Source organism: Erpetoichthys calabaricus, chromosome 11 (genome assembly GCF_900747795.2).
Source record: "Erpetoichthys calabaricus chromosome 11, fErpCal1.3, whole genome shotgun sequence".
Lineage (NCBI taxonomy): Eukaryota > Metazoa > Chordata > Cladistia > Polypteriformes > Polypteridae > Erpetoichthys > Erpetoichthys calabaricus.
The window spans coordinates 141,318,331-141,579,248 of record NC_041404.2 but is presented as its reverse complement, the minus strand read 5'-3'; the positions used below and the strand labels follow the sequence as shown (position 1 = coordinate 141,579,248).

At 41.9% G+C, this 260,918-nt stretch overlaps 5 protein-coding genes across 7 annotated transcripts in view; 3 read left to right on the top strand and 2 right to left on the bottom strand.

Moving 5' to 3' along the window:
- Positions 1-1,155, top strand: part of dcun1d3 (defective in cullin neddylation 1 domain containing 3) — a 64,334-nt gene extending 63,179 nt beyond the window's left edge. Inside the window, exon 3 of the mRNA XM_028814156.2 lies at positions 295-1,155. Within this exon, the coding sequence (XP_028669989.1) occupies positions 295-787 (493 nt within the window). The 3' untranslated portion in view covers positions 788-1,155. The remainder of the gene's footprint in view (positions 1-294) is intronic.
- An 18,520-nt stretch (positions 1,156-19,675) lies between these two features.
- Positions 19,676-122,248, top strand: katnip (katanin interacting protein). Its single transcript, XM_051933799.1, has 28 exons — positions 19,676-19,849; positions 20,214-20,257; positions 46,318-46,409; positions 46,726-46,895; positions 47,801-47,913; positions 59,812-59,913; positions 66,287-66,418; positions 66,571-66,829; positions 68,455-68,592; positions 71,725-71,873; positions 72,688-72,800; positions 72,929-73,022; positions 80,375-80,590; positions 80,756-80,893; positions 90,019-90,898; positions 93,930-94,679; positions 100,644-100,855; positions 100,946-101,018; positions 105,513-105,690; positions 107,973-108,138; positions 109,644-109,807; positions 110,786-110,853; positions 112,258-112,368; positions 115,260-115,399; positions 116,146-116,247; positions 116,321-116,481; positions 116,994-117,079; positions 121,213-122,248. The coding sequence occupies exons 1-28, from the start codon at positions 19,843-19,845 to the stop codon at positions 121,266-121,268; spliced, it is 4,914 nt and encodes a 1,637-aa protein (XP_051789759.1). The 5' UTR covers positions 19,676-19,842; the 3' UTR covers positions 121,269-122,248.
- Positions 122,249-124,612: 2,364 nt separating this feature from the next.
- LOC114661048 (cytochrome c oxidase subunit 6B1) lies at positions 124,613-140,834 on the bottom strand. Its single transcript, XM_028814154.2, has 4 exons — positions 140,676-140,834; positions 130,783-130,894; positions 126,306-126,406; positions 124,613-124,835 (listed from the first exon to the last, which is right to left on the bottom strand). The coding sequence occupies exons 2-4, from the start codon at positions 130,886-130,888 to the stop codon at positions 124,782-124,784; spliced, it is 261 nt and encodes an 86-aa protein (XP_028669987.1). The 5' UTR covers positions 130,889-130,894; positions 140,676-140,834; the 3' UTR covers positions 124,613-124,781.
- Positions 140,835-156,232: 15,398 nt separating this feature from the next.
- Positions 156,233-196,639, bottom strand: fam234a (family with sequence similarity 234 member A). Its single transcript, XM_028814152.2, is given in 14 exon segments — positions 156,233-160,149; positions 160,152-160,193; positions 162,256-162,357; positions 163,190-163,336; positions 166,163-166,244; positions 166,407-166,556; positions 169,986-170,124; positions 170,265-170,387; positions 170,389-170,398; positions 173,510-173,628; positions 173,907-174,092; positions 180,786-180,896; positions 186,435-186,708; positions 196,565-196,639. Coding segments are annotated over 13 exon segments (1,620 nt in total). The 5' UTR covers positions 186,682-186,708; positions 196,565-196,639; the 3' UTR covers positions 156,233-159,987.
- Positions 196,640-202,140: 5,501 nt separating this feature from the next.
- luc7l (LUC7-like (S. cerevisiae)) lies at positions 202,141-246,798 on the top strand. 3 transcript variants are annotated; one of them, XM_028814147.2, is made up of 10 exons: positions 202,141-202,385; positions 215,350-215,444; positions 224,454-224,552; positions 224,643-224,753; positions 227,255-227,398; positions 228,864-229,040; positions 229,503-229,591; positions 234,250-234,279; positions 234,604-234,774; positions 245,188-246,798. In XM_028814147.2, exons 1-10 carry the CDS (start codon positions 202,325-202,327, stop codon positions 245,327-245,329), a joined length of 1,119 nt encoding a protein of 372 aa, XP_028669980.1. In that variant the 5' UTR covers positions 202,141-202,324; the 3' UTR covers positions 245,330-246,798. The 3 variants fall into 3 exon arrangements, with proteins under 3 accessions (XP_028669980.1, XP_028669981.1, XP_051789768.1); XM_051933808.1 differs by having other exon boundaries at positions 202,142-202,385; positions 213,801-215,444; XM_028814148.2 differs by lacking the exon at positions 234,250-234,279.
- Positions 246,799-260,918: the final 14,120 nt, after the last annotated feature.

Here is a 260,918-nt window from a genome sequence, read left to right as displayed (position 1 = left end):
TGCCCTAAGATGGACTGGTGTGGTCTCCCTGTTGATTGAAGCTCTGCCGCCCCATACTCCAAGTCTTAGAATTGGATTAAGTGGGCTCGTACAGCCAACAGGCTGACTAAATAGTAAAATGTCACTGTCTGTTCATGAGGTGCCATTACACAAGACTCGTAAACTGCAGTAGTCGATGCTGACAGTTTAAAGATTCACGTTTTCAAATATTCCTTAGGCAGGTTTATGGCTTCTGAATTGTATTTTGTTTTTTTCTTAATACGAATTCTCTCCCTCTTTCTCTGTCCCCGGCAGAAAGGAATTTGTAGAAGGCTGCAAAGCCATCAAAGCGGACAGCCTGGAAATGATCCACGCACGGTTCCCGAGCCTCCTGGCCGAGGCGAAACTGGAGGACCGGTTCAAGGACCTGTACCGCTTCACCTTCCAGTTCGGCCTGGACTCAGAGGAGGGCCAGCGGTCGCTGCACCGGGACATCGCCATTGCACTCTGGAGACTGGTCTTCACCCAGAACACCCCGAGCATCCTGGAGCAGTGGTTAGACTTTCTGACAGAGAACCCTTCCGGGGTAAAGGGCATCTCTCGGGACACGTGGAACATGTTTCTCAATTTTACTCAGGTGATTGGGCCCGACCTTAGCAACTACAGCGAGGACGAGGCCTGGCCCAGCCTCTTTGACACCTTCGTGGAGTGGGAGACGGAGCGGCGGAGAAAGAGGCAGCAAGAAGACAACGATAAACACAGCGACTTTCCAAGCACAGAAAACGTGGAGGAGAGCCAGGAGACCTGAGCGCCGGCGGCACGGCTTGGCACAGCGGGTGTACTTTGGACTGTGGGCTTGGAGCAAACAGACTCGGGTCTCCCTCCGTCTCTCGCTTCACACTTTGAAGATTAATATTATTATTATTATTATTATTATTATTGTTATTATTATTTTTAAACAAAAATGGGGGGGGGTGGGTTGTAGTCTTTCCAACACCCTTGTTTGCCTTGTCTTTCAAATGGAAAAAAAAAAGGGCTCCACAATACTGTATCATGTTTTAAAGGCACTTTTTCCCTTTCTTTTGTATTTGATAGATTGAACTCCTTTTAAGAAAAACGAAAACAAAGATTGAAGTTGCTAGATTTTTATTCTCCGCATCCCCCCCCCTCCACCCACCCAAAAAAAGGTCCCTCTCTTCTTATCTAGCGAATGAACCAATCATGTTTACTACACCCCGCTCTGATTTGTCCTTTTTTGTTTTTTTTTGTTTTTGTTTTTTTTTTATTCCCACCCCCTGACGTAATTTCTGTACGTTTCTTAAATGTTTTTACAAATTGCAATAGTGCCAGGGCTCACACCTTCTAACCAGACAGTCCCTGTACGAGTAACAGCCTCAGTCGTTTACAGCCGCAATGAAATGTTTTTTCTCTTTTTTTCTATTTTTAATTCTAAAAATGCAGTGGTTTATATTAAAATAAACAGTGTTAATCAGTTGTCGCTTTCTCTTTCTTTTTCCTTTCTTTCCCTTGAATGCACGGTCAAGAGGAATTCTGTGTCTACTGGCAAGAGACTGAAAAAGCGGGTGGTGGCCCTCAGAATGGACATCTGACGTGGAGCAGTCTGACTCAATAAGGTGATGGCGCCCATAACCCCCAGACATCTCCCACCCCTACAGAGGCAACCAAATACACCAACATATACAGAGCCCACCGTAATGTTTGGGACAAAGACACATCTTTTTCATGATTTCCCTTTCCGCTCCACACTTTAAAATCACAAATGAAACAATCCAGATATCGTGATTAAAGCACACATTGCTGACTTTCATTTAAGGCAGGGGTGTTGAACTCCGGGCCTGGGGGCGGGGGGGGGTGGGCACAGTGGCTGCAGGTTTTCATTCTAACCCTCTTCCTAATCAGTTGACCACTTTTCACTGCTAATTCACTGCTTTTCCCTTCATGTTAATACAGTGGACCCTTGACTTACGAACTCAATTTGTTCGCGAGGGTTGGTTGTAACTCAAGTTGGTTGTAAGTCAAGACTATTTTTCCCATAAAAAAAATGGGGAAAAAAATCTTAGGCCCACTTTTTTTTTTTTCATTCTGATGTTGTATGTAAAACACGAAACATCAGACAGACGAGCTTCTGTTCTGTTTGTGAGGTTCAAAACACCCGTGTTTTTCATTCTTGGTCACTGCAGTCCATGCATTGTCTCCACAGAGGGGCTGTAGAAGAAAGGGCAGAGCAGGCACTCTTCGTTAGGAGGTGGCGCTCCTCTAGTGCGAGCAGTGACAAGCTTCACATCTTCTACAACTCCATGATGGCCAGTGTGGTGTGCTTGGCTGGTAACATCACTTCAAGGGAGGACCACTCATTAACAAGCTAATTAAAAGGGCCGCCTCGGTTAGGGGGATGCACTCTGGACCACCCGGGAGGGAGCAAAGGGGAGAATTAAAGCAAAACTGAGTGCCATTATGAACAATGCTACACATCCTCTCCATGACACACTAACATGGAGGACTTTCAGCCAACGGGTTATTAACAGCAGTGTGTCACAAAGCACTAAGGGAGCTCCTTTATACCAATAGCGATACGCCTGTATAGCGCCTCATGGGCCTGGGACTGACAAGTCAGACGTTTTTCTTTCATTTTAACTTTCTTCATTTGTAGTCCTTCTGGTGTGTGTTCAGACTATAGTGTGTATTTATGTGTATGTATGTATATGTGTATGTGTGTGTGTTATGTGTGTATATATATATATTGTAGCAGTTAAGCGTGTTGTCCACCTCTCGAACCCTCAGGTACCACTCTAGACACCAGGTAAAAGTATAACAACCTTTTATTTTGTTGTCACACAGTGCACCAAGCACCCTCCACTCCACACTCATATAACAATACTTCTCTCTCTCTAAACAAACCAATCCTCCTCGCCCAGACACTTTGCCACCCTACCTCCCAGCTCAGCTCAGTGTCTGGGCTTACCCAGAGTCCTTTTATATCCCCTGACCCGGAAGTGGCTCCAAGCCAAACCCACAAGTCCGTTTTCCTTCCGGGTCAGGGCAAAGTCCTTTTCTTCATCCCGGGAGCACATCGCTTCTTCCAGTCACGTGACTGGGATGCACTCCCGGGTTATAGGGCACACAAGAGCCCACTAGCCCCCCTACAGCGACTCCTGGCGGCCCCCAAGGTATCCAGCAGGGCTGTGTAACGACACTACAAAGTCCATGAGGCCCTGCTGGAACTCGGGGCACGAATATGCTGTCCGGAGGGCTCCTCCTAGCGGCCTGGGGGTGGCGACCGGAGTCCGTAGCCGGTCGTCTGTCACAATATATATATATATATATATATATATATATATATATATAATATATATATATATATATATATATATAATGTCAAATTTCTATCTACTCCCACATGAACATTTCACTGGTTGTCAGCTCTCAAACACAGAACCTGCCCTGTGACTAAAGACAAATTCAAATGAACAGAGCAAATCATGGACTATTCGGAGTGAGTCACTGGGTATGTCAGACTACATGACTAATGTTCACAGGAGCGGGCAGCCATAAGAAATAATGCAAATACCCATAATGCGTTCTGAACCTCCCACAGCAACACTTACTTAACCTTTTCATAATAAAAAAGGGTTGTATAATGTGCATAATTTACCAAAACACCAATAATTTTTCTAATGTACTAACCAAAAAGTTATAAAAAGTGCCTAGCCTACCAGAAATTGCAATTTCATACTGTACTCACCATTTAATTTGACATCTTTGGGCTGCAGGAAGGGAGGAGAATGAAATGGAAGGTGATTATTGTTTGGAAGGAGCCTCCTTATACAAATCTTTTGTTTGTAAAATTGTCGAGATGGTGGATTTCGACATGCTGTACATATTAGCAAGATCGGTCACACGAACACCACTCTCATATTTCCGCACAATTTCCTTCTTTGTTTCGATTGTGATCGCTTTCCTTACCTTCGTTACCTTCTCTTCCTTCCTTAGCAATTATCAAGAAAAATTACATAAATCGCTGCACTGACCGAAATTATGTCCACAAACACATGTATCTGGGCTCCGAATGACGCTTACGAAGGCTCTCGGCTGTTTGTTTACAATTGCGCAAGCGGATACACGTGACCGCATTCAGGTCGTAACGCAAGATGTTGGTCGTAAATCGAGTTGTTCGCATGTCAGGCCGGTCGTATATCAAGGGTCAACTGTAGTTCTGTTTTTAAAGATTCAGTGCTGTGAATTAAATTAAAATGACAGCCAAATAGAAATGAGATGTGAAACGAGCCAACAGATGACCAGCTAGCTACACTGGGGCTTCAAACTCCAACCAGTTTCTTAATGAGAAGCCGATTCTTGCTGTTAATTAAGCCTGTTATTGAATTCCATGGCTTGTTGCTGCTCTCATTCTGCCACATTCTGTTTTTTTCCATCAAGATATTTTGCTGACCTGAGAGATCAACCTTACCGAGACCCTCACCTTTCTTTATTTTCAGATATTGTGTGATGGGTGTGTATCAGCCCACCATCATAGGATCTATAGTTCAGGGGTCCCCAACTCTGGTCCTGGAGGGCCACAGTGGCTGCAGGTTTTCATTCTAATCCTTTTCTTAATTGGTGACCAGTTTTTGTTGCTAATTAATTCCTTTTCCTTTCATTTTAATGGACTTGTTTTTTAAGATTTGTCCAACTGAATTTCTTCATCGTACCTCTGAATTGCTTCTTTTCTTTCCTTAAAGAGAAATGAAATGTGAAGTAAGGGGGCCAACAGAAGACCAACTAAGTCAGGGCCTCAAACTCCAGTCAGTTGTTTAATAAGGCACTGAGTCTTCTTGTTAATTAAACCCATTCTTTAATTCCATGGCATGTTGCTGCTCTCATTGTGCAACACCAGACATGTCCGAAATTGTGGATTTGCTTTTTTCTTAGACCACCGTTTGTGGACCTGAGCTGCTCAATATTCCTAAGACCTTCACCTTTCTTTATTTTCAGATATTGTATGATGGTCACAGTTTGCTGGTCCTGTTTTGGCTCATTTTTTATCTCATTATTGTTTGGCTGCTAATTAAGGTAAAGAAACAATTGAGGGGTCTGAGTCTTCAAGTGCAAGTCAATTAAAATGAGTTCAAAAGAAGGTAATTAGTAGCAAAAACTGGTCACTAATGAAGAAGAGGGTTAAAATGAAAACCTGCAGCCACTGCGGCCCTCCAGGACTAGAGTTCAATACCCGTGATTTAAGGAGATTGGCAGACATTTTGGTCAGACCAGTAGAAATGACAACCCTTTTTACACCTGCCCCCCAACTCCACTTGGTATGGGCTGACTGCTCGCTTTTTTTTCTTCCTGTACTTTAACAATTTGATGTATTAGGGTCTTTTTAAAAGAATAAAAGTCCTTGCATTGTCTTTGCTAAGTTCCAAGGCAATCAAAATTAGAATTTATTCAACATTTAATGGCAGGAACAGCAAATTTTTAAATACAGTTGCATCCCACTTGCTGCAAGTTCAAACTTTACATCTTTTGCCTTTTTAACTACGAAAGCAGCGGGTTTCACATAAGATTATTGTATATGTGGAAAGATATTCAATTCTCTGTGATAAATTAAGCAGAATTGTAATTGGATGCATTAATCCTTCACCTTTATACAGTGAATAAACTTTATATAGTGCATTTTTATACTTAATACACTCTCACAACACTTTTCAGTAACTGTACAATGTGTGTCATGACAAGTTGAATTAAAGGAAAACTCCACCCAAAAATGACCTTTATTTATATTTATATATACAGTACTAGCAAAATACCCGCACTTCGCAGCGGAGAAGTAGTGTGTTAAAGAGGTTATGAAAAAGTAAAGGAAACATTTTAAAAATAACGTAACATGATTGTCAATGTAATTGTGTTGTCATTGTTATGAGTGTTGCTGTCATATATATATACATATACACATATACACACACATATACACACATATACAGATATATTATATATACATATACACATATAATACGTCACGTCTGCTATCCGCTTTATGGGTGATGATTGTATTACTCTTTTTATGTTTATTTTATTTTAGAATCAACTCCTATCTGCGCACACCAGGGCGGCCGTGGGCAGATGCGTATGGTGTATTCAGTCCATGTTATCGTGCATTGCGCTGTCACTGGTATTTTGATAAAAGAATTTGAACAATATATAAGAAGCGTATAAATTATTAAACAGTAAAACATTAACATTTAAGAAGTAAAGTTACATTGAGTACTACTGCAGTGCCTTCGGGTATACCTCATTTTTTCTTTGCCCATTACATGCTTAAATGTATAAATTTTTTGGTGTACCTACCCGAGAACACGCGACATATAACCGACCGTGGGAGAAGCATGGATTTTAAAGAAGCGTTGAGTTCATCTGCTGGTCTCCCTCGTGGAATAACTGGTAATGTTTCACTAAAATCTACAGCGAGTAAAACGACATTACCTCCTTTTTTTTTTTGTACGATCTCTGAGATGTTGCTTTTTTCGGTTCAGGGCTTCATAAGCTCTTTTATGTTCCATGGTGTACTTAATAAGTACTAATTATCCCAAACCATCATCTTTGAATGTTGCAAGACTTTCGCCTTGTATGTAGATCGGGGTAATTACATTCATTGCATTCCTAGTCTGAATCACAATCTGATTGTATGGGTGGTTACCTGGCACTGTAGGGTTGACACCCGTCCTTTAAAATACGGAATCGTGCCGCGTTTGACAATGAAATTGCGCGTCCCGTTTTGAATCAATACTGGACGGGATTTATCCCGTATTTTTTTAATCATTTTTTTTTTAAAGCAGCGTCTCATGCAAATCATCCCACACGCATTTTATGAAGATGCCTCCTTTCCTACTTTTGATTGGGTAATACTTGATGTCATCGTTAGTTTGATTGGTGTTTTTAACTGTCCAGTGAGGAGGGCGTGTCTTTTAAGTACAGTCTGCAAAGTGTTGGCACTGAGATGTGGCGTCAGCGCCATACTTGAAGCCCCTAACGTTGCGGTCAGCAAGTCGGCTAACATCCGCCATGTGCCGTCTTTCAGTTGCGAGAAGCAGATCATAGAATGGTTGAAACTGTTGCCCCTAACTTTGCACCACGGCGTGTGGTTCGTTTATACCTCGTGTCTTCTCATTAAACTTTTATCTCGCGAATATGTTATTGCAATCCGCAGCGGGAGCGTTTCTATAAACTTTATTTAAACTTACGTTTTACACCGTGGTTTGTTTCCCTTATGAACATGCTTGTATGCTTAACTCGCTCCGTTCTCAATTGTTTAATTAATTTTTTGCTCTTCGCTGTTTGCGGCTGTTCCTCCATTTCCCCCTACTTCGTTCTTTTATCTCGCGAATATGTTATTGCAATCCTTAACGGGAGCGTTTCAATAAAGTGATTGAAAATAGTTTTGCATTTACCTTTTTAGTAAAAGGCGAGCTTTTAAGCCTGAGAAATCACCCCGTAAATGCACACGTTTAATTGCACATGTGTTAATATGTATGGTTACACAGTATTAAAAGACAGTGAACAACGTCAGTTACCTTTGTTCCCGCGTTTGATAAAAGGTGAGCTTTTAAGCCTGAGAAATCACCCCGTAAATGCACACGTTTAATTGCACATGTGTTAATATGTATGCTTACACAGTATTAAAAGACAGTCAAAAATTAACGTCATTTACCTTCGTTCCCGCGTGTGACTCGTGCTGTAAATCTCTTCCTTGTTTTTAGTTCACGTGATTACGTAGGAGGCGTGATGACGCGATACGTGACTCCGCCTCCTCCATTACAGTGTATGGACAAAAAATATGTTCCAGTTATGACCATTACGCTTTGAATTTCGAAATGAAACCTGCCTAACTTTTGTAAGTAAGCTGTAAGGAATGAGCCTGCCAAATTTCAGCCTTCCACCTACACGGGAAGTTGGAGAATTAGTGATGAGTCAGTCAGTCAGTCAGTGAGTGAGTCAGTCAGTGAGGGCTTTGCCTTTTATTATTATAGATATATATATATATATAATTATATACACATATACACAGTGCATCCAGAAAGTATTCCCAGCGCTTCATCACTTTTTCCAGATTTTGTTATGTTACAGCCTTATTCCAAAAGGGATTAAATTCATTTTTTTCCTCAGAATTCTACACACAACACCCCATAATGACAACGTGAAAAAAAGTTTACTTGAGATTTTTGCAAATTTATTAAAAATAAAAAAACTGAGAAATCCCATGTCCATAAGTATTCACAGCCTTCGCTCAATACTTTGTCGATGCACGTTTGGCAGCAATTCCAGCCTCAAGTCTTTTTGAATATGATGCCACAAGCTTGGCACACCTATCCTTGGCCAGTTTCGCCCATTCCTCTTTGCAGCACCTCTCAAGCTCCATCAGGTTGGATGGGAAGCGTCGGTGCACAGCCATTTTAAGATCTCTCCAGAGATGTTCAATCAGATTCAAGTCTGGGCTCTGGCTGGGCCAATCAAGGACATTCACAGAGTTGTCCTGAAGCCACTCCTTTGATATCTTGGCTGTGTGCTTAGGGTTGTTGTCCTGCTGAAAGATGAACCGTCGCCCCAGTCTGAGGTCAAGAGCGCTCTGGAGCAGGTTTTCATCCAGGATGTCTCTGTGCATTGCTGCAGTCATCTTTCCCTTTATCCTGACTAGTCTCCCAGTCCCTGCCGCTGAAGAACATCCCCACAGCATGATGCTGCCACCACCATGCTTCACTGTAGGGATGGTATTGGCCTGGTGATGAGCGGTGCCTGGTTTCCTCCAAACGTGACGCCTGGCATTCACACCAAAGAGTTCAATCTTTGTCTCATCAGACCAGAGAATTTTCTTTCTCATGGTCTGAGAGTCCTTCAGGTGCCTTTTGGCAAACTCCAGGCGAGCTGCCATGTGCCTTTTACTAAGGAGTGGCTTCCATCTAGCCACTCTACCATACAGGCCTGATTGGTGGATTGCTGCAGAGATGGTTGTCCTTCTGGAAGGTTCTCCTCTCTCCACAGAGGACCTCTGGAGCTCTGACAGAGTGACCATTGGGTTCTTGGTCACCTCCCTGACTAAGGCCCTTCTCCCCCGATCGCTCAGTTTAGATGGCCGGCCAGCTCTACGAAGAGTCCTGGTGGTTTCGAACTTCTTCCACTTACAGATGATGGAGGCCACTGTGCTCATTGGGACCTTCAAAGCAGCAGAAAGTTTTCTGTAACCTTCCCCAGATTTGTGCCTCGAGACAATCCTGTCTCAGAGGTCTACAGACAATTCCTTTGACTTCATGCTTGGTTTGTGCTCTGACATGAACTGTCAACTGTGGGACCTTCTATAGACAGGTGTGTGCCTTTCCAAATCATGTCCAGTCAACTGAATTTACCACAGGTGGACTCCAATGAAGCTGCAGAAACATCTCAAGGATGATCAGGGGAAACAGGATGCACCTGAGCTCAATTCTGAGCTTCATGGCAAAGGCTGTGAATACTTATGGACATGTGCTTTCTCAATTTTTTTATTTTTAATAAATTTGCAAAAACCTCAAGTAAACTTTTTTCATGTTGTCATTATGGGGTGTTGTGTGCAGAATTCTGAGGAAAAAAAATTAATTTAATCCATTTTGGAATAAGGCTGTAACATAACAAAATGTGGAAAAAGTGATGTGCTGGGAATACTTTCTGGATGCACTCGTATATTAATAGCTTTCGTATCCAAGGGCCTCTTGATATACAATATTTTTGGTTTTGCTATCAGCGGTGAGAATGTAGCTGTGATCTCTTTATCAAAAATGTAGAATGTTGGCAAGGTATGTGTGGCCAAGAGGAAGGTGGGTACACTCTGTCAAATGTTGCCACTGTACGTGATCATGTTCAGTGGGAGAACGTCAACCACATGGGGAGATGAGCACATGGCCATGATATCTCTGCCAGTGAGTAGGGTCCCTCTAAAACACACATAGCTCTGATCTCTCTTTAAGAACGTCAAACGTTACTCTTTAACAATCTCTAGATGATAATGTCTGCTGAACAAACGGGTATCGCTAGCTAAGCGGAGGTAAGGTACACTACAACAAGTGGCGAGAGGTAGAGCGATTCAAACAGAGGCTGGCACGTGAGTGAGGAGGGCCCCGCCCGGCTCCCTCTTCCTAACGTCCTAAAAAAGGCCTGCAGTGACTCTCTTGGAGTCACACAAATAAATCGGAGCCGCAACTGAACTATGATACTTAGCATGATGAGAGAAGAACACAAAATAAACAGGAATGTTTAAGTAAATTATAGAAAAAAACCCGATCTAAATCCGTTACGTAGGTCTCTCGTGAAAAGCAGATAGACAGACAGACAGACATTGGATTTATTTATTTATATATATATATATATATATATATATATATATATATATACACACATATACTGTATAATATATATACTGTATAATATATATATATTCACGGCGTTCGTAGTCTGAATCACAATCTGATTGTATGGGTGGTTACCTACCAGGTAACGCCTGTGGTTGGCCAGCAAGTCGGCTAACATCCACCACGGTGCCCTCTTTCAGTTGTGAGAAGCAGATCATAGAATGGTTGAAATAGTTTACTGTCAAATAATGCAAAGATATATAAATAAAGAGAGAGATATTACTCACCCCATGTAGTTTGTGGTGGTGGCCAAGAAAAAAATGTAACCATGTTTTTACGTCAACAGTTTCTGATTAAACACAATGGTGATGAACGCTGGTCAGCGACAAACTATTTCAAAAACCTTCCTGAATGAATGCCACATTGGCTTTGTGTCTCTTTGGGGCCCTCAAGAGTGGTGGCTGTCAGGCTAGGGATCTGTACTGGCAATATGAAGGTTGCTGGTTCGAATCCCGTAAATGCCAATAGGGACTCTGCTCTGTTGGGCCGTTGAGCAAAGCCCTTAACCTGCAATTGCTGAGCGGTTTGAGTAATGAGAAAAGCGCTATATAAAGGCAAAGAATTATCATTATTATTATTAATTCCTCTCTTCGTATTTTCATAACGTGCAAAATGCATGTATTTTATGCTAAACTATTATTAAATAAAACAAATTCTGGAAAATGAAAGTAGTGCACAAAGAGGAAGCCCCTTCACGCAGCACTGCACTTTTGAATTGAAGACCCCACCTCTATTGAAGACCCCACCTCTCCCCCTCATTCGCCTGTCGAGAGTGCAGTTTCCATTTAAAAAGTGTGACAAACAGCATAACTTAAATTAAACAAATATAAAAAATGTGTATAGTATTTCTTTAAGACAGATAGAACTTTATTTGTCTCCAGGGTGTAATTTGGTCTTTTACAGAAGTTCTTTCAATAAATAAATAAATACTGCTCTGCCAGTTTGATCAGACACCTGCACCCCAGTAGCCAGCTGGAGGTCACTTTGGGGGGCTCTGGCTATGCTCCTCCTGTCCCTCTTCAAACAAAGGAGCAGATGTCCTTCTACGGCCCTTCTGTCCAGCTCTACTCGTGTAACGGCCCACCTCCTGCCGTTGAGACCCTCTTGTGACAACACGTATGGTTGTGCCATCCTGGAGGAGCTGGACTATGTGTGCAACCTAAAATGGGCTGCAGGTACCACCTCATGCTACCAGTAGTGCCAAAGACACTATCAAAACACAAAAGTGGAGGGGAATCAGCCAGAAAGGATAAGGAGGGAGACGACGTCTGTGGCCACCATTCCCTTTTTTCAGGGGTGTCTTTCTGTTGTCAGTTTTATTTGCACTAAAGCAGGTGACGGTGACTCACACTCGCTTGTGCTTCCTAACTGGACAGATTGGTATCCTCACAGGTGGCGCAGTGGTGGTGCTGCTGCTTTGCAGTAAGGAGACTGTGGAAGATTGTGGGTTCACTTCCCGGTTCCTCCCTGTGTGGATAGCGCTTTGAGTACTGAGAAAAGCGCTATATAAATGTAATGAATTATTATTATTATTAATTATTATTATTATTATTATCCCTGCAGCGTCACTCACTTGGGGTTATAGGCTGAGATGATTAAGTGTCTGCGGTGGGTTGGCACCCTGCCCAGGATTGGTTTCTGCCTTGTGCCCTGTGTTGGCTGGGATTGGCTCCAGCAGACCCCCGTGACCCTGTGTTCGGATTCGGTGGGTTGGATAATGGATGGATGGATGATTAAGTGTGCCCTTCATTTTTTATTTGTTTTTGAGCAGTGGATAAGCACACACACACTGTGGTCTGAAAATACACCAGAATGACTAAAAAGCAAAAAAGAAAGAAACACCCACTTAGTCAAAACAGGGAGTCAGTGGTGAAGACTGACAGCCATCACTTCATAGACCACCTTCCTTAGTTGATACCACAGACAGAAATGACTTAAAAGGGGACGTCTGTGGAGAGGCCTGATCCTTCATCTTGCACGTTTCCCTGGTGAACACCACCACAAGATGCTCTGTATTGGGGGCTGGGTGGCCTCGGAACCCCTGCAGATTTTGTTTGTTTTATTTTTTTTTTTTTTTTTTTTCTGTCCTCCTGGGGGGTATTTTTCGTACGTGGATTACTCGTTTAGCCAGATGTAATTGTTGACGATTTGGCCTGATCCTCAATCTGTCGGTTTTTCGAAACTCTTGCTGGATGTGTTGTCATAGCAACACATCCAAATCCTCAAAGCTGCTCGGAGCAGTTTGTTCTACATAAACAAGGATTAGTTTACACACGTAATCAATGTCCGTGCGTGGAAGTCATCCAGTCATGGCTTCTCCGTTCATGAATGAGCAACCAATTGATATCCATCCATCCATTTTCCAACCCGCTGAATCTGAACACAGGGTCACGGGGGTCTGCTGGAGCCAATCCCAGCCAACACAGGGAACAAGGCATGAACCAATCCCAGGCAGGGTGCCAACCCACCGCAGGACGCACACAAACACACCAAGCACACACTAGGGCCAATTTAGAATCGCCAATCCACCTAACCTGCATGTCTTTGGACTGTGGGAGGAAACCCACGCAGACACGGGGAGAACATGCAAACTCCACACAGGGAGGACCTGGGAAACGAACCCAGGTCTCCTAACTGCGAGGCAGCAGCGCTACCCACCGTGCCACCCAGCATTTGATATCGGTACGCAAATTATAAGAAGAGAATTTCATATAGAGAGGGTTTTGGGCGATCGGCAAGATCCTTTATTGCTCACGGTGGAAATTCCTTTCAAAAGATACCGCTTTAGCCAAGGGGGAATACCTCAAAGATTTATTAGCACCTTATATTCGAAGTCAAACTCAGCGAAGTCAGGCTCTCACCACCACACAGACAGTAGGCATTGCTTTGAGGGTTTTTTGCAAGCGGCACTTTTTTTATATACTACAGGCGATGCGGAAAAATCAAACTAAAAGTGCAGTTTGCCAGGCAATTCGTAAAGTCTGTTTGGATCTGAAATATTCCCTTCGGGTTTTCATTGTGTTTCCTGGACACCTGCGTGTGCAGACAATAAAAGAGACGTTTCATGCCATTGCAGGTATGTAATACACAGGCAAAAACACCCACAGTTCCATAAAGAATCTCACAATCAGCCTAACATTCTCATTACCCAGGATTTCCAAATGTGATTGGGGCACTGGATTGTACGCAGATCCGAATAATCAGACACAGTGTCTTCATCAAATATTTGACCTTCGTCAGTATCTCCTTGGTCAGACACAGGTTCTAGGGATATGACATTCCTTTAAAAATTAATGTTTTTTATATTATATATGATTCTTTATGTCAACGATTCTTTAAATAGTTATATACCAATATTTACCAGTTTGAAGTATATTCTTGTACTTCACTTTAACCTGTTCCCATGTTCTCCTTGTGCTCACATTTGATCTGGAATTATGACATATTAAATAATAATTAATCTGACACATAGGAAATGAAACGCTGCATTCAGTAAGTACAATGCACACTACTTAGTGTTTAATTCGTCGGCCACTTTTTGCCAGCCGTCTTTTCTGGTTTGGGCTGCTTTTGCAGTGTTAGATAGATAGATAGATAGATAGATAGATTAGATGTGAAAGGCACTATATGATAGATACTTTATTAATCCCAAGGGGAAATTCACATACTCCAGCAGCACCTTACTGATACAAAAAAAAACAATATTAAATTAAAGAGTGATAACAATGCAGGTATACAGATAGTCAATAACTTTGAATAATGTTAATGTTTACCCCTTGAGCATATTAAATCTTGAAATTCTTCATATCCTTCGAGTAAAAGGTCTCGTTTTACACTGTATTGCTAAAAGGATCGGGACGTCTCTCCAAATCTTTGAATTCAGGTGTTCCACTCACTTCCATGGCCTCAGGTGTATAACATCGAGCCCCTCGGCATGCAGACGGCTTGTACAGACATTTGTGACAGAATGGGTCGCTCTCAGGTGCTCAGGGAACTCCAGCGTGGTACCGTGATAGGATGCCACGTGTGCAGTAAGTCCATTTGTGAAATTTCCTCGTTACTAAATATTCCACGGTCAACTGTCAGTGGTATTATAACAAAGTGGAAGCAACTGGGAACAACAGCAACTCAGCCAAGAAGTGGTAGGCCACGTCAAATCACAGAGCGGGGACAGAGCATGCCGAGGTGGGCAGAAGTCGCCAACTTTCTGCAGAGTCAATAGCTACAGACCCCCCAAAAGCTCAAGAACAGTGCAGCGTAGAGAGAGAGCTTCATGGAAACCGAGCAGCTGCAGCCAAGCCTGACATCACCAAGTGCAATGCAAAGCGTCGGATGCAGTGGTGTAAAGCCCACCGCCCCCCACTGGACTCGAGAGCAGTGCAGACGTGTCCTCTGGAGTGACGAATCACGCAATCCGATGGACGAGTCTGGCCAGCAGAACGGGACTCGCCTGACTGCATTGTGCCAAGTGGGACGTTTGGTGGAAGGGGGGATTATGGTGTGGTGTAGGGCTTGGCTACTTAGTTCCAGTGAAAGGAACTCTTAATGCTTCAGCATACAAGGCCATTTTGGACAATTTCATGCACCTAACTTTATGGGAACAGTTTGGGGATGGCAACATGAATGCACACACAGCAGTGCATAAAGCAAGGTCTATAAAGAAATGGAGGAGCGAGGAACTTGACTGGCCTACACAGAGCCCTGACCTCAACCCGACAGAACACCTTTGGGAGACGGCGAGCGAGCCAGGCCTTCTCGTCCAACAAATGCTCTCCTGGTCACAAATTCCCCTAAACACACTGCTACACCTCGTGGAAAGCCTTCGCAGAAGAGTTGAGGCTGTTAGAGCTGCAAAGGGTGGGCCACCTCCATACTAAGAGTGGGATGTCATTAAAGTTCATGTGTGTATAAAGGCAGGCATCCCAATACTTTTGGCAATATCGTGGCTTCTTGTGCAGGGGGTTGATTCTTTGGGACCGACAGTAGCTCCCCATAACTCTGATCTGGGTATGCTAGTAAGAAAATGGATGGTTGGAAATATCACCCTTAGCACTTTTTATTTTCTCAGGAGGAGGTTGGGGGGCCTGCACTGATAACACACTGTCGCAACCCAAACGACAAACCACCTAAGGAACTCTGGAAAATCGTACACAAGCACATCATTCTATTCCATAAAACTCCAGAAAGAGATAATCAGTTCTATATAAAATTAGAAGGTGTAATAAAAAACAAGTAATTTAATAAATTAAAAATTAAAACTACAATTAATATCAGAACTGAAATATCACTGTTATGACACTCCAGACAGAGTGTGTTGCTCACATCAGAAACAAAGTCTTCGAGTCTGCCCGACAGATGGCCCATTCCTTATCTGGAACACCAACGGCTCGTCCTCCTGCGTATCCCTCATCTTACCCCTCGACAGGGACGGCTGGATGTTATTAAAAGTACTTGAAGCCCTGAATCAGCCAGTCAGCTGTTGCCTCTCTTCACGCCTCATTTTTATTTGACTGTCAAATCAGAGGGCTGAGCCTTAAGAAACAATCGGATTAAAATGAAGGAGAAAGAAGTCACTGATTAAGAAAGGGCGCACCAATGGCTTCTTCTATGCATGTCATTGTTAACTTGTAGTTAATTAAAAAACGATAAGCAGTTGAAAAATAAGACTTAAAAAAAAAATAAACGCACAGTTACAACTTGGCTGTCTTAACGAGTGAGTTAAGTAAAATGTTTCTTTAAAAATATATACATATTTTTTTAAAGAGAACGAAAAAACGCAGCCACTGCCAAGAGAGTCCAGCTGCAGGCGAAACAGGCTAAAGTCTCAGACTGATTCAGCGACCTGAGGGCCCTGTCCGCGGCATCTGTCTGACTCCGCCCACTTTCAACGAGCCACGCCCCACGTTTCGCCGGTGTACTGACGCCTATTGCATGCCCGTCACATCAATTTCAATTCCTTTTATTTCATTCATTTTATTTATAAAGTACTTTGCATTTGTAGTAAACATCAAAGTGCTACATAAAAAATTTAAAGATACAACAAGATAAAAACAAAGATAAAACAAAAATTAGAGGCAATTTTAGTTCCTCTCAGACCTGTGGAGTCAGTAGTTTGTGTATTCAGCATTTATTAAACTTCGAAACTACTGAGTTCTCTCAGTTCTGCACCCGAAGCAAAACCACAGAATAGATGCGTTATTTCCAATTGGTTTTATATATGTTTTTTTTTTGTCATAAGTCAACGTAACTTTTTTTGTGTGAAAAAAATCAATGAATCAATTTTCTAGGTAAAACAACACATCGCATTAAAATGACTACTAAAACCAGTTAGTAAATTATTTAATTGAAGAGGTAAAAATTAAAAATAATTACAAGAGGTAAAAATAAACGTCGCCGTGTTTTTCACAAGAATATAAGACGGTTCCGGGCCTCATGGTGTCTGAAGTGCTCGGATCTGTCGGAAGCCTAAAACTGTCCTGACCGACCCTCCGGGGCAAAACTTCAGCGTCTCTGCGTTACATTTAGGCACCTGCCTCTTACTCTACAGGTGCTGGTCATAAAATTAGAATATCATGACAAAGTTGATTTATTTCAGTAATTCCATTCAAAAAGTGAAACTTGTATATTCGATTCATTCATTACACACAGACTGATGTATTTCAAATGTTTATTTCTTTTAATGTTGATGATTATAACTGACAACTAATGAAAGTCCCAAATTCAGTATCTCAGAAAATTTGAATATTGTGAAAAGGTTCAATATTGAAGACACCTGGTGCCACACTCTAATCAGCTAATGAACTCAAAAGCCTTTAAATGGTCTCTCAGTCGAGTTCTGTAGGCTACACAATCATGGGGAAGACTGCTGACTTGACAGTTGTCCAAAAGACGACCATTGACACCTTGCACAAGGAGGGTAAGACACAAAAGGTCATTGCTAAAGAGGCTGGCTGTTCACAGAGCTCTGTGTCCAAGCACATTAATAGACAGGCGAAGGGAAGGACAAGATGTGGTAGAAAAAAGTGTACAAGCAATAGGGATAACCGCACCCTGGAGAGGATTGGGAAACAAAACACATTCAAAAATGTGGGGGAGATTCACAAAGAGTGGACTGCAGCTGGAGTCAGTGCTTCAAGAACCACCACACACAGACGTATGCAAGACATGGGCTTCAGCTGTCGCATTCCTTGTGTCAAGCCACTCTGGAACAAGAGACAGCGTCAGAAGCGTCTCGCCTTTGGACTGCTGCTGAGTGGTCCAAAGTTATGTTCTCTGATGAAAGTAAATTTTGCATTTCCTTTGGAAATCAAGGTCCCAGAGTCTGGAGGAAGAGAGGAGAGGCACAGAATCCACGTTGCGTGAGGTCCAGTGTAAAGTTTCCACAGTCAGTGATGGTTTGGGGTGCCATGTCATCTGCTGGTGTTGGTCCATTGTGTTTTCTGAGGTCCAAGGTCAACACAGCCGTCTACCAGGAAGTTTTAGAGCACTTCATGCTTCCTGCTACTGACGAACTTTATGGAGATGCAGATTTCATTTTCCAACAGGACCTGGCACCTGCACACAGTGCCAAAGCTACCAGTACCTGGTTTAAGGACCATGGTATCCCTGTTCTTGATTGGCCAGCAAACTCGCCTGACCTTAACCCCATAGAAAATCTATGGGGTATTGTGAAGAGGAAGATGCAATACACCAGACCCAACAATTCAGAAGAGCTGAAGGCCACTATCAGAGCAACATGGGCTCTCATAACACCTGAGCAGTGCCACAGACTGATCGACTCCATGCCACGCCGCATTGCTGCAGTAATCCAGGCCAAAGGAGCCCCAACTAAATATTGAGTGCTGTACATGCTCAGACTTTTCATGCTCATACCTTTCAGTTGGCCAATGTGGACACTTTTTGTGACTGAAGACAGAAGAAATTAAAATTAGTAAAAACCTTTTATTGATACATACCAGGCAAGGGTAAAATGACAGAGAAATACAGTCTTAGGACACCGCACTTCATCTGCCTCGAGCGCAGATATCCTTGCTCTTTTATAGCTTTCTAGTCTCCTGATCGTTGACCACGTAAGCAATAAAAATAGCGTCCTGACTCATTTTGTATTATTCCAATTGGTAAAGTCTTTACCCTAAAGGTATATTTTCTTGTCACACACATCATTGAAAGGAAAATTACAGAAAGTATATATGCTTTTTGTCACGTACGCAAAACACAAACACGTTTGATCATTCTGTCCTATTTTCTGTACTTACACACATACATTTTGTTCAATTACATCATTTTATGTTTTAACACCAACATTTCTAAAAATCCTTTTTTTGCATTGGTCTTAATTGATATTCTAATTTTCCGAGACACTGAATTTGGGACTTTCATTAGTTGTCAGTTATAATCATCAACATTAAAAGAAATAAACATTTGAAATACATCAGTCTGTGTGTAATGAATGAATCTAATATACAAGTTTCACTTTTTGAATGGAATTACTGAAATAAATCAACTTTGTCATGATATTCTAATTTTATGACCAGCACCTGTATGTCACTGTCGGGCAACCGGTGCGCCGCGGAATTTTCTAGGGGCGCCACGAAAACTTTTGTAAAATATATAAAATTGCTAGTGTTTTTGAACTTTTGGAAGCTCTTATCTCTGTGAGCAAGGTTTTTCAACACTTACGGAAATGAAGTCTAAGAAACGCGAGAGACTTCAAATGATCGACAAGGAAATGCGCGTCTGTCTTTCGAAAATTGATCCTCGCATTAATCTCATATGTGCTGTAAAACAATCTCAACGTTCACATTAAAATAAGATTTATCCTTTGATTCCTTTATTAATAAAATGTCTTTCAAACTTGTAAAATTAACTGTTTTTATTAGCGATCGTCCATAGATTGTGTCGTCACGACTTTATTTATGGGCAGTCCCTCAGGTGCGCCGCGAAAGAAAATTTTTGGACTTAGTGCGCCGCAACTCGAAAAAGGTTGCCTTTCGCTGCTCTGTTATGTAAATTGATGGGTAATACTTTTCTGGTACATATTGGCATTAATACATGACATGTGAAGGACTAGTGCCCCTCCACTGCGGACTGAAAGCATCAATCCGAACAAATGACTGTCGTATTCTATCGCACCTGCCTGTCTCTTTTCAGCTTTTATTCTGACACGCACAAGACAGGAAGTAACTCTTCGGCGCCCTGTAAACCGCGCGCAGCTCACCGGAAAATGCTCGGCGGAAGTGGGCGGGACATTGTGTGTTGCTGATTGTTGCTAGGTTCTCGACGCACTGCCTACTTGTGCCGCTGAGTTACGTTGAGTGACAGCAGTTTTATGCAGCCAGTGGAGCTTCTTGTAACGGGTACTCGGTGACAACGGGGTTTCCTATGAAATAAGTCAGTCACGACGAGGTTCCGCAATGACATGGACTGTAAGTAATCAATTTTAACGACTTTTATGTGCTGAACCGGCTGTTTATCTCGAACCTGTCGGGCTTCTCAGATGTGGCCTCTGCCTCTAGAAGCCCTCTTCACGGCTCTAGTTTCTATGTGAAGCTCCCCGGCCTCGGCTGCGCACACAGCCTCGGGCTCAGTTAATTACAGTAATAGCCTTTCACAAACTGTCAATTCGCGGAGCTGACTGAACACTGTCGTGCGAGGCGTGATTAATTCGTTAAACTGAACGCGTAGTACGCGTGTGGAAAGAAAGGCACTTGGAAATAACTTGAAAGCGGGGCTAACGAAACACCGGGTAGCAGACTCCCATTTCTCAAATTGTCTTTCATTTTCTTGCAGGCATCACCCCAAGAGGAAGGCGCAGCCCCCAGGAGAAAGACGAGGTGACCTTTATTAATATAAGGGGTCTTGACTTGGGTTTAGAGAAGTGGGCTACAAACCTCTCGATAGTTTTGCTTGCTGTTATTTTGGATATTCTGTTGAAGATCGTTCATTGATGGCTCAAAAATATTTTTGTGCTCTTCCAGGGTTTGTCGGAGACATTATGCTAGTTTTAAAACCGTCATTGAGCTACTCACTTGCTTAATATACCTGGGTTGTGTACGCAGCGTGTTGTGTTCACGTAGCAGCGTCACTTGTCATTGTGCTGGCAGTTGAAAGACATCTTGGCACGTATTAAACCATCTTCACCAGCAGGCGCAAAATAACATCAGTTTGACGTTTGAATGTCCTTACTGTCTACCACACTACGAGATCCTTTATTCCAAGCAATTGTGCGAAACTTATCCTTACGTTTCTAACTGTGCACCCGTGTTCTTGTTGAACTCGTTTTTAAAGTAACAGTTTGAATGGAATGTACGAATTCTTTTTTGATACTTTTAAATACTTTGTGAATTTCCCCTTGGGATTAATAAAGAATCTGTCTAAACACGTCTGTCCTGTCACCCCTTAATCTCCATTTGCTTAAACTGAAAAGGTTCAGCTATACAGTGCAGTCCAGAAATTGGCCTAGTCACTCGTCTCTGGACTTTTCTCGAGTGCTGATGTTTCTTTTTTTTCTTTCTGTCTGGAGACCAAAACTGCATGCAGTACTCCAAGTGAGGCCTCACCATATTTTCCTTTGGCTTGTACGCTGCACATTGTGCTATATTATATAAATTATATAATATTATATAGTGTGTGTGTGTGTGTGTATATATAAATTATGTAGTTTCTAAGGTATTTACAAAATTTCCCCTCAACTTTGTTCTGCTCATCCAGGGTTCCGATTTCCTTCATAGGTCTGAACACATTTGTGTCTCTCCTCCTCCTAACCTTTGCCTATATAGACCAAAAAAAAAAATTCAACTCCTCGGGTTGCTCTATTGTGTTTTGTTCAGCACCGCAGAGAATATTGTGGGTGGGCAATGCCACAAACATCTTCCCCTGACTTGTACTTAATACATGACACTACTACTACTACGATGACACTTAATACATTGTGGTTGCTGTATAACCCAACATCCTATCCGTCTTCAGGCGTCTGTTCTGTATCTAATGAAATGATAGCCTGATATAACTGCAACATCCTACTTATGTTTTGCAATTTCAAGTCTTAGAGGCTCCATTGTTTAATCTAAATTTAAGATTTTTGCTTCCTATGTGCGAAATCTCTTAAGTTTACAGCACTGTATTTCCTTTAAATTTCATCTGCCGCATGCCTGCTTAGAGTGAGTGTGACTTCTGTCCGGGTCCTTCAGTAATGCTGGCCCTGCTGACTCTGTTGTACCTGATATTCCACTTACTTTAGTGTCATTTTTACTTGTTCTCCTCTAAGTTGCCTCGTTTCTAAGCTTTGTGAATTTGCAGTGTGAAAAATTTCATTTACACTTAATAAACCTGGCACTCATAGGCGGTGCATGATGTAATAATGAGCAATTGAATGACAAATCATTTTCTATTTCTCTGAAATTTCACCGATCGATCGATAGATAGATGACACTTTATTTGTCCTAAAGGGGAAATGTAGCTTTTAACAGAAGCTCAATTAATGTAACCAACAGCACCATCTACCCCTTCAAGAATTACAAAGCTCAGACTTGGCTAAATATTATAGAGCAGTCACAGTGCGGCCCCATCATGGCATATTGATGTAGGTATGGAAAAACCCTGGTAGCATTTCTTGACAGACTTCTGATGTGTTGGCTCAAAGTCCTCCATGCTGGTGTGTCAGAGAGTGAATGTGTAGCGTTGTTCATACTGGCCATCCATTTAGTCTTCATAGTGTCATTTTCAAAGTTACCCAGCTTGATAGTTACATATTTTTCCAGATTATTTATGAAAATTAAAAAAGGGGCAACCCCAGCACTGATACCTTAAGGCCACTGTCACCACTTCCAACAACACCTATTGACTTACAGTATATCCCTTAGCATTTATTTTCAAATCTGAATAAAGTTCAGTAAAATAGCAACTGCAGGATTATGTATGTTTGATTGTCATCTGTTTGACTTTTATTATTTTCTTGGCCAAATTTAAAACAAATAAAACAAATTTAATAACTAGTGTGCTTCTTTACAAATGTGAATACAAGTGTAAATAAGGTTCTCAGCTGTTTGAATTTTATTTTCTTGGTGGAATTAATTGCTAACTAAAATATGTATCTCTACATACAGTGCGTCCGGAAAGTATTCACAGCGCATCACTTTTTCCACATTTTGTTATGTTACAGCCTTATTCCAAAATGGATTAAATTCATTTTTTTCCTCAGAATTCTACACACAACACCCCATAATGACAACGTGAAAAAAAGTTTACTTGAGGTTTTTGCAAATTTATTAAAAATAAAACAATTGAGAAAGCACATGTACCTAAGTATTCACAGCCTTTGCCGTGAAGCTCGAAATTGAGCTCAGGTGCATCCTGTCCCCTGATCATCCTTGAGATGTTTCTGCAGCTTCATTGGAGTCCACCTGTGGTAAATTCAGTTGACTGGACCTGATTTGGAAAGGCACACACCTGTCTATAGAAGGTCCCACAGTTGACAGTTCATGTCAGAGCACAAACCAAGCATGAAGTCAAAGGAATTGTCTGTAGACCTCCGAGACAGGATTGTCTCGAGGCACAAATCTGGGGAAGGTTACAGAAAAATTTCTGCTGCTTTGAAGGTCCCAATGAGCACAGTGGCCTCCATCATCCGTAAGTGGAAGAAGTTTGAAACCACCAGGACTCTTCGTAGAGCTGGCCGGCCATCTAAACTGAGCGATCGGGGGAGAAGGGCCTTAGGGAGGTGACCAAGAACCCGATGGTCACTCTGTCAGAGCTCCAGAGGTCCTCTGTGGAGAGAGGAGAACCTTCCAGAAGGACAACCATCTCTGCAGCAATCCACCAATCAGGCCTGTATGGTAGAGTGGCCAGACGGAAGCCACTCCTTAGTAAAAGGCACATGGCAGCCCACCTGGAGTTTTCCAAAAGGCACCTGAAGGACTCTCAGACCATGAGAAAGAAAATTCTCTGGTCTGATGAGACAAAGATTGAACTCTTTGGTGTGAATGCCAGGCGTCACGTTTGGAGGAAACCAGGCACCGCTCATCACCAGACCAATACCATCCCTACAGTGAAGTATGGTGGTGGCAGCATCATGCTGTGGGGAACTGGGAGACTAGTCAGGATAAAAGGAAAGATGACTGCAGCAATGTACAGAGACATCCTGGATGAAAACCTGCTCCAGAGCGCTCTTGACCTCAGACTGGGGCGACAGTTCATCTTTCAGCAGGACAACGACCCTAAGCACACAGCCAAGATATCAAAGGAGTGGCTTCAGGACAACTCTGTGAATGTCCTTGAGTGGCCCAGCCAGAGCCCAGACTTGAATCCGATTGAACATCTCTGGAGAGATCTTAAAATGGCTGTGCACCGACGCTTCCCATCCAACCTGATGGAGCTTGAGAGGTGCTGCAAAGAGCAATGGGCGAAACTGGCCAAGGATAGGTGTGCCAAGCTTGTGGCATCATATTCAACAAGACTTGAGGCTGGAATTGCTGCCAAAGGTGCATCGACAAAGTATTGAGCAAAGGCTGTGAATACTTATGGACATGGGATTTCTCAGTTTTTTTATTTTTAATAAATTTGCAAAAATCTCAAGTAAACTTTTTTTCACGTTGTCATTATGGGGTGTTGTGTGCAGAATTCTGAGGACAAAAATGAATTTAATCCATTTTGGAATAAGACCATTACATAACAAAAGGTTGAAAAAGTGATGCGCTGTGAATACTTTCTGGATGCACTGTATATGCACACGAGTGTAAATAAGGCTCTGAAGATCATTGCTGTGCCCTGTGGTGGGCTGGCGCCCTGCCCGGGGTTTGTTTCCTGCTTTGCGCCCTGTATTGGCTTCAGCAGACCCCCGTGACCCTGTAGTTAGGATATAGCAGGTTCGATGATAGATGGATGGAGATCATTACTGTAGATTATAAAAACTTTCATAATAAACAGCTGGCAGCCAATAATCTGCTCTCATGAATGGCCAGTCATCCTTTTTTTATGCATCTTTTTATTTTTATTGTTTAACTCGACCTATTTGTTGGCCTGCTTCATCTAAAGACATATGTGACTTTTGCTGCCCTACTTATTTTTGTGCTCATTAATCACACGCCTGCACACCACGCAAGTCACTCTCGCTCCTTATCAGACACTGGGATGTGCATGGAGGGCCTAAGATAGCGAGTGGCCTGACTGCCAGCATAGGAGGAGGCAGCGGGCAAATAAAGGCTTCCTCATGGCCCAACTTGTCAGCTTCGGAAAGGAGGAATGCTACACTGTCTCTTGAGTAGATTTGCAACGTTTGTATAATTGTATATTGTTGTGCAACTACTTTTCTTTATTGATAATCAGTTTTGGTTGGCAGTGGAGGCCTGCTTTGCATCATTTTCAGTTGCCTCATTTCTAAGCTTTTCTTTGTGAATTTGCAGAGTGAAAAGTTTCATTTACACTTAATAAACCTGGCACTCATAGACTGTGCATGATGAAATAATGAGCAATGGAATGACAAATCACATTTTCTATTTCTCTGAAATTTCACAGATTGATCACTTGATCGATAGATAGATGACACTTTATTTGTCCTAAAGGGGAAATGTAGCTTTTGACAGGAGCTCAATTAATGTAACCAACTACCCCTTCAAGAATTACAAAGCTCAGACTTGTCTAAATTTTATAGTGCAGTCACAGCAAGGCATCATCATGGCATGTTGATGTAGGTATGAAGAAACCCTGGTAGCATTTCTTGACCCACTTCTGATGAGTAATTTGTTGGCTCAAAGTCCTTCATGCTGGTGTGTCAAAGAGAGAGAGAAAGAATGTGTAGCGTTGTTCATACTAGCCATCCATTTGGTCTTCATTCTCTCTTCCACTGCCACCTCAGACGGGTCCAGAGAGCGTCCCATAACCAAGCCGGCCTTCTTAATCAGCTTGTTGATTCCGTGTGCTTCTCTTGGGGTCCTGTTTACAGACCAAGCACACCACATGGCTATCGCAGAGTTCTAGAACATGTAAAGTAGTGATGGGGGAAAATGAAGCCTCGTGAAGCTTTGAGGCTTTCTTTCTATTTGTACCGGAAAAAAATTTGATGCTTTGAAGCCTCAGCCCCAAAATGAACAGCGACATCTGGTGGTTAAGGTAGGTCAAGGCAAATTCCCAGGAGCGCACGTGAAGCAGCATTCACTGTTTCAGTCTCATGTCACCAGTAAAAGGTCAGAAAAGTCTGTGATCATTTTATTCTGCTAAGGTCCTTGTCCTTTTTATACCATTTAACTTTTGAACATCGTTTTCTGCTGTTAGACGCCATCTGTCACCAAAGCTCTGGCCAAATCTGGCCTCACAGCCCAACATTGTAGAACGAGAATGCTGCATTTTTATATACGCTACGTGTTCATGTAGCGCCAAAGCCGTCAAACCAATAAAGTAAATTGTGAAGCACCGATGACGTTCAAAGTTTCAAACGTCACAGGTCATGTGACATCGCTGTTTTGACACAAGCTCCGACACCTTGATTCGACTCGCTACGCTTCAGATTGACTGACACAAGTTTCGACAATTTGGTATCATTTTTCCATCTCTAATGTAAACACATCTGATTTTGTCTGTGGCTGATGGGTATTTATGGCTGAAAGCTTCTGGAAGAAGTAAAGAGAGAAAGTTGATATAAAAACATTGTGATGGAACCGGGCACCTGCGAGCCCCAAACCCCAACACAATCACACAAAGGCAGTCCCGGGTTCAAATAAAGGATGGTTTACTGACCAGAAAACCTCCAAAAGTTACCAGGCCCAAAGTTATCTCTCTCTTCCACAATACCTCTCCTCTCACCACCCCACTGCCCTCCTCCAGTTGAGTCTTGCTCTCCGTCCTCGCTGCTCCGACTTGCCTGGATAAGGGAGTGCAGTCCCTTTTATTGAGGACCCGGGAGTACTTCAGATGCCAGGGCCCACTACCCAGTGGAAGTAATTCCGGGTCATCTGGAAGTCTGAATGATTTCCGCCCAGTGGCACTCACATCTGTCATCATGAAGTGCTTTGAGAAACTGGTGCGGAGTCGTATCATCGCCTGCCTGCCAGCAGACCTGGACCCATTTCAATTTGCTTACAAAGCAAAGAGATCCACGGAGGACGCTGTGGCCACAGCCCTTCATGCTGCCCTGACCCACCTGGAGCAGCATGGGAGTTACGCCACACTGCTCTTTGTGGACTTCAGCTCGGCGTTTAACACCATCCTCCCACAATGACTGGTGTCCATACTGGCAGATCTGGGACTTCCATCACTCACCTGCAGTTGGATACTGGACTTCCTGTCTGGCCGCTCCCAGAGGGTCAGGCTGAGTCCCCACAACTCCGCTGCTCTCAGCCTCAACACCGGGACGCCGCAGGGTTGTGTGCTCGGCCCACTCCTCTACAGATATGCCTGTGTCCTCACTCACCATAGCAACAAGATCAGAAAGTTCACGGATGACACGATGGTGGTCGAACTCATCTTGGGCAAGGAGGGTGAGCTGGCATACAGGGACAAGGTGGAGCAGCTGTCAGAGTGGTGCAGAGTCAATAACCTGCTCCTCAGCACCACAAAAACAAAGGAGCTTGTTATTGACTTTAGAAAAAACAAAACTGACATCCAGCCACTCATCATTGGCACGGGGGTCTGTGTGGAGAGGGTCCCGGTGTTCAGGTTTCTGGGCATTGAGTTGGAGGATGACCTGACCTGGAGCACCAACACCAAGGAGCTGCTGAATAAGGCACAGCAGAGACTGAGAATCCTCAGAAAGAACCATCTCCCCAAAAATCTGCTCCTTGCCTTTTATCATCACTGTTCCATCGAGAGTGTGCTCACGTACGGACTGTGTGTGTGGTACGGCAGATAGGAAAACGCTCCACAGTGTTGTCAGGACAGCGGAGGGAACAATTGGTTGTATCCTCCCCACTGTGGAACAAATCTACACCTCCTGATGCTGCAAAAAAACAATAGACATTTCACAGGATTCATCACATCCCGGTCATTGCCTCTTCCAGCTTTTGGCATTGGGCAAGAGATACGGAGCAATGAAAACCAGGAGAAACCGCCTTAAAAACAGCTTTTATACCAAAAGCAATCACAGCCCTGAACTCGGAATAAAACTCCATATCATTCTCCCAATGTGCAATAAGGACCTTAAGTCAACCAGTGCAATTCGTATATTTTGTAAAGTACTTTTATTACTATTCGGTTTGTTATTTTCTCTCTTCTTGTCTTTTTAACTCTTATGCCTCACACTGAGTCAACTGCACCTTCAGTTTTGTTGTTCCTTTGTAAAAGGGACAATGAAAATAAAGATATGTCTATTATATAGTGCCTTTCACATATCAATCTATCATATAGTGCCTTTCATTTCTATCTATCTATCTATCTATCTATCTATCTATCTATCTATCTATCTATCTATCTATCTATCTAATCAGTTGCCACGTGCACATATTTTAAAGGTTTAATCCAAGTTTGGCAGGTCTGGGGTGACCACCGGCCTTCACTCATTTATTTTCAAAGGATTCACTCTGCATCATACCTGGCTGGCTTCTCGTGCGAACGAGAGGAACACGTGGAGTCCATGACACGCATGACCCGACACCAGCCTTTTATACACTGGTATTTGATATGAGGGCTGGCTTGCTGCCTGCGGTCGCTGAATATTTCTTTGACCTACTTTTGCAGACAATTTATTGAGGTGTGAGGTGTCATGGTGTCTCTTTAATTCCTTGAAGCAGGTGTCAGTTTCACTGTACTCGCTCGTTACACCCATGCCTACATGGCATCTATAGAAAGTGCCAGGATTTGAACTCTGACGAATGATGCAATGTGACCCCCAATTTTAAAAATCTAAAACCGTACATAAATAATAGAAAATGACAGATGCTAGAGGAATTGACACTCATGCCTTCCCTTTCACATTTCTGTACTGCCGTCTTATCTGTCCAGTTATATACACAATGGCTCAGGTTTCTTCATGCTGGATGATAATTACTTGTGAGCTGCAATGTTTAGGGCTTAACACATTTTTAGTTGGGTTAAGGTAGTAATAATAATAATAATAATAATACTGATGTTCACTTGGGTCACTTGTATCAATTATTCTTTACACTCTGGAATTAGAACATTAGGACAATCTAGACAAGAACAGGCCATTCAGCCCAACAAAGCTTGCCAGTCCTATCCACTTATTTCTCTCTATTATAAAAGAAAATCTTGAGACGAGACTATTGCCAAGAGATTTTTAAAAGTCCTGCCCTCCTCTCAACCATTTTTCAACCACGCACATGGTCATCTCCCCTCTCATTGGTGTGAATGCTTTCGTCAGAGACTGTTCCTGTGCTCTCAGCTCTTATAAATTTTTACATTTTCCTCACTTTAAGTTCCCAATTAAAGAAGACGTATTATGTTCAAATCCTATTGAAGAATTTCATCCTGAAGAGTTATCAACAGAAGAAATGAGGAGTACACGGGCACTCCTGGCACCGAGAAACGATGAAGTTAAACAGATTAATGCAAAAATTGTCCCATCGGTAACACGGCAAATTGGTTAAATGTGTATCAATAGACTCTGCTGAAACAGTTGGTGGTGATGGTGTGGAAGATGAAAACATCAACTTACAATATCACGAAGAATATCTATAACCGTTAACACCGTCCGGTCTTCCATCGGCTGAATTACTATTGATAGAAGGATGTATCATAATGCTATTGTGTAATTTATTGTCTGAGTGATGGGCTATTGTGACGATGCGGGTTCAGCTTCGTGCTCCCATCTACTGTTAGGGAGCCCTTGAACCCAACACTGTCGGTAATGTTACCGATGAGCTAGACAGTGAGACAATAACAATGGAGCAAGGGGATGGTTCAAAAGTGCTTTTATTACAATAAATCAAAACAATGAGTGTTCAAATAAAGTGCAGCAGTGCATTCAAAAGTCATTAAATCCATTCCTCTTTAATAAAATCCCTGTGTGCGTCCAGGTATCCATGTGTGTGTGTCTTCTGGTGAAGTGTGCATGCGCGGGGCACGGTGCGATGCTCAGTATTACTGTCGGAGAAAGTTAGAGGCGTTTTACGGAAATACAAACCAGTATTACTGCAAGAGGAAATTAAAGGTACACAATACAGTGACACATATTACAGCCACATACAAGCCAGTATTACTGTCAGAGGAGATTAAAAGCATATTACCGACACACACGCCTGTATTACCGCCAGAGAAAACTAAAGGTATATTACGGACGTACAAGACGGTATTACTGTCACAGAAAATTAAAGACACGCAATACACGGCGGAAGCCCACGAAGAACGGTCAGCTCAGCAAATAAACATCAACAAAAGAGAGGCTGAAAGAGAGAAAAATACGACCAACAAAAAGAATGAGGTCAAAGACCCTTGCCATTTAATATAGACTGTTCCTACTAATGTTTTTAAGCACTACTGTTCTAGCGCCCGTTATTGTAACGGGCTAAATGACTAGTAAATAAATAATCCGTTAAAACAAATGTGTGGAGGTTAAAATACAAAAACACAATCCTTTAAAACCGAGGTTAAAACGTTGTGCTGGAAGCAGTCCTTTTCAAACCAAATGACAAGCCCGGTGCTTCTTTTTAACTGGCGTCTCACCTGCTTCTCCCATGCGGGCCCTGCAACAGGCGAGACGCTCTCTCTCGCTTTCCTTCACCGGCTTTCTCTCACTTGCTCCCATCCTGCTTCCTTCTGTGACCTCTGTTTCCTTCTTTTTTTTTTTCTCCTCGTTCTTTCTTCCTCCTAACCGTCTCGGGCTTCTCTATATATAATGGATGTGGCATCTGTGGCAATCAACAGTTCCCGGGATCAATTACGCTGCGGACCGTCCCTCACCTGTGCACTTAGGTGAGAAACGCCTGCAGCACGAATCCCCCCGGAAACTGTTTCAGCCACACTACCACACCCCTCGCAACGCCACGAGCGCGGTGATTATTTACTTAAAACAAACTGGCCTTTGCAGGGAGAGCTGTGGACCCACAACACCACATTCCACCCCCGTAAGACTCCAGTTGCATGGGAAGGCTCCACGCCACTGCCAACCCAGTGCAACTGGAGCCCAGGTCCACAGCTCGGCCACTCTACACTGCACTAAAACCAATAACGGCACGAAAACAAATAATCCCACAATAAAATCAACCCAAGCCCCCTTCATTTAAACAGGACATTAAAAGAATAAGAACTTTAAAAGAAAAATAAAAACCCTCAAGAGATAAATTTCCATAAAAAGCTTAGTCCTTTAAAAAATGTCCTCTGCCGACTTGGGTACGTGGGTTCCTCAAAAGTCTGGCACCAATCCCGCTTGCTGCTCTGTCTCCTCTTCTGTCCCCACTGCTAGCTCATCCCACCGCTGCCACCAAATGTGACGATGCGGGTTCAAGGGCTCTCTAATAGAAGATGGGAGCATGGAGCTAAACCCGCATCGTCACAGCTATGCAATAGGACAAAATTAGTTGTATTCAAAGTTGGTTGAACAATTCTGACGTAAAATTTTAACAGGTGATGAAAAAGGTAATGTAGTCCATCTTCAGGGGATAACATGAGACACCAAAGGAGATCTTGATATGCCATTCGTATTAAAAAGTTTACAGTTTCCTGTTAGAAGAGCTTTTGCTATGACAGTTAACAAATCAAAGGGACAAACATTCAAAAAAGTCGGTTTATTTATTAGAGAGAAAGAAACGATATTCACTCACTATGTAACTCCAAACACGGAATCAAAATTCAATGCAATATTGATGAAAAGTTAATTCCAAATACAGTGGAACCTCGGTACACGTACAAATCGGTTTACGACCAAAAAGTTCGGCAGACTTTTTTGCCTTGGTTCATGCCCACACACTCGGTATACGAACAAGCCAGGTTCCCTTTCGGTTTGTACGTGTTCAGTCTCTCCCTGTACATTTCCTGTGCAGCGAGAGAGAGAGAGAGCGTGACACACACAAGAGAGAGACACACACACACACAGGCAGGTAGCATGAGCGGGAGAGACTCATAAGGTAGAGAAAGCAGTTAAAGAATGCACTGGGCTTGATTTTGTTTTCACTTCTGTTTACAGCGATCGGTTTGTAGCGTGTATTGTTGCAATGTTACTTTTCGTGGTGGTTTATTAAATTACAGATTTTTTCAAATGTTCATTTTTTCCCCTGTGCTTAAAACTCATTAAAAAAAAGTGTTTTTATCCAGCGGTTGGTAGCGCTATAGTGTGAACTATTGCAGTGTTAGTTTTCTCTGTTGTTCATGGTTTTCTCAGTGTTGTTCAATGTTTTTACATTTAGTTTACTATTACGCTGTGCATTCTGTGGTTAAATTAACTATATTTGTACTTAAAAAAATATATATATATATTTACATACAGTTCGTATGGTCAAGAACGGATTAATTGTATTTACATACAATCCTATGGGGGAAATTAGTTCGGTTCACGACCAAATCGGTTTATGACCGGAGTTTTGGAACGAATTATGGTCGTGAACCAAGGTTCCACTGTATTGTTTTTACTGAAGTGTTACAGTAAAAGTGTAAGTTTAAAAAGTATTTGCATGTTCATTTCAAAGCCAAACAGAACGAAAATGTATAATGCAACGAATACCTCTAACGCAACATGAAACATAATTTTCTTTCAATTTATTACCTTTTACTGTTTTTTACTGTGGTTAATTACTCGCTGTAATGTAAAATAGTTAGGTCTATTATGCATATTTAACAATTCCCATGAAAATAACAATGTTTAAATTGTACATCCGCTTCCCCATACGCAAGCAGAAAGAAGCACGAAGTGGCTAGTGCATAGCACCTGCCCAGGGGTTGGCGAGCGAAGCGAGCAGGGGGCAGAGCCCCCTAGTGTGATTCAATATCATGCAGTATTCCTAGGCTTAGCACCTACAGGAAGTGAAATGTTTTGAGGTATCCCTATTTTCTTATTGTTAAGGACTGAACTCGTATTAAACACAAGTCAAAGTGTGATTTCTTAACTCCATTTGTAGATTTTAAAGTGATTACAGAAAGGTCCTTTCTTGGTGTGGATGCATATGGCTTTTTACTTTTCCTTTTGCATACCAAATGTAGTAAAGAGTCAAAGGCTTCATCCCGAGTCCGCCCTGTGTGGAGTCTGCATGTTCTCCCCGTGTCTGTGTGGGTTTCCTCCAGGTTGTCCAGTTCCTCCCACAGCCCAAAGACATGCAGGTTAGGTGAATTGGTGACACTAAATTGGGCCCTTGTGTGTGTGTGTGTGTGTGTGTGTGTGTGTGTGTGTGTGTGTGTGTGCGTGTGTGTGTGTGTGTGTGTGCTCGCCCTGCGATGGACTGGCACCCTGTCCAGGGTTTGTTTCTGCCTTGTGCCCCGTGCTGGCTTGGATAGGCTCCAGCAGATCCCCCACAATCCTGTTCAGGACTAAGAGGGTTAGAAAATGACTGACTGACGGACATTAAATGTATTTTTAACGAATTGTGTTTGATATAAGAATAGCAGCATCGTTTGATAAGCAATACAAATTAGGCTAACATTTCAGCATTTTTAATTTACAAAAATGATACTTACATGTGAATCCAGACCAAAAGAAGCAGAAAAATAACTCGATTGACATGTTAACTGCAGATTAAACAAAAAGCCGATCACTGCTCATGGCTTTTCTTTGATGCAGATGAGAGCGGAGGGGGGCCGTGTTCACTCCTAGAAAACGATAAGAGAAACTGGCTGATCAAGGTATTGAAACTTTACCACTGTCACTGTCCCCACATGCTATACAGGCGGCCAAAACAAAATGATCACAGGAGTGCAGATCACCATTGACGTATCCTTTACACAGAGGGTATAGAAAAGAATCCCCCCCTTGATATAGTCCCATTTGTTTTGCTTTACAGCCTTAAATGAAAACACACAAACCAATATTTTTTCCAGCTTTACTTACTCAATGCAATGTCTAACATTCAAGTGACGATATCACAGCTATAGTTCAGAAGAATTTAAAAAAAATCAAAAACAAGAAATCCATCCATCCATCCATTATGCAACCCACTATATCCTAACTACAGGGTCATGAGGGTCTGCTGGAGCCAATCCCAGCCAACACAGGGTGCAAGGCAGGAAACAAACCCTGGGCAGGGTTTAATAAAGGATAAACCCCCCCCCCCCAAAACTCAAACAGGTGTCAGTGCCCACCATTTCCATTGCGGCTACTGGCTTCCTTCCACCTGTGATCAATTGTAATGAGTGGGATTAGTGAAGCTGTTCCTGGAGCATTCATTCCCTTCCTTGGTATTGCAACTGAATGCAAACAACTGACTGTGGGGGGCAAGCGACTTTCACAAGATCTCGGGGACAGAGTTGTGGAAAGACATAAGGCAGGAGATGGAGACAAACAAATCTCAAAAGGCTTCATCAATCCCAAGGAGCACAATAAAGTCCATCATAAAGAAGTAGCAAGTGTTTGGTACCACTAGGACCCTCCCTGGATCCGGCCGTCCCTCCAAACTGGATGGAAGAGCAGGGAGGAAACTGGTAAGAGAGGCTACCAAGAGGCCAATGGCCACTTTGAAGGAGTTGCAGGATTTTATGGCAGAGAGTGGTCATTGTGTGCATGTGACAACAATTTGACAAGCGCTCCACAATGGTGGCTTGTTCAGGAGGGTCACACTTCTCAAGAAAGGCTACATTAAGGCTCGTTTGTGCTTTGCCAGAATGCACCTTGAAGATTCTGATGCCAAGTGGAAAAAGGTCGTATGGTCAGATGAGGCCAAAATCGAACTATTTGGCCTCAATACCAAACGGTACACCAATGCAGCTCACCATCCACAACACACCACACCTACAGTAAAGCATAGAGGGGGCAGCATCCTGTTGTGGGGGGGCCTGGGACTCTCGTTAGGGTAGAAGGAAAAATGGATGGGGCAAAATCCCGTCAAATTCTTGAGGAAAACCTGCTACCCTCCTCCAGAAAGTTGAAGATGGGCAGAATGTTCACCTTTTAACACGCCAACAACCCGAAGAACACAGCAAAATTGACCACACAGTTGGCTGGAGGAGAAAAAAAGTGAATGTCCTCGTGTGGCCGAGTCAGAGTCAAATCACATCTCGTCTCCTTCCAAGCCTTCCAAGATTTTTTCTTATAATAGAGAGATATTATATTCTTATTTATTATTATAAACCATAAGCAGTGTTTTAAAGTCATTTCTAAATGGCACGGGTAACCAATGTAGTGACATCAAAACTGGGGTGATGTGCTCAGATTTTCTTTTCCTAGTTAAGATTCTGGCTGCTCCATTCTGCACTTGTTGTAACAGATTTATGTCTTTTTTGGGTGGTCCTGAGAGGAGTGCGTCACAGTAATCTAGTCGACTAAAAACAAAAGCCCAAACTCGTTTTTCAGCATCTTGTAAAGTTATAAGGGGTCTGACTTTTGCTGTATTTCTTAAATGGAAAAAATGCTGTCCTGGTAATCTGATTAATATGTGATTTAAAATTTAGGCCAAAGTCAACAATTACCCCTAAATTCTTTACCTCTGGCTTGACTTTTAAGCCTAATGGATCAAGTTTATTTCTAATACCCTCATTATATCCATTTTTGCCAATCACTAAGAATTATAGAGAGAGATTTTTGTACCATCCCTTATAATTCCCTTTATTTTTGCTGTAGACAGATCTGCAAACACTCCTGCCTTGGTGATACGTTTCTAGGTTCATGTGGGGAACAAAAAAAAGTCTGACAAAGACGAGTCATTTTGGCAGCTTGTGGTGATTGAATTTCTTGTCCAGTCTTCCCTGCCATTTCTCTAGAAATCGCACCTCGATTCACTCTGATGAGCTGATCCAATTCTTTTCTTTTCAAGATGGATTGTAGGTGACCACTATGACGCTGATTGGCAATGTCTATGTCATTTTTCAGTTTTATTTGACACAGCTAGTGCCTTTTGTAGGCGTCTCAATTTGCATTTTGAAGTTTTGGATTTTCTCCTTCACAAAAGATGTTCAATCAGCCGCCTGCCCTTACCTACCATTTACTCACATTGAGCAACGACTTTACGAATGGGGGCAGATTGTGTCGTTTTTTCACTGAGGCAATTGAGATGATAGTTGGGACTGTGAGTTGATTGTCAACTATTTCTTGATAATTCCAATATGCTTCTAGCTTATGATGGGACCATCATGTTCTTTGTGATGCTAAAAGCTCTCCATTAAGTCTCTTTAAAGGAATACTCCACCCTAAAAAGTACACATTTTTATGTGCTACCCACCCCAAGTGGCTTGTACTGGTGGCTGAGAAAACTTTTTAATGGTGTGATGAATGGAGGCCGGTGCCATTACCCAACCGGGATGCCTCTGTAATGGAAGGACAGGGTGGCGATGCCTTATGAAGGGAGCTATTTCCACCAAACCGCTATTTGGCAGCCCTCCGTGGGGGTGTAACGGCTCCTCAGAGACCCACAGGGCAATATGGGACGTGGTATTGGTTGGCTGTACCCTAGTTGGGTTCCAGGAATACCCCCAGGGGGAGCTGCAGAGCCCTATGTTGGGCTTCGGCCACACCTAGGAGTAATTCCAGACCTCCTCAACGAGCCACCTGGAGCTCCCCCGGGTGTGCCTTAAAATGAGCCAGCTGAATCGGCAGGAGGGAGGTGGATGAAGCTCAGCGATGAGATGTGGAGAAGGAAGGGGGGAGCGGCAAGGCTCTGGAAGAAAGGGTCAGTGTTATTATAGTATTTATGACTGTGGGTATCAGTCCTTGGAGACTGCTCTGGATTCCTTTCCCTAAATAAAGGGGCTTTTGTTGCACAAACCGGTGTCTCTGCCTGTTTGTGTCAGGTTACCACAATGAACAATCAAACGTTATCAAAACATCTGTGGGAAAAAAATGTCACATTATTCGTGTGTCACATAACCATATATGAAGTTGTCCAGTTGCAGTCTCACAGTGTGCAAAGCAGATGTATTTTTTGCTAGATAATTTGGTTCAACAAATATTTCCAGCAACATCAGAGTCGTACACAAACTGGGACATACACTCAAGTGAGATCACGTTTATGACTCGAACATCTGCCTCTCCAAAACATTCACTGGTCAAGAGTCCTGTCTTCACATTAAAACCTCTGTCTGTCCACACCTGCTTTTATGGGTTTGTGTCTGGGCTTTGGCCGGGCCATTCGGAGATTTATCCTGACATCACTACAGTGTGCTTTGGATGATTGTTGTGCTGATAGGTGACTCCAGTCTGAGGTCACATGCACTCTGCAGCAGATTCTCTTTAAGGGCCACTCTGTATTTGGCTGCCTTCATCCTTGGCTCAATTCTGACCAGTGTCCCTCTCCCTACCGCTGAGAAACATCCCAGTACCATGCCATGCTTCATGGTAGGGAAGACCTGCTACTTGGAGTCGTACCCAAAGTTGTTATTTTCAGTCTCGGGAGTCTTTTAAACGCTGTCAAATGCCTTTATTCAACAGTGGCTTCTGTCTCGCTACTCGTACCATGAACGACTGATTGGTGTAGTGCTTATGAGACGGTTGTCCATGTGACCGCTTTTTCCATTCACAGCAGAGGATTTTGAATTTCTATTAGAGTAACTAGTGGGTTCTTAGTCAACATCCTAACCAGGGCCTTTCTTGACCAGTTTGGCATGAAGGCCTAGGAGTCCTGTGCCCTCATGCATTATGCCGTGCGTAGAATTCACACTATAACATGGCGTACGGACAAAAGCAGAAATAATAGTACACACAAAAAAATCCAGATGCATAAATCTGAGTTCGCCAACTTCCACGTTCTTCCGCTCCATAAATCCCGGTCAGCGTGAAAAGTAATGCACATGCACGCGCCTGCTGAAACTCCCAAATTCCTCCCAGAATTACACCTCTTTGAATATGCAAATCAATATAAATAGCCCTTAAGCTCAGCGTTCTGTGAAAAGACAATGGCAAAAGCACGGAGGGAAAATAGAAGAATTTCAGCGAATACCAAGTGGAGGCAAGAAAAAACATGTTTGTTGGTTTAAACAGTGATATAATCAACAAAAGGAAGTTGATCGAGTGACGTAGAGTGTCAGAGAAACTCGAAAGCTCAAGTTCACAAAGTCACCCAGTGCCCAAAATAAAAAAGAAGTTGTCAGATATCAAAGTCGCTGTGAAAAAGCAAGTCGTAGCCCACCATCTGAGTGTCATTCATCCATCCATCCATTTTCCAACCCGCTGAATCCGAACACAGGGTCACGGGGGTCTGCTGGAGCCAATCCCAGCCAACACAGGGCACAAGGCAGGAACCAATCCCGGGCAGGGTGCCAACCCACCGCAGGACACACACCAAGCACACACTAGGACCAATGTAGAATCGTCAATCCACCTAACCTGCATGTCTTTGGACTGTGGGAGGAAACCCACACAGACACGGGGAGAACATACAAACTCCACGCAGGGAGGACCCGGGAATCAAACCCAGGTCTCCCAACTGCGAGGCAGCAGCGCTACCCACTGTGCCACCGTGCCGCCCTCTGAGTGTAATATGAAAGCTTATTAGGGAACAGAGAAAAAAAAAAAAAAGGGACACAGTGGGGGGGGAAAAAAGCACGAAATGTCAACTTTAATCTCGAAATTTCCACTTTAATCACGTAGTTTATTTTATCATTAAAGTAGAATATCATAAACTTCACCTTAAAATCATTTCATTTACTAGTTTCTCAAATAACTAAAGTAGCACGTTAAATGCTTTGTTTTGTATTTGATGTTCTATGTGTGTGAATCACTACGTGCGTCTTAAACGGGCTTTCTCGTCCTCTGACAAGACACAGAATCCATTACATTTGTGATATTACAGTTCTCTGAATAATTAAAATGCTGAGATGTATATGTGATATATTTTTCATGATGATAGGAATGAAAGCATGTTATTAAACGGTGGTGCAGTGATAGTGACGAGCTGGCACCCTGTCCAGAGATTGTTCCAACCGCAAGATGTTTGCTGCGCCATGCGTGACTTTCGATGAAATCATTTATTGCAGCAGTATTGTCTCTCTCAAACGTATTAACCCCCAATTCCTGTCCTTCCTTTTCTTTCTCCAAATACCCAATCGCCACACAATAGACGTTAAGCCATCTGTAAGCTTAGAACGCCGATTCTTCAAAACTTTTAAGGAACATTGAAATACCTTCTATCCTTCCAGTGTCGCGCCAGCCCCAGCAAGAGTACAGCGCGAGGCAGGAACAATCCGTGAACGGGGCGCCAAATCGTCGCTAGCACTGCAGCACCGTGTCCTCACATGTTTAACATCATTTAAATAATTTATATTGTTAACAATTAAAGTTTTATCTGTATAATATAATAAACATTTTGCTGCATTTCATCTTAAAAATGATATCGTCATCATATATAAATACGAGCTTTATAAAGTGGCTCAGGTTGTGCAATATTATAACTGTGTCGCAAGTTTACAGTGAGGTGATTGTACTTATAAGTACAAAGAGTTCTACAAGGAGCACTTGATGGACTGATTGAGTGCGTTTAGAGTTCTTGGGATTAAACTGTTTCTGAACCGTGAGGTCTGTACAGGAAAAGCTCTGAAGCGTATAAGAGCAGTTCAAATAGACGACATGGCTGAGGCAGCGTGTGCTTGATGCTGTATACCAATAATCTCTTTCCAATCATCTGCTGTAGAGCTGTGATTCCCCACTCAGATACAGTGATATAAATACTCCAAGTGGTGCAGTGAGAGTAATATGAAAAAAGATGATCCGCTGTGGCAACCTCTAACAGGAGCTGCTGAAAGAAGAAGGTGCAGCGAGAGTAACAACACTAAAGCAGCTATGGTATTTCGGAATAGTTTGGCCATTCCGTGGACCATTATATTGTTACAGGTTAATTACAATCAGATGCCTTAAACTAACAAACAATATGAGGTTAATTTCAGTGTATTTATAAAGCAGCATCAGGGATGTGGATCTAAAAAAGAAAGGGAAACCACACTGGAACAGTAGCACTGCTTTGACGCTGGGTGCCGCCAGTTTGCAAAACCAAACAGACAAACTTGCGTACGCCAGGGTTTGAGGCTACCGTGAAAATGTGCGTGGCTTTACACCAAGTTTAGGTTTTATACATCACGATTTGAGCATGGAAACGGGAGTTCGCAACATTTTTGCATCGTGGTGATCCACTGGGAGTCCCGTGGGCTTCATTTCATGGCTTATAAGAATATAAGAAGTTTAATAAAGTGAGTGGAGACCATTCAGTCCTTGTCGCCCGTTTTTTTTTGTTTTTTTTTAGCTAATAGCTAAGCTGTCCCAGTACCTCGTCCAGATTCTTTGTAGAAGTTGTCAAGGCCTCCGCTTCAAAAATGTATTTCTTGTCCTGACATACAATATAAAATATGGGACCTTGAATACACAGGTGCACGTGCGCCTTTGCAAACAGCGTCCCGACGATTTGGTTTTGCTGCAGGTGGACTCTAGTCAAGTTCTGGACGCCTCTCAAGGAGGATTAAAGCAATGTATGGAATGTTTGTTTGATTTTAATAAATTCAATAAAATGTTAGAAAAACAAAACAAAGGGGATGCACCGGAGCACAATCTGGAGTGCCGCAACAAAGCGCCTGAATACTCTCATGAACAAGAGATTGCAGTTTAGGATTTTTGATAAATTCGCAAACCTTTCAGACAGCCTGTTTTTTCACTTTGTATTTATGGGATATCAGAATGCAGATTAATGGGCAAAAAATTGAAATTTAAATGAAATGTACGATACAGTAAAGTGTGCAGAAAGTGAAGAGCTCTCAATCCACATTGAATCCACGGTAGCACCTTTCACATCGGTCTTTCGCTCTGTCTAATCATCTGTGATTTCTTTGGACGTTTAATTGGCTGACTAGGGTGCACTCTTTTAAAGATTAAGTAAATCATTTGTAGAATTCAACACACGTGCCATTTAACAATGTCACTTTCAATATGTAATTCTTCCATAACACTAAGTAGATGCCCATTGTATGTAAGCCAAGAAAGTCATAATAATTAAGTATGAATGTTACAATAGAACTGAACAGCTAGTGGTTGGGATTTGACTGAAATCTCTTGAATGTGAGGTTATCGTTTATTGTGTTTCCTTTTCAATATTAAACAGAGTCCAAACAAGATTAACATAGCAATACGTTTCACTCCTTTTTTTTTATTTATCTCGTTTTTAAAAGGATTCATTTCTACATACCAAATGCACAGAAATGCTTCAGTATCGTCGCATAATGCTTATTGTAACTGAACCGTCCTAATGATGCAGCTTGGCCGCTGACCTCTCATAGACGGCAAGTCTTTTTGCCACAATTTGCGCAAGAGCACTTCCCTCCTGCGGTCTTACAAAATGCATTTTTAATGGATTTATCATCAGGGTGTGCTGGCCAGATAGAAGAGTTCCCAGAGCTTGCCAAGTTAAAGCTCTCAGAATGTGGCCAGATTGATAGCATTGGAATGTCCTTCAATGACTTGGAGTTACAGTGGGTATAGAAAAGAATCCCCCCCTTCGAAAATATTCCCATTTTTTTGCTTTACAGCCTTAAATGAAAACACACACACAAATATTTCTTCCGAGCTTTCCTTACTCAACGCAACCTGTAACATCCAAGTGAAAGATATTACAGCTACAGTTCAGAAAAATGATAAAAAAAGCAATAACGATAAAAAAGAAATAACAAGACACACTGAGATTAATAAAGGATCACCCCCCCCCCCATGTCAATGTCATTTTGTTGACCCACCTTTTGCTTTAATGACAGCCTTGAGTCTGTTAGGATTCTTCTCCATCAGCTTTGCACACCTAGATTGAGTAATATTTGCCCCCCACTCTTCTTTACAGTTTAACTGTTGAAGTTCGGTCAAATTGGATGGTGAGCATTGGTGGTCTGCTATCTTCAGATACTATTATATAGTTATCTATCTGTCTATCTGTCTGTCTGTCTGTCTGTCTTATACTGCCTTACCTACCTGACATAGGTGCAGACCTATAAATACCTGGGAGTGCAGCTGAATAATAAACTGGACTGAACTGCCAATATTGATGCTCTGTGTAAAAAAAGGACAGAGCCGACTATACTTCCTTAGAAGGCTGGCGTCCTTCAACATCTGCAATAAGATGCTGCAGATGTTCTATCAGACGGTTGTGGCGAGCGCCCTCTTCTACGCGGTGGTGTGCTGGGGAGGCAGTATAAAGAAGAGGGATGCCTCATGCCTGGACAAACTGGTGAGGAAGGCAGGCTCTATTGTTGGCATGGAGCTGGACAGTTTAACATCTGTGGCAGAGCGAAGGGCGCTCAGCAGGCTCCTATCAATTATGGAGAATCCACTGCATCCACTAAATAGTATCATCTCCAGACAGAAGAGCAGCTTCAGCGACAGACTGCTGTCACTGTCCTGCTCCACTGACAGACTGAGGAGATCGTTCCTCCTCCACACTATGTGACTCTTCAATTCCACCCCGGGGGGGAGGGGGATAAACATTAACATTATTCAAAGTTATTGTCTGTTATACCTGCATTGTTGTCACTCTTTAATTTAACATTGTTTTTTATCAGTATGCTGCTGCTGGAGTATGTGAATTTCTATCTATTATATAGTGCCTTTCACATCTATCTATTTAGATATTTTTAATTTATTTTAAATGTAACACAAATGAATGTCAAGTATTACATGCAAAAAGTAAAAATGTTAGGTTTGAATACATAGGGAGAGGTCTGAAAATCAAAAGTACACCTTGTGAGAAGGCTTTAGGAGTCGTAGTGGACTCAACACTATCAACTTCCAGACAGTGTTCAGTGTTCAGAAGGCTAACAGAATGTCAAGTTATAAAGCGCCTTGACGTGTGGAGTACAAGTCTGAGGAGGTTCTGCTCAAGCTTTTTAACACACTGGTGAGGCCTTATCTGGAGTACTGGGTGCAGTTTTGGCCTTCAGGCTACAAAAAGGACATAGCAGCACTAGAAAAAGACCAGAGAACTGTCACTTTAAAATAAACTCTCCAACAGGAACATTGGGGACACGGTTGGAAACGTATTAAGGGCAGATCTGACACAAGTGTTAGAAAGTATTTCTTCATGCAGTGAACCATAGACGCATGAAATAAATGACCAGGTAGTGTGGTGGAGAGTAGGGGCCTCATTTATAAGGCTTTAAACTTTTGAGTGTGAAATTATGTGCACACCAAAAATATCAGATTTATAAAATCTGTCGTATGCACATTTCTATGTGATTAACTGTTTATCAGTCATAGTCACCTTGTAAATACGTGTATGTGAGTCTCTCACTGGTCCCTTAATCAACCTAGTTGCTCTCCTCTGGTCTTTCTGTAGCTCTGCTCTGTCTTTTTTTATTTATAACTAGACAAAGAGCCTGTTTCGACAACGTAAGATGAAACGGGCACGAGTGGAATAGTAATAAGTATAAGCACCACAAACCTGATATAGGTGTATTGAATGAATGCGTAATTAGGTCTCGAGCTGTAGTCGAAATCACCTTTCAGGCCTCTAGAGCTTTAATCGAAGTCGCCTTTCTCTTTGAATTTTTGTGGCCGTAAATCCGCCGCCTGCCGTGATGTCGGTCTTGTAAGGTTTTTCGGGCAGCTGTGCAGAAGGCGACTGCGCATTCGGCTTCAGACAGACGTGAGCGAGTGAGTGAGTGAGTAGGCTGGCGAATTATATATAAGACTAGTCATTTAGCCCGTTACAATAACAGGCGCTAGAACAGTAGTGCTTTTTTGTATTTTTCTTTCTTTCAGCCTTTCTTTTGTTGATGTTTACTTGCTGAGCTGACCGTTCTTTGTGGGCTGCCGCCGTGTATTGTGTGTCTTTAATTTTCTGTGACAGTAATACTGTCTTGTACGGCTCTATTCAATAAGGGCGCGCATAAAAAGGCGAGCTTCAAAAGGGCAACCTCAAGTGAGCGCGGCGAATAAAGGCGTTCGTAGATAATTTAGTTCAAATGGCTCTGGAATATGTGAAGAGCAACAAAGGTGCAGATCTTTATTTACGCGCGGCTTTATTTGCTGCGCCCAATTGAGGTCGCCCTTTTGATGCTCGCCTTTTTGTGCGCGCCCTTTTTGAAGGATGCCTGTGCGCGCCCTTATTAAAGGATACCGTCTTGTACATCCGCTGGCTTGTACGTACGTAATATACCTTTAATTTTCTCTGGCGGTAATACAGGCATGCGCGTCAGTAATATGCCTTTTAATCTCCTCTGACAGTAATACTGGCTTGTATGTGGCTGTAATATGCGTCACTGTATTGTGTACCTTTAATTTCCTCTCAGCAGTAATACTGGTTTGTATTTCCGTAAAACGCCTGTAACTTTCTCTGACAGTAATATCGCGCATCGCACCGTGCCCCGCGCATGCGCACTTCATCACGAGACACCCACACACGGACACCTGGACGCACATAGGGATTTTATATATATAGATATGGAGACACCGGTAAGGCCTTACTATTGCAGCTTAAGCATAACCTCCCGTGACTTTGTACTCCGCATATTGTGATGTATAACCCAATCCAACTGGCCGCCTTAAAGGCTTCTGTACCCTGTCTTGATGTTGATAGTGATGAGTCCACTGTTACTCCCAGGTGTTTCTCATTAAGAGGTACTTTCATATTTCAAACGTCCCATTGTGTATCCAAGTCTTAACATTTTTACTTCCTTCATGTAAGCAGTTACATTTACATACAATGAATTTCATCTTCCACAAGTCAGGCCAATGCCTGTATGTTACCCAAATCCATTTCTGTCAGTTTAGCTGATTCTCCATTACCTGCCCTACTTGTCATTCTTGTCCAGGTCTTTATGTGTATTAAAAAGGGCAACGGCCGCAGCACTAACCCCCGGTGGACTCCACTTTTTGGCATCATCTGATTCTGCAAATGTTCCCCTTGCCATTACCCTTTGCTCCCTGTGGTTGTGCCAATATGTTTTCTTGTATTACCAAAGAGGCCAAGTGCAAGTAAGAATTCCACTTACCTCCTCAGAAACAGCAATAAAACAGAAGCCCCAGCATTTTAAAGACCGTATTTGACATTTTAAACCCGAGGATTTAACAGCACCGGCTGCAGGTTATCTGTGTCAGTACACAAAAGGGTCTCCCCCCCCCCCACCATACACTCTTTGTCTGGAATGAGTCCACCTAGGCTGGGTGTGTGGGAGCATCGCAGGAGATTTGCAGTCCGGTCACAGCCTGGCACTAGCCTGGAGGACCTGTGTGAGGTAAACTACGTCCCATTGGAAGAAATCAAAATGTTAAAAGAAGTGAGCCGCAACGGGAGGACCTGCAAAGTCCGATTCTAAAACACCACCTTATTCTGCGTTTGGGTAATCCAATGTGATGGCTCTCTTGGTCTAGAGATGACCACTAGAGGCTGAACTGCGCCATGTTGCTTAGCAGAACAGCTTGAGAGCCAATTTCATTTAAAGGGTAACCATTCAAGCATGGCTCATTTTATTCCAAAGCTCCACAATCAAACACAATCAAATAGCATTTACCTATTAAACACGTGTTTCTCATTTATTTATGTTAGTATTTTTGCTCTTCAGGCCTGGTTGTCATGTCTCAGGCAGGGCTCCACCCCTGTCTGGCATTCAAATTCATGATTAATGCCTGTTTTTTCATTCATTTTTCATTAATAATAATAATTCATTACATTTATATAGCGCTTTTCTCAGTACTCAAAGCGCTATCCACACAGGGAGGAACCGGAAAGCGAACCCACAATCTTCCATAGTCTTCTTACTGGAAAGCAGCAGCCACTACCACTGCACCACCTGTGAGGTGTTGATTTTGTGTTTTATTTTTGATTGGATCTACAGTGGGAAAAATAAATATTGACCATGTCAACATTTTCCTCAGGAAATATATTTCTAATAGAGCAATTGATGTGACATTTTCACCAGATGTTGGTAACAACCCAAGTAATCCACACATACAAAGAAATCAAAACATATAAGTCCATAACTTAAGTTATGTGTGATAACTGTCTGTCTGCTTTTCACGAGAGAACTACTTCACGGATTTAGATTTTTTTCTATAACATTCCAGTTAATTTTGCGACTTCTCTCATCGTGCTATGTATCATAGTTCGCTTGTGGTACTGATTTATTTGCGCATGGGGGGGGAGCCAGGCGGGGCCTTCCTTACTCACATGCCAGCCTCCGTTCGAATCGGTCTACCTCCGGCCACGTTTTGCAGCGGACCTCGCCTCCACTTAGCTAACGATACCTGTTTGTGTATTGATTTTTAAAGTTTGTCCTGTTTCACTACTACACGGGTAGAGCCGCGGGGGACAGCTTGTTAATAATTTATTGTATAAATCAGATGGTGCATTTCTATGAATAAAAGGTAAAGTACCACTTCCAGTTAACGGAAATAGCTCAAACATTGATAGAAATCTACGTTTTGTACCTAATACTTGTATGCAAAATTTGGTTGACCGAAGTGAAATCGTGTTTACAGATACACAGACGGAATTCCAAAAATGGTATTTTCGGACTCCGGGAAGTTTAAAACGTCAAGATCCATTAAAATTGCAAAATGCAATTTTTGGAGGATTCCAATACTTTCCCTATACTTCGTACTGATGAGAAGGTCAGGGAGGTCTAAAACGTCGAGATTCATCAAAATCTCGACCTTAAAGTTTTGGACGATTACAATATTTTCCCAATACTTCATATATGAGAAAGTAAAAATGATTTTTGGGTGGTATATTCTATTCCTTCAATGAAATTCAGGAGTGGATCTCTGTAGCATCGGGCACAAAGCAAACGCTAACACTGGGCTGGGCTCAGAAATTTGCCATCTGAGTGAATATTCCAAGATAAACTGGTAGAAATGAAGCTGTGTGCACAGCAGGTTTACTGACATATTGATGTACGTTTCTTCTTTATCTGGAAGGGCTGTTCCGGAAACCGAACTGGAAAGGAGGTGGCTGCTCAGATCGAAGAAAAATATGACGATTATTTAATAGAACTCCAGCACCGGAACAGGTAGAGTACATTGTGTCTTAGGACTGGGGGCTTGGGTTCAGCCAGTGGCGTATTGATTTGTTCACGGTATCAAACCAGATCACCAGCCTAGGGAGAACTATCTCTATTCCAGAAAGTTCTACAATCCCTGCAAAAAAAAAAGTTGTTTATAAAAGATTTCAATTATTTTGTACAATTATGCCAAAGCTAGTTTGACTATAAGATGAATTTATGCAATTGTAAATGCGTTTAATAAAACAGAAGCAGCGTGACACCCTTGGGTTCTTCCTGTAGAAGCCTACAAAGTAACATGATGTTTATTTCTGATTTTTTTTAGGATTTTGAAAAAGTTGAAAACCAAGAACCCGAAACAAATTGAGCTTGAGCGCCTGGAGCAGGGTTTTTCCGTGTATGTCAACGGTGCTAATTCCGATGTTAAGAGGCAGCTGCCAAAACTCAACACCCTGCTCACCGACAGGACCCCACTTCGGAGTGTGCTGACTGCAGGTAGACTTGAAACAGACTTCTGTAATTTTTTTTCTCTGACCCCTGTGACCCTGTAGTTAGGATATAGCAGATTGGATAAAGGATGGAATGGCTGGATGTTCTAAAATATTATCAATGGCCTGAGAGGTGGCATTTCACAACCAAGAGGGGAAAGCTCATTAGAAAGCTGGCTGAACAAGGCAAGCTCTTGTGGTAAGAACACGATGGACAGGCTATGTTGTTGACTGTTGAAAATGTAAGCCTTTGGTTTGTTGATGATCTGCTTCAGTAATTTATCTCTCCTAACATTTTGTCTTACAAAGACTTACACACTAGCATAATGCTGAGATGGTGATCAGATTGAGCTACGTGTATCTGTAATCTTCTGCTTCACCACCACGTTCAGACAATGCCTGAGAGGTTTAAGGGATCCATCCCATTTTATCTCTACCCTGTAGGGCAGAGTGGTGGCTCTGGGGCTAGGGATCTGCACTGGCAATCGGAAGGTTGTCGGTCGAATCCCGTAAATGCCTAAAGGGACTCTGTTGGGCCCTTGAGCAAGGCCCTTATCTTGCAATTCCTCTGTCTTGGGTATGGCGTTACTCTGCATCTATCCTTGCATGTAGGCCCTCCAACCTGCAGGGAACAACTTGGGGGTTGGTGGCAGAAGTGGCACTCCAGCCACCATAAAAAACCTAACACTGTTTCACTCCATCTGTACTGGTGTGGTGCTGAGGTGTCACCCGTTGCATGGCTGCACTCGGGTCCTAATCTGGATCCTAATTTGTCATGTGGTGGGTGCAGCAATGCGCTGGATCAGCGTGTGCTCCTAACCTCTCTCGCTCTCTGTAGAGTTAAATCCCAGTGAAAATGTCTTTATGGTTTCTGGTTAATGGAATTGTATGTTTCCTCCATTCCCTAAAAAGATCCTTCAAAGAAATTCACTTTCTACTCATGGGAGACGCAGAGTTTGGAGGATTCTGAGAACCGGAGGACACAAACGGCTCCAGGGAAGGTCCAGCGCAGAGGATGGGTCCAGGTATGAACATGGAGGTTGTAATAAGCCCTGCTTATGGCTTCATGGCTATAGATATGGAAGCCTATTTTTTATTTTCTCTACATGTGTATTTGTAGCAAACAAAATTTATTCATTTTTTAACAGTTTACAGCATAGAGCATCGTCACATATTCCAAGAGAGGTTGCACTCCAAATACCTACACACAAAAATATATGTACATGTGTGTGTGTATATGTACAGTGTATATATACATATATATTTTATATATATTTATCCTCTTTAATATAATACCTGTGTGCGTCCAGGTGTCCGTGTGTGTGTGTGTGTGTGTCTTCTGGTGAAGTGCGCATGTGCGGGGCACAGTGCGATGCGCGATATTACTGTCAGAGAAAGTTACAGGCGTTTTACGTAAAAATACAAACCAATATTACTGCGAGAGGAAATTAAAGGTACACAATACAGTGACGCATATTACAGCCACATACAAGCCAGTATTACTGTCAGAGGAGATTAAAGGCATATTACCGACGCGCACGCCTGTATTACCACCAGAGAAAATTAAAGGTATATTACGGACATACAAGCCAGCGGACGTATAAAGACAGTATTACTGTCACAGAAGATTAAAGACACACAATACACGGCGGCAGCCCACGAAGAACGGTCAGCTCAGCAAGTAAACATCAACAAAAGAAAGGCTGAAAGAAAGAAAAATACGACCAACAAACAGAATGAGGTCAAAGTCCCTTGCCATTTAATATAGACTGTTCCTACTAATGTTTATGCACTACTGTCCTAGCGCCCGTTATTGTAACAGGCTAAATGACTAGTATATATATAATATGTGTGTGGGATATATAAACTGCTCCAAAGAAATTAAAGGAACACTTTGAAAACACGTTAGATCTCAATGGGATAAAAATCCAGCTGGATATGTCGATTGATATGGACTGATATGGTGATGTGTTAGAAATGAAAGGATGGAAATGAAAATGATCAACCAGCAGAGGGCTGAACTGAAAGACACCTGAAAATCAAAGGGAAAAAATGATGTGGCAGGCAGATGAGTCCATTTTGCCGAAATTTTATTGCAGCAACTCAGAATCGTACTCGGTAGTTTGTATGGCCCCCACGTGCTTGTATGCATGCCTGACAACGTCAGGGGGGCATGCTTCTAATGAGACGACGGGCCCTCAGGCCACCCTCATGAAGTCTGTTTCTGATTGTTTGGTCAGAGACATTCACAACAGTGGTCTGCCTGCTGGAGGTCATTTTGTAGGCTCTGGCATTCCTCATCCTGTTCCTCGTTGTCCAAAGGAGCAGATACCGGTGGGTCCTGCTGATGGGTTAAGGACCTTCTACGAGGGGCCCTGTCCAGCTCTCCTAAAGGAACTGCCTGTCTCCTGGAATCTCCTCCATGCCCTTGAGACTGTGCTGAGAGACACAGTAAACCTTCTGGCAATGACACGTATTGATGTGCCATCCTGGAGAAGTTGGACTAGCTGTGCCAGCACTGTAGGGTCTAGGTTTGGCCTTATGCTACCATTAGTGACACTGACCATAGCCAAATGCAAAATGAGTGAAAAAACAGATTAGGAGGGAAAAATGTCAGTGGCCTCCATCTGTTAAACCCTTCATTCCTGTTTTGGGGGTCGTCTCATTGTTGCCCCTCTAGCGCACCAAAGCAGCTGAAACTGATTAAGAAAAACCCTCTGCTACTTACCCCAGAAGTTTCATTGACTTGATGCTATACTCTGACTAAAAAGTGGTCCTTTAATTTTTTTGAGCATATGAGTATATATACACACTACAAATGAGGAAGAGAGGTGAAGAAGAGAGTGCAGGCAGGGTGGACTGGGTGGAGACAAGTGGCAGGAATGATTTGTGATAGAAGAGTAACTGTAAGAGAGAAAGGGAAGGTCTATAAAACGGTAGCGACACCAGCTATGGTGTACAGTTTGGAGACGGTGGCACTGACAAGAAGATAGGAGGCAGAGCCGGAAGTGGCAGAGTTGAAGATTCTGCAATTTTTGCTCAGAGCAGTAAGGGTAGATGGGATTAAGAATGAGTATGACAGAAGGACAGCACAGGTTTGGTGACCAAGTGATAGAGGTGAGATTGAGATGGTTTCGGCAGAGGAGAGGGGTACACCAGGAAAAGAATGTTGAGGATGGAACTGCCAGGCAAGAGAAAAAGAGGAAGGCCAAAGAAGAGGTTTACGGACGTGGAGAGGGAGGACATGAAGGCAGTAGGTGTTACAGAAAATGTTGTAAAAGACAGATAGATGATCCGTGGGAGCCGCCGAAAGAAGAGGAAGACGAGGACGCTAAAAATCTTAGCAGTGCTGTAAAGAACACTTATCGGTAATATATCTCAAAATGGAGTTGTATATTTTCATACATGCTTGTTTATTATGGCACTGGATGTGTTGAATATTGTTCAGGATTGTAAATAAGAACTTCACTGTATTTGGTACACTTACCATTACCACCGATTACGACGACGACTACTACTACTACTTCACCAAGTGTGGTGGGTGCAGCAACACGCTATTTGCGCATGCCCCCAATCTCTGAGTAAAGGGTCTAAATACATTTTAGTTTTTTTGTTTTATTTTTCATATACTAGGGGGCTCTGCCCTCTGCTCGCTTCACTCACCAACCCCCGGGCGGTCGCTACGTGCTAGCCACTTCACGGCCCTGCCACTCACGTATGGGGAAGCTTTAAACAGATTGTTATTTTCATGGTTGATTGTTACATAGGCATAATAGAACTAACTATATTATATTACAGCGAGTAATTAACCACAGTAAAAAATAGTTAAATGTAATAAATTGAAAGAAAATTATGTTTCATGTTGCGTTAGAGGTATTTGTTGTGTTATATGTTTTCGTTCTGTTTGGTTTTGAAATTAACACACAAATACTTTTTAAACTTACACTTTTACTGTAAAACTTCAGTAAAAACAATATTTGGAATTAACTTTTGTTCAATATCGCATTGAATTTTTATTCTGTGTTTAGACTTTAATCGTGACAGTGCAATGTATAACTGGCCGTGTTGTTTGCCCCTGTGATTTGTTAATTGTCATAGCAAAAGCTATTCTAATGGGAAACTGTAAGCGTTTTAATATGAATGGCATATCAAGATCTTGTGGAATGGAATTTAAAATCTATTGCTAGCTTCTGTATGAAAATCGGCATGTTCTCTGTGTGGCTAGGTATTATTATAACAGATAAATAAGCGTGCTTACATAGAGTAGGGCTGCCAGCGTGGAATGCAGTCTTTGGCTACTTCCCGGCTTGTCTCAGCAGTGTCTGGTTATCGTCCAATTAAGATGCCAAACGTATGACAAGTTTTCTGATAAGCTTAATTAAAAATATAAGAAAAGATTAGAATTTCTGCTTTCCATTGTAATCAACAAATTGTGTAAGAATGTTCTGTGACCTTTGGATGAAACTGAGCTTATGTTTTTTCTAAACTTATTCTTTGAAGATCTCTGTTATAAAAATGCAACTTACCCCCCTATGAGGGGGCTTTTGCACTTCAGAGAGTCATTGAGAAAAAAAGCTGACAAGCTCTGTAAAGGCAAGGACCCTCTGCTCATCAAGAATGGTAAAGAATAAAAGAACTCTGCTTATTTGAATTGGTGTCTGCCTGCTGTTGTCTCGACCTTTCGTCCACAATCTCCTTTGGTGTCTCGTGTTATCCCCTTTTACATGTCAGAATTGTTCAACCAATTTCCAGTACAGCTAATCTTGTCTCATTGCTTAGCCCATCAATCAGACATAAATTACACAATAACATTACGATACATCCTTCTATCAACAGTAATTCGGCCGGTGGAAGACCAGACGGTGTTAACGGTTGTAGGCATTCTTTGTGATACTGTAAGTTGATGTTTTCACCTTCTGCACCATCACCATCAACTGTTTCAGCAGAGTCTATTAATACGCATTTAACCAATTTGCCGTGTAACCGATTTGACAATTTTCACGTTAATTCGTTTGACTTCATCATTTCTCTGTGCTAGGATTGCCCGTGTACTCATTTCTTTTGTTGTTAACCCTTCGGGATGAAATTCTGCAATAAGATTTGGACATAATACGTCTTCTTTTATTGGGAACTTAAAGTGTGGAAAACGTAAAAATTTATAAGAGCTGAGAGTGCAGGAACTGTGTCTGACAATAGCATTCACATGAATGAGAGGTTAGAGGACCGCGGGTGTGGATCGTGCACCGGAAATGGTTGAGAGGAGGGTGGGACTTGAAAAAAATCTTGTCTCGTCTTAAGATTTTCTTTTGCAAAATTGTCTAAAATCCTGTTTTTGCTTTCTTATTCTTGGCTATTGAACATTGCTCGATGACGGAAAAAAATGAATTTGATTAATTATATCATAAGGCTGAAACAAAACAAAACATGAAAAAGTGAAGGGGTCTGAAGACATCCTGAAACACTGTATGCAGTCTGCCCAGACTTTAAGAGACCACCAAACACACCAGTGAATGACACTTGTTTCATATTAGAAAAATCTGTATTTAAAATGTCCCTTTTTCTAGAGAAACTTTGACAATTACTGAAACAGTCTACACAAGGCATCTCCTCTTTATGAACTTTCTTGCTAGCGCTTATCTGTATGCGTACAATGCTTGGTGCGACGTCCATAAATTTAGTTTAATCAGTCAGTTTAGTTTAGTTTTCGGAAACTTAATCACAGAAGAATGTCGCTGATGAGTCTCCAGAGTAATTCTGAATGAGATACAGTAAGTTGTATAATGGTGATTATTGTTAACACGACATTGTTAAACCTCCACAGTGTGAAGGAAATGGCTTCCCATGTTGTATCCCCATTCCATACGGCCCCAGTAACCCTGAGAAATGTGTCCACTCTTAATTTTGATTAAGATTTTGCACAGAGTATATTCTCAATAATTTTTTTTTCTCCCCACAAAGGGGAATACAAAGCAAAACGCATTAATTTATGAACTCTTTTCATAGCTTATATTTGTCATTTGTCGTTTCTGGAAGAATCCACTCAGTTGCTCTCCTCTGGACTTTAGTGCTGCTTTGTGTTTTTTTTTTTTTTTTTATTCATAATATTGAGACTAAAACTGAACACAGTACTCCAGGTAAGGCCACACTAATGTGCTTTATAACTTAAACATGACATCCCTTGACTTGTACTCCACCCATCAGGGCGCTGTGTAACATAACATCCTATTGGACTCCATCATTGCTGTGGTAGATTGTCAGGATGTAGATAGTAATTCCTAAATCCTTCTCATAAGAGCAGGTCCTCGGAAATTAACGTGATGCGTGCGCGAGTTGCAGTACCAGCAAAAAGTGAGAGGGCACAGTGACATAAAAGTCGGAATGTGACATCAGAGTCTCTGTTTACTATCTACATGTGACAGAAAGCCACTTATGGGATCAATGTGCATGCTTCGCGCGCTTCGATGTTTGATGAATGGTTCAATTTGGTGAAGCACAATGGCGACATACAAATACATTTGCGGTGCTTTTATATTCAAGCATCTCATATTCCCCATCGTAATGACACGATACATTTTAAGTCTCACATACCATCTTTTGTGCCGCCTTTTTTTCTGGGGCTTTCTTCTGACCTAACAGCAGCAATCGCCACACACAACACATCAGATAGATAGATAGATAGATAGATAGATAGATAGATAGATAGATAGATAGATAGATACATTTAATCCCCTTGGGATTAATAAAGTATTATGTGTATGTATGTATGTATGTGTGTGTGTGTGTGTGTATATATATATATATATATATATATATATATAATATATAATGTATGATATTCCAGCTCTCTGCACATTTAGAATCGTTTGATTTATACTTGATATCACTTTCATGCATTAAAGTATATATGTTATATTTGACAGATAAATCGTTAATTTTGTTTAAATAATAAACATCTTAATACATAATTTGTCAGCCTCCTCACTCACTCACTCACGTTCATCCGAAGCTGAATGCACATTCGCCTTCTGTGCACATCCAAAGCCGAATGCGCAGTCGCCTTCTGTGCAGCTGCCCGAAAAACCTTACAAGACCAATATCGCAACAAGTGGCAGATTTATGGCCGCGAAAATTCAAAGAGAAAGGCGACTTCGACCGACCTCCAACCCCAACATCGCGGCAGGCGGCGTATTTACGGCCACAAAAAATCAAAGACGAAGGCAACTTCGATTAAAGCTCTAGAGACCTGAAAGGCGATTTCAACTACAGCTCGAGGCCTAACTATGCATTCTGATTCAATTACGCATTCATTCAATACACCTATATCAGGTTTGTAGTGCTTATACTTATTACTATTCCACTCGTGACCGTTTCATCTTACGTTGTCGAAACGGGCTCTTTGCTAATAATTGCTAATAATTACACACATGGGGGTGACACGGTGGCAGAGCCGTTGCACTGCTGTCTCGCAGGGAGTCACGTCGCTGGTGTTCCCTGCCTGAAGTTTACATGTTTTCCTGCTGGGTTTCCACAGTGTGCGCCGGTTTCCTTCCAAAGATATGCAGATTTGGTGACACTAAAATGACTCTAGTGTGTACGTGAGTGTCATCGGAATTTAATGGGTGTTTCAGGCAATTCACAACACAGTGAAGCCGAACCTAATGCCCCATCTAGGGATTGTTTCTGCCTCATGCCCAGTGCTTGCTAGAATGGACACATCCCTGGATTGATGGATTTAATCATTAAACATCCTTTTCAGATATATTGCGGTAAGGTGTCATTGGAATTTGATGGATGTTCCAGGCAATTCACAATACAGCGAAACCGAACCTGTACTCCCCGTGATAATATCTTGCACTGCCACCTGGTGGATTCCTCCAGATTTATGTAAAGTACACGCGCAAGCACAAGTATAAACAGTAAAACACTTGCGTAGCATGAGCGTCCGCTGGAGCATGCATTGCGTCACGTGAAGTATAAACCTGGCCTAAAGATCTCTAACCTACATACACAAATGGAAAACGGGTGTTAAAATGAGGAGTTGTGTTTTTTAACAAAGGTTGTTCATGTTAGTAGCAGGAGCATCCGCTGCAGCATGCGTCGCGTGAAGTATAAACCCGGCCTAAGGTGTACTGTAGCTCAGGGTCCCAGAGACCCTGACCTCTGTGAATTACAAGGTTCTAATGCATGCTAAAACTTGGTATACAAAGGCCAGGTGCAGGGGTGCGGCAACGTGCTGTACCAGTGCCTGCTCCCCAACCATAATGCCACTGGTCTTGCAGCAAAAGCAGAGACCATAAGACTGGTAGCAGCAGCAGCAGCAGCTTTCTTTCAGACCCTGGTGAGCCTCCTTGCAGTCCCGACCTGCTAAATACATCAGGATTTGTTAAATGGTAGAGTTCTAGTCATACCCAAATGGTATGGGTACGCATGGCAATGCTGACCAGTTAAAAGTAACAGGGGGGGAGTGAAGCCTCTTCCAATGTTATGCCTGGGATACATGGGCCCGCTCAGGCTCTTATGGCAAGCATACTTACTGGAGTCTGCATAAATCTGTAGTTAATGGAGTAAATGTCACATCGTCATTTGTACGCAGGACAAACTTTACTGTACATTAACTAAGTGTGCATAACCCGCTCCAGTTGTAGTCCCACTCTGTGCCAGTGCTGTTCTGCTGATTAGGCCCTCTGACAGTCACCAATTTGAGTAAATTACTGTGTACAGTAAGCTCCTTAATAACGGCACACAGAACTGAAACAGGATAACGAGTGGATTACTGCCAGGAGGTGGGGCAGTGGTGGAATTGGCTGCCCCCCAGGTATATTATTGTTTGAAAGGGTGGATATCTGCTATCTACACTAATCACATGGCAAAAAAAGACAGAGGATTTGAGGACTATAATCATGTCTTCAGCCAAAAAAAAAAATTATGTTCCATAGATGTTAAAAATAGCTGAGAGGCTTGGTTTACATGCATTACTGCTAATCTAAAAAAGCACATTTCATAAAGCCACCTTTAATCCAGATGAAAAGCATATGTACAATAAATTGGTCGACTCCACTGGAAACATTGAATTTGCAGTTTCATTTTCATTTAAGAGAAAAGAGGAATGTAAAATAAACCATTGGACCAAAGAGACATGCCCCGAAGCGGTCATTCAGTTGACCTGAAACCTAGCATGTAGAACAGGTGACATGAGTGAGGCCACATCCACACTACTACACTTTAATTTAAAAAAAAAAAACCTTTAACCCTCCATCAGGCACAATGCAATTTGTCACACGTACGGGCACAAGTTGTCAATCAGTCACATGTCAGAAATACTATTGGAAAAATAGGAGTTCAAAATGCTATATAAGAAACATCACCTGGATGCACTGGGACGCATCATCAATGATGTATCCTGAGGTCATCAGGCGTTTCGGGTCTCGCAACATCATACACCCTCGCACAGGCAACCCAGCCAGGGTTGGTCAATCCACAACTTGCGTCCCAGTAGCGATCCACGGATCAGCCTTCTTTACCCAAAGCCACCTTGAGGCTTTCTCTGCGGCTTCACTTGTGGATTTAATGGCCCTCTTTTTGGCTGCTCCTGTTATGCCCAGCCGTGTGAGGACTCTTCAGATTGAGCGTCCTGCAAATCCTCTGCAGCCAACGTCTGTGGGCTCATAGAGTACCCTCCAGCCTCTGTCCCTGCACTCCTCCACCAGCTCCTGGTACTTGGCGCGTTTCCTCTCGTTAGCTTCCTCGATGCACTCTTCCCAGGGCATTGTCAGTTCCAGCATGATCAGCTATTTTGAGGCTTCAGAGGTAATGCTCATGTCTGGCCAGAGTGATGTTGTCACGATTTGCTGCGGGAACTTCAGCTGCTTTCCCCAGTCAGAGGCTGTGCAGAAGAGGCCTGTGCTTACATATAGCAACAGTTTGGTGTAATGCTTTAAAAGTACAACCTGTACATACTACACATGATTTCATTTGCAGTAATTTTATCCGTTTATTCCACTTTTAACAAAAGACAAAATATCTGAGTACATTGTGCAAAATATTATGTACACCAGATAGCCCGCAATTCACCAGTGAATCGGAAATCCAGGAATGGCAATCAGTTTCTGTTCCGTCCGATATCTGGATGGATGACATATCTTAGAGGGTGGGTGCGTCTGGGGAAATGTCATTTAATTACATAAGCATATCTGTAGTAGAGCGGTGTTGTTTTGTGAGACGTGAATCTGTTGCCTTTGCTGACACCGACTGCTGGCAGAGTGGAGCACAGCAGGTTCAGTTTACAGGTTGTGGTGTTCGTGAGCCAGCCACTGAGTCTGGGAAGCCGCTGGGTTAGAGTCTGAGACCGTTATGTGATCTATATTACTGGCACAGTGGACGTACCGACTCTGGGAAGCCGCTGCGTTTGATTACAGGTGGCGGGCTCGTTGCAGTGCGCGTGACTTCCAGTTTACAACCTTCTCGTTTCTGTGTTTTCTGTGGCTTGTTGCAGTGCACGTGCACCTCGATGCGCCCAGTGCCCTGCGTCCATATCCGGTTTACAACCTACAGTTAGTAATATGGATGACATAGAGGATGTTTTTTGATGTAACTGAACTCGTCATCTTCAGAAGCCTGCATATGTATGGAAAGAAGGAAATGCAGGAAACAAAGAATTAGACATATATACAGTATATATGGAGTGAAATTGCTCTATCGGGCGCAATGTGCCTAATAGGAACGTTGACAAAATATAAAGTAACACTGTATATGACAATGCATTATTGCGACATATAGTAATAGATAGTAGACAAATAAAGCAAAAGTAAAAAATAAAAAAATCCTATTATGTCACTAATGACGTATTTGGGCGCAGTGTGCCTGCAGGATCTCTGACACCATATCTGCCTTCCACGATGTCAAATCTGCGATTACACACCACGTTGTTCACAGGCACATGATATGTGAGGTTGGTCCAGCTCCGCCAATCAGAACATGAGATATCCGAAATGACATCATTTGTGTGCCCATCAGATTAGTTGCGCCTCATGGAGTGTTAAAAGAAAAAGTTCTCCATTCACACTAAAATGACTTAAAATGCTTGTGACATAGCCATTTGCCTACACTGGGCATATGAAAGTATTACAAAAGGAACTCTGCCACCACTAAAATGACTAAAAATTAATATGAGGTAGCCGTTTGCCTATACTGAGCATGAGGTGAAACACGAAGAAGAAGAATTGTCCTCCATGCTAGACGTTCATTTGAAGCTTCTGTTTACACAAAGAGAACCCTAATGGCAGATATGAATCAAGTTCTGGAGCAATGACAGGCCATCCTGTCAGCAATTTGCACCAAACATTCTCATTTATTTGCTAATACAGTAATCACTCCTCCATCGCGGGGGTTGCGTTCCAGACCCCCCCGCAAAAGGTGAAAATCCGCGAAGTAGAAACCATATGTTTATATGGTTATTTTTATATTGTCATGCTTGGGTCATAAATTTGCACAGAAACACGGGAGGTTGTAGAGAGGCAGGAACGTTATTCAAACACTGCAAACAAACATTTGTCTCTTTTTCAAAAGTTTAAACTGTGCTCCATGACAAGACAGAGATGACAGTTCCGTCTCACAATTAAAAGAATGCAAACATATCTTCCTCTTTAAAGGAGTGCGCGTCAGGAGCAGAGCATGTCAGAGAGATAGATAGATAGATAGATAGATAGATAGATAGATAGATAGATAGATAGATAGATAGATAGATAGATAGATAGATAGAGAAAAGCAAACAAATCAATAGGGCTGTTTGGCTTTTAAGTATGCGAAGCACCGCGGCACAAAGCTGTTGAAGGCGGCAGCTCACACCTCCTCCGTCAGGAGCAGAAAGAGAGAAAAACTAACAAGCAAAAATCAATACGTGCCCTTCGTGCTTTTAAGTATGTGAAGCACCGTGCAGCATGTCGCTTCACAAAGCAGCTGCACAGAAGGGAGCAAAGTGAAGATAATCTTTCAGCATTTTTTCACGAGCGTCCGTATCATCTAGGTGTGCGAACAGCCCCCCTGCTCAATCCCCCTACGTCAGGATCAGAGAAAGTCAGCGCAAGAGAGAGAGAAAGTAAGTTGGGGGTAGCTTCTCAGCCATCTGCCAATAGCGTCCCTTGAAATCAACTGGGCAAACCAACTGAGGAAGCATGTACCAGAAATTAAAAGACCCATTGTCCGCAGAAATCCACGAACCAGCAAAAAATCCGCGATATATATTTAATATGCTTACATATAAAATCCGCGATAGAGTGAAGCCGCGAAAGGCGAAGCGCGATATAGCGAGGGATTACTGTACATTTAAGATGCACACCATTGTGGCATTTGATGAGCTGTTGCAGAACAAACTTCCTAAAGTTGTGTTTATCTAACTGGTTTCAACTATTTGTTCTTTTCTTTTATTGCCATCTAGTGGTGTTTATTAGCATAACACACATTCACATCTAATCATTTGCATCCCTAGCCAAGTTTGTCATTCATAAATGTTCGTTAGTGATAATGTGTACAATCTTTCAATAACTCATTTTTATAATAGTAGCCATGTTGCTCTATCAAAGGCAGGTAATATCAAATATTTTAAAACGTATTCTATCTCTTGTCCTTTGTGCTAGAGCCCATGTTGTTCAGTTTGCTACTGATATCCTACAGTTTAGGCCCACAAGGGGAACATGCACACCCACCACAGACTGTTCCCAAGCTGGCATTCAAACCCATGACCCTGGAGGTGCAAATCAATGGCACCAAACAAATAATGTGCCACTTGACATTAAAAGTATACATTTAGCAGTGTATTTATCCTTTGACAAAACAGAAGATAGTTGAGCATTCTGTGTCGCTTGCCCCCCTTCTTATCTTCATTTTTTACTTGAAATGATTTTGCTTTTTGTTTTTTTCATTGCCAGAATTCTTTTCACATTAAGACGGAGGAGGGCACTCGGATCCGAATTGGGCCTCCAGGAGACTATTCCGAGGATTTCGAGACCAGTGACAGTATTATCATGGAGGTGAGTCTGTGTTTGATTACATGCCTTCTTTTAACGAACCCACTTTAATCCAGAACAGCAAGTCCATTGAGCCTTAAGCTAAGTTGACATCACTACATTCGTCTCAGTTTTCGCCTTTTATCCGCATTACCCCGGCTTTCTTTAATCCCTGAAAATGGAGACTTCTGAAAACCCTGTCCAGAGCCATATATTTCTGAAAACGTCGACTCCCAGATGCAGTGTGGATGGCCAAAAATGGAGAGTTTTGAAAACACAGACTCTAGTCTCGCTCTGATTGGTTTTTACTTGCTACGTGCCCCTTCACTGATTGGAAGGTAATGGATAGAGCTTTTATTAGCACTGTAAATTGTCACCATACTTGCACCAACTTGACTCCCAGTCTATTCTCAGCCACTTTGCTCACCTTATACTCATGCGTCACTCTCAATAACAGTTCCAGTTCATTGTCAGACCCTCAACACAATCTCTTTTTTTTTTTTTTGTATTAACAATTGCTTTTCTTCATCTGCAAACGCAAGCTATTAAATGAATGTCTGGGGTGGAGGACATCACTTCTTCCTGTGCAGAAACATCTTGTCTTCTCAGATCCAAACACATGGCTCCAAGCTCCCTGGTCTGAGGTACATAACACAGCCAGACAGTGACCTGCCTAAGCAAAGAGCTCATCAGGACAAAAAAAAAATTTGGACGTGGGCGTCAGTATGCTTCGTGCCCTGGGAACCAAGTTAGCTGAACTACGAGGTCAAGTCAAGTCAGGTAGCATGCACTGGTACTGTGCGTTGCCACACCCACTACACGACGAAACAACTCGGGATCCTAGTTGGCAACCCCCCAGGCAGACACGCGGTCCAGTCCCACCCTTCGGAAATGACCCTCTATCTGCTGAAGCCAGGTGTTACGTGGGTGACCTCTTGGCCTGGTCCAGCCACTCGCGTCCCCAACAATGAGGATTTTACAAGCTAGATCACCCTCGGGGAAACACACCACATGGCCGAAGTGCCGTAACTGACGCTCCCCCACAATGCAGGTAATGTGCCTCATTCGGGACTCCATTAGCAACCGTTCATTCGACACAAAGTCAAACCAGCGGCACCCAAGGATTTTCCGGAGAGACACAGTACCAAAGGAGTCCAGTCTTGGTCTCAGGTCATTGGATAACGTCCATGTCTCGCAACCACATAGCAAGACGGGAAGCCCCAGGACTCTAAAGACCTGGACCTTCGCCCTTTTGCATAGATATCAGGAGCGCCACACACCTCTTTCCAGCGACCTCATGACCCCCCCTTGCTCTCCCGATCCATCTACTGACTTCATTGGAAGAGGAAGAACTATGAGGTGAGACACAAAAATAACCAGATAGGTAGAAAATAGAAAATAGGTCACTGCTTTTTGCAGAAGATGTTGTCCTGTTTGCTTCAGCTCTCTCTGGATCGATTCGTAGCTGAGTGTGAAGCGGCTGGGATGGGAATCAGCACCTCCAAATCCGAGACCATGGTCCTCAGCCGGAAAAGGGTGGAGTGCCCTCTCAGGGTTGGGAGCGAGATCCTGCCCCAAGTGGAGGAGTTCAAGTATCTCGGGCTCTTGTTCACGAGTGAGGGAAGAATAGAGCGTGAGATCAACAGGCGGATCGGTGCGTGATGCGGGCTCTGCATCGGTCTGTCGTGGTGAAAAAGGAGCTGAGCCGTAAGGCAAAGCTCTCAATTTACCAGTCGATCTATGTTCCTACCCTCACCTATGGTCATGAGCTATGGGTAGTGACCGAAAGAACGAGATCGCGAATACAAGCGGCTGAAATGAGTTTCCTCCGCAGGGTGTCTGGGCTTTCCCTTAAAGATAGGGTGAGAAGCTCAGTCATCCGGGAGGGGCTCAGAGTAGAGCCGCTGCTCCTCCGCATCAAGAGGAGTCAGATGAGGTGGCTCAGGCATCTGATCAGGATGCCTCCTGGACGCCTCCCTGGTGAGGTGTTCCGGGCACGTCCAACCGGGAGGAGGCCCCGGGGAAGACCCAGGACACGCTGGAGGGACTATGTCTCTCGACTGGCATGGGAACGCCTTGGGATTCTCCCGGAAGAGCTAGAAGAAGTGGCCGGGGAGAGGGAAGTCTGGGCATCTCTGCTCAAGCTGCTGCCCCCGCGACCCGACCTCGGATAAGCGGGAGACAATGGATGGATGGATGGATTCAGAAGCGAGTTTTCCATTCTGCACGAGAAACTGCACAAGGCGGGTCTTGTTCAGAAAGCGGACGCCACTTGAGACGGCCTTCCCCTCGCCCCAAACACTAACCTTAAAATCAATGAAATAGGTCCCTGATGTTAAGTCACTATTTTAGGGCTGAAATGATAACATAAATGTGAAACCTACTTATATACCTAATCTTAATTATTGTGAAACAACCAAGCAGCGTCCACTGTCTGAACAAGAGCCGCCAAGGCTACACTACTAAGTGCTCAACAAATCGCTGCTCATGCCTTTTTTTCTTCCGACTTTGGCCAATCACCCCAAACCATTTCGCAAACTGGCTGGCCAAATCCCGAAATCAAGGAAAAGATCGGACATTGGCCAGTAAATTTACAACGACATTGGCCATTTCCCGATTTGGCCAGACACTTTCAGCTTTGGCCGATTTCGGGTTTTGGCCGTAACATATATATCATACCCCAACCAACCCCGACATAACATACAATCCCAAAATTGTCCGGCAGAAAGTAATACTAAAAAGAAAAAGTGCAGCACAAAGTTAATATTTAATACAATCCCTCCCATGACCCAACACTGAATACGAACTCAATAAGACACACAGAAAGTACGAAACATATGTAAAAGTCCAATAGATTTAACAGAAAATGGATAATGTTTGCAAACCTGATTCAGCTGGGTTGTCCTACAGAAAGTACACAGATGAAAATGATGGCTTGCTCCTCTCGCCAAACAACAAGAAACAGTCTTACAGTGTTTATCCTCGGTACGTGGCTTGATCCATAACCCCGGAGTTTTGCGGTGCAAAGCTGTTGTTGTCGGGCGTTGAAAGTGGCAGGTAGACAAAGGGGTGAATGATTTGAAGCGGTGCTTTCTCCTGTCTCTGTAGCGGAATGGCGGTCTAGTAGAACGGGATGGGTTTTTTTCTTTGTTTCTTTCCTTCTGTTTAAATAGCAAATGATCAGATGCAGGTGATGGAATTGACAGGACCAATTATCATGAGGGGCCACGGTTCCACAGTGTTATCTTCAAGCCCCCATTGTTTCCAAGGGAGCATATTTACATACACACAGACCAAGTAAACAGGACAATGCTACGAAAGACAGGACTCAGCACAAAATACATTTACGATGACATTAATCATGTAGCACCGCTACAACCGGAAGTATAGTCATCCATGACTCCTGACCCAGAAGTGACTTCTTCGGGGACCGAATATGACGTCATTCATGGTACCGGAACCAGAAGCGACGTCATCGATAGTGCCAGCACCTAGTGGGATTTCCCGGATTTAGTCTGCAGAGGACGGAGAGAGAAAGTTAGTGCAGCTCGCCACCACCTGGTCTGGCGTGGTACTACTATTATTTAGGCCCTCTAGCTGCCTCCCAATCACACGTGTGTGACAAGAGATACTTTTGGCAATGATGTGAAAACACTGGTGTGGACGGAGACTGTTTTTGTTTAAAATGAAAACGCAGTAATGTTAGTGCCACTTTAGTCTAATCTTTTGGCACTGAGTTCAAGGTAGGCACCAGCACAGGAGGGGACACTGCTGTATCACAGGTGCCAAACGTGTGCCAAAAGAAATGTCTCTGCCCAAAAGTTTGTTTTAAAAGATTTAGTGAAAATTCAAAGCAAACAGTCCCCACAAGAATAAAGAAAAAAGGTTGTTATACACGTAGAATAAAAAACAAAAAAAAATGGGGGAAAAAATGTCTCTTCTCTAAACTTCGCCTTTTCTTGTTAAACTTCAATTGTTTTTTATACTATAAGATACTTAACTTCATCTTCAGTACATTCTATATGTACGCTGCTGCACATACAATTGAACACGTTAAGGCACGGTTTGAAACCGTGTGCCCTCCATGCCTTACTTTATGAAAAGGCAGGCCACTAACTGAGACTAATCTATGGTCAGAGGGACAAGAGACAGTTAGAATATATCAATTCAGTTCAGCTTGTGAGGTTTATAAGAATCTCTCTTAGACTATTCACTTTCTTATAGGCAATCTTAACTAAGCAAATGCTCTTATCTACTTGACATAACCTAGGGAAAAGTCCCTCAGGTCAGAAATATTGTACGGGCATGGCCCTTTATGTCCAGGCTCCTGAAAATAAGCAGCAATGCCATTTCAGAGTCCCCAGTCAGCCCAAAAGCAAGTCTTTAGGTTACAGGAGGAAACCCACTCAAACGCAGACGAAACATCAAACAGTACTCAAATGGCACCTGACTCACAACGTGGAAGGTGATGATGCCACCTAGTGTTCAACTGTATTTCTCTGTTTCATATGCTTCCATTTTCCCAAACCCATCCTGTCTTTTATCATTTATCTGTTATTCAAAAATAGCCTCTCAGTCAGTCTTAACTTTATATAACATCTTTAACAATGATCAGTTTTATACGGAAGTACTACAAAAAAGCAACAACGGGATTGCATTGTAGTATATACAGTGGATTCAGAAAGTTCTCAAACCTGTCCACTTTCTATACACTTTGTTTTATAGATTAAATTTTAAATTAAGAAATGTGCCATTTTTGCCAATGAATCTACCCTTGATAACCCATAATGACAATATGAAAACATCCATCCATCCATTTTCCAACCCACTGAATCCGAACACAGGGTCACGGGGGTCTGCTGGAGCCAATCCCAGCCAACACAGGGCACAAGGCAGGAACCAATCCCGGGCAGGGTGCCAAACCACTGCAGGTATGAAAACATGTTTTCAAAAAAAAATAAATTTTATTAAAAATCAAAAACTGAAATCCCTAATCCATATCAGTATTCATATCCTTTATTCAGTACTTTTGTAGAAGCCCCTTTGGCAGCAGTTCCAAAGGTTTCTTTTCTTGCTAAGTCTCTACAAGCTTTGCACCACTGGATTTGGGCAGTTGATCCCTTTATTACTGGCAGATCCTGTCAATCTCCGTTAGATTGGTTAGTAAGCATCCTTGAACTGCCATCTTCATGTCTCTCCACGCCGGGCTTTGGCTGGGCCACTCAAGGACACTCAGAGACTTGTCTTGAAGCCTCCCCAGTGTTGTCTTTGCTGTATGCTGCAGGTTATTGTCGTGCTAAAAGGTGAACTGTCACCACAATCTGAGGTTGTGTGTACTCTAGTGCAGCATTTCTTCAAGGACCTCTCTGTATTTGGCTGCATTCATCCTTCCCTCAATTCTGAGCAGTCTCTCTGTCCCTGTCACTGAGCAGCACCCCCATAGCATGATGGTGCCACCACCAGGCTTCACCATAATATTGGAGTTAGGCAGATGATGAGCGGCACCTGCTCTTCACCAGAGATAGGGCTTGGAATTCTGCTGAAAGAATTAAGTTTTTGTCACATCAGACTAGGGTTACTTTTTTCCCCATGCTTTCAGAGTCCAAGTGGGCTGTCGTATTCCTTTTAGTCAAGAGTGACTTCTGTCCAGCTACTCGACCATAAACGCCTGAGTGATGGAGTGCTGCTGAGATGATCATTCTTCTTACAGGTTCTTCCATCTCGGCAGAGGACATTTGAACCTCTGTTAGAGTGACCATTGGGATCTTGATCACCTCCCTGACCAAGTTCTTTCTTGCCCAGTTACTCAGTTTGGCTGGATGACCAGTTCTAAGAAGAGTCCAAACTTTTTCCCTTTTATAATTATTGTGCTGCTGAGAACACTCAAAGCTTTAGAATCTTTGCCCTCCCCACAATTTGATCAGCAGAGGTCTGCAGAGAGTTCCTTATACTTAATGGTTTGGTTTTTGTCCTGACATGCAGTGTGAATTGTGGGATCTTCTATACACAGGTACACATGCGCCTTTCCAAATGATGTCCATTCGATTCAGTTTGCCACACACGTCCTCCAATCAAGTTCTAGACACATCACAAGGAGAAATAAAGAAACAGGAGGCACCTGAGTGCAATCTGGAGTGCCATAACAATGGGGCAGAATACTTCTAGGGATGAGAGATTTCAGGTTTTGATTAATAAATTTGCAAACCTTCCTGAAAGTATGTTTTCACTTTGTCATTATTTGTTATTAAAAGTGAATACTTTCTGGATCCACTGTAAGAAAATTCTAGGAGGTTGACCAGCTATCCTTCTCCTTATGCCAATCACGTTTTCACTTAATGCATCGGTCTTATCTGGTGCAAGAGGGTCTTAATAAATCTTCATGTCTCTGTGTTTACAGAAATCAAGTCTGGATGTCACCAGTAGAGAGAATCAGGAGGCCCCAAGGGCTTCTACAGCCAAGGCTGAAAAAAGGTCAAAGAGTGACACAGAGCGCAATGAGAAAGTGCTGCTGAATATTAATGACGTGAAGGTGAGCCTCTTTCTCAGTTCGGCTTTACACCTGGTGCAGACATGTCACCCAAAGGGTACTTCTTGACCATGGGCTTTGATTACATCTGGCCACATTTCGTCACGTGCTGCCCCCAGTAATACTCCTCACTTGTTACCTTTGGTCACTGCCAGGTGCTCAGAAGGAGTCTGGAGGTCAGTGTCAACTTGTGTCGGAGTGGCAGAGATTCTGCAGGTGAAGATTCGGACAGTGCAGACGAAGACTCCGTGGAGGAGGAGCTTGAAGGGGATGAAGAAGTAGACAAAAAAGTGGAGGAGCTACGGAGGAGGAGCCCACCAGCCAATCGGGCCAGCCCTTGGAAAGCACGCAACCAGCAGTTTGCTCTGGAGCCGGGGGACATCATCGTTCTGGACTTTGCAGCCTCCCATAAAAGTAAGACTTATGGTCACTTGGTGCCTTCCGTGACCATTAGGACATTTTGACTGCTTTTATGAAACCACCCATGCAATTTCTGTTGTGTAGGCTGACGTACGTCATCATTTTTGGTTTCTTTCCATAATTTCTTTAGATAGATAGATAGATAGATAGATAGATAGATAGATACTTTATTAATCCCATAAGGCTGTGGGTCACATCTGTACACAATTAAATATGATTGGTGAACAACTAGCAGACCACGGAGCAATAAATATACAGAAGGAGATTGGGTGTTGCCTTGTACCTGACCTAAACTTTTAGTAATCTTAGCAGGGAGGCAAATGAAACACAAAGCAGATAGTAACAAAGACATCTGGTGCAAAATAGGTGAAATCACATCTCTGGGGGAGTCTTCCTTCTTCCCAGAAAATATACCTTTGGTGGTCCAGGGCACTCACTGAAGTACAGTAATCCCTCCTCCATCGCGGGGGTTGCGTTCCAGAGCCACCTGCGAAATAAGAAAATTCGCGAAGTAGAAACCATATGTTTATATGGTTATTTTTATATTGTCATGCTTGGGTCACAGATTTGTGCAGAAACACAGGAGGTTGTAGAGAGACAGGAACGTTATTCAAACACTGCAAACAAACATTTGTCTCTTTTTCAAAAGTTTAAACTGTGCTCCATGACAAGACAGAGATGACAGTTCTGTCTCACAATTAAAAGAATGCAAACATATCTTCCTTTTCAAAGGAGTGTGCGTCAGGAGCAGAGACTGTCATAAAGAGAGAGGAAAGCAAACAAATCAATAGGGCTGTTTGGATTTTAAGTATGCGAAGCACCGCGGCACAAAGCTGTTGAAGGCGGCAGCTCACACCCCCTCCGTCAGGAGCAGGGAGAGGGAGAGAGGGAGAGATAGAGAGAGACAGAGAAAAACAAACATGCAAAAATCAATACGTGCCCTTCGAGCTTTTAAGTATGTGAAGCACTGTGCAGCGTGTCGCTTCACTAAGCAGCTGCACAGAAGGTATCAACGTGAAGATAATCTTTCAGCATTTTTAGACGAGCATCCGTATCGTCTAGGTGTGCGAACAGCCCCCCTGCTCACACCCCCTATGTCAGGATCAGAGAAAGCGCGTACCAGAAATTAAAAGACCCATTGTCCTCAGAAATCCGCGAACCAGCAAAAAATCCACGATATATATTTAAATATGCTTACATATAAAATCCGCGATAGAGTGAAGCCACGAAAGGCGAAGCGCGATATAGCGAGGGATCACTGTACAAGTCTATGGATCCCAGGTCCTCTTTTAAGGAGATCCAGCTCTGCCAGTCACCCTGATCAATAAAAGAAATTCAGCCTTGTGTCTACATCTCAAGAAACATGGTGTAAAGGGTCTTTTCCAGAACTTTCTCTGATGTCAAGAGTTTTGTGTGCAGTTATTTCCCATCACTCTTTACTGTCAAGTTGTAAGAGTTGCGCCCCCACAGTTACCAACATCACTAAGAACCATCTGATTGCAGCCCCCAGGTGGCTGTGTTATTGTTAACCCTCGTCTATTGTTTCAGCATCCACAACTCGGGCACACACTGTTTCAGGGTTTTCATTTTCTCAGTAATGCTTTTTATTTTTCCTTTAGGTGCGAAACAGGAGAGAGTTCTTTCTGCAAAACGAAAAGATAATTCAGAGGCCTACATTCCCACTAAACCCCTGATGGCCAAGATCAAGCCACTGGATAGGCCTCCCTCTTCATCTTCCTCTTCTGGGGATACTTCCCGTGAGTGTATTTTCATAATAATGGGTGATGGTAATATAATCACATGATTTAAAAAAAAAAAATGATGTCTGTCCTTTGTCAGAGCGACCCTTTTTAAAAGCACCCTTCCACGGAGTTATTTTCTCTGTCTCTTACTTTATCGCGTCCCACAATTCACTTACTAGCTGGCTCCTGCTTCTCAATGTCAAAGGGATGAGCCATTGTACCCCCTTTCTGGTGCCTGTTGAACATTTGTGGTATATCGGGTCCGCGGCTCTGAGAGGATATCCGTTTTAATAAATCATTCATTGGCCGGCTCATTCTCCGTGGGTGCACTGGCGCAGCTGCGAGGAGTTGGTGGAGTAATTGGGGCGAGACACATCCGCGTGTAAGGGTGCGGTCCTTCTCGATTGTTTCATCAGCTTCCTGTGGTGCTCGATTGAGATGCTGCGCCCATGGAGCCTTATAAGGGCTCGTTTATAGTTCACGCTCAGAACACGTACGCGCACGCGTCATGGCTGCCACGCGTTCCCAGCGTTCATTTGATGCATCCTCTGAGCAGGTCCTCAGAAATTAACACGACGCATGCGCGAGTTGCAGTACCAGCAAAAAAGTCGGGGGGCGCAGTGTGCTAAAAGTTGGAATGTGACGTCAGAGTCTCTGTTTACTATCTACATGTGACAGAAGGCCACTTTGCAGATCCTACGAGATTGGTGTGCGCGCTTCAATGTTTGATGTATGGTTCAATGTGGTGAAGCAAAATGCCGACATACAGATGCATTTGTAGTGCTTTTATATTCAAGCGTCGCATATTCCCAATCGTAATGACACAATACATTTTAAAAGTCTCACATATCGTCTTCTGTGCCATCTTTTTTTCTAGGGTTTTCCTCAGCGGATCGCCAGCAATAGATCGCCACACTGCACACATTAAATGTATGATATTCCAGCACATTTCTCTGCACATTTAGAATCCTTACATTTATACTTAATATCACTTTCATGATGAAATGCATTAAAGTATATATGTTACATTTTACAGATAAATCGGTAATTTCGTTTAAATAATGAATACTGTTAATAATTACACACGTGGGGGTGACACAGTGGCGGAGCATTAGCACTGCTGTCTTGCAGGGAGTCACGTCGCTGATATTCCCTGCCTGGAGTTTACAAGTTTTATGGCTGGGTTTCCTTTCAAAGATATGCAGATTTGGTTACACTAAAATGACGCTAGTGTATCTGAGTGCTTATATTCACCTTGCAATGAGCTGATGCCTCGTCCGGGGATTGTTTCTGCCTCGTGCCCAGTGCTAGCTGAAATGGACAAATCCCTGGACTGATGGATTTAATCATTAAACATCCTTTTCAGAGATATTACGGTAAGGTGTCATCGGAATTTAATGGCTGTTCCAGACAATTCACAACACAGCAAAGCCGAACCTGTTCTCACTGTGATGATATCTCGCACTGCCACCTGGTGGATTCCTCCAGATTTACAGTACGTAAAGCAAGTATACAGTACAACGCTTGCGTAACATGAGCGTCCGCTGCAGCATGCATCGTGTTGTGTAAAGTATAACCCTGGCCTAAGAGTGAACCGGTGCAAGAGAAAGGGGGGAGAGCTAAGGATGGAGGTTAACGTGAGGAGAAGTGAGGTGTGAGGCAGGAGTGTGAGAGAGAGCCTGTGTGACGAAAGGAAACAGATGGACGGGTATGGAGCCCCCAGGGAGGAGTATGTGTGGCCAGCGCTCAGAAGGGGGGAATGTGCTCTCGCTGGGAGGAGCCAACAGACTGGCAGCGGTGGGAGGACTGGGTGCTCATGCCAGGAGAGGAGCAGACAGACTGGCAGCGGTACAAGCGGAGCAGGACTCGGTGTCTCCCCGTGGAATGCAGAGGCCAGGACAAAAAGGTTGTCTGCGTCTGCTGGTAGATTTCTCCTCGGTCTGCAAGATCCGGGAAGGGATAAGACAAGAGGAGTCTGTTTTAGAGGGGCACCAAGGCTAGTGGTTTTAATGAATTTCCTGCCTCTGTTTTAACCTGTGATTTTAATGGGTATTTATTGGGACTGTTTTAATCTCCACTTTCACGTCTTTTATGGATTATTTATTTGGAACGTTGCACTGCACTTTGGGACACTGTTTTGTTTTGTTTCGTTTCTTTTTGTTTTAATTAATGAAAACAACTTTTCTCCTTCCCGTTGCTTAGTGTTTGTCCTCATCTGCCACGCTCATCTCGGTTGCACTATGGGCGGGGTCGGGTTCAAGTGGCTCCCAAGAACGAAGAGGGAGCGTGGAGCCGAACCACACACCATTACAACATTACTTCAAATTATGACATGAACAGGCCATTCAGCTCAATAATTTTGTCCATCCTGTTCACTTAGATTGTCCAAAATAACATCTAGTAGAGTTTTTAAGGTCCCTAAAGCCCTCTTCTCCACCACACTACTTGGTCATTTATTCCACATGTCTGTGGTTCTTTGCGTGAAGAAATATTTTTATTTCTGTGTCCCTGTGTTCTTGTTTAAAGTAAAAGAAATTAAAATTATGAAAGGAAATGACATATTGGATCAAACACTTCCATCATGTCACCTCTTCATCACCATTTGCTTAAACTGAAAAAGGTTTAACCAAAATTGGAGATTAAAGCTGTGCACAGTACTCCAGATGAGTCCTCACTAGTGAATTACATAACTTAAGCACAAACTCCCTGTTCTTGAACTTCACACATCAAGACACTATATATGATAAACTAATGTCCTATTTGCCTTCTCCACAGATAGGTAGATTACTGCTTTTTTTTTTTTTTACAGTAACGTAACATCTGATAAACTTTCGTGATTGACACGTCCACTGCGACTCCTAGATCTTTTTCCATCAGGGTTACTTTCAAGTTTCAAACCTCCCATTGTGTATTCACAGACAAAGCTGGAAAATTGTGCCTGTAAACGTCCTTTCCTAGAAGTTCACGCTGCCTATTTCTGGACCCCTGATATCTCCAAAGCTAGGCAGCCTGAACTGCCCCCAAGCACTCTGCCCCCTAGCCAGTCTACAACGGATCACTCATATCCTTCATTTCTCAATTGTTAAATCAAATCATGCGTCTTAAATGCGTCAAAGCTGGTGGATGAGCATTATGGCTGTCTTCCAGGTGCTGCAGGTCGCAGGGAAAGACCCCTATCTGCTACCAAGAGAATGACTTTTGAGCAGGATGCGGAAGACTCTGCTTTGGCTGTCATTGAGGCCGTGCAGAAAGAGAATGAGCTGTTGCTGCGAGAGAAGACCAGCCAGCGAAAACTGGTAATGTCGACTTTTCGGTCTGTTATATTATGTTTTGTTATTAAGTTTAATGTCACTGTTCTCTGTGCCCACTGTTATGGACTCATTCATACTGGCAGACCGAGTATGGTACACAGGGGCTCAGCATCAGCATTTAGAATTGCCGAGCCAAGCACAGGACTAGAGAGCCAAAGACAACTGGAGAATTGAATAGTCAGCCTAAAGACAGACTAGTATATTTCTGTCTTCTGTCAGCACACCATCCTCTTTCCTTGTTGGGAGAATAAGAAGTGTATGTAGGCATTGTGCTATTCCTGTATTTTTGAAGGTGGGGTTTGAGTCCTTTCCTGTCCTTGTTTGGATGAAGAGACGGAGCCTGCACATGGAGCAACCAGAATATAAGGATGGACCTACGGCCAACACACTTTGAAGCTGCCGGGCAGAAGATTATGTCTTCCGTCTGGTGAAAATCCTTTCAGCGTGGTGACGAAAGATGACAGACTGCGTAGGTCAAGACACCCACATTGCTTGATAGAGTCTGTCATAAGCTTCCCGTCTGTAATACCACGTGAACCCGTCAGTAAAGAGCTAAATTATCCTTTAAACTCCTCGTGTAATCTTGTAACCGTCATATTGCATGCTGGGGGGGGGGGGGGGGATAATACCTTTTTTATTTATAATTATTTAAATTCAGGTTAATTAAAACGCCGCAATTGAAAAGAACACATTTCCAGAGAGCTAATGCCTGTTAAGGAAACACGGTCTTAATGTTAAGCCGTGGTGTGGTGGTTAGAAGGTAACGGCCCTCAAGACTTTCCATTTCTATTTTGTTCAGCTTGCTTCCGCGTCTGCCCCAATGATCAACTTTGCAAAGACCTGCCCCCCTGATGCCTTGGGAGGAAGTGAAGTCACCAAAGCCATGGAGAGGATAAGCCTTCTGGAACCAAGGTAAACGTACAGCACTCAGTCTAGAAGCTGTCATGACGTCAAGTGTGTCACACAGACTACCACAAGCCTTCTGTGTGAATACCTTAGGGTACCTTTTCATAGTTTCTTTTTTTTTGTGTGTTTTACAGTCAACAGAAGAAACTTTTGAAAGTCCTGGAAAAAATAGAAGTTAACTCCATGCTGGATGGCATGCAGCAAAAGACAAGTGATGTGGACGTGGAGGTGAGCCATTTTCATATTAGCGTTTGTTTATCCTGGACAAGATCTCAGTTCTGAACAGATGGCCGGCACACCTCATGACGTGTTAGCACTTTTCTGGGTCCTAATTACGTGACTGTAAATTGCAATATGGTGGACAGCCTGCAACTTTTGTTTTTTACAATGATATCCTAGCCTTTATGCCCTAGTTTAGCCACACATTTACATCTGAAACTTTCTGTTCCACCTCTTCAAAAGACCATCTCTTGGGTTTATAGATCAAGGGACTTTGCAGGCTTTTGGAGTAAACTAAAGTTGCTGTTGTTGTGTTTAATCCTCCAGAAGTATTGGGACAAATGAATATGAAGCTAAATAAATTTAGTTGGTGGTAGATTGCATACCCCTTACGTACGATAACTACCCCAAGTCTGCGACTCACTGACATCACCAGAGTCCTGATCTCTTCATTCGAATGCTCTGCCAAGTTTTCTGTTGGCGCGTGGTTTGAGGTTTTTCTGACTTCAGTTACCTCTTTAATTCTCAAGTTGGGTTTAAATTTGGTCAACTTGTAAAATTTTCCATTTTTGCTTTTTGCATAGACCTATCATCTATGGGGGAAGAGTGAAAGCTTTAGATCCATCAGAAATTTCGATATTCAGTATTTCGATGTTTTAAGGTCCCCTGATACCGAAAACATTGCTATCTCGATGATGGGTGCGTTTCTGTCTCTGTGTGTATTACAGTTTCTTGAGGACGGTCTAGAGCTAATACGGCTGGATGGAACAATACCAAACTCGAAACTTAACCCTGTCGTGAGGCAACTCTAGAGGAACCCTCAAATACCGTAATTCTGCAATTAATGATGAATTCTTCTCGTCAATTGCCATCGTAATGACCTGTTTTATGATCAGAAAGATCAGCATTAGAGCGATTAAATAATTACTGAAGTGTTGTAGAATGTGAGGTGAGACACAAAAAATAACCGGACTGGGCTTGGGGCTTTCCTGGAAAACCATCTGGAGGTTGGCTGGGCGTGAATCATAGAACTACATCCCCTCCTACACGCCCCCTCGAACCGCCGACCAGCTAGGTATATCCTGCGAGTAGCCCAGTCAATATTTGCACAAGAATCGCTACACAAGTTGCAGCGACAATGTCGGGTGAAAAAAGTGAACAGTGAGGCAAGGCAAGACAAGACAACGCTCCCGCGCCCAGTGCTTTTTCCGTAAAGCAGTTTTTGACTGACAAAAACATTCATGTCCTCGATCGTCTTCCCTGTTCGCCCGATTTAGCTCCCTGTGATTTTTACTTGTTCCCGAAAATCAAAAGTGACTTGAAGGGAACACTCTTTTCTTTCAATGGATAAAGTGAATACAGAAATGGCAAGCCTGTTGAAGAGCCTCAAGCAAGAAGTCTTTCCAGCACTGTTTCAATCAATGGAAGATACGTCTGGAGCGGTGTGGAGATCGGAAGGGGGAGTATAGAAAAGGTGACAATGTTGAGAATGCTGGAATTCATCAATACATTTTTTTTATCTACCATCCATCCATCCTCTTCCGCTTATCCAAGGTCGGGTCGCGGGGGCAGCAGCTTGAGCAGAGATGCCCAGACTTCCCTCTCCCCGGCCACTTCTTCTAGCTCTTCTGGGAGAATCCCAAGGCGTTCCCAGGCCAGCCGGGAGACATAGTCCCTCCAGCGTGTCCTGGGTCTTCCCCGGGGCCTCCTCCTGTTTGGACGTGCCTGGAACACCTCACCAGGGAGGCGTCCAGGAGCCATCCTGATCAGATGCCCGAGCCACCTCATCTGACTCCTCTCGATGCGGAGGAGCAGCGGCTCTACTCTGAGCCCCTCTCGGATGACTGAGCTTCTCACCCTATCTTTAAGGGAGAGCCCAGACACCCTGCGGAGGAAACTCATTTCAGCCACTTGTATTCGCGATCTCGTTCTTTCGGTCACTACCCATAACTCATGACCATAGGTGAGGGTAGGAACATAGATCGACTGGTAAATTGAGAGCTTTGCCTTACGGCTCAGCTCATTTTTCACCACGACAGACCGATGCAACGCCCGCATCACTGTGGACGCCGCACCGATCCGCCTGTTGATCTCACGCTCTATTCTTCCCTCACTCGTGAACAAGACCCTGAGATACTTATACTCCTCCACTTGAGGCAGGATCCCAACCCTGAGAGGGCATTCCACCCTTTTCCGGCTGAGGACCATGGTCTCGGATTTGGAGGTGCTGATTCCCATCCCAGCCGCTTCACACTCAGCTACGAACCGATCCAGAGAGAGCTGAAGCAAACAGGACAACATCATCTACAAAAAGCAGTGACCTATTTTCTACCTATCTGGTTATTTTTGTGTCTCACCTCATAGTTCTTCCTCTTCCAGTGAAGTCAGTAGATGGATCGGGAGAGCAAGGGGGGTCATGAGGTCGCTGGAAAGAGGTGTGTGGCGCTCCTGATATCTATGCAAAAGGACGAAGGTCCAAGTCTTTAGAGTCCTGGGGCTTCCTGTCTTGCTATGTGGTTGCGAGACATGGATGCTATCCAGTGACCTGAGACAAAGACTGGACTCCTTTGGTACTGTGTCTCTCCGGAAAATCCTTGGGTGCCGCTGGTTTGACTTTGTGTCGAATGAACGGTTGCTAATGGAGTCCCGAATGAGGCACAATACCTGCATTGTGGGGGAGCGTCAGTTACGGCACTTTGGCCATGTGGTGTGTTTCCCCGAGGGTGATCCAGCTCGTAAAATCCTCATTGTTGGGGACGCGAGTGGCTGGACCAGGCCAAGAGGTCACCCACGTAACACCTGGCTTCAGCAGATAGAGGGTCATTTCCGAAGGGTGGGACTGGACCGCGTGTCTGCCTGGGGGGTTGCCAACTAGGATCCCGAGTTGTTTCGTCGTGTAGTGGGTGCGGCAACGCACAGTACCAGTGCATGCTACCTGACTTGACTTGACCTCGTAGTTCAGCTAACTTGGTTCCCAGGGCACGAAGCATACTGACGCCCACGTCCAAATTTTTTTTTTGTCCTGATGAGCTCTTTGCTTAGGCAGGTCACTGTCTGGCTGTGTTATGTACCTCAGACCAGGGAGCTTGGAGCCATGTGTTTGGATCTGAGAAGACAAGATGTTTCTGCACACTTCAGAATTTATCATCCTTTACATTACATTGTCATTTTTCCCCCCAATATTGCTTATTTTACATGTAACATTACCCAGAAATAAAAAAAACTGACATTTTACAAGCTTTAATCTACCATATATATTTTAGGAATATATAAAGACATGAAGGTGAGGTGAATTGGCATCACTAAATTGCAATAGGCTAGCGCCCTCTCCTGGGGCTGTTCTTGCCTTGCACCGGATGCTTGCTACAATAGGCTCCAGCTTCTATACACCCCTGCTCTGGCTAAGTGGGTTTAGAAAATGAATGAATGAATGATGGAATACTAAGAATAACCCAAATTACCTTATTGTCCTAGTATTTATGCTATTCATTGTAATGATATTTCATAGTCATTGTGGGGAGCAGAGCCTTTCCTGGCAGCATCAGGTGCAATGCAGGAATCTGCAGAAACAGTATTTAATTTAGTTCATGGTCATTGGGGGGGATTGGCAGAGACTGTGCTGGTAGCACCGGGAGCAAATCCTACTTGAGGTGCCAGTCAGTGACGGGGCCCTCGTGCCTACATGCATTTAGACCAGTTTAGAATTACCAGTTAAGTTCTTTATTTTTCAATTCAAAGTTATTTCTTTACAAATGTGGTATATATGTCTTTGCCATGCAAAATTGTGTTCTAAAGTTAAAAAATATCTTGCCCACAGTGGAAGCTATGGGGCATAAGACACCACCAAAAAATAAAAGCTTGTAGAATATGTCAAAGGCAGTTGTCAAGTATTAATCCATGTGTTGCAATTACACACTCATTGTGCAATAGTTTTGTACGTGTAACTTTTGAACCAAAAAAAACCCATCAATTTTATGAGATTCAGCCATTTTAAAAGATGACTAGCTGTGTGTGACACCTCAGTGTTTGTCTTTTCCTCCTCAATTACGTTTTACTCCCAAGGACGTGGTTTCCTCTTGAAAGACAAAATCACAGTAAGCATTTTTTGCCAAGCGGTTGGTTTTGTTCCACAGGCGAATAGAAAATGTCATCCTTACCTTGAGGCAAACAGTACCAGGAAAATGCAATAAAAAGATTATTTTCAGATCCTGTTTGTTGTCACAAATATGGAAGACGAGTTTTGTTTTATTGAAACTCAAAGTAAGTTTTAAGGCTTTTATTTTCCGGTGGTGCCCCATAGCCTTCATTATAAAGCACCATTGAAGGCAATATTTTTTTTTTTATTTTATTTATACAAAACACTTAATTTTAGAAACAGTTTTGTGTGGAAAATGCATATATACCACAATTGTAAAGAAATAACTTTGATTTGAAAAATAGTAAACTTATCCTTTAATCCAGCCAGCTCAAGGAAATCTGAAGCTTTTTTCTCTGAAAGTACAAATACTGTAATCTCAAATGACTGTTTTTGTCCTCTAGATGGCAGTAAAGCGTTTTCTTGTGTATATGTTCGTTTATTTAAAATGAGGAAAAAATATTTTTTTTATATTGGAATGGGATGACCTTAACCTTGAACCTTTCATTTATATCCTTTATGAAAACTGAAGCGGCTTTTATTAAGAATGTAATTTACAGTGATGAGACACAGTAGTTTGTGTTAATAAAATGTTTGGGTGTACAGTTTTACCTTTACTCATCATTACACATTAACTCTATGACTTAATTAGCCCTAAATGATTATTTAGAGGAAACTCCGATGAGGGGCGGCACGGTGGCGCAGTGGTAGCGCTGCTACCTCGCAGTTAGGACACCCGGGTTCGCTTCCCGGGTCCTCCCTGTGTGGAGTTTGCATGTTCTCCCCGTGTCTGCGTGGGTCTCCTCCGGGCGCTCCGGTTTCCTCCCACAGTCCAAAGACATGCAGGTTAGGTGGATTGGCGATTCTAAATTGACCCTAGTGTGTGCTTGGTGTGTGGGTGTGTTTGTGTGTGTCCTGCGGTGGGTTGGCACCCTGCCCAGGATTGATTCCTGCCTTGTGCCCTGTGTTGGCTGGGATTGGCTCCAGCAGACCCCCCTGACCCTGTGTTCGGATTCAGCGGGTTGGAAAATGGATGGATGGATGGAACTCAGATGAGCCCTGTTGCTATCATTCAGCGTGCTGGCACAAGGTATACACGCAGAGGACGGCTTTCCTGCATGTTTTACTTTTCCTGTTCACCATTAAAGTGGTTAACGCCTTCAATCATTCATTTTCCAAATGGAGTCTTAAGACTTTACTGTGACAATGTGAGTTCTGCTCCAGGCTCCCGTCTCCAGTTTGGGAGCTTTTGAACCCAACACCGTCGGGAATGTAACCAGATGAGCTGGACAGTGAAGACATCAACAACGTAGCAAAGGGATGGTGCAAAATGTTCAAAGTGCTTTTATTTAAAACAAAACCAAAAACAAAGTGTTCAAAAAACAAGTGCAGTATCCTCACAGATGGGGCGCAGTGGTAGTGCTGCTGCTTTGCAGTAAAGAGATTGTGGGTTCGCTTCCCGGGTCCTCCCTGTGTGGAGAGCGCTTTGAGTAGTGAGAAAAGTGCTATATGAATGTGAAGAATTATTAGTGCATAAAGTTCATTAAATAAATAATCCATTAAAAACAAGTGAAAAATGTGGAGGTTAAAATCACATAAATAGATCCTTTTAAAACGAGGTTAAATCAATGGCTGGAAGCAGTCCTTTTTAAAAACAAAGCCCGGTGCCTTCCTTCTATTGGCAACTCCCCTGCTTCTCCCATCCAGGCTGTGCACCCGGGGAGTCACCCTACCTGCAGTTGACCTTCTCTGCCTTCTGCTGGTCTGTTCGCCTTTGCGATCCCTGGCCGCTGTGGGCTCCACCAGACCGTGACTTGGGTTCCCCAGTGACCAGGACACTCACGCTGAGGCTTTCACTTCCCAAGTCCTAAACTCCCGCAGCCATACCCGGTGAGCCATCCTCCTTCTGGTCACTCCTGCTCAGCGAGAGCGACCACTACCCGCTAGGGCTCACTGCCCAGCCGCCTTCTTTCTTACAGCTAGCCCGCTCTTGCTCACTCACTCCCTCCCTCACGCATGGGCTCCTTTGCTTCCAGCTGCCGTCTTTTCCCTTAACCTCCTTTCACATTTTCTTTTCCTTTCCCCCTATCCGCACTCGCGCTCCTACTATATATAACGGGGACGTGGTACAGGTGTGGCAATTAGCAGATCCCGGCATCAATTACGGATGCAGACGATTCCTCACCTGTGCACATAAGCGAGAACCGTCCGCATCACAAAGCGCCTGGGAACCACTCCGGCCACACTACTACACCCCCTTCTTTAAGCTGTGAGTGCAGCGATTATCTTATTTAAAATCTGGCCTTTTTGATCTGAGCTCTGGACCCGCTATGCCACATTTACCAGTTAGGCCCACCTCTGCCATTCATTCAAGCAGGTCTTCACTAGATGCTGGATTCCTTCACTAACATTAGGACTGTAAGATGGAATTTAAGAGGTGATATGACTGGCCTCACCTGTGTACTCGACTGTCTCCATATTATTAAAAAGACAAAGCCGCGCTACAGAATGTCCAGAGGAGAGCAACTAGGTTGAGTAAAGGACTGAGGAGAGATGAAAGGACTTGAAACTTTTCAGTTTAAACAAATGGAAATTAAGAGGTGATGTGACTGAAGTGTTGTTAAATTGTGAAGGAAATTAGTTTTAAAGTTAATTCCTTAACAAGAACATAGGATTACTGTCGTCAACTTATTAAGAGCAGATTTCACACACGTGTTAGAAGGCTTTCCTTCACTCAAAGAAACACAGACTGTGTGGAACAAGTGGTGCGGTAAGCACATCCTGGTCACAGATCATTGTATTGGTAGCCGACGGTGGTCTTACCCTACAACCTGCAGCACCTGCAAGACCTAACTCTGGTTAATCCATTTCACATTTGTAGACGATGGAATCTATCCCAGCAGTGTTTGGTGCAAGGCAGGAACCATCTCTGAGGAGGGTGCCAGTCCATCCCAGGGCCAGTCACACCAATTACCACCTAACCTGACAAGCTCCTCATTGACTGTGACAAGGTTCGGATTTGAGCTCAAGCACTGGAGCTGCTAGACAGCAGAGCTAAGCCTTGCACTACTATGGTGCTCTCCCTCGCCCACTCACTTCAACATTTACAACACTCCCAAAAACCAATCCAGCTTCTTGACCATAATTTGTGACACAGTTAAACAAAAAGACTATTGCCCGAGCAAGAACAGAATGTAAAACGGAACTCTGCCTTCTGTTCTTTCAGAGAGCTCAGGATGAAGCAGCCACCGAGGTGACAGGCGCCCTGTACGTGACCATGGAAATCCTGTCCAATTGGGGGAGCCCCACCACCGTTGGGCTTACAGAAGTCCAGTTCTTCGGCTTGAACCAACAGAAGCTCTTTGTTTCTCCTCATGACATCGATGTCAGAAACACTGATCACCCAGGGGAACTCGGAGTGCTGGTGAATGGGAAGACTAAGGTGAGTTTGATAGGTGGGAGAAGGAAATGTTGCATACTGTGTGTGGTTTTGTAGCTGTGTTTTGGACTGTTTTCCATCTCTTGGTGAAATAAGTCACCCCACTGCTGAAATCTCTGAATACCGTTTTCTTTATTTACTAAAGATATTTTCTCTCTTTTGTGACAGACTACCAAGGAACGCCACATGTGGACGTGTCCCTTCAACCCTCCTGTCCAACTCTACTTCATCATCCGTAATCCTGAGCGTTCCCAAAACTTTGGCATCTCGAAAATAAAAATTTGGAACTACAACAAGAACCTGTCTGTAAGTTTTCCCGTTTGGCCAGCTGTCATAAGTCAGCTCCTTCAAATGGATGTATGACAAGGTTTGGTCAATAACGTTAAAACAAAAAAAAAAAATAAAAAATTTTTGTGTATCTACGAGGGACGTTCAAAAAGTTTCCACACTTTTTGTATTTTTGTTGGAAACGGTGAAGGCGAGAGGAGTAGTGATTGGGCATTAAAACGTTGGTACGACGCTGGCAAAATTGCAATGCAAAGGAAGGCGACTATGGAGAAAAGTGATGTCATTTGTTTTTGAAATTCTTAATAAAAAGAGTTAAAAAAAAAAAAAAAAAAGTGCAGAAACTTTTTGAATGTCCCTCATATTTCTGATTTTATTTTATAAACTCCTGGACGTTATTTTTTTAACAAACAAAAAAATTAACCCTAACCCTAATTCTTGTGTATTTAGGTAGGCAGAGTTATTGAGAAAAATACTTTTAATATAAAAAGTGATTGTATTAGAGTGGTAAGAATGGAACTTGTCAAGTTTGTTATTGGATTGGTCTACTCTCACACTTTGAGTTTAACACGTATAGAAAGCCGGACACACACAGACCCCGTTCACTACCACGCCTGTCACTCCTCAGCGCTCCACGTAGGGACTCGTTATCTTCGGCATGAACAACACACGATGTCCCCAGATATAACCTGCTTCTCTGGTTGCCCATTCACTTTAACGCTCTCATTTCTTGTACTGTCATAATCCTTAATGATCTGGAACCTGAGATTTTGAGAGACATTTTGCCCACGTAGATGCACCAGCCAGAACACCTACAGTAGTCTTTAAGTGAGTTCAAGCAGCAGTGGTGGCAGATAGATTACCAGGCAGGTTACCCCAAGTGTTCCTAGTTGCTATCTAAAATAATAATAATAATATAACATACCATTCTCAAACTGACTTAATTCAATTAATGGGAATGCTGGTAAAATGGGGAGTAGGGCAGAGACCAATCATAGACAGATGATAATTCTACTACAACTAGGGTGGCGCACTGGTAGCGCCTGTGCCTCACGGTAGGGACACCAGGGTTCATGTCTCGGGACCTCTCTGTGTGGAGTTTTCATGTCCTCCTTGCGTCTGCAAGGGTTTCTTCCAATGGTCCAAAGACATGGCTTAGGATTTGTGAGGCTAAATTGGCCCTAGTTTGTGTGTGTGTGTGTGTGTGGTCTGTGAGGGTGTCATCCTGTGAAGGACTTGCACCCTATCTGGGGTATTGTTCCTGTGGATAAGCTCCTGGCCCCTGCAACCATACTTAGAATTAAATGGACTTAAACAATGGTATGACATGGTATCACTACTATTAATAAAAATAACAACAAGCACCATTGCAAAGCCTACTTAATTTAATTAAGGGTTATGTGGGGACTAATATTCCTGGGCATAAGACATGAACCAATCTATCTCAAATATTATTATTATTATTATTATTATACCCTCCTCTCAGCCTTATGCATATGCCTGAGGTCAACCAAAACTCTCAGGCTTTGAATTCAGCTTGTTCCAAAAATATCCTAGACACATGAAGGCTGATACACCATTTGGCTAAATGCCACTTCTCATCCACAATGGAAAAACCTTGTATGTCACATCTTTCAAGTTTTCGGCAAATTGAGAAAATGTTGTCTCCTCTATGATTAATGATCTCTAGATTTCATTTTTTCATGAGTTTCATGTGCACAATATTGTTTTTTTTTTTTCACAAATCAACAACTCCTGAAGAATTTAAATCACGTGATTGTATTCCAACGTTTTCATTGGTAGGCGGTCTTTCCTCATTGGTCAGTGGAGTTGCTTGGTTTTTGTCTTGCAGTATGTAAAATGCGGTGTACATACGAGCTTCTTTCATTGGGCTATGACCGGAATGAAGACATATTTGGCCATCACCACTACCTTATAACATCTGGAAAGACCTAGTCACTCCTAAACAAAAAAAAAACTCAATTTTGAAGCAAAGTGGCAGTTACCAGGTGTTTCCATTGCACGTGAGACTTACCAACCAACAAAACTCTACTTCTACCACACTGTTCTTCTATTGGGGCGTCCACCTTAGCCTTCTAACCCTAGAGGAGAAGAATAGCAGCCATCTCCATTACTCCATGTTCCTTTTATTTATTTTATTACTTCAGGCACTCTACAAGGACAAAGTATATACATTTAAAAGCAACTTGGTATTTAATAAAATAAAATAGTAATATAGGAAGAAGATATCATAGAAAAGTCCAGATGTATATGTAGACAAAGCTAGTGACTGTCATCATCAATTCCTTCCATGAGAACCCTGAATACCATGAGGACTGACTGAGGTCATTTATGTTAGGCAGAATGCCTAGAGGGGGCTGGGTGGTCTCCTGGCCTGGAACCCTTGCAGATTTTATTTTTTCTCCAGTTTTTTTTTTTTATTGTTTTTTACTGTCCTCCCTGGCCATCGGACGTTACTTTTATTCTATGTTAATTAGTGTTCTCTTATTTTAATTCTTAATTTGTCTTTTTTTTCTTTTTCTTCATCATGTAAAGCATTTTGAGCTACATTATTTGTATGAAAATATGCCATATAAATAAATGTTGTTGTAGAAAGCTTGGTGAAGATTAGCAGTAGTGTCAAAAGAGGATGTTGTCTTTAGCGGCTTTTAGATTCCGTAATCAAGCCGATAAATGAGTTGTGTTTTCTGATGTTCAGATGAAATGGGATCTTTCTCCAACATTGCTCTCTGGTCCCAGACAAGCCATTATTTATTGTTGTGAAAAATATATACATGGGATTCCAGACACACATGCTACATGATTGGCTAGCTATCCTGGTGATGGACGGCTCTACCCAAAAGCTTTGATCCTTGTACTTTATGTGTGCAGTTCAGTTTGTTGCCTTCTCCAGTTTACTGTCAAGTCATATAAACTTGTGTACTCAACGTAATGAGAAAGATGGAATGTACAGATGTAGTGAAAGAAAGAAAGAAAGAAAAAGAAAATACACAAATACCACAAGGACGAAAGAACTGCACAAATGTATGAGGGTTGTGATTTGTTGGTCACAAGAAAGGATGCAGGTGTAGTTGGGTAAACTCTTTTAGGGCTGATTATTTATTTATTTATTTATTTTCATTTCTCCCAGGGCTCAATATTTCCCCAAAAAGCTCACTTTTCCGAAAAGCACACAAAACAATAGTTTCTCAAATAAATCAACATAAAACGTCTGTTGCTGCATGCAGTGCCCTGTTCCAGCGTGTTTGCTTTCTATGGCTGCCACGGCAACACTGGCAGCAACGGCCAACCAGCTGGGGACCAATCAGCTGATGCCGGTACCCTACTTTTTGTTTTAGATCTCGATCTCCAGACCACTTGCACCAAAATCGGAGTCCGACAAGTCAGAGTCCAATTTAAAATAATAAAGTTTATGCAAAACGTCGTCCTCCGAGTATTTTGCTTTGCACATTCACTTTGCTGTCTCGCCAGACGTTGATGCCACCCCAGACGTCATTTACGCTACTCCTGCACACGCAGGGATTCCACGTCAACATAACGAGTCTAACGTTCCTCCTAGCAAGGAGGGTCTACTAGCTTTGTCAACACTTACAGCTGATTATCATCCTCTACCCATGGATGTTGACTAAAGTCGACATCAGCCCTAAAATAGTTAAATTAATTGCAGTCTGTTTGAACCAAAACTTGTAATGAAGGTGGAATTTAACTTGTTTTTTTTTTTAATACAGTGTCAGTAGTTCCAAAATTATGACTTTTATTTCTCTTATCACAGCACTATATGCCAATCTCACTGTCTGATTGGCTGGTTTTTGTTTTCTTCTCTTGCCCTGTGTTTGGAGGTTTGTACTCAATGGGCAATTTGAAATTTTGTCTTGAGGCTTTGTGTTCCCAACTCTCATAATCCACCTTTTTCTTATTTCCTTTTCTCTTTTATTCTGGCTTCCCCTCCTTCTTTTTGAGGTAAGGTAGTGATACTCCCTCATCATGTTGCCAGGCAGTAGTAGTATGTTTTAATTTGATTAGCACAAGCAAGTAAGACTTTCACCGTAATCTGTACGTGTCACAGTATCAGCCCAATGAAGCTCTGAGCCTGTGGCTGGCATTTGTCCTTTTTTACTTTCTCGAATATGAAGTATAAGGAAACTATTGGAATCGTCCAAAAATTTCATTTTGAGACTTTGATGAATCTCAATGTTTTAGGCACTCCCTGAATCCATAAATGCCATTTTTGGAATTATATCTGTGTGTATGTCTCTGTGTGCGTGTGTGTGTATTTCTCTTGTGTGTGTGTGTATGTCTGTGTGTTTGTGTGTGTATGTAAACGCAATAACGAGTACAGTTTCACTTAGGTCAACCAAATTTTGCATAAAAATCATTTTTACTTTCTCGTATACAAAGTATAGGGAAAGTATTGTAATCGTCCAAAAATTTGATGTTGAGATTATGATGAATCTCAACATTTTAGACATTCCTGAGTCCGAAAATATCATTTTTTGAATTATGTCTGTGTGTCTGTAAACACGATTTCACTTAGGGAAACCAAATTTTGCATACAAGTATTAGGTACAAAACGTAGATTTCTATCAACTTTTTGGCCTATTTCCCCTAACTGGAAGTGGTGCTTTTGTATTCATGCAGCTGCAGAGTCCAATTTATTTAACTTTTATAATAATTGTTCGACATATTATTAATTTGATTTGATTTGTTGTTGATGCTTCTTTAATGTACATAATATAAAAATATTGTCTTTTGATTTACTCCTCAAATATCCATCTCCATATCTGAGTATACGAGAAAGTCAAGGGGAGACCAACTCCCAATTTTTCTTTCTTGGAGAGTTTAAGGTCCGTCCCATGAGTTACATGAGGTTGCATTCCATTAGAGATCAGGTATCAGGATGCACTCTTAAACACTCTGACACACGTGTTTGCCATCTGACCCGCCCAGCAACCCCGTCACAGATGAAGCTGCAGTGTGAGGTGTCTACTGGGAGGTGAATGTCAGGCTCTTAGTCTTAGCGTAAGATTTCTCCGACCAAGCAAGCCATTTATAGAACAGTGTGAGATTAACGCACAGGATTAGAGCCAGCTGTCCTCCCCAGCTTTTTCCTGCCATTGATTACTCACTGCAGCGTGGTTTAGTGTGCCATCGACAACGTTGGGCATAAGCTGGAGATCTGCAGTTGTGAGTCCTCACTTCTTTAAAGGAGGTATGTGGTAGCCATTGTGGGATTGGTGGATATTAATGTGTAGAGATTGGAGTGTTGCAGGTGTGGGTGGGGCTGAAGACGGCCATGCCGCGGTCTCATTTTAGGTAGGGCAGGTAGAGAAGGCAGATCTTCTCTTTGTATTTTGAAGCCACGGCCATCTATCCGCACCTTTTCTGAACCAGTTTTCCAACTTCAGGGTCATGAGAGGCAGTGCCTACCCCAGCAGCACTGAGTATAAGGCAGGAAGCAGGCTTCTCCAGATGTGGGCTCCAGTGCTGGGATGTCTTGCAGCTCGCCCTGAACTACAGAGTCGCACAAGGCTTCAAAATCATATTTAAATGCTATTTTGACCCCTTTCATGATTAGCACCTCTTAAAATGTATTTGCTACTTGATTTAGTGCTTAGGTAATTCACGTGTTATTTGTTACTGATAGCAGCAACCTGATCTCCTACTCCTTGGGTCATTTTATAAGTTTATATGGTCAGTACAGTCGTGGCCAAAAGTTTTGAGAAGGACCCAAGTGTTGGTTTTCATAAAGTTTGCTATTTCAGTGTTTTTAGATCTTTGTGTCAGATGTTTCTATGGGATACTGAAGTAGAATTACAAGCATTTCAGAAGTTTCAAAGGCTTTTATTGACAATGACATGAAGTTTATGCACAGAGTCCATATTTGCAGTGTCAGCCCTTCTTTGTTTTTCAAGATCTCTGCAATTCACTGTGGCAGGCTGTCCATCAACTTCTGGGCCGAATCCTGAATGATGGCAGCCCATTCTTGCAGACTCAATGCTTGGAGTTTGTCAGAGTTGGTGGGTTTTTGTTTGTCCACCCACCTCTTGAGGACTGACCACAAGTTCTCAATGGCATGTTTCCTGGCCATGGACCCAAAATGTCAATATTTTGTTCCCCAAGCCACTTAGTTCTCACTTTTGCCTTATGGCCCAGCGCTTCATCATGTTGGACACCAGACTGTTCTTGAATGGTTGAGAGAAGTTTCTCTCGGAGGATGTTTTGCTCCCATTCTTTATTCATGGCTCGGGATCGGGGGACACCAACAGTGCAGAGCTTGTTCAGGAATGGCAGCAGGCAGTGTGAGTGAGGTGAAGACTTTTGGAGGATGGCCTGGTGGATGTCAAGAAGGGCAGCAAAGAAGCCAAGAAAAACATCAGGGACAGACTGATATTCTGGGATTGGACTGCTGGAGGAAAGTCACTTTCTCTGATGAATCTCCTTTCCGATTGTTTGGGGTATCCGGGGAAAAAAAAAAAAAAGGTGAGCAGCGCTACCATCAGTTTAGTGTCACGCCAACAGTAAAGCATCCCGAGACCAGTCATGTCAGCCAAGGCAGTGGGCTCACTCACAATTTGGCCTAAGAACACAGCTATGAATAAATATTGGGACCAAAACATCCTCCGAGAGCAACTTCTCCCAACCATCCAAGAGAAGTTTGGTGACCAACATGATGGAGCACCGGGCCATAAGGCCAAAGTGAGAACTAAGTGGCTTGGGGAACAAAACATCGACATTTTGAGTCCATGGCCAAGAAACTCCCCATTGAGAACTTGTGGCCAATCCTCAAGAGGCGGGTGGACGAACAAAACAACCCACCAATTCTGACAAACTCCAAGCATTGAGTCTGTAAGAATGGGCTGCCATCAGTCAGGATTTGGCCCAGAAGTTGATGGACAGACAGCCTGCCAGGGGGAATTGCAGAGATCTTGATAAAGAAAGAAGGGCCACCACTGCAAATATGGACTCTGTGCATAAACTTCATCCATCCATCCATCCATTTTCCAACCCGCTGAATCCGAACACAGGGTCACGGGGGGTCTGCTGGAGCCAATCCCAGCCAACACAGGGCACAAGGCAGGAACCAATCCCAGGCAGGGTGCCAACCCACCGCAGATAAACTTCATGTCATTGTCAATAAAAGCCTTTGAAACTTCTGAACTGCTTGTAATTCTTCTTCAGTATCTCATAGAAACATCTGACACAAAGATCTAAAAACACTGTAGTAGTAAATTTTGTGAAAACCAACACTTGGGTCCTTCTAAAATCTTTTGGCTACGATTGTACTGTCACAGGTACAGCGTGTACTGTCAGAAAGTTGAGCAGCAGGAAAAGAAGGAATATTTAGGACAGCAAAATGAATGGATGTCAGAATACCAGAAAGGGGTCAAAACAAGAAACCCATCTTGCCTTACATTCTGGTTTTCTGTGCTTGAAGTCAACAGTGATTCAAGACAAGAATAGCAAAAATTCGAGATTTGCGACAAAAGGTTTTGAGTGTCAGTGCCAATAACTGTGCACCAGGCTTCTTTCAGATTGACTACCTCATTGATTAAGGTGGGGAGAGTAGGGGGGGGTGCCAGGTTTGTTATGTTTTTGGCCTGCTCTCACACCCTAAGGGCCTCTTTTATACTTCACGCTCAGAACGCACACGCATCATGGCTGCCACGTGTTCCCAGCATTCATTTGACGCGTCCTCTGAGCAGGTCCTCAGAAATTAACGCGACGCGTCCGCAAGTTGCAGTACCAGCAAAGAGTCGGGGGGTGCAGTGTGATAAAAGTTGGAATGTGACGTCAGAGTCTCTGTTTACTATCTACGTGTGACAGAAAGCCGCTATACGGATCCTAGAGGATCCATGTGCGCGCTTCGATGTTTGATGAATGGTTCGATGTGGTGAAGCAAAATGCTGACATACCTGTACAGATGCGTTGGTGATGCTTTTATATTCAAGCGTTGCATATTCCCCATCGTAATGACACGATACATTTTAAAAGTCTCGCATACCGTCTTTTGTGCCGTCCTTTTTTCTGGGGCTTCCTCCTGACCTGACAGCAGCGGCAAACAGCAATAGATCAACACACCAAACACATCACATGTATGATATTCCAACTCTCTGCACATTTAGAATCCTTAGATTTATACTTGAAATCACTTTCATGATGACATGCATTAAAGTATGTATGTTACATTTTACAGATAAATCGTTAATTTTGTTTAAATACTGTTAATAATTACACACATGGGGGTGACACGGTGGCGGAGCGGTAGCGCTGCTGTCTCACAGGGAGTCACGTCGCTGGTGTTCCCTGCCTGGAGTTTTCATGTTTTCCTGCTGGGTTTCCACACTGGGCTCCAGTTTCCTTCCAAAGATATGCAGATATGGTGACACAAAAATGACGCCAGTTTATGTGAGTGCTTGTATTCACCTTGCGATGAGCTGATGCCCCTTCTAGGGATTGTTTCTGCCTCGTGTCCAATGCTTGCTGGAATGGACACATCTCTGGATTGATGGATTTAATCATTAAACATCCTGTTCAGAGATAATGCGGTAAGGTGTCATCGGAATTTAATGGATGTTTCAGGCAATTCACAACACAGCGAAGCTGAACCTGTTCTCACCGTGATGATATCTCACACTGCCAACTGGTGGATTATTCCAGATTTACGTAAAGTACGCGCGCAGGTATAAACAGTACAACGCTTGCATTGCAGGAGCGTCTGCTGGAGCATGCGTCGTGTCACATGAAGTATAAACTTGGCCTAAGTTTTAATACACACACACACACCTTATTCACTTAAGCACTGATTATGAGTGATGCCTGCACGACCAATCAAACCTCCGTACTCCACACAGGGACTTGAGTGATCCACACGAGTGTCTCTGCAGCTATCCAGCACAGCATGGCATTGAAATGTTTTTAAACAAGGCACCATTTAATTGGAGTGTTTGGACGTGGCTGCCGACGATGTTAATAGGAGACGGTAATATAAGAAGCCTGTGAAAATGCTACAGGGTGGAGCAGGCTGATCTTTTCAGATTATGCACAGTGCAGTCTGAGGTTATTCTATTCCATTGTAGTATAACAATTGAAAATAATCCATTAAAACAATGTGTTCACTCCCTTAGGACCTGGATATCGGAGTCAGTGATGTGAAAATATACCTTGACAGCACCTTGGTGTATCAGGGTCAGCTAGAGAAAGGCTGTGGCAACCAAGTGTTTGACTATAGCACCACCATAAAGCTGAGGGCCCCGGACACTTCCACTCCAAATCCATCCTTTGACCCCATCAGTCACCGAGTGTGTCCCGACAGTGGCATCAGAGAGGGCCCAAATCTACAAGACTCCGTCCAGGAATGTGTGAAGTTTAGCTGTGATACGGCTGAAGGAGCCACAGAGGAAGAGATGTTGAGTCCACTCCAAGACCATGCCCAGTCTCCCGAAGACCTGCCTCTCCCTGCTGTGCCTCCTGCTAAGTCGGACCATCCCGTGCAGAAGGACTCCGGGGAAGCCACAGACTCTGAAGAGGACCTCACCATGCAGCAGCAGCTGGAGAAGCTGACCGGCAGGAAGATCGAGGAGCCGCCATCCAGGACACCCTCGTGGTTACAGCCTCTGAACAGGGCAAGCCAGGAAGGGCCCGACACCAACAGACAAAAGCCTCCCTGGCTGTCCGACGACCAACAAGGAAGCCTAAAGCCGACGTCCAGTTTTCACCTGCCAGAACTGGCCAGCACCTCGGCAAGAAACAGGAAAAGTGTTCCTTCCAAAGTAAAGAAGTCTTCAAGTGGAGATACCAGCCTTTCGACTGTCGAGTGTGAGTCTGATTCGTTGGACTTGGGCTTGTTTGGCGGGGACCTTGACAAGGGCCGCTACACGCCATCTTTGTTGGAGGATCTCGGGCCAAAGCCCGATTTTCCCCTCAGTGGCAGGAGGAGTGCAATGAGAAATGTACCACTGCTGGAAGCTGTGGGAAGCAATGGCGTGGCAGGCCTACCTAAAATCGGTGAGTGCGACTTCATTTCATGGCTCTCAGAGGATATTGGAAGTAGGAGTGGGTGGCATGGGCACAAATCTCTATAGTGGGCATAATTAAAAATTGGGTAAATACCAGTATAATGTATTTGTATAAACTTTTCTGACTTGTATAACTTTTTAACAAACAAAAATGTGTTCCTGATTAATTGAGCATGCCGACTTACCTGTCAAAAAGCTTGTTAACGCTGTGCTGCTCGAATGGATTTAATGGAGTTAAGGGAGTAAAGGAAAACGATACTGGGCTCTGGAGATGACAAAATACGAAACAGATTGAGATGCCTATCAAAAAATTATGGCGGATTTTTAATGGAGTTGACTATCAGAAGAAGTTCTTCAAAAACGACGCCAAAGTTTGGTACCCACAAATCCATGATATTTAAAAACAGTAAAGAAAAATCGACGCCAAAGTGTCAAAGCACAAAGTTCTTTAACTGAAGGACGAATGTGAAAAGTAAGCACTCGCCTGCTGTAATTGGCATGTTTACTCATTATTTTGCACATTTAATATTTAGTATTTTTGAAATATTTTCACACATTTAATATTATACATGTTGAGCTTACTGCTAAGGGTTTGTGGAGTCAAGGAATTCCAATCAAACTTCCGCTTTTTCGAAATTCTGTATGGATGAACGTTTGCGAATTGTTTTGGACCGTTTTGCAGGTTACGATCGCCGCCGTTTCTCATCACTTATCGGTAGGATTCGTCACCTGATTGTTAGTGGCATTTCCTCAAAGGGCGTGTCCACAACACCGTGATGCAACTAGTTTAAAGGTCAATCACTTGGTGCGTTTCCCCATCCGAGATTTCGGATAACAAACCCCCTTTTTCCCCCCAAAGATACTTTTGCTAATTACCTCTGTATTTTGACTTCATTTTTTGACTCTGGCATTAAACGCCTGACTTTGTTTTGACAAAAAAAATTTTTTGCTCTCATGGTTCTGACCCTGCTACTTGTTTCTGATTTAAGTCTTTTCTCCCAGCCCAGCCCATCTCTTCCTTCCTGCCTATCTCTGTAGCATCATAACACCAATGAATAGAAGTGGCAGCTTATCGAGTGTCAGTCAGATAAGTGACATCATGCTGTGTGGACTTCAAAGATACTCCATATCCATCCATCCATCCATTTTCCAACCCGCTGAATCCGAACACAGGGTCACGGGGGTCTGCTGGAGCCAATCCCAGCCAACACAGGGCACAAGGCAGGAACCAATCCCGGGCAGGGTGCCAACCCACCGCAAGATACTCCATATGTCAAGTGAAAAGACAACTTCCCCTCTGGGACTAATCCTCTTTTAATAAAATTCCTGTGTGCGTCCAGGTGTCCGTGTGTGTGTGTCTTCTGGTGAAGTGCGCATGTGCGGGGCACGGTGCGATGCGCGATATTACTGTCAGAGAAAATTACAGGCGTTTTACGGAAATACAAACCAGTATTACGGCAAGAGGAAATTAAAGGTACACAATACAGTGACGCATATTACAGCCACACACAAGCCTGTATTACTGTCAGAAAAAATTAAAGGCATATTACCGACGCGCACGCCTGTATTACCACCAGAGAAAATTAAAGGTATATTACGGACGTACAAGACAGTATTACTGTCATAGAAGATTAAAGACACACAATACACGGTGGCAGCCCACGAAGAACGGTCAGCTCAGCAAGTAAACATCAACAAAAGAAAGGCTGAAAGAAAGAAAAATACGACCAACAAAAAGAATGAGGTCAGAGTCCCTTGCCATTTAATATAGACTGTTCCTACTAATGTTTATGCACTACTGTTCTAGCGCCCGTTATTGTAATGGGCTTAATGACTAGTAAATTATAATAAAGTAAAAAGAACCACATGTCACATCTTGACAACGGTAATCCAAAATTGCGGAGAACGTGACAAAACAGGATGTTCAGTAATTTTGACTTCTTCCAAAATTAAGCAAGGAAATAACCAAGCCAATATGGTCCTTAATGATGCAAACAAAGAAAATAAGTTGTGAATAATGAAGTGTAATCATTACAGATAGCAGGTATTGAAATGAATAGTGGGAAGCGTCTTCCTGACTCATTCACTTACACCACTGCCACCAAGCAAACCCAGCACAAGATGCGGCTTCTTCTCTCTCCCTTCCTGTTTGAATCAACTCGCCAATCAGGATGAACCACACAGCACAGCACTTTGGGTAATATTCTTTAAAGAGGGTACGCTCACTTATTACACACGCTTCACATGCAAGTTGATACACTAAAGTTTTTTCCTTTAAGACGCTAGTAAACCGGCATACACTCACATTTCCTTTTCCTGCCTGCATGGAAGGATTTGCACATTTTGTTTTTTTATTTTTTTCGACTCCTTCTCAGCCTACCTGTAAAATGGTTTTCTTGAAAGCCGCACTGAATTTCCTCCAGTATTCATGATTAATTGGTATATCGCCCACTCCCTACTGCAAGGCGGCAGAGCATTGGAGCTAAAAGTGAACAACAAGCAGATCCAGTGTTCCTCAAAAGTGTCTTAATTGTGCATTGACATGATACAGGAGTCTTTGAAAATTCTTCATTCTATCCGAGTGTATTTCCATTTGGAGTTTTTAGACCCACATGGCAGACAACAACCTCGACATTTCTTTACCACTTGATTCCTACCAAAAGCACTTAATGATTTTCTCTTAATTGATTTGATTTGTCACATCATGCTACCGTGTCATTTCTGGCCTTGCTAACATGTGCAGTGTGACAGGTCCAGTTGACATCACAATGTGGTGAAATTGTATGACCAGAATTTCTCTGAATCCTCGAATCTCACGTAGCACGTGAACCCCACGCTAGGGGCTGTTGGGACATTTTGACAAATGTGTACCAGGAGAGTTAGAAGTACAAATGGTGGTATGGCCTAAAATGAAGACCATTTCACTAGATTAGGGTGGTGTTGTCTGGGGCAGTTAATTTGGGGACCCCATCTTTAGATTTCCTGACCACTATATATTTTTTCTCCTCCTCCTCCTCCAGATGACCAGAACCCTAGTGGCAACAAACCACAGCGGCCACCCCGAGCCCGATGGCGAAGTGAGCAGGAGGATTCACTGCTTGAATCCTGGAATTCACTGCTCAAGTTCAACCGCTCCCAGCGAGGCCGCATCTCCAACATGGATTTTGAGGGGGACATCTTTGATGAGTTCTTGCAGCAACAGCGCATCGGGAAGACTAAACATACCGGGCTGACCCATGTGCCCAAACCCCCACGGCAGGACGTGGTGCCAGAAGAGCAGGAGGAAGACATCCATGGTGAGGCAGACCGGGATGATGACTTTGAGATCCCCATCCTTCCTCAGGGCCAGCACTTGACCATTAGCATCACATCCACCTGGGGCGATCGACATTACGTAGGACTCAACGGGATCGAGATTTTCAGCTCCACAGGAGAGCCCGTCAGGGTGGCCGGAATCAAAGCTGACCCGCCCGATATTAATATCCTTCCTGCCTATGGCAAAGATCCCAGGGTGATCAACAATCTGATTGATGGGGTTAATCGCACGCAGGACGATATGCACCTCTGGCTGGCCCCCTTCACACCAGGAAGACTGCACGTCATCTCCGTCGACTTTGAGAGCCCCTGCCAGGTGGCCATGATTCGGATCTGGAACTACAACAAGTCCCGCATCCACTCCTTCCGAGGCGTCAAAGACATCCAGATGTTGTTAGATGGCAAATGTATCTTCAAGGGAGAAATTGCCAAGGCCTCGGGGACCCTCTCTGGAGGTAATAGGTGGTTTTATGTGACCACTCACTTCTCCCCCTCTCTTCTCAAGTAGTCGGTGACCACCCATTGCCTTCACATTTTAGAGCAGGGGTGTCAGATTCCAGGCCTGGAGGGCCATAGTGGCTGCAGGTTTTCATTCTAACTAATCAGTGACCAGTTTTCACTACTAATTCACTTCTTTTCCCTTCATTTTAATAGCCCTGGTTTTAAGGATTCAGTCCTCTGAATTGATTCCTGTCTTCATTAAATGACAGCCAAACAGAAATGAGCTGACAGGTGACCAGCTAAATTAGGTCTTCAAATTTCAGCCATTTTCACACCAACCAGTTTCTTAATGAGAAGCTGATTCTTGCTGTTAATTAAACTCATTATTTACAGTCATATGAAAAAGTTTGGGAACCCCTCTTAATTCTTTGGATTTTTCTTTATCATTGGCTGAGCTTTCAAAGTAGCAACTTCCTTTTAATATCTGACATGCCTTATAGAAACAGTAGGATTTCAGCAGTGACATTAAGTTTATTGGATTAACAGAAAATATGCAATATGCATCATAACAAAATTAGACAGGTGCATAAATGTGGGCACCCCAACAGAGATATGACATCAATACTTAGTGGAGCCTCCTTTTGCATATCTAACAGCCTGTAGACGCTGTCCTCCTGTAGCCTTTGATGAGTGTCTGATTCTGGATGGAGGTCTTGTTGACCATTCTTCATACAAAATCTCTCCAGTTCAGTTCAATTTGATGGGCAGCCTGCTTCAAATCATCCCATAGATTTTCGATGATATTCAAGTCAGGGGACTGTGATGGCCATTCCAGAACATTCTACTTCTCCCACTGCATGAATGCCTTTGTAGATTTCCAACTGTGTTTTGGGTCATTGTCTTGTTGGAATATCCAACCCCTGCCTGTGTAACTTCAACTTTGTGACTGATGCTTGAACATTATCCATATTACTAACCGAGAATGCTAAACCGGATGGATGCAGGGACATCCGGCCATGGGCCGTAGCCGCAAAAAGACGTACTGCGCAGGCGCCCCAAGAAATGAGGGGCCGCGAGAAGCGGATGAGGGGCCGCGAGAGGCGGACAAGACCACAGAAAAAAGGAGTCAAAGAAATGAGGCGGCGCGAGCACAGAAAAAAGGAAAAGGCACAGAAAAAAGTAGTCAAACGCAGGCGCCGCACAAAACCCATTGCACATGAAACTAGCACACAAAAAAAAAGAAGACGCTCGCGCACAACAGCAAGGCACACCCCCCCCTCCTCTACAGGCACCGGACGGGACACACACCAAGAGGGGGATTTAACAAGCCCATGGAACACAAAAAAAAAAGAACACAAAACCACCACACACACCCTACAAGCAACGGACGGGACACACACAAAGAGGGGGATTCAACAAGCCCCTGGAACACAAAAAGAAAGAAGACGCTCGCGCAACAACAATCCTCACCCAAACCATCAATAAGAAGTGACACCCAAAGCCCCATTTCTAAAGGAAACGTCCATATTAAACATACGTCATCTCAACACCTTCACACTATGCAGCATAGGTGGATCTCCTTACAATAAAGCACTATTAACCGTTCAACTGCAGAAAAGGCTCCATATTAACAGTGAGTGCGATCCTCCTTATTACTTATCCATATTTCTCACGCTGAAGAACAAACAAGTCATGAATACACGCTCACGGGTACAAAACGATTCAGATCGGATAACGGGACCCAAACACACGAACACGAATGAAACAACAAAATACACGGCGGCGCATACAACGCGCTTCGGAAACTCCGGGAGAAAAAATGTCTCGGATCAAAAAACGCAAAGCTCAAGTAACCCCGTTACAGAGACGTGCCCAAATGGACAGACACAATGAACGAAGACGCATACAGCGCGCGTCTCAAAGTACTGCATCGAAACAAGCACGATTTCAAAAGAAAGAGCTCGCGTCTCAGACATACAAAAAAGGGAGCGAAGAGACAGAATAAATGAACGCAGACGTCTACAACGCGCATGTGACCTGCCAGAAAACAAGCAAGCAAGACTCCAAAAGCAGAGAACTCAACTGACCGACATACTGAAACGGACTTTTGGCAAAGCGGAGGCGAATCAATTAAAAATGCAAAATAGCGCGTCACAAATACTGGACATGCAACAACGCGGCACTCAAACGCCACAAGCAAAACCTGCCCGTCGCGGACATCAACGCCAGACACCTGCTAAACGCTTACGCCACTTAGCTGACAACGCCTTCAATAATGAGTCCACTATTGAGGAAAATTCATTGGGATTAATGAATGTCATTTGCAATCATTGTCATTCACTTAACTTCCCTGAAGAAACAACTGGCAATACAAATAATGAATTTACACGTTGTTGTCAAAAGGGTCAGATTAGACTGCCTCCTTTACATTCATATCCTGAATATCTACAGAAGCTTCTAACTAACGATGTGCCTGAAAGTAAAAACTTTATGAACTGCATTAGATCCTACAATAGTTCATTTGCTTTTGCATCTACCGGAGTAAATATCAGGCCACCAAAAGGCAATGGCCCATACTGCTTTCGCATATGTGATTAACACAATGCACTATATTATGTCCAAAAAATATTAATGTTAATCACATTAATAACCAGGTAATTTCATTACTTCCTGGAGAGACACGGCTCTTTCTAAGCTCTGACAAAGTTGACTCTGATGACGACAATGAACATCTGAATTTCACCTTAGAATATTTGAACACTATTAACCCAGACGGATGACCAAAACACAACCTTACCCTTAAAAACGGTGTTATTCAAGCAACAGTTCTTACAGGATCACATGCTAACAATACTGTTCTCATTCCTAGAATTGACCTTACGAGTTCTGACCTGTAATTACCTTTTACATTGAAACGCCGACAGTTCCCCATTAAACCTGCATTTGCCATGACCATCAACAAATCACAAGGACAAACCATGGACAAGGTTGGCATCTACCTCTCTGAACCCGTTTTTGGACATGGACAACTTTATGTTGCCTTCTCACGTGTTCGACGTTCATCTGAAGTTAAAGTTATAAATGCTCCATGCCAAGGAAGACTCATTCAAAGACAAGACACCATCTTTACTACTAATGTTGTATACAAAGAAATATTCCAATAAAACATTACTCTATGCCAAACACTCTATTTTTTATTTATATAGGCATCATCCAAACCTGCACACTATTCTATATCTAATTCATACATCTCACTCTTTGTCATGCCCCAACGCCAGGGGTTGGCGAGCGAAGCGAGCAGGGGGCGGAGCCCCCTAGTCCTGAAGAATTTGTTGATACTGGGTTGAATTCATCCGACCCTCGACTTTAACAAGGGCCCCAGTCCCTGAACTAGCCACACAGCCCCACAGCATGATGGAACCTCCACCACATTTGACAGTAGGTAGCAGGTGTTTTTCTTGGAATGCGGTGTTCTTCTTCCGCTTTTTGTTCTGACCAAATAACTCCATTTTTGTCTCATCAGTCCAAAGCACTTTGTTCCAAAATGAATCTGGCTTGTCTAAATGAGCATTGGCATACAACAAGCGACTCTGTTTGTGGCGTGAGTGCAGAAAGGGCTTCTTTCTCATCACCCTGCCATACAGATGTTCTTTGTGCAAATTGCGCTGAATTGTAGAACAATGTACAGATACACCATCTACAGCAAGATGTTTTTGCAGGTCTTTGGAGGTGATCTGTGGGTTGTCTGTCACCATTCTCACAATCCTGCACATATGCCACTCCTGTATTTTTCTTGGCCTGCCAGACCTGCTTGGTTTAACAGCAACTGTGCCTGTGGCCTTCCATTTCCTGATTCCATTCCTTACAGTTGAAACTGACAGTTTAAACCTCTGAGATGGCTTTTTGTAGCCTTCCCCTAAACCAGGAGACTCAACAATCTTTGTTTTCAGATCTTTGGAGAGTTGCTTTGAGGATCCCATGCTGTCACTCTTCAGAGGAGAGTCAAAGGGAAGGAAGCACAACTTGTAATTGACCACCTTAAATACCTTTATATCTCATGATGGGACACACCGGTCTATGAAGGCTTAATGAGATCATCCAACCAAGTAATCACCATTGAGCAGTGACAGGCATTCAAATCAGCAAAATGACAAGAGGACCCACATCTTTGCACAGCCAGTTTTTCACATTTGATTTAATTTTATACAACTAAATACTGCTTCACTAAAAATCTTTCTTCAGAAAACACCGCAGTACTCCTAGGAAATGAAAGACATACCACTGTTATCTTTTTTTGTTGAAAGTAGAGTCAATCATTACGCAGGCTGAGAGGGCGTCCCAAACTTTTTCATATGACTGTAATTCCATGGCTTGTTGCTGCTCTCATTCTGCCACAGCAGACATTTCCCCAAACTGTTGATTTTTCTGTTTTTTTCTAAGATCACCATCAAGATGTTTTGGGGACCTGAGCAGATCCGCCTTACTGAGACCTTCACCTTTCTTTATTTTCAGGTGTTGTGTGATGGGCGCAGGTGAGCTGGTCGTGTGGCAGCTCGTTTTTTGTCTCTCCATTAACAACTAAGGGGCCGGAGTCAAGTTAACTCTCTGAGGGCTGAATATTTTTTCCAAACAACTCTGAAAAGCACACAAAACAACAGTTTCACACATAAATCAACATAAAATGTCTGTTGCTACGTGTTGTGGCTGCTATCGGTGTCTGTTCGCTGTCTTCGGCTCGATGGCCAGCAGGAATGCGCATTGGTAGCAGTGGCAGTATGACGCAATCTGCTTTGTACCTCTTGTCATCGTAAGTGGCAGTTCTCCCAGGCAAACAGTGCCGTAGGCACATCAGCTACACAAACATGTTCAGCACTGCGGTCAGCTAATGCTGATCGGGTAAACGTTAACATTATATAAAGTTATTGTCTGTTTTTACCTGCATTATTATCAATCTTTAATTGAATATTGTTTTTTGTATCAGTAAGGTGCTACTGGAGTATGTGAATTTCCCCTTGGGATTAATAAAGTATCTATCTATCTATCTATCTATCTATCTATCTATCTATCTATCTATCTATCTATCTATCATATAGTGCCTTTCATATCTATCTATCTATTATATAGTGCCTTTCATATCTATCTATCTACCTATCTATCTATCTACCTACCTACCTACCTACCTACCATTTTCAATTTCCATCTCCGGATCACTTGTTTCAAAATCGGAGTCAGACAAATCAGAGTACGATTCAGCGTCAGACAAATCAGAGTACGATTCAGCGTCAGACAAATCAGAGTGCGATTCAGCGATAATACGCAAAAATGTCATCCACAGAGAATTTTACTTAGCACGTTTGTTTTGGTCTCTCACCAGATGTCGATGCCATTTTAGAGGCTGTTTGCTCTTCGCTACTCATGGACGCGCAGGAAATCAGGAGGTCAAATCAACAAAGCTAACTTTCCTTCTACCAAAGAGGGTCAAACTAAAACGTAACGGCAAGTTTTGTCATCGTTTACAGCTGATTAACGTACTCTACCCCTGAATTACAACAAAAGTCGATATCCGCCCTGAAAGACTTAATTAAAACTAAGGCAAAAGAAGTTAATTAGCAGCAAAAACTGGTCACTAATTACGAAGATGGTTAGAATGAAAACCTGCAGCCACTGGGGCCCACCAAGACCGGAGTTTGACACCCCTGCTCTAGAGAGTCCATCTTATGTGACTCCGGGCTGAGTGTCTGCACCATTTGCATTGTTTTGGGTCCATCCATTTTCAATGTTTTTCCCTGCAACACTGATCGCAACGCAGGAAATAATCCTGGGTGGCGCGCCGGCCCTTGGCAGTGCATACCACCACTCACTCTCATAAACCAATCCAACCTGCATGTATCTGGAAAATCCAGGCAGACAAGGGTGCAACTGACCGAGAGATAAATGTGCATGTTTATAACTCACGTCCGACTTCTTTTGTCTGGCAGCACTAGAGCAGTTTGGGGACACCATTCTCTTCACCACCGACGACGACATCCTGGAAGCCATGTCCCGACATGACGATACTTTTGACGGAGATACCGAGGGCACCCAGGGGCTGGTGACCGAGGAAGAGCTGAACCGGCCCAGGACGGCTGATGGCGAAGGAGAGGAGAGGCCGTTCACTCAGGCCGGCTTTAGGGCCGAACAGCAGCCGCAGGTGGGCTTTGTGTGTGTTTGTGTCGTTTGCTGTGGCGACTCCTCAGTTCACACAGTTCAACTTCACACGTTTGTTGAATTTCCCTTGTAGAAGGAGTCACCAGCTGTCCCAGTGAATATTCCAGACTCTTCCGAGCAAGCATCGGGACTTTACACCGGACAGTGTGAGTAGTGAAAGTCGTCGTTATAGCACTGGCGGCTTTATTCGTTTTTATTTCATTCCATAAAATATTTTGTAACCCGCGGTTTCCTTCATTTTAGGATTTGAACTTTGCTGAATTCATTTCATTTAATTTTTGATTTACATTTAGTGCTTTTTGTTGGTCGCAGCACCATCTCGTCTTTAGTATGTACCGCCATTTTGTGCTCCCATCATCAAGACACAGTTGTCCATCACGGGTGTCAGTCGCTTGCATGACCTCATCAGGTTGACAATAAAATGGCAGACATCACGAGAAATCCCTCGTCCAAAATTGTGCATACGGTTCCAAAATCTTTCACGAAATGCTTTATCGTGTTGATTGCTTTAGATTCTCGACCACATTTTTTGATTACATTTCTGCCGTTGTCGGAGGTTCTGGAAGGAAAACCGTGCAGGGGAAGGGGAACAGAGTGCAAGGTTCACCTGGGCTAGAGAAAAAAAATCTTTAGGGGTCAGTGTGTAGCAGCGCTACTTAAAATGTCCTGCATCTCCCAGCAGCACCCGGTGGTATAACGATATTGGCGAGCTTCAGAGGGCGCAGGGGCTGCTGGGAAAAAGATTGAGCAGACGGACCCTTTTAAAAAGGAACCTAAAAGACGCTGAAGCGATCACGATCGTCCGTTTGTCAATGCGCCTCACCAAACCACTGGATTATGACTTGACCACCTGGGATTAGACTTTCTGTTGGGATGTAAGTGCTGTCATGTGCCTGCCTGTCTGTGTGAGTGAGTTTGCACTGATTGAATACGTCTTCATCTGAGGGAGTGCTCCCAATTGCCTCAGATCCTCACACCCCATCAGGAACCTGGTAGGACAAAACTTTTCTTTTCTTTCAAGAAACTGTACACAGGGTGTTTAAATCACACATCCATCATCATCTTCCCCTGCCATACTGAACTGCTTTGGGCATTGTTTTTAACATTTATTGTGGTAATATTTATTATCGCCGTCGAGGAGCTGGAGAGGGCCTTGGTGCGTGTGTTTTTTGTTAAATTGGGTGTTCTTTTTGCATTAACTGATTAATATATTTCATTATTACTTAACGATTAATTGTGCCACTAGCAGTGTCTCTGTGTGAGTGTGTGCATGCCGGGGTCAACGCTTGGGTGTGTTTCTGGGTATCCCCACAATAAAATAAATCATTTTGTTTGGACAGAGTGAATCTTGACGTCCCCGTGACTGCTACAAACGGGTCCCCCGGCTTTTGTACCTGCTTGGCCTGACTCTGGCATCACTTTCGCAGCATCCTCAAATATTTATTTAGTGGGATTGAGGGATGGTAGTCAGTCGTTCAGTGATGCAGTCTGGCTTGTCCCTATATATGGGGCAGAGTGGTGGCTCTGAGGCTAAGGATCTGCGCTGGTATCCAGAAGGTTGCCGGTTCGAATCCCCGTCACTGCCAAAAGAGATCCTACTCTGCTGGGCCCTTGAGCAAGACCCTTAACTTGTAATTGCTCCAGGGGTGCTCTACAATGGCTGACCCTGCGCTCTGACCCTAAGGGGTATGCAAAAACTAACAAATTCCTAATACAAAATAATAAATAAAAAAAAATAAGCAGGTGGCATCTAACTCGAGAAGTAGTATATGAATATTAATGGGAAGGTGGTTGTTGGGTTGATAGTACCGACTGTACTGGACAGCAGCAGTTTTAAACAGAAAGGGAGTCGAAAGAAGTCGCAATGGCAGAATAACTCGCCAAAGGTCGCAACCGTGAAGAAGTGATATAAAATCAGAATTCGTAAATCAGAAATTGAAGGTGGGAATCCATGCAGGATTTCATAGTCAAGAGGAGAGACATGTAAACAGGAGGGTCAAGTCATAGTCGAGGAACAGGCCAAAGTTTTTTCTTTTTTCTAACCAGAAAACATTACCAAGAATGATGACTAAAGGGTTTTTTTTGGAAGAATCTGAACCTGAAGTCTTGGGCGATCAGGAAATGCGTCATGCGTTAGCTTTATACAGCTGCGTTTATGATGTCACACATCACTTGCCTGGTGACAGCATAGCAGCTGTTAACAGAAGTGGCGGCGCCCATAGAAAAATAATACGGCACTGCGGAAGAACGTAATTCTTTTTAAACATCGTTACAAATACGTTTGAATAAAAATCAGGATTGGTCTCCACTCGACTTTCTCGTATACTCGGATACAGGGATGGATATTTGAGGAGTGATCCACAAGACAATGATTATATTTTTATATTATGTACATTAAAGAACCATCAACACCAAATCAAATTAATAATGTATTGAACAATTATTATAAAAAATAAAGTTGAATAAACTGGACTCTGCGGCTGCATGAATAAAACCGGAAATAGCCCAAAAGTCGATAGAAATCTACGTTTTGTACCGAATACTTGCATGCAAAATTTGGTTGACCCAAGTGAAAGCGTACTCAAGTTATCGTGTTTACACACTGTGGAAGGAGATCTCCGAGGAAGACGGGAATAGTTCAATCAATCAGTCTTTATTCAGTCGCAGATGAGTACAGTTGACCCTTGATATACGACCGGCTTGACATGCGAACAACTTGATTTACGACCAAAATTTTTATTTTGATTTACGACCAACATCTTGCGTTACAACCTGAATGCGGTCACGTGTATCCACTTGCGCGATTGTAAACAAACAGAATAATTCCTATTAATGCGGCACTCATTCAATAAAATGTCAGGTTTGTAAACTCTCTTGGGACCTCCCCCAAGTAGAAGACATGCCAAAGTCCAAACTCCGTATGGAAGACTGTTTATCTGTATCTGTTAACAGCCGGCTTAAAGCTGTGCTGAGTCTCTCAGCCAAAGCAAACAGAAAAGATATCGATGGGTGATATGCATGTGATATCCCTGCCCGGCAATGGACAAGCAAGCTTCCACAGTCGCGGCAATCGCGCTTCAGGACGCACTTCAGCACGCACTTCAGCATGTCGTTCCCATTGAGTGGGGAGTGGGGAGTGGGGAGTGTGGAGTGGGGGGGGGGGGGGGGGGGTCTCAGAAGAGTTAAGAAACAGTTCCTTGTATCATCGCAAGGAAATGCTGAGAAAAATTCTTGTCAGAATAACTTGTAGGCAGGAGGAGATTAAAATTAACGCAAAAGAAGCTATTGAAATGATTGCAAATGTCTGAGCACAAGTTAAAGAAAGCCTTTAAAAAGCCTTCAGTTTCATTATCATCCTCCTCCCTTCCTGCAACCCAAAGATGTCAAATTAAATGGTGAGTACAGTATGAAATTGTTGTTTCTGGTAGGCTAGGCACTTTTTATTACTTTTTGGTTAGTACATTAGAAAAATTATTGGTGTTTTGGTAAATTATGCACATTATACAACCCTTTTTTTATTATGAAAAGGTTAAGTAAGTGTTGCAGTGGGAGGTTCGGAACGCATTATGGGTATTTCCATTATTTCTTATGGGAAAAATAGTCTTGACTTACAACCCACTTGAGTTACAACCAGCCCTCGCGAACGAATTGAGTTCATAAGTCAAGGGTCCACTGTACATGGATTCTACGTTGCAAGGCAGAAGGGCAAAGTTTCAACCGGCTTGTAATATTTATTTTCCTCCCTCCCCCTTACTTATGAAATGGCATCTTAAGCATTTCATGTTATATTGCGCAAATCGGCCAACCCTTTCTTTTTTGTGTACGTATCAAGAGGGGCCCCAAAGAAGGAAAAGTCATCTTTCTTGTGTCTAACAGACGCGTTCCTAAAGAAGGAAGTTGTCCTCGGTCAGCTTACCGCAACCTGTCTTATGACAGATGCCTGTATGAATAACCTGCCGTTATAATAAAACAGCTTTTAATCCTTAATTTAACTGCTTGCAAGCTACTTTCTTTCACAACACACACACACACACACACACACACAGACATAATTCCAAAAACGTTATTTTCAAACTCAGGAAGGTCTAAAACGTCAAGATTCATCCAAATCTCAAAATCAAATTTTTTGGACAATTACAATACTAGAAAGTAAATCAGACTCACAGAGGTCTCAAACATCGAGATTCGTCAAAATCTCGAAATCGAATTTATGGACAATTCCGATACTTTCCCTACGAGAAAGTAAATCGGACTCGGGGAGGTCTCAAAGTTAGAGATTCCTCAAAATCTCGAGGTCCAATTTCTGGATGATTGCAATGCACTTCGTATACAAGAAAGTCAAAAATGAAAGAAACCAATGGATTCTGTGGTCTTCAAAATCCTGGGATACAAAGTTTGTGGGAAAATAAATGTAAAAGGTCAAGGAGCAATCAGGAGAGAATCGTCTCCAGCCAAATCATGACACTGATTAAGTGATGTGCCCTTCTAAAACGGCGTTATATACAGTTAGCTGACCCCGTTTAACATTCAGGGGTCCTGCCACTTCAGATGACAGCCTCACCTCAGGACCCTCCGCCTACAGCAGCCTCTCTCTCTGTTTATGTATGTTTGACACTTGTGTTCTTCTCTTGTTCACCAAGGCCTTACACTAGGCATGACGCTGACCTGGGGCGACGCTCATTACATGGGCCTCACCAGCTTGGAGGTTGTTGACCGACATGGACAAGCCTTCCCTCTCACCATAGACATGATCGAAGCTTCCCCAAAGGACCTCAATGAGCTCCCAGAATATGGCCAGGACTCAAGGACCTTAGACAAGTAAGCTTCCTGACCTCTTCCATGTGTGGGTCCTGCAAAAGAGACAAAGAGGGGTGGGCTGGTGGGCTTTCTCATTTGGGGGTAATCTATATGTGAAATGCCCCATGGTGATCAGGAGGGTCCTATCTGTGCTGCTAGGACTTGAATGTAGCTGGAGAATTTTGAATGATGCATCACACCTGGGTGCACACTCTGCAAGCAAAAGCCACGCCACCGACGTACTTCTGACCGACATCAGGCCACTTTCTTATGACACTCGCGCACTTTTCTACACAACTCCAACGGCCAGCTCATTGTGCGGATCAAGGGTATGGCGAGCTGTGAACCAATTTACTACAGCGCCAAAGAGCACAGAGGGCAGACACGGCTTGTTTCAGGGTTCAAGCAGGCTAAAATTTAAAAACGGCCAACGATTTCTGCTTTGAACGTACAGTAGTGTGGCGAGCTGTGAGACCGAAGGAAGGATCCACACGTTAACAGACCTCGCTTACTAAATAATAATAATTAACAGCAACATCGCAGTCTGCGGCCCTAGAGAACGATGACTTCATTTTCCAGATGTTATCAGCCACACAAAACAACAAACGGTATCTGGGAATAGCAGGCAGATATGGAAACCTAAACGCCATCAGCATCACAGGATTAGCAATTGGCATCACACCCTTCAGAATTACTGACACCAAGCAAAGCAGTAAGGCTTGTCAAGGAGTTCAGCCCCGTCCCTGCTGGGCAGACTGCTGTCACTTAAGTGACTAACCCCACCCAGCCTGCTGCCACCTGAGCATCTATCCCACGCCCAGCCTAATGCCACTCGGTACCCTGCCCCTGCCAAGCTTGCCTGCTCCCATTCTGTCATCTAGCCCTGCCCTGCCTGCTGCCAAACAAGCATCTGGTCCTCGCCCTGCCTTCTGCCATTCAGTCATCTAGCATTGCCACTCGAGCATCCATCCCACACTCAGCACCTTGCCCCCCACCCCATCTATATCTGCCCAGCCTACTGCCACTTGGCACCATGCCCCTGCTAAGCCTGCCTGCTACCACTCTGTCATCCACCCCTGCCCTGCCTGCTGCCAAACAAGCATCTGGTCCCCGCCCTGCCTTCTGCCATTCAGTCATCTAACATTGCCACTCAAGCACCTATCCCACACTCAGCCTGCTGCCACTCAGCACATAGCCCCGCCCATTCCACTGCCATTCAGTGCCTAGCCCCGCCCATTTTACTGCCATTCAGCCCTTAGCTCCTTGCCAAGCCTGCCTGCTACCACTCTGTCGTCTTTCCTTTGCCCTGCCTTCTGCCAAACAAGTGAATAGTTCTCCACCTTGCCTGTTGCCATTCAGTCATCTAGCCCTCGGCAGGCTGGGTGGGGTCAGGTGGCTGGGTGGGGCCAGGTGGCTGAGTGGCAGCAGGCTGGGTGGGGCCAGGTGGCTGGGTGGGACTGAGTGGAGGCAGACTGGGTGGGGCCTGGTGGCTGAGTGGCGGCAGGCTGGGTGGGGCCTGGTGGCTGAGTGGCGGCAGGCTGGGTGGGGCCAGGTGGCTGAATGGGGGCAGACTGGGTGGGGCCAGGTGGCTGAGTGGCAGTAGGCAGGCTCCACCCATCCAGTGAAGCGCTTTCTGTACTCTGCCACCTTATTTTCTCACACACCCAGTAGTGAGCTTTGAGAGTTTTGAAATTTACTTTCAGGGGCCCCGACTCCCAGAGACACAAACACATAATGTTGATTCTCGGGGTTTACAAAAGATTAATTTAGGGGACATCAGATTAATTTGTGTAGTGAAATGTTGGTATGTCAGAGCTGTGGCCCACTTAGGTCTTTGTATAGTCAGCTGTGACACTCACATTTGTGACAAATGGTACAGTCAGAGTTTTGTTTCTCTGTCAGCACTACAGGGCTGTACTCGGGGGGCCATATCGGGCAGTCTGGGTATCTCGTGGTCCACGTCAAACCCCCTGTCATTATCGTGAGGTGCACGGCGTATCATCCTGTCTCGGTGTCCCGTGATCTTCGTAATGTGAGTTTGTTTGAGTAGCCAGCGATTCACAGCATTTTGGCCGATCTCAGTGTTCATTGGTCCGTGGCATATCACGTCAAGGCAATGGCAAAAAAAAATATAAATCTGAATTTTCGGGACTCCTCCCTCACAATTGTAAAACATTTGTAACTAAATTAACTATTTCAAGTTAGGAGGGGCGGACCTGGAATTCCATTAAAATTGGGGCAGTTGTTTTGTACAGCTGGTGGTCTTTGCCCTCACCAGCCTGCCCGCCCTTTTTCTTTTTTAGGCTCATTGACGGCACCAACGTCACAACAGACGACGAACACATGTGGCTGATCCCCTTCACGGAAGGCCAGAGTCACGTCCTGTCCATCAACTTCCAGCGTCCTGAGACGATAGCAGGGCTCCGCTTCTGGAATTACAACAAGTCTCCGGAGGACACTTACAGAGGCGTAAGGAACTAGAAAAACAGACGTGGCGTACAATTTCTTTGCCCCCCAGTACCCTTTTTTTCCCCCAAAGTTGCTGGAGAAATCAGCAGCAGTAAGTTAAAGTGCCGCCCCCCCCTTACCCCCCCAGTCTAAATGGCAACCCAAATCCCTGCCTGCCCGCCCTGCTACACGTCTCCTATATCAGAACCCTCCCCCCCCCCCCCCATTGTGCCAACTGCATCTGTGGGTGCCATGTGTTCACTTGGCAGCAGGCCCTCCCAGCTCAGATCCTGTATTGGCGGCTGAGTTCCCCTAGAGGGTGCCGTGGGTCCCCTAAGATGTCAGCTTTAGCCCTGCCAGTTCAGCACAGACTGGCAGGGCTTGGCAGAACATTTTTGTGTCCGCTGGGTGATGGGCCATTCTGGTCTCCAGTACAAAATGTGCCCCTGTGCCAACTCTTTCAGAGGGCATGGTTTGCTAAACAAGGGCTTTAAACCTGAGAGATCGTCCAACTCAACCACAGCAGCCCACACAGACAGGCTTAGCACAAAGAAATGTGCCCACTGGGTGACAGGCTGCCTCTGCCAGGGTCCTTTAGAGGGCACTGCTGGCTCACTGAGCAACAAGTTTGAATCTGTGCTTTCCTGCCCATCTGCAGAGTTAGTGCCAGGCATATTTGTGGGTACTGTGCTGGTGATAGGTGACAACTCCTTTGACAGAGTTGGCACCTTTTGGTCTGGGGGTCCGCAGTGTGGGTACTTTGAACCGGTTAGACTTTCCCGTTCACTCGGCTGCAGACCCCTTGTCAGGTACTGAGTTGGACGATAGGTGACCAGCCTCAAACTTCACATAACCACATAGTGCTTGGCACAGTGGCACATGCTTTTAGCTTGGGTCCAAGCTCGGCTGCTGACAGTGCCCCTATGCCAACTATTACACAGTGCTGATAATCCACTGAGTAGGTGCTTTGAACCTGTCGGACTCTCCCATTTTAGATCCTAGACTCTGCCAAGCACTTTGTGGTTTCAGTTTGCCCACTGGGAGACAGGCGATCATTTGAGGGGGCTCAGTCTCTACTACTGATGATGCCCCCGCCACCTCTGTTGGAGGACACTGCTAGAGAACAGCTTTGCACCTACCAGGCAGCTTTATTTCAGATGCCAGCTCAGCCACAGCCTCTGTGCCCAGCACATCTGTGTGTCCACTACAGTGACAGGCTCTCCCAGCTGTGCTTCAGTGCCAACTCCTTTAGCTGGTAAAACATGCCAACTTGACCACTGCACCCACTGCCAGACTTGGCAGATCCTTTTTGTGACTGTTGGATAGGTCCTCCCATTTTAGATCCAGTCCTAGCTTCCGACTGGGCCCCAGTGCCAGATTCTTGAGAGGGTGCCGTGGGTCCACACCAGGGTGCCAGGCGTTTCTGCATGTCCTGTGCGTTCCCAGCTATGGCTCACTATTTGGTCAGAATGTCTTTCTTTCACCCAATTTGACGTCTGAAGTTCCTGTCTGCCCTTTACATTTAGGTGAAGATCGTCCACGTGTCTCTCGATGGAGTTGGCATCTCACCCCCAGAAGGATTTCTAATCCGGAAAGGACCTGGCAACTGCCACTTTGACTTTGCCCAAGAGATCCTCTTCATCGATTTTCTGCAGTCTGCGGGCAATCGGCCCAAAAAGCAGAAGCTCAGGTGAGATGAAGCCGTCAGTGCAAAGTTGTGGGCACCTTGTGGGTGATGGACGACATAAGAGTGAAGCTGGAGGGGTGACAATCCTGCTAAAAGTGCCACATTTAAAATATGGGCACACACCTCATCTTGGTCAAACCCTGACTGTGATGCCGTGCAGTTTTCCCACCATTCACAAATGACAGCAGGCCTCATGCCACTCCTGTGGATTGACCAGTTGTCCCTTTTGAGTGGCGGGGCTGACAAAAACTGGGCACTTTACGTCATTAAAGAATTGGCGGGTTACATTCTGTGTGCCACACCATTCAGAATGCCCAGTTTCACACTCGCCTCTTGCATCTCGTCCTTTCCCACCTGCTTTGTCTAGCTCCATGTTCTTAGTTGTTGTTAAAGTCTTGTTCATCCCAAACGCCAACCCTGAATTGGGTAGAGGACGTATCTTGGCATGTGCCAGAGGTTGCAGGTCTTTACTGTCTAGAAGGTAGCAGGCCGCACTTTGTCTTTGGTGCCCAGGGAACGTTCAAAAGGGAACTGGAAATTACAAGACGTTAGCGGACGTTAGTGGCGAGGCCGTACTGGAAGGCACCAAACAGAAATGGGGGCCGTGACGTTAAAATGACCTGCCGTCTCAAGTGCCAGAATGTGTGTGCAGATGCCACAGGAAATAAATGAACTCCTGGGCATGACGGCCTCCAGAAAGAATCAAGCAAACGTAATTAGGTGCCATGTGTGTGAGCTCCGCGGCAGGCCAGAGCAAAGCCAGTTAGGGAAATTGAGGAGGAAAAAAAGCAGAAGCCAAAGCGATGACAGGAAGCGGGGCGAGAAATCGGATTAGGCACCGGAGAGAAGTGGCAAGGCGCAGCCCGAGGAGCAGGGGCTGGTGAGGGGTGACGGAGAGATGAAGAACGACGACTGCAGGCCCGCTGCCTAAGACCGTCTGATGTACTTGTGCTGTAAAAGGTCTTCTGTTTTGGCTTTTAGCAACCGCTTCTCCAAGGACATTGAGCAAAGCAGCATGGACTATGAAGCCCCCCTGATGCCATGTGGATGTATCCTTTATGGTTGTTTGGTTAGATCACCTCAGATGGTTGGCAACATGCTGCCTCCTACTGGCCGATGTCACAATACCAGCCCCAGTTTACGCCCCAGTGACTGATATCATGTGCACAGTACTAGGCCTCCTGGTGGCTGGAATCATATGGCTGCCATCTATTGGCTGATGATACGTGCCCAATACTGTGCTGCCACCTAGTGGCTGATTGCATGATGTGCATCACGCTGCCTCCTAGTGGCCAATATAATATGGCCAACAGCATGGTGCCATCTAGTGGCCGATATCACAATACCAGCATCATGCTGCTTTCTAGTGGCAGACATCACTTGGGTAGAACCATACTGCCCTCTAGCAGCAGATACCATGTAGCACTTAATGTCTGATTTTCAAAACAGCCAGCACTATACTGCCTCCTAGTGGTCAATATCACAATGCCAGTACTATGCTGCCACCTAATGTCTGATTTTTATATGACCAGCATAGCGCCATGTTGCCTCCTAATGGCTTATATTACATGCCCGGCACCATGCTGCCACCTAGTGGCCAATATCCCAATACTAACATCACGTCTGACATCACTTGGGTAGAACCATACTGCCCTCTAGCAGTCAGACATTATGAAGCCAGCTCTGTGCTGCCACCTACTGTCTGATTTTACATGGCCAGCACTATACTGCCTCCTAGTGGTCAATATCTCATTGTCAGTACTATGCTGCCACCTAATGTCTGATTTTTATATGACCAGCATAGCACTATGTTGCCTCCTAATGGCTTATATTACATGTCCAGACCCATGCTGCCATCTGGTGGCTGATACCAACTGCCTAGCACTATGCTGCCACCTGGTGGCTGATATTATAGGTGATCAAGTGGGCAGGTTTTTTTTTTTTTTTTTTTTTTTCATCCAACTTAATTTTGTGTTTTTAAAGGTTTTGCCCAACAAGCCCCACAGCTTGCTCACAAATTAGGGTCCCCACAGTCGAATCCCAGTCCCCCCCCCCCAGTCTTCAATCCTTCCATTTTGTATTCCTGCTGGTTTAATTTCAGTCCCTCAAATGCTGACAATCTTATCAAGTCTGTGGCCAAGCTGGAATCTGAAGTGGGAGAGCCTGGTAAGTTTGCGGCTGCCCCCCAGTCACCACTATCCCTAATCTGCACGTTTGAGCTCTGGTGGGAGATCTGCATTACCTGAAGAAGAAAACAAGGAGACGCGAGGAGAGCCCACAAAACTCGTGTCCACACATTAGAACCCCGGATTCTGAAGTTGTGACTCGGCGACAGTAGACCCCCAGGCCACTGGCCCATTTAGTTTATTTTCCACCTACCAGAGGGTGCTGAGTGGACATTGGTGGTCTCTCAAACGTCTCCTGCTTTGGCCTCCTTAACCCTTTTGTCTCAGTCATCTTTCAGCTGCAGCTGCTCACAAGCTGGGGTGACCCCTACTACATCGGGCTCAACGGGCTGGAGTTCTACGACGAACACGACCAGAAGATCACCCTCACTGAAAACAGTATCCTTAAGAAAGGGGCCGCAGTGCGCCCACCTATAAGGCGCCTTCCATTGTCTGCTTTACGCCTTTTATGGCTTGTCACAGGCTTCATTTTTATAGTGCCTTTCACTTCTTATTCCGGCATTGTATTTTATTATTTATAGCTCAAGGTTCATTTTTGCACTGCCTTACTCTGTCCACCTCAAGCTTCATTTTATATAGCGCCTTTCATTGTGCCAGCTCTGACCTTTTTTTGTTGCCATACCTTTCATTCTTTTTGTGCTTTTATTCTAATGTGTTTGCCTTTATTTAGTTTTTAGTCTCACTGTCACTGATGATAGCCCTGACTCCATCGCCCTCTAGTGTCTGAAGTCTGTCACTGACTGCAGCCTTCTCTACATCGCCCTCTTCAGTTTGAACTGTGAAGCGTTTTCAGGGACCTCCAGAGCACATCTGCAGGGCACAGTGAGATTTGTACTTCAGCGCCACCACTAGTCAACGTAGTGCCTCACCTTGTCACTTGTCTTTCTTACTCTGAAGTAATGGTGGCCCTGACTACATCTCCCGTCACTGTCACTCATGGTATCCCTGACTACATCGCCCACTGGTGTCACTGTCACTGATGGCATTCTGACTACATCGCCCGCTAGTGTCACTGTCATTGATGGCATTCTGACTACATCGCCCACTAGTGTCACCGTCACTCATGGTATCCCTGACTACATCGCCCACTGGGGTCACTGTCACTGATGGCATTCTGACTGCAGCTCCTTCTAGTGTCATGACACTGTCACTGATGGTATCCCTGACTACATCGCCCACTGATGGCATTCTGACTGCAGCACCCTCCAGTGTCACTGTCACTCAAGGTATCCCTGACTACATCACCTGTCACTGTCACTGATGGCATTCTGACTGCAGCACCCGCTAGTGTCACCGTCACTTATGGTATCCCTGACTACATCGCCCGCTAGTGTCACTGTCACTGATGGCATTCTGACTACCTTGCCCGCTAGTGTCACCGTCACTCATGGTATCCCTGACTACATCACCTGTCACTGTCACTGATGGCATTCTGACTGCAGCACCCGCTAGTGACACTGTCACTGATGGTGGCCGTGACTACATCACCCGCTGGTGTCACCGTCACTCATGGTATCCCTGACTACATCGCCCGCTAGTGTCACTGTCATTGATGGCATTCTGACTACATCGCCCGCTAGTGTCACCATCACTCATGGTATCCCTGACTACATCGCCCACTGGGGTCACTGTCACTGATGGCATTCTGACTGCAGCTCCTTCTAGTGTCATGACACTGTCACTGATGGTATCCCTGACTACATCGCCCACTGATGGCATTCTGACTGCAGCACCCTCCAGTGTCACTGTCACTCAAGGTATCCCTGACTACATCACCTGTCACTGTCACTGATGGCATTCTGACTGCAGCACCCGCTAGTGACACTGTCACTGATGGTGGCCGTGACTACATCACCCGCTGGTGTCACCGTCACTAATGGTATCCCTGACTACATCGCCCACTGGTGTCACTGTCATTGATGGCATTCTGACTACATCGCCCGCTAGTGTCACCGTCACTCATGGTATCCCTGACTACATCGCCCGCTAGTGTCACTGTCATTGATGGCATTCTGACTACATCGCCCGCTAGTGTCACCATCACTCATGGTATCCCTGACTACATCGCCCACTGGTGTCACTGTCACTGATGGCATTCTGACTGCAGCGCCCTCTAGTGTCATGACACTGTCACTGATGGTATCCCTGACTACATCGCCCGCTAGTGTCACTGTCACTGATGGCATTCTGACTACCTTGCCCGCTAGTGTCACCGTCACTCATGGTATCCCTGACTACATCACCTGTCACTGTCACTGATGGCATTCTGACTGCAGCACCCGCTAGTGACACTGTCACTGATGGTGGCCCTGACTACATCGCCCACTGGTGTCACCGTCACTCCTCCCTGTGTTGCCCCCTAGCGTTTTGTTGTTGTTGTCACGTGTACACCGTCCGGTGCCATTCTCTCCTGCCTGCGTTAGTTCACATGCACAGCGTGACGACTCTTCGGTGCCCGCCTTCAGTTGCTGTCTGGACTGGACCTCCTTACCATTTGTACTGATGGCTGCTGTTTATCAGGACAAACTGTTAATGAGAGAGGAATTCTAAAATAAGGAAAAACAAAAAGGAAGCTCATCAGAAATTCATCTTGTGAAGTGAGACGAGAGCCTTCAGTGCTCACCCGGCTGGTTATCACTAAGTGCTGTGGGGCCGGTGATGGACTGATGCCCCATGACCTCCCGCCCCTGCCAGCCGTTCTGTGTTGACAGCAGAACCCTAACCTGCCCGCTTTACATGCCCACATGCCCCCCAGTCAAGGCAGTCAGACAGCAGCAATGATGAACATGGCATGGGTGGTCAAGTCCAGTACTCCCAGCTGTCCCCAGGGCCAGGATGGTGGGGCGCCTGTGGATCCCCTAGCAAGTCTTGTGGGTCCACTAGATAGTCAAACTACTGAGACGCCTCGGTACCTTCGCCACCCTTTAAGATGGACCCAGACGAGATTTAGGGGACAGCTTAGCTATTAGTTACACAAACAGGCCTGATGGACTGAAGGGTGGGCTCCTCTCGTTTGTCACGTTTCTATTGTTCCTTATGTATCCAATAAGGAGGGTCCTGTCAAGGAAGGCACCCAACACCTTAAACAGTTGGCACAAAATAAGCAGCACGCTGTTGACCCGGAAAAATGGCTGTGAAATCGACAAATTACTTCTCTCAGTTTCTGAATGTGTTCTGATGTGGGCCGTGTGCCCCCTTGGTGATTTATTTATTTATTTTGTTTTTCTGTAACGTATTTTATTTTATAATCCTTCACACCGACTTTTAAGACATTGCCGCCTTTCCAGACAGCGTGAACGTTTTGGACAGCGTGACGGGAGACGTAAGGACCCCCGATAAGCTGATAGACGGCGTGAACAACACTCATGACGGGAGGCACATGTGGCTGGCACCCCTGCTGCCCGGCCTGGTATGGCGGCGGATTTGTGTTCCATTTTTTTTTTTTTTTTTTGGTTGGTTTCCTCTTTAATGGATTTGGTGGTGGCGGAGGGGAGAAGGACACGGCAGCTTTATTTGGACGTCCCCCTTTATAGTCAAATAGCCATCAGCACTTGCCATTTAACAGCATAGAACGGGGGGGGTGGGGGTGGGGGGCAGCTGTATGATAAGTAGGAAAGGTGATGGGGTGCAGGATGAACAGCAGGAGTCATTTGGGACACCAACTGGCTCGTCCCGTTTAGTTGTTGTTGGTCAAATAGAAACAAAAAGTCTTGGAAATCAAGAAAACAAATCGCCATTTGGGCTTAAATAACAACTTGTGTAACTGAAGGGTCAGTCGCTTGGGGGGTCCATCTGCCAGTTTGCTCTTGGGTTAGTGCCCACTCCTGTCGGGCAGCCAGGCTTGTTACGGCAGCGTGTCTCAGAATGGGCGGGGCTAAGTGCCCTCACTGGGCGGGGTCTCACAGCTGCAGGGAGAGGAGGCGGAGAACATCAATGGCAGCATGTCTCATTATGGGCGGGGCTAAGTGTAATTCGCTGGGTGGGCTCTCTGAGCTTCAGGGAGAGGAGAACATCAGTGATGGTGCCCTCCTCTGGCCCCGGTGGGTTATCACATACCTGGCTCGAGCGAAGGGGGAGGTCCTCCAACACACACACACACACACGACAATCTCTATAAAAATATCGATATTGTGGCTTCTTTTCCCTTCCATGCAGGTCAACCGAGTTTACATCATTTTTGACCAGCCAGTCACCGTCTCCATGATTAAGCTGTGGAACTACTCGAAAACTCCGCAGAGGGGCGTCAAAGAGTTTGGGGTGAGTAACGGCGGTCGAGGGGTGAACGGCCCCTCCTTATTAAATGTTAATGGGTCTGCTGTTTCCACTGCAGCTGCTAGTCGATGACCTGCTGGTGTACAACGGGATTTTGGATGCAGTGAATCACATGGCGCGGGGTATTCTGCCCACCTGCGATCCCGTCGTTCCGTACCACACCATCTTGTTTACGGATAACGAGAAGATCCTACTCCGAGAGAAAAGCACGGTGATAAGGTATCATCTCTCAACCCTGCTGATGCACTGGCGGCAAACTAAACCTGCGGTTACTGAGGGGGGGTCACGTTACCCAGAATGCACCCACCGGTCTCGATTTCCTTTTACTGTCTTCATGTCTTTTTGTTCCTGATGGATCCCCGTTACTCAGACAGTTCTTTTTGGTTTTGATGTATTTTATCTCTCTCTCATACCAACTCTCCCTAATATAGCGCCTTTCATGTCTATTTCTTTGCCTGTTTGCCTGCCTAAGCCCACAACCACAGAGGAACCCAGGGGAGTAAGTAGAAAAGCAACAAAAGGTGTCCCACCCTCTTGTGACTTGGCATAGATGCTAGACACACACACTCACACACCTGGCGCTGCCCCCCGCACCTCACCTCACCCCGCTTTGGTATAAACGTTCGCTTTCAGAATTGTGTCAGTGATGTTTATGTGGCTCACAAAGCCTTTCTCTCTGTTTTTTTTTTAATCTTTCTCCTTAACAGAACTTTTCTTTCCTTCCCCTCCAGTAACTACGTCGAGGATCAGGACATAAAGATGACCAACGAAAACCAAATTGTTAATAACGGCAAAAGGCGACAGAGTGCTGATCCAGGTAGGTCCGTTTCCTCCCCACTTGGCTGCCTGCTTGTTGACCTCCTGCGTGTTTTTAAAGGCAGACGGTTGATGCTAAGGCCGCGTCCACAGCTCATTTATAGCGGACATCAGTCTCCACTCCACGCTACTCCGCTATGTTTAACCCCCAGAACCAGGAAACTTTTAACAGCGTTCTTCAGCTGCTCCCGTTAGGGGTTGTCACAGCGGATCATCTTCCATATCTTCCTGTCCTTGTCATCTTGCTCTGTCACCCCATCACCTGCATGTCCTCTCTCACCACATCCATAAACCTTCTCTTAGGCCTTCCTCTTCTCCTCCTGCCTGGCAGCTCTATCCTTGGCACCCTTCACCCAATATACCCAGCATCTCTCCTCTGCACATGTCCAAACCAACGCCATCTCTCCTTTCTGACTTTGTCTCCCAGCTGTCCAACTTGAGCTGACCCTCTAATGTCCTCATTTCTAATCCTGTCCATCCTCATCACACCAAATGCAAATCTTCACATCTTTAACTCTGCCACCTCCAGCTCTGTCTCCTGTGCCACCGTCTCCAGCTGGTCTCACTACCGTCCTGTAGACCTTCCCTTTCACTCTTGCTGATATCCATCTGTCTCAAATCACTCCTGACACTCTTCTCCACCCACTCCACCCTGCCTGCACTCTCTTCTTCACTTCTCTTCCACACTCCCCGTTACTCTGTACTGTTGATCCCAAGTATTTAAACTCCTCCACCTTCACCAACTCTACTCCCTCATCCTCACCATCCCACTGACCTCCCTCTCATTTACTGACCTTCATTCCTCTCTTCTCAGATCTCCACCTCTCCAGGGTCTCCTCAACCTGCAGATCACAATGTCATCAGCAGACATCACAGTCCACGGGGACTCCTGTCTAATCTCGTCTGTCCATCACCATTGTAAATAAGAAAGGGCTCAGAGCCGATCCCTGATGTAATCCCACCTCTGTCACTCCTACCACAGACCTCACCACAGTCACACTCCCCTCGTACATATCCTGGACCACTCTTACGTACTTCTCTGCCACTCCCGACTTCCTCATCCAATACCACAGCTCCTCTCAGTCACCCTGTCATTTGCTTTCTTCAGGTCCACAAAGATGCAATGCAACTCCTTCTGGCCTTCTCTAAACTTCTCCATCAACATTCTCAGAGCAAACATCTCATCTGTGGTGCTCTTTCTTGGCATGAAACCATCCTGCTGCTCACTAATCATCACCTCACTTCTTAACTGAGCTTCCACTACTCTTTCCCATAACTTCATGCTGTGGCTCATCAGTTTTATCCCCCTATAGTTACTGCAGTCCTGCACATCCTCCTTATTCTTAAATATCGGCCTATCAGTACACTTCTTCTTCTCCACACCTCAGGCCTCCTCTCACTTTCCAAGACTCCATTAAACAATTTGGTTAAAAACTCCACTGCCATCTCACCTAAACACCTCCATGCTTCCACAGATATGTCATCTGGACCAACAGCCTTTCCATTCTTCATCCTCTTCATCGCAGTCCTTACTTCCTCCTTGCTAATCCATTGCACTTCCTGATTCACTATCTCCACATCATCTAACCTACTTTTGACAACGCTTCTCCAGAGCTGTTAAGTTCACAAACAAGTGGCTCACCATTGCAGTGTGGAGAAGTGAAAACGAAGAAGTTTGAAAACGCAGAGTCTTAGTTGCGCTCTGATTGGTTCTTGCCTACTACACTATGTGGCCCTTTCCCTGATTGGACCTTGCTAGTTACAACATCCGATTCTCTGACTGGTTACCCTTCACAGGATAGAGAACCATTTTCGGACACAGAGGAGTTGTGTTGCTCACCAGTGTGCATCATCTAAATTGCATTTTGTACATTCTAGACAAATCATTTACCGTTCACTACAGTTTCACCAGAAATCCCATGGCTGGCACTGTCGCCATCCCTTAAAGGAGGACGCTTCCCCTTCCCTGTTTCTGGCAAATTGCTCATCCTTGAGTCATTTTAGCTTGAGCAGAGACGCGTTCGTAAACTACGTGAACATGCTGGTGTGGATGGAGATTTAAGAATACCGTAGTGCGGACACAGGCCAAGACTTTTTGCCGTGTTTTTCTGATATATTTTATTAATCCGTCTTTTTGTGTGACCTTTGGGGGGTCTGAGCGCAGGGCCAGCCATTGTACAGCACCCCAGAGCAGTTTCCAGGTTAAGGGCCCAACAGAGTAGGATCCCTTCCAGCAGTAATGGGATTTGAACCAACAACCTTCCAGATACCAGCACAGATCCTCACCCTCTGAGCCACCACTGTGCCCTCTGGGTTTCTAGTCTTAACACCATTAACTCTTAGATAGCACCTTTCTAAAACGGCCCACGCCAGCATGCTCGACGGGCACGGCTTCTTTCTGCGGCCATCTCAATTACTGAACAGTGCAAAATTGTGACTTACACATCCTCACGTTTTAAACGTGTAGAACATTCTGGACAAGGCTGGGCGCCAGTCTGCCCCAGAAAGCTGCCCAGTCCTATTCGCTTAATTCCTCAGGTCGAGTTCTGAAGGTCCCTAAAGTCCGACTGTCCACCACACTACTGGTCACTCACACCAGGTGTCTGTGGTTCTCTGTGTAAAGAAAAACTTCCTAATGTTTGTGCAAAATGTACTCTTCAACTTTCTAACGGTGTTCCTGATGAACTCATTTTAAAGTCACCGCCTCGACCCACTGCCCTAACCCCCTTCCTCATTTTGCCCACTTCAGTCAGGTCTCCTCTTAAACTGTAAAGGCGCAGCTCTTTTAAATCTTTCCTCATAACTCATCCCCTGTAGTTGCTCTTCTCTGGACCTTTCTCTAGTGCTCTTATGTCCTTTTTTGTAACCTGAAGACCAAAACTGCACCCAGGACTCCAGCTGAGGCCTCACCAGTGTGTTATAAAGTTTAAAACACTGACTGGCAAACATGAATTGGCTCATCTTTGGCACTGCAGCCCCGAGGTCGGTCTGTGGGCACTCGTAGGTGTTGAGTGTGCAGAGGCAGCACCTTTTGAGTTCTCCCGTAGGCAGCCTTTAGGGTGGTAGTGCCAAATATGCACATAGTCATGGGTAACACACGTAAATAGAGGAGAAGAAAGAACAATCAGAGTGGCGTCACATAGCAGAATATTGCACTTTCACTTCAGGCTAAGAAGAAGAAACTATTTTGGGTAAACATTTATTTTTACACGTGAGGAACCACATCCGAATATCTCGACAATTAGCATCTCACCAAGTGGCGACCAGCAAACTGTCGACTTGTTAGGCCTACGTGAGCTCCTGGGTAGCGGGTCTGCACAAACAATTTTGTCTCCTATGTGGTAACTAAAGTTTATTTGGAGAAAATAACTTCCACGTTTTGCTCCTAAACAAAATGCATTGAATTTGTATATTTAAGTTTGACATCGGCATCAAGAACAAATGTACCCACTGTGAGTCTACTATATAACAACAGTCTGGTCGACTTCTTAAACTGACCGTGACAAGTCCACCATGTCCACTTGTTCCTTCTTATAAGCAGAGCTTTCTCACGTTTCAGACCCCCACACATTGTGTATTCGAATCTTATTTTTTCCTTCAGAAGACCAGCACACGCCAGATATCATTTATTTTTGTAAAGCCCAAAATCACACAAGAAGTGCCGCAATGGGCTTTAACAGGCCCTGCCTTTTGACAGCCCCCCAGCCTTGAGTCTATAAGAGGACCAGGAAGAACTCCCAAAAACAACCCTTGTAGGGAAAAAAATGGAAGAAACCTCAGGAACGGCAGTTCAAAAAGAGACCCCCCCTGTTATCGTGGGCACTGCACCCTGCCAACTCTTTTTTTACGTCGACCACCACACGTGAGCCCACTTCAGGTCCCTGTTTAAAGTCACATGAGCATCCATCCATTACCCAACCCGCTATATCCTAACTACAGGGTCACCGGGTGGGGGGGGGTTTCTGGGGGGGTCTGCTGGAGTCAATCCCAGCCAACACAGAGGGTGCAAGGTGTGCCAGCCCACCGCAGTCACATGACCATGGACTCCCCAAACCTTAGGGGCTTCATGGGTTATTCAGAACATTTGAACGCTTTATTTATTTAAATGTTTTATTTTTTTTTTCATTTCATTAGCTTTAAGGCCAAAGACCTGCATGACGGAAAGAGGGCAACCAAGCAAAAGACGGTAACAAGAGGAGGGTCTGCCCAAGCGGCTTGAATGCTGTGGCGTCTCGTACTGCGCAAGAAACCCTGGACCCTACAGAGGAGACGCCTTTACTTCCGAGTGTCTGGCCCCTTTGCAGAGGGGTGGGCATAACGGGTATAAAGCAAGCTGGACTAGCATGTGCCCCACTCTAGACGTTCGGGGAGAGACAGGGGGGGGGGGGTCCTAACCATGTTCATGAAGGGCAGCACCTTATCACGGAGAGGTAATTCTGTTGTTTTTTCCTTTAGTTTGATCCCTTTTGATGGCAGCGACATCATGAACATTCATCACCCCGCCAGGTCGGATTTAAATAATTATTTGTAACGGAGGAACTCCAAATGCTAACTTGTCACATTAAAGAATGACTCCATTCCTTATTTTTTTATTTGGAGCTCAGCATTACAACGTAAGGTTTGTGTTTAGGCAGCAAAGCAGGTTGCCATTTACTGTTTTTTCTAAACTATAGAAAGGAACGAAACCAAACAAACCCCCCAAACCTCTGCAAGCTGGAATTCTTCTTAAAACAGTTCAGGACTTCCATTCCAAGTAAAAAAAAAACTGAATTTGTTCCAGTGGGCCTGCCAGGACAGGAGCAACGCAACCCTGTTATACTCATGTAGAGCAAGTCCTTCACAGAATGGAGGGGGGGTGACATCCCAGCAGCCTCCCGCTTTTACTGCCTGCCTTTAGGTTTCAAACCCACAATTATGTTTGCATTGTAGGTGATGGTGATGGTGATGGTGGTGGGGTTGGGGGTTTAAATAACAAAATATACTTGGCTGACATTTCCTCAACATGAGCCACACCAATCATTCAAAACTGTCAATTTCAAGTTTACGTTCAGAGAAAGGAACATTTGGCATTCATTCCGAGGTTGTACATAACTCGCATGTATAAAGTGTATACCGCTAACTTTGGACATTTATATTTTATCAAGCCTTTTTAATAAAATATTTCCAAATATCTGCACTTTGGTTCTGTCATTCTTTCTGGACAGCCACAGGATTTGGCTTCACCCATTAATTTGTCCCTTTGGAGGGTGTAATACGGAGTGTTAGGCCCCGAGCGTCACCAGGGCTGTTAGTGTTAGGCCCGGGAGGCAGCATTAGGGACGAGTGTCACCCAGGCAATGGTGCAGACACATCTCCTCCTAGCCTCATAATGGCGTTTCATAAGAAACATTATTCTGCACACTCTTGACAGCGATACGAGCAGAGAAGACGAAGCAAATCCGTCTTCAGGCAGTGAAATTGAAAAAGTGACGCGCGTGTCAGCCACCCATATGGCGTTCAAAGGCTAGCTGATCAGTCCGGAAAGAAAATCCGCAAGGAATCAGGCTGCTACAGTCCCGTTGGGTTGTGTATTGCATTGTGCTTCAAGGTACACTACACAAACATTTTGACAGTATATATGTATTAGCATTAGTTTATTACTCATTATTTGTATCATTTTACTTTCTACACTTCTGACTTTGTACTTTTATATCATTTTGCACATTTTACAGTAGAAACATTAAATGCAACATGTGCTGCTGTTGTTGGAGCCTGTGTTAATATTATTAGACCATTGGTACATTCCTACCTCCACCCCCTATTTAATGAATACATATTGGTATGTCCCTAGCTCCCTTTTTGCTATTGGCGCTGCTTTAGTCTTTACTTTACCTTCCGCCATATTGTATTTCAGGTTAAGGAAATTCCTACCCTCACCTATGGTCATGAGTTATGGGTAATGACCGAAAGAACGATATCGCGAATACAAGCGGCTGAAATGAGTTTCCTCTGCAGGGTGTCTGGGCTCTCCCTTAAAGATAGGGTGAGAAGCTCAGAGAGGAGTCAGATGAGGTGGCTCAGGCATCTGATCAGGACGCCTCCCTGGTGAGGTGTTCTGGGCACATCCAACCGGGAGGAGGCCCCGGTGAAGACCCAGGACACGCTGGAGGGATTATGTCTCCCGGCTGGCCTGGGAACGCCTCGGGATTCTCCCGGGAAGAGCTAGAAGAAGTGGCTGGTGAGAGGGAAGTCTGGGTATCTCTGCTCAAGCTGCTGCCCCCGCGACCCGACCTCGGATAAGCGGAAGAGGATGGATGGTTAAGGAAATTATCGTCCTTTTACCTTCATGTTATCAATGGTTTTCACGTCCTAATACTTGTATGACTTCTTGCAAGACATCTACATTAAAGTATACGGATTCTCAGCCTTGACTTTCTTGGCGAGTAAAACTATCTGTCCATGTTCACGACAACCAGTAGGGCGACGCACACTCTGTACGGGCTGGGTCTTGGGAGAGAAGCCTCGCTAATACGGCGTTCGGGGACAGAATACAACGCTTGTGTTTTTTCAAGAAACAATGTAACACTAAAGAGGTTATAAAGTGCACATTGCAGATTTTCATATTGCATACATTTCAGGCACACCATGAAAAAAAAATGAAAACACAAAAAAAAGAAAAAAAACAATCGGAGCAGTCGTCCTTTACAAAGAGAGGAACGGCAGACAAGTTTTGCCAGCTGAAGTCACTTCATCTCAGTCGCAGGTCATGGATCCTCCCAACAAGACAAGGAGCCAAAACACACAGCTAAAAAGGACCCAAGAATGGCCGAAAACAAAACATGGGACTATTCTGAAGTGGCCTTCTGGGAACCCTGATCTGAACCCTATGGAAAGAACTGAAACATGAAGTCTGGAGAAGACCCCCCCTTCAATCCCGACACAGCTGGAGCAGTTTGCTCAGAAAAAGGGGGCCAAACGACCTGTGGTGCCGAAATCTCATGGAGAGCTCCAGGAATCGCTCGTTTGCAGTGACTGCAAATTCTAAAGGTTGTGTGACAAATCATGAGGGGGGCCATCATTTTTAGTCTACTGTACTTGAATTGAAACTATAAAGCAAAGTCTGGTTTTTGTTAAGCGATTGGCACCTGTCTATTTATCAGTTCCCAGTTATTTCAGAGAGAACTGTTTGTTCTTTTTTTCATGGAGGTCTACCATCACCCTTCAGTAAAATTTCAGCAGGTTTCACTCCCTCTCACAACGACACGGAGTTCCACAATGGTGTAATCCCACATTTGACCTTTGGCTTCGACTACACTAAAGGCAGAGCCCTCCGCTGACCGTGTTCAAACTACCCATAAGCCACTGCGAACATGTCGCAGCTTCAACCTTTTGCAGTTACTGTGTAAAATATGCCATTACTTTTTATCTCATGCAAGTTTCCCCCATTTATAAATGGACATGAATCTGCACCACTATTGTTTTTCAGCTAATAATAAGTAATAAAGCAGCATCAACACACCCAAGAAAGAAAAAAAGAAGAAAAAACACAATAAGCTTAATTTAGGAGGATTTACTGACTGAACAGTTCACATAAAGATCACAGTTACCATAAAGCGCATCTGGTCACTCGCGACAGTTTAAAGCAAACAGATGGGTGATTTGGAAGGCCATCCTTCATCTTGGGGGTGTCCTTTTATGGTGTAAGAAATCAAGTGCCATAAAATTCATAATTTTCCCGGGAATGTTCCATCGTCCCTTTGATCATCCCACTTGGCTATCTGTGGTACACAGGAAGAGAAAAGTTAAAATTCAAGGTATCACCATTGGCACAATTCTGATAAGGAATCCAAGCCGAAGTATGCAATTTATGTGCACATCCAGGGTCTTTCAAGTGGAGACTTTACAGGCATAAAATGGATAATTTGCTTGTTTTCTTGACTCATAAGAGATGAGTGTAAGTTACAAATCTCCTAATTTTTCAAAGCAATTACTTTGAAAGGAGCAAGACATAAGCTTTAAATATTAAGTCAACACTTGAGGCAGACAGACCCTCCATAGTACGACAAAACAAGAACAAGTCAGACCACTGGCCACCCCAGATTCGCTCATCGGGACGCCCTGTGGCTGATTAAGTAAGTGAGCTGTCATTGCCCAGTTTCTGTGTTTTGCCATCAATGTACAAATTACAAAACGAAGTTTAGTGAATGTTTATTAAAATGTACTACGCAAGTTATATTGTATCACGCATGTGCGTCAGAGGGTCACTTTCCAGGCTTGTGAGAGGTAAACACTACCACCCCGGGACACAAGATCGCCAACTCTCTTGTCTCTTTTGTCATTCCGAAGCTCAGTGAAGATGCCCACTGAGGGCAACTGGCCCCGCCCCTTCAGGTAAAGGAGCTATAAAAGCAAGGCACTCCCAAGAAGAGATGCCCTCTTCCAGGTGACATGTCACCCACACAACAAAGCTTCTACCCTGAAACCAGACCACTCCTCAGAGCCTTTAGAATCTTTGTTTTAGTTATTCTGCCACGCGCTCATGCTCTTATTTTCAGTTTCTTTATTATTCAAGTAAACAGGGTGGCTCGGTTGGCACCCTAGCATTTCTTTGACTCGACTCTTGTCACACCCTTAACTAACGACAATGGAAACAATGCAGTGTTTGGGTTTTTTTTTTTTTTTAAACTTTAACAATATTTTCATTCCGATTTCCTTCTACTTTTCCAGGTGTTCATGTATTAAATTTACTAATTAGTGGGTCGGATGCTGAAGTCGTTGCAGCCTTTTGTCATTCACTCTTGCTTGCCCAGATGGCTGCTCTGCTTGTTTTTAATTCTCATTATTAGGGTACAATGAAAGGCGTAAGCTACACAGAAAAGGGGCACAAGGAAACAAAAATGAAAGTATTTAAAGCAATAGCAAAAATACAAATGTTTGTAAACATCTGAAAAATGTAAAGGCGTACTGCGGTGCTTCTCTGAATGCAGAACAGGCGGCTAATTAAACGAGATCGAAAAATCATCAAATATCATCATGAGGACTGTGAATCTGATTGGAACAAAAACCTGCAGCTACAGTGGGCCACGTTTGGGCACCACCGAGTTAGACGACTGCTTTGATACTTGTAATTAATTAAGCCAATCAGAGTCAAACTTCATGAATATTCATTTCATTGGGGGCTCACATCATTGCAGTACACCCACTTGGAATTCCACAGAACAATTTTTCTAAGGATTCTCAATAATTACCCATGATACAGGGCACAAAGACTTGTATACTCGTTGGTACCAATCGCAGGGGGTGACATCAGCTCCTTTAGCAGTTAAGGCCTTCTGGCATCGATGGTAGTCTACGAAGAGAAGAAACTACGTGTGAGAAAACAGCTTCAATATTCTAAAACATTTTGCCACACATCAAACACAAGTGTAAATGTCTACTGTGAAGACCACTAAAGGACAGTTAAACAGCATTTCCCAAATAATTCTATAATGCGCACTACTGTACTATACTTTTTTTTTTGTGAGACATTCATCTTATGGAAAAGAAAATACGCGCCACACTGACAAGGTGGTGGTGGTGCAGGACAAGGGGCCTTCAACTTTGTCAAACCCTGTAAGAAATTAAGTGGCTGACTCAACAAAGGCACAATCAGCATTTCTTACAACTACGTTACGCACAAAGCAGAATTTACTTGACCATTCAAGATATCTTAAGATATCATCGGCAAAAGCCTGGTAGAAGTGTGTGCATGTGCTAAACTAAACGTTCACTGAAAGAAAGACAAGCATTTTAGATCAATTGGCAACGCTAAACTTGTGTGTGTGTGTGTGACTTGTGAACTGTCCAGAGTTTGTTCCTGCCTTGTACCCCATGCCTTCTGGGATAGGCTCCAGCACCGGGCAGGACCCTGGTAGGGATTAAGCAAGTTAGAAAATGACACGACAATTATATCAAATGCATCATGGAATTCATACATGAAAATGGAACTTCTATATAAAAACAAAATTGCCATATTAAATTCATTAAATGATTCATTAACTCTTTTAGGGCGGATGTCGACTTTTGTCGACAGGAGGGGTTGAAGGCGAATGTCAACAAAAGTCGACATCCAGGGATAGGGGGCGACAATCAGCTGTTAATGGTGACAAATCTCACTGTCACGTCACAGGCATTCCCTCTGTGCTTGGAGGAATGCTAGACTCGTTGACTCGCAAATAAACATTGCGTGTGCGTGAGTTGCGAAATGTAAACAATGGCAAGATGGCACCGACATGTGAAAAGGCAGCGAAGCAAGTGCAGAAAAGAAAACACTCGGCAGACGATGTTTTGCGCATTATCGCGGAGTCGGACTCTTGATTTTTCAGAATCGGACTTTATTGGCAGTGATCAGGAGATCGAGCAAGAGAGTTAGAAGCAGGCATCAGCTGATCAGACACCAGCCGATGCCGCGCCAGCGGATCTGCTGCCAGTTGAGTGCCTTCACGCAGCCGATGTATCTACGGCAAGGTTCGCATGGGATAAATACACAGACATTGATCCGTTGAGAGCCGATCTGGCTACCGGAGTTTACAAGACGGCATGGCTTGCTGTTGGACACGACAGATCACCAGCTGCTGTACTTCAGGCTGCTCTCTCCTGATGCTGCTTTTCAGCTACTGTCAGACGAGACAAACCGGTAGGCAGAGATTTTTTTTGAATCGCGGGCTGTGTTTGCATTGCATTCTCGTTTTTCAAAGTGGAAACCCACAACGAAAGACGAGATGAAGCGCGCTGTGGCATTACAAATAGAGATGGGACAGAACTGGTGATATAACTTCAGGGAGCATTGGTCCAAACGTGTTTTGTCCCCTGGTGGCTTAGGTACGTGCTGCTGCAAAGTTTTATTCACTTCTGTAATAAACAGAAGCAAATCCCATGGGGTGAGCCAGGCTATAATGCCATACATAAAGTTCATAAAGTTTCAGAAGATGAAAAGAGGTGACAATACGGTTTTCATGCAGGCAGAAAACTTGGTGGCAGTGGCATGGCATGATGGCAAATGGGTGACTTGTCTCTCTACAGTACACACTAACAATACATGTTAGAAAATGCAGCAACAGACAATTGAAAAATAGGCACCAAAGCAACATGTATTGTAAGGAGTGCAATGTGGCAATGACTGAAATTGGCTGTTTTGAGCGAGATCAGACTTTGCAGGACTTTACATATCACATACATTTTACACAGCACAGTATGTGAAATCATAGAGTATGCAGGCTCATACAACAAGCAAAACAGTAACATTTGTCAAAAGTAAATATTTTTTGTTGATTTGATATGTTAAACAATTGCTTTGTGTTCTTTTTTAAAAAATGTTAGTTTTTGGATAAATATTCAGCCCTGGGAGAAAAGAAACAAAAAAAAAATAGCCCTAAAAGAGTTAAAAAAAAAAAAAAAAGACTGATTTCATTGATGTGGTCAAGTGCATCAAATCACGTTACAAGACAAAATAGCGTAGTTTTCATAGTTTAGTGTTTGAAATCACATTTCATGAGCAAGTGCAAAGACGACAGCAAATTTTGTTTCAGTTCCTTCAGAAAGGTAACATCATGTCGAAGCGTCAGACGACAACCGTCTACGCTGTCAAAAACATTGAAAGATTCAACACTGACAGCATAAGTTAGGGCTGAGCAGCGCCCCAGCGAGTAACAGGAATGGTCACATATTCTACAAATCCTGCCGACTGGACCCGCAAGGACACGTGTAATGACCACCTTGAGTCTCGGCGTGCTAAAGGCGAATTCTGCAGTTCATCACAGCACAATCCCAAGAGCTTGGGATATCAGACACGACTTTGTGGAAGATTTTTTTGCCATTTTGTGCTAAATCTAATATTCCGCTTGACAAACTCTGTGCATTTTAATTCAATACTGTAAACATGTTGGTGCATATTTAATTTCCAGTGAGCTCAGCCGATACTGAGAGGGGTTTCAGTAAGCATAAATCAAGAACTTCAAAGGAGATGCGTTGGAGGCAGATGAAATAAGCAGTTTCATATTCATGCCATTTCACTTCAAATAAGGAATTTTGGGAAAGCTCAAAAATCTGTGTGTGTGTGTAGTCCTGCCAGTACACTTTCATTTTTGAAGCATTTATGATCATTTAAGACTTAAGCCGATGTGAAATATTAAGGACCAGTAACGGTGCACTGCACGTTATACTTGACTTGAGCATTCCTAGTTCTCATCCTCTTTCTCTGTACGTTTTTTTAACATTCATGTGCGCCGAGGTTGATGCGCTTGTTCCTTCCTGAGCAGTTCTTCTTTTCTCCACCCTAGCGGCCTGCTTCTTCTCTTGTGAAAACTGATTAAGTCAGTGTTCGTGTTGCAATTGCTTTGTACGTTTTCCTTAATTTTTCCATTTAAGCTGGCAGTTAAGTCTTCAATCTGCCTCAAGAATGATTTAAGATATGAAGAGGGAGGGGAAGGGACGGTAAAGGTGGTAGGGAATGAGAAAGGCGCCCGTATGCATGCGTCACACGGCCGCCCTACTGGCTGCTGCCAAGAGTTGATTCTACAATAAAATAAAATAAAAATAGGAATAACCTTTGAGGTCAATCACCACCCTGAAAAGTGCATAGTAGACGTCATGTAGTATACTGTATGTGTACCAAATTTCAGGTCAATAAGTCAAACGGTTTGTGAGCTACAAGCGATTTAAAATCCTGGACAGACAGACAGACAGCCACAGTAGCGTATTTTATCTTCTATAATTTGCTACCGTGGCTGTTCGTTTGTCTGTCCAGGATTTTAAATCACCTGTAGCTCACAAACCGTTTCACCTATTGACTTGAAATTTGGTACACATATACTATGTGATGTCTACTATCCGCTTTCGTAGTGATGATTTTATTACTCTTTTTATTTATTTTATTTTATTGTAGAATCCACTCTTGGCACTGTGCAGCAGGACGGCTGTGCGGCGCATGCGTACGGGCACCGTTCTCATTCCCTACCACCTTCACTAATCATTCTTGAGGCAGATTAAAGACTTAAGTGCCAGATTAAATGAAAGATTAAAGAAAATATACCAAGTAATTGCAACACAAAAACTAACTTAATCAGTTTTAACATGAAAAGATAAAACAGAAGCAGCGGGCCTCTAGGGAGGAGAAAAGAGCTGCTCAGGAAGCAGCAAGCACATCAACCTCTGAGCAAACGAATGCTAAACGTACAGAGAAAGAGGATGAATACTATGAATGCTCAAGTCAAGTGTATTCGCTGCACGTTATCGTGCAGTGCGCCGTTACTGGTATAAAGATAATAAGGTCAAAATTGTCCTCCACATACATTGGCTTAAAAAATAGATAATAATGATTCCGTTTTTTTTAACTTATACTATATGCAACAGAAAATAAGCATAAAAAAAATTGCAAAATAGCAGTATCACACAAACGGGAAAAAAACCAAAATGGAATCCATTGAGCCGTACTTGAGTCAATCCCAGCTGCAGTGTGGGACACGAACCCTGAATAGAAAATGTTCAGTAATGAGGTGACACCTTATGTTGTGTGCTTAATTGTGTGTCAGTCCCCTCCACGCTATGCAGAATTAATGCCTGTAGGCGGAAGTGACAAAAAAAGCTGCAGAATTTATCAATCACTAGACTGCCTCAACACCACACAAGCACAGCAAGTTTATACTTACCAGCCGCTCTCCCTTACAATTTGTCCGACTGTAGTCTTACCTAAATAATTCTGCCAGCAGTTCCTGGTCTGGTTCTGATTGGGGAACCTTGCATCAAATGGAGCTGTGCGGTAATTACTCAGCTTTTCCTGAAGGTTGTCTGCCATATTCCTCTGCAAAAACAAGACATCTCTATTAAAGCATTCCTCTCAAGAAAGTCACAAACAGGACAAGATGTTCACAGCCTCCCTCTTCAATTGCAACATCACACAAGCACAATCAAATACACTTCCAAGTTACTGTTTGAGGATTAGCATCAGTAATTTGAAAAGGAGGATCGATCAATCAATCAGTGCTCTGCACAAGAACCCCAAATGTCCAATTTAAAGGTTACTGATGGCTGTCTGCGGTGGCGTTGATTGAACTGCTGGCAAGACTGCTTTTATCTTTTCTCGCCTTGTTTACTGCCACTCGCTGTATTCTGGAATTAGCAAATCCCTGATATGCAGGTTACAGTTGGTCCAGAATGCTGCCGCTCGCTTCCTGGTTGGGGCAAGAAAGTCTGATTCTGTTTCTCCGATATTAGCTTCTTTACACGGGCTGCCTGTCAGTTTTTGAATTCATTTTAAAATCTTGTTGCTAGTTTTTAAATCTTTACTTGCACTTGCTCCTGCCTATTTATCCGAATTGTGTGCTTTACACCAGCCATCTAGAGTGCTTAGATCTCCTGGTCAGTTCTCTTCTTGTCTCCCTCGTACCAAGTGTATAACTACGGGGGACAGACGGGGCTTGTGCAGCCTCACCTGTGGAACTCTTTACCTCATCACATGGAGTCGTCTACAATTGAACTGTTCACAACAAGATTAAAGACTCATTCCTATTCACTTACATTCCATGACCTTCAGTAATACTGATGGTTTCCTCATTGTGATTATTCTATTTATTTTATTTCTATTTATGTTATTTATGTTAATTGTATGTTTTTTTTCTTCTTTTATTGTAAAACACTTTGGCCACAGCATTCCTATGTTGTTTTAAATGTGCTATATAAATAGACATTGACAAGAATCGTAATGATCGGACTCACTCAGTATTATTGTCAACATGCAAGGTTTATGGTTACTGGTTTAAGTAATGGACTTTCTACGGCCCCAGTGTTCACTACCATATGATACTTCACTAATGCGGTGGACCTTTTGAAATGGGGAGTCAGAATTTTCCCAGTAGGACGTGCTGCTCAGTAACAATTGCATTTTTAATCAAAAAACATTTTGCTTTCCAATCACTCTCTCTTCTGGCCATAAAATGGTGACAGGCATAGATACAGCTGAGGGGACAGATTTCAGGTTTCACACCCCCCTCCATATTTTATGACAGTTCCAACTGACTAGTCGTAAACAAAATTACGTACTATCCGCATACCATCCCAGAATCTGGTATGCCCCTGGTGATGGGAAGGCAACAACAGCATATACAGATACTGTCAGGAACAACTAATTGTTCTTAATCAGTTTTTCTTTTTATCCAAAAAATGGCAAATCAACTGAACTCATCCCTACTTTCTACAGTGGGGCTGCAGCATCTAGCATTGCTGTCAGACAGGAAGTAAACCGAGTAAGAACAGGAAGTTTTGCAGCACAGACAAGTGAAACCAACAATTTTTGCATATACAGTACATAAAAATATGAAATTGTTAATTTGCGTTATCAAGCACACAGTCTAATGTCTTCCAGGTAATGTAAAGACAAGATGCAGCAGAGCCTGGCCAACGGAGATAGCATTTACAAGACTATACAAGAGAAGCGCATTGGCAACATGGCGGGGACTTCTTGCAGGCTCAGGTCCAGCTTTTTTATTGTGGTTTTCCTGTGCTGAGCCTCACAAAGCTCACCAACAGCTCGAGAGTTTTGAACGTCTTGTTTATACCAGCGGCTGCTGTGTATACCAATAATGGTGCTGATGGGGTGCTGTGTGGGTCTTTGTGTACTCCACAAATGGAAGTTTTTTTTATTGCTCTCTTTTTAAATAAGCCACTTGTTTCAGATTGCAGGCATGGCACTCAAGACAGAACCCCTGGTAGTCACTTGCAGAACTACATGTTATCAATGTAAAAGACGATTAATCTGACTTTAACCACTGGCACCATTTTAAAAAAATTATTTAATATTGAACTACAGCAAAAACTTTAAACAAGAAATGTTTTCAATTGTTGCTCAGATCACTTTATCTTTATAAAGTCATTTTAGTAGACAAGCCGAGACTGTAGCACAGATTACCAAATAAGAGCAAAGTGCATAACAACAGTCAAGTAATAAAAACAAATATCACCAATGAAATGAAAACGGATATGCACAATGCGGGTTAGGTGAACTGGGGATCCTAAATTGGCCCGTGCGTGTGTTTGCCCTGTGAAGGATTGGCACCCTGTCCAGGGTTTATTCCTGCCTTGCACCCTACACTAGCTGGGATAGGCTCCAGCAACCCAGTTCAGGACTAGGTGTGTTAGAAAATGACTGACTTGACTGCAAGCTCTTGTACAAATGTGCTTCTACTATACCCATAATGATCCACATTTGGTACAATTCTGTTTCACAGTATACAAAATTAGTCCTTTTAATTAATGCTTAATTACAACTAGGAACTGTAATGGAAAATCTATAGGCGTTTTCACACCACAGGAAACTGGTTTTAAGAACTAAACGAGTTCCTGTACGATGCAGGCCCAGAGCCATTTGTGGTCCCTGGTCACTTTTACAAATTCCATTCCCAACACACAACATGAACTGTAACCTTTATGTAAAATGTGACATGCAAAAAAAAAAAAGAATGATGCGGTACAAAGTGAAATGCATTCGGGAATTTCACGGGGCAAGATTATTTCTTCAGCATACTATGGAAGCAGCTATGACGAGTGATGCAGTGCTCCATCTTCACCAATAACTCCCCAAAATCCTAACTACGAACAGATCTTTAAAATGGCACCAGTGCTTATAGTCAACCAATCAGAACAATTCATCACCTGAGCCCCATCCACAATAGATTATTAATATTATTATAATAATATCTAAGTATCTAACAATATTTCCTGGTTGAATGAAAAAGTACTAGGAACACCCTACCAAGAACTACAAACTGGCCCGAGTGACACCTGATTGACCGGTAGAGGCACATACATACTTATCTGAGAGAAGTGTGATAAAATGTAAAGCACACACACTTTGATGATATTCATCTGGCTCTGCTGTGTTAGTTACTATTAAATTTTGCTAGGTAATCCAAACAAGGGATTTCTCTACCCCACGAGAAAAATCAGCATCTCACTTCGCGTGAAAGAGAACTGATCTGCAAATTATTTAGCTAAACAATTGGAAAACTCCACAAGGGACAACTCATCGCGTGTGAGAAACAAAACAGGAGCTATGACTGCTAATAAATAACTTGTTGGGGAAAAAAAAAAAATATTAAAAACAATGATCACTCCCTGACTGTCATATACAGTACATCAAGTCTACTGCTGTTTCCCTAGCCGCAGGCTTTTCATGTTGACTGGTCAAAGAGTATCACTGTGTGCTTCAAGAGGAGGCCATTTAAGAAACAACATATACAACACAGAGCGTGTTTGGCAAAACAATTCAAAATGAGATCATTAATTCCATAAGCATATAGTGACATCAAGCAGTCCAAATATTACTGATTTATGTTGGATTGCACACATTATGTTAGCCAGTAAAGCAAATGGCTCTAATCTAATGGAGGAAGTACCCAGGATTAAAGAACACTTTAGGGGGTTCCTTCCAGATACAGAGACAACAGGATAAATGTTGTCTTCTCCTGTCAGGGACAGACTTGATGTTACTAAATATTTATTTTAGTAATTACAGGGGGTGGGGGCGCAATCATACAGTACAATAGTGCCACAACATGAAGGAGAAACACAAAAGGTGTGCAGGCCAGAGTGCTGCAAAAAAACACCTCAGCTTTCTTCGTGCCATGCGTTCCCCACAACCTACATTTAGAGGCTGTAGATGCAGTCAGAAGCTCAAGAGATGCCATTCTAGCTTATTTTCAGCTGAACCTCAAAGATGGACTATCTTGAACCACCATGAAAATATCCCAATACAGGTTTGCATTTCGCTAGTTGGGGCCCCACAGTAAAACCTTGCCTAGGGCCCCAAAATGTTTAAGGCCAGCCCTGTCCATAGTTTTAGTAGGGGGAAAAGGAGCTGGTTGGTCTGTTCTAAACGGTTTAAGAAGAAAAATGACATGTAAAAGGTACCAAGGATGAGCAGCGAAGGCTACAATAAAAGAAAAAGTTGTAAAAACTGCAGAGTTTAAAAGGAAAAGTCCCTGAAAGGTCCCGTGGCAAGAAGAACGAAGGCTGCAAATGTAAAAAAAATTAATTACAGAGTACAGAAAAGTCTACACAGAATGCATTTATTTTGCATCGTCTCTTACCGACAAAGACATTTTTTTGAATTTCTAGCAAAGATGCGGTCGTATTTTCAGTTTGCAAAATGTGGACAAAGTTCTCATTTTGTGCTCTCTCAAGGATATTTGAAAGCGATTTCTATGATCAAATATTAAAAAAAAAACAAAAAAAAAAAAACAACATGAATCACCCTTAAAATTAAAAGTGAGGCTTTATTTTATTGCCATATTGCCTAAACTGGAGCACTACATTCCTCAAATTATATTCAATAAGATTTTATGATATAACCTTACATTTTATTTGCCATTTTAATAGATTATATAGAAGCAGAGAGTGAGTTCAAATCTTTGATGCTTGCCTACAGAGCAGTCAGCATTTCATTTTTTTATATTACTATATATATATATATATATATATATATATATATATTTTACACATACATACACACACACACATACATACAGTTGACCCTTGATATACGACCGGCCTGACATGCGAACAACTTGATTTACGACCAAAATTTTTGTTTTGATTTACGACCAACATCTTGCGTTACGACCCGAATGCGGTCACGTGTATCCACTTGCGCGATTGTAAACAAACAGCCAAAAGCATTCGTAAGCGTCAGTCAGAGCCCAGATACATGTGTTTGTGGACGTAATTTCGGTCAGTGCAGTGATTTATCTCATTTTTTTCGATAATTGCTAAGGAAGAAAGAGAAGGTAACGAAGGTAAAGAAAGTGATCACATTCGAAATGAAGAAGGAAATTGTGCGGAAATAGGAGAGTGGTGTTTGTGTAACCGATCTCGCTAACATGTACAGCATGTCGAAATCCACCATCTCAATTTTACAAAGAAAAGATTTGTATAAGGAGGCTCCTTCCAAACAATAACCACCTTCCATTTCATTCTCCTCCCTTCCTGCAGCCCAAAGATGACAAATTAAATGGCGAGTACAGTATGAAATTGTTGCTTTGGTAGGCTAGGCACTTTTTATAACTTTTTGGTTAGTACATTAGAAAAATTATTGGTGTTTTGGTAAATTATGCACATTATACAACCCTTTTTTATTATGAAAAGGTTAAGTAAGTGTTGCTGTGGGAGGTTCGGAACACATTACGGGTATTTCCATTATTTCTTATGGGAAAAATAGTCTTGAGTTACAACCAGCCCTCATGAACGAATTGAGTTCATAAGTCAAGGGTCCACTGTATGTATGTGTGTGTGTATATTATTTATATATTATATATATATATATATATATACACACACACACACACACACAAACACGCAAGGTCCTTCTTGACCGCTCAGATCCGCTTATGAATGACATCTGGTGATGCCAGCCCTGCGTGGTATCGAATATCATAGCAGACTTTTTCACATGTAGCTCCTAGCTGGTCGAAGGAGCTTCCCACCTTCATTCAGAACTGTGACTCCATCAACAAGCACATGTGCTTCAATAACCCGGTTATTCAAAAAAACCACTTTATTGGCCTCGGAGAAACCTGGTTAATATAAGTACATTTCTACACTAATAACCTCGTTATGAGACGGTGTAAACCCTTTTAAGGATTTTTTTTAGTCTGTGCATGTCTCTCAGCCTGCATGTGTATTTACTTTGCACACACTTTAAGCAACCATGGGTAGAAGCATCCACAAAATAAAATTTCCAGATTCAAATATTCAGGCAATTGCATTGTTACTTTTCCTGACCGAAATAATCTCTCAATATTTAAAAAAAAAAAAAAAGTGCTAAACTTGGCAACACAATCTCGAGAGCAGTAAGGTAACACGTTAAAAGTAACGCGAATCACATAGTCCACTTACTTTAAAAAGAAATGAATAACCTCACACAATGTTGATCCTATTGAAGTGAAAATACCAGCATTTGTTATTATTTCTGCAGCACTGGGTGTAAGGCAAGATGCACAAGGACCAGTATGCCAGTCCTTTACAGGGCTGAAACGCTCGGCCCAGCAGAAAAGTGTGTGCTGTGTGCAATTCAGTAAAAGAAACCGATAAAGCATCAATTTGACTAAACGTTTAAAAAACACACGAAAATTACTGGCGTTATGCCTATTTTCAGGTTCATGATGACCAACAACAAAATGTAAGACTTTTTTGCATAGTTTAATGATGTCAGAGCATTTTGACAAAGGGGAACTCCAGAAGATTGCTTGCACGTGTATACAAGGATTTTTAAGAAAGCGGGTTTCTGTCTTAACTTGGTTATGTGTGTGCACAACTTCTGGTCCAGGCTTTGGTCTTGTCCTGTCTGGACTGCAGCAACTCACTTATGGCAGGACTACCCACACATGTTATCAAGCTGCTGCAGATGATCCAGAATGCAGTAGCCAGACTTGTAGGGCTGCACGATAACAGAAAAAATGATTATCACGATTATTTTGCTCAAAATTTTTATCACGATTAATAATGATGATTATTCCTTTGGTAAATGAAGTCTGTGACCAAAGCAGTGTAGCCTTGGCCAGTTATTCACAGATGCTGCCCTAATCATATTAGCTGCGTTGTCCGTTGTGTTGCACACAAGTATTTCTTCCACCAAGCCCCAAGCGGACATCGCTTCTTTGAGGCCCACTGCAATAAACTCCGCTGTATGGTCTTGTGGGAAAAACGAAGTTTGCAAAAGCTTGCTTTTCATCTCAAACTCACTGTCAATACAATGAACTGTCAAGCTCAAATACGGTTCCGCAGTTCTGCTTGACCATAAGTCGGTCGTGGCAGCAAAATATTCAAGGCTGAGCCTGAGAATTTCTCTATTTCTTTTCGGCATTTCGCATACAGCGAGGGCAGCGCAACATTGGAAAAATGGTTGCGTGAGGGAATGCTATATCTTTTATCAAGTGTTGCGATCATTTTTTTAAACCCCTCACTGCTCACGGTGGTTATTGGACACACATCCTTGGCTATATGGTACGTGATCGCCTCTGTTATTTCCCGGTGTCTTTGCGAGCTACGCAGATATGGTATTGCGTTGAACAATGGCCCCGATATTGTTGTCTGTGTTGTGGATGGCTGGTAATTTTTTGTTGTTGCTGTTTGTGCCTTCAGTCGTTGAAATTCTTGATAGTGTACTTTGTGGTGGCTTTTAAGGTGGTTGATGAGGTTTGTTGTGTTACCTTGGGACATTTGGACGGAACAGGACCAAAGTTTGCACAAGACTCGTACCTGATCAACATCACATTCCTTGAAATCGAAATAGTTCCAGACAACTGAGTATGACCCCTTTTTAGGAACTAACGATCGCACTTCTGCACCTTCCTCACGTTGCTCCGCCATCATATGTTTATTCTGACTGACTGTTATTGCTGCTATTGACTTCTACTGCTTCAGAAAGCGCTTGCAATCTAGACGCAGTAACGTCATAGTGACGCAGTCCAATCCGTAAACTCAGCCCATAAAAAACAGTCTGGTCTTTATACTGTAAAATCGCGACGATATTTATTAACTGATCGTGGGTCATAAATATCGTTATCATGAGAAAAAAAAGATTAATCGTGCAGCCCTACAGACTTGTATTTAACCAGCCAATTTGGGCACAGGTCACTCCTCTCTTCAGGTCGCTACTTTGGCATGCATGAAGTTCAAAATTGTGATGTTTGCCCACAAAGTGGTCAATGGGTCAGAACCCAAGTATATGGAGACACTGGCGAGGTCCTCTGCTCCTTCTCGCCCACTCAGATCTGCCAGGGGAAACAGCATCTGGTGATGCCACCCTCACATGGTATCAAGCCTCAATTCAGACTTTTCCTGTGTAGTTCCTGGTTGGAGGAAGAAGCTGCCCACCTCTATTCGAACTGCTGACTCTCTGAATGCATTTAAGGGGCAAATGAAAACCCACCTGTTTTGTGAATATCTAATTGATGGGGGGGGGGGGGGTCTGATCTTTCATTTTGCAGGTTGATGAAGTTTAATTGCTTTATCGATTCTTAAAAGCAAATTATTAGATTTTACATCCTTTCACTTGTAGTAATCAAATTTTGTTACCTGTCGTACTACACTTGAACAAACAGGCCCTAAACGAATGTTACTTGATTATGTTTACGTCTTTTTGTAAGTCTCTTTGGATAAAAGCATCTGTCAAGCAAATAAATGTAAATGTGTATACATGTAAACGAACTCGATGTGTTTATGGTGCGTTTGAAGGCTCTCTTGTTTGGTGAATTTCTATAGGAATCATAACTAGCTTATACTGTATTTGTGACCAATTCTGTGACATTCTCCTGTCATACTTGCTCCCAAAAAGTCCACCCCAAACTGATATTTATTCGAATATGAGGACCTCTTTTGTAAATTGCTTTGGATGAAAGTCAGAACAATGTAAGCGCAATTGTTGTCAATATTCGAGTCCTCCACCAACTCAAGCTCACTGCCACCGTGAACGTCCCCAAAAGCCTTGAAACTCGAACCAAAGCGCCTCCCCAACTCTTCTGGATCCCCGTCTCCGGCCAGAGATATCTGCCCACGCTCCCAAACCCACTGCCTGTACCCCAACTTCCAAAACCAGTCAAAACAAAGTGAGGAATGGCAAAAAACAGGACGGAGGTCATCATTAAAAACCGAGAATTAGGAAGTTTGCGGTAATGAAACCCAACCTAGTCCCTACGTCACCTTCCCCCTCATCGCACCTCCTACCAAAAGGGTAAACTGGCAATCGACCGCGGCCTTCACCGACTCCTCTTTAGGCCTCGCGTCTTTTCGGCAAAGGCCACAACAGCCTGAAGGTTGTCCCGAGTTACGGTGGCTGCTGGGCCCACTGCTAACCCACGGAGCGCCTGCTCTTCAGTCACGCAGACCTACAGTTAACGCCCGAGGCCTGTCGGCGAGTCCCTTCCTAATTAAAATCTCTCTCAAAGCTCAATGGTCACCAGACAGCAGTGCTGTGCTTAATTCAATCAGGCTGGAGGCCATGTGCGGAGACACCATATCGGCATTCGCTCTCGAGCCGACAAATCCGGCGGCGCGCACGGCCGCGCTCTGGAGGTCACTCACGCCATTCCGAAACGCCGGCGTCCGCACGCCTAATATCACAATTACAAACATTTCGGTGAAAAAATAAATAAAAACAAACACGACTCGCTGCCTAAGCACTTGAACTCGGAGAAGGCTTCACATTAATCATTATCATTTGTATTTAGATACGTTTTCCGCAACTCGACGGCCTCCCGAGCTCTATGCTTTGAGCTGCTGAAGGACACGAGACGCGCTCTACGGTGTACCGGCGTCGAAAGGCTTCGTCAAACATTCCCAGCCGCCTGCTCAAGAGGAGAGCACCGGCGTTAGGATAAGAACATCCGAAGAAAGCGTGCTTGACATCCCCCACAAACTCACCTCGGGAATACGTTAACTGAGCGGCGTTCCCCGTGCCCTTGCGCTACACTATCGAGGTTACTGCCATAGTAGAAAGGGGAAGAGAACGAAAAATCGAATCGTTTAATTTAAAACGCATTAGCAACTTAAAAATACATGTCAGACTTTATTTTTTTTTTATTGATAATTACCTTTTCTTAGGGCAGGTGCTCCTTAACTCTTTCAATGTCACTTTACCAGATCAGCAGCGCCACTCGAGAACGCGCACGCGTGACTGTTTGACGGGTGGGAGGGGCGAGCTGTGCGTGCGAAAGCGTCAGACGCGCATGGCGGACGCCTCTGAGGTCAAACCTTTCAATCACCTTCCATTACTCACGTCGTCCAATCGGAAGCGACGTTGGGGTTTAAGGTCGTTTTGTCATACAGGCTTTGTCTTTTTATGTTTTCAGCGTTTCTTCTCCTAATGTTTGCCACCCAGGTGGTACTGATGCGCTCATAAACCTTTTACCAGCTAGTCAGCCTTTCATAACAATTTATTTTTGTTTGATTTGTTATATCCACAGCGAAAATATTTGATGTAAACGGCACTATATAAATTAATGATTTATAAGATTTTGATAGGACTAGCTGTGCTACCCTTCTGAAACCCTTTTCCGGCTGTGTAGAGCAAAGGACAGCCCAGGAAATATGGGAGACCTTCTGGATTCTTATGGCGGTGAACAGTCCGGAAAATATGAAAGACCCTCAGTATTTATAGGGCGAAGGGCAGTCCAGGAACTATGGGAAACCCTCAAGATTCTTGTCCAGGAAATGTGAGAGACCCTCCGGATGTATAGGGCAGAGGGCAGCCCAGGAAATATGAGAGACTCTCTGAATTTATATGGTGGAGGATAGTTCAGGAAATATGAAAGACCCTCCGGATGTATAGGGCAGAGGGCAGTCCAGGAATTATGGGAGACCCTCTGGACGTTTATGGTAGAGGGCAGTACAGGAAATATGAGAGACTCTCTGGATTTATAAGGTGGAGGTCTGTCGAGGAACTATGGGCATCTCCCCCGGGGGGGCACATAGACACACAAAGCACATAAAGACCCTAAAGTGATTGAAAATTACATAAAACAAAAATATGAACCCTAGCCTGGGGAGGAACCCTGGCTGAAATATAACACCAACAGTAAGGGACATTATATTCATCCACCATGTTCTGAAATTGTTTTTCCATGAGAATTGTGAGGAAGGGCCTATCCAGGCAACATCACATAAAAGACAGGAAACAAATATGGCTGGGCCAACAGTCCATCACAACCCACACGTAGATCCAATTTGGAGTCACCTGTTAAAGTAAAATACATGGAAGAACATAATATTAAAAAAAAGGAGAACATGCAAGCTCCACACAAAGTGTAAGCCAGAGACAAGTCGAGTCCCAGTCACTGTAGCACTGAGGCAATGGTGTAAACACTATGTGAGCACATTTTTAGGAACACTTTGTGCAATCAGACAATCACTAGGGGGCTCTGCCCCCTGCTCGTTTCGCTCGCCAACCCCTGGCGTTGGGGCATGACAAAGAGTGAGATGTATGAATGAGATATAGAATAGTGTGCAGGTGTGGATGATGCATATAGAAAGCAAACAATACAGTGTTTGGCACAGAGTAATGGTTTATTGGAATATTTCTTTGTACACAACATTAGTAGTAAAGATGGTGTCCTGTCCTTGAATGAGTCTTTCTTGGCATGGAGCATTTATAACTTTAACTTTAACGTCAGATGAACGTCGAACACGTGAGAAGGCAACATAAAGTTGTCCATGTCTAAAAACGGGTTCAGAGAGGTAGATGCCAACCTTGTTGATGGTTTGTCCTTGTGATTTGTTGATGGTCATGGCAAATGCAGGTTTAATGGGGAACTGTCGGCGTTTCAATGTAAAAGGTAATTCTAGGTCAGAACTCGTAAGGTCAATTCTAGGAATGAGAACAGTATTGTTAGCATGTGATCCTGTAAGAACTGTTGCTTGAATAACATTGTGTGTCATGGTGTTGACGACTAACCGTGTGCCATTGCATAAACCCTGTTTAGTGTTAAGGTTTCTTAATAGCATGATTATTGTTCCGTTTTAAGGCTAAGATTGTGTTGTGGTAATCCGGCTGGGTTAATAGTGTTCAAATATTCTAAGGGGAAATTCAGATGTTCATTGTCGTCATCAGAGTCAACTTTGTCAGAGCTTAGATCACATTAATATTTTTTGGACATAATATAGTGCGTTGTGTTAAAAGGGGTATGGAAGGTTCATTCGTTGATAGATTGCGTCATCTGGATGTAGGATGTAGATTTGTGCATATTTGCGTTGTTGATTTGTTTCAGGGTGCACTGTTCCAATGCGATGCAATATTTGTCCACATATGCGAAAGCAGTATGGGCCATTGCCTTTTGGTGGCCTGATATTTACTCCGGTAGATGCAAAAGCAAATGAACTATTGTAGGATCTAATGCAGTTCATAAAGTTTTTACTTTCAGGTACATCGTTAGTTAGAAGCTTCTGTAGATATTCAGGATATGAATGTAAAGGAGGCAGTCTAATCTGCCCCTTTTGACAACAACGTGTAAATTCATTATTTGTATTGCCAGTTGTTTCTTCAGGGAAGTTAAGTGAATGACAATGATTGCAAATGACATTCATTAATCCCAATGAATTTTCCTCAATAGTGGACTCATTATTGAACGCGTTGTCAGCTAAGTGGCGCAAGCGTTTAGCAGGTGTCTGGTGTTGATGTCCGCGACGGGCAGGTTTTGCTTGTGGCGTTTGAGTGCCGCGTTGTTGCATGTCCAGTATTTGGGACGCGCTATTTTGGAGGTGTAATCGATTCGCCTGTGCTGTGCGAAAAGTCCGTTTCAGTCTACGTCGTGCATTGTTTGTATCGAGCCTTGTCCGTTTTTGTATGTCGGTCAGTTGAGCTTTATGTTTTTGGAGCCTTGCTTGCTTGTTTTCCGGCAGTTCACATGCGGGTTGTAGACGTCTGCGTTCATTTATGCTGTCTCTTCGCTCCCGTTTTTGTATGTCTGAGACGCGAGGTGTTTCGGTTTGAACTCGTGCCTGTTTCGATGCAGCACTTTGAGACGCGCGCTGTATGCGTCTACGTTCATTGTGTCTGTCCATTTGGGCACGTCTCTGTAACGGGGTTAGTTGAGCTTTGCGTTTTTGGAGCCGAGACATTTTTTCTCCCGGAGTTTCAGAAGCGCGTTGTATGCGCCGCCGTGTATTTTGTTTTTTCATGCGGGTTCGTGTGTTTGGTCCCGTTATCCGAGCCGTATCGTTTTGTACCCGTGACCGTGTATGCATGACTTGTTTGTTCTTCAGCGTGAGAAATATGGATAAGTAATAAGGAGGATCGCACTCACTGTTAATATGGAGCCTTTTCTGCAGTTGAACGGTTAATAGTGCTTTATTGTAAGGAGATCCACCTATGCTGCCTAGTGTGAAGGTGCTGAGATGACGTATGTTTAATACGGACGGTTCCTTTAGAAATGGGGCTTTGGGTGTCACTTCTTATTGATGTTAGTGTGTTTGTGGGTCTGATTCGTCGTTGTTGTGAACGTTTCGTGTGCCATGTCCGTAGTCTGTTCCGTTTCGTCTCTAATGGGCTTGGTGTGGCGGTCACGGCTTCTTTTTTTTGGTGTGGTAGGAGCTTGTTGAATCCTCCTCTTTGTGTGCGTCCCGTTTCGTGTGCAATGGGATTCGTGCGGCGCTGTGTGCTTTGCCGGCGTCTGAGGAGGTGGGGGGGGATGTTGCTTGGAGGGGGTGGTGGGATTGGTGGGGCGCGAGCATCTTCTTTCTTTTTGTGTGCCAGGGGCTTGTTGAATCCTCCTCTTTGTGTGTGTCCCGTCCGTTGCTTGTAGGGGGGGGGGGGGGGGGGGGGGGGGTGCTTGGAGGTGGGTGTGGGATTTGTGGGGTGCGAGCGGCTTCTTTTTTTTTGTGTGCTAGTTTCGTGTGGCGCTGTGTGCGTCGCCTGCGTTTGACTCCCTTTTTTCTGTGGTCGCGGCCGCCTCTCGCGGCGCCTGCGCAGTATGTCTTTTTGCAGCTACGGCCCCATGGCCGGATGTCCCTGCGTCCATCCGGTTTACCATTCTCGGTTAGTAATGTGGATAGCGCCACCCCGCTGCCTGCGCTTGGGGAAAGCAGATCATAACCTGGTTCTGCTTCAGCCTCACTACAGACGAAGAGGTGAGGGTCCTACCTACAACCACACGCTCATTCAGGAAGTGGTCCCCTGAGGCAGAGAAGGCTCTGAGAGACTGGAACTACGGACTGGGATATCCTGCAGTGAGAACATTGAGGAGGTTGTTGACTGCACTACTGACTACATCAACTTCTATATGGACATTGTTGTTCCAGTAAGAACTGTACGCTGCTATGCTAACAACAAGCCATGGATTACAAGTGACATCAAGGGCCTTTTGAACCAGAAGGAAAGGGCCTTTAAAAGCGGTGATCAGCATGAGCTCAAGCGTGTGCAGAAGGAACTCCAAGTCCAGCTCAGGGCAGCGAAGGAGCAGCACAGGAGAAAGCTGGAGCAGAAATTGCAGAATAACAGCATGAAGGAAGTGTGGGAAGGATGAAGATCATCACTGGTTGCAGCTCGAAGCGGGGGTGCCACCATCGAGAGAGACGTGAAGAGAGCAAACCAAATGAACAACTTCTTTAACAGGTTTGACCACCCTAACCCACTCTCACCTCGGAGTACTGCACCCTTCACCCATCCTTCTGCTGATACCAGCATAGGAAAGACATCCCCACTCACAATTACAGCAGCCCAGATGAGCAGAGAGCCGAGGAGACTTCGTGCCAGCAAAGCAGCGGGTGTAGATGGAGTATCGCCCCGACTGCTGAAGGCCTGTGCGCTGGAGCTGGGGAGTCTTCTACAGCACATCTTCAACCTGAGCCTGGAACAGGGGAGAGTCCCGAGGCTTTGGAAAACATCTTGTATCACCCCAGTCCCAAAAGTATCACATTCTAGTGAGCTGAACGACTTCCGGCCTGTCGCTCTGACGTCACATGTGATGAAGACCATGGAGCGGCTGCTGCTTCACCACCTGAGGCCACAGGTATGCCACGCCCTCAACCCTCTGCAGTTCACATACAAGGAGAAGGTGGGAGCGGAGGATGCCATCATCTACATGCTACACCGATCTCTCTCCCACTTGGACAGAGGCAGTGGTGCTGTAAGAATTATGTTTCCGGACTTCTCTAGTGCCTTCAACACCATCCAACCTCTGCTCCTTAGGGACAAGCTGACAGAGATGGGAGTAGATTCATACCTGGTGGCATGGATCGTGGACTATCTTACAGACATACCTTAGTATGTGCGTCTCGGGAACTGCAGGTCTGACATTGTGGTCAGCAGCACAGGAGCGCCGCAGGGGACTGTACTTTCTCTGGTCCTGTTCAGCCTATATACATCGGACTTCCAACACAACTCGGAGTCCTGCCACGTGCAAAAGTTCACCGACGACACTGCTACCGTAGGCCGCATCAGGAGTGGGCAGGAGGAGGAGTATAGGAACCTAATCAAGGACTTTGTTAAATGGTGCGACTCAAACCACCTACAACTGAACACCAGCAAAACCAAGGAGCTGGTGGTGGATTTTAGGAGGACCAGACCCCTCGTGGACCCCATGATCATCAGAGGTGACTGTGTGCAGAGGGTGCAGACCTATAAATACCTGAGAGTGCAGCTGGATGATAAACTGGACTGGACTGCCAATACTGATGCTCTGTGCAAGAGAGGACAGAGCCGACTATACTTCCTTAGAAGACTGGTGTCCTTCAACATCTGCAATAAGATGCTGCAGATGTTCTATCAGACGGTTGTGGCGAGCGCCCTCTTCTATGCAGTGGTGTGCTGGGGAGGCAGCATTAAGAAGAAGGACGCCTCACGTCTGGACAAACTGGTGAGGAAAGCAGGCTCTATTGTAGGCACGGAGCTGGACAGTTTGACCTCTGTGGCAGAGCGACGGGCGCTGAGCAGACTCCTGTCAATCATGGAGAATCCACTGCATCCACTGAACAGGATCATCTCCAGACAGAGAAGCAGCTTCAGCGACAGACTGCTGTCACTGTCCTGCTCCACTGACAGACTGAGGAGATTGTTCCTCCACCACACTATGCGACTCTTCAATTCCACACGGGGGGTAAACGTTAACATTTAACATTATACAAAGTTATTGTTTGTTTTTACCTGCATTTTTATTACTCTTTAATTTAATATTGTTTTTTGTATCAGTATGCTGCTGCTGGAGTATGTGAATTTCCCCTTGGGATTAATAAAGTATCTATCTATCTATCTATCTACTGGGAGGTGAATGTCAGGCTCCGAGTCTTAGCATAAGCTTTCCCCGACCAAGCAAGCCATTTATAGAACAGCGCGAGATTAACGCACAGGATTAGAGCCAGCTGGGCATAAGCTGGAGATCTGCAGTTGTGAGTCCTCACTTCTTTAAAGGAGGTATGTGGTAGCCATTGTGGGATTGGTGGATATTAATGTGTAGAGACTGGAGTGTTGCAGGTGTTGGTGGGGTTGAAGACGGCCATGCCGCGGTCTCATTTTAGGTCGGGCAGGTAGAGAAGGCAGATCTTCTCTTTGTATTTTGAAGCCACGGCCATCTATCCGCACCTTTTCTGAACCAGTTTTCCAACTTCAGGGTCATGAGAGGCAGTGCCTACCCCAGCAGCACTGAGCATAAGGAAGGAAGCAGGCTTCTCCAGATGTGGCCTCCAGTGCTGGGATGTCTTGCAGCTCGCCCTGAACTACAGAGTCGTACAAGGCTTCAAAATCATATTTAAATGCTATTTTGACCCCTTTCATGATTAGCACCTCTTAAAATGTATTTGCTACTTGATTTAGTGCTTAGGTAATTCACATGTTATTTTTTACTGATAGCAGCAACCTGATCTCCTATTCCTTGGGTCATTTTATAAGTTTATATGGTCAGTACAATCATGGCCAAAAGTTTTGAGAAGGACCCAAGTGTTGGTTTTCATAAAGTTTGCTACTTCAGTGTTTTTAGATCTTTGTGTCAGGTATTTCTATGGGACAAGGGGGCTTTGCTCCCTGCTCGCTTCGCTCCCCTACCACCGGCGTTTTGAACCCGTGCCCGCTGGGCAGTCGTAGTTTCAGACGTGCGTTGTACGAGCTTGCGTTGTTTTGAACCCGTGCTTGCCCTGCTTCTGCGGTTTGAGACGCGCGTTGTAGGCGTATATCCGTCAGTCGAGCTCGTTCGGTTTGAACCCGTGCCTGCTTTGTCTCCGCAGTTTCAGACGGTGGGTCGCGTTCGGCATGTTGTACGATCCCAAGCAGCACATTATTCCTAATTTCACTCCGCAGTAGTGCCACGCACAATATGGCGGTGACACCTGCGCTTTCACTACGCAGTAGTGCCACTCACAATATGGCGGCAACGCCTGCGCCTTCCGTATTATGTCGGGTTTTTACCATGCTGTGTAGGCGCCTTTGCCTTTTGTACTTTCCCCGCGCCTTCCGACGCGCGATGTAGGCACCTGCACCTTCTGGGTCTGCCTCCGCTGTGTGGTGTGGACGTTTAACTGTCGTTGTTTCTACCTTTATATTCTGTATCTCGCTGTGCATGTGTTTTGTGCCTAGGTTTTTTTGAAGCTGTTGCATTCCAGTTTTTATCATCTGTAACCTGCTCTCCATGTGTTTGGCCCCGTCCTTTAACCTCTTTATGACGTTTTACTTTGTTTCCTACTCTGTCTTTTATTTCTGAGCTTGCTTTATCCTGCTTGCGGCATGTCAGACGGTTCGTAGTCTCTCCCGTTTCACTCTGGGGCGGGGGGGGGGGGGGGCTTTGTGTGGCGCCTGCACAGCAGGTCCCTGCGTCCATATCCGGTTTACCATTCTCGGTTAGTAATATGGATACTGAAGTAGAATTACAAGCATTTCAGAAGTTTCAAAGGCTTTTATTGACAATGACATGAAGTTTATACACAGAGTCCATATTTGCAGTGTCAGCCCTTCTTTGTTTTTCAAGATCTCTGCAATTCAACCTGGCAAGCTGTCTGTCCATCAACTTCTGGGCCAAATCCTGACTGATGGCAGCCCATTCTTACAGACTCGATGCTTGGAGTTTGTCAGAGTTGGTGAGTTTTTGTTTGTCCCCCAGCTAATATGAAAGCTTGCCTATAGTATTCCCATAATTAAGCCTTGAATGCTTACAGAATCTTGATTAATCTCTTATATCAGGCTGAAGACCCGGCACCTGTGTTCCTAAAACAAAATCGAGCTGCTTGTTAGCTCACCTCCTTAAATGAACACAGCGTCCTCAATTCACAGAAATTCAAAACAAAGCAAGTAAAAGGGCAGGCAGGCCGCTCTTTTACGCTAAATTCAATTGTGGCCTTCTTAATTAACTCCTTCAACGCTCCAAGACCAACTGTAACCCTTACCATTTTAACGTGCGCCAGGATATAATATATATGTTCATGATTCTCTTTGAATATGTGCAGATCATCAACTTTAAGAATGTACGTTTCTATAATTTCAGCTTGCAACTTCTTGATTTTTTTTTTTTTTTTTTAATAATCCATTAGGCTCAGGCTTTGGGTTACTTTGTATGTTATGTTCGTTTATTTCTGTCAATTTGTTTTTGCTCAATAAAAAGTTGATCACAAAAAAAATTCCTTGTATTATATTTTTTGATTCCTTTTCCAACTAAAAATTAAAAATCAAAATTTGTTTCACAATTTCACAAAGCTGAGGAGTGTACTCTGGGATTGCGTTTTAACAGTTGTCTCTGCTACCCCACCAAGATTCATAAAACAGATCATAAAACAGAAGGATGGATGGAGGCCTAGAACACAGAGTCATCTGCAGCAGATCTGCGCTTTGGCCCTCGCTCCCGGCAGACACTTGGGAAAAGCTCGAGACTCGCTCACATGTCCCCTTCTGTACAGCCAAGTAGCTGGTGTGACTGAGCCGTTTGCGGGTCAAGGGCCAGCCTGGGACGGACCCTCCAGAGGACGCTAAATCTATTTGTGTTGGCCGAACGCTCAGTTCTCAGGGAGCGCGCACGCCGGCGCCAGCCTGCGCAGCCTTCCAGTTAAAAAAAAAAAAAAAAAATACAACAAAAACTAAGAGAGTTGTTTATGATTAAACAAAGCGGTAATTGAAGATGACAAAACGGAATATACAAGCAACATAATTAGTACCTCTACCTGAAAAGTGACACGTAGAGGAAAAGCTCGCTGGGTATCATTAAAAAAAAAAAAAAAAAAGACGGGGCGGGGCATCCAACAAAGTGGTGCCACTTGAGTGCTTACTTTACACCAACTGAATGCGAGGTCGACTCACTAAATGAAGTCACGTGTCAAGTCTGTGCTCAGTTAAAACAAGCAGCCATGAAAACGGGCGAGGTTAACAGAGCATTCACTCACTCACTTCATTACGCATTTTGTGGCGTTGCAACCTTGTGCTAAAATTGTTTCAACTCACCCCCCATCCATTCAAGCAGCACTCAATACCCCAGAACAGTAGCAGTGTCAGGCTTTCATAAAAGGATGGACCTAAATCTGCCACAAGTGGGTCTTTTGTTTTTTTTTTATTCCTGTTAATTATACATTCATTAAAATATAAAAAATCCAACATCTGTCTGTCTGTCCGCTTTTCACGAGAGAACTACTTAACGGATTTAGGTCGGATTTTTTGCTATAATTTGCTTGAACATTCCGGATGATTTTGTAACTTCTCTCATATAGTTCGGTTGCGGCACCGATTTATTTGCGCGAAGCAGAGAGACCCGCAGTGGGCTGAGGGGGAGGGGAGCGGAGCGGGGACCTCCTCACTCACGCACCAGCTTCAGGGTGTTCCTTACCTCCGCTTAAGTAGCGAATGAGGGAGTCGGGGTCTGTCTGTCTACTTTTCACGAGAGAACTACTTAACGAATTTAGATCGGGTTTTTTTCTATAATTTGCTTGAACATTCCGGTTGATTTTGTGACTTCCCTCATTGCACTATGTATCATAGTTCGCTTGCGGTACCAATTTATTTGCACGAATCCGAGAGAGAGGGGGCGGGGCCCTCCTAATTCATGCACCAGCCTTGGGGCGTGTCTTACATCCCCTTAGCTAGCGAACAAGAGAACTACTTAACAGATTTACATCAGGTTTTTTTTTTTCTAGAATTTGCTTGAACATTCCGGTTGATTTTGCAACTTCTCTCATCGCGCTAAGAATCATAGTTCACTTGCATTAGCGATATATTCATGCTAATCCGAGACAGACGCTGCAGACGGAAGGGAGGGGGAAGCATGACGTCAGGAGTAGGGAGCCGGGCGGGGCAGGGCTCTCCTCACTGTGCTATTTCACTACTACGTAGGTGGAGCAACCGTGGATGGCTAGTATGAAATAAATAAAAGTCCAGTCATACTAACGTCTAAGAGCCAGGGAGTCAATCTAAAATTATCTGCAAACAATGGAAACCAACCATTCCACTGTCCATATGATCATCTACAAGCAGAAAAAGATTTTAAACAACTGCCAACTTGCCCAGGTCAGGCCATCCCAGCAAGTTCTCCTCCACTGTCAAACCCAAGATGCTGAGAGGAGGACAGAATTTCATCACTGGACCTACAGGTAGCTCTTGATACTGTTGATGTCAAAGTGCAGGAGTCTGCCATTACAAAGTGGCTGCACAAATGGGATCAACATGAGAGGAGTTCAAGAGGAAACCAGAAGGAACATCAGGGCAAGACTAAAGTTTGCCTATAAACACACTGGCAATGACCAGAATTTCTGAAACAATGTGCTGTGACCAGACGAGGCAAAGGTAAGAGTTATTTGGCCACAGTTGCAAAATAGCAAACATGGTATTTGACCAGAGGAACGTGCTACAAGCTGTAAAGCATCCTCCTCTTCTTCATCTTTCGGCTTCTGCCATTAGGGGTCACCACAGCGGATCATCTTGTTCCATATCTTACTGTCCTCATCATCTTGTTCTGTCACCCCCATCACCTTCATGTCCTCTCTCACCACATCCACAACCCTTCTCTTAGGCCTTCCTCTGTTCCTCTTCCCTGGCAGCTCTATCCTTAACATCCTTCTCCCAATATACTCAGCATTTCTCCTCTGCACATGTCCAAACCAACGTAATCTCGCCTCTCTGACTTTGTCTCCCAACCGTCCAACCTGAATTAACCCTCTAATGTCCTCATTTCTAATCTTGTCCATCCTCGTCACACCCAATGCAAATCTTAGAATCTTTAACTCTGCCACCTCCAGCTCTGTCTCCTGCTATAACATAGCTGGTCTCACTACCATCCTGTAGACCTTCCCTTTCACTCTTGCTGATACGCGTCTGTCACAAATCACTCCTGACACTCATCTCCACCCACTCCACCCTGCCTGCGCTGGTAGTGGAAATCTTCTACTTTGGGGTTCCTTTGCTGCATCCGGGCTTGGGCAGGTCACCATTATCAAATCCACTAGGACTTCTTCACTGTACCAGAGGGTGGTTGAGTTTAATTAGAGTCCATTTGTCAGAAGACTGAAGATCAGGCAAAAGAGGACCATGTAACATGATGATGACCCTAAAAATTCCAGTAAATCCACCAAGGCACGGCTAAAAAGAACGAAGTGGGGGGTTCTGGGATGGCCAAGTCAAAGCTTCGATTTGAGATGCTTGGAGGGGGAGAGATACAGGGGTTGAAATGATCTGTAGGTGCAAGACACCCCTCAAACATCACACAGCTGACAACATTCTGCATGGAGGAGAAATGAGAAGAAACCTTTACCCAATGTCTGAAAAGGCCAGGCACTTTTGGGAAGCGCCAACTTGAGGGTGCTGAGCCAGCTGTTACAGCCAAAGGGGGGCACTTATTTTTTGAACAGACAGAAAGGGCTTATCTGTTAATTTATTGATGAACTAATTTTAATTTTAGTGTTCAATTACAGCTATCAATTCTGTTTAAATGAAGATCAAATCTTGATATGTCCACAAACAGTATGTAAAAAAACAAAAACATTTCACAGGGTGTACTTACTTTTTCACATGACTGTATATTGCTCTGGGAAAATAAAAAACAATTACGACACAGGTTGCTTGAAAGCAAAATATAATTGAAAATAAATTACAACATTCACTGTAAAGCAGCCAGTAGTTAATTTTCCAGAAAACAATTAAATGCTACAGAATGACAAATAATAAGAATTAAAAAAAAATCATCGTAGTGTCTGGCTGAGATGTTAACAGACATTAATAAATTAGTAAAACTGCCTCACACAGGAAAAAACAAATTGCATTCAACAGCACATTTTAAAAAAAAATAATTTAGTCAAGAACAAACCACAAGAATATTAGGAGAGCATTCATCTCCAAAACCCTAAGGCTGTGTTAGTTCAGTTTTTCTCAACCACTGGGTTGCAACCCACTTTAGGGTGACAGGTTGTCACCATTGGGACACGAGTTGCTTTGTAAAGTTGGTCGCGGTGGGTCACCGCCTGTTGATTAAGCAATTGACATTGAAACCGATGATTGTCTTCGATTTCCCCTGGACAGCGTCCGCAAGTCTCCAAGGGGCACATCACCTAACCACCCTGCTAATATATCCCCCCAATTCTCCAAGGGGGACACTGCCCAACTGCACCCCCACACTGGCAATCATCTACAATTCTCCAAGGGGAACACTGCCCAACCATCCCGCCAATCACTTGCCATTCTCCAAGGCGGGCAAATAAAAGTCACACTGAAGACTTGTCTGGGCATTCAATAAGGAAGGGGGGTCTCAGACTCTAATGGGCAAGACTGAGTGGCAACAAATTCAAGTATAAGAAACCCTGGTTTATAATGGTAGTGGGTTGTGGTGGGTCACCGCTCCGATGATCGCGCTCAACTCAGAAAGGGGGATCACCCCTCCCAATGTTTGTGCTCAATTCACCACGGGGGAAGGGGAAGGGGAAGCCCCGCCGCCCCCCCCCCCCCCCAACTTCTCCCATCCACTCTGACACTCGAGCTCAATTCACCAAGTGGAACCTGAAGTTCTGATGATTGCGCTCATTTCATCAAGGAGGGGTACCACCAAAACGCTCTGACGTTCACATACAACTCAGCAAGGGGGACCACCGCCCTCCTTTCCCTTGGTGGGTCATGAAGACACTTGCATAAGAAAAAGTGGCTCGCAGCACCAGAAAGGCTGAGAAACTCGGGTGTTGACACCTGAGCACACAAAATGCAATTCATTTGCCCTCCTTTATAAACTATTTTCATATTTTTGTTTTAATCTAGCAAAAGAATAATAATTAAAAGAAGAAAAAAACCCAAAAAGCTACAGCAGAAGAGTAGAATCCCGGCCACAGCCACCAGAGGTTTACTTTTAGTTTACACCAAACTCCTTGTGCTCCTGCCACATCGCTAGGGTGGCCTTGGACTTCTTATAACCAGCGTTGTGTGACTTGGCCATCATCCACACCTATGCAGATTCCACCTGGAGAACTGTGCAAGTTTACATAAAGGTGACAAACTGTGTGGGAAGGGACAAAAACAGAAAATTATAGCACTGGGGTGGGTTTTATGGGTGCAACGATGACAGGCTTGACACACCAAACCATTGCTATGCCGAGTACTCATATGTATGCCACCTATAAGGCATTTATTTAAACTGTAAACACAAAAAATGCGGCCTTATCCACTCAAAAATGCTACAACAGATACAACTGGATGAACAAAACACCCAAATGGCTACGCAGGAAAGAACTCAGCTAAGCAGTTCATGAAAGAGCTGCATGCACTGCACATACTCTTAAATAACAATACTCTAAAAAACCGAATGTCTCAAAAGGGCCGCATTGTCAAAACACAACACTCAAGCCTCAGATTCAATCCAGGATGGCGCGGCTACCCAAAGTAAAGCTCACATAAAGACATTGTGGCACAGTGGCTAAGGCACTGGGCGTTTTGTTGACAAATCTGCCAATTCACGCATTGCTAGCTCACAGCGTCCCTGCTCCGATTTGTAATAAGTAGCACAATCACTGTACCTCTGTAAAATGTCTTTGGATGACGTTCACTATAGAAAGGCACTTTATGTCATTTTATTTCCAGTCATCAGATCTGCGTTAGCCTGGGTGAATTACTTAAACCCACTTGTGCTCACATTGTACAATTAGAGACTTCATCTGTATTTGTAAAGCATCTTGGGATGTCAAACTCCATAGAAAGGTGCTATATAAAGTCAAGGTTTTTTGTACAATTCCATAACATTTTATCAAAGTGTAACCCTGAGCAAGTCACTTAACCTGGTTGGGAGACATTCTAAAAAAGTTTGTGGACCCCAAAAAGGATTTTAGGAACAGTCCCTGCCATATACAATGCAGACTGCATGTTCAATCCAAACATCTTAATGTGCTTGGGGTGACATTCTTAACAACAGGGAAACTGATTTACCTGCAAAGCATCTTGGGATGTTGTAACAAATGAGAAGGTGCCATATAAAATAAAAGTTGCACACTCAACCCCAACATTAGCGAACAGTTTAATGCTGAAGGAGTCTTCTTAATGTGTTTGGGGTAACACTAAAAAAAATACTTAAAATGATGTGCCTGCAAAGTGTCTTAGGATGGTGTCTGCTATAGAAGGACACTATATAACAATAGAAGAAGCTGCTACATCAGCAACCAATCTGTTTGTTTAACCCTAGCAGGGATTCACTGTGTAACCCTGAACAAATTACTTAACCTGCTGTACTTACACTGAAAAAAAATATGTAAAGATTACTACAAAACATCTCAAGTTGGAGCTCACTATAGCAAAACACTATATATATATATATATATATATATATATATATATATATATATATATATATATATATATATATATATATATATATATATATATATATATATATATACAGTATGTAAATAAATAAATAATATAAAGGGTTGATAATGGGTTGGTTGCTTAAAATCAATACCAACTCAGCATGTAAACTACTCATGATTACATTGTGAAAATATGGAAAGTGAAATTACAGCAAAGCATCTTGGGATAGTGTTTTTAATAAGAAGGCGCTATACAAAACAAAGTTTGTGTGTTCAAGACTGTCATTAACTCACTGTGTAATGCTGAGTTGAGTTTAACATGTTTGGGCTAACACTGTACAAATATTTAAAGTGACGCACCTACAAAGCATCTTGGGATGGTGTTTGCTATAACAATGCACTATATAACATAACGGGGCTGTTTGTTCAACACTGATACCAACTCAGCATGTAATCTACTCGTGATCACATTGTGAAAATATGGAAAATGAAATACCAGCAAAGCATCTCGGGATAGTGTTTTTAATAAGAAGGCGCTATATAAAACAAGGTTAGCGTGTTCAAGACTGACATTAACTCACTGTGTAATGTTGAGCCGAGTTTCTTAACATGTTTGGAGTAACATTGTACAAATGTTTAAAGTGTAGCACCTACAAAGCATCTTCGGATGGTGTCTGCTATAGCAAGGCACTATATAACAATACAGACAGGTGCTACATTAGCTACAGATTCATCGCTGGGAAAATATGGCATGCCAGCAATGCATCTTGGGATAGTGTTTCCTACTAAAAGCCGCTATATAAAATAAAACGTGTCTATTCAAATCCAGCCACTGCAAATGTATGCTGTTAAGACTTTATTAAATCACTATAGCGATTTATGCTCATGTTGTAGAATTCTGGACATAGCTATACCTGTCAAGTTTGTTGGATTGCCTTTGCTATATAAAATAAACTTTATTCGTTCAATCCCCATTTTTGATTCACTCTGTTACAATGATAGAGTTAACTTAATCAGCCATTTAGTACATTGCAGAAATCTGGAAATAGTCGTAATGGGGAAAGCATTTTGGGATGAAATTCATTATTGAAAGTGCTATACAACAAAGATTTTATTTGTATAATTTGTCTTTTTGTGTTTATATTACGTAGATCTCAAAATAAACAGGCATGGATGACCTGTAGAAGACTGTAATCAGGATATTCTTGAGTCTCTGTTGAGTTTGTTTAGCCCTAAGTGGATAAAAGAGACAACACAGCTGACCACTTGTTCATGATGTGGGCCTGCTGCTTACTGAAGGCCACTCAAGGTTTACAACATCTGTGATATAAAAAGTGATTGTTTAATGTAACCCTCACCTCACTTCCTCTATGCGTGGATTGCTAAACACATCCACTTAACATTTGTGATGTATTGCCTTAGGGGCTGCTGACATGTAGACACCAAGTGTGGCGAATGGCAAAATGCTGGACATCTTTTAAAAAGTGTCGGAGGCCTGCATAGTAAGTAATGTAGCAATATAAAAAAAACTCACTACAATATTTTTCCACCGATTTTCAGTCTCAGACTTGATTTATGTATCGTTAGCTAATCTGAGCCAGGTGCGGCGAATTTCTATGATCACCAGTCATGTTGTTTGACATCCCCAGTAACTCGGTCATACTGCTCTGCAATTTGCCCTGATAAAATCAACGGTCTTAAAATTTATGTGAGAGCTGACAACCAAGGAGCGCACACCCAGAAATGCAGCTACAGGGAAAGCATGCGTTTTGGCCCTTGCAAACAGAAGAGGTGTTATGTTTTTACATACAACGACAGAATAGAAAAAAACAAACTAAAAAAGGGCAGAGATTGCAGCTGAACTTGCCATGGATGAAAAGCCTCTGTACAGCACAGGCAGCACGTTATAGGCCTATCAGAGAAAGGAGTAAGCTAGCGATACTGTCAAAATGTGAAATCGTGCCGGGACGTCATTACAGAGTGGAGTAGTTTACCATCTCCTGCATTTTCTAGTCATGTAATGTGACATCCTCAGGCAAGTTCAGCAACTGCAGTTGTCAAGTACATAAAATGAGACATCAGATGGAGAACTCCATTTTCTGTTTGCAAAGTTCAAAACACTTGCTTTCCTTACTCCTTGTAGCTACATTTTATGCATTGTAATTTCAGTGACAGTCATCGGTTTTCATATCTCACACAGTCGGGTTGAATAGCAGATTTCTTGGACTGAGTCACTGGGGATGTCAGAGTACATGACTGGTAGTCACAAGAGCACACCATGACCACCTCAGACTTCATAAGATTATTTAAGTCTGCTGGAATAGCAGTGTGATGCAACCGGGTCCAACAAGAAATGCTGGATATCTCTGAAAAGTGCCAGAGGTTGTACTTGAGATTAATGCCATTCCACCATTGGGCACATTCACGCTCACACTGTAACTAAGCTAACATCATCATCTCCGATAGTAGGAGAGAATATGAAGATAGCACAGTGACACTGATGTATCCAGACACTAAGCTCTGGTTTCTGTGACAGGGAGTCAGCATGATAAACCACTGTGTTCCCAAAACAACAGATATTGGATTATGTTAATTATTATTAACTACCAATTCATTACTGGTCATGGTTGATTGAATTGTGAGGTGGCAGCTGCCTAATGAGAGGATCCAGCAGTCATAAGCGCAGCACGTTGAAATAAGCCACGAGCAGTGTGTACTAATAGTAATGAGAGGATTTCAAATTATCAGCTAAGGCCCTTAAGGAATGAAGCTTCTCATCCCCATTTCAGTCTATAAATAGCATCCTCAAATGAATTAGATAAAAGGAACAGAGCCCATAATACGGTCTTATTTATGAGCTGACAATTTTTTCATTTCAATGCTGAAATCTAAATAATGGGTCACCATTTCATATAAAAAAATAAACAGACTAAAAGCAACAGGAACACACTATGTGCAGTGCTCAGCAATACCTTGGTGTAAATTTTGCTTTGTCACAAAATACAACAAAAGGTGTAAATTACAAAAAAATTAAACAAAAATGGCAAAATCAAATGGCCCATACAATATATACTTGTTATGTAACACGTAGGGTATGACATCAATATAGGGCCATTTGTGTTTTTAGCGATTTTTAAATTTTTACCTTATATTAATATATTTTCCCTACTGATGATCCCCCTTATCCTGGTTAACAAAGGTCCAGGAATCTATTATGACAAAAAAAAAAAAAAAAAGTGTACCACGGCAAGTGATTTAAAACACAAATGACAACAACATACTTGTATCTGAAACCCATAGGGGGCACTAGTCCATAGTTGGCTAATTTCAAGAAACCATACATTTGTATCAAAGTCGATGTAACATTACGATGAACATGCCACGTTTAGCGACTGGTGTCAACATTCTAGCACAGCACAGCTGTGCTCACAACTTTTTGTAACAGCAAATAACGTGCTGCCTGACGGAGCTGGTGCTTAATAAATTTTAAAACCTGCAGTGAGTTCAGATGCAGCCTTTGCCTTTTTCTTTTTTCCATTCTATCACAGAATATAAAACACGGGACATCAGACAGTCGACCTCTATTCTGTTTGTGAGGTCCTAAACACTCATGTCGCTTCCTCCTTGTCGCTGCATTATACACATTGTAAATCAGGATAACCCCTTTGTTGGTTGTCAGCTCACATTCACACTGAGGGCACCCCTATGACTAAAGACAAAATCAAATCTGTTTGCTTGGCATGTCACACTAGGTGACTGGCTTCATGGGAGCAAGCTGCAGACTGTCTCAGACTCACTAAGATTATGTGAATGAGGGCTATGACTGAAAATCAACAGAAATGTCATTAAATGTGCCCTACCCATAAAATTACAATAAAGGATGTGCTTGAATGCTAGGAGAGGGTCACAGACGTCTCCCTTTTTATGTGACAGAAATATAAAGCAAATGCTATTCAGTTTGTTGTCTTGTTTTCTTAATAAAGAAAAGCAAATCTAAGAGATCATGACAAGCATTTCACACTCCATGAACAAGTTAACACCTTGCAACCAACAAAAAAAATAGTTTAACTGAACGGTGTACATGCTGGATTTCATAAAATTAGCACCTTTAGATGCTCCTCTTGTTAGTTCAGTGTGTGTTGCCATCATTACAGTGGACTGTAATTTTAAAATAGCATTCAAAATGCAGCAAATCTCATTAAAACTGTGTATCCCTTCATTACGTATTACTTGGCTGTTATCCATTTATCATGTAATAGCAACAAAGGTTTTGACAATTATTGTCAGCCCCTGACTGTTTAGGATGTATTAGGCATTCTAGAGGAAACGATAATGAATTGTGCTGTTTCACTGCTTATTAAAGTGCTCAACAAATTTGCGGACTGAGTAGCAAAATGGATTTAAATGAATTTAAGGCACAAGTGCATTTCTTTGCAATATTAGCTCTATGTTCAGTAAAATTAAAAGCCCTGAATTAAATACGAGATTTCCAGACTCCCTATTTGTCTTTGGAATCTCTGTAGACGTGTGCAAATTACACATTTTTCATCTCTCGCTTATATACACCAAGCAAACAATAAAAAACCATTGGCTAGTCCACTCTTGGTTAGCAGCCAGAAAATAAAAATTAAAAAAAAAAATAAAGGATAGGCATTCCAGAGAGGCAAGAAAACAGCACTATTCACTGCTGTATCGCATTCTGAGGAATATGTCCCTGATCTCCTGGTCAGTGAAAGTCTCTTCTCCCAGGTTAATCACCCGGCTGTGTGAGATATCTTCTTTAAATCTCCCTTTGAAAAGTGTCACGTTACCAGTCTTCATTGGATTTGTCGATCCCGAAAGCAGAATATAGCCGGCATGCCTGCTCTTCTCAAACAACAAAGCTGTAAAAGTACAAACAACACAATTAGACTAAAATTCAGAGACTTGGGACACCAAACACAAATCCAATTCCTGAATCCTTGATCACGATCACCTGATGACTGCGTTTTTAAGTTTATTTTGTTTAGCACGTACAGAAGCTTCCACCTATATACTGCACTGTGGAGTGGACATTTTTCACTTTGGGATTGCAGGCGCTGTATTAAAAGTAAGATGTAATCTGCTTCATTTACAGTTTTGTGCTCAGATGGGCTGTGATGGCCTATGTAGTAGCAATGCTGCACAGAAAAGGTGTGGGCTGACACAGAGACAAATCAGATCAACTCACCGGGAAGTGCTCTGCTCGCAGTGTTCAGAGACACTCTGTGCATCTGTCTAATGGAGCTCAGCTACAGCTTATTCTACGAGAAGACTGTTGCAGGTTCACAGATGGCTGCCAGCAGTTACCAGAGCCTAAATCTTCGAACTGAGATGCTTCATGGTGCAAGTCCACAGCAAATCACTTGGTGATGAGGATAAGCGGAGTGTAGTGGCAATGCTGCACACAAATGATGGGGGCTGACACAGAGAGAGACCAGCTGATATCACCATGAAGTGCTGCGCTCAGTGTTCAGAGATGGTCTCTGTGTGGCTGAATAAAGGAGCTCTCCAGTTAGTTTGTGCTGCAACGAGATCGCTTCTGAGACGGATGTTGTGGGTTTGCAGATGGCACCAGCAGTTACCACAGTGCACATCTTCAAAATGTGATATTTCGTGGAGTAAGCTTCTGAACACTACGAACAGAGCACTTTCTGGTGACGACAGCTGATATCACATCCACCAGTTCTTCACAGAACCACCGATTAACATACAGAACAAGAAAACAATTTATAAAATGCAATTATTCAATGACAACAATGGGACATTTTACACAAAAGAAGGAGCAGCAGCAGTCACAAGCAGATGCTCACAAGTACAGAGCCTGCATCACGTCTTTGTTACACTTACTTGAATCAAAATGCTTAATTGATGTGAAGTTTCACATGCCAATAAATAGTCTTTGGACCTTTCTTGGGTTTTTCCAACTTTCACACTTTGGAAGCCATGATGCTCAGGATAATGTAAGACGAAATCACTAGTAAACAGATGCAGCCACACATTTGACAAGTTAACCAAACTGAGCTGTCGAGAATGACTGACACTATCAAAACATATTTAAAAAGCATCCTAGATTCAGTCTTCACAACTGTGAAAATTCAGGTTTGTTATGTTTTGTAAAATAGAAAACAAGTATTAAATCATATCACATCTCCTTTACAAACCAGTTCCAACCTTAAAAAACACATCTGGGATTAGTGGATTCAACTTTCTTGGTGTCGCCACTGGTGATGCTCTGAAGAGGGCATAGCACAATGCAACAGCTATTTTCAGCAAGGCTCACTGAACTTTTTGCTGTGATTTTCAGTTGCAGACTCCATTTCCACAGTCGTAGCAAGAAGGGAGCAGCCACAAAATGCTCCTATGACTTCAGTCTTGTTATGTGACATCCCCAAGACTCAGTCCAATTGTTCAGTGACTCGATCCAACAAAATCAAATGAGGTTGTTAAGTCATGAAGATGGGCTCTGCATGCCCAATGGGTGCTCAAGCAGACGTTATAATGCACAGGATGCAGCAACAAGGAATAAGGGACACAAACATATTGGGACCTCGCAAACAGACAAGAGGTTCACCTGTCTGATGTTTCATGTTATGTACCACAATAGAAAGAAAAAAAAGGCACAGATTTCAGCTTAACTTACCATACATGTTTGAAAAACAGGTGAGTTAGGGATACTTTGAAAATGTAAAATTGTGTTGGAAAGTCGTATTTGCATAATTTCACACACTGCAATTGCTAGTCATGTAACTTGACATACTTGGGTATCATCTGATGCTACATTCATTGTCTATGGTTTGAATTTTACTACTGTCACTGTTCTGTGGGAGACACACAAGTAAGAATTGTATTGTACCATTTATACCTGAAATAAAATTTTAACTGGAATATAAATCAGATGAAAAATTCATAATGGGTAGCACTTACCTTGGAAAACCACAACCACCTCAGTCGTGTTTCTGAGTTCCAAAGAACTTTTGGATGGGATGGGTGAAGCCAATATAAAAACTGCTGCTCATCCAGTGAACTCTAATGGAATAAAAAGTTTACCAGAATGAGAATTAATTCACATATACTTGTAACACTTTTTGAACTTGGAGGACTACCCAGCATACAAACAACAGAATTCAAAGTAATTACAGTAGAATAAAAATATGGATGTTCAGAAGAGAGAGAATGTTGATCCTGATGAGCCAAATGTGACAGCTCTACACAAGCTTGCCAAAGTCCAAGTGTTATTAGGTCACTGTCTCCAATCTGTTTTAAAACAAACTGACTATATCCCAAGAGATGTTAATGCTTCAGCAAAACACAGCTGTCTTCTATTTCACCCTTTGTCTTAGATGGCCTTTCACTAAAGAATACTCTAACTTCATGTGGCTACTTTTGAAAGCATTAAAATAAACAGATGTTGCCGCATTTAAAAAATTAAAATCAAATAAGTATTGCAATGGACAGAGCAGGGTTCTTGCTTTGAGTCTTCTGCTGCAGGGATAGACTTTGGCATACCATGATCTTAAAATACAGTAGATAACAAGGAAGAAGATAGATAGCTGGACAGAAGAATGAAAAAATGAATGCTGACCAAAAAGACCAATCTAATCAAATGTAAAAGGTGTTTCTGAAATTCTGACCCCAAACTTCCAAAATAAGCAACAACAGTCCATGCAATTGAAAGTGCTAAAAATCTACACAGAGCATCAGGACAGGTGTGAAGTTGGGGTGGGGAAAAAAATAAACTGTTCTGTGACTGAAAGACCTAAATAAAAAAATAATATAAATCAGCAGCGCACTTGAGGCTATGGAAGCTGCTCCAGCCTGTAAATAAAATGCCTTTCAACATAATGCCTGGAATACTCACTGAATCAACATCAAGAAATCTTCCCCAAAATAGGAAGACAGATCTGTGGTCTGCAGCTTTTACTGTGGAGGGCTTGGGGCTTTTCAGATTTAACTTCAGCACAATCTCCCACAAGGAGGATCCTGTAGCGCCATCATAAATGGCTACCTGCCAAATGCACAAAAAGAAGATGATTTAGGGTGTAGCAGGGACATAAACAGAAGCACCTGCAATGACCAATGATAATGAAAGTGGCTAAAACAATGTACTGTACTTCAAATCACAAGGATGCAGAGTTCAATGCCTTTCCAGTGGCTCCCCAACTGTACCAATACTTGTAAACAATTCTATTATTGCTCTGTACTTGTAAAGTGCCTTGAGAATATGTTCACTATGGAAAGCTTCCGTGTGAAATGACAGCTGTATATTTAGAAGCTGCAGTGCTGGTCAGAATTTTCTCATAAAAGTCCTAACAGACCAATTTATGCAATCAAGAATTTGAGACATTAGGGACATTGCAGAATGTTTTCTGTAAGTTTTCGAATTTGTGTTTAAGTTGTAAACTTGCTATCACACTCTGAGCCTGTACTCAGTAAGAGCACAATACAAAAAAAAATTGAAGGTCAGACATTGTCAAAGTCAAAAAATTGATCAATTACAAAGGAGCTCACTAAACAGATAATCAAAAAACAAAAATAAACTCAACACTGGAAATTTCTACAGTAGACAATTGTTCAATATCAATTCTCTTTATTTTCCAATCAAGTTTGGACACGTTTTACATTGCATGGCCATCTTTTTATAATATGATGGTCATGATTTCACACATAATGTACATTACATACCTAGCAACATGTAGCACCCTACTGATCCATCCATCCATTTTCCGAACGCAGGGTCACAGGGGTCTGCTGGAGCCAATCCCAGCCAACACAGAGGCAGAGAACCAATCCCGGGCAGGGCGTCAACTCACCGCAGGACACACACACACACACACACACACACCAGGGGCCAATTTAGAATCACCAATCGACGACCTGCATGTCTTTGGACTGTGGGAGGAAACCGCAGCACCCGGAGGAAACCCATGCAGACACAGGGAGAACATGCAAACTCCAAGCAGGGAGGACCTGGGAAGTGAACCCGGGTCCCTACTGATCCAAATATCCAAAATGGTGACGTCAATCCATGGTAAAAAAAAAACCCTAACGCAAAATATGGAGGCACAAAATGACAACATTGTGTAATGGTGCTATAACAAATAGACTACTAAAAACAAAAATGAAAGCACTCTTTGTATAACCCTGAATGATGCTGCGATCTGCAAAGAAATAACTGCAAAAACAAGAAAGCAGTGCAGAAACAGAAACAAGTTAAATGCCACCAGTAGAACAGATGAGAAAACGTGGTGAATCGTTCAAAAATGGAAAATGTTCATCAGCAGCACACTTAGATCGAACTACAATATTGGCTATTGGTTATTGGCATTTCACATACACTACACAATCAACATGTACCACTTCCTTCTGGACAAATCATTGATTCAAGCCCCAGATAACTTTAGAGACAGCAATGGACTCTGTAATAGGAAAGTAAACATAGTACCAAAATCTATTCTTGCTTGCCTTTGTTTTCCCTTTGAAAACATTCAGAAGAGCGAATATTCTGTGATTAAGATGTGACATCCAACTTGTAAGATTAGCACTGAAATCTCAAAGTCAGGTTTGGCTCAGCTGAAACTTGCTTATCTCCAAGCATTTTCTTTTTCTACACTTTACTTTTCTAGCACAGAGTTATGGGGAGATAGGGTCTAACAGTACAGTAATACAGTATACACAAAAGCGTAGGGTCCTTTATAGGCTCATGTTTAGCATGATGTTGCATAATGGTCAAGTTTCCAAACAGGGCAGGATTTCTGTGCATTTGCCTGCATTTTTAATGGGCAGGTTTATATGACCTCCTGTCTGGGAAATTAAGAGTCTAAACTGCAAGGCTACTATAAAAACCTGGGGTCTCTGACTCACTATGTTAAATTTCAGGCAAGTTGCCCAAGGTTACTTGTGTTCCAAATATTTAAAAAACTATATATGAAAAACTATAACTTATCCTGATCTTGAAAAATGCCTTGAATAAAAACAAAGGTGTACAAATGGATAGTAATATTATCAGTATCTAATAGTTTTTTTTTCTTTTGCCATAAGATTGAATTTCAGCCTGCTTTATTTTTGCATTCAAGACAGCAGCAGAATTCACCTGCAGAGTAAAGGCATTGCTCATCACAATGAACTCCATGTTATGAACGGATACGAGTTCCAGTTAGAATTACATGTTTTCAGTGGCCAGATTTCATTCTCTACCCCAATTAAGGTCCTAACCAAAAGCACCTGTCAAAGTTGAATCACGAAGCCAGTATAGGATGGGAAGAATACCTCTGTTGACACATACGTGAAGCCACTCAGTACATGGAAAGATATGACTGACTTGCAGATATAGTGGTAACACTTCTTAAATACACTTGTTAATTACAGAAGTAGATGATTAGTTTGATTTGTTGCTAGTACTGATAAACAAGACCCTGGGAGTCAGGATTCTATTACACTATAGTTGTCAGTCCGTCATTATCCAACCCGCTATATCCTAACACAGGGTCACGGGGGTTCTGCTGGAGCCAATCCCAGCCAACACTGGGCACAAGGCAGGAACAAACCCCGGGCAGGGTGCCATCCCATCGCAGGGCACACTATACTTGTCCCTTATACTAAAGTAGCAGCAGGGACTGGGTCATGGATCAAAAGACTTTGATTAAATTGCTTTCTAAGGGCGCTAAAGACAAAAGCTAACAGTTAACAAGGACAGAAGTCATTTGGTTTAATCAATATGGAATCAATTTGCAAAAATTATATTAATCAGTAATAATCAACTTACACACATCCAGAACATAAAAAATATTCTTGCCTCACATGACTAGGATGCAATATAAGTAGACATTCTTACTTTTTTTGTGTTGTTGCCATATTCTTCTTCAGCGATTACATCGACAATCTCATCATTATTGAAATATCCAAAAGCTGTCTCTCTAATATGAAAATGAAAACAAAAAATGTATTCAAAAATGTTTTATTTATTCAAATCATACAAAAAAATAACCCACAAAATGACATTATGACTGATATTCATGCATTGTTGGCCTTGAGACTTTGAAAGACAAATTACACAGGTTTTGGCCAAGTCTTCTCACCTGATCATAGCAGAAGCATTAAATTTCTTCCAAAGCGGATTTAGTGTCTTCCCATTAATAATTTCCAGCTGATGATCTGTGATAACCAGCAGGTTCCTTGAAGTTTTGTCTTTATTTGGAACTTCAAATACATGCTGAATTAAATCAGAGCTTTAAGAAAAATAAGGAATGCTTTATTGAAGGCATTCTAATTATTCACTTAATATTCCAGTTGAACACTTTAAAGTGATATTAATCCTAGTGTAAGATTAGTAATTTCTTTCTGGTAAGGATTGTGAATTAGAAATCATTTTCATAAAGATATCTGACAAAACACATCAATTATTCTATTCTCAACTCTTTAATGATATATAACATGACTGCTCATATTTATTTTTGCAATCAGTTTGGAAAACTGCAACATATCTTTATTTTTGTAGTAAAAATAGTCTGGGTAATAAACTAGTAACACAACTTATGTTTTATAAACTGTGTATGAAGATCATAAAATGTGTATAAACACATTCCAGTTTTGATTTGACTAACTAAACTTTCAGTGAAAACTGCACATCCTGTGGTTAAGAAATATTCATACTTCAGCAATGTACTTTGAAAGACATAAAATGTTGAAGGTGGAACTGCTCCCGCAAAATAACAAGGTCCCTCATAAATACCAGCAGCCCTGGAAAATAAATGCAAAAAGGACTGTGAAAAAATGTCTTTAATGTTTAACCCTTTGATCATTCATTCAAAATAGTAACAAAAACGTAACCTTTAAATGATGTAAAATAATTAAATGGAAAAAGAAAATTTTATCACAAATATTTTTCACAAATTACTGGCACCCCAGAAAGTCTTATGAGTAAAATCTAACAAGTATATTCCTATTAATATATTACATTTTTAAGTTCAGAAAACACTTAAGTGGTCAGCCATGACTTTCTTTTTCACTGGAGTGTAAATATGAGATGACACATGGGCCAAATTATCTTAGTCACCCATCAGAGTGAAAAAAGCCCCAAGAACACAGTAATGATATGCGACAAACGGTTGCTGAGCTTCATAAATTAGGAAATGGCTAAAAGAAAAAAAGGTAAATGATTAAAAATTCCCATTTCCACTATCAGTGGAAATATTTATAAAATTTAAAGTAACTGTTCATGTTAAGAATCAGCCTGGAAGAGTACCTGTGTCCATATTGACCCACATACAGTGAGAAAAACGGTTCAAGTGGCCAAAGAATCTCCAAAGATCACAGCTTGAGAATTGTGGACGTCAGTTGGGTCTTGGGGGCAAAAAGTCTCCAGAACGCAGGGAATCAGACACCTCCTACATAACCACAAGTTGTTTGAGAGAGTTGCCAGTAAAATGCCTCTACCGTCATCAAACAACCACCTTGACTGCCTACAGGTTCTGGAACTTTCAATGGGACTGGGTTTTTATGGTTTGATGCAACAAAAACAGAGCTTTTCAGCAACAAACACCAGAGGTGGGTTTGATACATGATAACCATGTAGAAAAGTACCTCATCCCCACTGTGAAGTATGCTGGTGGTTGTTCATTCTGCCATGCACCCTGGATAACATGTTTGGATGTATGGTCTCATGAACTCCATCAACTATCATCAGATAGTAAATCAATATCTGACTGCCTCTATCAGGAATCTTAAAATGGGCTGTAGTTGGACCTTTCATCAGGACAATAATGAAAAACACACCTCCAGATGAACACAATCGTGGTTCGGTGACCACAAAATCAAGGTTTTGCCATGGCCATCCCAGTTCCCTTACCTAAACACCATTGAAAACCTATGGGATGTGCTGAAGAGGATAGTCCACGAGCATGGACCTTGAAATCTAAAAGGTCTAAAAAGATTCTGTATGGAAGAAAGGGCTCAGATCCCTTGCCAGGTAATGCTCCTACTGTGATGCTGAATTGTTAATCTTAACAAAGGGGTGCTAATAATAGTGGCACATACATATTTATTTTGAGACAAAATTTGTGATAGGATAAGAATTCCTTTTTCCTTTCAATTATTTGACTTCTACTGAAAGTTAAATGTTTGTTAATATTTTGAATGAAAGACCAAGAAGATTAACAGTAAGGACATTTTTATTCATAGTACCTTTTGCCTAGATTTATGAAGTGTTCACCTCTATTGTGGATAATTTGACTATCACTCTCATCAATATGAGTCATTCCTTTAACCTCCTTGGCATTAACCCTAATTGTGGTTCAGGCTCGGAATTCTATGTTTACAGTTAAGCCCAAGTCAGACTTGGGCTGAGGTGTAATGATCCGCTTTACAGCATTAAGCCAGAATGACTCTTGGGACAGTATTCTGCTGCCATCTAGTGGATAAAATAATATTATGCTGCAAAGAATCATGAATATTTCTATGCTTTTGCCACTCTAAAGAAACTCATCAATACTCATGAGTGGACAATACGGAGGACAACGTGAATGATAGTGAAACTGATGCATGCGGCACTGTATGACTGAACCACCATAATATGTCGGATGAATTCAGTTGCCTGAAGGTTCACCATGGTGAAAGTGGGTGTGTGGCAAAAAGGCAAAATAATTATGATCCAGCAGAAATACACGAATGACATTAGCCCTCTAAGCCCTACTAACAATGCAGCAACTGTTGTTCGTGACGGCAGAAATGTGGAAGTCAGTAAGCCTTGTGCTGTGGTAGCCTACAATATCACAAGGGGCACGTCAATCATCCGGACCAGCCACCGACATTCTACCCTCTCATGCTTTAGCAACAGAAAAATATTACAAGAAAACATGCTGAGAAATACACTTCTGCTGTCTCATTTGCAACATCAGGGTGTGCATTGATGACATGCAGGATGTGTACTAAATCTGCATCAGTACAGAAGTGGACGCCAATCATAACTTTCCCACTATATTTATATGATGTTTTGATATTTACGTGTACCTGTTACAAGAAATTAGACAGGAAAAAAAGTGACCACTTTTGACTTGATTTTCTGGCGAATAAAAAGATGCAAAGGAGGTTAAATAAAACTGTCATTTTCTATTGACATATTAAAAATAGCTGAAACATTTGTGCCCAAAATGCTCTAAACAGAGACTGAATTGTGAGTGCTGTTGTGTAGATAAACATGCAGTTTAGGCAGAGATGAGTGTGTATAGACACTTATCTGATTAAATAAATAAATGACAATTCCTATAACAAACCTAAGCCAAATGCAAGTCTGCCCCCCAGTCAAACATCAAGGGGGAAGAAAAGTCACAAGATATTGAAATGCATTAAAGCTCTGATAAAAGTCAGCTATAAATAAAGAGAAACCTTTGGACATGATTTTGAGCTTCTGGACAATATAGTATGTTCAAGCCAGTCAGCACACAGAGAGTTCCAAAAAATGGTCACCTCATTTACTGTCCAAAGTCTTGATGAGCAATCAATGTGATCAAAATATCAAAAAGAATGGCTGCCTTTTTAAAGCAGAGATCAAATGAACTGTTGCAGAACTAAATTAAAAACAAAGACAAATAACTGTAGGGGGAGAAATCACAATGCAAGTGTTCATGAACAGATTCTGTGCAAAGTACTAATCAGCTTACTAGTGAATGATCACGCTGTTAGTAGAGTTGACAGTTAATAGCCTCCAGCTGGAATCTTCCTGTAATCCTGCACTTATTTTGAGCCCCTTCATTGCTAGAGCAAGAATATTTTTCAAGGCATATCCATGTATGGCAGAACCTAGAACAAAAGGGTACAGCTTAAACTGCATCTTGAAAAAGTGCACCTTGTAATGGTAAAATGGTTTCTTCTTCAACTATTTACATATAATGGGCAATAGAACAAAACAAATAATAATAGTAATAAAAATTACAAGTTACCTTTTTTGAATAGAATATAATAAGAATCCCTGCTGGCAAGGTAAATCAAATGACCTGAAGTCTGTTGCAGATTAAGGTCCACCTGTGAACCAATCTGAATTCCGCTTTTTTCCAGAAATAAATAATATTGTTGTCTACAAGTTGGGAATAAAAACACAAAATTAAATCAACCGCAATGGAATGACTAATGTTATTTAAAAATCCTTATTTTAAGGTTGTTAAAAAGTCTAGCTTTAAATATTTGCGATGGATAAGAATATACAGTATGTAGATGGTATATTTAGGTATTAATAAAGTGTGGGGATGCAATTTCAAGACTTGGGTTTATTTGACAAATAGGAGAGAAAAGCCAAGCAAAATGACACCTTTTATTGGCTAACTAAAAAGATCACAATATGTAAGCTTTCGAGGCAACTCAGGCCCCTTCTTCAGGCAAGATGTAATCATTTTGCTTGGCTTTTCTCTACATTCATAGTGGCTAAGACGGTACAACACCCTAGTACTTTGACAAATAGGAAAATATATTACTACTTAGCAGCGTACTGGATATCTACAGGGTCAACCAAAAAGTACCACCACATTTCAAATGTTTATTCTATAAAAATTCTACAAGATAAAATAAATTTCATTACAACACTAGAAAGGGTATAAAAATTAGATTTTTTCCACTGTGTTTTAAAAATGATCTCTTCAAGGTGGTGGCTATCTTTAGCGATACACTCTTCGAGACGATTTCTGAACGCTCACATGACTCATTCAGACATTTCAAGGGGAATAGTGGCAATTTTGTAGCAAATAGAGTACTTGAGGGCTTCAAGTTTTTGAGATCGGTGTGTATACCTTCAACTTGAGATAACCACACATGAAGAAATCACACGGAGCAAGATCCGGCAAACATGAAGGCCACCCTGGAAACATCTCCCACAAAACTTGCATGGATCTTTGCCCCATATGAGCTGTTGCTCCATCCTGTTGAAACCAGGCATTAACCACACCCATTTTTACTGGTTGGGGCCACAAACAGTTATCTAGAATTTCAATATAATGTTCTAAAGTGATGGTGACCGTTATTCCCCCTCCTCAAAAACTAAGGGCCTACAAAGCCAAATTCTGCAACGGCACACCAAACTGTAACACACTTACTGTGCAGGGATCTCTGATGAAGTTCACAAGGGTTGGTTTCAGCCCAGTAGTGAAAGTTTTGCTTATTACATAGCCATTCAAATGGAAATGTGCCTCGTCACTGCACATGACGATGGCATCTCGATGAACAGTTTGCAGAATGTTCTGGCACAACTCTCTATGGCTCTCCAAGTCTCACTCAGCGAGTTCCTGCACTACCATCATGGATGGAAATTAAGGTCCTCATGCAAAATCTGCCTCAAAGACTTGTTGGAAATGCCTAAGGCAGAAGCATGTTTGTGCGCTGAAGGTCTAGGTGACTGCAAAATTGATGCCCTTACAGCTTGGATGTTTTCGGTCATTCGTACAGTCCAAGGATGGCCTGGAGATTTTCTGTTCAATGTTACACCTGTCTGTCTAAATATAGCCACCCACTGAAAAATTGTTTTCTGATTTGGGATGTCACTGTAAGGGGGAATGCTGATGTGCGTTCGGAAGGCGCGTTGCATAGTGATGATGGATTTTGTTGTTTTTGAAGAATGCTTCAACAGCAAAAGCACAGTGCGCACCGGACCAAGGCATGTTGCCGACTGAAAACTACAAGGGATCACCTATGAAAGGACCCCCACCCCAACCCACTCGGCTGCCTCTACCTCGCTCAATGACTTTGAGAAATGTGATACTTTATTTTGGCTCACCCTGTGTGTGTATTTATATATATATATATATATATATATATATATATATATATATATATATATATTATATATATATATATATATATATATATATATATATATATATATATATATATATATAACTGTAATCTGTTTGTTTGTATATTCAACAAAAACAGCTGAACTAATTTTCACAAAATCTTGCATGAGTGTCACCATTGGTTAACAAAGGTTCACAATCTCAGTTTTGTCTGCTAACTAGTTCACACTTCCCTGTTGTCTCTACTTGCTGCTCATATAATAGTACATGTAAAAATATATCTCATCTCCAATCACACTCCTCAATATTATACTCAGTTTCAAATGGTACTCCTTTCATCAAGGGGGACTCACTATCTTTCCCACCCAACTACTCATCAATAGTATATTCCATTTCAAATTGTGCTAATCTCACCAAGAGGGACCCTAAATTAACAAATAGGTACAACTGGGTCCACGGCTCAAAAAATTTGACAACCACTAGCTATATAGCATATTGGAAAGAGGGGATGCGATAGGAATCGCAACCCAAAAACTGATGCCGACCTGGAGAATACAATTCCCATTCAATAGAAGGAGAGGAGGAGTCTGCTGGGGCTGATGGGTGCATACCTTTCTCAGCATGTATAAGGTTTCATAACAGCCAAAGCAGAATCTCATCTAAGACAGCAGGTACAGCTTTTCTTCTGAACTAATTCGAAAATACAATAATCACTGCCTCACATTTTTTTATGTTTAATAAATTTGCAAAAACTCCTAAAATCCGGTTTTTGCTTTGTCATTCTGGGACATTGAGTGTCCTTTTATGAGAGAAAATTTTAATTTAAACAAATTTAACATTAAGACTGCAACATAATGAACTGTGTAAAAATGGAAGATGTCTGAATACTTTCTGAAGGCACTGTAATCAATTTTCATTATAAGCAATTTCACACTCATTTAAATAACATTACATCCCAATTTAAACAATTCTGTGGATTACGGATATGTGTTAAGACTAAATGAAATTTAAAAGGGCATGGACAAGACAGGGAGAAAGTAAGACATCATCACAAATAATACACTCCAATCTGCAAAGAGGCAAATTGATCTTTGCACACTTCTCATCTTTCACCCTTCCAAATTAATAAAACCAATCATCCTGACAACATCTGTCCATTATTCACAGTTAAATTAGTGAAATTGAAGTCATTCTACTCTTAGTAATACTATATATAAAAAGATTACTTTTCCTTTCCATTCTGAATAGGGTTATAGAAGATAATGCATCATTTAGAGAAATCGATTTTCTCGCAAAAACTCATATTGCTGGAGGTAAATATGAAAATGACAGGTGGAAGAATTTCTCTAAGTCTTCTGAACAAGTGGAGCATCTGAAACTTACTATTGGTTTCAAGTAAAACATACCGAATCTCCAGTTGAAGTAATAACTGCCAAATCTTCCACACCATCCTGATCAATATCAGGCACCGTCAAAACTGGTGTCTTGAAGTTCTGCGAATTATTTTTCCGCCACAGAATGGAATCTGTAAACAAGTCATATGATCATACATGTGAAGGTAATTCCTGAGCAGACACAAACACAAAATAGGGCGCAACAACCACAGTGTTAAGCAAAAATTACACATACCCTGTTCATTATAAGCATTCACTTTGTTAATACTTAACCTACACACCTGGGCAGTTTTGACAATACTTTTAATAATACGTAACATTTCAACACATTAATTAAAACAACATTTTAGAAAAAAAAATGTAGACCCTTTGGATTTGGGATATATGAGAGGAGTTATACAATACATACCAGTCTTGGAATCTATAACCAGTAAGTCTTGTGAATTGTAGAGCAGGCAGCTAGGATTTTCTACCCCTCCAAGTTTTGAAACGTCACAACGTGCCCAGATCTGGTCCTGACTAACTGGCCTCAAGGACAGAACACTGCCATTTCTGCCACAGATCACAGTAAGGAAGACACAAGGAGACAGAAATCCTACAGAGAAAGCAAATCCCCATACTGTTAAAATCCAGGTTTCATTGGCTTATTGATTATATAAATATATTATACAAAATAGAAATAAATAATGGTCACACAGATACAAGAAATAATTTTTGTACAGAGAGATGGACAAGACTTTAATTGCCTAACTCCCACCCTAAAATCTAGTGGCTTGGCTAAACATAACTGAGTAGTCACAGTGAGGCATTATGAAGGCATATTGCTATAGGTATGAAGGAGCCCCACTAGCATTTCTTGACACACACTGCTGCTGAATCATTCATTGGCTACAACAACTCAATACTGGCATGTCACAGAGAGGATGTACAACTGTGTTCATAATGGCACTAAGTTTTGTTTTTATCATTCTCCAGTCCATCACTATTTCCAGCAGGTTCAGACAGCGTCAATAATTTGTTGGTTGAAATTTCTCACTGCTGGTGTGTCAGAAAGAGGATGTGCAGCATTGCCCATAAAGACCCCATCACATTACAGGTCTTTGAGATGATGTTCAGTTGCGAACTTCATTTACATAATCTTAGCGAGCTGTAAGCAATCGCTGTACATTGCCATGACTGCTAGTCACATAATCTGACATGCCTAGCTACTTAGTTCAGCTAGTCCATACAAAACCAAACAGTTTGGTCACAGAGGAGGGCTCTGTGAACATGACAGCTGACAACCAGTGATTGTCACCTGGAAGTACAATGCATATAATGCAGCTATGGGGAATAAGGAACACAGGTACCTTGGACCTCACAAATGGAAGACAGGCTAATCAGTCTGATGTCTTGTGTTTTACACAATGGGAAAAAGAAAAAAAGGGTGAAAGAACATGGGGTTAATGCATTACAAATTTGGTTCACCAATTCAAAGCCCTTCTGCCCTCACTGGGTCACAGATAACACTCCCAACTCCTCAAGTCTCTGAGCCGATCCCATGCCAGGATCAAAGCTGGTCGAGAACCATGTGACAAGATTCAAGGGACTTTTGACAATGGGAATGTCTTACCAGGTGTGTACTATCTTTCTGAACCCCCTCATTGCAGCGTGTGCCTCTCTTAGTCCCACCAGTGCAATTTACCAATGGTACTATAATTTTGGGCTTTGTTTATTTTTTGTGTGCAGCATCACCTTTAGAAATTGTCAGACTAATGCAAAGAAACAAATATCGAGGAACCAAGACAAAATTATTAATAATAAAAAACATATATAACATTTCAGTTAATTGTTCACTAGCTACGCTGCATAATCACGCCGCTTGTTTAATGATTTTTAAGCACAGAGAAAGAAATGAACATTTGAAAAAAACCATCGTTCAGAACGCACTGCCTGCTCATGTGCCCGCCCCCAACTCCTCACCTGAGTCGTTTTCATCTGTGTACAGTCCACATGCAAGTCTGAGCCACGTTGACTTTTCATTGTTCTTTGCGGTTCCGGCTGCTTTTCTATATATAATCCACCAAGTCACCCGACCATGGTATTAGCGGGGTTGGCGGGGGGTGTGTACAAAGGGCACGGACGTAATCAGTGGGAGCGTATGAGCTGCACTTACTGGGAATTCCTCGTTCGTGGGGAACAATTGCAAGCCCTGGTTTCCATCACAAATGGGGCTCAACGGCTTACCCACGCCTCTCTGCACTGGGTAGACATACGTTGATCCATTCAGTGTAGTGCGCGTGCAGTACCGGACATCCAAGGGCATCACAGACCTGTTAATACTCAATCTCAAGTGGCTGAAAGCCACTTGTCCTTCTTTGTTTTCGGAATTAACCAGACAAATCGCTCCACCAACTAAGAACGGCCATGCACCACCACCCACAGAATCGAAAAGAGCTATCAATCTGTCAATCCTCTCCATGTCCGGGCTGGGTGAGGTCTCCCGTGTTGAGTCAATTTAAGCGAAAGGCTCCACACCTGGTGGTGCCCTTCCGTCAATTCCTTTAAGTTTCAGCTTTGCAACCATACTCCTCCCGGAACCCAAAGACTTTGGTTACCCGGTTGGCTGCATGGCGGGTCATGGGAATGACACTGCTGGATCGCCAGTAGGCATCGTTTATAGTCCGAACTACAACAGTATGTGACCGTCTTCGAACCTCCAACTTTCGTTCTTGATTAATGAAAACATTCTTGGCAAATGCTTTCACTCGAATTGTTTGCGCGTGTGGCTCTGTCGTTCATGTGCCATGGTCAGCTGCTTAGTGAATTGTTGGTGGGCTCAGCTCTGTGAGTTGGCGGGCATGGCTCTGTCTTGCATGCGTCTTGCTTGCCATGGACTTAGTGAATTCTTAGAGTTGCTGGGCGTGGCTCTGTGAGTTGTCGTCCTATCCCATGATCTTAGAGTTGGTGGGCGTGGCTGTGTTGTCGGCGGGTGTGGCTCTGTGCGTATCCCATGGTTGTCTTGCCTGTTCTATATATATACTAGCAAAATACCCGCGCTTCGCAGCGGAGAAGTAGTGTGTTAAAGAGGTTATGAAAAAAAAAGGAAACATTTTAAAAATAACGTAACATGATTGTCAATGTAATTGTGTTGTCATTGTTATAACTGTTGCTGTCTTTTATATATATATATATATATATATATATATATATATATATATATATATATATATATTATATATATAATATACACACACACATAAACATTTATATACATATACATATATATACATATCTACATATACACATCTACATATATATACACACATACATAAAGACACACATAAGACTTACTGAGTGAAACGGGCTTTCATTGACAATCATGTAACGTTATTTTTAAAATGTTTCCTTTTTTTTTCATAACCTCTTTAACACACTACTTCTCCGCTGCGAAGCGCGGGTATTTTGCTAGTATATATATATATATATATATATATATATATATATATATATATATATATACATATACACACATACATGCAGTTTTAATAACACAGAAATCAATATAAACATTAACATCATTATCATATGAGAATATGAAGTAATATATAAGAAGCACATTTCATATAAATATAAATTATTAAACAGTAAAATCTTCTTCTGTAATTTGCTACCGTGGCAATTTGTGTGTCTGTCCAGGATTTTAAATGACCTGTAGCTCGCAAACCGTTTCACCTATACACTTGAAATGTGGTACACATATAGTACGTCACGTCTACTATCCGCTTTATGGGTGATGATTGTTTTAGTCTTTTTATCTTTATTTTATTTTATTGTAGAATCAACTCCTATCTGCGCACAGCAGGGCAGCTGTGGGCGGATGCGTATGGTGTATTCACTCCATGTTATCGTGCATTGCGCTGTCAGTGGTATTTTGATAAAAGAATTTGAACAACATATAAGAAGCGTATAAATTATTAAACAGTAAAACATTAACATTTAAGAAGTAAAGTTACATAAAGTACTACTGCAGTGCCTTCGGGTATACCTCGTTTTTTGTTTGCCCATTACATGCTTAAATGTATACATTTTTTGGTGCACCTACCCGAGAACACGCGACATATAACCGAGCGTGGGAGAAGCATGGATTTTAAACACGCGTTGAGTTGATCTGCTGGTCTCCCTCGTGGAATAACTGGTAATGTTTGACTAAAATCTACAGCGAGTAAAACGACATTACTTGCGCGTCCCGTTTTGAATCAATACTGGACGGGATTTATCCCGTATTTTTTTTATCATTTTTTTTTTAAAGCAGCGTCTCATGCAAATCATCCCACACGCATTTTATGAAGATGCCTCCTTTCCTACTTTTGATTGGGTAATACTTGATGTCATCGTTCGTTTGATTGGTGTTTTTAACTGTCCAGTGAGGAGGGCGTGTCTTTTAAGTACAGTCTGCAAAGTGTTGGCACTGAGATGTGGCGTCAGCGCCATACTTGAAGCCCCTAACGTTGCGGTCAGCAAGTCGGCTAACATCCGCCATGTGCCGTCTTTCAGTTGCGAGAAGCAGATCATAGAATGGTTGAAACTGTTGCCCCTAACGTTGCGCCACGGCGTGTGGTTCGTTTATACCTCGTGTGTTCTCATTAAACTTTTATCTCGCGAATATGTTATTGCAATCCGCAGCGGGAGTGTTTCTATAAACTTAATTTAAACTTACGTTTTACACCGTGCTTTCTTTCCCTTATGAACATGCTTGTATGCTTAACTCGCTCCGTTCTCAATTGTTTAATTAATTTTTTGCTCTTAGCTGTTCGCGGCTCTTCCTCCATTTCCCCCTACTTCGTTCTTTTATCTCGCGAATATGTTATTGCAATCCTTACGGGAGCGTTTCAATAAACTGATTGAAAATAGTTTTGCATTTACCTTTTTAGTAAAAGGCGAGCTTTTAAGCCTGAGAAATCAGCCCGTAAATGCACACGTTTAATTGCACATGTGTTAATATGTATGGTTACACAGTATTAAAAGACAGTGAACAACGTCAGTTACCTTTGTTCCCGCGTTTGATAAAAGGCAAGCTTTTAAGCCTGAGAAATCACCACGTAAATGCACACGTTTAATTGCACATGTGTTAATATGTATGGTTACACAGTATTAAAAGACAGTGAACAACGTCAGTTACCTTTGTTCCCGCATTTGATAAAAGGTGAGCTTTTAAGCCTGAGAAATCACCCCGTAAATGCACACGTTTAATTGCACATGTGTTAATATGTATGCTTACACAGTATTAAAAGACAGTCAAAAATTAACGTCATTTACCTTCGTTCCCGCGTGTGACTCGTGCTGTAAATCTCTTCCTTGTTTTTAGTTCACGTGATTACGTAGGAGGCGTGATGACGCGATACGTGACTCCGCCTCCTCCATTACAGTGTATGGACAAAAAATATGTTCCAGTTATGACCATTACGCTTTGAATTTCGAAATGAAACCTGCCTAACTTTTGTAAGTAAGCTGTAAGGAATGAGCCTGCCAAATTTCAGCCTTCCACCTACACGGGAAGTTGGAGAATTAGTGATGAGTGAGTCAGTGAGTCAGTCAGTCAGTCAGTGAGGGCTTTGCCTTTTATTATTATAGATATATATATATATATATATATATATATATATATATATATATATATATATATATATATATATATATATATATATATATATATATATGGTTGAAAATAGTTTACTGTCAAATAAATGCAAAGAATACATGACACGTGTTTCGCCCTCATTCTGGGCTCATCAGGTGTACACACTCCACTGCACTCCCTCTCGGGAATCGAACCTCGGACATCAGCGCCAGAGGCGATGCCCCTAACGTTGTGCCACGGCGTGTGGTTCGTTTATTTGACAGCATGTAGATCGGGGTAATTACATTCACGGCATTCGAAGTCTGTGTCACAATCTGATTGTATGGGTGGTTATCTACCAGGTAACGCTTTGTGGTTGGCCAGCAACCTGCTAACATCCGCCACGGTGCCCTCAGTTTGTGAAGAGCAGATCATAGAATGGTTGAAAATAGTTTACTGTCAAATAAATGCAAAGAGTACACGACACGTGTTTCGCCCTCATTCTGGGCTCATCAGGTGTACACACTCCACTGCACTCCCTCTCGGGAATTGAACCTCGGACGTCAGCACCAGAGGCGATGCCCCTAACGTTGCGCCACGGCGTGTGGTTCGTTTATTTGACAGCATGTAGATCGGGGTAATTACATTCACGGCATTCGAAGTCTGTGTCACAGTCTGATTGTATGGGTGGTTACCTACCAGGTAACGCTTTGTGGTTGTCCAGCAACCTGCTAACATCCGCCACGGTGCCCTCAGTTTGTGAAGAGCATATATATATATATATTATATATATATAATTCACTAAGCCGACAGATTATTATTTATCAATAATGTTCAGTAACCTTTGTCGTTTCTTAAAAAAATAAGTCCAGGAACAGGGTGAACAGAGAACCACAACTGCACAGCCATGAAGCAGACCTAGCCTTCACACTGACTTTGAGTAATTTTCTTTTCTTTTCTTTTCTTTTTGACCTTAAGTCACATACAGTACAACTTAAGAGTCATCATTCTACTTCTTTAGGTCTGAATTTATAACTCAATAATTTCTATTAATTAAAAATTAAGGACATTTAGGCTGTGTTTTATTCCAAACCACACCATTATTCTTACATAAACAAATCATTAAAAAAAAATTTTGGTGTACATAAGAAAAACAAAAAAAAAAAAAACAGATCCATTCAAAAAGAACTCTGTGATTCCTTGTTAAAACCCAGAAAAAAATAATGGAGGGAATCAGGAGAATTAAGAAATATCACCTTTAGTAGTGTCTAGTAATAGTGCAGACAAAAAAGAAATGGTTATACTATACTGTACTTCAAAACATTCTAATTCCTGGACAGGGTACACCAAGAAAAAAGGTTGAGAACCCCTGGCCTAAAGAGATATCACACAACATTGAATCACACACGCATCAATAGTAACCTGTAGTTAAGTATTTGCCTACATAATATAGAAATGAAGTTGTGTGACGTCTGTGTGCAGTAACCAAGATTAAGGTCATGCTCAGCTTTGAAGCATTGTTTTCATATAAGTGGGGGGCCCTGACCAGATGGTACGACACTTCAGGAGCCGTGGAGTAATAAATTGTGGGAACCACTGCCTTATTTTTCTTTATAGACACATTAATAGTCATTAAGCTAAAACAGAACATAAATATAGTAAAACAGAATAAAACAGCTTTTTTCTTACCTTCATCAGAACAAGAGACATTTAGTAAGTTGTCAGAAGCTTTAAAAGCGAAAATCACATCATTGACTTTGTCATTATTTGCATCCAATATACCCAAAATGTTGAAAGTTGCTGCGATGGAAGAAAAAAAAAATAATGAAGAAAGCTTACCAGCAGACTTATGCCCACAAATAGCCATGAGTGATGAAGAAACATGAGGAAACAAAACTAAAGCTAAAAAAATATTTGATTTTGCCTGAATAAATACATTTCTATAGAAACTGAACCACTGCTTCTGCTAGTCCTTTTATCAGTGCATATATCGGTCAAAAAATACAAAACACAAATACTGTATTTGATCACAGATGCTGCTGTGGTTAATTGCCATTGGTCATGTTTTCTAAAATTTGATTACAGTGGAACCTCGGTTTGAAAGCATAATTCGTTCTGGAAACGTGCTCGCAGTCCACAGCACTCGTATATCAAAGTGAATTTCCCCATAAGAAATAATGGAAAATCAGATGATTCGTTCCACAACCCAAAACTATGCATATAAAAATGATTAATACAAAATATAAAGTAAAAATACATAAAACAAATTAACCAGCACTTTACCTTTGAAAAGAATCATGGCTGGTGTGAGTGAGTTTCTAAACTCTTGTGGGATTCCACCCAACGGGAAGACACGCGGAAGAGCATCCCAAAGCAATCGCAGTCTCCCAGCGCTGTAGCAGTTCACTGTAAAAGCGAATCCAAAAAGATTGCAGACATGCTATACGCACCTGCCGTCGATGGGTGATACAAGGAGCAAGGAACATTATAAATGCGCAGGGCACAGTATTACTTGGCCACGACCCTGCCTGACTGCTATGTCTGTGTATAGGAGAGTGGCAGATCCCGCTATAATAAATAACCGCGCTGTTGCTGTTTCACGCTGAATAAAGCTGGTGTTGCTAAAGTACCGAGACTCAGCTTCGTGTTTTGGGGTGCAAGACTAGGACTCGCATGTCACAGCACACATGTGCACACGCACACAGAGTCACAATGCTGTAGTAAACAGTATACACTCATACGGATGTTGACTATATGAGTGAGGCAGACGGAGAATAGGAGACGATTGCCCACAATCCCGAGCTCAGTTGTGATCACATGACACTCTGCAGACAAAGCGTATACATACTACTCGTATTGCAAGACCTCACTCGTTTATCAAGTCAAAATTTACTAAAAATTTTAGCTCGTCTTGCAAAACACTCGTAAACCAAGTTACTCGCAAACCGAGGTTCCACTGTACATGAAAAAATAGAGAAAAGGATATTAGAAGCTGAAAAAAATAGAAAAACGGACTGAATACATCCTGTTTCGACTGTATAGTCTATAACCTTTTTATTTTTTCAGCAATAAATATATTGCATCCCAAAGAAGTGCTCCAATTTTTACAGAAGGGTGCACAGAGAATAGGTGACCCATAAGGAAGGTAGGACTCTAAAGACAGAACAAAGGACTAGCTGATTAGTCTAGAATGGGATCATATTGCACTGAGGGTCATTAATATGGAGCAGAAGCCTCATGCGTAGCAACACATATGATTATCTACAGTTGCATGCTGTTATACTGTGGCCAAATGGTGTCCTGTTGTTACAGCTAATCAACAGGAAACGACAGAAGCAGTATGGCAAAATCCATTTGTTCGGCTAATTAATCACAACGGCCTAACTTGAATTCCACATAAGATGATACAGCTATTGCTGTTTAAAGCTGACAAAACAAACCCTCTCCTTAGCCCCTCCAATGACTTCATTACATATAGTGCCTTCAGAAAGTATTCAGATTCCATCACTTTTTACACACTATTATATTTCAGCGTTATAGATAGATAGATAGATATGCTAAAATCATGTAAATCAAGTAACACTCAATGCTCCAGAACTACAAAATAAAAAGTATTTTAGAATTCTTTTTTCACATTCATTAAAATAAAGTATCCAGACCCTTTACTCAGTACTTAATTAAGTCCCTTTGGCAGAGATTTGAGCCTGCCGCATTCTTGGATATGTTTTGACAAGCTTCATACACCTAAATTCGTGGATTTTCTGAAATTCTTCTCTGCAGATCTTCTCAAGCTTTGTCAGGTTGGCTGGAGACTGTCAGAAGACAGCTATTTTCAGGTCTGTCCAGAAAAGTTCAGTTGGGTTTAAGATCATGCTCGGACTGGGCAACTGTGTTGTCTTGCTTTGTCCTGTTGGAAGGGAACCTTCAGCCCAGTCTGAACTCTTAGGAGCAGATTTCCATTAAGCATATTTCTTTACTTTACTTCATGCAGCTTTCCCTCAACCCTTATTAGTCTCCCAGTCCCTGCTTCTGAAGAACAACCCACAGCATGATTCTGACATTAAAAGACTTAACATTTGGAATATTGATGCACACGTGATGAGCAGTGCATGGTTTCCTCCAGATGTGATGCTTAGAATTGAAGCCAAACAGTTCAATCTTACATTGCAATGGACTGGCACCCTCTCCAGGGTTTGTTCATGCCTTGCACCTGTGAGGGATGGCCGCCGAATATTCCGGTCCACACCTCCAGGCCACTAGATGGAGTCCTCTAAGCAGCATGGAAGGTCCCCAAATTCCAGCAGGGCATTATGGACGGTGTAGTTTTTATAAACAACCCTGCTGGATACCATGGGGGCCACCAGGAGCCGCTGTAGGGAGGTTTACAGAGTGTTACGTGCCCTATAACCCGGAAGTGTATCATAATCACATGACCGGAAGGAACGACGTGCTTCAGGATTGAAGAAAAGGACTTTTAATCTGACCCGGAAGTGATAAGGAATCATGGACTGTAGGATTGGAACCACTTCCGGGTCAGGGAATATAAAAGGACTGTGGGAAAGCCCAGACGCTGAGCTGAGTTGGGAGGCAGGGTGGCTAAGCGTCTGGGAGTGGAGGATTGTGATTATAGTGGGTTATTGATTTATATGAGTGTTGTGGAGAGGAGGGTGCTTTGTGCACATTATTATTATAATAAATTCAATATTTGGACTTTTATCTGGTGTCTAACGTGTAGTCTGAGGGTTCAAGGGGTCACAGAGACCTTAATCTGTTACACACCCTATGCTAGCTGGGATAAGCTCCAGCAACCTTACCCCTGAAACCTGTTCAGGGCAAAGCGGTTTAGAAAAAGGCTAACTGATAGTTCAATTTTGGCTTCACTAGACCAGAGAACATTGTTTCTAATAGTCAGAGAGTCCTTCAGGTGAATTTTTGCAAAGCCAAAAAATAGCTAACTGACAGTTCAATCTTGGTTTCATTAGACCAGAGAATCTTGTTCATAATAGTCAGAGGGTCGTTCAGGTGAATTTTTGCAAAGTCAAAAAAGGTTTTCATGTGTTATCTGACCCACTCTGCTATAAACTCCAGGTTAGTGGAAGGTTGCAGTGATGCTTCTCCTTCTTCTGGACTTTTCTTCATTCTCCTTTCGACTTCTGTGGTGCTCTGCCAGAACGACCATCGTGTTCTTAGTCACCTCTCTTTCCAAGGCCCCTCTTCCCCAACTGCTCAGAATGCCCGAGTGGCCAGCTCAAGGAAAAGTCATGGTTGTTCCAAACTTCTTTCATTTGAGAATTACGGAGGCCATAGTGCTCTTGCAAACCTTTAATGCTGCAGAAATTTTTTCATAAATAATAATTCATTACATTTATATAGCGCTTTTCTCAGTACTCAAAGCGCTATCCACACAGGGAGGAACCAGGAAGCGAACCCACAATCTTCCACAGTCTCCTTACTGCAAAGCAGCAGCACTACCACTGCGCCACCTGTGAGGACATAGCCTTCCCCAGATCTGTGCCTTGGCATAATCCTGTCGCGAAGCTCTGCTGAGAATTCCTTCAATATCATGGCTTAGGTTTTTGCTCACCTGCGGGACCTTCTGTAAACTTATGTGTGTGATTTCCCTAATCAGTCCAGTCAAATGAACTGACCAGTGGTGAACTCCAAAAATCTCAACATTGATCAATACAATGAGATGCCCCTGAGCCACACTTCAAGTGTCATAGCAAAGGGTCTGAATACTTGTGTCAATGTGATAGCTCAGTTTTTAATTTTTAATAAATTTGTAAAACTTTTGAAAACCCTGTTTTTGTTTTGTCATTCTGGGGTATTAAGTATTGTTTGAGGAGGGAAGAAGTTGGTAGAGTTTAGTGTGTTCAACAGCAGTAAACCATTCTTATCACACATTTGGATATCTACATTCACAACACACAATTTGTCAGGTGCCCAGGCTATTAAGGCACACTTTCATGGGTGTGCCAGCACCTGCTTGTTAAGCACCCTGTGTCAGGAATTCTCACTTGCAGGAATTGGTCAGCAGACCAGCACCTTAAAGTGGAGTTCAACTCATGACCCATTAGACCTCACACAGGATCTTTTATACTAATGGATTTGAAGATAATAAGTGATAAAATGTAAACATGGTGACTACCCAATATATTGAGCCAACAAAGACAAAACAGTTATTTTTGCTGTATAAATAAGAACCTGGGATTTGAAATGAAAGAAAAATTCAAATGAAGAGATATTGTGATGTCTTAACTAAATTTAAAAATTTTACATGATAAAAGCCTCCGGGATTCTTTAAATTATCTTACAGAAATAACATTCCATGACATCCCTAAACCCACTTAACCCAGTTCAGTGTAATATGTGGCTGAAGCCTATCCAACAAAACACAGGTGCATGGCAGAACTAACCGTTGAGGGCTCCATCACACACAGTTGCACCCTCAATGGGTCAATGTAGAATCACCAGTTAACCCAACTTTAGGATGTGGGAAGAAAACCAACTAGTTATAGAATTCAAACCCAGGGCAATAAATGTGTGAGGCAACAGTGCTAAGCACTGCACCCTGTGCTAAACTAGCTCAAGTTACTTATTAGTAAAGTTATTTCTTCACAATCATGATAGATAAGATAGTATAGATAGAATAGATAGGATACTCAATGTTTCTCTCACTAGATTACCAGGCCACTGATGCATATGCACACATTATCAAACTGGTGGCAGCAGGGAATGTCCTTCTGAAATAGCTAAATAACCATCCGTATAATGAAAGAATGTCAATAATCTAAGTGCGACTTTTTCACATCGGCATATCAGTATTCAATAATATCAACAGCTATGCCTGGTATGGACTTTCCAAGGTAAATCCACAACCCTGGCCCTGAAAGTTTGCATGGAGAAAGACAAGCAGCAAGCTGAAGCACACAGCCAGTCTCCTTTTAAAATAGCTGAATCTCACAAACGTGTTTTGCTTTTTTTTTACCTTCTTAAAACAATATACAGTAGATGTGTGTAATCGCAAGACATGCATAAATACCTTATAACATTTTTAGCTTGACTTGAAAAAAATGGATGCTTTTTTCACTTTGGGTTCCCCAGTACCCTTTAGCTCCATTATAAAATGAAAGAGCAGGCTAATTATTTTTTTAAAAAGTGTGACATATGCTTCACATTAGAATGCAATTTCATGTGAGAAACTATTATACAGTATACCATAACTACAAAGAAATAAGTTCAACTTACACATATCGAAAAACTGAAAATGGAGTTTAAAGCATATGTACCGTCAGTAAAGTGGAGTTGATATTAGGAGAGGAAAAAAATAAAACTCACATGCATCCTCATAACTCCTTTTCCAGGTTCGCTGCGAGACCGGCCGCACAGGGCATGGGATGATGAAGGAAAAGGCAAACACAACAATGAGACCAAGGAAAAGAGAGACGAAAAAGGCAGCTGTGCGCCAGCGAGACAACTTTGAACCGGTCGAGAAGATGCCTTTCTTTGAAGGGGTGTTGGGTGGAACCCCCTCCTCATTCTTCAAGGGGTGAACCTCCGTTTCATGATCCTTAGCATCCGTCATGTTGCCTTCACATCACAGAACATTGATCTATATGGTGAAAGAGAGGAAAGAGATATTTTGAGCAAGTTGCTAGACATTTAGCTTAGCACTTTCCCCTTTTTTTAACATTATTCTTTGTAATTTTTCCTTGTTCCCTTGCACGTAGTTTACTGTATATTTATTCTGCATTTTTCATTTATTCCAGCTGCCCTTCCTTTGTCTTACTCAATCAGGAATGTGACTGCTATGTTAGATAAAATCAGCAGTAACCTGAGGGCACTATATAAGACTCCTGTATGCTGCAGCAAATCACTGTGGCATTAGTTAGTGTATACAGCTGTAATTTTTGGTTTCTTAATGAGTTCCCTTTTGTTAATATTTGATGTATCTTTAACCATTTTGATTATTGGAACCACATGCTCTTAAATAAATAGCCTGGAGCGGTCCTATTCAAAGGAGTGACAATGATAACCATCCAACCAACAATCCAACCATCCTATTGGTGGTAGCAACGATTTTTTTTGGCGAGCGTACTTTCAGTTGTGTGTGGTAGGTGACTCCAATAAAATGTCACTCCTTTAATACGGTATTTATGTCGCTCCTTTGTTATGTCACTCCTATGATACAGACCCACCTGGAGGTAAGGATTTTCAGTATTTGGAATTGTGGATTGTTTTGACTTTGAAAATTATTCAATTTACTGTTTTGCTAATAAATTTCAACTCTAATTTTTTTTTTTTTTCAGCAGGGGGAAAATCTGTCTTTTAACAAAAGCTAAAAAAAATATTATGACAAACAACAAACTGTCCTCAAACATATGCCAGAATGACTAAAAAGAAAGAAAAATAGACAGAAAACTTCTGACTGGCAATTACCGTCTCACTGAGGCACTACACAGGCACTGGATTAAAGGAGCACCAGTGATGTTTCTTGACACACTTCTGCCTAATAATTTGTTGACTGAAAGTCCTCAGTATTAGTGTGTCAGTGAGAGGATGTAAAGCATTGTTCATAATGGCACACAGTTTTATTATGGTAAATGTTACTTACCCAGGTAACAAACAATACAAAATACCTGAGTATGTTCTTCAAACAAAATGGCCTCAAAGAATAAAAAAGGTAAAAATAAAAAAAAATAAACAGACTTCAAGTAAAAAAATAAAAATGTGGAAATGGATTCCTTGGGCCTGAATACCTCAGAAATGATACCCAGAAGACCATGATCACTTAGAAAAGTGAAAATTAAAAGAAGAATCCAATCATAACAGCATCAAAGTGAAAATTGGGTTTGCATTTATAAAAGGAAAATTAGGTTAAACCAAAGTCAAAACGTCAGCCATTTCATGTTGTTATTAATTTCAAACAAATGACTTCTTTGACTTAAATAAACCAAATTAATTTACTTGTTACTGTATAAAATTTATTTTATGGGTTAAACTGACTTACTGTGTGTACACTTGTACAAACTGGAGGACCCCTGCACTAACTCAATCCATCCCAACCAATTTTACTGAAATCAGCATTGCAAAGAAAGGATGAATTGCAGAAAGCTGGAACTAACTCCCAGGTAAAATGTGTGAACATCACAGGACACGTGTGTATGCCAGGACCAACACACATAATATTAACAGGGACCAAATGAGCTGCCAGCAGATCTCTACCTACTTGGATCATTCAGTTCTTTATCGTCCAATCTACAAACTGGCAACATTTTTCCCCAAAAAACAGAGACTCACCCGTGTACAGGTTTACTAGATCTGAAAACTCTTGCAATAGCTGCTTACATTAGGCATCAGCTTTTTTTTCCCTTTAACATACACAAATGCTTGGGGACCACCTGATGTAGCTGGCTTCCTGCCGCACTCATTTTCCCGAGCTCAACAACACAAATAATGATATGTCATGAGGTCAGCTCATTTACAGACTGCTCACATAATTAAACCCACTCAGTAGCAGCTACACTGCCAGGAAGCTCTATTCTGTTTTGAAAAAAAAAAACAAAATAAATGTTTTAAAATTAGATGAAAATGTTTTCCATTATAGTAAGTGGCAAGAAGGTCCATGCCAATTCATTATAAATAGGTTAACTGTCTGTTAACCTACAGTATCTTACAAATGGTTAACAGACAGACATAAAATAACATTTACTGATATCTTCTCAAAATAACGAAGCACCCATGTTCTGGAAAGATGTAATTACAGTTGTACTGTACTGCATTTCATCATTTTATTTTTTGACCCCATTTTTGCAGTAAAGGTTTGAAGGGAGGTATCAGATACCTTAGAAAGCTGGCAAGAACTAAACCTGAATGAAACACCAATCTATTGCAAGAAACACTACACCAGGACAGCTCAGAGGCTCTAATTTATGGAAGAGAATAAAAACAATATGTGAACATGAAAAAAACAAAGCAAAATCTACAAAAGTCTGGGAACGAACCAGGGTCCAAACACTGCCATGAAGAGCACTAACACTCACTGAGCCAACAACCCACACTATCACACCGGAAAGCAAATAATATTAATAACATCCTAGTCAAGTCAATTGGGACTAGACACTGGACTTGAAAGGACAAAGTGACTGCTTAAAGTTCCACCTTGGACACTTATAAAAATATTTTTAACAACTGAATGAAAGCTTTAGATTTTGAAATGGTAGAATTTACAACATAATGAGGCTGCAGAAAATGTAATTTAAGTAGCTGTGGTACTCTGCTTAAGACAGGTTGAAATCTAAGTAAACAAGGTCGACCTCAGTGTTAACATTTGCAGTGTACCATGCAACGCATACGTCTCTGTTATGTGCCATTTGGTATGGAATTTGTGTTCATGTTTGTGACGTGCCATCTGTTGGAATGACAAATGCAATGCATTTTATAAAAATGTTTGTGATGTGCCATCTGTTAGAATGACAAATACAATGCATTTTATGAAATTGTTTGTGATATGCCATCTGTGGGAATGACACGGGCATAGAAACTGGATAGACACACAGAAACTTATCCTTCTTTAATCCATCCAGCCATCCATCCATTTTCCAACCCGCTGAATCCAAACACAGGGTCACGGGGGTCTGCTGGAGCCAATCCCAGCCAACACAGGGCACAAGGCAGGGAACCAATCCCGGGCAGGGTGCCAACCCACCGCAGGACACACACACAAACACACCCACACACCAAGCACACACTAGGGCCAATTTAGAATCGCCAATCCACCTAACCTGCATGTCTTTGGACTGTGGAGGAAACCGGAGCGCTCGGAGGAAACCCACGCAGACACGGGAGAACATGCAAACTCCACGCAGGGAGGACCCGGGAAGCGAACCCAGGTCCCCAGATCTCCCAACTGCGAGGCAGCAGCGCTACCCACTGCGCCACCATGCCGCCCATCCTTCTTTAATGTGGATTTAAAAAAAAAAAAAAAGAATGACAGGGTGGGTGGGCATCGCTGCCTCACAATTTCTTAAGCCCTGGTTTAATTCCCAGCCTGGTAACTGTCTTTGCAAAGTTTGCATGTTTCTTCATGTCTGCATGGTATTCCTCGCAAATGCCATTCCCAAAGCAAACATGTTAAATTACTTGACAATTTTAAATTAACCCTCTATGAACATAACAGTGGGTCCTATAATGGAGTTGACATCACACCAAAAATAGCTTCATGTGTTGATGCTGCTGCTCCGAAATACAAAACGCAAGTCCATAAAATGGATACATGGATACCTGATTAGCACGTTGCATGGTGGCCCAGACTGTGTCACAACTGAAAGAAAGCAAATTTGAATCCCAGCCTTAATGCCGTCTTGAGTCCAGATAACATCTTCCCTGTGCTCATTTTGGTTGCCTCTCGTAAGGCAAAGGCAAACATATTACAATGACTTATGATGATGATGACTGTGGGTGTGCGTGTATGTGAGAAAGAGAGAGAGAGTGTGATCTTTGATGGACTAACATTTCATTCACACATGCAAAATCCATAAATATTACAGCATAGTGTGATGGTTCCTGTTTTGTCCCTGGTGTTCTCCCTCAAAGGTCAAGAGACTGGGTTTTAATCCTAGCCTGGTAAGAGTGTAAGGGGGACTTTGCATGTCTTCCTTATGTACGGCTGGGTATTTCTACAGGTACTATTCTTTCCACGTCCCAAAAATGGGAGCATTAGGTTAATCAACCACTTCAAATCGACACAGAATGAGGCTATGTGGGAATCCATTCAATCATTGTGCAAATTATTACGAACATCAGTACACCTGATTAAATGTGTAAATATCTATCGTGCAGATACAGGTCCACAATAAGGAAAAAATATGATCCCGACCCATGGCATGATTGTTGTTGCCAGACAGGCTGGTTTGAGTATTTCTGTAACTGCTGATCTCCTGGGATTTTTCAAATGCACAACAGTTTCTACAGAATGTTGCAATAAACAAAAAACCTCCAGTCACTGGCAGTTCTGAAGGCGGAAATGCCTTGCTGATGAGAAAGGACAGAAGAGAATGGCCAGTCTGGTTCAAGCCAACAGAACAGCTATGGAAACTCACAAAATCTCTCTGTACAAATATGGTCAGTAGAAAAGCTTTTCAGAATACACAACACCCCAAACCTTGAAGCAGATGGGCTTCAATATCAGAGGACTACCTCGGGTTCCAATCCTGACAGCCAAGAACAGAAAGCTGAGGCTGCAGTGGGCACAGGCTCACCAAAACTAGATAACTTAAGACTGGAAAAATGTAGCCTGTTCTAATGAATCTCAGTTTCTCCTGAGGTACACTGATGGTAGGGTCAGAACAGCATGAATCCAGCACCAAACCTGCCTTGTGTCAAGAGTTCAGGGTCATGGTGGTGGTGGTGGGGGTTAGGTGTGATGGTGATGGTGAATGTATGCATGGCACAGTTTGGTTACATTATTACCAATCGATCACTGCTTGAATGCCACAGCCTATACAAGTGTCGTTGCCGATCACATACATCCCTTCATGGCCACAATGTACAAGTCTTCTAATGGCTACTTCCAGTACAGTCTCCCAAAGCAAAAGTTGTCTCAGACTGGTTTTATGAAAATGACAAGAGTTCAGTGTTCTCTCCAGTCCCTGGATATGAGTTCAACGGAGCACTTTTGGGAGGCAATAAAATGGGAGATTCGTAGCATGAATGTACGGCTAACAAAAATGCAGAAATCGCACGATGCAACCATGTCAGTGCACCAGAATTTCAAAGGAATGCTTCCCATATTTTGTCAAATCCATGCCACAAAAAAACGATGGTGGTACAGTATTAATGTAGTGTTCCTAATAATTTGCTCAGTGAGAGTATTTGCGGGCCTGCAATGGACTGGCACCCCATCCAGGTTGCTTTATGGCTGATGCTACCAAGTGACAGAAAGATAGACAGACAAATAGAATATTTGCAATTATGAGTGAAATACAGAAGACTTACTTACTTATGTCACTTTGACTTTGTTTACCATAGACCACCAGACCCTCCTTATTAAATTTAATTTGTAAGGCATCATATGAACCAAAGACATCAAATCCAATTTAACACTTTCCTCATCTTGTAGCTTCAGTCCTTTCAAAGTATTAAACTGCTATAGAATTGAATACCCACTTGTCTCTGTTTTGCCTTGAAAATTCTCTCCTGTAGTTTTCCACAATTTACAAATTGTGCCTAGCTACCCACCATGGCGTGCACTTAAATGAAGCAAAAGAAAACTGAATAATGAGGGAAGGGGGTGGATCAAAATACTTCCACCTCCTAGACCTAAATGTTCAGAGCAAACTGAAAAAAAAGCATTTCCCGAAAAAGGGACAAAACAAAATACAAAATAGGAACAATTGGAAAGAGTGAAAAAGCAACATTTCATTCAAATTGTACATTTGAAAATGAGTTCTACCTTCAAATCTCGATGAAAGGTAACAGTATACACCACTTTTGCTTTTAATTACCATAGCATTAATTCATTCTCCAAGATGCATAACAGCTTCTGGAATATAGTGTAATGGAAAAACAGCATGAAAATATACTTTCAAATTAAATATTTCTCCTGCTGTGGCTGAGAAACACTTAAACGCCCATCTCATTTTTTCCCTCTTCAGCATGTATGCACATGTTTGAAAGTCATTTCATCTGAAGAATCTCTAAAGAAACATTTCAAAATGCGCCTACCGGGAGTTTTTTTTTTTTTGAGTCTCCATCTGTTCATTGTCAATGGGTTGAATTCAGAGTTGCTTTCTTTGTAAAAGCAGCTCGTTTTTGTTTATTCTGATCGGACGCAAAAAAAATGATAGTCCCTATAATGAATCTCAATACCCTCCAAGCAGTGTATAGCTAGTGTTTATTGTAATCTGTTGCACTGTATTGTTTTAATAATATTTTTTCTCAATGTGCTGTATGCAACACTCTCCAGCAGCACTTCATCTATAAAGTACAATCTCATTTTCTTTGTTTGTTTGTTCGTCTCTTTAAACTGATGTCAAGCTTGCTGACCTGCAGTTGCTGATCTTTTCGTCAAACCATGTCAATTTCAACAACTGAAAAACGCTGGGCATGTTAAATTACATGACTGCCAGGCGACTTTCTGGAACATTCATACTCGCCCCTTTTTCTGGTAAGCCAAGTACAGAAAGTTCAGCCACCATCTCTGCTTTTTTTTCCTTTTTCCATTCTGTCGTGCTAAGTGAAACATGAGACATCAGACAGACGAGCTTCATTATATGCATTGTACTTGTGGCTGAGCATTCACTAATTGCCAGCTGTCATGCACAAAGACCTCGGCCCTGTAACTAAAGGCAAAATCAAACCTGCTTGATTTGGTCAGGATGAGTCACAGACTAGTTGGGATTGAGTCGCTGGGTATGTTAGACTAAGGGTGTATTCACACTAGCAATTTCTTCCGTGCCCAAGCACGGTTGTCCACAAGTAACCCCCCCAAAGTCTAGTTCATTTGACTGCTGTCACTGTCCTGCTCCACTGACAGACTGAGAAGATCATTCCTCCCCCAAACTATGCGACTCTTCAATTCCACCAGAGGGGGTAAACGTTGAACATTATTCAAGTTATTGTCTGTTTTTTTTTACCTGCATTTTTTATTACTCTTCCATTTAATATTTTTTGCTGCTGGAGTATGTGACTTTCCCCCTGGGATTAATAAAGTATCTATCTATCTATCTATCAAGTGTGATCGCTCCGTTCTGGGCTCTGGCCCGCTTAGAAGAGGTGGTCCCAACTACGGTTCAGTAGCACTCAGTAACAGTGTGATCGCTAAATGTGCCCAAGCACAGAAAATAGACATGACATCCATGCAATTCTCATTTCATTCAATACCATCAGTTAAAAACAGGTTTTTGTTCTCACCTTACATATGAACATGAATTGTAGTTGGCAAGAAAAGCTGCAAATACATCCTTTAACATCATTTGTACCCATAAAAATCTTCTTGTACATGCAGCACAGTTAACAGCAAAATGCTGAGCTGCACACTCAATAAGTCTGCAAGAGGGTAGAGCTTCTTCCTACCCTACACAACTTCAAAACAACCTCAAAATAAGTAAAATCATTTTGACTTGCATGCTGTCACTCCATGTTCGGATACTTTTTTTAAATTTACATGAAGTTGCATGCCCAGGCCCAGAACGTTAAGCGCAGTGTGAGAACAGGCAAGCAGGGGAGATGGGAGGGGGGCAATCTCGCTTGGGAACAGTTCGGGAACAAACAGGCCTAGTGTGAGTACTGTACACACTAAATGACTGCTTGTCACGGGAACGTGCTACAGCCGCCGACTAGCTCCCTAAGATTATGTAAATAAAGGCCACGACAGAAAATCATTGGAAAAGTAGTCTAACATGGCATGGTCTGTATGCAAACATTTGTTTTTCAGGTAACATAAATGTAGTATTAGGGTGTTGTACCGTGTTAGCCATTATGAATGTAGAGAAAAGCCAAGCAAAATGACACCTTTGATTACATCTTGCCTGAAGAAGGGGCCTGAGTTGCCTCAAAAGCTTGCATATTGTAATCTTTTTAGCTAGCCAATAAAAGGTGTCAGGTAACATAAATGAAATATGGCACATTTGGTTCTTCTTAGCATAAGTCAGGTTTCTGAACTATAACTTTCAGCATGTAGTGGCTTGGGGTCAGAGCAAGTGCAAAAAAATACTACAATGGGATTTACAGATAAGCAGTCCCATGCAGGTTGTGGTGGTTTGGTGGCATGACAGCCTACTTGCCTTTCAACAGAGAAATGTGGTTTAATGAAACAGACAGTAAAAGTATGTGACACTTTTTCAGAAGTTATTCTATCAAATATGTATGTTCCAAAATGGCTGTAGTCTGCCTCCATTGCTATTTAAGTGGCCTGGGACAGAACAATAACCATTGCTTCATTATCAAGTATGCTAATAGATGTCGAGGATGCTGTTAAATTTTCTTAGTCTAAATCCATCCATTATCCATCCATCCATCCATTTTCCAACCCGCTGAATCCAAACACAGGGTCACGGGGGTCTGCTGGAGCCAATCCCAGCCAACACAGCGCACAAGGCAGGGAACCAATCCTGGGCAGGGTGCCAACCCACCGCAGGACACACACAAACACACCCACACACCAAGCACACACTAGGGCCAATTTAGAATCACCAATCCACCTAACCTGCATCCACCCCGCTATATCCTAACTACAGGGTCACTGGGGTCTTCTGGAGCTAATCCCAGCCAACACAGGGCGCAAGGCAGGAAACAAACCCCGAGCAGGGTGCCAGCCCACCGCAGGGCGCACACACACACACTAGGGACAATTTCGGATGGCCAATGCACCTAGCCTGCATGTCTTTGGACTGTGGGAGGAAACCCACGCAGACACTGGGAGAACATGCAAACTCCACGCAGGGAGGACCCTGGAAGCGAACCCAGGTCTTAGTCTAAATGACAAAAAAAACAAAAAAAAACAGATTGTGTGTTTTGGACCTTCTGATCATACTTGTGCTACAGAAATTAATCTTGGCCCCTTCACAACCTGCTGTAACTTTGTAAAAAATCTTGGTGTGATTTTTGATAATGCCCTCAAATTTGATAAACAAATTAACTCCATTGTTAAAGCCTGTTTCTATCAGCTAATTTATTGGAAGACCCTGAAACCCTGTAGTAGGCTAAACAATGTCAAAAATATAAGAGGCAGGATGCATTACACGGTTAGTGGGGGGGGGGGGGTACAGTAATAACACACCAATAAAAAGAAACCATTGTACAGTATTATGATTGCCCGTTTTAATCGCTATTTTTATATGTTCCTCTTGTTAACCCTTGTGGTGGTCATGTCGTTATCGGAGCTATAAAATCCGAAAACACATTTGACTGCTGCACCCAGAATAACGCACATAGTGCGTGTCTCATGTTAAATATATTGTAAAATTAAAGCCGGAAACAAATGCAATCCTTATAAATGTCGAATATCGTTTCAGTAGCGTTGTGTGAGTAGCAGTTAACGTATGGGTTGTTAATGAAGAAAAAAAAAATACAGTCCAGTTACGGGTTATCTCGAGCGAGATAAGTTCCAGTGTGTTGTGGCGTCCTTTGTAAACAAGCTGTCCTCGTGTAAGTCGTCTGTTTGATCCAGTCGGATTTTAACCGAGCGTTTACTGGGTCTGAGTTTTCACAAAAACAAACACAAAATGTCATAATAACTGTAACATGGACGCACCACAGATCCATTGGTTTTCAAAGTACTGTATACGTGCGATTCAGTAAATGCACTGGCTATGCTGTCTAGAAATCTACATCGATCCCCGGTCTTTATTCAAGTATTTTGTGTTAACACAAAATTCTCGACTGCCACGGAAATAGAACTTTGTTTAAAAGGCGCCACAGCAAAACGCATACGGCGACAACGAGTGAAGGACATTTTGGAAACTCACGAAACTCTGAAGACTCTGCCCCACCTCCAACAGCATCAACTTCCAGCTTCCTTCCCGAGTCCAACTGTGCGACGTAGTCAACATCTTTTGCTGCAGACCACGCCCCCTGGTAAAGGACGAGCCCCGCGCATACTCTTCTGGGTAATGTAGTTTCCACTCTGACAAAGAGACTCGGGTAGCATTTTATCGATGTGCCGACGTGTCCTGATGAGACAACCTGCACATATTTAGCCTTCTCCAAAGACATTTTCTGGTTACCCCAAGCCAGGATAGTTCTTGGATCACAACTCCTATAACCCAAAGGGGGTCACCTTGTTTTAGTGCTCAAATCGTCTCGTATAAACTGCGATCGATCTATTCTGTGGTCATCTCAGATTGTCTCGCTTTCCAGGTAGCCTGCTACAGTGACTAATGCTACTCATGCCCGGTTGTTGGGGAATTGACCAATTAAATTAAAATCAATTTGTATAAGTACTTTATCCATCCATCCATGTCACCTTGTTTTAGTGCTCAAATCGTCTCATATAAACTGCGATCGATCTATTCTGTGATCATCTCAGATTGTCTCGCTTTCTAGGTAGCCTGCTACAGTGACTAATGCTACTCGGGCTCGGTTGTTGAGGAACTGCCTAATTAAATTAAAATCATTTTGTATAAGTACTTTATCCATCCATCCATCCATGCATTTTCAATTGTGCTAATCCTGTGCAACGTCACGGGGACTGCGCTAATGCAGTAGCATGTTTCTAAGACAATTAGGCACATACTTAATCCGTCGATATAACTGAGTTTTTGTAAGCGTTTAACTAAGAATTTAGGAGAGACTTTAACTTTCTGAAAAAAGGATGTATCTGATTCTGAAAATAAACAGTTATGCAGAAGTTAGATTTAAATTTCCAATGGAGATTGCAGAGATAATATTCAACAAATCAATACCAAAAAACATAAAAACTCTGAAAGGAGTATACAGTAGGACTTGAAGCAGCAAAATAAATGAAAGTGAAGGGCTGTTTGTATAGCATTGAGCAGCATAAATAAAATACGATTTAAATGGCCGTATAATGCTTTCTAATTAGCGTGATCCATTGTATGTGCAAGCTGTGTCAAAGTGTAACATAATAATAATACATTTTAGTTATATAGCGCCTTTCACATTTTGGACCTGAACAGAGGTACAAATGAGTTATGTCATGTTTGGCCACCTTCACTTTCACAGTACTGAGAAAACACAGATCTGCCTTTCGTGAACTAAAGTCAAATTTTTTCCTGGCTGAACTCAAATATATGAGTCAAATTGATGGGCAGACAGGCCCAACAAGAAGGGTGGAGAGGGGTAGATTCCATGGGTCCAGGAATCCTAGGGGCATGAGCAAGATCCCAATATATTGTTCTTTATTTAAATTTAATTTCTATTTTTTAAAAGTAGATGTTCACATTTTGACTGCACAAACTCAAAGATTCTGTTGGGTTCGTCATTTAAATTCATTCTCTTGAATGTGCATGGAAGCAAAAACTGTTCAATGTAACAGAGACAAGACATTCATCTACAGTATTAGTGCCTGGCCCAGAGAGTGCATTGTAAGCTGATTAATTAATGCATATGGTGTTTCGGCCACAACCAATCTAAATGTTGTACAGTGCATTCCAAAAGCAGATAACATAATAATTTAAAAATATTTGCTATCTTTTGCCCTACATGTACCTTCAATGCCTTTCCTCTGTGTTTGTTTGTGCCTGAACTTCTCTTGACTGGCACACCTTCCTGTAATATCTGCTTCTTAGTCCTTGTTATTATTTTTGAGGCACCTTGCTCACCTTCTGTCTGGTTTTATACTTCTTATCTTTGAAGATGACTCTCAGTGTGCCACCTGTGCCTTCACTCCTCTTCCTCATGCGTCTCACACTTGCACTTCCTCTTTTGTTGCATCACCAAAGCTAAACTGACCAATCAAACCAAAGCCAAACTGACCAATCAGATTGCTCTGAGGGTCAGGATTCATACACAGACCTTACTGTTTAATTATATAGTTGATTATCTGTTGTATGCTCCCTGTCATTCATTTTGAATTTCTTTGAAGCACTTTGAGCATGGTGAAGGTCCTATATAAATAAAATGCATTATTATCATTATCATTATCATTATTATTATTAACTTTATATCAAACAAATACTTTTTTTACTAAGAATCCCTAAAAAGAGCAATGGTAACAGATTTTTAAACCAAACATCATAGTATTGAAAATTACATTCTTAAATTTAGCAGTTCATTCATACATCAAACAAAACTGAGTACCATTATGAACAATGCTGCACATTCAAACCTAACATACAAACACTGAGGACTTTCAGACAACAAATTATTCAGCAGAAGTGTTGAGAAAAATGACTGGGGCTCCTTTAGACCAACGACAATATGCCTGTATAACACCTCACTGGGACTGGGACTGCCAAGTCAGACATTTTCTTCTTTTCAATTTTCTTCTTTTTTAGTCATTCTGATGTGTGTAAGTGCAGAAATATATCAAAATATATATTCTTCTTCCTTTCATGTTCTCCCACATCTCTATGTGGGGTCAATCTGCTCAATCAACCTTCTCCATACAGCTCAGTTCTGCACCTCCTTCTCAGTCAAATCATTTTCCTTCAGATCTTCTTTTTCTTCATCCATCCACCTCCGCTTTGGCCTCCCTCACTTTCTCTTTCTCTGTAATTCCACTCCCATCACTCTTTTGCCCACAAATTCCATGTCCCTTTTCATCACATATCCATACCACTTTAATCTACTTTCCTTTACTTTCTTAGGTATCTCTCCCACTTTTGTTGTACCTCTGATCTCATTCCTTATTTTGTCCTTCTTTGTACCTTCACACATCCATCTCAACATTCTCATTTTTGACACACCTAATTTTACTCTATTGCTGCACTCCGTTTACTGCCCATATCTCAGCTTCATACATCATTGATGGTCTTACTGCTGTCTTGAAATCCTTACCTTTAACCGTCAACGTAATTCTTCAATCACACAACACTCCTGATACATTTTTCCAACTGTTCCATCCATTCTGCTCTCTATAGGTTATCTCTGCATTTATTTTTCCATCTTAGGCTACTACTGATCCAAAATATTTGAATTTATTCACTCTTTTCAATTGCACTCCCTGTAGACTAACTTCTGAATCCTGATCATCATTAAGCCTCAAATATTCTGTCTCCTTTCTATTTATCTTCAACCCTCCGTCTTCCAAAGCCCTTCTTTAATCTTCCAACTTCCTCTCTAGTTCCTTTTTTCTGGTACTACACAATACAAAATCATCAGAAAAAAATCCTGCACCAGGGGGACTGGTCTTTTATCCCATGACTCAACTCATCCATAACCATAGTAAAGAGGTAAGGATTTTAAGAAGATTCCTGGTGCAGACCTACTGTAACTGGGACCTTGTCTGTTCCCTGATACTGCTTTTAAGTTTTAACCCAAGTCCTCACTCAGTCATACAGGGCGGGAAAACCAGCCCAACTTGATGCCTGTCCCAAGCCCGAATAAATAGAGAGGGTTAGAATTTTGTGTTTATCTATCTATCTATCTATCTATCTATCTATCTATCTATCTATCTATCTATCTATCTATCTATCTATCTATCTATCTATCTATCTATCTATCTATCTAATGAGCTTTGATAAAAGCCAATTTTCTTTCTATCTACAGTTAGGTCCATAAATATTTGGACAGAGACAACTTTTTTCTAATTTTGGTTCTATACATTACCACAATGAATTTTAAATGAAACAACTCAGATGCAGTTGAAGTGCAGACTTTCAGCTTTAATTCAGTGGGGTGAACAAAACGATTGCATAAAAATGTGAGGCAACTAAAGCATATTTTGAACACAATCCCTTCATTTCAGGGGCTCAAAAGTAATTGGACAATTGACTCAAAGGCTATTTCATGGGCAGGTGTGGGCAAGTCCGTCGTTATGTCCTTATCCATTAAGCAGATAAAAGGCCTGGAGTTGATTTGAGGTGTGGTGCTTGCATGTGGAAGATTTTGCTGTGCACAGACAACATGCGGTCAAAGGAGCTCTCCATGCAGGTGACAGAAGCCATCCTTAAGCTGCGAAAACAGAAAAAACCCATCTGAGAAATTACTACAATATTACGAGTGGCAAAATCTACAGTTTGGTACATCCTGAGAAAGAAAGCAAGCACTGGTGAACTCAGCAACGCAAAAAGACCTGGACGTCCACGGAAGACAACAGTGGTGGATGATCGCAGAATCATTTCCATGGTGAAGAGAAACCCCTTCACAACAGCCAACCAAGTGAATAACACTCTCCAGGGGGTAGGCGTATCGATATCCAAGTCTACCATAAAGAGAAGACTGCATGAAAGTAAATACAGAGGGTGCACTGCAAGGTGCAAGCCACTCATAAGCCTCAAAAATAGAAAGGCTAGATTGGACTTTGCTAAAGAACATCTAAAAAATGCCAGCACAGTTCTGGAAAAACATTCTTTGGACAGATGAAACCAAGACAGTGTGATGGCTTGGGGCGTGCATGGCTGCCAGTGGCACTGGGACACTAGTGTTTATTGATGATGTGACACAGGACAGAAGCAGCCGAATGAATTCTGAGGTGTTCAGAGACATACTGTCTGCTCAAATCCAGCTAAATACAGCAGTCAAATTGATTCATAATACAGATGGACAATGACCCAAAACATACAACCAAAGCAACCCAGGAGTTTATTAAAGCGAAGAAGTGGAAAATTCTTGAATGGCCAAGTCAGTCACCTGATCTTAACCCAACTGAACAGGCATTTCACTTGTTGAAGACTAAACTTCAGACAGAAAGGCCCACAAACAAACAGCAACTGAAAGCCGCTGCAGTAAAGGCCTGGCAGAGCATTAAAAAGGAGGAAACCCAACATCTGGTGATGTCCAGGAATTCAAGACTTCAGGCTGTCATTGCCAGCAAAGGGTTTTCAACCAAGTATTAGAAACGAACATTTTATTTCCAGTTATTTAATTTGTCCAATTACTTTTGAGCCCCTGAAATGAAGGGATTGTGTTCAAAATATGCTTTAGTTGCCTCACATTTTTAGGCAATCATTTTGTTCACCCCACAGAATTAAAGCTGAAAGTCTGCACTTCAACTGCAGTGGAGTTGTTTCATTTAAAATTCATTGTGGTAATGTACAGAACCAAAATTAGAAAAACGTTGTCTCTGTCCAAATATTTATGGACCTAACTATATCTATCTATCATCTATCTATCTATCTATTATATAATGCCTTTCTTTTCTATCTATCTATCTATCTATCTATCTATCTATCTATCTATCTATCTATCTATCTATCTATCTATTTATCTTTCTATTATATAATACCTTTCATATCTATCTATCTATCTATCTATCTATCTATCTATCTATCTATCTATCTATCTATCTATCTATCTATCTATCTTATAGTGCCTTTCATATCTATCTAGCTATCACTTCATTTCAGTTTTTCAGTCCTACTTTAAAAAAAACTACAAATCCCGAGCGGGTTGCTTGCGTGACGTATTTCCTCCCAGAATTATTTGCAGCCGTATGGCCAAGGAGGAGGAGGAGGGAAGAGAAAGAGACGGTCGAAAGTGAAAAAAGGCCATAGTGAAACGTTTATATTGTTTTTGTTTTGTTTTTATTGTTAGATAAAATTGGTGTGGTTTCCATGTGTAATTAATATCTTTAGAAGTAACATCTCAAGAAAGGAAGATTTGCCATGTCGGCCCAGGCTCAGATGCGAGCTTTGCTCGACCAATTGATGGGAACTGCCAGGGATGGTAAGTATGGAGTCGGGTGTTATGTTCATTATTAATGGACAAACGCAGGCGTATACTTTGACTCCAGACAGACAGTTTGATTGTATGTAGATGTGAATCAGTGAAGACAGTTGTAACTTGTGTTTGTTTAATGTGTATTATTACATCTGCTTCAGAATCAGTCGCGTGCGCCCAGATTAGGCGAGGAGCGTTTCAACACAGGGGCCTACCTACTCGCTTGCAGCCTTAACGCTGTAAGTCGGCGCGGCTGTGGTTAGGAGAGTTTCGGCGACGTAACGAGTTTACGCTAGCATAGGCATGAATGTAAACCACGTTATTTTCTAATGTATGCCGTTTGTGTTTCCATATTAAAACACGTTATAGCGTCTGGAAGGTCCGCGTTTGTTCAAACGTGCACGTGTGAAGGAAAGCGTAGCCTGAAGATCGAAGGGCTGGTCCTGTGGATGGAAATCGGCAACCCCGTCAGCCTGTCAAAATTGATTTTTAGATAAATGGTTATTTCATATTTTTAATGTACAAGTTAATGTCATGATAGAATAACTCCTAGTTTCATAACACACATTTGTTTCACAGTGATGCATCATCAGACAAGTGATTTTCTTCATTTTTTACCCTGCTACTTTATGAATGTTTGATTTTTGTTCAGTGCCTTTGCGAGGGATTAGCGGTGAGATTACCGATATGACATAGATCACTAAACCAACACCCTAAATCACTATAATTTTTTAAATTTTCTAAGTTTTGTTTAATTTTCGTTTAGGTTAGTGCAGGTTTTGTAAACAGTTTAGATAGATGGAACTTTATTTGTCCTCCGGGGAAGTTTGGCTTTTTACTGAAGCTCAATCAATAAATATATGGATATCAGAATAGCTATAGAGAAACTTCAAGCAAAATGACACCATTTATTGGCTAACTAAAAAGATTACAATATGCAAGCTTTCCAGGCAACTCGGGCCCCTTCTATCTTGCCTAAAGAAAGGGCCCGAGTTGCCTCGAAAGCTTGCATATTGTAATCTTTTTAGTTAGCCAATAAAAGGTGTCATTTTGCTTGAAGTTTCTCTACATTCATAATGGCTAACATGGTACAACGCCCTAGTACTTCAGAATGGCTAAAAAGGAAAAGAAAAACTTCTGATTGGCAGTCGCAGTCAGGCACTGTAAAGACGTATTACCTTGTATTTCTTGACACACTTCTGCTGAATAATTAATGGGCTGAAAGTTATAGAATGTTATTTGAATCAAAATTAAGTGCAATCCAATGTGCTCACTACATTGCAATGGATATGCACGTGCGTGGTGCATTTAATTTTGGTACTGTTTTATCGTGTCATAGTTAAAAACATAATTCATTGATTGCTTGTTTCATGTCATTTTTTAGAGGTAGTAGAAAGTCATATTGCATTTAGTTTATGGAATTCTGTGTCTCTATTCAAGACCACATATTCGTCGTACCAAAATTGACTGTAATTAGATGAAAACGCGGTGTCTACAGGTGGGGCGACGGGTGTCAACAGTTGGGGTAAGAGGTGCTCCAATCATGTTGGGAGTTCAACCAGTGCTAAAGATGGGGAATGGGGAGTTGCATCTGTGATCTTATTGAATAGGTGGAAGCTGGTAATGTAAATGACAATTTCGTTCTCTTCTGTGTCAAATGGTTGATGTAAGAGAAACAGTGACAGGAGAATTTCCAGTTGCAGCTGTTACATCCTTAGAACCCATTCAAGAACGAATATGCTGAAGAGGCGTAGCATACAATTATGTAGATCTTTAACCGGCAGGTCTGTCCACGAATATTCCCCAAAATGTGGTTTGTGACTATCTGCCTATGAACAGGCTGGATGGCTATTGCTACAATTATTGACGTATTGGTTAGAACTAACACAAGAAGAATGGAAAAATATAAGGCAAGCTTAACATAATATTTAGACAACATAAGAGTAAACATTTTGAGCAAGACCTAAAATATACCACCCATCGTCTTGGTTTATCACACCCCATTGACGAAATGTATGCTTGCTGACAGCACATAAATGTTTAGAAGTGGAACTCCTCTTACCCCAACTGTTGATGCCCCAGTGCTGCTTTTAGGTGCTGATTGATCATTTGATAACTTTCAATTTTGGCCTGACTAACGTGTGCACTTGAATCAAAATGCAATATAATCAGAGAATATGCTAAGTGAAATGCAGTACATTGGCTTTTAGTTAAGACATGATCTACGGACGTGAATTAAAGTGCAATATGCTTTTGTATTGCATTTCATACTGACACGAAAACTGCTGTAGTGAAGTGCCACAGATGATTTGGTAGATCCACCTTTACTTAGGATACAATAAAACCATGCCAAAATTAAATGCAGTGTACATATATATTGCATTTCAGTGTAGTTTGTGTTGGATTGCGTTTACTTTGGCACAAATGTCCATCCATAGAATGTCCTCCATGCCAGTGTGTTAGAGAGAGGATGTGCAGCATTGTTCATAGTGGCCTTCAGGGTTTCCATTCTCTCCTTTACTACTACTACTACAGGGGGTCGAGACGTGTGTCCCATAACTGAGCCTACACTTTGTATTAGGTTGTTGATTCAGTGAGCCTCTCTTGAAGTGATATATATTACAGGCCCAGAACACAACAGCATAGAAAATCACACTTCCCATCACAGATGCTGTGTTCATGTGCTCCTGGACAGGTGGTAAATCATAATTCCTGAATCAGAAATTTCACGTGAACATAACTACAAATTTAGAGTTACAAGTCAAACAACTTGGAGAAGCCAAAACTACCAGAATTGCCTGAGTTGTGAAGAAACTCTGACCTTTCAACATAGTCAGTTATATAAAAGAAAACCTAAGTCACCCTGAGATGCTTTTTTTATTTTGTTGTTGAATTGCATTAAGAGCAGAGTGATGCAGATTGAATTAGTTTTGCTCTTATACAGGTAGACCCCAGGTTACGGACATCCGACCTACGACTTACGAATGGGGCCGCAGCTGCGACGCATGCGCTTCAGTAACTGCCGCTCCGTCATCTTCGGCCTGCGGACACTGCAAGCGGTGGCTGGATGGAGGCTGGAGGGGGGGTGATTTCGCTGCTCGCACAGTGTAGTGTCCCTCGGGTGGCTCCCGGCGGCAAGCGGTTTCACTGCCCGCCCACCACACACGGCTGCCCCGTTTGTTTTAGGTGCGCGGCTGGTAATGCTGCAAGCGGTGATCCAGTTGTGGCTGAACGGGGAGGCTGGGGGTAGCATTGTAGTGTGCCTCGGATGGCTGCGTGTTGAATGGGGGCGGTGGTGTTGTGTACGCTGCAGGCAGCATACTGTAGTGGAGGTGACTGTGAGGTGGGCTGGTAATGAACCGCCCCTCGCTGCCCCCATTCATTCTTAATAGCAAGCCTGCTTGGACTGTTACACACATCAGGAAGTTGTCTCTTGTCAGTACAGGGTGGTCCAGATCTTATTATGCAGATCCAGATCATCTGGATGACTTTATGTTCGGTGCAAAGACGATTCTTCATGTTGTCAGTTTGCACTCTTCTTGATGGTCCGGGATTTTTTGGTGATTTTCTATGTAATAAACTTTATAGCGTAATGAAAATTGCATAATTAGATGTGGACCACCCTATACATCAGATGTGTTGACGACTGGTGCCTTCCTGCTGTGATAGCTGTGCACAAGAGCTCATCTTAACCTTTTGTCTTCACCCTTCAACAATGTCTCTGAAACACAAATCTGATGCAAGTGCTGGTGATACAATAAAGAAGAGAAAAACCATGACCATGAAAAACAAAGTGGAAATACTAAAAACGTCAGAGGGGTGACACTCCATCATTCATTGGCAGAGCACTTGGTTACAGTCGGTCAACGATTGCATTTGTTAGAATAATGGACCTGTTCCGATTTACATACAAATTCAACTTAAGTACAAACCTACAGTCCCTATCTCGTATGTAACCCAGGGACTGCCTGTAGTTATATCCATCCATCCATTGTCCAACCCGCTGGATCCGAACACAGGGTCATGGGGGTCTGCTGGAGCCAATCCCAGCCAACACAGGGCACAAGGCAGGAACCAATCCCGGGCAGGGTGCCAACCCACCGCAGGACACACACCAAGCACACACTAGGGCCAATTTAGAATCGCCAATCCACCTAACCAGCATGTCTTTGGACTGTGGGAGGAAACCGGAGCGCCCGGAGGAAACCCACACAGACACGGGGAGAACATGCAAACTCCACGCAGGGAGGGCCCGGGAAGGCAAACCAAGTATCAAATCAACGACAATCTGGCATTTTTTCTGAATTATCACACCGGAAACCACCATGCCTGAGATAAAATGGAAGGTAAAACATCACAAACGCTGAGCTCTGAACAGTCTTGTTTACATGCAAATGCAGCATATCTGAAGGACATCATTACCCACATTAATGGAACACAGTCTCTAAAGAAAAAGGAGTTTGCTCCTCCGTTTTCTCGACCAGTCCAGCCTGTCACTAATGTGGACCTCATTTACGTGTTGTAACGCACCACTTCTGTATCCTTTCTTTTTATAGTAACCTGACGTGCAGGCTGTTTGGTGCAATGAAAGTCTATAACCAGTTCCTTGGTTTTTATGATGCAAGTTGTAGACCAAGAAACAAAGTTCTCCCATCTCACTCCTTTCCTCTGCCTCATTCCCCTTATCCACACACTCTTTCTGCAAGTGATGTGACCTGGTGTTATATTTATTGTCTGAGGTGTACAGAGTGAAGAGAATAGGAGACAGGATTTTTCCATGTGGCGCTCCAGTGTCGCTCGCACAATCCTCTAGTCTGTCAAACTGTGGTCTGCACGACAGGTAGACCATTATCCAGGACACCATAGGCTCATCCACCTGCATGTCTCTGAGAGTACCCTTTAACAGTGATGGCTGGGTGGATGGTGTTGAAAGCATTGGAGAAAATCGGACAACATAATCCACATAGTAATTGCAAGCTTTGTCCAGTTGAATGCAAGGCTTGTGGATCAAATAGATAATTCTGTCTTTTTAGGTGAAATGTGAACTGCTTTGTGAAAGCATACAAAAGGGCCAGTGCTAAGAAATGCAGAGCTTAAACTACAATTCTGAGAATGTGTTAAGGCAAACAGATGTACCATGTCATACATTTTGGTATTTATTTGAGACACATTAAGTTTAATACTTGAAATCTTTTAATACTTTACTATTTATAGTCACATTTATTTCTTTTGTATGACTTTTGTATATCGTCATTGATTTGATATTAAGTAGCAAGTGCTTTGGTCTGAATGCAAATGTCATATCAGTACCAGAGTCACTTTTAAGGTACCAGACTTCAAGGTGGTGGATTTGGAACTGCTTATAACAGGAAACATCACATACAAAAGTACATACATTATGATCTGGTGAAGAATAAATGAATATGTGTGTGTAGAGTGTATGCATATGTGTGCACATACTTCTGGATATACAGTAGATACACACCCACACCTTCATATATGAAACACAAACCTAAATGAGGAAGACAGGCTACATTACTGCTTTGTGAGAGCTGTGGCTCTGAGAAAGAAACTTTTAAATATCGATTAGTTTTAATTGACCTAAGGCGCTCACCAGAGGGGAGTTTTTGGAATAAGTGATGACCTGCTCGAGTCATTGGTGATACTTTTGATACAGTTTGATACTAGGTGCATACAGGTTTGTGCCGGATAAAAGTGCAGTCAATTATTTTAACTTAAAAACCAGGGGGTTCCCCCCAATTGCTTTGCTCACCAGCCAGTTCGTGTCTCTGCTGCTTGCGTTTTGAAGAGGCGGGCTGAATGCACCCCAAGGAGACACGGTCGCTCCTCCAAAACCCCCTCTTAAACGGTGATACAATGAAACAGTTTTTTTTTTTTTTTTTTAAAAAAAACCTCGTCTTTGCTCGATCAGCTGCTGGCTTGCTGCTGATGCCGTGTTATGTGATCTGCATCTCGCACAGCTCTTTGAACATTTAAATGCCTGTACAGCATCTGTCCTACTCTTTGTGTTTTATTTCCAGACCCGGGCGTGTAGTTAAATGTTTTGGTACAAAGTCCTGTCTTGTGGGATGTGAGTTCTTGAAATTTTCTAGTTTATAATTTAAAAATGGAATTAAGAATCTGAAAATCTAATAACATCACATTAAAGTTCGATAAATTCTGAAAAGAATGATGCCAAACATTTATGTAGATGTTTTAAATAAGTCCTATTTAAAACGTTACAAAAAGCGTGACATAACATCACCATTGCACTTTTAGGCTTAGGATTTTGTATATATATATATAATATACACACATTTGAACATAATGGTCCACATCTGATCTTTTAAATCCAAAGTATCTCCAGACAACAGACATGACTCCTTTTTCCAGCAAAAGTTTTTCTGTGTCATCATGTTCAACTTTGTCTGCTACAGCTTCAGTTTCGGAATGTTCTCTGTCCGTTTTCACCGCGCAATACCTCCACTAATGCATGCACTCCGTTGCATGTGTGTTTAGCAGTGAAAAAGGTCCCCGTGAAACAGTTTCCCGCTACGCCACGTTCCAAACGTTGTTTAAGCAATTTAAACCAGTGTTGCGGTATAAGAAAAATCCATATCGTAACAAAAATAAAAAATGGTTTTCGGTATGAACAGGTATACTGCCCAGCGCTAATTAGGGAAATGTGATACATACAATATACACACAATATACACACAAACCTGTTCTGTTTGAAATGTTGCAAATCCTGTACATTAACACACAAGCACACACTAGCTGAAGACGACTTAGGGGAAAAAAAGAAAAAAATATGACACACACACCCACACAAGTCTTTGGGCATACAAGGTGAAATACAGATGTGCACATAACTAACCTAACATCCCCTTGGTATGGGAGGCTTTGGAAAAAGGACTGACAAATGTATACATTGAAAAAATTGCCTTTCAAAAAATGTGTGGAAGCGATATATACTTGTTTAGTAAACAGGTTATATATATATATATATATATATATATATATATATATATATATATATATATATATATAAAATATATATTTTAAACAGAATAGGTTTGTGTGTATATTGTATGTATCACATTTCCCTAATTAGTGCTGGGCGTTATACCTGTTCATACCGAAAACCGTTTTTTATTTTTGTTATGATATTGATTTTTCTTATACCGCAACACTGGTTTAAATTGCCTAAACAACGTTTGGAACGTGGCGTAGCGGGAAACTGTTTCACGGGGACCTTTTTCACTTCTAAACACACATGCAACGGAGTGCATGCATTAGTGGAGGTGTTGTGCGGGGGCTCTTTTTCACTGCTACACCGCTAAACACACATATAACGGAGTACATGTGGTAGTGCAGGTATTGCTCGGTGAAAATGGACAGAGAACATTCCGAAACTGAAGCTGTAGCAGATGATAAAGTTGAACGTGATGACACAGAAGAACTTTTGCTGGAAAAAGGAGTCCTGTCTGTTGTCTGGATATACTTTGGATTTAAAAGGTTGGCTGTGGACCATTATGTTCAAATGTGTGAATACTGTTTCTATACTACTGGATAATACTGCAAGCCATAGTTGTACTTGTTTTATTTTTTTCAATACTGTTGACTTTATTCTCGCCGTTTGTCGAGATTAAAGTCGACATGTTGACTTTATTCTCGTAATTTGTTATTAAAGTATAACATCGTAATCTAAACTTCATCTTAAAAGGAATATTTGATTTTCTCAAACCCCGTCATAAGTTATGTAGCACATTAAATGCTTTGTGTGAAGTGTTCCCGGAGCCATGTTAATCGCTACGTGCTTCTTAAACTGACTTCCTCTTGTACTAAGAGGAGGTGCAGGGCAGCGATCACCACACAGAATACTTTAATTTCATGATATTCCTGCTCCCTGAACATTTAGAATGCTAAGATAAGTACTTGATATAATTTTCATGATGAAATGCATTAAAACATGTATTAGTAATGTGAGGGCATGGTGGCGTGGAGATTGCACTGCTACCCTCGCAGCAATGGAGTCCTGGGTGTTTCCTGCTTTGAATTTGCATGTTTTTCTTGTGGGGTTTACTCGGCGTGCTTCAGTTTCCTTTCAAAGTCATGTAGGATGTGGGGTTTTGTTATGCTATATTAATCCTGCTAGCATATGTTTTGCTCATATTCACCCTGTGATATGCGTTCAGGAAAAAGGAAAGATAGGAACTGGGGGTTTGGTACTTCAGACAGATACAGCACCGCATGCAATAAAGGCCGCTCAGAAGAACATCCATTGAATTCTGTGTTCATTGTCTCCGACCACCAGATCACGAACCCAACATTTACACAAAATAAGTTAACCCTGTGCGATACCCATTCATACATCCAGTTTTTTGAAGCCTCGCCACACCTGCCGTAAGTTCTCTACACTGAACGTACACCTGGGGACCTCTTACTGCGAGGGAGCAGCACTATTGTGCATGTTTAATACCTGCTTTAATGCATTTTCATCATGAAAATATCAAGTATTTATCTTAGCATTCTAAATTTTCTGAGAGCAGGAATATCATGAAGTGAATGGATTCTGTGCGGGCGATCGCTGCCGGCGCATCCTCTTAGTGTAGAGGAAGTCAGTTTAAGAAGCGCGTCGCGATTAACAACTGGGTTCAGGAACACTTAATACAAAGCATTTAATGTGCTACATTAACTTATGACGGGGTTTGAGAAAATCTAGTAAATTAAACATTGATTTTAGGATGAAGTTTAGTTTACAACATTCTACTTTATTCTCCTAGTTTATTTTGTAATTGAAGTGGAAATGTCAACTTTAATCTCGACATAGAAAGCGAGAATAAAGTGGAAATGTCGAATAAAGTCAACATGTCGACTTTATTCTCGACGTAGTTTTTTTTTTTTTTCACTGTGGCCCAAATACGATTCTGTAGGTCTATACCACAATAGCATTATAAATGAAAGTTGCAGTTTTATTATTTATGTATATATTTTAGCTTGAAGCAAGGTCCATATTAATGCAATTTGTCTTATGATGGTTCAGTTGGTAAAGATGCCATCACCAAGTTTTATAATTTATTTTATTTTTATTTGGTGAATACTGTGTAATGCACCTGGGCTTGAAGTCTTGGAAGTAATAGTATTATTACTGGAAGTTGCAGTATTATTTTATTTATTAGTTTAAATATTATGCAGTTTAATGACGATAAAGTTGTTTAAAAAGTCACTTTAACGTGTCAGTGGACAGAAATTGTTAACATTAACAAAGTGTAGTTGGTTTACAAAAAATATTTACTATTTATTCCTTTTCTAAGACATGTTCAGTGCAATACAACTTTTGACAAGCACCTCTGGATATTTTACAAAGTCTAAATGCCTCTTTGGATGGTTTGAAAATATGTTGTCAAAATTTTAGTTTGAGTTGTTTACAAAATTTGTTCAATAAAAAGGTTCTATATTTTGACTGCAAACTGTCATGCAATGTGATTCCTGCTCTTCATTAGTGCCACCCCCTTGAAAACTATCACTTTATGGGGCCATGCAAACCTGTATTAATACTTGTGTGCACATTAAAATGTTTTTTGTACAATGTACAATTCTCATGTCATTGGAATAGGTTATTCTTAGCCAGTCTACTGCAGTAATTGCAGTGGAAAATATGGTTAACATCCACTCATGCATGGGGTAAAAAACGTTGAATACCGTGAAACTGGTATAATTTTGAAAACTACCGTGATATAGAATTTTGGTCATACCGCCCAGCACTATCCCTAATCAATTCGTGTTATGACTGTAGCTACTGTTTTGAACATATCAGTGTTTCATATCTCTCCTGCTATTTGAAGGACATGAAGGTAATTATACCTTAACCAGTTGTGTAAGCCCGTGCTGTAAAAAGCCCAGGCTCCTAGAAACTGTTGAAATCGTCAGGGGAAAAAAAAAATTGAAATGCAGAGTCGGTGGTTTTGTTTTGCGGATGTGCTTGGCCCTCCTTGTCTGTCAGCGGCTAAGTGAGTTTCTCTCTCTAAGGTTTCGTTTTGCCGATGTGCTCCCCTCACTTGTGTATTAGCGGCTAGGTGAGTTTGTCTTTCCTCAGCGGTTTCACTTCGACGAAGGAGTCACTTTCTTGCTGGCTCTTTGAGCTTCATGCTGTAGCCTTGCACTTCCGAGCCGGACAGATGGAAACACACTCTTCCACGCGGAGACATTTATATATAAGATATCCGTAAAGCGTCTGTGTTGTAATATAGATGTATATACAGATTTAACATTGTAGTAATTTTGAGAATTTTATATAGTTTGGTATATGTTTAATATTTTCTCAACATGTCACTCTCTGAACATGTGCAGGTGCTCCATAGCCTTGATTTGTGGGGGTCAAGTCCACATTGGTGACTCAGTGAAGTTGGAGATTTTTTTTCTGTTCTGCAGAATGTTCATCTCAGAATAATTAAGCAGGCCCATTCCTTTGACATTTGAGTGTAATCGTTCACCCCCCCCCCCCACCGCCACCCCAAAGCACTCCTGCCTCCCAGTGCATTTCCATATCCTCCAGTATAAAGGGTCTACTGTTGCATTTCAACATTATGAACATTTTTACCGTATACATTAAATAATGTGGTTTACATTCATAAATTTAAAACTTGATTAAATTTCAATAGAAAGGTTTTTTCACAAATTGAGAGCATCTCAGATTTACTTGAAGGACCATACATAGTCCACAAAGAAAGTTTAGCTAGTCAGATGGTAGGAAAGTCAGTTTTGAGTTGGTGTGCTAGAGTAGAACTTTAACAGCTTAGTTCATTACTTTGAAAATCAGAATTAAAACTCGACCACTACAGACATGCATGCCACATAGTAGTAAAAATGTAGGGTTTAAGGAAATTAGTGTTGTTAAACAGATGCAATGATCACTTAAAGGACATTTTAAACTGTAGTTTGTGCTTGAATTTTCATTTACCTTCACTTGGTTTAGGTGTGTGTTTTTACTGCAGTTTGCAGAATTAAATTTTTCTTGAAAGTTGACATCGGACAAGGAGACCAATCCGGTATTCAATTCTGTTAGGGATTTGGGGTTTTAATCATTTATAAAACTTGTTGGTCAATGTAAAAATTGCTTTAATTGAATTTTAAGAAAGTACATTGTATTTGGTTTGCCTTTGGCATGAAATAAACGATTTTATTAGCTGATGGGTGTGTTATTTAGTTACATATCCTGCTGTGGGGGGTGTTTTTTTTTTTTTTTTTTTTTTTTTTTTTTTTAATTATTAAAACATACCTAAAAGGCTTATGAGTAATGCTAGTGTGAATGCCTTTGTGTATGTGTTAATTTGCGTGTTAAGTTGTATTTTAATTGCTTCCCATACCTGTGTTTCATACAAACTGAACAATTGTGGCCCCTTTATTTTATTTATAAAGGTTCAGTGTATCTTTGCCAGCCTACATCAATCTGCAAGGGAGTTGCAGGAAAAGCCTCATGTTCAGCGAGCCGTGAGTCACAAATATAATTTTTAAAGCTGTTATGAATATCAGACAAACCTGTTTTCTTTACAGAAGTTTAATTTTATTTTTATTTTTATTTTTTTTGGAGAAAGAAAAAGTAAAAGAATTAAAATATAAAAAAAAAAAACCCAAAACGTAAAAATCAGGAAGACATTAAATGCAAACATTTAGGAATATTAATTACAGATTAACTAGAGTGTGTCTGGTTGCTTGCAAATCATGAAATCAGTATATATCTATATATACATTATATATTTAATAGAGCACAACATTTGTCATAGGCACAGGGGAAGCCTTAAATTGCCACATACCATTTGACACTTGACTTTGTATCATTCCCCTGACTTCCTTACTACAGGTTTGGGCAAGAAAACTTTTCGCATTTTATACTTTTCAACAGCGGGTATAAAATTCTGCAGCTGAGGTCTTGGAAGATGCAGTATGGGTACAGTATATGAGGAAGTTCGCAGTGTGTATTAACTAACATTTTTTTTTTTTTTTTTTTAAAATTTTAAAAGTACACCCTTACAAAGTTGTCTCTGTTGTTTGGCTCCAAGAATAACTTGCATCAAGTCCAAGTTCTCTTGGGTGATTAATACTAGAAGCTGTGGCAGTCTACCTGTGCTCCTTGGTTTTGGAATGGCTCGAAATGAATAAGCAGAGCCATTGGCACAGTCCCCTGCAGGCCTTTCCATTAGTATTTTCTGTACTGAGCTTACCTGGTATAATTAGATGAGGTGGAGATGTTATTTCCTTTGTGTCTCCCGTCATACCAGTCTAAAAGTAGAAGCTGAACTTTGTCCTGCAGTGGTGCTTGACTGCTCAGTGCTGGATCCTCATTTCATGGGTGCACACCATTTTGCCAGTAATATAACAATACATATACTCTGTTGGTGCTGGCAGAAAATTCTTCAGTTATCACTTGTACAATGCATATTTTAGTACATTTGCACCTTTTTTTTGCACCCATGTGTTGTCAGTGATGGTTTTCTAACTGACCTGCAGCCTTCTGCCCTGACGACAAATTCTTTTAAAACCATTGTGAAAGTAAATAGCAGAACCTTCCAAGGTTTTTTTTTGTTTGTTTTTTTTCCCCCCACTCTTATCACTCTGCAGTGGCAGTGATTTAAAATGGCTGTGGTTAAAGTAAAAAAAAAGTAAGTCAATGCCACTGTATAGCCATTTGGGAAGTAATATTAACTTGACATGTTATTGTTGAATTTGATTTCCGAAAAGGAGCAAAATGTTAAACTTACTGCTGAAAGGATTTGATTCATATTTAAAAAGTAAATGTGTTCCCAGTTCTTTTCATAGTTTTGATTCCAGCACCTTATCATTGTATATATTTCACTTTAAAGCTTTTTTTAATTTATTTTTTAAAGTTCCATTGGCTCCAGTCATTTTTCTTTTACATTCTTAATTTTAAACCTTTTCTAATTTTTATGTTTACTAAAACTTGTTATAGGTGATGAAACTCGGCAGAGAGTGAAGTTTACAGATGACCGTGTTTGCAAAAGCCATCTTTTGGATTGCTGCCCTCATGACATTCTGGCAGGAACGGTATGTAGAAATTCACATCCACTTTTTTATTTTTTTGCACATTACCTTTATGAAAAAGCATTTGCATTGTATTTAGTAATTTAAAATATTGTATTTAGTAATTTAAAATATTACATTTAGTAATTTATGGAAGTAACTGTAAAGTCTGTGTCTGATTATTTTGGGAAGGTGATGGTGGTTCCTTCTGATTGATTTATTATCAACTGGATAGGAATTTTCAATTCTGTAATGGTCTGGATTAGGACTAATTTTATTTGACAGTACGTAATGCACAGAAATTTAACTTGGTAGCTTTGAAGGTGCTTATAACTGAAAACCTCATCATATACAAACAACACAAGTTACACAACATACATTATAAACAGTTGCAGAATAGTGTTGTTATAAAGGAAATGTCCAAATGAAACTCTGTGGGTATAGTTTGTATACTGTTAATGGTCAGCTGGGACCCTTGCCTAGCCGTCACGTCTGGAGAGTGGAGAGGACCGGGAGGTGAGCAGTATCTCCCCCGAGACATGATCGGGCAGCTACAAGAACAGAGCTTGGAAACTCAACCCTGTGGGGGGCCAGGGGGCGCCTGGACTGCAGCACTTTCGCCACACCAGGAAGTGCTGCCAGAACAGGAACCAGGCACACCTGGAGTGCTTCCGGGTGTCCAGGCAGCACTTCCGCCCCACACCAGGAAGTGCTGCAGGAAGGTCATCAACGAGCATCTGGAGCACAATCGGGTACAATATAAAAGGGGCCGCCTCACTCCATTCAAGGAGCCTGAGACGGGAGGTGGCGAACAGAGCTTGCAAGTGGAGGAGTAAAGGCGACAAAAGAAGAGAGAGAAAGAAAGATGGGACTGAGCCTAATTGGGGTAATTTGTGCACTGTGTTGTGTAAAGGAGAAAATAAACGTGTGTGTTGGGATTCGTTAAATTCCACAATACACATCTATGTACATATGTGCACACTCACACCTTCATCATATATGAAAGAACACTGATGAATGTTGAAGACGGGCTGAAATTACTGGTTTGTAAGGGTGATGGCTCTGGGAACGAGTTTAAATATCTGTCATTTTAGTCTAAATTTACCTAAACCACTTATCAGAGGGGAGTTTTTGGAATAAGTGATGAGATGAGTCAGTGGGGCTCCTTTTGACATGGTTTAAGACACGATGCATACAGTTTTTGCAGCAGATGAAACACAAGCGGTAATTATTTTCTTGGTAGATCTCACGATATGCTGGATTTTTATTTTTTGAGTGGGCCATTGCTGAACCAAACCGGACAACAATGGAGTATGTGATCCCACTTTCAATTATGGTTTTATAGAACTGCACTAGGATGGGCTGTCAGTTATTTAATTTCTTTAGTTTGCATAGTTAATGCTTTTAGTGCTTAGCCTCCTTAGTGATGGAAGTTGTGTTAATGTCCCAGTATGTGTGATAGTGGTGCCCAAAAATTTAATGCATTCCACCATATTGACTGTAGAATCCTTCATTGCTTGAGGGAGGAATTGTAGCAGTTGTCTATTAAAGTCAATTACCATTTCCAATATCTTGGTGGTACTGAATACCAGATAATTTGCTGTACACCAAGACAAAAGACGAGTCACCTCCTTTCTGTTAGTTTTGTTTCTATTAGAAATTACTGAAATAATGGTGGGGTCATTGGCAAACATAATGATTTTTGCTGTGAGTTAGGATGAGGAGCAGAAACAGACTTCACATTGATTAGAACTAGCCAATCAGATATTTTCATATGACTAATGGGCCTGTACACCTTATTTTGGAAAGTGAAACAACATTTGAAGCATTATGGGACAGTTTACTTTGCAAGAGACTGGTTAAAGGTTTCGATGAAGAGACGAGCAAGCTGGCTAGCACAGTTTTCAATTGTTGTAGGTGCGATGAAATCCGCACCCACAGGCGTTTTGCTTTTTTGTCTTGCAAACAATTCAGTTCAATGCGAATCATTAAGCTCAAATGTGCAGTTAAATCTATTAATTGTCACCTGACAAGAAAGATGCACATCTTGCCACTATTATATCTTGAGATTTTTTTTTTAAATATATAACCAAAGTTTTAAATTTGTTCATATGGTGCCAAATCTGGTTACTGAAGTAGTTTTGGCAGATGACATGGCCGACTCCAAGCTCTGGATCCCATCCTAGAGAGTGCATGCATCGATTCCCCACGTTGTTTCTTCTGTAGTCCTGTTCCTGAATCTCCAAAGACATACTGTTGGGTTGATTGGCTAATCCTGTCAGGAGGTTAAGAGCGTGTCTGTTGTGCAGTGACAGGTTAGCACTCACATAATTAATAGCCTCTTTTGCAGCCAGCACAAGTATGAGTGGGGGGAAAAAGTAATTATTGTTGTAAAATTCCTCCCTCTCATTGTAAAAACCTGTAGCTGAAACCTCTGTAGATTTTCACATTTATGTGTAGAGGCATAATTTATCTCTGAAGGTTTTAAGGCAATTGAATTTTCCAAGATTGTTGCAGAAGGAGAAAATGTATTTTCCAAACTTAACTCTATCAAAGTAACAGTAGAAAACTCCACTGCCATGTCCATAGCAGTTGTGAATAAACTTGGGCTTGAATTATTTTTAAGTCAAACAATGGCGTCCACTTTGGGTTCTTAGAGTACATAGTATGTTTTGAAGTATTTTGCTTTTTTCACTTTTCTCAGAGACATTCAGTGTGTTTTGGATGGCCCTGGCTAAGTTACTACCACTTGTCACTTCATTGCGAAATATTGGATGGGTAACGCCCTATCCATATTTATTCACTGCCTAGTGTGGTTTGAAAGGGGTGGATTACACAATTACTACTTCCTGCCCCATTCAGGCCTAGATTCTTGACAGTTGGGGAATTTCATACTTCACCATAGCTTGGATTAGTTCTTTTTCTCCCTTCATGATGGTAGTATGTAGATTGTTCATGTGTTTGAGTTTTAAAATTTGTAAATATCCACAGAGTAGAAACACATTGTGTTTGATTTTCAATATTAGAATCTCATGCTTTCAAAAAGACTTCAGTGCATGATGAAAAGCTAACTATACACCAAACCAAAAATACAAAACATTGAGAAATATCAGGTATTTCACACCAATACCGGATTTCATCAGAAACAATTAGTTTACATTTTAATCAAGATAAAAATGCTACCATTTGTCTCAAAATTTAACTTGAGAATTTGAGCTAAGTAAATTTTCTGCCTTGTCTTGATTCACTGTATTGAATAAAATAACTTGCTGCATTTGTGTTGATCAAAAAGGTGTTCTAAATTCATAATCACATTTATATGTATTTAGCATTTTCTACTCCTGCTCTCTTTTGTGTAGTTTTTTATTTTTTGCTGGGTAGTGTTTCACGTACGAGATGCGATCCAAAAGTTCCCGGAATGCATTTATTTAAAAGCATACACACCAAGTAACAATTAATGATGAACAGTTTCTTCAAAATAGTCACCCGCTGAGTTGATACACCAATCCCAGCAAGATTTCAACCTTTCGAAGCACCTCTGGAAGTCGTTTTTTGTCAGTGTGTTCAAGACGTTGGTTGTTACCGCTTGGATCTCCTACACTGTCTCAAATCTGCGTCCCTTGAGCCTCATCTTCATCTTAGGGAATAAAAAAAAAAATCAGACGGCGCTAAATCAGGGGAGTACGGAGGGTGGGGAATGGCAGTAAACTTTGTAGAAGCCAAAAATTCGCGCACAGAGATGTGTGAGCTGGTGCATTGTCGTGATGCAAAAGAAATGGCTTGTCAGCCCACATCTGAGGACGTGTTCGGTGAATTCGATTTCGCAAACGCCTTAGAACATCCCTGTAGAATGCTTGTTGCAACATTTCATGGCTTTCTTTTGCTGTTTTTCCCAGTTTAAAACAGAATTTAACATACACTCTTTGCTCTTTCAAATCACTCATTTTCGCGAACCAAACCTTCACAGACACAACCGAAGTTTAAACGAGACCTGCGACTTGAAAAACAACTGCGCTGACATTATAACGCGTGATAACAGCTCTCAAGGACAACGTGAACTGCTATCTAGCGGCGATTGATATAACCAAAACCCTTCTGGCTGCAGAATAAATGCATTCCGGGAACTTTTGGATCGCACCTCGTATAGCTTATCAAATACAGTAGCAACAAGAATTGCAGATTGGAAAGCCATTGCCATTACTTTTTGGGGCTCCATTTACAATTACATGTTAGAAAGCAATGGTAATTCATATTTATATTTGTGTACAGTTTTTTCCATTTTTCCTTGTATTGTTTTCATTTATACAACAGAGAAGGGAGCCTTGGTTTCTACCTGTTTGTTCTGCTGAGCCCACCAACCAAAGCAGTTGGTTACATTTTAATCTTTTTCCCTAAACCAAAACTGAACTTTGAAACTGAACTTTGATCACTTTGTATAAGATTTTGTATTTAGTTTTCTTAAAGATTCTTGGTACTGTAACAGCATGATCACCTCTAACATTGGGTTTTATTTCAGTCTGCAAACAAAAATGTCAGTTATATTTCCTAAAGCTGATTTCACATTAATTGACTTGGGGTGTCAAACGTGACGTCTGTAGTTGCTGATCTCATTGCCTTTGTGTTAGATTACAAGACACAAAATTGCAGAGTTTGCTAAATTGGATCATTGCATAATGAATTTCCAGCAGATTATCACATTTCCAAAGTATTGCAAGCTTGCCTCTTTCTCTGGCAGCCAGTGTGCTGCTTAATGGAGCCAGTGCCTGTGTCTGGAGATCTACATGTGTGAAGGCATTACAAGTACAGCAAGTTCCTCCACAGTCTTGGCCCTTTTTGGTCTGCGCCCTCCCCCACCATAACCTATCACCTATGGGGGAGGAGCGAAAGCTTCGGATTTGTTAAAAAATTTTGATTTTCAGTTTTCAATGGATCTTGATATTTTAGGGTCCCCTGATAATGAAAACATTGACATCTTGATGATGGGTTTATGTCTTTGTGTCGGTTTCATGAGGATGGTCTAGACATAAAACGGCTAGATGGGGAAAAATACCAAACTTGAAATTTAAGCCTGTTATCAGATGACGATGTGCTGATTAGCTTTTGAGCCAAGAGAAAGAGGCACGCTAGAGGAACCCTCAAATACTGTAATTCTTTATGAATTCTTCTCGTCACTTGCTGTCGCAATGACCTATTTTATGATCAGAAAGATCAGAATCAGAGTGTTAAATAATTAATGAAATCTTATAGAATAGTTCTTGTAACTTGGTTCCTAGGGGCGCAAAGCCTACTGACTATCATGTCGGAATTAAATCCCAACCCGTTTCCAATTCTGTTGCGGTACATAAAGCATGCAGCATTGGACAGATGAGCATCTCTTCTGTTTGTCCGGTTCAAAACGCCCTTTTTTTAAAATTTTTTTTTTTTTTTTTTTTTTTGCCGCAATAGACGTATTGTACCTCTGGGTCAGTGGCCATTGACTGTCGGCAGTCACACACAAACCAACCCCTATGACTTAAAACAAAATCAACTGATTTTGTTGACAGGTTGCATGCTGGTTGGACTGAGTCGCTGGGTATGTGAGGCTAGATGACAGGCAATCATGGGAGCATGCTGGGGCAGCTTCTGTCTCGCTAAGATTATGTAAATGAAGCCAGCAGCAGAAAATTGCTGGGAAAATTATGAAATGTGACTGCCTCAAAATGACTCCATGGTGATATTAATCCGTATTGAATTTGGAGCCATGACATTCTGTCATCATTGGCACCTTTTCTGTAATTTCTGTCATGAGTGTCATGAGATGTCCACATACTTCTATAAACGAGAAGGGCTTTCTTTAGCAAGGTTTAGAAACTTCGTTTTATGGTATTGTAACAAATAAAATTGCAATCTACACCCTGCTAATATTGATGTTTTAAAAAATACACTGCTTTTGTTATTTTTTTTAAATGAATTAAAGTGTTTGCTGATTAAATAATTTAGGCTGCATTAAACTACTTAACAAATTCTTCTTCTTTCGGCTGCATCTGTTCGGGGTCGCCACAGTGGATCATCTTCTTCCATACCTTCTCTCCTCGTCATCTTGTTCTGTTACACCCATCACTTGCATGTCTTCTCCCACCACATCCATAAACCTTCTCTTAGGCTTTCCTATTTTTCTCTTGCCTGACAGCTCTATCCTTAGCATCCTTCTCCCAGTATACTCATCATCTCTCCTCTGCACGTGTCCAAACCAACGCCATCTCGCCTCTCTGACTTTGTCTCCAAACCGTCCAACTTGAGCTGACCCTCTAATGTCCTCATTCCTAATCCTATAAATCCTCGTCACACCCAATGCAAATCTTAGCATCTTTAACTCTGCCACCTCCAGCTCTGTCTCCTGCTTTCTGGTCAGTGCCAAACCACTTAACAAATAACACATTTAAATTATGAAATTTAAAAAATCTTCCCATTACTTCACACCATTATTTGTTATATGTTGAACTCGATCATGATTTGCTCTCTGTCTTTATGCAAAACATATCTCACTTTTATTTTTGGTTCTTGTTGCTATACATGGAGTGCAGTAATGCACATTGGTCTTTTTGCCTAAGTACATATGTGCAGGCTTTTTATTTATTGGTCAAATCAGTATTACCAACTGGGTCGTCTTGACATCTGGAAAACCAGGAACCTGTGATCGAGTCTTTACTTTTATTTCTATTAATAGCATTTATTAAAATGCAATGAGTAAACTTGTGAAATCTGCAGGCGATGTAATTGGAGTGAAAGCAAATGCTGAAAAGGCAGCAAAGGTTAATTTTAGAAAGATCTGAAGAAACTTCAAAACAGGGCGTCTGTTTGAAAATGTAGCAAGTGCAAAATGACGTCACACAGGTAAAAGGGACGTAAATGGACAGCAGATTGCTAACAAAATAAGCAAGCTAGGGAAAGGAATTAGGGGTTTATTTAACTTTTTTGTTGACTGTAGAATCAACTAAAAGCTAAGAAGATATTAGAGTAAAGTCAATAAGGAAAATTCTGTATAAAGCCTCTACTTAGTTTAGTGCTTGTATTTGTAGCTGCTAAGGGAGGAGCACATATTGATTATGGGCATACAGTAATCCCTCGCTACTTCGCGGTTCACTTTTCGCGGATTCACGACTTCGTGGGTTTTTAAATACAAGTGATTGCCTGCCTATCGCGGAAGTTATGTTCCAGACCCATCAGCAACAGGAGAAAATCCGCAATATAGAAAGACCATATAAATAAACACTTTTATAGTTTAATCCTTAAAATACCCATCCCACATGCTTTAAACACATGTAAACTTATAAAACACACTTTGTTAACACATATGATATGTGGATGTCGGGCTAAGGATATGAGTAACATCTCACTATTATAAAACATTTTAACTTCACGCAAGACAAGACAGTGAGACAGGAAAATAGGTGCTGTACAGGCTTTTAAATTATTGACACGCAGAGCGACAAGCAGCACAAAGCCAGCACAAAGTCCACTTCTCCTTAGCCTTCATTCAGCTTCCCAATCCCTTGACAATGCGAAGTGGCAGGAGCGTACTGCGCCTCCGGGGAGGGGGGTTTGAGCGAACGTGCGTTCAGCCCTCACACACCCCCACTCCTCCTCCTCCTTCTGAACAGGCAGAGCGACAAGCAGGCATTTTGGCAGAAGCAGCACAAAGTCCATTTCTGCTCAGCGTGAGTTCAGCTGCCCCCCTTCACAAAGCGAGTGCAGACACATCGACGTCTGATTGCAGTGTGCAGTGTTGGTCTGCGGTGTTTAAGAATGCAGAAAGTGTTTGAGAGCATAGGAAGTGTTTATAAGAGTGTGGAAAGGTTAACAAGAGAGTGACAAAGGTTTATAAGAGTGTGGGAAGGGTTTATAAAGCCTTAAAATATGTATAAATAATAAAATAAATATAGGTCGCTACTTTGCGGATTTTCACCTATCGTGGGGAGCTCTGGAACGTAACCCCCGTGATAGGTGAGGGATGACTGTATTGCAGAGTTGTGATCTAAAGAAAATGAACATCTTTGGCTTTAGGGCTGCAAAGATAAGGCCAGTATTACAGTAAATAATTGCAACCTCCATGCATGCAAGTCGTTCTTGTCTCTAAGACTTGGAGATGGTGCTGCAACCACAGGAAACAGTCATAAAGTAGAGGGATTTTCTGACAGTTATCCATTCTTGTATGCAGTGGTGAGGTGTGATACCATTTACACTGTGTCAGCGTGGTGTTCTTTTGTATATTGTATTTTTCCAATTGTTAAAATAATAGAATAAACAACAAATGACTTGATTGAAAACAATAATTGGACTAACTTCAAAAGATGCATAAATATTGAGACATCTTGGCTGTTAGCTGTCCAGACCAATATACTCTATTTTTACCATAAGGCATTCATTCAATATTTGTAAAGTTTTCAAAAATCCTTCTTTAAAACATGTGCTACCAACTCCATCCTGAAGTAGAGGGTGAGGAGGTTTTGAGCATGCACTAATACGGCCCATTGTCACACCCACCACCTGACTAACCACTTCAGGATCTCAAATTAGGACATGCATGCAATGGGTCACACCTCAGCACCACACTAGCTCGAATGGAATGGAACAGTGTGAAGGTTTTTGGCTGGAGTGCCAGTCCTGCCATCAGTCCCTGAGTTTTCCATGCAAGTTGGAGTACCGGCTTGCAGGGCTGGATGCAGGATAACGTTATAGCCAGGTCAGAGCAATTGCAGGTTAAAGGCCTTGCTCAAGTGTCATATTGAGTGGAGTCATTTCTGGCATTTGCAGGATATGAACTGGCAACCTTGCAGATTCATAGCCTCAGAGCTACTACTCCACCAAAATAAAGAGTAAAAAAAAGTTTACATCTCTCTGCTGTAATCGTATATCCAACCTCCTATCCATCCATTTTCTGAGCACATGTATACAGTTAAACGATATTTGAAAAAAGTACAAGTGACCTGTGCATATGTTGTATTTTGTATTATAGGACTAATTGGAGAATAACATTTGTGTGTTCTTTTCTAGAGAATGGACCTTGGCGAATGTTCGAAGATTCATGATCTGGCTCTGAGAGCAGATTATGAAATTGCATCAAAAGAACGGGACCTGTTTTTTGAACTTGATGTAAGTCAGTTGTTTCATCGTTTTCTATTTATTGAATGTTGAAAGGTTTGTGCTGAAATGTTGAATAATTATTTTGTTCTTTTCTTTCAGGCTGTTGATCATTTAGAGTCCTTTATTGCCGATTGTGATAGAAGAACAGAATTGGCTAAAAAACGCCTTGCTGAAACACAGGAAGAAATAAGTGCAGAAGTTGCCGCAAAGGTAATTGGTTAAGAATTTGAAATACTGTGTTTCCTTTAAAATCAAGCAACACTGATGAAACTTTACCTCTAACCTGTTAAGTTAATTCACTTGTTGTAGCATTCGCAAAGCATTTCTGTGTTGTCCTGTTTGTGCAACCATACAACTGTGGCAAACTTGGCATTTTTCTTGTTAGCATAGTGAGTCACTTGGGGGAATAGGATTAGTGTGGCATCTCTTTAAATGCACAAATTTGCACAGCAGCCTTTGCATCCTGTACCCATGTTGGAAATCCAACAAGCGCAGACCTTGCTCATATTTAATTGTTCATGAAGAATGGACTCGGCTGACCCATAACAGTACTCCGGTGTTTGCTATCTCATGCACAGTAACACTTTGATTCTGTGTTATGATTCACTCCATAGTTTTCTTCTGTTATTGCTATTGAAAGATGGCTCGACCTTTTGGTCATCTTTGAGAAAAATCCTGCCATTGCACAATTCTGCAGGCCATCTCTTGACTGGCACATAAAAAACTGGTCATGGTACAACTCTTCTAGGGGAGGATAAACTTTGACACCATATTGTTCCCTAGCTTCAGAAATTCAGTGAGGGCTCGATACTTGTTTGGTATGGGATTTGGCATCCATGCCAACTTGGTTCTGAAAAAAGAATCCTACAGTATCAAGTTTATATAATGTGTGGTTTACATTCACATGTTTTAGTATACTAAAGCTAATCATTGTCCATTTACACAGCTGGGCAATAACCCTTTCAGGTTCAGACTTTTCAAAACATTTTGGTCCCCCTTAAATACTTGTGCACATGTATTGTGTGTGTGTGTGTGTGTGTGTGTGTATATGTATATATATATATATATATATATATATATATATATATAAAAAAATATAAATTCACTAAGCCGCCGACAAGTAGCCACCCATGAAAAGCACGCAAGACAGCCACGCCCACCAACTCTAAGACCATTGGATACGACGACAACTCGCAGAGCCACGCCCACAAACTCGGACGCGACGCCTCGGAAAACACGCCGTCATTTATGTTCATGTGAGCTACAGTCCACATGCACCTCTGAGCCACGTTGACTTTTCGGTTACGATGCACGACCGCGTGCACCATCGCAAACTGTTTTACACGCTACATACAGCAATTTGCATCCGAGACAAACATGCATCTTCTTAGATGGTCCTGAAGGAGCAAGGAAAACGTTTCCCGGGCCAACAACACTCCTTATTACCCGGCCCGGGTCCACCGCATCCGATTGTCTACCCGTCGCAGAGAGGCGTGGGTGAGCCGTTGAACCCCATTCGTGCTGGAAACCGGGGCTTGCATTTGTTCCCCACGAACGAGGAATTCCCAGTAAGTGCGGGTCATACGCTCGCACTGATTACTTCCCTGCCCTTTGTTCACCACTCCCCCCTGATTCCCACTCCTCCCCTCGCTACTGCCATTGTCGGGTGACACAAAACACGGAGTCAGTCCAGCTGTGAGCCACATTGACTGTTCGTTTGCCTTCCATTGCCACCGTTCAAATGTATTTCATGGAAACAACACTTCTTTTAATGTTATACAGATTCCTTCATCAGGTAACTGCACGTGCGCTACACTGAATGAATCAATGTGTGTCTACCCGGCCCAGAGAGGCGTGGGTAAGCCGTTGAACCCCATTCGTGCTGGAAAACCGTGGCTTGCAATTGTTCCTCACGAACGAGGAATTCCCAGTAAGTGCGGGTCATACGCTCTCACTGATTACGTCCCTGCCCTTTGTACACTCCCCAACCCCAAACCCCTCGCTACTTCCATGGTCGGGTGACTTGGTGGATTATATATAGAAAAGCAGCCGGAACCGCAAAGAACAATGAAAAGTCTACGTGGCGCAGAGGTGCATTTGGACTGTACCAGAGACAAAAGCGAATGAGGCGCTGTTTGGAAAATGAACAGTCAACGTGACTCACAGGTGCATGTAGACTGTGCAAAGACGAAAACGACTCCGGTGACGAGTTGGGGGTGGGCACATGAGCAGGCAGTGCATACTGAACGAGAAATCGGCAGACTAGCATGACGGAGGGGGCGGAATTGGCGTCCTTCCCCTCTCCTCCCGTTCCGTCCTCCGTGCCCTACGAGCCGAAGCGGGATGAGAAGGCGCGACGGCGGTCCTCCAGTTTTCAGTTACGGACAATTGTATGTTGGTTTGTACCGTGCATTGTTACAATGGTACTTTTCTTGGTTTATTAAATTCTGGATTTTTTAAATGTTAATTTTTTCCCTGTGCTTAAAAATCGTTAAAAAAAAAAAAAGTGGCCCGATTATGCGGCGTATGCTACACTGCAGGTTGGCTAGTATAGCTATATTTCCTGACCAGATTGATTACATCTTTTTTGCGTTTTTCTGAATTTCCCCATGGAATTAATAGAAGTTTATCTAATCTAATCTGAAAAGAGATTTGCTTAGTTTCAGAAGGAATGGGCTTGCACAGTAAATAAAATGACTTCTTTTTTTCAGGCTGAAAAGGTTCACGAGCTGAATGAAGAAATTGGAAAGCTCCTTGCAAAAGCTGAGCAGCTAGGTGCAGAAGGAAATGTGAGCGAGGCACAGAAGGTTCTTCAAGAAGTAGAGAAAGTGCGGAGCAGGAAGAGAGAAGCAGAGGTATTGTGTGATCTGCTTAGTGGTTTTTATTTTATTTATTTATTACAAAATACAGCCTGTCTTTAATGGATGTCATTCCTGGTTCAAGTCGTATTAAATGTGTTTGGCTTTAAAGCTACCAGAGATCTGCCAACACCTACATTTAGAAAAGGATATTCATGAGATTTTGTACACTGCCTCTTGTGTTCAGAAGTTATCACTACCTGTGTCCTCAGTGTTGCTATTTTGCTTCTGCTTAAGTTGGAAGTATGGTTGTTTTTTGTTATATATGAAAATTAGAGCACAGCTTTAAACTGGGAACATCGATGTGTCTGTAGAACCACCACTTTTTTCATTTTTTACGCATGAAGACAATCGGAGAAATTAACTGATCAGTCATCAGTAGAAACTGTTTTTGTGAATCTTGATTAATTTTCTCAGGTCAAGATTTGTGCCATTTCTAATATTTTCATTTTATCCATTATTAAACTTGAGAGTAAAGAGTCTCTTATAAATATTGGTATAAAGGCCGAATCTAGTATATGTGGATCAATTGTAAAAGGCTCAAATATGAGAATATTGAAGGCAAAAATTGCTATTTTATCTGTTTCTGTGCACAAACAATTCAAATTGGAGATAAAAAGATGCAGTTCAAATGTACCTTCTGGTTCTTGAAAAGATTTACTATATCACTTACCATTGTAAACAGATAAAAGAATACTTCATTCAAAAATGGTGTTTGTATCTTGTTCACGTGTCTGTTTATAGTGATGGTTGATATAGTAAAGTTTTATTTTTGACTTTGGAGTCATTTCAGTTTAAAATCAAATGAGAGAGATTCATAAAAGCTAAAAATGATCTGCCACCATTGCTTCAAAAATACTCCTTCATTGGTCAGGTATGAGCAGTATGTGGAGTCTTTTAACACAAATCACATTGATGCCTTACTCGGTCGATGTCCTCCATTTCTTTGTCGGTCCAACGGTCCACATGCATGTGCCATTGGTTTTCAGAAGTCACATTGTACTTTGATGTGATTCATTTTTATAAGCAGTTACAACTTTAAGCGTTTTGTTAATTATAGGGTATTGTTTGCAGTGAAATATTAGTTTAAATAACTAAAATCACGTTTCTGTGATATGCACTGTTTAAATAAAAATCAACACGCTTTATATAAAAAAACACATTTAAGCCATTTGTGTAAATGAAAAATATTAAACACAACAGTTGTGTTTGTTATTCCAATAGGATTCCATCCTGGCACACCAAAAAATGATTTGCCTGTATAACTGTAGTCTTTCTGCCATGTCTTCAGTGTATTCTACTTCTCCACTGCATAATGTGTCCCTTTATGTGGGGTCGTTGGCACTGTCACTGAAAACCACAGTTTAAAATGAGGAATAGTACTGGAGATTGAGTAAGCTTCTTTACAGAAATGTCAATTGTACTGACATGCATGGTCTTTAAAATATTCCTTTAATTTTAGGAAGAGTACAGGAACTCCATGCCTGCATCTAGCTTTCAGCAACAGAAGTTACGTGTTTGTGAGGTCTGTTCTGCATACCTTGGCCTCCATGATAATGACCGCCGTCTGGCTGATCACTTTGGAGGAAAGCTACACTTGGGATTCATTCAAATTCGGGAGAAACTGGAACAACTGAAAGTAGGTTCTCATTTTTTGTGGCTGGTTTGGAGTCATTTGGAGATTTAAACAATTGTTGATAGATCATTGTTGGGGTGGGCTCTGGTTTATGACCCTAAACTTGGCAGAGATCGAAGAGTCGGGTACAATGTTCCTTTTGTGTAATCTCTTTACATTGATTGTTATTTATTAGAAAAATATACATGATTCATCCCTTCTTTTTAAAGGTTATGTACCTCTGAGAAGTCTTAATTTTAGCTACACACACCAGCAATTTGGCTGTTTTTCTGTAGTTTGTCTTGCGAGATCATATTATGTGACAGAATAACTTAATCTATCACAGTGTGTAACAGAAGTTAGTTTCATGTAGCTAGTACCATTATTCCTTGGCGTTGTAATCTACTCTACTCGGCCTGTTTTAAAAGTTTTGATGGGCTTCCAACTATGGTTTATAAATCTAATTTGAAATTCCTTTTTTCTTAGAAAACTGTTTCAGATAAACAGGAAAAAAGAAACCAAGAACGTCTGAAGCGAAGAGAAGAGAGAGAAAGAGAGGAGAGAATGAAGAGAAGGTAAGTGCAGATTTCTTGACGGCAAACAGACGCACATGCTTGCTAATATCTTATAGCCTGTAACTTGCATAATTTTATAGGAGATGTGAGCAGGAGTTTAATTTATTTTGGTTAAGAGAGAGCAGAATTTTTAGTAGCAGATCCCTTGATTTACAGTGGTGTGAAAAACTATTTGCCCCCTTCCTGATTTCTTATTCTTTTGCATGTTTGTCACACAAAATGTTTCTGATCATCAAACACATTTAACCATTAGTCAAATATAACACAAGTAAACACAAAATGCAGTTTTTAAATGATGGTGTTTATTATTTTGGGAGAAAAAAAATCCAAACCTACATGGCCCTGTGTGAAAAAGTAATTGCCCCCTTGTTAAAAAATAACCTAACTGTGGTGTATCACACCTGAGTTCAATTTCCGTAGCCACCCCCAGGCCTGATTACTGCCACACCTGTTTCAATCAAGAAATCACTTAAATAGGAGCTGCCTGACACAGAGAAGTAGACCAAAAGCACCTCAAAAGCTAGACATCATGCCAAGATCCAAAGAAATTCAGGAACAAATGAGAACAGAAGTAATTGAGATCTATCAGTCTGGTAAAGGTTATAAAGCCATTTCTAAAGCTTTGGGACTCCAGCGAACCACAGTGAGAGCCATTATCCACAAATGGCAAAAACATGGAACAGTGGTGAACCTTCCCAGGAGTGGCCGGCCGACCAAAATTACCCCAAGAGCGCAGAGACGACTCATCCGAGAGGTCACAAAAGACCCCAGGACAACGTCTAAAGAACTGCAGGCCCTCACTTGCCTCAATTAAGGTCAGTGTTCACGACTCCACCATAAGAAAGAGACTGGGCAAAAACGGCCTGCATGGCAGATTTCCAAGACGCAAACCACTGTTAAGCAAAAAGAACATTAGGGCTCGTCTCAATTTTGCTAAGAAACATCTCAATGATTGCCAAGACTTTTGGGAAAATACCTTGTGGACTGATGAGTCAAAAGTTGAACTTTTTGGAAGGCAAATGTCCCGTTACATCTGGCGTAAAAGGAACACAGCATTTCAGAAAAAGAACATCATACCAACAGTAAAATATGGTGGTGGTAGTGTGATGGTCTGGGGTTGTTTTGCTGCTTCAGAACCTGGAAGGCTTGCTGTGATAGATGGAACCATGAATTCTACTGTCTACCAAAAAATCCTGAAGGAGAATGTCCGGCCATCTGTTCGTCAACTCAAGCTGAAGCGATCTTGGGTGCTGCAACAGGACAATGACCCAAAACACACCAGCAAATCCACCTCTGAATGGCTGAAGAAAAACAAAATGAAGACTTTGGAGTGGCCTAGTCAAAGTCCTGACCTGAATCCAATTGAGATGCTATGGCATGACCTTAAAAAGGCGGTTCATGCTAGAAAACCCTCAAATAAAGCTGAATTACAACAATTTTGCAAAGATGAGTGGGCCAAAATTCCTCCAGAGCGCTGTAAAAGACTCATTGAAAGTTATCGCAAACGCTTGATTGCAGTTATTGCTGCTAAGGGTGGCCCAACCAGTTATTAGGTTCAGGGGGCAATTACTTTTTCACACAGGGCCATGTAGGTTTGGATTTTTTTTTCTCCCTAAATAATAAAAACCACCATTTACAAACTGCATTTTGTGTTTACTTATGTTATATTTGACTAATGGTTAAATGTGTTTGATGATCAGAAACATTTTGTGTGACAAACATGCAAAAGAATAAGAAATCAGGAAGGGGGCAAATAGTTTTTCACACCACTGTATGTACTGGAGAGTAGCTGCTGTTAATGGTGGTGCAACTGGCAAACATGTTTTTTTTTTTGTTTTTTTTTTCCCTTTAATGAGAATGTGCCTTAGAATCACATGATATTGGAGTCCGTCTGGTTCAGTCTGGTAGTGATAAGATTGTGGAGACAGGGAATGTTAAAGCTACAAATCATGTTTTATTAGCAAACAAAGAAACGCAGATTAAAATGTGTTGTAACTTTCAGATGAAACCCGTCAATTTGAGTTAATAGTAGAGTATGTTTGTGAAAATATTCAACCACTGTATAAATATTAATGTAATTCTTAGTGTCTTGCTTGTATCTGTATGGTTATCAGAATTCTTAATTGAAATCATGTTGACAATGCAGATATTTACTGAAAATGCATATACGGAGGTTGAATTATTATGCTCAGTTTCCACGGTTTGCTAGACAGTGTGTTATTATTGAGAAAATAACTTACAGCTGCTACACTTTTTTTTTTTTTTTTTTTTTTTTTTTTTTAAAGCTATATACTGATGTGAGAAGTCCACAAGTATGTTTGGCTGTTTAGCTTAGACCTGTTGGCCATTGATACTCAGACAGCGGAATATCTCGACTCAAAACTGGGCAGATCACCTGGGGCATCATGTGTAACGGCGTGCGTAGAATTCACACTATAACATGGCATACGGGCAAAAGCGGAAATGTTCATACGCACAAAAAATCCAGATGCATAAATCTGTGTGCCAACTTTCACATTCTTCCGCTACGTAAGCCCCGGTCAGCGTGAAGAGTAACGCACATGCATGCGCCTGCTGTCCCGCCCCAATTCCTCCCAGAATTACGCCTCTTTGAATATGCAAATCAATATAAATAGCCCTTAAGCTCAGCCTTCTGTGAAAAGACAATGGCAAAAGCACGGGGGGAAAATAGAAGAATTTCAGCGAATACCAAGTGGAGGCAAGGAAAAACTTACTATTTGTTACTTATATTGCTTAAACAGTTATATAATCAACAAAAGGAAGTTGATCGAGTGACAGAGTGTTGGAGAAACTCGAAAGCTCAAGTTCACAAAGTCGCACAGTACCTGAAATAAAGAGCTTGTCAGATATCAGTCACCATGAAAAGGCGAGTTGTAGCCCACCGTCTGAGTGTCGTATGAAAGCTTATTAGGGTACAGAGAAAAAAAATAGGCACAAAATGGGGAAAAAAGCATGAAATGTCAACTTTAATCTTGAAATTTCCACTTTAATCAGTTTATTTTGTCATTAAAATAGAACATCATAAACTTCATCTTTAAAATAGTTTCATTTACTAGTTTCTCAAATCCCATCGTAACTAAAGTAGCACGTTAAATGCATTGTTTTGTATTTGGTATTCTATGTGCTCTGTGTGTGCGAATCACTGTTTCTTAAGCGGGCTTTCTCTTCCACCGACAAGACACAGAATCCATTACAATCGTGATATTACAGCTGTCTGAATAATTAAAATAGTGAGATGTATACTTGATATCATTTTCATGATGATAGGAGTTAAAGCATGTTATTAAACATGGGAACACGGTGGCACAGTGATTGTTCATGTCTCACGCAAGATGCTTGCTGCACTGTGCGCGACCTTCGATGAAATAATTTATTGCAGCAGTACTGTCTCTTTCAAACGTACTAACCCCCAATTCCTGTCCTTACTTTTCTTTCTCCAAATACCCAATCTCCACGCAATCAGCTCTGTATTAGACGTTAAGCCATCTGTAAGCTTAGAATGGCAATTCTTCAAAACTTTTAAGGAACATTGAAATATCTTCATAGTACATGTTTTATTATTCTATCCGTCTGTCCTTCCAGTGTCACGCCAGCCCCAGCAAGCATACAGCGAGAGGCAGAAACAATCCGTGAATGGGGCGCCAGCTCGTCGCTAGTGCTGCGGCACCGTGTCCTCACATGTTTAATTATTAACAATAGATTATTTAAATGATGTTAACATTTTATCTGTATAATATAATAAAACACATTTTCCTGCATTTCATCATAAAAATGATATTGTCATCATATGAAAATACGCGCTTTATAAAGTGGCTCAGGTTGTGTAATATATTATAACTATCGCAAGTTTACGGTGAGGTAATTGTACTTATAAGTACAAAGCATCCAACAAGGAGCGCTTGATGGACTGATTGAATGCGTTTATAGTTCTTGGGATGAAATCGATGAAACATGGCTGAGGCAGCGTGTGCTTGATGCTGTATACCGATGATCTCTTTCCAATCATCTGCTGTAGAGCTGTGATTCCCCACTCAGATACAGTGATATAAATACTCGGAGAGCGACAGTGAGAGTAATATGGAAAAAAATGATCCGCTGTGGCAACCCCTAACGGGAGCAGCTGAAAGAAGAAGGTGCCGTGAGAGTAACAACGCTAAAGCAGCTATGGTATTTAGAATAGTTTGACCATTCTGTCGACCATTATATTGTTACGGGTTAATTAGAATCAGATGCCTTATACTAATGAACAATATGAGGATAATTTCAGTGTATTTATAAAGCTGCGTCAGGGATGTGGATCTAAAAAAAGGGAAACCACACTGGAACAGTAGCACTGATTTGACGCTGGGTGCCGCTAGTTTGCAAAACCGAGCGGAGAACTTGTGTTTGTCAGGGTTGGAGCTACCATGAAAATGTGCGTGGCATTACACCAAGTTTAGGTTTTATACATCGCGATTTGAGCGTGGAAACAGGCTTACGCAACATTTTTGTGCGTACGCACCGTTTATACATGAGGTCCTTGGTGTGGTCAAGGTAGCTGTGCATGCTGTACTAGATGGTGTTTACATGTGTAAGCATCATCTTTTTGAAGGTGAATCATTCTAGGGCCTTAATTGTTTTTGTTTTCTCAATTTTAGGACCAGGTCACGAAGCAGAGAACGTAGGAGGTAATCCTTTTACTGAAGTCGCCTTTGATTGTGTTATTATTAACTTTTTGAATGGGGTGTATATGTATAGGTTTTTTTTTTTTTTTTTAATGATCGTTTGTATTTACGTATTAGTCTTGTTTGTCTTTGTGCACCATCTAGTGAGGGATCCTTTGGAGGGAGATTACTAGATTTACATTCCAGCAGTTGACTTCTGACAATATGCTTTTTAAAGTACCTGTATATCTTGCGTAAGTTTTGCTGATACTTGTAAGCTTTGACATGTGTAACATAGCCTACCTGCTTAAGTGAGGGTCTTTTTTTCCCCCCCCCTCACCCCGACAGGTCACGTTCACGTGAGCGTAGAAGGCGCAGATCCCGCTCTTCATCACGTGAGAGGAGACGAAGCCGCTCACGCTCCAGAGACAGAAGGCGTCGGCACCATAGCCGGTCACGAAGCAAGGGTCACAGGCGCTCCTCCCGAGACCGCAGTCGTGAGAAAAGTTCTAAGCACAAGTAAGTGTTCTACTTTACTTGTGAGTGTAGCTTCTTTACTGCATAAACAAAGAATTCAATTATGTGCTTCACTTTCTCTTTTCTCATTTTCTCTATTGAAATGTTTTATAATTTTTTTTTCTAACTTTAATTTTAAATACTCCTAGTAGCACTGTACACTTTTTTTCTTGTTTTAGAATAAAGGTTGTTGTACTGCAGGGGTGTCCAACTCCGGTCCTGGTGGGCCGCAGTGGCTGCATGTTTTCTTTCTAACAATTTTCTTAATTAGAGGGCCGTTTTTTTTTCTGCTGATTTAACTTGTTTTGCCTTCGTTTTAATTAACGTGACTCAGCCCCCTTAGTTGTTTATTTTTCCTTAATGAGCAGCCAAACTATAATGAGACACAAAACAAGCCGCCACATGACCAGCTAACCTGAAAATAAAGAAAGGTGAAGGTCTTGGTCATGTTGGTCTGCTCAGGTCACCAAAACATTTAGACTGTGGTCTTAGAAAAAACAGAAAATCAACAGTCTGCTGTGACAGAATGAGAGTAGCAACAAGTCATGATAATTCAATAGCAGCTTTAATTAACAGCAAGAATTGGCTTCTCATTAAGAAACTAGTTGGAGTGAAATTGGCTGGAGTTTGGCATTCCAATTTAGCTGGTTGGTTCATTTCACAACTCATTTCTCTTTGGCTGCCATTTAATGAAGAAACAAATCAATTCAGAGGACTGAATCCTTAAAAACAGGGCTATTAAAATTAAGTGAAATGAAGTGAAATGGAGTAAATTAGCAGTGAAAACTGCTCAAGGATTAGAAAAAGGGTTAGAATGAAAACCTGTGGCCACTGCGGCCCACCGGGACCAGAGTTGGACACCCCTGTTGTACTGTTAGCCTTTATGAATGTACAGAGAAGTCAAGCAAAATGACACGTTTTATTGGGCAATTAAAAAGATTACAATATGCAAGCGTTTGAAGCCATGAAAGCTTGCATATTGTAATCTGTTTTAGAAAAAATAATTTTAAATGCAAAAATAAAAGCACGTCATGACAAAAGTAGTAACTGCAACAATAATACTGTACATATGCGGAACTGTGAGAAAGTTGATTTAAGAAAATTATCCATTCTTTTTCTCTCTTCTTTTATTGCTAGATTCCCTTTGCTTAAGGTCACATGCCAGAGCAGGATACATAACATTTTCTGGCATCAGTAAATTTTTATGTGTAAATCCAGGACGGTCTGTAGTAAACACAAGGCCGAGAAGTTAAAGGAGCAACCTGAAAATGAACACAATAAACCAAGGACAAGTTTTATCAGTCTTCAGAATTTGTGCGAAGTGGCGAGCCATTAAGAGGCTCCAATACCAAACTGAAAAAACTGCTCCTATAATAGGGAGAGCTCATTTCATGGCTTGGTTTAAGAAATAAGAATTGGTGAGAATTTTTAGTGTCAGCAAAGGGGTGCTGTATGAAGATAAGACCAGTCAAAGGTTTATGGAAACATGTATAAAGACATGAGACAAAGTAGTGAGGTGTGGTGGGGGCAGTTTTTTGTCTAGACTAGCATTTTCAACCGAATCCTAACAGCTTTTGGGATCCAGCAAGCCAAGGAGCAGTCATTGCACCTAGGGAAGGGACAATTCAACAAAAAAGGAATAGTTAACTTTATCTTGCTTTTCTCTGGCAAGCCGCACCATCAGTTGGAAAGCAGTTGCAAATTTGAGTAGAACTGTTATGCCTTTTATTTAAACAAACTGCATTCTCAATTTACCTGTGGCATCTCTTTAATCCAGTGACAACACTGTTAGCAGCAATTCTGTTGCTGTGAGTATCCCATAAATGAAACACATTTGTAGGTGTTGTACATGAATCAAAATAGCTACCACTTTTGATGTTCTTAACAAAGAGTTTATGCCAGTGCAGGTCTTCATTTCCCATACTCTTAACCTCTGAAGCAGCTTATATATTTGCGTTTGAATTCATCCCTGGGCATTACAACAATTTGTTTTCGAGTGTACGTCACTAGGAGAAGAAGGTTGTTACAAGAGTGTTTCTATCTGGGAGGTGACTTAATATTTTAACTATGATTTGATTATTGCTCTGTCCGTTTGTCCAGAAGGCATGATTGGTTTTGCATCACTTCATAATAATAATTAAACACATGGTATGGTGTGGCACCAATGAACACAATTTGCTTGACTGGGTATCTAGAGCTATATGGGCACTTGTAACGTAATTTCACAAATAATCATGACACATAGTAGATAGTTAAACGAACGCTCATTGCTTCTTATGGATTACTTAAAAGTGGGGGAAATGAGTTGAGTGGAAAATACATTTTTCTAATCTGTTGCTTGCAGCATTAAAACTCCTCTTCCTTTAAGTTTGCTTTTAACAGCACCTCATCTGGTGACCTTTTGATCTGACAACTTATCTGAGGAAGCTGGGATTTTGAATGATAACCGTTAATCGGATGTGGAAGTATGGTTCTATATTCTGGCAGTTTTCTTATTGCTGTAACGTAGCCAATGTTGGATACATCTGTATGATTATTTTTGGTTGGTAATTGGCTGCACAACCATCTGTGAATTGCATTACCCATAAAGCCTGTGTCCTCTTTGAGGGTTTATGAAAAGAGTTATGACAGCACGTGTTCATAAAGCTACTTCTGCACATGTTGGTTGATGCGGCAATTGCAAATTTTTATGCTATAGGCGTATGTTTATAAGCGGCCCAGATATTCATATTCAATAACAACATTATTTCTATAGCAAATTTTCATGCAAACAATGCAGCTCAAAGTGCTTTACAAGATGTCAAAGAGAACGTTACAAGAAATAGAAAAGCAAGATTAGGCATGAAAATTAATAAATAAGTAAAAAAGAAAAAACATCTACATGATCCTATTAAATGAATATATAACTAGTAGAAGAGTAGCGTTCTTATATACACTATCATAATGCAAGTCTCCAAAGACGAGTCCAGTGATAAGGTCAGGAGGACAGAAAAATAAAAACTCCAGTTATTTTCTAGTCATATTCAGTTAAATTTCCAGTTTAAATTTTCCAGTTAAATTCAGTTTTCAGATATTTTGGGACAGGTTGTAGTTTTTAAAGCACCAGTTGATGTTTGGTAGGAGTGAGGACATCTTTCATTTCCATCAAGGTTTTTTTGGTTCAGAAATAGCCAAGTTGTTCTGAGACTTTTTCCTGGTGCATTTTAATAATTTGTCAAATGTTGTTCTTCAGCTGCCATATTTTGTAGTTTTCCTTGATTTTCCATGACCTTTCGAGCGTATAAATGAGGAAGCCGCTTTTAGTTTGAACACACTTCTCATTAAGCTTAAAAGACACTGAAACCATTCTTAGGAGTTCATAAATGACCTGTATTTCATTGTCAGTCCTATTTTACCTTTTTCTTAAAAGGAATTCTTTGTATGCTTAGACTGACCAATATTTTGAACATATTGCATTGCTGAAAACTTGGTAATTCTAAATGACGGTGCTTAAGGTGAGGTTTTTCCTTGCTGCGTTCATTTTTGCATTTTAAACACCAAAATACTGGCCTTTCTGTGGCTTATTACTGAAGACTACTTCTTAATGTTTCAGAATTTTGTAATGTCTATAAACAGATTAAGAACTTTGTGATGGCTGGAATTCAGGCTTTAATCTGTTTCACATTTTCTCCCCCTACATGGTAATAGTGAAAAACAGAAGCAACTAAATCATATAATAAAAGCCAAGAACCAAATATATTCCACTAAATCCCATGTACACTTCAAATCAATGGCATAATAATACCATCCATCAAACACTAAACACCACATGTACTTTACAGTTGCAAGTCCCCCTGGTTTCATAGAGTCATGACTGTCATATGTAGAGTACAGGGACATTTTTTTCTTGCGTGTGCTGATCAATATGCCACATGTTGCCACTCTCAGGTGAGGTGGAAACCACAGCCAACCAAGAATATCACAAATGCTGGTCTCCCATTGGCTAAGAAGCAGCTGGATGATCCTTCGGCCTTTTGGGAAAATGGACAGATGAGACAACAGTGGAACGTTTTTCACAAGATTTGTCTAGTAACGTCTGGTGTAAATAAAACGCAACACAAAACAGTAAATTTTGTAACATAAAATTTGTTTTGAAATTAATTAAATGTCCGCAAATATAAATACAGAATGTAAATGACAAAAGACTGAGAAGGTGACACTGCCATAATTGTTTTTCCCTTCTCTGCCTTTATTCTCATCCATCTGTTTGTAGAGAGTCCTTATGGAAGATTGTCATTAGATACTTTAATGGGACCTACCATTTTTTTTGGCTCCTTTAATTGACACCATGGGCGGAGTGGTGCCAGCGCAGATCCCTAAGCATGAGAGCCAATCGGAAGGTTGCCGGTTCGAATCCCATAAATGCTAAAAGTGACTGTACTTAGTTGGGCCCATGATTATGGGTCTTGGCATAATCCATTTAAAATTTTAATTACATATGGGGTTAATAGATAATATTAGAGAATCTAAATGTGTTATAAGAATTTGAATAAAATTAAATTTAATACTTACACCCAGTTGAACCCGTGTATTAGCTCTTCTCTTATGGGGAAAAGCATTCTCCACTAAACCTAACCCGGCCAGTGTCCTGGGGTAAGAATGAATTGAGCACATTTAGAATAGGACAATATTTTTTGTTGTTAAGCATAAAGTCCGGGGGCCTTAACCTGAAATTGCTCCATCCTGGGTACGATGTTAATCAGCATGTAGGCCCTCCAACCTGCAGGGGAAAAACCTGGGGATTGGTGACAGAATTGGCACTCATACAAAAAAACCTCCCACTGGTTCCATTCCATCTGAACTAGTGTGGTGCTGAGGTGTCACCCTTTGCATGGCTGCACTCTGGTCCTAATCTGGGATCCTACGGTGGTTTGTCATGAGGTGGGTGAGGTAACGCGCTGGATCAGAATTTGCTCCTAACTTTTTGCTTCTCTTAATTGACACCAGCTATACAAAAATATATAAAATTATTTAGAATTTCACAGTAATACATATATAGGACTGAGAAAAAGTCAACACAGTGTGACAGTGCTAGTGAATGAATCTCAAGCGAGAGTTTTACATGTGTGGACCATTGGGGTATCCCTAAAATTGAAATGTTAAGTGTGTTCAGAATTTGGGAACTCTCCTTTTAAGGTAGTCTTTTTCTATCCTAGAAATGTTCAGATAGCCAGCACCTTTTGTTAGCTGCTTAAAGTCTTTGCTAAGGACTGTGACATGAAGTCTTAAGTGAGTATCAAACCATTTCACATTTGGTGTCAATAGGAGAATTTTAATCTGCTGTAAGCCTAATTGGAAGCCACCTTAGATAATTAAACCCACAATAACAACTTTCACCCTCAAAAGAAAAAAATCTTTTCATGAAATGTACTGAAGTTTGTAACCTAATTGGTCTTGATGTGAGGAGTTAATTGTAGCTTTAGAGGTACCAGCATTTGTATTCCTCTGAGTCGTGCTACAGTGTGCACCATTGTGAAATGGAGCCATGGAAGGGCTTTTGGCAGGTTATTGTTAACCACTTTTTTGGAGAACTGTTGGTACTTTTTTTTTTTTAACATATTCCATACATTAAGTTTTTTGCAATCCATTCTGAATTTCCCCTTGGAATTAATAAAGTATCTATCTATTCTAAAGAACAAGAATAAAACATTTGAATAGATGTAAAAGTACAGTAGCTTTACTCAGACTTGGAGATACTGCTTTTAACTACATAGTGTGAAGTATCTGAGCTGATTCGTGCATTTCAAGTTGAAAACAAATTGGTATGCTTCACAGCTATGTATTTATATTGTTCTAAGGCCCAACGTAATTTAGTTCATGTTCCCTAGGGGCCAGGAGCCAGTACCGGCAGCACAGTCACAAAGAAGGAAGCAAGTTGCACACAGTGCACCAGCGCAATGGTTGGGCATACTCGTGCAGAAGCTCACAGAGGCACTATCCATAGAGTCGGGCAACTGACCTACTGTGCATGTTATTGAGATTTGGGAGGAAAGGAAAATCAAATTACCCAGATAGAAATTTACCTAAAACACAGGTTTAATATGCAAGGTTCCTTACAAGGACCGTATTTAGTCATTGTGGGCTCAAACCCAGAAATTAACCTGCAGTGGCTGATCACCACCTTGTGCCTTAAAAATAGTTCAGCAAAACTGAAAAGGGTGCTCAGTAAACAGAATATAACGAACAGGTCATTATAGGGGCAAATGCATCCTCTCCCAACACTTTTTTTTCCTTCTTGTTACATTTTAGTGTAATAGAATCCTTGGCTCATTTCATATTTAGGCCCTCAATGCTCCTATAGGATAAATTAGGCAAAAAGCTTAGGGAAAGAATTATCTTCTGAAAGGAAGGCTCAAGTCAGGTTTAGTTGTATTTTTTTTTTTTTTTTTTTTTGTACACTACAACAGGGAAACTCCATGAAATGTTATATCATTTTCAGAACTTTTAGTACCTTTTTTTTTTATAGCAGATATTTCTATGCTGCTTTTCAAATTTGAGTACCACTTACAAACACACTGAAGAATGCCATCTGCTGTAATGTTAAAAGCCTGCTTTTCAAAGATAAAGAATGAAGCCTTCTAAACAAACACTGGGTGGGAAAATTAACTCTTGACCTTACAGCATATTGTTTTAGAAAACGGGTGCTGAATGCATGGTGATCTATTTAGAGTGAATGAAATGAAAAACGCATTCCTTGGCTAATTAACAAGAAGCATGTAAACTGATTTTTTTTTTTCTTGTTGGAGTGTTCTGATCTTCCTTTTTAATTGTTTACAATATCAGACATTCCAAAAATATTTGAAACAGTTGATCTTTGTTTGAGTCATTTGCTGTCAGCTGATCAGAACATGCCTTACGCACTGGTTTTAAGTGGACTGTTTCTGAAGAAACTTGTTAATGAAAAAAGGATATTTATTAAAGGTTTTACAGATCCATTTGCAGGGGTGTGGAAATCAAATTTTTTTTCTACATGTCCACGGACAAGTAAACTTAGAAAATCCACTTGTCCGCCAGTTAAATTCACTTGTCCATAAACAAATAACAAAGTGAAAAATAGTTTATTTTTTCTGATCTCTTTTATTGATACCAAAACTGCCTTTCATTTTAAAACTGAAAAAAGTTCTTTCAGGGAGTAGTATTTTGCCACCTTGCTCTAGAACATTTTATAAAAGATTCCCTTATCATTTTAACTCACTAATAAACAATGCCTTCATTATAGCTACAGTAGTTCTGTTTCATATACTACAGTTACAGTGAAGATTTTTTATAGATATTTCATAACCTTTGGAACCGTTAGAATGTTTTCTTCTTTATTTTTAATAAACTGACAGTGCGAAACCAACTTGTTTTATATGAAATATTCGCTAATCAAAAACGATCTATTGACAGCTCATCAAAATTGATGTCACGCAATAAATTTCTTAACTCCTCAATATGTCACAACCTACACGAAATCGCAAATTTCAGGAAAGATTAACTGCCTAACAAGCTTTGTTATGTGGTGAAAACAATTGTATTGTAAGTAAAATGACTGCATTTTTATGTAGAAACAATGAATTTTATCAATCTTCTTCTATAATACGCTACCGTGGCTGTTCATTTGTCTGTCCAGGATTTTAAATCAACTGTAGCTCGCAAACCATTTCACCTTTTGACTTGAAATTTGGTACACATAAAGTATACTACGTGACGTCTACTATCCGCTTTTGGGGTGATGATTTGTATTACTCTTTATTTTTATTTTATTTTATTGTTGAATCAACTCTCGGCTGTGCGCAGCAGGGCGGCGCATGCGTATGGGAGCCGTTCTCATTCCCCACCACCTTCGCTAATCATTCTTGAGGCAGATTGAAGACTTAAGTGCCAGTTTAAGTGAAAAATGAAAGAAAACGTACTAAGTAATTGCAACACAAAAACTAACTTAATCAATTTTAACGCGAAAAGATGCCAACGAAAGAAGAGCTGCTCAGGAAGCAGCAAGCGCATCAACCTCTGAGCAAATGAATGGTAAACATACAGAGAAAGAGGATGAAAACTAGGAATGATCAAGTCAAGTGTATTTATTCACTGCATGTTATCGTGCAGTACGCCGTTACTGGTAATATATAAAAGTTATTGATTATAATGAAAAATCATCAGATTACATCGTAATGTCGGCATGAAAAAATGACCGCATCTCCAAGCGTGTAAATATTAGGGTAAAATACTTATGTAAGACCGTAAGAGTGCTTCCCCTTTGAAAAATCAGTCGTCATTTTGTAAACAATATTGAAGACCAATTTGAGACATGAAGAATATGCCTAAGTAGACTGTTTCCGCACAAAGTACGTACCCAAATGTTTAAAATGTTAAGTAGTGGTAAAATTGTGCCCTGCACAGCACATATATTTTTCTCCAGAAAAATTGCACCTTGTCCGTGGACAACTGAAAACCAGAAAAACACGCTTGTCTGACGCCCGTGTTGGACGAGTCGGGCGTTGGATTTCCGCACCCCTGATTTGTAAGCATGGCAATAGTTTTATCGGACATCCTTTTGTCAGTTAAAGGAATTTTTTAAAAATTCCAATATTGCCTTAAATTAAAGTTCAAGCACTTTATTGTCATTGTGTAACACAACGAAATTCTTTTTGTGATACCCCCAAGGTGCATTTAAGGAAAAGTCAAATAACTCCAAATATGGCGTATACAGTGTTAAGTAGATCAAGTAACCAGAGCACATTATTATTGCTCAGAGTGCAGCAGCATAAATTATTGCACCTGTTAATGAATAGTACATTACATATTCTACATTGTATTGAATACCCTATTATGAAAAATATGCAAATAAATAAATACAAATAATAAATCTTTATATAGTGCTTTTGTCACTACTCAAAGAGCCTTACATAGTGGAGTGGGGTGCCACTTCAGCCACCACTAATGTGCAGCATCCTCCTTGATGATGCGACGGCAGCCATTTTGCGTCTGTAAGCCTCAACACACATTAGCAGTTTTGTGGTAAAGGGGTGAGAAACGGTTGATGATTATGGGGCCACAATGACTATTCCATGGTGGGTAATTTAGTCAGGACATCCGAATACACCCTACTGTTTTCTAAAAATGCTCAGGGATCTTAACTATACAGAGTTCAGGACCCTCTTGCTCTTGATTTTTATATCTCCTCTGAAGTAGGCACAATTTTTACAACGCTATGTCCGAGTCGTTGCACTAGGGTATTGGGATCTACATTCAGACCACAGGGTAAGCAGCCTCTGCTGGCCTCACCACCACTAGACAAAAATGCCTAAGTAATAAATATGCCACGTTTCCAGTATTTAAAGCATTAAGGTACACAACAAGTGAAAACCGAATAGAAGAGGAGGGCCATGCTGCGTATCGTCTCTAAAGCCAATGTCACATTAAATTACTTATAGTCCATATACAGTTACTGATCTTGTCGCCAACCCATGTCAATTTACATGACTGAAAATTGCTGGGACATGTCAAAATTTAGCGACTGTATGACGCCTTTCCAGCCCAGTCGTGCTTGTTCCTTTTTCTGACCACCAATAGCGTACTGTCTGATGAGCCAATTTGGGTAAAAGGTTTTAACAGGTCCTGAGGAGTTCAGCTGGGCCCTTTTTCTTTAACATTTTCTTCCTTTTCCCCTTACTTTCTATCATAGTACATAAAACATGAGACCTCAAACAGATAGCATCTCTTCTGTTTGGGAGATCTAAAGCCCCTGCGTTAATTATTCCTCTTTGCTGCGTTATGTACATTGTGCCGCTTACTACAACTAAAGCTAAAATCAAGTCTGAGCGAGTCCTGGATTAGTTAGAGTACAGTTTAGAAGCTGGGTGTGTTAAACTATACAACTTACCTTCTTTGGAGCGTGACACCGACTGCCTCCAGGTTTACCAAGACTGTGTAAATGAAGGCTGCGATTGAAAAACGCTGGCAATGTCGTCAAATGTGACACAGCATAAAAGCTTTGTGCAGGGTTGCAAGAGTGCGTAGGTCTTAGAAACTGCATGTAATAGCAGTTCTGAGAGGTAGTGAGGTTTTGGAAGTCCAGTTTCATAGAAAGATTTTTTTTTTTAATGTCTAATAAATTGCACCTGAAATTAGGTGTTTTAATACATTTTTATTTATCCTGCCACCGGAGAGTTAAAGGATGCAAGTAGGAATTTTACTGTAATTTATACATATGGCACTACTGTGTTCCTACTACTTTTGCTGTTTTAAGTGCAAAATGTCTGAAAGCCCACTTAAGAAATCAAATTCATCCTCAATATTTAACACTGGTAGGTTTCTCTGCATAGTTGCATTGCTGAACTCCAGTCACTGAAAGTGTTGTTTTAAAACAGACATTGATGACCTTTCCCTCATCCATAGGTCTTCAAGAGATCGATCATCTCGAGACAGATCAAGGGACCGGGACCGCAAAGAGAAGAGCTCATCGGAGAGGAGGCAGGAGAGTATGAACGGTAGATCTGACTCCCGGAGATCAGAGGAGCGTGAAGCTGGAGAGATCTGATCTCCTGTTCCATGTTATGTACTTTAATGGCTAATTCCCATCTCGTTCTTTCTACGTCTTTGTTTCTGTACACATAGTGGATCATAACTATTAAACTGCTGGATATATTGGCTTCTTGTAGCATTGAATTTTTCTTTGGTTAATCTTGATCCCACATTTACTTATTTCAGTTTTTTTTTTTCCTCCCCAGTAAATTAGATTGGTTTGACTATTTAAGAATATATGAAAAAAATTAACAGGCTTTATTTTTTTATGTGCATCATGTCTTTAAGCCTCCCTTTTTAGAACTTTAAAACTGTCTTACTCTATTCATTTTATCTTCTGTGGTCTGTTATAATTGTAAAGAAATTTTTTTTCCACCAGCAGTTAGTATTCTGTTAATTTTTGTTTTTAGTAGTTTATTAATTACATTAAACAGATTTCCCATATATATTGCTCATTATTACGGAAAGAAGCCTGTATATAAACATTTTTTAAATTTTATTACAACAACATTTTTTGTAAATTAAAGATGATTCAGTTGTTATTGCAAATTGGAAAGGAACCTATTGAGCTAATGTTCTGTTGACTTGTTTCTTTCAAATGTTTCCTAAGTCTTAGACATTTAAACTTGTATGCATTTTAGACTTCTTTTAATATGCATTCATCATGTAACGCTGGAACGTCGTTGAGCATGTAGGCAGCTGGCTTCCCATTGTCGGTTACCCCACCGGGTTAAGATTGTTTGTTTGATTATATAAACCTGTTTTAAATGGGTTTAGCTTTTGACTGTTGTACCCTATAGGAACCACCTTCAGACCCCAAAAAATATTTTGCACCTCAGTTTGCTGTTTTGGTTTATATACTCTTATGCAATTTTTTTTTTTTTTTATAGGCCACAGATTTATTAAATATGACGAGTGGTAAATGCATAATGGAATGTTTGAAACATCTGTTAACTTGCATGAATGCAGCACTCGGTACATGCCAGTGTTGAAACTCTGTGGACTGACAAAACACACGTTATGCAGTAGCTTTTTTGTATACCGGCCTGCATTTTACTCTTTATTTGGGGAACTTGTCACTCTTCTCTTTTCCCATACACTATTTGACATTCTCACATTTAAACTCTTTTAACTGTTAAGTGTTTATTTTTATGTTCCACATGACTGTCATGAAACTAGAAATACTGCAGTGAAACATGATGGCATTTATATATACTCTTGATTTAATTATGAAATGTGAGACCAATCTGACGTCAAAACTATTTGGTTAACTTTTGGATGGAGGATAAAATAAGAATCATAACTGGATTCTTGCAGTTTTTTGTTCTTTTGGTGCATTTGTTTAGTACTTTTTCGTCAAAGTTTGTTTAATGTTTCTCCAGATGCAACCTGCTGTAAATACTGCATTTGAATTAAGACCAATACCCTGGAAGGTCTTTTTCCCTGTGTGCCTCATTTCACAATAAAAAACTTCTGTTTCCAGTATTGTTTGAGTGGTTCTGTCCCCATGGCGCCATGTCCAGGAATTGTTCCTGCCTTGCGCCTGTGCTTGCTGAGTTGGCTCCAGTTTCCTCGCGACGCTGCTCAGGATAAAGTGGGTTTGGAGGGTGGATGGATGGATGGATATTTATGTCCCTGGATTCAGATATTAAGATACACCCAAATTCAGGTAAAGTTTTATCACTGAGAAAGTATGATTGAAAATCTTCTTATAGTTGCAGCACTTAAAGTATATTAATTTAACCAGTTGAAATGCTCTGATCAGGTTATTATTTAGGGTCGATAGCCGTCACTGATTTTATGTTACTAGCATTAGCCGATTTCAGTACTGATTTAGTTTTGTTTTCTTGATCCTTTTCAAATATTTTTAAGCACTCTCCTCTGCATAGCCAGCCAAACAGAAACCGTATGTTTTAAATTAAAGTGATATGCTTGCAATTGAACTGCAGACCGTTTGGTGTTAACTGTTCATTTGTTAACAAGATGAGATTTTGTAGGCTTATTGTTCATTGACCATTAAAACATGTACACAATATTTATTCATACATACAAATGCTATTAAAGAAAATAAAATGCTTGTCATAATTACAAGCCATTCTAATAAAATGTTCATAAGATGTTATCAAGAAGACACCAGGCTAACGTACTTAACAAGCTTATATGTAAAATAGATACTTTGTGAATTTCCCCTTGGGATTAATATACTCCAGCAGCAGCATACTGATACAAAAAAAAACAATATTAAATGAAAGATTGATAATAATGCAGGTAAAAACAGACAATAACTATGTATAATGTTAATGTAAATGGACACATTTGGCTCTTGAGTTAACATGGCTGTTGCTTATAAGCAACAAGGATGAATATAGTGAGATGTCAAGCAAAATTGGCTAACTAAACCTGAAGAAGGGGGGTCTGAGTTGCCTTGAAAGCTTGCATATTCTTTTTAGTTGGCCAATAAAAGGTGTCATTTTGCTTGACTCCTTACTATAAGCAGCAAGGACAAATTCTTCTTTATATATTCATTTACTAATTAAAAATGTGAGCTGCTGTACTAAACATAAGCTCCCTCACCGTTCACACACTATTTTACGTAAAGAACAAAATGGAAAGGTCTTAACTCATTTCAAGAGCTTCATTTCTGCTGAAGATGCATCTCTCTTTTTTTCCACTCCAAGTTTAGGTGGACAATGAGTACTTGTGCTGTTCCTCTCCATGTACAGGACAACTTCTTAGATTGCCTTTTCTCAGCTGGTTACTCCACTATCTTTAATGTAAAAGCTTAAATCTCCTAAAATTGGACTGGCTGCTCTCTCTTTACAGGACGTTAAGCAGCAAAAATGACACGTGAGTCCTCGAGTACCGTAATGCTTGGCGTAAAGGAATACTGAAACTAAATTATCATAAAGCAGATCATGAAAATAACCGTTTTAGAGATCTGCTAATTTGTTGATCACAGATCGTCATTTGGGGAACAAATCGGCCAATTTAGAGCTCTGGCCAAGCAGTCTGAGCATCACATTCGTATCAATCGTATGTTCACATTCAGGATGATCTACTTTCCAATTTAAAGTTCTCTTAAATTTGTTGTAGAAACTATCATTGGCAGTGTTTGCCAGTTTGTTGGTTTACTGTACTTGGGGTTTGACAAAGTTACTCATATCGCTGTGTCTTGGGCAGGGGTACTCGTCTCTGGTCCGTAGTGGTGGTCATTCCCCACCAGTTTTTGTAATTCGAAGGTAGGCCTAGCAGATGATGACATTTAATGTCGTGTTAGTGCTTTCATTTTTTTCCAAGACAATCCTTTGTATAGTTTTTATTTTCTGATAACATCATTTGTTTTCTGATTTTGTAGTTCTTGGTCCTTCATTTCTTTTATTTTCAAACATTCTGTTAACAGATGTGTTCTGATGCACATTCACAGGTTTAAATGGAAGCTTGTTACCTGGAGAGCTGCTGGTTCCTTAATCATTTGTGCCTTATTAACTGATGGCTGGTTAAGATACCTTTTAATTAGGGCTGCAGCAATCGAGTATTTAGGTAAGAGTATTCTACCAATTATTCCATTGATGAGTCAAGTAATTTTATAGCAATAGTAAATATAAAAAGATATCTCTCAATTTACAGCTAATTGATTTCCTTTTTGGAAAAAACATTTTTATTGCTTAAATTGCATACAATAAAATTGTCAATACTAAGCACATTTACAGCATTTAAGTGCCATGTTATATTCCGGGTTTTAAAGAAAACGTTATCTTTACTCACAGCAAACAAACAGTACTGAATACTGTATACCTGCTGTATTGCAAAACAATTGCTATTTACACCACCTATTTTTATTTTTTTTTGCTTTCTGTTATATTTTATGAATCAGTGTAAGGTGCAGAGGTGTGTGTGTGTGAGTAACATAATCGCATGAAAGCAGCTCAGGCCTTCTCAGATTGACTGCATTTTATTTTTTGTGGTTGTTTTCTTGAGCAAAACTTGGCTAACTTGGAGACGTATTAACTGGCCATCATATCGATTTATGTTCTTAGCTAGCCATTACATATAGCCATAACTAATTTTTATTTGTTTTTTTAATTTTATAGATTTTATTGTAATCATTCCATACAAATAGATCAATTTTTACAAAAAAATAGGATTGAAAACAAATCAACCCCCACCCCTGAGAAAGACAGCATGGCCAACGGACTAAAAGTTAAAACACAGTAAAAGTAAATACATTGAAGAGTTTAGTAGGCGGATACAGATAAATGGAGAAGAAAAAGAAATGGGGAGAGAATCTACTTCCTCAGTGCTTTAAGAGCTTATCTATATATATAAAATCCCTATGTGCGTCCAGGTGTCCGTGTGTGTGTGTCTTCTGGTGAAGTGAGCATGCGCGGGGCACGGTGCGATGCGTGATATTACTGTCAGAGAAAGTTAGAGGCGTTTTACGGAAATACAAACCAGTATTACTGCGAGAGGAAATTAAAGGTACACAATACAGTGACGCATATTACAGCCACATACAAGCCAGTATTACTGTCAGAGGAGATTAAAGGCATATTACCGACACGCACACCTGTATTACCGCCAGAGAAAACTAAAGGTATATTACGGACGTACAAGACAGCGGACGTACAAGATGGTATCCTTCAATAAGCACGTGCACAAAAAGGCGAGCCTCAAAAGGGCGACCTCAATTGGGCGAAGCGAATAAAGCCGCGCGTAAATAAGGATCTGCACCATTGTTGCTCTTCACATATTCCAGAGCCATTTGAACTAAATTATCTACAAACGCCTTTATTCGCCGCGCTCAGTTGAGGTCGCCCTTTTGAAGCTCACCTTTTTGTGCACGCCCTTATTGAATAGAGCCGTACAAGACAGTATTACTGTCACAGAAAATTAAAGACCCACAATACACGGCGGCAGCCCATGAAGAACGGTCAGCTCAGCAAGTAAACATCAACAAAAGAAAGGCTGAAAGAAAGAAAAATACGACCAACAAAAAGAATGAGGTCAAAGTCCCTTGCCATTTAATACAGACTGTTCCTACTAATGTTTATGCACTACTGTTCTAGCGCCCATTATTGTAACGGGCTAAATGACTAGTTCTAAAATATTTAACTAGGGCTGGGCAAGTTAACGCGTTAATGACAATTATTGTATCACGCATTAACACAGTTTTTGTTCTTATTATTATTTTGAAAGCCTCAATCTCTAGTGATCAATACTTCTTGATACAGCGCTTTTGAACACACTTTTGCTAGAAGGAAAGTTAGCTTTGTTGATTTGACCTCGATTCCCTGCACATGCATGAATAGCAAAGAGCTTCTAAAATAGCATGGGGAGTGAATGCTCAAAGCAAAATAATCCATGGATGACTTTTTTCGTATCAGACTCTGATTTGTCGGACTCATATTTTAATGCAAGTGATCTGGAGATGTAGATCAAAAATGAAAGTGAGGTACCGGCAGCAGCTGATCGTTTAGCTCAGTGGTCCCCAACCTTTTTGACAGCAAGGACCACTCTACTAGAAGCACATTTTTCCAGGGACCAGTGGGGGAGGGGGGAGTTGAGGATGTGGGGCGGGCTCATAGGGCAGTTTTATACACAATTTACATTTCTATTATTAAGTTATTAAGCAGTTTGCATACATTTGCAACCCGATATTTTTCTTCTTTTTTTGCATATAACAGACCTATGCATTGCATTTGTCATTCCAACAGATTGCACATCACAAATATTAACACTGTTATTGTTTTTCGTGTCTGCTGTTTCTATAAGATGGTGACAATGAGTTAAATTCCAATGGATGTTTTTTCAAATGTTGACAAGCAATAAGCAAAAGGTATCACTGAAAACTACAGAAAACAAAAACAGCATAAAAAACAAACAGTACGAGGAAATTTCGAAGAAAGAATTTTTTTTTTTTTTAACTGTTTGTTTGGGGATCGTTGTGCAAATGTGCACAACTGAGCTGCGACCACAGATCTGACTGCTCTGTGGATGATTCATTCAAGCATTTCAAGGTCACTTCGTTGAAATGAAAGTATCTGCTGCATGTACTTTGTAGTAACGACATTTCTATAGACTCGTGTCATATGGGGAAACTATCGGGACCATAAAAATACTTTGTTGTACGTTGTAATACTCTCACCTCGGTCTCTCTCCTCTCTCTGTGCCGTTGCAAAGCCCTGCCCGCCAAGCGTTCTGAAAAGTCTGAGTGAGTCTCCGTTGCTGGCAGTTCTCTCGCGGACCAGCTGTCAGACGGCTGCGGCCCGGGCATTGGGGACCCCTGGTGTAGCTGATGCACCTATGGCAATGTCCGCCTGGGAGGACAGACACTAATGACAGGAGGTACAAACCATACCGCATCTCGCTGCAACTGCCACCCCCTGCGCACCAGTCTCACAAAGACAGCCACGAAGCCAGCCCACCGTGCATTCCTGCTGGCCCCACGCAGCCCGCAAACTGCAAACAGGCGCCGTTGCTTTTTTGGAAAAAATATTGGCCCTCAAAAGAGTTGCTACTGAACATACGACTGTTATGAATATTTATATTCCTGTCTGCAACTCTGCAATAAATCAACTGCTCAACTGTCTTTCTGAACTAAGATCCTGGATGGCTAATAATTTTCTTGAATTGAATCAAAATGAAACGGAGGTGCTTATAGTGGGTCCATCAGCTAAAGCCCAAATTGCTCTTGGACTTCTCGGCTCTTTATCTGTCATTTGCAAACCTCAAGTCCTCAATCTTGGTGTTATCTTTGACAATAACCTCTCTTTTGAGAAACAAGTAAATTCTGTAGTCAAGAGTTGCTTTTTCCAGCTTCGTCTATTAGGTAAGATCAAGCCTTTTTTTTTAATCTTCTAGGGATCTTGAGAAAGCTACTCCTGCTTTTATTTTTTCTCACCTTGATTACCGCAACTCGCTGTATTCTGGGATTAGCAAATCCCTGGTACGCAGGTTACAGTTGGTCCAGAATGCTGCCGCTCGCTTTCTGGTTGGGGCAAGAAAGTCTGATTCTGTTTCTCCAATATTAGCATCTTTGCACGGGCTGCCTGTCAGTTTTTGAATTGATTTTTAAAATCTTGTTGCTAGTTTTTAAATCTTTACATGGGCTTGCTCCTGCCTATTTATCCGAATTGTGTGCTTTACACCAGCCATCTAGAGTGCTTAGATCTTCTGGTCAGTTGTGTCTTCTTGTCTCCCTCGTACCAAGTGTATAACTAAGGGGAACAGACTGGGCTTGTGCAGCTGCTGCTCCTCGTATATGGACCTCTTTACCTCATCACATAAAGGAGTCGTCAACAATTGAACTGTTCACAACGAGATTGAAGACTCATTTCTCTTCACTTGCATTCCGTGACCTTCAGTAATACTGATGGTTTCCTCATTGTGATTATGTAACATTACTTCTATTTATTATTTTATTTCTATTTATGTTATTCATGTTAATTGTATGTTTTTCTTTAATTATATTATTGTAAAGCACTTTGGCCACAGCATTCCGATGTTGTTATAAATGTGCTATACTGTATAAATAAAGTTGACATTGTGCTGTCGATGTGAACTGGTCACCAGATTCTGAAAAGGACAGTGGAACTGACACCTGTTTGGTAGATTCCAACCGGCCAAGTCATCATCAGTGATGTTTGTGTTTGGTGTGCTGCTGCTGACAATCCAGCGCCTCCTTGTTGCCTAGTTTACACCTGCCTTTACACACATGAACTTTAATGACATCCCATTCTTAATATGGAGTCGGCCCACCCTTTGCAGCTTTAACTCTTCTGGGAAGGCTTTCCATGAGGTGTAGGAGTGTGTTTAGGGGAATGTGTGAGCAGGAGAGCTTTTGTGAGGTCAGGCACTGATGTTGGACGAGACGTTCTGGCTCAATGGCCGTCTCCCAAAGGTGTTCTGTTGGGTAGAGGTCAGGGCTCTGTGCAGCCACACCAAACTCGCTCCTCCATTACTTTATAGACCTCACTTTATGCACTGGTGCGTGAGCAGTCATGTTGCCATCCCCAAACTGGTCCCACAAAGCTGAAAGAATGAAATTATCCAAAATGGCTTTGTATGGTGAAGCATTAAGAGTTTCTTTCACTGGCACTAAGGGGCCCTGGCCCACCCTACACCATAACCCCCACTCCACCAAACCTTAAACTTGGCACAGTGCAGTCAGGCGAGTCCCGTTCTGCTGGCCAGACTCGTCCATTGGATTGCGTGATTCGTCACTCCAGAGTCCACTGGAGGTGGGCTTTACACCACTGCATATGACGCTATGCAGTGCACTTGGTGCTGTCAGGCTTGGCTGCAACTGCTCGGTTTCTATGAAGCTCTCTCTCTACGCTGCACTGTTCTTGAGCTTTTGGGGGTCTGTAGCTATTGACTCTACAGAAAGTTGGCAACTTCTGCCCACCTCAGTATGCTCTGTCCCCGCTCTGTGATTTGACGTGGCCTACCACTTTGTGGCTGAGTTGCTGTTGTTCCCAGTTGCTTCCAGTTTGTTTTAATACCACTGACAGCTGACCGTGGAATATTCAGTAGTGAGGAAATTTCAGGTGGCATCCTATCACGGTACCAGGCTTGAGCTCCTGAGAGCGACCCGTTCTGTCACAAATGTTTGTAGAAGCCGTCTGCATGCCGAGGAGCTCGATGTTATACACCTGTGGCCATGGAAGTGATTGGATCTCCTGAATTCAATGATTTGGAGGGGCTTCCCAATACATTTGGCAATATAGTGCACCTTTCCTACTGTGTTTATGCTGACATTTTGGTATTTTCATGTTTGTATTGCACGCTGCGACACTTTTTGTTGTTGAAAAAAATTCAGTGGTTGTGGCTTGTTTTTCAGGGGTTAAAGAAAATGCTGAGGTGCCTACTTGGAATTCAGGCCAATTATAAGGGGTAGTGAGGGTCCCAGAACTTGGCTTACCAATGTGAACAGTTTCAGTCCTCTTGTACTCCACACACAGCAAATCAAAGGGAGACTTTTCTTCAGTTACATTCTAGGTGAAGCAGCTGGGAGCCAACACTATGGGTGTATGATGCTGACCAAAAAAACCAAACAAACGTCTTGAAATCAAATTGCTTGTTTCATGTCAGTCTTGGTGGGGGTTATACTGTTGGCTTTGTGGTCATCGAGTTCAGTTCTGGGGGCCCACTGTAATTGCAGTTTCACAATCGGGGAGTCATTTTTTATTTTTTAATTTTTCTTGTGCATTAGTTTGCTGAACTTTTTTTTTTTTTTTTCTTTTCATTTTGTCTTTAGAAATGTGCAGTGGTGTCATTTACATTTATAGGAAAATTAAGACATTTGCATTTTTTTTTCTGTCGCTTTGGATGCTTTGTTTTGTCATTTTTATTTAATTCACTCTTTCTGTAGAGTTTGCTTCCTTGATTGTTTCTGAAGACTGACAGTGACTCTGAATGCTAAATGGAGCAGCTGCATCAGCGTTCCCCATTTGTGTGCAGATTAGTAAATAAGTCTGAACATCCCGAACATTAAAAACCAGCTGTGCTAGCCGTCTGAGCCGAGTTGAAATCTAAGTAATCAACTCTGACCTTGGCATTAATGTTGGCAATGCACCTTCTATTAGAATGTATTTTGTAATAAAATACATTGCATCTGTCACTCCAGCAGTTTCCATTGCCAGCATTTGTCATAATAAAGTGCATTGCGTTTGTCATTCTGGCACATGGTGCATCACAAAAGATATAGTAATAAAATGCATTGCATTTTTCATTCCAACAGATGGCTCATCACCAACATTTGTAGTAGTAAAATGCATTGCATTCTTCATTACTAAAAATACATGGCATTTGTCACTCCAGCAGATGGTGCATCAGACATTTGTATGAATAAAATGCATTGCATTTGTCATTCTAGCAGATGGTGAGTCACAAACATTTCTAGTAATAAAATGCATTGCATTTGTCTTTCCAGCAGTTTGCATGACCATTTGTAGTAATGCATTGCATTTTGCATTCCAACAGATGGCACATCACAAACATTTGTAGTAATGAAATGAATTCCATTTTTCATTCCAACAGATGGTGCTTCACAAACAGTTGTAGTAATAAAATGCATTGCATGTCTTTCCAGCAGTTTGCATTGCCATAATTTGTAGCAATGCATTGCATTTTGCATTCCAACAGATGGCATATCACAAACATTTGTAGTAATAAAATGCATTGCATTTCTCATTCCAGCAAATGGCAAACTCCAAACATTTGTAGCAATAAAATGCATTGCATTTGTCATTACTAAAAATAATGGCATTTGTCATTCTAGCAGATGGTGAGTCACAAACATTTCTAGTATTAAAATGCATTACATTTGTCTTTCCAGCAGTTTGCATTGCCATCATTTGTAGTAATGCATTACATTTTGCATTCCAACAGATGGCACATCACAAATATTTGTAGTAATGAAATTAATTCCATCTTTCATTCCAACTATATTGAGAAATTGTTCTGTTCTGTGTACTGCATTGTATTGTATTGACCCCCTTCTTTTGACACCCACTGCACGCCCAACCTACCTGGAAAGGGGTCTCACTTTAAACTGCCTTTCCCAAGGTTTCTTCCATTTTTCCCTACAAGGTTTTTTTGGGAGTTTTTTCCTTGTCTTCTTAGAGAGTCAAGGCCGGGGGCCTGTTAAAGCCCATTGTGGCACTTCCTGTGTGATTTTGGGCTATACAAAAATAAACTGTATTGTATTGTATTGTATTGTAACAGATGGTGCATCACAAACAGTTGTAGTAATAAAATGCATTGCATTTTTCTTTCCAGCAGTTTGCATTTGCATCATTTGTAGTAATGCATTGCATTTTGCGCTCCAACAGATGGCACATCACAAACATTTGTAGTAATAAAACACATTGTATCTGTCATTCGAATACTTTGTATTGCCAACGTTTCTAGTGATAAAATGCATTGCATTTTCCATTCCAACAGATGGTGCATCACAAACACTGGTAGAATAAAATTAATTGCATTTGTCATTCGAACAGGTGGTGCATCACAAACTTTAACACTGCTTTTACAGATCCCGTACCAAATGGTATATAAGAAAGACCAGGAACGGGACGGACACACAGACAATTGTCCTTTTACTATGGTGGATGGAAACCATTGTGTATTTTGTGTGGGGACTGCTATTGAAAGATGCTATATAAAATGAATGTTAAAACATTTGAAAATGTTAAACAAAAACAGGCCATAATACTGTCCCACTTCAAGCCCTGGTTTTTGCAAAGTAATATTAATACAAACAAAACGAAAACGTATAGCGCAAAAAATACTCTAATGCAACATGAAACATAATTTACTTTCAATTTATTATGTTTTACTATTTTTTACTGTGGTTAATTACGTGCTGTAATGTAAAATATTTAGTTCTATTATGCATATGCAATAATTCCCATGAAAATAACAATCTGTTTAAATTATACATCGTCTTCCCCATATGCGAGAAGCAGAACCGCAAAGAGGATAGTGTGTAGCGCCCACCTGGGGATTGGCAAGCGAAGCAAGCAGGGGCAGAGCCCCCTAGTATGTGTGTGTTTATATATGTATGTAGGTATGTGTGTGTGTGTGTGTGTGTGGTATATATATATATATATATATATATATATATATACAAACACACACGTGAGAGAGAGAATAACAAACACAAAACATAGAGTTACGATTGCTGTATGTATAGGGTGGTCCAGATCTAACTATGCAATTATTGAATTGCATTGCATTAAAAGTTGCATAGTTATATCTGGACCACCCTATACGTTTTCTCTTATATATAGGTGGGCACATAACTTATGAATTCTGATCTTTGAATTCCTGTGGTCAAGATGCATATGTTCCTTAGCTCGTCATTAAGCTTCTAGTCCCTGCCCCATGGGGTTCTTTTCCCTCACAGCCAGTCTACCCTAGATAACCCCTTACAGTTTCTGTGTGTACATTTGAGAACTTTCCTTCTGGATTTAGGAGGAACCTTGTAACATCTAAAGACGTATCCCTTGTAAGGTTTATCACTTGTCTCTTGGTGTGACACTGGTACCATAATACATTAGCCAGCGTGTCAGCCCACACCTGTTTCTGTTGAAAAACAACAATCCACCCACCCACAGTACAAATCCCATTCTGGTCGCCGGGTGAGTTACTGAGGACTCGCATCTCGAAGTATCTCATTTCGTATATTGGTGCTGTGGTAACCGCCAGTGGTCCCTGTCAGCCCATCAACACCTTTTCTCTGCACAAGCCTCATCACTGTTGTCCACCCGTCGTCACCAAGCGCGTTGCTGTGGACTCGCACCTTGAAGCATCTCTGATTGTAGATTTGCACTGTGGTCAAATGTGAACCCTCAACGTTGGGCTCGGAGGTGGTCCTCTCTCTGAACTGGAATTCTAATGCTCGACTACTGTGAGCGTCTCTTTCTTTAAGGACTTTCACATACAGTGGGTACGGAAAGTATTCAGACCCCCTTCAATTTTTCACTCTTTGTCATATTGCAGCCATTTGCTAAAATCATTTAAATTAATTTTTTTCCTCATTAATGTACACACAGCACCCCATATTGACAGACAAAAAAAAGAATTTTTGAAATTGTTGCAGATTTATTAAAAAAGAAAAACTGAAATATGACATGGTCCTAAGTATTCAGACCCTTTGCTGTGACACTCATATATTTAACTCCGGTGCTTTCCATTTCTTCTGATCATCCTTGAGATCACCTTCATTTGAGTCCAGCTGTGTTTGATTATACTGATTGGACTTGATTAGGAAAGCCACACACCTGTCTATATAAGACCTTACAGCTCACAATGCATGTCAGAGCAAATGAGAATCATGAGGTCAAAGGAACTGCCTGAAGAACTCCGAGACAGAATTGTGGCAAGGCACAGATCTGGCCAAGGTTACAAAAAAATGTCTGCTGCACTTAAGGTTCCCAAGAGCACAGTGGCCACCATAATCCTTAAATGGAAGACATTTGGGACGACCAGAACCCTTCCTAGAGCTGGCCATCCGGCCAAGCTGAGCTACCGGGGGGAGAAGAGCCTTGGTGAGAGAGGTAAAGAAGAACCCAAAGATCACTTTGGCTGAGCTCCAGAGATGCAGTCAGGAGATGGGAGAAAGTTGTAGAAAGTCAACCATCACTGCAGCCCTCCACCAGTCAGGGCTTTATGGCAGAGTGGCCTGTCGGAAGCCTCTCCTCAGTGCAAGACACATGACAGCCCGCATGGAGTTTGCTAAAAGGACACCTGAAGGACTCTGAGATGGTGAGAAATAAGATTCTCTGGTCTGATGAGACCAAGATAGAACTTTTTGGCCTTAATTCTAAGCGGTATGTCTGGAGACAACCAGGCACTGCTCATCACTTGTCCAATACAGTCCCCCACAGTGAAGCATGGCGGTGGCAGCATCATGCTGTGGGGGTGTTTTTCAGCTGCAGGGGACAGGACGACTGGTTGCAATCGAGGGAAAGATGAATGCGGCCAAGTACAGGGATATCCTGGACAAAAACCTTCTCCAGAGTGCTAAGGACCTCAGACTGGGCCGAAGGTTTACCTTCCAACAAGACAATGACCCTAAGCACACAGCTAAAATAACGAAGGAGTGGCTTCACAACAACTCTGTGACTGTTCTTGAATGGCCCAACCAGAGCCCTGACTTAAACCCAATTGAGCATCTCTGGAGAGACCTAAAAATGGCTGTCCACCAATGTTTACCATCCAACCTGACAGAACTGGAGAGGATCTGCAAGGAGGAATGGCAGAGGATCCCCAAATCCAGGTGTGAAAAACTTGTTGCATCTTTCCCAAGAAGACTCATGGCTGTATTAGCTCAAAAGGGTGCTTCTACTAAATACTGAGCAAAGGGTCTGAACACTTAGGACCATGTGATATTTCAGTTTTTCTTTTTTAATAAATCTGCAACAATTTCAAAAATTCTTTTTTTTGTCTGTCAATATGGGGTGCTGTGTGTACATTAATGAGGAAAAAAATTAATTTAAATGATTTTAGCAAATGGCTGCAATATGACAAAGAGTGAAAAATTGAAGGGGGTCTGAATACTTTTCGTACCCACTGTACCTTCTTGTACTACTTCACTTTCTAAAACGTTTGGATTTCTCAAATCTGCTGTTTAAGGTTGACACGGTAAACCAGAAACCATCAGATACCCAACTGAGACAAAGATCTCTGAGAGCTATCTGAAGCACCGAAGCCTTCTGTAGGTGACTACATCAGTCTAATTAAATGCCCACTAAACCCTGTGCCCTGCCCCATGTGTTGCCTCCATGTTAGCCCAAATGGTGATTCTGAATGGGCCTCATTTGTGCTCGCTGTGCCCTTGTGGTCAATTCTGGTAGGACAGGCTGAGCTCACCGGTGTCTATCAGATTAAGCACAATTCAGAATATGCTGTATAACCAACACCCCCCCCCCCCCCCCCCCCCCCCCAGTTCCCCCAGTCTACTTTCAGATACTATAAGGGCGAGCTTTCTAGCCAAGACAGACAATGACGAGGTGGCTGAATAATTCAGATAGGTGAGGCTTTCTCTCCGAGTACAGAGAAGCAATCCAGCTACCCTCTAGAGAATATGTGGAAATGAAACTGAGCAATAAAAAGTACAGAACTGGCACAAGGATGGCATGCAAAGACTTCATTTTTAGAAACTGTCACCCACAGTGGGCCGGCACTGTCACCGGTCCCTTAAAACCTCTGTCTGTTCATCCATCCATCCATTGTGCTGCTGTTAGAGGCTCATCATGGGGTGGGTTTGTTTGGGATGCCAACTCTTTGTGGGTGAGACGTGCCAGTTTAGAGTTTACAATCATAATAATAATTCTTTACATTTAAATAGGACTTTTCTCACTACTGAAAGTGCTATATGTAGCGAGTGGGGAGCCACTTCAGCCCCCACTAATGTGTAGCATCCACCTGTATGATGTGACGGTAGCCATTATTGTGCCAGTATGCTCCCCACACATGAGCTGTTAGGTGGTGAAAGGGTGAGGGACAGCTAGCCCATTAGAGACAGGGGATGATTAGGGCTCCAGAATGACTATGCCGTCGTGGTGGGCAATTCTGCCAGGACATTGGCATACACCCTACTCTTTTTGAAAGATGCCCAGGGACCTTTAATGACCACAACCTCAGTTTTACGTCACATCCGACGGATGGCTCCATTTTCACATCGCAGTGCACTGGGGGCATTGGGATCCACTTTCAGGCCACGAGGTAAGCGCCCCCTGCTGGCCTTACCAACGCCTCTTCCTGCAGTAACCCAAGCGTCTCCTACATGGCCTCCCATCCAAGTTGTGGCCAGGCCGACCATACTTAGCTTCAGGTGGATGACCTGCTGTGTAGTGCAGTTGGCATCCTAAAATCTTTTGAGGGTGTGTGAGAAAACCATAGAGCGAGGTGCCAACTGCTCACAGCTGGCATGCGGGCAGCGGCTCTAACCCCTCTGTCACGATGCCAGCCTCCCTTAAAAAGCTTCCAGGCACTAGTATGATATAGCGCCTTTCAGTGTAAGTATTACTTCATTAGAGCCCGCGTTCTCGTCTCTGTCGAGTGACAGTTTTTACTTACTTCATGTTGCGTGTGTG

Excerpts from the sequence above, each read along its gene's own strand:
- katnip (XM_051933799.1), top strand. Across the intron at positions 59,914-66,286 it reads GTGACAGTATTATCATGGAG|AAATCAAGTCTGGATGTCAC; the intron begins GTGAGTCTGTGT and ends CTGTGTTTACAG. Across the intron at positions 80,894-90,018 it reads ACTACAACAAGAACCTGTCT|GACCTGGATATCGGAGTCAG; the intron begins GTAAGTTTTCCC and ends TCACTCCCTTAG.
- LOC114661048 (XM_028814154.2), bottom strand. The coding sequence starts at position 130,888 with ATGGCAGACAACCTTCAGGAAAAGCTGAGTAATTACCGCACAGCTCCA. Across the intron at positions 126,407-130,782 it reads CTGCTGGCAGAATTATTTAG|ACTACCATCGATGCCAGAAG; the intron begins GTAAGACTACAG and ends TTCTCTTCGTAG. Across the intron at positions 124,836-126,305 it reads CTTTGTGCCCTGTATCATGG|ATAGCCAAGTGGGATGATCA; the intron begins GTAATTATTGAG and ends TGTGTACCACAG.
- luc7l (XM_028814147.2), top strand. The coding sequence starts at position 202,325 with ATGTCGGCCCAGGCTCAGATGCGAGCTTTGCTCGACCAATTGATGGGA. Across the intron at positions 215,445-224,453 it reads ATGACATTCTGGCAGGAACG|AGAATGGACCTTGGCGAATG; the intron begins GTATGTAGAAAT and ends GTTCTTTTCTAG. Across the intron at positions 224,754-227,254 it reads GTGCAGAAGTTGCCGCAAAG|GCTGAAAAGGTTCACGAGCT; the intron begins GTAATTGGTTAA and ends TCTTTTTTTCAG.